This window comes from Aedes aegypti, chromosome 2 (genome assembly GCF_002204515.2).
Source record: "Aedes aegypti strain LVP_AGWG chromosome 2, AaegL5.0 Primary Assembly, whole genome shotgun sequence".
Taxonomy (NCBI): Eukaryota; Metazoa; Arthropoda; class Insecta; order Diptera; family Culicidae; genus Aedes; species Aedes aegypti.
In genome coordinates this window covers 307289967-307542191 of record NC_035108.1, presented here as the reverse complement: position 1 = coordinate 307542191, position 252225 = coordinate 307289967, and the positions used below count along the sequence as shown (strand labels likewise).

At 40.1% G+C, this 252225-nt stretch overlaps 11 protein-coding genes and 2 long non-coding RNA genes across 14 annotated transcripts; 6 read left to right on the top strand and 7 right to left on the bottom strand.

Annotated features, from left to right (window-relative positions):
* The first annotated feature begins 1964 nt into the window (after positions 1-1964).
* Positions 1965-2677, top strand: LOC110676711. The gene is made up of 2 exons (XR_002500644.1): positions 1965-2123; positions 2183-2677. It is a non-coding gene; the product is annotated as an uncharacterized LOC110676711 (long non-coding RNA).
* A 6354-nt stretch (positions 2678-9031) lies between these two features.
* Positions 9032-10801, bottom strand: LOC5568813 (2-oxoglutarate and iron-dependent oxygenase domain-containing protein 3). Its single transcript, XM_001658129.2, has 2 exons — positions 10542-10801; positions 9032-10475 (listed from the first exon to the last, which is right to left on the bottom strand). The coding sequence occupies exons 1-2, from the start codon at positions 10604-10606 to the stop codon at positions 9569-9571; spliced, it is 972 nt and encodes a 323-aa protein (XP_001658179.2). The 5' UTR covers positions 10607-10801; the 3' UTR covers positions 9032-9568.
* A 14734-nt stretch (positions 10802-25535) lies between these two features.
* LOC5568842 (vacuolar protein sorting-associated protein 41 homolog) lies at positions 25536-152154 on the top strand. The gene is made up of 15 exons (XM_021839598.1): positions 25536-25669; positions 25735-25872; positions 29869-30160; positions 30228-30426; positions 35718-35872; positions 35928-36117; positions 36183-36323; positions 114755-115225; positions 121236-122032; positions 122094-122211; positions 124246-124329; positions 124589-124674; positions 150544-150733; positions 150797-151048; positions 151445-152154. Exons 1-15 carry the CDS (start codon positions 25658-25660, stop codon positions 152025-152027), a joined length of 3708 nt encoding a protein of 1235 aa, XP_021695290.1. The 5' UTR covers positions 25536-25657; the 3' UTR covers positions 152028-152154.
* Positions 45103-46771, bottom strand: LOC5568811. The gene is made up of 2 exons (XM_001658127.2): positions 46605-46771; positions 45103-46523 (listed from the first exon to the last, which is right to left on the bottom strand). The coding sequence occupies exons 1-2, from the start codon at positions 46754-46756 to the stop codon at positions 45269-45271; spliced, it is 1407 nt and encodes a 468-aa protein (XP_001658177.2). The 5' UTR covers positions 46757-46771; the 3' UTR covers positions 45103-45268.
* On the top strand, positions 81666-82846 carry LOC110676710. Its single transcript, XM_021845632.1, has 2 exons — positions 81666-81956; positions 82017-82846. Exons 1-2 carry the CDS (start codon positions 81871-81873, stop codon positions 82786-82788), a joined length of 858 nt encoding a protein of 285 aa, XP_021701324.1. The 5' UTR covers positions 81666-81870; the 3' UTR covers positions 82789-82846.
* On the bottom strand, positions 98175-103222 carry LOC5568810 (THAP domain-containing protein 1 A). The gene is made up of 3 exons (XM_001658126.2): positions 102959-103222; positions 98852-99004; positions 98175-98790 (listed from the first exon to the last, which is right to left on the bottom strand). The coding sequence occupies exons 1-3, from the start codon at positions 103048-103050 to the stop codon at positions 98253-98255; spliced, it is 783 nt and encodes a 260-aa protein (XP_001658176.1). The 5' UTR covers positions 103051-103222; the 3' UTR covers positions 98175-98252.
* Positions 152155-159336: 7182 nt separating the features above from the next.
* Positions 159337-172542, bottom strand: LOC5568803 (tRNA-dihydrouridine(47) synthase [NAD(P)(+)]-like). The gene is made up of 4 exons (XM_001658122.2): positions 172372-172542; positions 170833-172305; positions 159558-159719; positions 159337-159498 (listed from the first exon to the last, which is right to left on the bottom strand). The coding sequence occupies exons 1-4, from the start codon at positions 172401-172403 to the stop codon at positions 159429-159431; spliced, it is 1737 nt and encodes a 578-aa protein (XP_001658172.2). The 5' UTR covers positions 172404-172542; the 3' UTR covers positions 159337-159428.
* A 20230-nt stretch (positions 172543-192772) lies between these two features.
* Positions 192773-195977, bottom strand: LOC110675190. The gene is made up of 2 exons (XM_021839597.1): positions 195879-195977; positions 192773-193702 (listed from the first exon to the last, which is right to left on the bottom strand). Exons 1-2 carry the CDS (start codon positions 195975-195977, stop codon positions 192773-192775), a joined length of 1029 nt encoding a protein of 342 aa, XP_021695289.1.
* An 8035-nt stretch (positions 195978-204012) lies between these two features.
* On the top strand, positions 204013-205069 carry LOC110675745. The gene is made up of 3 exons (XM_021841479.1): positions 204013-204109; positions 204180-204342; positions 204609-205069. Exons 1-3 carry the CDS (start codon positions 204079-204081, stop codon positions 205036-205038), a joined length of 624 nt encoding a protein of 207 aa, XP_021697171.1. The 5' UTR covers positions 204013-204078; the 3' UTR covers positions 205039-205069.
* Positions 205070-208271: 3202 nt separating this feature from the next.
* On the bottom strand, positions 208272-213793 carry LOC110675744 (protein ALP1-like). The gene is made up of 2 exons (XM_021841478.1): positions 213155-213793; positions 208272-209466 (listed from the first exon to the last, which is right to left on the bottom strand). The coding sequence occupies exons 1-2, from the start codon at positions 213262-213264 to the stop codon at positions 208542-208544; spliced, it is 1035 nt and encodes a 344-aa protein (XP_021697170.1). The 5' UTR covers positions 213265-213793; the 3' UTR covers positions 208272-208541.
* Positions 213794-222965: 9172 nt separating this feature from the next.
* Positions 222966-223388, bottom strand: LOC110675743. Its single transcript, XR_002499751.1, has 3 exons — positions 223278-223388; positions 223135-223211; positions 222966-223071 (listed from the first exon to the last, which is right to left on the bottom strand). It is a non-coding gene; the product is annotated as an uncharacterized LOC110675743 (long non-coding RNA).
* A 1287-nt stretch (positions 223389-224675) lies between these two features.
* On the top strand, positions 224676-226214 carry LOC5568804. 2 transcript variants are annotated; one of them, XM_021845630.1, is made up of 3 exons: positions 224676-224822; positions 224894-225066; positions 225128-226214. In XM_021845630.1, the coding sequence occupies exons 2-3, from the start codon at positions 224940-224942 to the stop codon at positions 225934-225936; spliced, it is 936 nt and encodes a 311-aa protein (XP_021701322.1). In that variant the 5' UTR covers positions 224676-224822; positions 224894-224939; the 3' UTR covers positions 225937-226214. The 2 variants fall into 2 exon arrangements, with proteins under 2 accessions (XP_021701322.1, XP_021701323.1); XM_021845631.1 differs by having other exon boundaries at positions 224691-224822; positions 224909-225066.
* Positions 226215-228621: 2407 nt separating this feature from the next.
* Positions 228622-249368, top strand: LOC5568805 (protein phosphatase methylesterase 1). The gene is made up of 6 exons (XM_001658120.2): positions 228622-228914; positions 229002-229194; positions 248055-248164; positions 248222-248533; positions 248589-248923; positions 248996-249368. Exons 1-6 carry the CDS (start codon positions 228838-228840, stop codon positions 249151-249153), a joined length of 1185 nt encoding a protein of 394 aa, XP_001658170.1. The 5' UTR covers positions 228622-228837; the 3' UTR covers positions 249154-249368.
* The last annotated feature ends 2857 nt before the right edge of the window (positions 249369-252225 follow it).

The window sequence follows — 252225 nt, the reverse complement described above, 5'->3', positions numbered from 1 at the left end:
CCGACCCGTACCCGATAGTTTTGCAGCCTCCTTTCGGGTTTGAAAACCCGAGACCCGACCATCTCTAGTTCAAAACATAAAAAATGGGGTATAGGTGTATCGGCATAAAAAGTTTCTAAATACTTTATTGAACGATTCCGTTTGATTTCTCTTGAGGAGTTATCCGACATCATATCCGATTTTCTTAAAAACAAATAACGAGCGGTGGAAGTTCTACAGAGCAGAAATGCAATTGGACGCGAAGTCTCAGAAGCTGTTGTTTGTGGGCTACTGCGAAGACCGCAAGGCTTACAGATTCCTCGACCCGGAGACCAACAGGATTACCATTAGCCGAGACGCTCGATTCGTGGAGCTGCAGAATGGTTCCTCGACAGTGGATCGTCGGAACGCCCAGGATGGTGAAGAACGTGTGGTACTCGACTGGGGAATGACCGAAGCTAAGGTTCAGGAGAAGCAGGTAGCACAGCAGCAGGTTCAGGAGGAGCATCAAGAGTCGGACGAGGAATATCACGGTTTGGAGAGCGAGGATGAAATTCCTGTTGGCCGTGCAAGATCGAAGTCAGCGACCTGTTCGGAGCACAAGAGGTGTGCCTCCGGAGCATCTTCGAGATTATGTGGTGGACGTTGCAATGGCTGTCGAGCAGGAACCTACTAGCTACGTGGAAGCGATTAAGAGTTCCGACCATGCGTTGTGGAAGGTCACTATGAAAGAGGAGTACGACTCGCTCATACAGAACGGGACCTAGAAACTTGTGGAATTGCCTACCGGAAGAGAGCCCATTGGCTGCAAATGGGTGTACAAACGGAAAGAGGACAGCGTCGGTAACGTGACCCGTTTTAAAGCTCGTATTGTTGCGCAGGGGTTCTCACAACGCCCTGGTGTAGATTTCGACACGGTTTTCGCTCCGGTGGCAACTCAGAACACTCTGCAGGTTCTGCTTACCGGCGGGGCACAAACGGATGAGCGTGCACCATATCGACATGAATTCGGCGTATCTCAACGGGCGGTTGCAGGAAGACCTGTATATGGAGCAACCGAATGGATTCGTAGAGCCAGGCAAGGAAAAGCTAGTCTGCAAGCTTGAGAAGAGCTTATACGGTTTAAAGCAGGCGGCTAAAGTGTGGAACGAAACCACCAACGGAATACTGAAGGAGTTGGTGTTCAAGCAGTCACATACTGACAATGAGCTGGAATGGAATGAGCTTAAGCGCGTCGTAAGGTATCTGTTGAGTACAAGCCACTACAAGCGGAAGCTGTCTACGAACAGATCCGAGCCGATCAAGCTAATAGGTGTGCTTATTCTGCGCGGCGTGTGAGTCGGAACGAGTCGCTCTCACGGCGAGTGACGTGAGACGACTAATGTTATTCAAATGGGAGCGAGTCGACAATTGTCACCTCATTCGACTCGTGTCACCTCATACGCCGCGCAGAATAGGCACGACAGTGTGCTAGGCCAGCAGGAAGCAGGCGAACGTTTCCCCACAGACAAACAGACGTAACACTGACGAAATTTACATCTTCTTCTTCTTCTTCTTTCTTCTGTCGCCACTTGTTCAATGGCATTTAGGGATGGCACAGCTCTTTTCGCTATATTGCCAGCGGTTTTCTTTATAGTCTGAAAGACTTCATGAACGTACACGATTCGCTGTCAGCGTGACGTGAAAAAGACTGTGAACGCTGGCCGATCTAGTTGACGGCGCTTATCACTTGTCAGTTTCTGATTGTGTTTATATCGTGCTTTTGATTTCTCGCAGGAAATTTGTTACATTTTTCAAGAGAGTTAAATCTTTTTTCTCATAGAGTTGGTGTATATTGCAGTATTGGTCTAGGTTGTATTTTTGCCTTGTTAATGCGTATTTTACGCAGTAAAATATGACGTGCTCAGAGTTGTCGACTACATCACATATATCACAGATGCAGTCGTCTTTGATTTTCATTTTGCTTAGCCAATAATTGGAGTAGTCATGGCCCGCTAGCAATCGATTGAGTGTTCGTACTTCAATATTGTTTAACGGTAGCTTGTGGTGCCAGGGCTTCTTAGGGATTGTGTTGCAAACCTGGAAAAACTTCCTCCCTTTTCCAAGTTCTGCGGTGTAATTGAGATACCATAGTTGAGCTTCCTGTTCGCTGACTGAAGCAAAATAGTTCAGTCCGTCGTGTATTAACAATTTGTTTTTGCAGATATTGTCGCTGGTGGTGCCGGCCTTGGCCAACTGGTCCGCCATATCGTTGCCTTTGACGCCAGTGTGCCCGGGTATCCACTGTATAGTTGTTCCGGATTTCGTAGCCATTTCCAGGATATTGTCTATGACTCGATCTCGTTCTCGTTTGGCGATGTTGCTTCTAATCAATTCACATCCAGATTTGGAATCCGTCATGATCACTGGGCTCGTTATGTTGCTTCTTGTGATGTACTGCAGTGCGACGTATATTGCCTCTATTTCGGCTGACATAATGCACACAGAGTGCTGCAAACGAAGACTTATCCTGACGTTCCTGGATTCGTGGTAAATTCCAATGCCACAGTTTTCACCGTTGTCTGAGGCATCAGTATAGATGATTTGTCGATTATTATATGTTCCGTTTATCAGCGATAGGGTAAGTTGCTTAAGTATTTTAATATTTGTTGTCTTTTTAGGCCATAAATCCCTGTCTAAAGCTGTACGTACAAACACATCCCCGAGTTGGCATTCTATTTCTACAAGATATGACATATCTTTCAAAATATTCTCATGTTGCCGATAGTTCCTTTCTACCATCGACATTTTATTTTCTTCAAATGTGTTTAGACGTGTTAGTTGCTCCCAAACTGGAGTTCTTTCGTAGCAGTGTTTAACTACCTGCCTACCGATTACCTTGATCCTCCTGAAACGGAGCGGATGTTGGGCCGATATGGCTTGGAGCGTGTTTAGTGGAGTCGTTTTTGTGCAGCCAGTTATTCGTCTTAGACACGCGTTGTTTATCTTTTCTAATTTGTCCAGATTGGTAGGACTAGCTGACCCATAGATGCTAGCACCGTATTCTAGGAATCCTCTGAAAAGTGCGTTGTACACCAGCCCTAGAGTTTCGGGGTGACTTCCGTGCTTGAGTCCACTGATTACCTTCACCATGTTTAGCCTATCCGTTAATCTGTGGGTAAGTTCACGGATATGTGGCCCATACCTTAGATTTTTGTCTAGCAATAAACCTAGGTACATGTGCATCCTAACAGTTTCGATTTTGTTATTCTCAATGGAAATGTTGAGATCTTTGGGACTGCTGTTGAAAATTATCGCCTTTGTTTTTTGAGCATTTACCGTAAAATTTAGATCTCTGGCCTTTTCCACAAAGATGTTCATGAAACGTTGTCCTCTTGCCTCTACTTCCTCGATGCTACGTCCTTCAATAATCATGGCAAAATCATCTGCATATTGCACTAACACCACTCCTTCTACTTCTATGCTGTGTAGTGCTGCAGTGTATATGTTGAACATTGTGGGCGAGAGAACATCTCCTTGCGGTAGTCCTTGACTCACATAGCGAATCATAGTGTCATTACCTACACGTAAATGTACAGGTCTATTAACCAAAAAAGCAATCATCCAGCTGGAGAATTCCGGAGGGATTCCGCTAGACAACAGTGTTTGTTCCAGTACTTCTACCTTCACAGCGTTGAACGCATTGGATAAATCGATGAACACAACTGCTGCAATGTGGTTCATTCGTCTAATCTGCATAATCTTGTTAGTCACAAACTCCAAGCAACTTACCGTGGACATTCGCTTACGGAAACCAAACGACAAGTCTGGCAGAAACGCTTGCTTCTCCAAATGATATTGTAGCTTATCTAGCACCGCTGCGTTGAGCATCTTCAGGCCGCAATTAATCAGCGAAATTGGCCGGGTTCCTTCTACGGTTTCCGGATTCTTACCGGCCTTAGGGATAGCAACAATTTTTATGGTTCTTATTTCCTCAGCTAGTGAGCACGTTCGCCACATGTGATTCATATCCCTAATGATGCTATTTCGAACTTCGGGGCTCAAGCTTCTCAACAAACTGTAGGAAATCCCATCAGGACCGGGTGACGAACTCTTTTTAGACGCAAGAGTTGTTTCCCAGAACGAAGGCGTGATGATATCATATGTTGGTAGGTAACATGGTCTATAATCAAGATAGTCTTCCTGCGGGAAATGCTTGTCCAGGAAAACCCGAGCCATCGGTGGGTCGTCATGAACTATCACATTATTGACCTTCTTCTTCCTGCCATTCAAACATCTCAGTTTCTGCCAAACTTCTTTGGACGGTGTTCGGGGGTCAAAGCTGCTCACAAATTCTTCAAATCGTTGTTTTGATGCCTCCTTTTTCTTTTTATTGAAGATAGCCTCTGCTTTTTTGAACTCAATCAATTCCCTCATGCCTCCATTCCTGTTGAACGCCGCCCTGGCATTACGTTTGTCCTGCCAGGCCATTTCAACTTCATCAGACCACCAAAACTTAGGGTCGTATTTGTCCTTCTGCCTAGCATTCCTGTGTATCTTTTTAGACACGTTCTGAAGTTCCTGGAAAGTAGCTGCTGTGCTAACATTGATCTTTTTGAAAGCCTCATGTACCTTGGCCTTGTTTACGAAGGTTTGTGCTCTCCTAGGTTCGACTAAACAAATCCTATTTTCGATCGCTAGATGCCTACTACCTATTCCATAATCAAGAACTTTCATTGTTGTACTATTGAAGAGCTGCGGAGTCACTAGTACCAAGTCTATAGTAGATGGCGTTTTTCCCAACTCTGCCGGAACGAATGTTGGTTGACCGTCGTTCATCAGGATAACATTTTCTTCGTTTATAAGTTCAAATAAAGCTGTTCCTTTATTATCCGAGTGTCTGGGATCCCAGGAAGTGTGGTGACAATTAAAGTCACCTCCCACCAACACTTTAGGATAATGTGCTAATTTACGAAAAATGGATTTCAGCTTATCTTTTAGGTCAAGGTGAAACACATTTGGAGCGACGTATATTGAAACTATTACAATATCCATGTTCACTATTTTTCGTGCAATAACCTGGATCTTCGGATAACTCGCAATTTCTACTTCACACGTCCTAATGTTTCTGTCGATAATCAAACCGGCACCACCGTATCCATCATCCCTGGAGTCAAGATATGTGAAGTACCCTGGCACTTTATATTTAAGCTTTTCGTATTCTTTTTTTGTCCAACTCTCTGTTATAAATGCTACGTCATATTTCTCTTTTATTAGTGTTCTAGCTAGTTCATCTTTATGTTTTTCAAGGCTCTGTATATTTAATTGTAGAAATTTCAAGAAATTTTTTGTCATTTCTACTTACATTTTGTCGTTGACATCCATAGACCAATCATACCTTTCAGACCCCTGCTTGGATCTGTCTCGAGATCTGTTCTTGCGCTGTACCATCGGGACCTGCTGGCTGGCGATTACTGCTCCGCTCGTAGATGCTGTATTGCCATCCCCATCGTTGCCAATTTGCTGCTGCTGATCTTTGTGCTTCTGCTGTAGCTCGAACTTTTGCACGAACTTCTCAAAATCGTCGACTCGGTATTTGTTGAAGAGCGCCACTCCATTACGTTGTTCTTCACCATCATCCTTCTTCTTCTTTTTATCCGCAAAAACCGTCACCTGTTCCGCAATGTTGACTTGCTCGATGGGACGCTTTGCCTTCTGTGGCTTGTACTGGTGCGCGTTGACTGGTTTGTAGACTCCGCTTGTCATTTTGGCGTAGCTTTCGGGAATCGTCGGAAATTCGTCAGCGTTTTCCAGGATTTCATACCGGTTCTGCGTAAACGTAGGATTTTGTTCTCTTGCTTCCATATATGTGAGTGTTGTCTTCGCCATTATGCTCTTGATGTTTTTCTGGCGTATCCGTTCTGGGCAGTTTTGGTCGGTTGTTTTGTGCTCATCGTTGTTTCTGCAGTAGAGACATTTCGATCTATTTTGGCATTGTCCGGTTTCGAGCCCTTCGTGCTGCAGTGAACAGTTTTCGCATCTCTTTTTCGACCGACAACTCTCCGTCTTATGGTTGTATCGCAGGCAATTCAGACACAGTACGGGTTTGTTGATGAACGGTCTGACCGAGTTTATGCAGCAAAACAGCCGAACTTCGGTCGGAAGTTTGCTGGCGCGGAACACAATACTGATCCTGTTTGTCGGGATTTTATTTCCTGCTTCGTATCGGTGCAATCTGTTGATCGCTAGGATGGGGAAATTGCTGCTGATGTTTTCCTTGATCTCTTCCAGGTCCATGTCGGTAGGGACTCCAGCCACAACTCCAGACACCGACACGAAGCTGCGCGGGATGTACGCCTTGTAGTTGTTGTTCTTCAGCATGGGATCCGATTGAAGTTTGTTCGCAGTCTGATAATCCTTAAGGAAGACAAGGACTTTGTTTCGACCCAGCGCGCGCATGTTGTAGATGCTGTTCTTGTAGTCGTTCTGCTTGCTGACCAGTCTTCCGAGGGTAAGTTTGTTGATCCTTAGTTCTCCCTTGTTGTCGTCTGCGAGTTGAACGATCACCCTGTACGGGAACACATCCTGTTGGTGATATTCGTAGATGGTGTAAACTTTCTGCTGCTGTTCCGCATTTCGACTTTTGTCAGGAGGCTCCGTCATCGTGCGAGGTTAGGTTCCCGCTTCTCCTATTTCACACTTTTCGGCACTAGAACTCAGTCACACAATGTAGTTTTTTCTCTCTTCCAACAAAAAAATGTATTTCACGTTGTATTGAGAAACTTCGGAGGTATTAAATTCGCTTTTTTACAACCGTTTCGTGGATTTTTCGAGAAATCAAAATGGCGTCCGAGACACGTTTTTCTTCACTCCGAAAAAAATAACACGTCCGTCACGATCGAGATCTACCAAACGAATGGAAATTTACATCGACCACTCATTTAATGATCATTTCAAATTCGTTATGTTACAAATCTCACAATTAGAGGCGCGCGCATCGTTTTTCTTCGCGTTTGACGTTTCACACTACCGCCATCTGCCGGTCTTGTTGCACGAAACACCTTTTTGTGCAACATGCTCACCAGATGATGACGGTGTAAACTGGGCGATGGATTTTGAAGAAATTTGTTCTAAGTGTTACGTCTGTTTGTCTGTGGTTTCCCTATCCAGCATGGAAGCTGAATACATCGCGTTGTCCGAAGCTTGCAAGGAGATGGTATGGTTTCGGAGACTATTGACCAAATTGGATGCGAAACAACGTGGCCCGACTGTCGTCTACGAGGACAATACCGGTTGTATTAGTTTCGTGGAGGTCGAGCGCCAATCAAGATTATCCAAGCACATAGATACGAGAATGCACTATACCAAGCACATGGTACAGAATGGAGTCATTACTCTGAAGTACTGCCCCACGGAGACGATGATTGCCGATGTTCTGACCAAGCCGGTCGGAGGCGTGAAACAGAGAAAGTTTGCGACTGCTTTAGGTTTGACTGATGGTCGAGCCGAAGGTGGTGCGTAACATCAATATCGAGGAGGAGTGTTGGTGGGGCCGATATTTATTAACGCCACCACTGCGATACCGATGTACCGCGAACGAATAAAGTTGTATTTAGACCGAGCTCCGTTTGTTAAGTTTTCTTTTCTTCCCTCGTGAGTGAAGACTTTTGTCGGGAATTTTCCGCTGCGTTAACCTGCTGGTCGTCGGTTTTCCCACAAAACCGGGTCTACCCCGTTTGGCATAATGCCGTTTGGCATACAGTCGTTTGGCATAAAGTCGTTTGGCATAACAGTCGTTTGGCATAATAGTCGTTTGGCATAATGGTCGTTTGGCATAATTTGAAAAAGGAAAATACTGCAGTGGTACAGTCATATGCCGTACCATAAGAAGCGTCATAAAATTCCATGTTCCTTTATTTTTTCAAATGACATCGAATAACTTAGGCGTTGGATATATTTTTGTTAAAGATGCGCCATAATATCCTGGACTTAATGACCCCGGAAGTCATGTATGATGCAATTCCAAAAGAGCTTTATTGGATATTGGTTTCCTTGAAAAATGATAATTAGAAGTATGTCCTATCACTAACTGACAACGGAATGTACGATCGTGAGCAGTTTATACACACCCCTTTGTTTAATGGAAGGAATCAAATGATCAAATTCAATGTTTTTCACAATTATGCCAAACGGCTATTATGCCAAATGGCGATTATGCCAAACGACCGTTATGCCAAATGGCATTATGCCAAACAGCTATTATGCCAAACGACTGTATGCCAAACGGCATTATGCCATACGGCATTATGCCAAACGGGGAAGACCCCAGTCAACCGACTCGTACAAGCGCTAAGCAAGGTATCAGCTCGCAAGACTTGATGCGTACTATATTTATATACTTTCACATAAATACATTCGAAATATATTGAAATTTTATCAAGAATCTCTGGTGGAATAGGAGGTGCATACTACATTTCCAGCCGTGTATCCGGATTAGCCATCGGTGTCTAAATCTTTGTGGATGCATTACATAATACTGTTAAAAATTTGAGAATTGCTCAATTGAGTCCAAAGATATCAGCAAAAGAGTGCAAAAAAGTCGTCCACGCCTTTTAGGGTTAAAAGACTGGACTTTTAAGGGTATCAGAAGAAAGTTCTTAATTTTGAAGGTGAATTATCAAATATAACCAAACAATTTTTAAACATTAAAAGTATTGGGGCAGAAATCTCAAAATGCATTTTAAAACAATATTTATAAATAACTCTTTAGGGCAGTGGCGACTCGTAACCTCACTTTTTACCTGTTCTACGACTCTAAAAATGACTATTTCGGCAAATTAAGATTATAAATCGAAAATTTAATTATTGAAATCGTCTTTTCTAACAAATCTCTACTCATTACATGAAAATTTGTTGCTGAAATTAAAGAATTTTTATTCGTGGAACAGGTAGATTTGAGGTTAGGGAATCGCCCCTGCTTTAGGGGCTGTCCGTTAATCACGTGGTCATTTTTTGAGATTCAAGATGACAATAAACTTTGCTTGAACATTTCGGATGAGAATGATACAGTCGCTAGTTTCACTACTTGTTATGTATTTATGCAGAATTTCTCAAATAAAAATTCTTCTACTTATCATGAAGTGTTTCATATAAACGACAATCATTATGAATCTAGAAAACAATACTGACTGAAATAATAGTCTAGTTGAGCAACCGAAATTCAGATGCCATAAAATACAGAGGTCAGGTCAACCAACTTATATAACAGGAATGTTACATTATTTTTTGCGTTGATCAGTGTAATATAATGAAGTTGAATTATATTGCTGCCAAACAATACTTTGGTGTAGGTATTGCTGAATCGAATTCAACTATTTTTTTGGTAACTAGTATTTAAACATAATACCTGCAATTATAGACAAGCATGAAATCAAACCGACTAAAGAATGGCGACAGTAAGAATTGTACGGTTAAGTAATACATAATCTTCTAGAGCTAATAGTTAGGTGAATTGTTGGTTATCCTGGAGTGCATGAGGTGTCCAATGATACAAGCTAACCGATTAAAATGCAAATTAAAACAGTTCGAGGACTAATCACGCCCTGTTTCCTCACATCAATTCCGGTCCATCATCTTCGTCTAGCGAAAACTTGGGATCCCCCATGGCATGTTCCTTGTTGCAGGTGAAGGAAATCGTTATGGCATATCGTACCCCGGCGCTTACCTGTTCGACATGGTGCAGGTTCTCAGCACCGGACGTAAACCCACTGACCCTGCCGCGTTTCGGCTCGATATACACGTTGGTCTTGTTATGCTTACCGGCACTATCGATGAACACGAATCGTCCACCGGTGAAATCCTTTCCGAAATCGGTCAAGTACAACAGGGTGGTGTAGTGGAAGGAATTGTACGTTTCTTTGTCCACGTGCGGATGCCAGTACTCGTCGTGGATGGTTTTGGCCGTTTCGTTGGTCAATCGCGAGAAGAACGTTGGATGAGTCAGGAACAGCGCGTCCTTGTTAATTTTGAAATTTTCGCTGACCGCTTGCTGGATTTTGTCCTTCACGTGCTTATATGTGTTAATATGTTCCGCGGAAAAGATTTCCTTCGCTTCCGGAATTTTGTAAATGTTAATAAACTGAGTATCCTTCGAAAGGGCACCCGAGTGAAGATCCAGTATCGACGCTCCCCCAGAAGAATGACCGAACCGGAAGCCGGATTTCGCTAGATTCAGCAACACATCGACCTCCGCTGGACCGACCACCTTATCGCTGACAAACCGGCCACAGTTGGCCGGAATGCAACCCGCGTATTTGGCGATTTCCTCAAAGTACAACTTGGAGCAGTCCAATTTTTGGGTGCGCAATTCAAGCGTTTCTCGTTGCGTGGCGAATTTCTTCTCCCTGGTTCGAAACGTTGTGAAGTAAACCACCACAGCGATTCCGACGATCAACACCAGACGGGCCCACATTCGATTCTGCTGGGTCGCTCCCGGAAGGCTTTGCTGGAGGTTTTTCCTGGTAACATGACAGGAGACAATAATCCCAATATTATGGAAAGCAACTTAAATAAAGTGTTCTTACGCTTTCCGGGGTTTCCCATCACTGGAACCGGTTTTCTTCCGCTGGCGCACACTGGATTCGCTCATTGGCCACACAATTTTGGATTTGTTGGTTGAGAAAAACGGCGCTGCGAGAAAAAGATACACACTTTCGTTACCGTCCGTCAGCAAGGATTTCCAGGATTTCGGATATCAATCGATATAAAGAAACTATAAGCAGACTCTTTAAATCGATAATCAACGTCCGAGTCGTGTCGAAAAGGGCTCGCTAACGCACACTAGTTTGCTGACCGGCATCGATTCTGCAGAACACTGTGACAGTGTTAGTGATTTGTTTTGTTTTCATTTGGTTCTCCCTGTGACTGAAAAGCAGTAGACCAGGCTTTACGTTTGAAAATAGCCCAAAGAGATTTTTCTTCAGGGAAACACCAGAAATCCTCAAAGAATCCTTCGCGAATCCTTCCGGAATGTTTTAGGAGTCCTCCCAGGATCCTTCAAGAATCCTTTCAGGATCTTTGGGAAATCCGTGCAGGATCCTTTGAGATTCCATCCGGAATTCTTCGGTATTCCCTTCAAGATTCTTCGGGAATCCTTCCAAAATCCTTCTGGAATCTCTCCAAAGTTCTTCAGAAATACTTCCGCGGAATATAGTTTGACAATATGAGAAATTCAATTCATTCAGTTTCACTATCAACTATGGACCGATGCACGAGTTCACTAATTTGACGTTTGGGCGGTGCCGAATTCACTGGTTTCCATGGTCACATAAATAACACGGCACCGCTAAAACGTCAAATAGTGAACTCGTGCATTGGTCCATGGATCAATGCACGAGTTCACTAATGTGACGTTTGAGCGGTGCCGAATTCACTGGTTTCCATGGTCACATAAATAACACGGCACCGCTAAAACGTCAGATAGTGAACCCGTGCAAAGGTCCATTCATTTATCGACACTCATTTTCCAACGCGAAGCAATCACAGACATTGTAACTGCACTAAGGCTCAATTGAAAAAAATCTCGAAAGTTAAAGGATTCGCAAAGGATCCCAGTACCGTTCTGATTCAAATTTCGGACAGCGTCAAATCCGGGCACTCTACTGTGTATGGGAATGGTTTCAGTTGAAATGTTTCAAAATTTCCGGTTAAAGCTAAGTATGCTGTTCCGCTCAAGAAAAGTAAAAATTTCTGCCCAAGAAATAGTCAAGACATTTCTTACAGTGAGCTCCATTGGAATTGACATTTCTTTTCAACTGCATCGAGATAGGCGATTATGATAAAGTACGTCTTACTCAGTCGAGGCTCGGGAAATTAATGAACATTATTTATTTGAAAATAATTCATGGCTTACTACTAGTACGATCTATAATTCAATGATTAGGGTTCATTCATATATTTCATAACGCTGAAAACGGTCATTATCGACACCCACCCACCCCCTCGTAACACTTTTTGTATGAATACTCAACAAGTTTTGTATGAGCTGTAACATCATGAGGACACCCACCCACCCCCTTCAGCGTTATGAAATTTTTGAATGGGCCCTTTGAAATCCCCCTTAATCTTGAATTACAGAATTCCATGGGTCTTCATCACTCCTTCAAGCTTCGCTACTGGAATCGCCTTGGTAAGAGCATCCGCGATTTGCTCACCTGTTCCAACGTGCTCAAGTCCGATGATGTTCTGCGCCAATTTCTCTCGCACGAAATGGTGTCGGATATCAATATGCTTGCTGCGGGGTGAATATCCAACCTCCTTCTTCGCCAAATGCACAGCGCTGAGATTATCGCAACGGATTTCGGATATCCCTTGGAGCTCTTCACGTAGTCCACGCCACCTCAGGACTTCTTGGGTCGCCGCTGAAACAGCCATATACTCCGCCTCCATTGTGGACAAAGCAACTGTGGCTTGCTTCCGACAACTCCATGAAATCGCACCACCTGCTTGCTTGAAAACATAGCCAGTGATCGAACGACGAGTATCGGGATCGTTTCCCCAGTCCGCGTCACTGTAGCCGACGAATGCTTCTGCCGACTCCTTCGAATACGTTAGTTTCCTCGACTTCGTACCTTTCAAATACCGCAGTATTCGTTTCGCTGCTGTCCAATGTGCCTTTCCTGGATTTTGACAGAACTGGCTTACCATGTTGACTGCGAAACTAATGTCCGGTCTAGTCGACTGCGCCAAGTACTGCAGACTTACCACCAGCTCTCGGTATGGCACGCTCTCTATCAGCGTTCGTTCCTCATCGGTGTTTGGACACATCTCTGTGTGGTATCAATACCCCTCGTAAAGGGTTGTGTGACATGTGCTATAAAACCCGAACGCTGTTCGGCTTTCGGACACGACACTCACGACATCACGAACACTCTCGACCATCAAGAATTGTCCTCTTCCCATTCTGACCGTCATCGAGTGAGGACGCTTGGGTAAGTCACTGCTCGGCGCACCAACGAACAACCGGATGGCAAAACCGCACATTGGCGATCCTGCCAGGAGCCTCCTGCGACATTTACAAACTACTTTTTTTTAAAATCCTATTTTTTTCTTCGATTTGTGTTAAAAACCGCCACAGAATGCATCTAAAAGAGCACCGGGGCTTCGATAGCAATTCATATAAAAAAATTTTGAAAATGTTTGGTTTGTGGTTAGGAACACCACAAGGTGCTCTGGAAGTGCACCGGAGCATTGAAAGCAACACGTATGAAACATATTTGGTTTGTGGTTATGAACACCACAAGGCGCTCTGGAAGAGTGCTGGAGCTTCGAAAGCAACTCGTATCGTATACATTAAATACTTTAGATTTATGGTTATAGACACCACAAGGTGCTCTAGAAGAGCATCAGAGCTACGAAAGCAATGCGTATGAAATTATCTGGTTTGTGGTTGCGAATACCACAAGCCGCTCTGGAAGAGCGGCAGAGCTACGACAGCAACTCGTGTGGAAAATCCAAAAAAATCGTATGGTTGGTGATTATGAACTACACCAGGTGCTCTGGAAGACCACCGGAGCTTTGAAAGCAACGCGTATGACGAAATATTTGGTTTGTGGTTATGAACGTCACAAAGCACTCTGGTAGAGCCCTGGAGCTTTGAAAGCATTTCGTACAGCAATATTTGATTTGAGGTTAAGAAAATAAAAAACATTTCGTTGAGTTTCTCCTGCGTGGAATAAAAGATGTGATGCGTTGGATTCTCCCCATCTAAAATAATCTCGTTATCTACCATTTTCACAGATTTTTACATCATGTCTATCGTTGGAAAATACGTGCAGGCACCAACGCCCTACGACGATTTGGATCAATGCGAAATGGGCGAAGAGTTGTACGATGAAGGTACGGTTGACTTTGAGGATCTGGAAGTGGCTGCCCATGAAGTGGTGGAAACAAATGGACCGGCAGTTGAAAATGATGATGTTGACGGAAGATTGCATCGCCTGGAGACGATGATGGAGAATTTCATCGCACGGCAACCTTCTGAAGCTTGTCCGACATCAAGTAAAGATGACGAATGTGACAAACCCGATTTCGAACCATCCCCGGACTCCAGCTCGAACAGCAAAACGTGTAACATCCGTTGGGACCTTATCCCTAAATTCCCTAAGGACATCCCTTCGAACAAACTATGGGAGAACTGGCAAAGTTTCATCGAAAACTTTGAAATTGCGGCATCTTTATCTACGTTTGCCGGATCTGCCGATCGCGCGAAATTGCTGTACTTGTCCCTGGGGAAAAATCTACAGGACATCATCGGCGCAGCAAACCTTCGCCCCGACTACCGGGACCCCAAGTGCTACTCTAAGCTAGTCGACGGAGTGAATAAGTATTTCAGGTCGATGACTGACACTGCAGCGGAACACGATGCCTTCCTAGCTATGCGCCAAATGGATGGTGAACCTATAGTGGCATTTCATGCCAGGCTGAGGCAAATGGTACGGCTTTGCGATTACAGCCCATCTGACCAGGTGCGTTTTGTACTCGCCCAGCTGCTTACTGGGATGCGGAACCAGGAGCTAGCATTGGTTGCTAGAACATATGAACACGACGCGAACAAAATTGTACAAGCCGCAACAAGAGTCGAGACATATGAAGCAAGCAAGCACAACGTGATGAAGAAATCTGCTGAAGTCATGGCGGTGAACCGGAAGCGAGAATCAAACCGCGAACGTGAGCCACCCTCAAAAATGCGCAAAGAGGAGGATAATCGTGAATACGAAGCCAGAAAATCCAGAGGACCACCACGCGAACATCGTCAAGGGCAGCGTACTCGTTGTTGGAGGTGCGGATTTTTGTTCCACAAGAACAAGATATGCCCAGCCTTGGACAAGCAATGTAGTACATGTCGAAGGGTCGGACATTTTGCGGTAACATGCCGCAATAAGGTCAAGAGAACTGGCGTCAACAATATTCAAGGAAACCCATGAGATCACAAAATGCGTAGTCCCTCGCCAGCATGGGGTAAACGTTCCGGTGATGAACAGGTATAAGTTGTTTGTAACCCTTTAATTCTAAATGAATAAACATTGAAGCCGAATGATTTCTTTATATCTGATTATTAACGAATATACCCTTGCTACTCGTGCCGTATACTCCTTTTTTTTAGCAAAAAGACGCTACCGTGTCCTTAAACGACGCTATTGTTAGATGCCGCCTCAGCTCTTCTAGCCCTTACAACTTCTTGGTAGACTCGGGCGCCGATGTGAATATCATCGGTGGAAGTGATTGGCTACGCTTAGAAAGCGAATTCCGTAGAGGCTTCGCCAGGCTCAATCCGATCGACCATCTCGATACTAGAGAGCTCCGGGCATATGCGACTCGGGCACCAATGGTAGTGAAGTGCGCTTTTAGCGCTGAAATAGAAGTGATAGATGCATCTAAGCCACTGGTAACAGCGGAGTTCTTGGTTGTAAACGAAGGTACGCGGTCACTGCTTGGACGACGAACAGCGAGCGAACTAAAGTTACTGAAAGTTGGTCTCGCAGTCAACAGCTGTGAGCAATCTGATACGGATAAAGTCTTCCCAAAAATGCCAGGGGTTACGGTCAAATTCAGCGTGGACACTTCGGTGCCCCCAGAGAAGAACGCATACTACAACGTCCCAGCAGCATACCGGGAAGCCGCTAGAATGCGCCTCGAGGACATGGAGGCCCGGGGTATAATTGAACGCGTCGTGAAGGCACCCGAATGGATAAGTGGCATGTCTGCGGTGCCCAAAGGAAAAACTGACTTCCGCCTTGTAGTAAACATGCGAGCACCGAATAAAGCAATAAAGAGGGAGTACTACCGCATGCCATTGATCGACGAAATGAAGATAAAACTTCATGGATCGAAGTACTTTACGAAACTAAATTTCAGTTCAATGCATTCTAATTGTCATTGTTTTGAGATTCCTTACGTATTTACGGTATTTACCAACATCAACGTCAGCTCTCAGCGGGATTTGCTTACTGTTCTTTTACAGTTATTTTACATTGAATGTACCTTTCGATCTGCATAAAACTGTCCTTAGACAACGGTAATTGTATCTTGGAAATTTGCGGGTCGTATGTGCATCGTTCGGTGACGATAATACGGATAAAGCGATTTCATGGTAGGTATGTAATTTGCAAAATATTGGTTGATGTGGTTGTTTTTTTTTTAGCTCAGCACGCAGTGTTCGAGACAAGTATGAATGGAAAAAGTTGTGTTAGACTTTCATTGATGTCTGTCGAAATAATAACCCAGTCCAAATTTTTATTTCTTCTTTTCTTTTAGGAAATCAATTAAATGAATGGATGTGTATTTAAAAGGCATTGTCAAGGAGTTCAAATATGCAATGCAATATCTAATGTTAGAGAATTGAATTGGACAACTGTGTGCATTAGCTCTCGAGCATTTGCACGTAATCTTCCATGTAACTGGGTGGATTTCTTGCTCTGGGTGGCCGCTTAGGTGTGCCAATCGAGGAGTTGTTCTGGACATTTTGCCTCTTCGGGACAACAATTTCACGTTCTTCGGATGATTCACGCCACTGTCTAACTTTTTTGGTTTGGCTGACATGCCGCTTAACAGTTTGACCCTCGTCATTCTGTAGAATAAGGCTTCCGTTATCCTCTTTGATTACGGTGTATCTCTGTGGGTCAAACCTGCTCTCTGCTTTCGCTCGTGTTAATCGTTCAATAATGACCGTATCTCCCGGACCCACCCGGCACTTTCTAGCTCCTCTTCTGGAATCTTCCCGTTCTTTAGCCTTCAGTTTTTCTGATCTGTCCCTGCGGTTGAGAAGTTCCTCGTCGTAACTCGATTTTCCGTGTCGCAGTAGGGGGAGCCTACGCTTGAATTTGCGCCCTAGCATGACCTCCTCTGGGGGAAGTCCTGTCACTGAGTGCGCAGCAGCGTTGTGCGCATTGATTGCTGCTTGCAATTCGTCCTTGAAGCTTACACCTTTACTTGCTGCACATGCCATCGCTTTGTTGACCAGTTTCATATAATTTTCGATGAGTCCATTCTGTTGCGGGAATAAGGGGGTCGAGTATGTGGTTTCAATGCCACGATCGGCGCAATAATTTTTATATTCGTCACCGTTGAATGGTGGTCCGTTGTCGGAACGAATATTCTTCGGGAATCCTTCCCGCGCAAAAATTTCTTCAAGAACCTGCTTAGTCTGTTCAAAGCTCGTCGTTTTAACCGGTCGAGCGATCAAAAATCTGTGTGATAGTGAAAATTTTAGAGTTGTATATTTAAGCATTATATTGATTTTGTTCAAGCAAACTCTTACCTCGATCGATAATCTACTATGAGCAGAATTGAGATTCCTCCGAATCTAGCATAGGGGCCGTTAAAATCCAAAGCTACGGTTTCCCATACAGATTGAGGAGCAAAAATTCTCCTCATTGGCGTTGGTTTCTCGGGCAGCCCGTTTGTTGCGCAAATTTTGCAGGTTTTCACCCACTCCTCTGCATCCAAGCTTATGCCAGGCCACCATACGCGCTCCCGCAAAATACTCTTAAGCTTAGCTGTCATTGGATGTCCATCATGAGCCAGGTTCAACGTTTTCTTCCGAAGCATGGTAGGAACCACGGCGCATCCTTTTTTCACTACAATCCCGTTGTGTATGGATAGATCATCCGCTACACTTTCGAACTTCCTAAGATTCTTGGGCCATACGCGTGTCTCTAAGGCATCGATCACAGCTTGCAATGTTTCATCTACAGCTGTCGCATCTTGAAGTTCTTTCTCGGTTAGAAACCCAACCGAGTTCGCTTCAAGAACGGCGATTTCCCAAGGACTATTATGTTCCTCGAAAGGGTCATCGCTGCCGGTGTATAATCTAGAGGATGGATCGGCGATGTTATCGCGACCACGGATGTACTCCACATCGTAGTTATATGGGCTAAGCCGAAGCGCCCACCCATCTGCTCTTGTTAATGCTCGCTTCGAGTTTTCCCGTGCTCGATTCAAAATAAATACAACACCCTGAGCATCGGTTCGCAGCGTAAAATGACGACCAAGAAGGAAGAACGAGAAGTGTTCAACTGCCCATACTGTGGCTAAAGCTTCCCGCTGATTTTGTTAGCTTCTGGTTTGGATCAGCAGGATTCGCCACGACATTGGAATTGGCAACATTGAATCGCTGCAGCAAATCGTTGATGTGCTCTCTTGGTCGAGCATCACTCGGCTATCGTCTCTGGTCACTCGCATTCCAAGAATTTTGCTGGTCAAACCGATGTCCTTCATTTGAAATTTGGCCATCAGGTCCTTCTTCAGCCTATCCACCCAACGCTGGTTGTTCGAAAACACCAACATGTCATCCACGTATACGGCTACGATCAAAATCATACCACCTTCAACTTTGAAGTACATGCACGTATCGTAGGATGATCGCTTCAGTCCTATCCGTTTCAACTCAGCGTCCAATTTTTGGTTCCACACCCTACTGGCTTGCTTGAGGCCATAGAGTGCTTTACGCAGCCGACAAACTTTCCTGGATGAATTTGGATCGACGAATCCTTCCGGCTGTACCATGTAAATCGCTTCATCACCTAGATCTCCTTGCAAAAACGCCGTCACCGCATCAACCTGATGGATTTGTAGGTTCATCTTGGCAGCCATCGACATTAGGTACCCGATGGTAGCATAACGAACTACAGGTGAAAACGTTTCGTTGTAGTCGACGCCTTTCACCTGGGAAAAGCCCTTTATCACCAAACGAGTTTTGAATCGCTCCACAGTTCCATCCAGGTTCTTCTTCACCTTGTAGACCCACTTGCATTGTAAGGGTTTCCTCCCGCTCGGCAGGTCGACCAGATTCCAGGTTTCGTTCACCGCCAGGGCCTCGAATTCCGCCACCATCGCTTCCTTTCATCTGTCGCTGTCATGCCCGGTAATTGCCTCACGAAATGTCTGTGGTTCGATCCCCGTGTCAACATAATTTATCTGCTCGGGTTGGGAAACGCTATCAGGAAAAATATTACAGCTCATGATATAATCACGATACTTGCCTGGGGTAACGTGCTCCCTCGCACTGCGCCTTACCAACAAATGTGGGTCCTCTGATTGTGGAGGGAGCACGGAAGGTTGTTGCTCCTCATCGATAATCGAACCTGCATCGCTGTAGATCGATTCGTCCAACCGATTCTCCTCATTTGCAGCGCCATCGGATGCATCGTCAGCCTCCATTAGTTCCCTCTGGATAATCAACTCACTACATTCCACGTTGTCTTCTGGCTCATCTATCGTGTTGTTGCGCTTCGATTGGCATTCATCAAGGAATATCACATCCCTGCTGACAAACACTTTCTTGCTCACCTTGTTGTACACCCTGTACGCCTTGGAGCCTTCGCTGTAGCCAACGAAAATACACGCTTCAGACTTCTTGTCCCATTTCTTCCGCTTCTCCTTCGGTACATGCACCATCACATTGGTTCCGAATATGCGAAGATGCGACACATCCGGCCGTTTGCCAGAAAACTTTTCCTCCGGGGTTACTGATAGTCCCTTTGTCGGCGAACGATTGACCACATGCGATGCAACTGCGACTGCTTCTGCCCAAAAACTGTTATCCAGATCCGCATCGGACAGCATACTACTCGCTCTCTCGACCAACATCCGATTCATCCTCTCTGCCAATCCATTTTGCTCCGGGTTGTAGGGAGCAGACATCTCGTGCTGGATTCCTTCCTTTCGCAAAAAGTTTCGGAAATTTCGGTTGACATACTATTTGCCATTGTCTGTCCGTATTCGCTTGATCCGTTCTCCAGTTTGGTTCTCCGCAAAAGCCTTATATTCTTGCAACGCCTCGAGCACTTCCGTTTTAGACTTCAGAAAATAAACGACGGTTTTTCGACTAGCGTCGTCGATGAACGTCAGAAAGTAACGGCTGCCTCCAATCGACTTGGTTTCCATAGGGCCGCAAAAGTCCGAGTGGATCAGTTCCAATACTCGGTCTTCTCGGTGCCCCTTCGCCTTGAACGGTTGACGACCGTTCATTCCACCGGCGGACAGATGCCTCATACGCCGATGCCACATCTCGTACTTGTCGTCCTGAACCAAATTCGCAATGGGCTTCTTCACTTCGGATAGCTTGTAGAGGCCATTCACTTCAAGGCCAATCGCAACTACCTTGTTGTCGGGGTTGACAACTTTGCACTCCTCCTTCGCAAACACCACCTTAAATCCCTTTTGGCATACCTTGCTTACGGAAAGTAGATTAATCGCCAAATCAGGGACGCAAAGAACATCGCTCATCGTGAGGTCCACTGTCGCTTCACCGCAATCTGCCTCCAGCTTCACCGATCCTTTTGCCACAACGGCCACCTCTGCATTGTTGGCTACGTTGATCCTCGTCTTCACATTCAATGGATTTTCCAGCATATTTTTGTTCCGGCACAAGTGTGCGGTTGCACCAGAATCAAAAAACCAATCGCTGTCGTTCCGCTCAGATGACTGCACTGCACGTGCAGCAAAGAATGCCACATGCCCTTTTTGAGTATCACGCTTCTCTTTCTTCTTCTCGCTCGCTTCCTTCTGGCATTCCGACGCAAAGTGTCCCAGCTTCCTACAACGGAAGCACTTCACGCCAGCCTTGACCATGTCCGCTGTCAGTGCCACTCCGGATGACTCCAGACCCAAAATCATTGGATCGTACTTCTTCGGCAAACCTTTCAGCAGTAAACTGCACATCCAAGTGTCGTCCACCTTGAAGCCGACTTCCGCCAGCTGGTTACACGTGAGCATAATTTCGTTCACGTACTCCTGTGGGGACTGGCAAATGACATCATCGTCCCTCTCGGCACCTACCAGTCGAATACCCGCCAACTTACGAAGAAGACCAATCCTGCGGGTAGAACCGCTGTCCTCGAACGTGTTCCGCAAGTTGTCCCACGCTTCTTTAGCAGTTTTCGCATTCTGCACCAGCCCGTAAATGCTCCGATCGATATTCAGGCAGATGGTTGCCAGAGCTTGTTCTGATAATTCCTCACTTACTTCCGGATCTCCTTCATTACGCTCCTTCACGGCAAACCAGGTCCGCTCCTTGATGAGGACCATCTTGTTGCAAAACGCCCAGGAATTGTAATTTTCCGATCCATGAAGCACTTCTCTCGCTTGCAACGAAACCATACCTCCGGGTAATCTCGTTCCGCCAGCTTGCGCACCGGAACGTCTTCCATCTCCAACGACTTGATCTTGAGCACCTACGGCACCATCAGCAGCTTGATTGGACATCATTCTTCACGAAAGTCTTCAAAATTTTCAAGATTGAAAAAAAAATCATCCGCCAAACAACGCCGTTTCTATGGAAACTGTTCTGGGCCAATAACCTGATAAAGTACGTCTTACTCAGGTGAGGTTCGGGAAAATAAAGAAAATTATTTATTTGAAAATAATTCATGGCTTACTACTAGTACGATCTATAATTCAATGATTACTTAGTTTCTAACAGATTACTTTTCTGTTGAAGTGCATACTTCGCTTAAAAAGTTCCGAATAGGGTCCTAAAGGCCTGTCTCAATTTTAGTGCCAAACGCTTAACATTAAGCCCAAAACACATGTTTACTAAATTTTTTAATGTTTTTCTTTTGTTCAATTCCAAAAAACTTTTTTTAGATTTTGTCACACTCCTTGGCTTAAACTCATATTTTGGGTATATTTTGCTTCCCGTGTCCCTTCCGAAATGTCAGATAGGAACAACCCCAGTGTTAAAACTAAAAGCCCTGCGGTGTTTTTTTTCGATTAAGCGAATGTCAAACATGATCAAAAGTGTCAAGGTTCATTTATTGAGCTCTCGTCGAGCGGTGTCACGAACACGCAAATTTGCTGGTTGAAAATACTGCCATTTGATTTTGCTGGGAACAGCTGACCTTTGTTTATATTTTCCACCAGCAATTTTTAGGTAGTGTTGGTGACATGTACCGTGTATGTACACGAGCGCAGAAACCACTATGGACCCAATTTTTAAATTAAAGTTTAAATATGAAGAAGCCGTTATTTGAGCGGGAAAATTTGCTAAAAAAAAGGTTGCAGTAACATGCTCTTTCGTGTTATTCAATAAAAACAAGTTTTCATTAAACATTTTAGGACCCAATTTTCAGGCTCTTATTAATAAACATTTTTGGGAAGTATGCACTTCAACAGAAAAGTAATCGCCTATCTCAATGCGTGGGAAATATCTTGCAAGAAATGCTTAAGAAAAGCATTTTTCTTTTATCGTAGTACGCAGTTGAAAAGAAATGTCCTTTTTAAGTCTATGGTATCATCCTGGGAGGGAGAAACCAATACGAAATTTGTGTGCGTCAAGGTGAGCCGAGATTGTGCTGTCACGAACTGTCAGTGTGAGCCACCTACTAAAACAATGGACTAACATGATAAAAGCGCGTAATTAATTAAAGCATATTTTAGCATTTTGTTGAAGGTGACAAAAAAGCAGAAAAGATTTAGTTTCTACACATCCAAAAGCAATGTCACAATAGCATTTTTGATTTCAATATAAAAAACGGTAGTGAAACATGCATATTTTTACTCTTTTTCTATAATAAGTGAAATTGAATGCATAGAGAAATGTGGCCCTTTTTCAATATTGGTCCGGATATACCGAAGGCACACATCAAAACAAAAAAGGTGTTTTTAACCTAGCCAGCCTTAAGGTAAGCCTTAAGGTAAAATAAGTACCCATATTTGGATGAAAAATAAAACATCAACAATTATAAACGAGTAACAGCAAAGAAGTGGTTACAATCTTTAGGCAGTTTTTTAAGAAAAAAAAACAACTAAAATTGATAATATCAAGGTATTTATTTAAATTGTTTTAACAAAAACATACTAACACTTGAAATATTATCTGTCTCAGCGGTGTTATTTGAAGAATCCAACATTTCACCAACAAACTTTGGCGTACTTAACTTTTTCGGCATCGAAAGCCTTCAACCTGAAAATTCCAACCTGTAGTTAAACTGATGTTCATGGATGGATCAAAGTCGGTCACTCTACGGATACGGTGGGGATACGTTCCTTGGGGCCCGCTAGATGGAATGAGGCGATAGTTGGATGTTCCCTAATTGGGATAAACTCCAACTAAAGAGCAGGCGTATGTCAATGTCTTAATGTTTAACTGTCCTTATAATTTTGAATAAAATGAGTACAGCATGTATTTATAATATTGTAACTAGTTTGTTCAATATCTTTATTATCGAAAATCAGCAAATAAAAGAGAAATGAAGTACTCATATTTGGGTATTTTTGCCATAATTTCGCTCAAAATCATATACTCATTTATGGGTTTAAAGAGTTTACTTATTTATGGGTAAAACCCACTTTACCCATAAAATGAGTGTGTGCACTTTTTGACGATTATGGGTAAACTTTACCCATATTTGGGTAGACTGATCTTAGCGTGTTGATTGTCGTTGGCAAGCTAGAATTATCTTGACGTTTGTTGCATATTTAGTGTGTAGTATCGGTGTCTCCCTCCCAGGTATCATCGTACCTGCCACACGATGCCAAGAAGAAGAAGAACGTTATACTGTGAAAGTATCATATACCATACAGTTAGTTGTTCAAAATAATATGTTGGGGCTCATTCACAAATTTCATAACGTTGAAGGGGGTGGGTGGGTACCCTTAAGATGTTACAACTCACACAAACTTTGTATAAAATCCATACAAAAAGCGTTATGAAGGGGTGGGTGGCGTAAATGGCCGTTTTCGGCGTTATGAAATTTGTGAATAAATCCTTGTACTGTAAATGTATTGCTATTTTACAATATACTGTATTGTATTTCCAATACTTTGAATGGTACTGTTACAATACATTATATTGTTTTTGTATTGTATTTTGTATCCGGGTAGTCAAACTGGATGGCCTCAAAAAACCTCCTTGCATTTTGCAGAAATAATTTATGGGTTCATTCATATATTTCATAACGCTGAAAACGGTCATTATCGACACCCACCCACTCCCTCGTAACACTTTTTGTATGAATACTCTACAAGTTTTGTATGAGCTGTAACATCATGAGGACACCCACTCACCCCCTTCAGCGTTATGAAATTTGTGAATGGGCCCTATTCAGGTTTCAGCTAAAGGACTGGAAGAACTATTTCAACCAACACAATATACAAATATACAAATGGTTGGTGAATGCATGTCCTCATGTTACAGCTCATACAAAAACCGTAAATATGTACACGAGCGCAGAAACCACTAGGGCTCATTCACAAACTTCATAACGCTAGAGGGGGTGGGTGGGTGTCGAAAATGGCTATTTTTAGCGTTATGAATTAAATGAATGAACCCCTATTTCCTAAGGCGATTTTTAGCGCTTTTTTGGCAGCTGTGGCTACGCTTTGAGCGAAACAGCATATGGCCGGTACGCTGATCATAAGTACTGTGCAAAAGAATAGGACAAGAAACGGTCAAGGAATGATTCCGCTATCGAATTTACTTGAGCTGTACGCTGCTGAGAAGTAGAGCTGATTTCATAACATCGGTAACGCCTGCTGTGCAAATCAAATGGAGCTGTCACTTTTCCGTACGGAAAAATGTGCCGCTCAATTATTCCGCAAGTAAAAGTGACATTTCGCTCATCCCCATTAAACATTTGACAGTTCAACAGCCGACTAAATTGGTTGAAAAATCGGTCGATTGTTGCACCGACGCTTATGGAAGATTAACACAGGGATCAACCGAATATCAACCGATTCAATAGGTTGGGCCGACATAATCCTACTAAATAGGTGGATAAATCGGTATTTTAAGTAAAATCCAAGCAAATTGACCTACTAAACATCAGATTTCCTCGGTCACCCGATTTAATCTAGCGATTAGTCAGTTGATCGCTGTGTTAAACTTCCATAAGCGTCGGTGTAGCAATCGACCCATTTTTCAACCAATTTAGTCGGCTGTTGAACTGTCAAATGTTTAATGGGGATAGTAGATCAGTTGTCAAAATTACTTTGGTAAAAAGGAGAAATTTTACTTGAGCGCTTTACGTTTCAGGTGCATACTACGCAATGGACCGATGTACGAGTTCACTAATTTGACGTTTGAGCGGTGCCGAATTCACTGGTTTCCATGGTCACATAAATAACACGGCACCGCTCAAACGTCAAATAATGAACTCGTGCATTGGTCCATACTTAGGCTGTGAACCGTTTCACCAGTTTGTTTAACTATTAGTTAAAATTTGACGTTTCGATAGTTATTTTCCCCTCAAATGGTTAAATTGAACATCGCGGTCGACCCATTTGAGCTTTGACATTCGAGTAGTTATTTCAGAACAAAGTTGACAGATGGTTAGTTATTCTCAAATTCACGGGAGCAGAAAATAACTTTCGAGCTGTCAAGTTTAACCATGCTTCAGAGCAGGGTTATTTCTAACCGGAGGGGAAATAACTATCGAGCTGTCAAATTTTAACTAAAAGTTAAACGAACTGGTGAAACGGTTCACAGCCTTAGCTTATTATTGTATCGAGTAATCTCAGCTACAGGGGGAATGCTGCAATCATCATCATCATTATAAATATGATGATCTGTCACAAATCATTGTTTTGAATAATTCTTAGCAGTTTTGGTAAAATTTCGGCTACTTTTTCGTATTTTGAAACAGTTTTATCGAATTATAGTAACGAAAACTTGATCATCCATCAAGTTTAACTTCTCCAAATGATGGACCATGTAAGTGCCTTTAGTTGGATACAAAATATCTTGCAAATTTTACCTCTTCTATTGCCAATCCGTAGAATGACCCGGAGTCGGCTGATTCGTGCAGCCTCACGGAAGAGGAAGTGGAACCAAAGCTGAAATACGTACGGCTTTCGAACGATCTGAAAAACATCCTTTGCGAGGAAGCTGTTAGCTGTATAGCCGTTCACTCGAAGGTACGTGCTGGGGAACAAAATTGGTCTTCTATAACATACACGCCCCAAATATTATCAATCAGCTGGATTAGTCATCAGGTCATGTTGCAAAACTGCCCAGCAGGTCTCTTTTCAGAGACTTGGTCACTATTTTGATGCAAGTTTCTGAAAAGTCTCTATTTTTAAAGGAAGGACTTTATAGTCTCTTTTACAACCAATATGGTCTCTAAAGTCACTGTATTCTATCTTACGATATTTGGCTGGGTTTATCTTCATATAAGTCTCTATTTTTAAATAAACGTACATATCTAAAGTCTTTGTATCAATCAAAATGATCTCTTAAAGTTCTGCTTGCAGTGAACTCTGGTGCAAAATTCTAAAAGCTTCAGACAAACCTTCAGAGACTCTTACGATAAAGGTTCTTCAGGAATTTCTCCTGATGTTTCTCGAGGAGTTCTGCTAGTGATTTCTCCAGAGATTATTTGTAGAATGGTTTTTGGGACTCCTCCACAAAATTCCCCAAGAAATTTATTCACCTATTCTCCTATTTTAGTTTGATGCTAAGAGGAATTCCTGCATAATTTGCTCAAAATCTTCGTGCATTTGAACACTACTATCTATAGTAATTTAAACAATTTTCGCAGAGACTATCCCAGCATTTCTTCCAGGCCCTTTTTCACTAATTATTCCTTTGATTTCTGCAGTTGGTAATCTAGGAGACCATTCAAAGAATCATACTGGAGTTCTCTCAAGAAAATTTACAGAGCTTTCAGCTTTCATTTCAGAGCTTTCAAAGAAATCTGTTTTATGAGTTTATCCAGGAAACCCTACAAAAATTCTTGTGTCGATTTTTCAAATTTTTTTCTCTAGAATTTTTATAAGAATTCCTTCAATTCATCTACGGGTTCTACCAGGATTCGCCAAGTTATTTTTATGTGTTCCAATAACCGCTCATGCAAAAAATTAAACACAATTTTGAAGAAATGTCGATGTTAGTATACAGCCTTCTTTATTGCAGTACTATTTATGGTTTGACCATAAAAAATATCAGGATGAATAACGAAAATTTCGAATTCATTTTTTAGTAAATTTGTCACGAAATCTGTTTACTGTGAGCGGAAATAGAAACACTTAGATAAAGTTGAATATTTTTTATGCATGTTTTCAAAATTCTTTTTATTTTGCCTCTGATTACGTATACTTGGAGCTACATTGTGATATAAAAATAGTATTGATCGACACAATAGTTATTTTATAATAAACATTTGAACATATAACTTTCCTTAAATGAGCGGAATCTGGTGCCTTGATGGTACTTAAAATGTTTTTAGAAATGACCGATCGGATTATCCAAGAAATCAAACTCTTTTCTTCTGATTGTTGCTAGTTTTCTTGGTTTCGGTAAAAGGTCTCTAAAGTTCATAATTTAAGATACTCAGTTACTACCAGTCCTCTGTTTGCCACCAACGTTTCGATCCCTAAAGAAGAAGAATTGGAACCGAAACGCTAGGGTAAAGAAAAAAAAATCCTGTATAATTCCGCAAGCCAGAAACTATTTTCTATGGTCAGTATTTTTCTTGTTCTCCTAGCAGTGAAAACTGACTCAAAGTTTTAAGGGCTCCAGAGAAACCTTCAGAGACCCTTATTCGATTATTCCCCAAAAATTTCTTCTCACAATCTTCGAGGAAAAGCTAAATGCTTTTAAGCTATAAAAGGCTCCTCCAGGCGGGTCTACCCCGTTTGGCATAATGCCATTTGGCATAATGCCGTTTGGAATAATAGTCGTTTGGCATAAAGTCGTTTGGCATGGCAGGCTGAACGGATGTTCGGTTCTTCAGCACCGTGCTCTTGAAAATTTGAGGTTTGGCTTCGATTCATCTTCACCTTAAAAATGCGCCATAATATCCCGGACTTAATGACCCCGGAAGTCATGTATGATGCAATTCCAAAAGAGCTTTATTGGATATTGGTTTCCTTGAACAATGATGATTAGAAGTATGTCCTATCACTAACTGACAACGGAATGTACGATCGTGAGCAGTTTATACACATCCCTTTGCTTAATGGAAGGAATTTGATCAAATTCAATGTTTTTCACAATTATGCCAAATGGCGATTATGCCAAACGACCGTTATGCCAAATGGCATTAGGCCAAACGGGGTAGACCCCCTCCAGGCATCCATCCAGAAATTTCGTTAGAGATTTACAAAAAAATATTCCAAGCGATTTGTACAAAAAATCCTCCAGAACTTTTTCAAGGATTGCAACTACCTCCAGCAATTTCCACAGAGATCACTTAGTACATTTTCCCAGATACTACTTCAGTATTTGATCCAGAGATTTCCATCGGCTTCTTCAGTAGTTACTCTAGCAGATCTTCTGAAACTATTTTCGGAGTTGTAAGAAAATCCTAAAAGGTTAATTCCAGAGTTTTTAAAGAAGTTCGTTAAGGGATTTTTCCAGGGAATTTTACAAGAATTCCCGAAAGAGTTCCTACGTCGAATGAATTTATATACGGTTTACCTCAAGAATTGGTTCAAAATTCTTCCAGGAATTCTATTAGGAACTGTTCCAGAAATTTCTCAATAAATTGGATTATGGATTCCACCAGATTGTTCTAAAGAATTCATCCTATTTTTTTCACGTGCTACTCTTGCAGTTCTTCCAAACCATTCTCGAGTAATTGTTTAAGTAAAATCACCATGGATTCTACAAAATACTACAGCTATTGGGGATTCCGTACAATGTTTTAAAGGAGTTCCTTCAGAAAATCCTATCATACATTGAAAGCTGGATAATATTTTTGTAACTTTTGATTCTCTTCGGCAGGATTTTTTTTTTTTAAACTATCCAACTGATATTTGGCTACAATATACGTAGTGCTTCTAACAGCAAAGTTTCAGCTAATTTGTTCGAGAAAAACTCCTATGCCAGAGTGAATCATGGACGTGCCCAAGTAGTTCTTCATCCTATTAATCAGGAATTCGATTTATTATTTTTTTTTTCTATAATTGTTTTAGCTAGAAAATCCTCCAAGTCTTCGTCGAGAGTCCAGGAGTTTTTTTTTTTCAAAGATCCTTGCAATTTGATTATGCATTCCACCAGATTTTTCTAAAGAATTGATCCATTTTTTAAGGTGCTACTCTTTCAGTTCTTGAAAACCATTCTCGAGTTGTTCAAGTAAAATCACCATGGATTCTTCGAAATTTTATCTGAGGTTGCACACCAGCAAATACTACAGCTATTGTTTCGATCACTCAAACACTAATTCCTACAGGAATTCCGTTCGATGTTTTTTTCATGAACTTCTTTAAAAATCCAATAGAAAAATATCCAGAGATTGTGTTGATTATGTTTTCAATAATTTTCTTAGCAATCAACCTAGACTTCCTTAGAAATAAGTAAGTTTTTTCATAGTTCCTTGAAAGAGTTTATCAAGAATTTCCACAGATGTTTCATCAGATATTAGAATATGATTCGTTTCAAAAATATGTAGCTTCCTGTTTTTATTCAGGGATTCCTCCAATACTTTTTAGCAAAATCAATGGAAGAATAACTTAATAAACTCTTGAAAGACTCAGGATTTAGTTATGAAATTTGTTAAGAATCTTAGGAAAAATTCCTGAAGAATTTCTGGAGTAATATCTGGGGTTACCCTTAAAAAATCCGAGTTGTATTTTTGAAGTTATCTAAACCACTAATCGTTAACGATTTTTTTCAGCGCTAAAACAAAAAATTTCAGACATTTATAGAAATCGTAAGAAAGTTTTCGACTGTAATAAAAAAATAAATTGCAATTGTTACTCAATTGGATTAATAAGTAGAGTGTTTGAGTATTCCAATGAGCTCTAAAAATCATTATAACTTTTTTACAATATTAAACTGAATGGTTTTACCTATATTGAATTCGTCGAAAAGTGATGGTTAGTGGCCAGCATTACATGCATAATGGATCGGATGCAAATTTGGTTGGATTCTGATTAAGCTCTTGTTCTCTATTACTTTTCTTACAACAGTTTCTTTGCCTGGGAACGCACTGGGGACGGATTCACATGCTGGATCATCAGGGCAACCGAGTCGATACCCCGATCAATATGGGCCAGAATCCACACACCCTGTCGGTGAACAAGATTTCGGTGGACAGCAAAGGTGAGCACATAGCGACCTGTTCCGACGACGGGATGGTCATCATCAGCGGATTGTGTACGGACGAGAACAACCAAAAGCTAAAACTAGACAAGGTGATCAAGGCGGTCGAGCTGGATCCGATGCACCACAAGTCCGGATTGGGTCGACGGTTTCTAATAGGTGAGTAACTGTTTGCTTGTAGGACTTTATCAATTCTCAAATCTTAATCCTAAAAATTGATTCATAGGTGACAACAAGTTGGTGCTGTATGAGAAAACTTTTCTAAAAGGATTGAAATCGACGATATTAAGCGACTCGGAAGGACCAGTTAGCGCAATTAAATGGAATGGGCAATTCATTGCGTGGGCAAGTTCGTTGGGAGTGCACGTCTACGATTTGAACGAGCGATGCTCGTTAGGACTAATCAAATGGGAGGAACCCAAAGCGTAAGTGTACTCTCATTCCTGTGCTGGTAGCAAATCACTTTTTTAAACGAAGTCTCTATTTTAATGGAAGGTCTCTAAGGTCTCTTCTTTAATCAAAATGGTCTCTAAAGTCACTTTTTTCTCGTTTTTGAATGTAGAAGCCCCAAATAACTAATATTCAAATACTTACACGCGACTAACCCATGCGTTCTTCAGAAATTTTTACAGTTTTTACTCCAGAAATACTTTCCTCCAGTATCCTCCAATAATTCCCTTAAAAATGTTTCCAGCCTTTCTTCAAAGAATGCTAAGATGAAGAGCTGGAATCCTTGAACACTCTAAGTAACACTACCGCAAGTATCTTTCACATGGATTGCTTTGAAAATTTTCCATGGTTTCTTCCATAGATTTTTTTTACTAATTTCACAGATTTCTCCAGCAGGTATTCTAGGGTTCTTCCAAGAAAATCCACGAAGGTTTTTTTTTTCCAAAATTTTTAAATGATATTCGTTCAGTGATTTTTCCTGAAAACCTTACAAGATTTTTCGGTTATTTTTCCAGTCAATCCATACTCCTTTAAGCATTTATCTACGATTTATCCAAGGTATTCCGCCAAGGATTATTCCAGGACATCTATTAAGTATTCTTCCGTAAATTTGAGCAGGTATTCCTCATGAAGTTCCTTCAGAAATTTCCTTTAGCGTTCCGTCTGGGGACTGCTTTTGTAGTTCTTCTAAACATTTCTCGAGTAATTTCTTAAGTAGGTCTTCAAAAGTTAATTTAAGAGTTTCACTCCACCAAATACTACATACTTAGAGAATTCCGTCCTATGTTTTTCAAGTAGTTCCTTCAGAAAATTATATTCTATATAGGAAGCCGGATCCCATTCTTGGAACTTTTGATTCACCTCGGCAGTGGGTTCAAAGTTACCGAGATCATATTTGACCACAATATACGTCGTATTGGAGTACTTCTCATTGCAAAGTTTAAGATGATTCGGCCGAAAAAAAAAACATGCCAAAGTCAATCATGGAAGTGCCCAAGTAGTTCTTTACTCTATTAACGTTCAACGCACCGTCATTATCATAGTCATCATCGAAACTTCAACAGCAGATTTTGTGTTTTTTTTTTCGACAAACATGTATTCACTGTGTTTCGGTTGTAGAATAGATTACAGTGAATAAATTTTCATGTGAATTTTCATGAATTTGAAAGAAAAAGTGCTTTTAAAAATTCTCAAATTGATTACGATCCTGCCTCTTAAATCAGGGATTTGATTAATTATTTTAGGTAGAAATTTCATCGAGAGTCCTGGAGATTTATCAGTGGTCCTTGCAAGAATTCCTAAGGAATTTCTATGAAAGTCTCATTAGACATTATTGTATAGTTTCCTTTAGAAGGTTGAAATTTAAAAGAAATCTTTAACAATAATTTTGGATAATATCTTTTGAGCCCCCTGGAGACACCTGTAAAAATTACTGGTTGAATTCTTGGAAATGTCCGGAACGGAAATCACGGAGGAAATACTGCAAAAACAATGGGGAATCAATGGACAAATTTCTGGAAGAAAAAAGGTCTTTCTTGAGATATTTATTCCTTTGGAAATTTCTCATATTAGTTCCAAAAGATATTCTTTAAGAAATTCCTGGTTGAAATCTTAAAAAAAAACTGAAAAAATTTTTTAGACAAATTCCCAAGAACCCCCTGGAGGAAATGAGGGAGAACTACTAGAAAAAAAAACAATGGAGAATCACTGAACAAATTTCAGGAGGACATAGGACTTTCTTGAGATATTTCTGAAACAATTTTGGAAGGAATTCCTGCTTGAATCTCTGGAGTAAGTTGTGGAGTTATCCTTAGTAAAATTTTAGGCTGAACTCTTGAAGATACCTATCTTGAATGAAATTCTTGAAGGATATCCTTAGCGAGAATTTCTATATAAACCTCGGAATAATTCTTAGAGGGCCTTCCTTAGCTTTGCGATAACGTCCGTGGCTACAAAGCAAGGCTATTCATTTTAGGTAGGCAAGGTAGACATTTTAGATTCCCGGTCGGTTCAGGATCTTTTCGTAATGAAAAATTCCCTTGACTTCCTTGGTCATAGAGTATCTTCGTACGTGCCACAGAATATACGAATGTTAGAATGACATCTCTGGCAGACTTTGGTCTAGTGAAAACGTAATGCCAAGAAAAAGAAGAAAATCTTAAGGAAACTTTGAGCAAATACCTGATTTAATTTTGATAAAATTAATGGAGAAACTCGTTTAAACAAAAAAAGTGTGATATTACTCACGAGGAATTCCAAAAAAATATTAGAAATATCCTTATGGAAATGTCTGGAAGGATGATTCGATAAATCTTATCTTCTGATTCTTGTTTAGTTGCTTTTGTTTCTTAGTTCTGCTTGGTCTTTTTCCGGTGCTTGTCTCTTATAATAGTCATTATATCTCTAAAGTTCCAATTTTTAAGACTCTCAATCGCTAACAGTCCTTCTAAAGTTCCTTTTTTTGCTTTTTCTCTGGTGTAGTTATTGAGGATCCACAAATTCATACGTCTTCTTCTTCTTCTTCTTGGCATTATAATGCCGTTATAACGTCCTCAGCTTATCAGCTTATTGTTCTTATGAGCACTTCCACAGTTATTAACTGAGAGCTTTTTCTGCCTTAGTTGCCATTTTCGCATTTGTATAACGTGTGGCAGGTACGATGATACTCCATGCCCAGGGAAGTCAAGGAAATTTCCATTACGAAAAGATCCTGTACCGACCGGGAATCGAACCCAGATACCTTCAGCATGGCTGTGCTTTATAGCCTAACCACTAGGCTGACGAAGGCCCCAGATTCATACATAATTAGTGACTAATAGTCCATAGATTCGATCTCTCTAGGAAAAGCTCAGGTATCCTTCCAGAAATTATTGTAAAGATTCCTATAGCAAATTTTCTAGGAATTTCTTCTGAAGTTCCACAAATGAAAGCTTGAAAGAATTCCTGTATATTCTCTAAGAAAATTGTACCAACGTTGATACGTCTAGTAATTATCATAGGAATTACTACAAAAATGTTTCCAGGATTTCTTTCAGAGATTTCTCCAGCAATTATTCTATCAATTTTTGTCATCCTACAGGAATTCTTCCACGAAAATTTGCAAAGGTTTATTTTAGGGTTTAGAGAATTTATCTAAAAATTATTCCAGAGCACATCGGATTCTGTTTTTGCTCGGGGATGCGTTTCAGTTCAAAATTTCAAAAACCGTGCAAAAAAGTAACACCATTTCTCGACGTTTCCTGCAAAAATAAGGTGCAAAAATCCTATAGGGATTATACCCCTAATCTATTAGGAGTTCTCTCATAAATTCCTTATTAAATTCGATAAGGAATTCCTCAATACGATTCTCAGGAAAATTCCTCCAAATACGCTTCTAGGGATTTTCAGTATTTTTTCTAGTGATCCTTCTGCAGTCCCTCCCAAAGATTTCTCGAGTAAATTCTCCTTTGGATTTTTCAATAGTGCTTTTATGGGTCTACACAAAAAAAAAAACTTCAGAGAAATTACGGATGTTCTAAACGAAGTTTTTGGAAGAAATCCTAAAAAGATCAATGGGGATGGGACAACTTCTGGACCAATTTCAATATGACTGAAGACTTCCTTAAGAAGTTGCTGGAATTTTTGGAAAATTCTTGAAAGATCTCCAAGGAAATCCTTGTAGAAATCTGTGGAGGATCACATCCACTGGAGGCATTCTTCGAAAAACCTACATACCTACCTTGATACCTTGATGACTACAGCGTAGCGTCACGCCACTTCCGGACGTATTGTAGAGCTCCATCTTCCTCGGTCTTTTGCTATACTTCTCCAGTTCCACTGCGTACAGCGCCAGCTCCCTGCTAAATATTATGTTCGCAATTCTTTCATCACACTTTCGTACTAAGTGACCACTCTTGAGCTTTTCCTGGTCAGCTGTACCATCCTCGTCTTGATCAACTGCACCTTAATCCAAGCTCCTCCTTGCTATCGAGTTCCTCCAGCTTTGCAAAGCTCGTTCTCTCCGATCAGCCAGCATCCGCACCTTCAGCTTCGTTCTCAGCATCTTGGCCTCCAACTCTTAGGCACCTCGTCCAAGCCATCTACCGTCCAGGCTTGAGATCTTGTCTCATCGTCCAGGTACTTCCAAGTGGTCCCCCATTGAAACCGCCTTATTGTCCTCCAGGTGTTCCTGGACCCATAACCTGTTGAAATAAATCTGACTACACAAAAAGGTTTCTGCTCCAACCGCAGGCTACTGACTGATATCGCTACCAGGTCAGCATCTCTATTTTATTTTTTTGCATATTTACAATATTCTCTCTTAAAGCACTATTGACTTCGCAGCACCAAACCGTATTCGCGTCTGCTCATGAGATGCGAAGTTTTCTGGATGCGAAGCTAATGTCAAAGTCGGAACAATAGGCCAGGAGAAGTGGATGAACTTGTCATTCATTTTTCTGTCAAATCTCATACAAAATCTACTTTTTCTCTGACAGAAATTCACTCTAGGTGAACCACTTCTCCTGGCCTATGGGACGGCGGCTGTGAAGACTCCGGGCGGCTTTCACAGATGTAAACTAAACTAAACGGCTAAACTGACCTCTTACACACTAAGTCATTATTGACGAACTTCAATGAAATGTTATGCAGCTTGTAAAATTAAAAATGATGTCGAAATTTCACTGAAAATAGTTTTATTTTTATCAATTATAATGTGTATTACTCTAATTTGGCAAGAAATATTAATAACCAATGTGAAGGCTAATTTATTTTGCTGTCTGTGGTGTGATAAATCAAGGAAGTTTTTATACATTGTTCTGGGTAATATTCCCTCACTCTGTAAATAAGTTCGCAGCTCCAAACTGAGATCCGATCGCATTCTGGATTTTACCAAAAAATACAATACCTCTATTCTTACGCATGGACATCTCCACTTCAGGGTGTGTGGTGTACCTGCTCTCGAACAGAATTGATTCAATAGTTTTTGTATAATAAACATTTGAATACACAATTAGTTTTTGGTACTTTGCGTTATGTTACGAGGAATCTCCAAATACATTTTTGGAAATACGCCCTGAAAGATTTCTGGTTCGATTCTCTTAGGAATCATTATTCAAACTAAGGTTTTTCATGTTTCCTGACCGTTCTCTTTGTGGTCCATGTTAAGCCTCTTTTTCAGGTTTGAGGTCTTTAAAGTTTCTATTTTTTTAACATTTTGTCGCTACCAGCCCAGAATGTATAATCTTAATTCGATCACTTGTTCCTGAACGACTACTTTGCATTGCAGGGGCAGACTGACAGATTTCCGCTGCAATCTAAACTGGTCCAATCAAACGACTCTGCTCATCGGATGGGTGGACACCATTCGGATATGTGTGATTAGGAAACGAAATCCCATAGAGGTTTCGACTCGCAATCTCCCAGCCTACATCGTAGATCCCAGTAAGTATCGATTTTACTAATTTGTGTACATAACTTCATCCAATTCGTATTCCAGTGTCAACATTCCAAACCGAATTCTACGTTTGTGGCGTTGCGCCGCTCGAAACCCATCAATTGGTAGTATTAGGGTACTCCAAGGAGCGCGACTCGGAGACGAACAAAGCACTACGACCGATTCTGTGTGTGCTGCAGTATAAAGCTAGTGACTACATCGAAATCTGCACTGACAGTCTCTCGATGAGGGGGTAACTATTCTGACCCTTCTAGTATCATCGTGAAGATCAACTGACTGACATAATTATCTTTACAGGCACCAGGAATATAAGTGTGATGATTATCATCTGGATTGTCTGATTGAAGAAAACCAGTATTTTATAGTGTCGCCGAAAGATGTTGTAGTGGCTAGTTTATATGAAACGGATGATCGCGTGCAGTGGCTGATAGAACACGGGTGAGTACTGAACTTTCATTTCTATCGTTGACATGGCAGCTGAACGATACATTTTTTTTGGAGCTGATTCCATAGATACCCTATGAGATCAGTTTAAGTCTACAAAATAATTAATTAATCAAATAGTAGATCCTTGTATTTGAATTGTTCAGAGTGAACACTATGACATAAGAAAGCAACATTTATCGTTCAGCTTTATTATAGTGGTTTTTGATCTCAGCGAGTTCACCACTTCACCAGAGCACCAGATTCTGCTCATTTGAGACAAATTGTGTTTCCAAATATTGAAAAATAACTATTGAGTCCATTCATACTCTTTTCATATCACAAGGTAGCTTGCAGTACTATTAGCGGCAAGTTGAAGGTAATTTGAAAAACTTCCAGGATTTTTTTATTACATTTGTTACTCCTTATAAGTGTCACTATTTCTGCTCATATTTCAGAAATTCGATGGATTTTAAGTGAGACATACCAAAAAAAATGCATTGATTCGTATTTCGTTACCTATTGTGATAATTTTTTGACCAAATCACAGCAACAACAGTAGGGGAATGTGGGGCAAGATGAGCACCCGGGGCAAGATGGGCACCCCTAGTTTGTGTCGTTCCTACCGATTTTTTTTCCATACATTATTTGGGGTTCTGATGAATATCATTAAATTGATATGATGGCCATAAATTTCAGCTAAAAAATCAACAGCACAACGTAAATATTATCCAAAATACATAGAAGTCCAAAAATTTACCTTTTCATATAAGATTTGTTAATTTGAAAGTGATGTTTTTGCTGCGTAAACAAATTAATTCATTCGTTTTTGGCCGTATAGTTATAGAATAATCTTCTGTAGATAATCAGGAGCAAAACTTTTTATCAAATTTAAAAAATATTTCAATTGTTTTGATTATATTAATAAATTTACACCCTTGGGGCAAGATGAGCACCATGTTCAAAATTAAGAAAAAGTGTGAAATTATAGAACCACATTTAGCTGTGGGCTTGACTTACGGTATCTTCTTTGCACAAAACAAATTTTCTAAAAAATATACAAACAAACAACAAATTTAATCGTTTTTTTAAGTAAAATCTTAGTAATTTATGAAAAGTTATTTATTTTCTGATAAAAGTTTTAAAAACTAAGCTAGTTGAAGATAAATATTATCAAATATTAAAGATAATATCTTGGGATATTGCAAGCATTGAAAACTAATAGTTTTCTTTAGTAAATTGCATCTTTTTATGGGGGTGCCCATCTTGCCCCGCAGTTTTTTTGACCGATGATAAAAAAGCTATTTTTTAACATGTTATTTGGAAAACTATTTATCACTTTTTAAAACTTTTAATGGTTGGAGGTCAAAGTAATAATGTAAAAGATAAGGATGGTTACCAATTTTACCAAAATAATAACGTTTAAGTAGGCTTAAATCGCGCTTATCCTTAGGGTGCTCATCTTGCCCCGCCTGACCCTAAGAATCCCTAGAATATTTTTTCGCCAATAGGATAAAAAGAGCACCCCATGAAAACCTCACAAATTCTCGTAATTTAATTAGAAACATTATACAACCGTGAAGCTGACAAGATAATGAAGCAATAGACATGTTATTAGTTTGTGTTCTAAACTCAGAGAAAAAGAAAAAATAACTAACTGTAACTAACTGCCCATATTGACCCGGAAGGCTCTTACCTACTAATTTCATCATTTATGTAGAAGTCGAGCAATAATACTGTTGTGAAAGAAAGTTTTAATTTCCTCTCAGTGACATAAATTTCTTATCTCTTGTGATGTTCTGAAAAGCCTCAATGACCGCATGAATTTGGCACGTAAAATATTATATATTCACTAATATACAAGTTATTTTCACTTATCCCATTTACCAATTCGCCCTCGATACTTTATAAGAATTGTTGAATTCATGGTAAAATCTATAGATTTCATAAAATTGTCTGCACTTTTATCAACTTTTCCTTAACCCCTTCCCACGCACGACTTTTTTCAATGTTTTGAATGGAAGAAAAGCTCTAAACAAAATATGATTGAACAAAAGTTATTGCAAATTGTCTAAATTTATCAGATTTGATTGTAAACTAATCGTTATTTGATTGTTTATCAATAGTTACACTATTGAATCAACAAGTAGAGTGTATGAGTGTTCTAATACGAGTATAGAAGTGGATTAGACGAAAAGTGGTGGTGCTCTATAGACAGCTTGAGTGTTAAATGGTTAAGGTCCATCGCATCGAAGCCAAACCTCAAATTTTCAATAGCACAAATCAAGACAACCAGACTGTGGTTTGAGCTGGAAACTTAATCCATTGGTCCCACGCTGGCCGTGACCAATCGATCAAGTTTTCAGCTTAAACGGCTGTTTAGTTCTATAGATTTGTGCTTTTAAAAATTTGAGGTTTGGATTTGATTCTTTGGATCCTCTGGAGTAATTTCTGGGGTTATCCATATGAAAAGTCTGGGTTGAACATTTGAAGGTACTTGAATAAAATTCAATTTCTTCTGAAGACCGTAAAAATCGCTAAATAAACTGAAGGAAAGGGCAGATAGCTGAAACAGTTTCTGATCAAATTTTTGCAGAAAGTGAAGGCACTAAAGGTCGAAGATTGTTAATTACGTGGATATTCCCTTAGCTTGTTATCAGATTGTTCACGAAGGTTTTTACAATTGAAGAATAGTTCAATTACAAGTCTAGTTAAATGAGCTAGACTCATTTTTCGAGCAATAGATAGAAACAGACCAGGCTTTTCTATTCAACTTCCTCATTTGGTATTAGTATATTCCATCATGCTGAAGGAATGGGTGGAGATGCCCGTAGATCTATATGTTCTAGTAAAACATTTTATTATAGCGTTGATTTATTGTGTTTTAACCACTCAATACATCAAAGTGAGCCGCAAGTTGTGAGACGAATCTGGAAACTGATTGAACGGATTGAGAATACAGTAAGATGCATTTTCTTTGCATTATTTCCAAATAGAGATCAAGATTTATCAAAATGTTATTGTACAATGCTAAAGCCGTTTCGAGAAAGAATTGTTTGGCATCGGTTTGTATCAGCATCATTCACTGCAATACTGGGAAAATTGCAGTTCTCACTGATCAATGCTTAATACGATGGATACTAACACATCACCCTAGTTGTGGAGTGTGTTCCTGTGGCTCCTACATCGAGGGATTTGCAGCAGATTCCTACTTCCCAATGCAATTCAATAGCAGCAAATGGAAGAATTTGTGAAATTTGGTGAGAAATTCCCTTTTTTCATATATTATATTTGTGGTGCATTTGGAGATCTTAATCGACGGGGGAAAAGCGAGCGGCAGCTCGACGAGGGTAAGATTGTAGGCGCCTCCTTACGTGACCCTACCATGAGTAGTGTTTGGTCATTCGATTCTTTGCTAGCTCCTAAAGGGAGCGGGAGACAGAATCGAAACCAGTCGTGTTCGGTTTCGCTTAGTGCGGTTACGAGAAAGTATCGCGAAATGCGTCGGGCGTGTTTTGTTATTCGATTATGTTGCTTGCTCCTACGGGGCAGAAGATGATCAATAAGTCGCTTGTCGTGAAATTGGCCACGCGTATTTTTTTTTCTTTTTTTCGGGTCGCTTGGTTTAGGGGTCATGCACAAATTATGTCACGGTCCAAGGAGGGGGGGGGTCATAGCAAGCGTGAAAAGTCTTACAAAATTTTCGGCATAATTTGTGTACCATCCAGTGATGAGAAAAGTACTGGAGCAAACATTTACCGCCTCTACATTTACATCGTTCTACACGACCAGCAAAATCCAAAGCAAACCATGACCGTTCAAAAGCAAAAAATGTCACGGCTCTTCAAAACTGTAATCTTCTTCTTCCTAACGTTTTTCAACCCCGAATGCGAAATGACTCGAGCACAGTGGTGACACGATTTTTGCGGTTTTCGGTGTTTTGCATTTTTGCTTGATAAAGGTAGCATGAAATTGAACTTGTTTATATGTATCGCAACGGAATGATTGTGCTCTTTCTGTTAGAGCTAGTAGATTTCAATTAGTTGAAAACACTAGCGAAATATTAGCGATTGAATGATTTAACACTTTTTCCAATCATTCACCTTGGAATGGCTGCCCGAAAACGGTCATAGTGGAGAGACAAAAACAGTCAAGCAGTGTGTGAACCGTTGGCAGCGCAACGCCTGATGGTATTGATGCTGCTGCTGCTTTGTGTTTTGGTTGAATGGCAGAATCGATGAACTGTGGTGAATTGTGGTCACAGTTCCCAAGACTGGTACCATCCCTTATGCCTATTGGACTTTTTTTTCTGGTCGGTCGGCCACGTTTTTATTTCTTTTTCTTTACGAGAAACAATATTGCTCATGCTATTGACTGTTTAACGATAAACTTGCGACGATCGACGCGCCACCATATTTCATATAATGGAGGTTATTAGAACTAACTTGGGGGTGATGTTTTGGAGGTTATTTGGCAATTTGGAGGTTAAAATCACCTCCAAACACTAGCGATTTTGCGATGGGATGCTGACGTTTGATCACGAATCAAATCAAAAAACGTTAAAGACCAAATGCTCTAGGTTTATCGCTAGCTTTTCAGGCGAATCCTGAGCTACTACCATTCCCAACCCTCAACTCCGTAGTACTTATGAGGGCGTCACTGATTCGGAGGCCTCTCGTTCAGTAAGTGCTACATCAACATTTCCTTCCCCTATCCCAAGTTACGGTAAAGATGGGCGTGGCCGGGAATAGCGATATTCATGGCTTTGGTACTCTTGTTTCAGATCAAGGTTAACTCCCAAGCCTTGTTCCTGAAAGCAGTCTAGATGAATATAGCTAGTATCCAATTTACGAAGTATACCGTAACATCGCTAACGCTAAAAGTCTAGTTAAATGAGCTAAAAATTTGAATGTTAAAACGCTTATTCCGAAGTTTTCAAAGAAATTCGTTTAGACATTAAAAAAAATACCTACCAGATTTGCTTCAAGCATTTTTGGCATTTTGAGAAGGCACCAAAATCTAAAGGTTTTCAGAAAACTTCTTAACAAATGCGATAAGTTTTAACATTTTTTCTGTGAGCAATTTATATTTTTTAATATATATTCAAATTGTTCATAAAATAATAAGGCTATTTGTTCTTCTCGTAGAACAAAAGTAGAAGTACTGTTTTTGACAGCGATGGTTAACCTGAATAACTTTTTTGTTTCTTGATGGATTTTGCTGAAATTTTCAGAAGGAACTAAGTAAAATAAAAAAGAACGTCATGAAATTAAATGCGGAATCAAAACATAGCTGCCTAAGAGGTAATCAGAAACAAGGTTGTAAGTTTTTCATTGAAATGGATTATCATTATTTACATTTCTCCATTATCGCCCCCTCTCTAATTTTTTCGACCCCAAACCCAATATGACAATTTTTGCCCCCTTGGACCTGAAAATCGCCCTCAGGGTGGTGTTCGCCCACTTTGGGAATCACCGAGCTAGATGGTTGGTGTTTCCGGTGTTTTCGGCAAAGTTGTTCAGTAGAATGAGGGCTATCTGGCAGTGAATAATATGTTTGTAGTAACTGATGTGCTAGAAGGCTGGTGATTTCGGCAAAGTTGTTCAGCAGAACAAGGACTATCGGATGTTCAGGTTTTGAGTTTGAAGATATATGAAAGATTCACAGGCACTTTACTGTATAGGTTTTTTTTAGATGAATCAAAGGTAATTCTCCCTCATGTTGAAGTTAAACCAATCATAATAAGTATAATACTAGATGAGCGCAATACATATGCATAATAAAGGATAATAGTTATTTAAAACTAATCGTCTCAGACAAATTTCCATCATCTTTAAATCCCTTTTTTTCCATACATTTTTTTTCCGCCAAAACCTTATTTTTGCTTGAAACGTCGAGAAATGGTGTTACTTGCACGGTTTTTGAAATTTGGAACTGAAAACTTTTTTTGCACGGTACACATCCCCTGTGCAAAAACAGAATCGGGTGTAGATTGTTCAATGCCAGATAGCCCTCATTCTAGCGAACAACTATGCCGAAAACACCAACCGTCTAGCTCATCAGGATCCTATGATATCCGTTCAAGGGATGTTGTGGCCAAATTTGGTACCCCAAGACAATCCGGAATAACTCCGGAACCACTTAGACCATATTTTCAAAACTTTCAGACCTTAAACGAGAAGAGTTTTTTGGAAACTTCTGAAAATTTCAGCAAAATCCAGAAAGAAACAAAAAAGTTATGAAAGTTTTAGTCTTTTCTTTCAGCATGCAAAAGTATGTTGGCTGGATGGGTCTACCCCTTTTGGCATAATGCCATTTGGCATAATGCCGTTTGGCATACAGTCGTTTGGCATAATAGTCGTTTGGCATAACAGTTGTTTGGCATAATAGTCGTTTGGCATAATGGTCGTTTGGCATAATTCAAAAAAGAAGATACTACAATGGTACAGTAATATCCGGGACCATAATGTGCGTCAGAAAATATCATGTTCCTTCTTTTTTTTCAAACAACATGGCAAATCTTAGGCATTGGACATATTTTTGTTATTTTTTGAATATTGCGAATATTTTGTAAAATTTTACTTTCGTCGAGTTAGTTGCGCGCCGGCCAGTTACGCGCCAATGTTACGCGCTACCCAGATCCATTGTGTGTGGCCAACGAAAACGAGGACAAATGTCAAAACTGGTCTACCAGCTGACCGTTGTGAAGTGTTTATGCATGCTGCAAGGTACGGGTATAAAATTTGGTCCGTTTGAATATCAATTAACTGTGATACAAAAGTTGCGAAAAGTTTTCTTAATTTTTCTGTGGTATTATTAATTGTGCGCCAGGTAGTTGCGCGCAGTGTTGTGTGGATTGAATGCTACCGTTAAGGGCAGATTTGCTCTTAGCAGGGAAAATAAGCGCACTGTCCATGATAAGAAATTCACCCTGGCGCATAACTGTTTGACAGTCACAAAAAAGAGAGAAACTAAAATATATCTCAAGAAGCGCAATAATAATAGCGCTATAATTCCCCGGACATAATGGCCTCGGGAACCATGTACCATTTTTTTAAGATGATTATAGAACGAAGCCATACCTCAAATTTTCAAGAGCACAAGACTTGAGAACCAAACAGCGCTGCGCATAAAAAATCTATCCCATTGGTCACCACTAGCAAGCAAGCAAGTTGATTGGTTTTCAACGCGAACTGTTATGAGATACTCTCGTCTTGTGCACTTGAAAATTCAAAGTTTGGCTTCGTTTTATAATCACCTTAATGAAGATCTACAGTATGTCCTATTAATCAGGCCCGGATTTGGCCCCCCCCCCCCCCCCCTGAAAGCAATTGCTCCTTGTATTCAAAGACTAGTTTAATTTCTGATTGAAACAAAGCTTGATAATTGTTTGTTGTTTTACCGTTACGCAAAACAAATTGAGTATTTCAAAGATTATAGTTTAATCGAGTCACGATATGATCTTTTTTTTTCTAACAATAAAAGTAGGGAATCAGAAATTACCTCACGATATAATACCAATGCTAACTTTTAAGCTTATTTCTTCAATAACAAATGACATTCAACTTCATTAAATTAAATTGAAAAAATATTAGTTCATTTTTATTTTGTTATCCAAATCTCGATAGTCATATTGTCTTGATTGGAAAAGGAATATTTTTAATTTGATTGAAAATGATTCGGTTGAAATTCAATCTTAACATCTATTGTGTAAGACTTTTCAATTAATTGATACATATGATTTATTTTACGTAACATTCACTAAGTGATGTGGTTATAGTTAAATTCGTGTAGTATTACATTTTTTTGAATTTTTCCGAATATTTCATTTCCATATTACTTAGCATTTTCCACTCATTTTGTACCAAGGGGCCCCCCTCAAGAGTTCAGACCCGGCCCCACCGAAGCCCAAATCCGGCACTGCTATTAATAATTAACAGCAGAATGGACGATCGCGAACAGTTTATCAACAGCCCCTTTGCTTAATGGAAGGAATTTGATCAAATTCAACGTTTTTCACAATTATGCCAAACGGCTGATATGCCAAATGGCGATTATGCCAAACGACCGTTATGCCAAATGGCATTATGCCAAACGGCTATTATGCCAAACGACTGTATGTCTAGAGTAATTTCTCGGATTGTAAAAATTCTAAGCAGAATATTTGAAGGTATCTTGAATGTTATTTATGGAGAAATTCCTTAGAAAGTCCGTAAAAGAATCACAAAATGAATGCCACGACTAGAGTGAGAGGAGTCGAGAATAGTCACTTCGCTCTTGAATGAACTTTTTGTTGCGATTCCGAGTTTCGACTTGAATGGCGACATTTAGGTCTGAAGGAAGGGCAAATACCTGAATGTATTTCTAATGAAATTTTTGAGAAGGTAACATCTCAACCTTGAAGACTAACAATTGTGTAACATAATGGACATTCCCTTAGATTCTTATCTAATCAATAATGAAAATTTTCACATTTGAAGAAATGTTAAAAATACAAGTGTTGTTCATTTAAAAATATTTTATTTAGGTAATAGTAATCGATTTTTCGGGGGAAACGATTGCTGCCTCTACTAGTTAACTATACGAATTAAGTATTTACAAATCCGGGTTTATTCTACGACTGGCGTGAGGTGACAAATGTCGGTCTCGTATAGCGAGGTGACAATTCTCGACTCGAGTGAAGTGACTCGCCGTGTAGATCAAATGGAGAGTCACTTCACTCGAGTCGAGAATTGTCACCTCGCTATACGAGACCGACAATTGTCACCTCACCCCAGTCGTAGAATAAACCCAATCGTGTGTCCTAACGCTACCGTTTAAAGCTGCATCAAGGTAGGAGAACCGTACCGTGACGATTCCGCTGCTCTGCCATCACATGTTCACATTGTCTTAAACTAAACATTAGTTGTTGGTCCGAAAGTAAAATACTGGTGGTCGATTTGTTTCCTTACATATACCTACTATACTAAAACCTTACAGCACTGTGATGGAGGGACATACCAATCGTAAAAGTACTCTTTTGGTTGCTGGGTCTGCGGCGATTGCTCTTGCTCCTCATGACTACACAGCTGTCCGCCGTAAATTTCCTTCATTTGATGTGCCGTTCGTTTGTGCAGCACTAGATGGTAGTTCTGACATTTCCGTGGCATCCATGCCGTATCAAAACGGACATCGTGCCGACGATGGATGTTGCCGAATGGGGCGAGCCATGTTCCCACAGCCATATCTTCGCTTTTGTAGGCATTGAGTGACGAACCATAAGTAGCGATAAACGTAACGAGGTTTTTAGATAACACATATCCCCCTCCCAGTGCATAGGGAAGATAACGGTCGCAAAGCTTGTAGTTTGTTTCCTTCCACTGGCCTCGTTGTTGGACGGTAGCTGCTCCCTTGAAATAACCCCAGTACAGTTCTATCGGATTGGTGTGGTGTATTCGCACTTGGTGGAGTTTTTCGTAGTAACTGAGCAAATCTTCCGATAGAAGGTCCAACTTCAGATAGCTGTCGTCGTCCACTTTCATCAAATACTTGAAATCATACACCTTATCGATATGACTCATACTCTGAACGATTTTCGTTGTCAGATTCGCATAAGAATCCTGCAAATCCTCCAGTTCCAGAACGTCATTGTACACCCGCTGTTCTTCGTAGATAGTCTTCCTCTCACTCCTCGACAGACCGTACGTTCCGATAGCAAACAACGTCTTCACTTTGAAATTGATGACCTTTATATTTTTGATCTTCTTCTCCTGCCACCGGCGATACCCATTCAACAATTCCCGTTGCTTCTGGACACTCTCCAGCTGCAGCTGCCCCGTATCACCGTCGTACAGCGGAACGTAGATCGCCTCCTCTTGGTAGCTTTCGTTCAACATCCGTGGCCGCAAATTCAGATATGTCTCCCGTATGGCGTTCCGCCTCTCGACATTCCCCGGGGCACTCACTATCAGCAGCATCAAAAAGTACGAATTTTCCGGCTCATATATTCTACCCACCGATTCGCACGTTTGTCGCGTTCCACCGATCAATACGGTCAGGCACACGCCGGCCAAGAAGGAACAAAACAACGGCAACATTCCGATGCAGTTCCGCTTGTGCAGATGTTGGTACCGCCCAATGGCCATGTTTGTTGTCGGCTTTCGTCGTCGAAGCTTGCTGGCGCTGGTGCTTCTGTGCCGAAACGATGCCTGCGCTTGGCCAATTTTGATGCTCCACCTTAAAGATAAATATAAAACTATGATAACGTTTTGGTCACGGTAATTTATCAGTTTTACGATCCTCTACTAAAGTACTTACGTTTTGTAAGAAAATTCGGAAAATACTGATAACGCACGATGTTTTGATTCTGGTATGCATTTGCAGCTGTCATTCAATGCACTTTTGTTTGCGATTGCCGAGGGGTTCTTCAAACTTGGAATTACCGTAATTACTCCGCAGGTATAAGCCATTTTACGAGACGTTCACGGAGAGAGTGGAAAATTCTACACGGAGACGGAATTCAACTCAATTTTGGGTTGTTTCAACGCAATTCCGTAGTTGAGCCCAATAACTCAATTTTGGCTAAATTTCCAAGGTCCCCACTAGGTAGTTTGGCTTTAATTCCATTAGAAAAATATACTCAATTTTGGGTTGATTTAACGCAAAGTTAAGTTCTTTCGACCCAAACATAAGAAAAGTTGCATTTACCCAAATTTGGCTTATTGGGCCAAAGTACCCCCATTGGGTAGATGCAGCTCTCTCTATTTTTGACAACATTCGTGTGGGAGAAAAAGAAAACCGAGAGATTTTGGGTTGAAACTATAATCGATATACTTAATTTTGGGTAAAATAAACTCAAAGATTAGGTAAAAATATTTCTCCGTGTAGTTAATATATTTTATATGCGATTGAAATCATTTCAATATTTTATTCATTGAAATGCATAAAAATCAAATTCATTATAAGCTTTCCAATGCATAATTAAGAAATATTTTCAGCTGGGCATATTGATCATCCATTATTGCTCACTGGACTTCGCATGTTACTCACTTGCAGTCGTGTTCCATCAATAGCGAGCTACGTGTCAGCCATTGTAAAAAATCTTGCACGAGTCAAGAATTCATTTAGTTTTTTGTGTATATCGGACAAATTCATATAGTAAAAAACACCTGATAAGTTTATTCCCAAGATAGCACTTCCTAGCTGCGGAACCAAATACTGCAACATCATTTTCTCCCAGAAAACATTCCCGTTCTGATGGAGTCCTCGTTTGTAAGAAGAGCACCATCGCCGAGGCCATCGTGAACGTGAAAACTAAAACTGTTCCGGGAATGCCACCGGTAGAATGTGCACTACTTCATGCCATGATCCACTATTGATCTACAAGCGCAGCTTCCAATAAAGATCTTTGTTAGCTGCCCCTATTGGACAGCACGCGCCCTTTAGAAAATCTGCGATGCCAATCAACTGGAGCCTGCGACGATGACGTATGGAAGTGACAGCTACCGCTGTCACTGATCGTGAGTAGCAAAAATTGAAGGAGGACTGATATTTTGATATTGACTAGCTATACTAAGTACATTGAAAACGTAAAATTAATTGATTATTCTATCTAAACCTATTATTTACAAATTGTGAACTACATGCACTAGGTAATTTGAAAGCTATCAAATATTTGCTGTGAATTAATTGAAATTTGTTTATTAGTATCCTCAACTAAGGCTAGAAAAGCTTCTATAGAGAGCCCGTGATTATCCTGAATTTGATTATTGATCATCGGTAAGACTTGTGGGATTAAATTAAAACTAGTAGAGTTTCTTCCTAAGCTTATATAAAAACCTTTCAGCCTCCAAAGTTCATCTTTATCATCCGTTTACCGGAGAGCATATACTGGGGAAAGTAAACGTAAGTTTATCATGCACACAATTGTATATTTATGACATTGAACTTATAACCCATTCATATTAGTAACAAGAAATCTAAAACTTAAGTCATGAGAAGAAACCTAAAATGTTTCCTTACAAAATTGTAAATGTATTCCTCAGGAATTTTGTAATCTCCCAATATAGAGCCCAACAGAATCTTGCTCTGGAGGTTATTCAATCGAAAGAACTCCCCCGCGATCCGGTTAACAAGTAACAACTTACAAAATTCGTTTATCGTGAGCAATGTCTAGTCGTAGCAATCTCAGACCGGAGCTAAGAACCGGCGCAACGAAAACGCGGTCGATCGCAAAACTCGGTGGTAGTGATGGTCAAAGTGAGAACCAAGAAGACGATGGTGCTTATGGTGGTATTGTGCCAGTGGTGGTCACAGGGGTGTCGTCGCCAGAGCAACAAGTGGACAAAACTCTACCGGGACGAGCGTGTAAAGTGTGCGGTGGACCAGACACTGATGACATGGTTCAGTGCGACGTATGCCACAAGTGGCATCATTTCGCTTGTGTGGGAGTTGACAAGGAGATCGAAGACAAGAGTTGGAGCTGTGCTGTTTGTGATACGGTAACCAGGGCTCTACAAATCCTTTCGTTCTCCAACAAGACTTCGAATCAAGTGGAGGATGCTGTCGAAAGCAAGTCGTCCAAGCCAATCATCCAGTCAGAGAAACAGCACACCCTGCAGCCACCGAATGGATCAACCAATAAAAAAATCGTGAAGAAAGCTCCGCAGTCAAGTTCCTTGCCTGAACGTCCTTCCAAGGGAACTTACTCTGTAGCCTCACGCGGTTCTTCTAAAAGCTCCTTGTTGAAACTGGAACTCCAAAAATTGGAGGAGGAACGGGCTCTGGAGCAGAAAGAAGCCGAAAAGCAGCGTAGTTATCTGACTCGAAAGTACGACATCCTGAAGCAGCTTACTAATCAGTCAGATGCTTCCTCAGTTGCCGAGAGCTTGAGTCGAGTGAATGCGTGGGTCGACGATGTAAATGGACGTGAACGCTGTAGATCGGTTGCTGAACCAGCACACGATAATTTCTCTCCTCGCGGATGCTCAACGCTGAATCGCTCGAACTTTGACAGAGGTTCTCAAACTGCAAGCGGGCATTCTGTATTGGCTGACCCTGTCAACTATCTAGTCAGAAATGCTAGACGTTCGATTCCCTTGCCAAAACCCGCCGATGCGTCACTACGGCCGTCTAGATTACACACAATCCCGCAAAGCTGCTACGTAGCATCTTCAGTAAGTCAGACTTCTTCTTTGCGCCATGGCATCACTCGATTAAATCTGAATAACGATGTGCCCACCCGTGCGCAACTGGCTGCGCGTCAAGCTATCTCAAAAGATCTGCCAATCTTTTCCGGAGATCCGGAAGATTGGCCAATTTTCCTATCGTCGTTCAACACTACTACATCTATGTGCGGATTTACGAACGCTGAAAATATCGTTAGATTGCAGAGGAGTTTGAAAGGTCGTGCATATGAAGCGGTGAAAAGTCAACTAATGCATCCAGAGAACGTGTCAGGCGTGATGGGTATTCTGAAGATGATGTTCGGGCAGCCCGAAGCCATTGTGCACTCGCTCGTTACCAAAATTAACGCTTTACCAGCTCTGAGGGAAGACAAATTAGAGACACTGGTAGATTTTGCGGTGAACGTTAAGAACTTCTGCGCAACGGTAGACGCGTGTGGTTTGGAGGATCATCTATATAATGTATCGCTCTTACAACAACTAGTGGCCAAGCTTCCGCCAACATTGAAGTTGGATTGGGCGTGTTATCGTTTATCTGTGCCTCGAGTCAACCTGGCGACTCTCGCAAATTTCCTTTATTCTCTCGCTGAGGCTGCCTGCACAGTTGTAATTCCTACGACTGCTAAGGACCATAAAGAAGCTCGGAGTGATACTCGGCCATTGAAAAAGGGAAATGCCTTCGTAAATGCTCACTTAGAGTCTTCGACCGAGATCACTTCACCGAAGTCCGACGTGTCAAGCCTTAATGGTGGATCGACCACGGGCGTAACTGCGTCAAAGGTACGTGTAAATACAGAGTGTCCGATATGTAAAGGAAATTGCAGAGCGATCGATAGGTGTCAACAGTTTTTCGAGCTCTCTCGTGATGCACGCTGGGCTGCCGTGCGGGAATTCGGATTTTGTCGTAGATGTCTCCGACGTCACAATGGAAACTGCAACACAAAAGAATGTGGTAAAGACGGGTGTACGTTCAAGCATCACGTATTGCTACACAACGATCAACAGAAGGTTCAACAACCCACCTCAACCACTGTACCATCAAATTCGCCTTCTGAGTCTCAGTCTGAGAATAATCGAGGCCACGGATGTAACATTCACCGTACGAAAACTTCTGCTGTGCTTTTTCGATATCTTCCTGTGGTTCTTAAATGTCGAAGCAAAACAGTCCAAACATATGCATTTTTTGATGAAGGCTCCGAACTCAGTCTACTCGATGAAGGTTTGGCGAAGGTTCTAGAGCTGGAGGGTGATGTTAGCCCATTATGCCTAAGATGGACCGGGGGCAAAGAGCGCAACGAAGAGAACTCCCGCGTTGTTAATCTCGAAATTGGAGGTTCACGTAACGAAACGAAGATGTTCAGTTTAAACAACGTGAGGACGGTCCAAGAACTGCTGTTACCTCATCAAACAGTCGATATGAAAGAATTATCGCAGCTATACCCGCATCTTCGTGGACTTCCAATAGATTCATATCAGTCAGCTCAACCACGAATCCTCATAGGGTTGAAACACGCTTACGTTGGCATGGTACTTCAAAGCAGAGAAGGAGAGATGAATCATCCAATCGCATCGAAAACTCGGTTAGGATGGACTGTGTATGGAGGATATACGGAGGATGTTCCTAACGTAGTCCAATGTGCGTTCCATGAACAACACCGGAGCGACAATATGGATGAAGCCTTACACCAAGCTATGAAAGAATATTTCTCTTTAGATAGCATGGGCGTGATGAAACCAAAGAATTTACTTCTGTCAGCTGAAGACCAGCGGGCCGAGAATCTTTTACGATCTCTTACGAAACTTAAAGACGATCGTTATGAAACTGGTCTACTTTGGCGCTACGATGATATGCACCTTCCAGATAATCGTAATATGGCTCTTCGACGCCATCGTTCCCTTGAAAACCGTATGCGAAAAGACCCAATGTTGGCAGCTACGCTAAATCAGAAAATTATGGACTATGTGGAAAAGGGCTATATTCGTCAGCTCACCGACGACGAGCTGAGCCAGACAACACCACGTATTTGGTATCTCCCAATCTTTCCGGTCACGAATCCAAATAAACCCGGAAAGATAAGAATTGTTTGGGACGCCGCTGCTTCAGCCTTTGGGAAATCACTGAACTCTGCACTTCTGAAAGGACCAGACCAGTTAAGCTCGTTATTTTCCATCCTTCTTCAGTTTCGAGAACATCGGATTGGATTAACAGGTGACATCCGTGAAATGTTCCACCAGGTGGACATACGTGAGGAAGATCAACACAGCCAACGCTTCTTTTGGACGGACGAAAATGGTGAAATTCGGACTTACGTAATGCGTGTGATGACCTTCGGAGCCTGCTGTTCTCCTAGCTGTGCTCAGTACGTTAAAAACGTCAATGCTGAGCGTCACTCACAGCAGTACCCTAAAGCAGCAGAAGCAATTACTAAAAGGCACTACGTAGACGATATGCTCGTAAGTGTCGAGAATGAGAAAGAGGCCATACAACTGGCAAATGAAGTTAAATTGGTGCATGGCAACGGCGGATTTGAGATCCGCAACTGGATCAGTAACTCCAGTCAAGTTTTGGAGGCTCTGCAAGAGGGGAATATTCCACTGAAAAGGTCCTTGGAATGTGGTGGTGCATTTCAAACGACACCTTCAGTTTCAAAGTTGGTTGGAACCGCCACGACAAGGATATATTAGCAGGCCAACGTTGCCCGACTAAAAGAGAAATCCTTCGGGTACTAATGACGATCTTTGACCCCCTAGGATTGATTGCCCACTTCCTCATGTTCTTGAAGATTCTACTACAGGAAATTTGGCGTTCTGGGGTTCAATGGGATGATCCAATTCAAGATTCGTCCTTTGAAAAATGGAAGCAATGGCTTAAAGTTCTTCCGCAAGTGGAACAGACGAGTATTCCGCGTTGTTTCCGGACTCTGACGTCTCTAGATGTTGCTTATGATGCTCAATTGCATGTGTTTGTCGACGCGAGTGAAAATGGGTTCTCTGCTGCCGCATATCTTCGCTTTCATCAAGCTGACGTCGTTGAATGCACACTAGTTGCGGCTAAGACACGAGTTGCCCCGCTGAAGTTTATCTCTATCCCGAAACTTGAACTCCAAGCAGCAGTGGTCGGGTCTAGACTGGCGAAAACTATTTCTGAGTCACTGTCAGTTCCAGTCTCTAAACGGGTGTTCTGGTCAGATTCCAGAGATGTAATATGTTGGATCAACTCTGATCATAGACGATACAGCCAATTTGTGGCATTTCGAGTGAGTGAGATCCTCGAATCCTCCGAGATTAGTGATTGGCGGTGGGTCCCCACCAAGCATAACGTAGCAGACGACGCCACTAAATGGGTTGGTTGGCCAGACCTAAGTCCTGACAGCAGATGGTTCAAGGGGCCCGGCTTCTTGTGGCGTAGTGAATGTGAATGGCCACATGCTACTACCAAGGTTCCTCGAACGACTACGGAACTTCGTCCAAATCTGCTCCTACACATTATGGTTCCAGATCCAATTGTAAACGTATCAGATTTCTCAAGTTGGAAGCGACTACTTCATGTGACGGCCTTTGTATTTCGGTTTCCAGAAAACTGCCAACGCAAGCTGCAGAAATTGCCAACTGCTACTGGACACCTAGCTACCGAAGAACTGGCGAAGGCCGAAATCTACATGCTAAAATTAGCGCAGGCTGAGTCTTTTCGTGATGAAATCGCCATTCTACGCAAAACAAACGACTCTTCGAATGAATCTTGGACGCCACTACCCAAGAGAAGCCCTCTGTATCAGCTTTCTCCTTTCCTGGATAACCAAGGCATCCTTAGAATGCGGGGTAGAACACGACTTTGTCAATATGCTACCGAGGACTCGAAAAACCCCGTAGTTCTACCACGTGACCACCATCTAACCACTCTAATCATTGCACACTACCACGAAAAATACCACCACTGTAACCACGAAACCGTCATCAACGAGCTGCGCCAAAAATATAACATATCGCGACTTCGTGTTTGCTATGGAAAAATCAGAAGGCGCTGCCAGAGATGTAATAATGCAAGTGCCATTCCACGTCCACCTATAATGGCCGATCTGCCGCCGGCACGTCTAGCAGCATTTCAACGTCCTTTCACACATGTGGGTGTTGATTATTTTGGTCCAATTAATGTATTAGTTGGACGCAGGATCGAAAAACGCTGGGGAATGCTAGCTACGTGTTTAACTGTCCGAGCGGTTCACATCGAAACCGTCCACACTCTCAATACAGCCTCGTGTATCATGGCCTTAAAAAACTTCATCGCTCGCCGTGGCATACCAAGAGTTATATATAGCGACCGTGGCACAAACTTCGTTGGAGCGAGTCGTGAGCTACGCGAAGTAGAGGCAGCTTTAAACGAAGCGGAGATCATGAAAGAGTTTGTTAGCACTGAGACGAAATGGGTGTTTAACCCGCCTGCGGCCCCGCATATGGGGGGAAGTTGGGAGAGGTTGATTCGTACGGTAAAAAATAATCTGATGTCGATCAGCCCGTCCAGAACCCTACGAGAAGAAGAACTCAAGAACTTCTTAATCGAGGTCGAGAACACTCTCAATTCTCGCCCGCTTACTCACGTACCAATCGATAGCGATTCCGAACCAGCTCTCACTCCGAACCACTTCCTGCTGGGCTCCTCAAATGGTACGAAACCTCTAACTCTTATCGACGACAGTGGAATAGTTCTGAAGCAAGCATATACCACATCACAGATCCTAGCAAACCAGTTTTGGAGGCGATGGGTAACGGAATATTTACCAGAGATTACCAGAAGAACCAAATGGTTCACCTATACAAAGCCAATAGCCATCGATGATGTTGTGGTTGTCGTTGATCCTCAACTACCAAGGAATTGCTGGCCGAAAGGGAAGATCATCGGAGTGAAGACAGGAAAGGACGGCCAAATTCGCTCCGCAACAGTGCGAACAGCATGCGGTGTGTACGAGCGTCCGGCAACCAAACTGGCAGTCCTGGATGTTAGGCGCGATACAAAGTAAGCCAACGACGACGTCGGCGTACCTGGGGGGAGTGTTAGCTGCCCCTATTGGACAGCACGCGCCCTTTAGAAAATCTGCGATGCCAATCAACTGGAGCCTGCGACGATGACGTATGGAAGTGACAGCTACCGCTGTCACTGATCGTGAGTAGCAAAAATTGAAGGAGGACTGATATTTTGATATTGACTAGCTATACTAAGTACATTGAAAACGTAAAATTAATTGATTATTCTATCTAAACCTATTATTTACAAATTGTGAACTACATGCACTAGGTAATTTGAAAGCTATCAAATATTTGCTGTGAATTAATTGAAATTTGTTTATTAGTATCCTCAACTAAGGCTAGAAAAGCTTCTATAGAGAGCCCGATGAATTTGATTATTGATCATCGGTAAGACTTGTGGGATTAAATTAAAACTAGTAGAGTTTCTTCCTAAGCTTATATAAAAACCTTTCAGCCTCCAAAGTTCATCTTTATCATCCGTTTACCGGAGAGCATATACTGGGGAAAGTAAACGTAAGTTTATCATGCACACAATTGTATATTTATGACATTGAACTTATAACCCATTCATATTAGTAACAAGAAATCTAAAACTTAAGTCATGAGAAGAAACCTAAAATGTTTCCTTACAAAATTGTAAATGTATTCCTCAGGAATTTTGTAATCTCCCAATATAGAGCCCAACAGAATCTTGCTCTGGAGGTTATTCAATCGAAAGAACTCCCCCGCGATCCGGTTAACAAGTAACAATCTTCAATCTGCAATGGTCTTCCCCGCACCAAGTGAGTTTGACAAAAGTTCTGCTGAGACACCAACCATGTAAATAATCTTCCTGCAGGCAGTATAACATATATTTGTTTTTCGTGAAAATGTAACAATTTCAATAAATTGCTGTGAAACTATTAAATTTCAATTTTACTTTTATTTTTAAAATGAAAACAAAAACATTTCAATGGATAAATTGAATTTTGTCTTTTTATGTATCACGTAGATAATTCCCAAATAAGCATGTTCAAATATAAATGAGTTTTATACTAGCAATGCATATTTTAGATATATGCATTACAAGGGGTGAATAGACCGAATATGGTTTTAGTATGACATTTAAGCTTTCTAGTATATTTAATTTTCTGTGTGTGTGTGTTCGAATTCGAATGACGTTTTCTGGCGGGCCGCTCATTGTTGTTGTTCAAAAAACTAGCATGATATCTGAATGGACCTACACTGAACGAAATCTCCCGCCATCAATTGAATGATTTTTGCCTCATCCCAGCCCCATACCTATTTTCAGACACAAACAAGATGATTTTCATCGCTGTTCAAATCATTTGTTTACAAATAGCATCGTATGAAAATCATCCAGTCGAAAAATGATTTATATTGAAAAAGAATATGTTTAAAATTTAATGATTATCACACACTCATGTAAACAAACCACATTGCATTCTATTTCGTGATTTTAAAGAAATCTAATTGAAAATAAGTAATCGGCCATCGGTGGTTTCCACATGTCATCATTTATTTTGATGATAATAGGCAATATAAAATCAATTAACAATTAACACACTAATGAGCCGCCTGTAATATAGCTGTTTGAAGCAATCTGGAAGTGTCCGCATTATACACTCCAATGTCCCAGGATCGAGTCAGGATTATCGGTTCTTGGACACCTTGAAAATAATTAACAAATTACAGGTAAACATACTTCCGAATACTTCCATCAAAATGAGCAATTACCTGTGAAATCCACGAAGAAATGCCAAGTTCCGCTGCTGCCGCCATGTTTTTGTTTAGATTGACAAGGATGATTTCAAGTCAAGGATCGTTTGCTATCCGAATGAAGTTTTAGACTATAATTGAATGATTTTTGATTTGGGACATGGAAGAAATGAAAATCCATCATAAGTCATATGTTACTCATTTGGGTAGTTAAAGTTCAACTATCAACACATTGTCATACGGATGTATACTGAAAGTCATCATAAAATTGGATGATTTTTGTTTAGCAGTCGTTGGGTGCATCATATTGTTTAAAAGTCATTCAAAACGAGGAATATGCAGATTTGTACCCATGTGAATTACAAATCATTCAATTGGTGGCGGGAAATTTCGTTCAGTGTATGCACGCGTTCACTATTTGACGTTTTAGCGGTGCCGTGTTATTTATGTGACCACAGTAACCGGTGAATTTGGCACCGCTCAAACGTCAGATTAGTGAACTCGTGCATCGGTCCATGGCGCTGGTCACATTTTTGTTGGCGATGACGTCCCCGTCTCTTTCAGCGCATGTTTCTACCCGGTTTACATGTATAGGCCTCTGCACTGTTTTGATTTTGTATGGGATTTTGACTTTTACTGGCCTTGTTGTTTACAAATTTCATGGAAGAGTGAAAGAGAGAAGTACATTTTTGTGCAGAGCCCCAATGGGGTAACATAGATGAAAAATATCTTCCCTGCCAACTGATTTAAATTTTACATGCGAAAATTTAAAACTTTGTTGCATTGCCACCAGCGCCATTGTTGTTTATGCTCCTTCCAAATGTAACGCTAGAAGAAACGTACACGGTTAAAATCGAAAATACTAGTTAGCGTGTTTATTATCATGTTTATAATATATTCCTCTTTTAATCATTCAGAAGATTTTTGAATAAGCTTTCAACTATTTTATTTTATACTTTGCCATGCATATCCGTGATTTATATATTGCTAATGATATGCACTACATAGCGTTATTCTTGAGACTTGTAAAATCAAACTTGTTCTTTGATCACGTTCTTCACGCCATCGCGCCGGACAGCACCATCTCGCCACTTTTTTGCTGAAATCCTTTCTTTCAAAATTACTTAATAAGCAACTACATCATCGCAAAAATAGAAGAAGTTTGAGGTTCCAGAACAACAGGCTTTACCATATCTTTGGCTCTCCAGCTTTCATCCGAACCAGCTTTTTTCAGATGTTGCTTCCCAGGCAAGTTCCCACTGGAAGCCATTATGAATATGCAGGTAAGTTCATTCATTGTGAAATTGATTGAATTTAGTATTCATGATATCACCATTTTACAGTATGGATTTCGTGGATTCCAAGGAGACTGTAGAATCCAGTGGTCGGAAGAAGCCGGAAAGATTTACAAGAACGGAGATCAACATGCGAGGGGGGATGCATGTGCGACTGCGGTGGACAAGACTGGAATACGTACCAACAACCGTAGCAATAATTAAATGGATCTTAAAAGGCAACATGTAAAATTGTTTATAAAGAATTTAAATAAAGCCAACCATTAATTATTTTTCTTGTTGTTTTTTTCAAAACAAACAAAAATGGTTAACTCAATTCAGTTTAGGGGATTTTACGGCTTTATGCATTATATTAATAATTGTCGAAAATGCCTTCACCAATATAAAATCAGTTTATACTAGCAATGCTTATTACGCTAAAATGCATCGCAATGAGTGAATAGACCGGATAGGATTTTAGAATGGTATTTAAGCCATCTAGTATAATATTTTCTTAGCGTGTTAGTTGAGCGTTGATCGTGCTGAGCTGAAGCAGTGACGTTAATTTTTCGTCATCGTCACTGATTGTCTGTTGAATTCGGTGACTACCCGGATAAAAACGTATCATTCAGTGAATGGAATAAACAATGAATGTACAATATAACGTATTGGATACAATACAGCGTATTGTAATTGAATGTCGAAGCAACATTATTCTTGTTTGGACATACAATTCAAAAACAATATAATATATTGTAACATAACACTGTATTGTTTTTTATTGGTTTTATACCATACAATTTTGGTCAAATTCCAATTTTCTATGTAGCTTTGCTGAAAGAAGTAAACAAAACAAGTTCAGAAAGCAAGAAATGTTAGGTGAAAAATATTCAAAACGTAAAAATAAGTAGTTTTTTAGAAGTCATTTGACATTAGCTGTAACGACGAATGCAACCGTGATAAATATCTTTGGTTCTATAAAGTTAAAATTATTTTGCTAGTTTTGGCACGAATATCCGGTAAGTTGGGGGACAATCCATACAAAATACAAATTCTATACTTTTCACCACTAATTGAAATACAGTTCGTTGAATTGTTTTTGTATTGTACAACAATACACGAATTGCTAATCAAGACAATACATGAACAATATATTGTATTGTATTTTCAAAATGTATGTATGAGAAAATATATAGATTTGTATTGTTACGATACTTAACCACCCATACATTATATTGCAAAAATTTCATATACCATACAGTGAACTGTTCAAAACAATATATTGTACTGTAATTGTATTGTCATTTCACAATATACTGTATTGTATTTCCAATATATTGAATGGTACTGTTCCAATACGTTATATTGTTTTTGTATTGTATTTTTTATCCGGGTAATAACCCGCATAAATAAGAACCGTTATTGCACTCTATCCAAGACACATCCTATTGCAACAATATCTAAATCCATTTACAACAATATCTAAATTATTTCATATTCCACCTAAAATAACAATGGACCAATGCACGAGTTCACTAATTTGACGGTTGAGCGGTGCCGAATTCACTCGTTGCCATGGTCACGTAAATAACACAGCAGCCCTCAAACGTCAGATAGTGAACTCGTGCATCGGTCCATAAGGGCTCATTCACAAATTTCATAACGCTGAAGGGGGGTGGGTGGGTGTCTTGGCGATGTTACAGCTCATACAAAATTTGGAAAATGGTCATACAAATAGCGTTACGAGGGGGTGGGTGGATGTCAAAAATGACCATTTTTGGCGTTATGAAATTTGTGAATAAACCCTAAGTAAGTCTACCCTATCATGAACGGTTTTGACAGTTTGGAAAATTGTTATTGGACAAAGTACAGTATAGGGAATAGGCGGTTAAGTTATGTAATCATTGAAAAACGCCGATTTTCTCGAACATTTTTTTCCCTCCACAATTTTCCCAATTGCACATATATCATTCACGTTTTGATCCATTTACTGTGAAGGAAACAGTTTCAGAATTGTTAAGCTATTAAGTTTCAATTAAAGCAATTAATGTATATGGAATAGTTCGTTTACGGTGTGCTGTGGTATGTTTTACCGAATATGGTACTGTTCCTTTATGTTTAAATTATAAGCAATCAATAGGACAATTCTCGCATAACTTGTGATCTCGCCCTAAAAGCCATTGGTAACTGAGTGTGTAGCTCGAGCTACGTTATTTCTAAGAAAATGAATGGACCAAAATGAAAACTATCACCACTGGTAGGTAGAGGTGGATCTTCTCTTCATCGTAACATAGTTAAATAAGGTGTAAATCCATTCGTTTGTTCGGCAAGAACAAGCTACACACTCGGTTACCAATGGCTTTTAGGGCGAGATCTCATGTTATGCGAGAATCAGTACTTATTTATTTAATTTGTTTTTATTTTACTCTAGAAAAAAAAACAAAAAATGAAATGCACGCTTGAAACAAGTTTCACAAGAGCGCAGTAAATTTTACTTGGCAAAAACAAATATTTCACTCTTCTGGTTTCAAATCATAAGTAACAAACATTGGAATATCATATAAAATGCGTTGTTCCACATTTTTCATCGAAATGCGTGAATCCAGGAAATAGCCTTCGATCAATAATTGGGTAAAAGTTAAATATCACGTGTGTGAATTTTTCAGCGTGCCTCTCAAATTGACGAAACTTGTCTGTGAAATACCAATGCGTGCAACTGTTTGCCGAACTGTTCAAAAATAGTAATATATGGTTAAATGCACGTGTGTAAATGATGTTCGCTTAATAAACACAAAAACCATTCGACAAACATTGTATAAATGTTTTCACTATTCCCTACAGATTTATCCAGCTTTTTAGGCTCGCTATAAAATTGCAGGGGGTGATTCGATTTTGACATTACTTGTCTCCAGATTTTATGGTTTAGTCTTAGTAGGCAATGATCTCAGGTTGTTTATTGAAATGTCAAAATTTTCACTGTATTATTTTCAGCTATCATTTCTTTAATCTGCAAAGCTTATCATAAAATTATCGGAAATTTGATTCTTATTTTATCATTCTAGGTACACTAGGATAACAAATCTGTAAATGGGTTAAAGTTGCTGTACCAATTCCATGAAAATTTGAAAAGAATTCAAAGGAATTAGATTCATAATAACCATTTATTGCGTAGTAGATTTGTTGGCTTAGCTGTTCTGCATTTCAGAAAAAGCGCAGGATCAGAAAAAAACGGGTCGTCCATAGTTTTCAATCCATACAAATTGTCAAACGGGAGGGAAGAAGTTCATCGATTTTTTTCTCATCACCGACATGTTGGTTTAACCATTCCCGTTTGCGGCTTATTTGGGCGTGGGCTTATTCCAACATAATGTCCAACTGAATGTGAAGACGATCGGTGGATATGCACTTTGATCCCTCTTGGATTGGCTTTTCGGTCAGTAATAAATTTAAAAGCGGAATTACTTAATATCATCCGACGTTTCAACTTTATAAAGATCGAAACATCCTACATTTGTAGGGCAATAGTGCATGTATTGGGGGTAGACTATAATGTTTATTACGTTTTGTTGATACGCCTCTGTGAACGCAACATAACGAAAGCAATGAGTTGAAAAAGTAAAACGGTCAAGAATCGATGCGGTCGATTTTAAAAGGTCATCTAAATGTCCAGTTCATTTAATTATTCACTAATTCCTTCCAGTAGAAGTTTAAATGAAGAAAATGGCGCATACGTATTCTATTGAGAGATCATTTGCACTTATATTTCAACTCCATAGCACTATAGCACTACTGATGGTAATGCCACATTTTTTCCAGCATCAATCTGGACCATTACTTATGTTACTTATATTTGCCAACCTAAAATAATCAGAACATTAGAACGAAATATTGTGTATCCACTTCAATGTTGGATTATCCCGTCTTATAGATAAAACAATGTTGGCAATGTTGTTGAAACACATAAATAGGATAACTATACATACCTTACGCGCAATAAACTATTGCCACTTATTGAATTGTTTCATTGAACCTGTAGTTTGAGCATTAGAAACATTTATCACAAGTTGAATTTTGTTTAGTGAAACATACTTTGATAAACATTCCATCCAACCACCCCTCATTTTCCGAGCCGTGCAGCCGGTAGCCGCTGCAGCAACAGCTGTTTTGGAAATCTAAAGGCCCAAACGCAATGATAGCGGAACGGCAACGGAATGCGGTACCGGTTCGCCAGGATGAATCACACCATCTCGACTGAGCTGACAACGAATGAAATTGAACTAACACTGAGTCGACAAGCTTGTTGTAGTTCATGCTGGCGAACCGGTTCCGCTTTCCGTTGCCGTTCCACTATCATTGCGTTTGGGCCTTAACTCGACGCCCACGTCCTTGTTGCTCTACTTGAAAGAGTAGGGGAGCTAGATTGCGCGCGAAAATCTTCTCGCTCGTTGTTGCTGCCAAATCTGACAGCGACTGTTTCACCGACCGTTTAGAACGACGACTGTTTCAAACGGTCGCGAACAGTTAGGAACTGAACGGTCAATATTAAATTTGAAGTTTATCGTTACCCATTTCCAGACTTTTTGACATTGCTTCAGTACTTTTTGACATTGCTTCATCAACATGAATAGTTGCGAAGTTGAATAACCTTACTTAGATCGAACCATAAAAAAAATCTAGTGTTCGCGCACGGGCAGGATCCTTTAATCGTTGTAGTTTTGAGATACTTGAAAGAATGAAACGAAAGACGTATGGTAGCCTCTTGCCATTACAATGGCCAAGTTGAGATTGTTTATTTGAATAATGCCATATACATACAAATACATATAGGCGTAGAGACAAACACTGATTTGCACAAACATACTCCCCCTCAAAACGAACAGTTTTAAATTAAGGTAATAATTAATCATAGTCAAAATTGAACGGGAAATCGAATTCAATAACAAACTTAGACTCGATCATTCTTCCTTTGTTCCACCGTGTTGTGATGAATAACGATAAAGGGGAAACGATAACTGCTTCAGTGTCCGGCGAAACCACTTGCCATTGATTCTCGATCCACGACTGTCGTAGTCTGCTACATCGAGATTGATTGCCAGATGGCTGCTCCATCGCTCACACCATCGTTACTGGAAGTGCCGCGGAGAGCATCCAACTGTCCATTGGGGTAGAACATTGCTGCCAAGCCAAATACTGAGCTCCCTGCAGCAGTACTGTGCGAGCTAGACACGACAGATGCTCTGCTGAATAGCTACCATCGGGGCCATACAATTGTAGCTGGAAGTGATACTGCTATTGTGCTGAACTCGATCGTTAATCCATGGTGACTGGTTACAATTTTTGTTTTCCTTGCTAATTAATGATCTTTACACTAGGTTCTTTTAAAACGGCTAGTCACGGCACCAAACATGTTCGCTCACGGACAGGACCCTTTAATCGTTGTGGTTTTGAGATACTTGAAAGAATGAAACAAAAGCCGTATGGTAGCGTCTTGCCATTGCAATGGTCAAGTTGAGACTGTTTATTTGAATAATACCATACATATAAATACATATTCGCTCCCAAGACGACAATACGTCCGATGGGGTGTGCTGCTGTCGTCATGATGATGCTTGACGAGAGCAATGTCAAACTCATTCATGGTTTCAAAACATTCGGAACAAAATATTTATTTTCACAGCTTAAGTGAAATAATAAATGAAATTGAATGAAATTCAGTGGTAGAGAATTCATTTCTCTACTCAATGGTATTTTTAGAGGCAGCGGAGAATGTTTCGAAACGTGCTTTGTGCAAAAATCGCTCAGGCGAAAGTTCCAATGAAACTAACCTCACATATCCTGGTTTTCCAACCTCAAACTAGTGCTCATACCAGCCGGATCTCAATTTGTATGAAAGTAGTGTAATAATACAAGAAACAAACTATGTAGAACATAGAGAATGGATATTCCTATCTTTTCCGCCTAACTATTTCACCGTTAACCGTCTTTTATCAGGAAAATAAAACATTTTTCCCCACAGCGGCATGTGATGGATGCGTGAAAAATCAAATCTCTCATCATCTGACTAGTTGCGCTACCAAAGTATAGATGACTAACAGTATGTTGCGTTTCGCGCTTGGAGGCGTATAGGCGTAGAGACAAACACTGATTTGCACAAACATCTAGTGTAGGCAAGAAATGTAAAAAAAGGGGTGATTCAAAGTTTATCCAGCTTTTTACGCTCGCCATGCTATAAAATATCTGACAAAAGCTAACTACAACCACTGAACTGAAACACGAAAATAAATCCTTAGTAACCCATCACTCATCAAAATAATTTTCATCGTTTTTCTGTCACTCAAACTAAAATCTAATTCCGATTTGCATTGATAATGCTTTAATCGCTCAATAATCGTTCCTTTTCTTTTTTAGGTTTCCTTTAGATCATGTCCGATATATCTTTTGAGTTGTAGGCCGAATCTTTGAAACAATATAGTGCGGTACAAAACTTCCGTGATTCAAATGCAAATCAGTCAAGGAATTGTGGTCTGGAAAATTTAATGTAATTTGTCGTGAAAATTAAAATCTCTAATACATTGCAATCTTCTAGGATTTTATGATAATATTACTCACAGTTAAAATCGTGCTTAATATGACGCCAGGCTCTAGCTCTGGATTCTAAGAACAATTCTTATCAATCTGTGAGAATGATTTCCAGGATTTTGCAATAATTCTAGGATTTTTCCAAATGACTTAAATAAAGCTTCGAATTTTTTAAGAATACTGTAAAGGATTTTGCGTGAATTTTCTCCTGAATTAGGTAACAATTCTTCCTAAGATCAATTCAGAATCGTGTGCTGGAATCTGTTATTAACTTTTCATGAGAACATTGTCAAAAATTCTAAACTACAATTGTTGGTCTGGCAACACGGACAACACGCCATCATCATGAACACGACTAGAAATAAACAGAAAAACATTACATACTTTGTCAAACACCCATCACACAAACACACATGTATTCTTCAAACATTTGTTCAAAGTAAAATTGACTGTTGTACTAAACAGACGCGTTCGAGAATCGTTCCTCCGAAAAAACCGAAACTTGTTCGTTACAGTCCATTTCCGCGAGTGTCGAGGACATTTTGTGGTCCGATCGATCCGGATTGTTTCGGTTTTAGATCAATTGCTTCGATTGCAGTTGAATTCGCGAAAAAGTGGTTCGAAACACGTATCCGTCGCGCAGTGAACGCTCGCAGCAGCTTGCCGATCAGGGACGCCATTACCGTGGCAAACCGGCTGCCCTCGGATTAAGTGTTTGCAGTTTTTGGACGTGCTGGCGTCGATGCTAGCTGCGTTTTTGAAGAAAAGTGCTTTTGGGAATAAGCGAATTCCCACGGATTAAGTGCTTTTTCGAATTGATTTGATTCGCCTAGTGATACGATCACAACGTGTACGCGCATGCTCATGTGCTGAGAATTGAGTGAAAACAAAATGGCCGCTGTACGTGAAGATTGAAAAAGCTACAGTGTTTTTCGAAACCTGCTTCCCTCGAGAGGAACGCAAGTGATTTTGTTAAGGGCGGTATACAGTGTCGTGGAATTGAACCGCATATGTGGTGCGAATATGAATGAGCAAGATGAGCATGACACGTACACCGATCGTGACGCGAAGTGGAAAAAAGAAGAACAGTGCCCTTGAAGACACCGTCTGCGAAGATAAAACCACTGGCGGTGAAGATTCCGTCAATGGAAATGCTACGCCCGTGAAAGGGAGCAACCAGAACAGTGATCAAGTGTCGATTAGTGAACAAAAGAAAAACAAAAAGAATAAAGAAGCGATGAAAAAGATGGCTGCTGAATACAAAGTGTTGAAAAATCAGATGAGTGCTTTAAAAAGAAAATTAGTGCGTGTGAAAGCGGCGATGGAAGCTGACACCGACGATCCTAACCAGAGCCTGGATTGCAAACAGTTCTTGCAGCTCCAGCTAAAGGTTGTGGAAAGCGTGAACGACGATTACAACACCCATCAACAACGAGCTCACGGTCTTGACATCAGCGATGATGACCGTGACGAGCTAGAGACGCTTTGCATCGATTTCGAGGAGCTTTATGGTGAGTTGTATATTGTCCTTAATAAATTGTTGGAAACGTCTTCGAAAAAGGACGTGATTTCGGTTCAGCTACCCGCTTCACCCACTGCGAACATGTCCCAGCTGCCACCGTTAAAAGTACCGTTGCCTACGTTCGATGGATCGTACGAGAACTGGTACGCATTCAAGTCGATGTTTGAGACCATCATGGCCCGCTACAGCTCCGAGTCACCAGCAATAAAACTCTATCACCTCCGTAATTCCTTAGTGGGCAAGGCTTCGGGTATCATCGATCAGGAAGTGATAAATAACAACGATTACGACGCAGCTTGGGCAACATTGACAGAGCGTTTCGAGGACCGTCGACTGATAATTGATAAGCATATCGATGCCCTTTTCGATTTGCCGAAGCTCACCGACGAAAACGCGACTGGGATGAGAAAGCTACTGGATACTTGTACGAAGAACGTCGACGCCTTGAAAAACCTAGGTCTACCAGTTTCAGGTCTTGGGGAAACAATGTTGGTGAACCGCATCGCTTTGAAACTCGACCATGAGACTCGTAAGGCTTGGGAATTGGAGCAAGTTTCGACGACTTTGCCCACCTACGAATCAACATTGGATTTCTTGCGCGAGAGATGTCGCGTGCTTGAAAAGATCCGTCCCCTCTCCAGGCCACCGGTGAAAACTCCATCGAAACCCCCACTTCGAAGTGCCGTAGGATCGCAGGTCCGTGCCAGCTCCTTAGTCACTACAACGGAGATTTGTCCACAATGTTCCGGGAGTCACGAGCTTTGGAAATGTGATGTCTTCAAGAAGGCAAGCATCGCTGACCGGTATGATACACTCCGACGGGTCGGCGCCTGCTTCAATTGCTTGCAAAAGGGGCATCGCACGACGGACTGTTCATCGAAGCATTCGTGCAAAAAATGCAACAAGCGTCACCATACAACGTTGCATCCAGCAGACCAACAGCAAAGGAAGGCGGAGGATTCTACACCAGAAACTCCGCAACCGAGGCCTGAAAAGAAGCCAACACCGACACCATCGACACAGCAAATAGCAGAAACTAACGATACCGAAGTGCAAACTGCCCTTTGTACTCATTCGAAAGGAGAAGGGAAACAAGTTCTGCTTTCGACAGCAATAGTTCTTGTTTACGGAAAGGCTGATGTTTACCCATGCAGAGTCCTTTTGGATTCGGGTTCCCATTCGAACTTCGTTTCGGAACATTTTGCTACTTTGTTGTCTGTGAAAAAGGATTCTGCCAACGTATCAATTTGTGGGCTGAATGACATCAATACAACGGTTCGATTGAAGATTCATACGAAGATCAAATCTCGTATCAGCGATTTCACGGCGTGCCTCGACTTCTTTGTCGTACCCCGAATAACAGGCCATTTACCCCTGTCGAGAATAAACTGTTCCAACATTACTATTCCGAACGATATTCAGCTCGCAGATCCGAACTTCAGCATTCCCGACCGTGTAGACATGCTCCTCGGTGCTGAGGTATTTTTCGAGATGTTGAAATCAGGCCGTATGTGGATTCCAAACACTTCTGCGGTTCTACAGGACACCCAATTTGGATGGGTGTTGAGCGGTCCTATTCCAAGTAAGGCTTTGGAGCAACAACAATCGTTCTTCATCACGGCTGAAGAGAACCTCAACGAAATCGTGCGAAATTTCTGGCAAATTGAATCCTGTTGCGAACCCGAGGTGAAAACTGGATCTGATGACGAGATTTGCATCGACCATTTCCGTGAAACACACCAACGTACCGCCGAAGGAAGATACGTCGTCCGCCTTCCTTTTAACGATGCGAAGGATCAGCTCGGCGATTCGAAGACTATGGCGGAGAAGCGGTTCTTCGGCCTGGAAAGGCGGCTTGATAAGGCTCCAGAAGTAAAAACGCAATACGTTAATTTCCTGAGGGAATATGAAGCGCTTGGACATATGACACAGATCGATGAGGAGGAAGGCGATGATTTCCAACCAGCGTATTATCTGCCGCATCATTATGTCCTGAAACCAAGCAGCACAACTACTCGACTTCGTGTTGTGTTCGATGGTTCGGCTCCGAGTGACACTGGTATTAGTATCAACGAAACCCAATTGGTCGGCCCGTCGGTGCAGAACGATCTGATATCGATATTGCTAAACTTTCGGTCATTCAAGTTCGCTTTCTCTGCCGACATTCCAAAAATGTATCGGCAGGTGGAGGTACATGAAGACGATGTCCGTTACCAAAGGATACTCTGGCGTGAAAGGCAGGATCAACCGATCCGCATTTATGATCTGCGAACCGTAACATACGGACTCGCATCTTCCCCATTTCTGGCAACGATGGCACTCCGGCAACTTGCAGAGGACGAGAAGGACAAATATCCGCTTGCTGCCGAGGCGGTTATAAAATCCTTCTACATCGACGACGTACTTACTGGAGCAAGCTCTTTGGAAGAGGCGATTGAACTAAAGGATCAAATCATTGGACTGCTAAAGCGAGGAGGTTTCGAGGCGCACAAATTCTGTACGAATTCCGAAGCATTGTTGGCTACAGTTGCTGAAGATCAACGGGAGAGCTGTGTAGACATAACAGATCCCTCTGTAAACGCGATAATGAAAACATTGGGTATCTCGTGGAGTCCCAAAGAAGACAGGTTCACGTTCGTTGTGCCAGATAACACGAAACAAGCCGTGCAACTGACCAAACGATCGATTCTCAGCCAAATTGCAAGAATTTTCGATCCGTTAGGATTCGTAGGACCCGCAATCACCGCTGCGAAGCTCATTTTGCGGGAACTCTGGAGTATGAATTTGGATTGGGACCAGCCGGTTCCGCATGAATTGGCGAAGTTGTGGACAGATTATCGTGACCAACTACACAGCTTGAACAACGTGAAGATTGACCGATGGCTCTATAGTGACGGAGTACATGCGTACGAACTTTGCGGCTTTGCTGATGCGTCAGACATGGCATATGGCGCCTGTCTGTATGCTCGCACATTACGTACCGATGGAACAGCAAACATGATTCTTGTATGCAGCAAATCACGGATTCTTCCACGAAAGAAGAACAAACAGAAAGAGATCACAACACCGAAGGCCGAACTGTTAGCAGCGTTATTGCTTTCGCAACTCACTGCAAAGGTGTTGGAAGCTATCGACACTAATTTCAATTCTGTTAGACTGTGGTCGGATTCACAGATAGTTCTTTGTTGGCTGCAAAAATCTCCAGATTCACTGACTGTGTTTGTGGGAAACCGAGTCAAACAGATCCAACAATTGACTGTCGGTTACACTTGGCAATATGTTGCCTCGAATGAAAATCCCGCGGATTTGATTTCCCGTGGCATAGCACCCTCGAAACTGGGAAACCAGAAGCTTTGGTGGCACGGGCCTCCAAGATTGGCCAGCTCACAGCCATTCTATGATCAACCACCAGCACTTTCGGAAGATCAACTGCCAGAGCTCAGAAGGACAGCACTTGTTTCTGCACCCGAACATTCGAGATTACTGATATTCGATCGAATCAGTCGGTATATGATTATACAGCGAGCAATGGCATATGTGATTCGTTTTTGTGATTACATCAGAAGCAGTCGAAGCCAATTGACCAAAGGATTACCCACGGTGTCCGAAATGCAGCGAGCATCCACCTTGATTACGCGCTTGGTGCAGGCCGAAGTGTTCCACAAAGAGATACAGGCGATGAAGGACGGAAAGCAAATCAAGCTACCGTTCCAGAATATGAATCCGTTCATTGATACGGATGACGGAGTACTACGCGTCGGCGGACGCTTGAGGAATGCAGACATACCCTATCAACATCGTCATCAAGCATTCCTTCCAGAGAAACATCCACTCACGATCAATCTGATACGTTACTTGCACCAAACCAATTTACATCTTGGCCAACGAAGTCTACTTGGAGTTGTCCGGCAGCAGTATTGGCCGCTCAAGGCAAGGAACGTCATTAGAAAGACATTGCACCACTGCATTCCGTGTTTTCGCATGAGGCCCAAGAAATCCACGCAGCTAATGGGTGATCTTCCAGATTATCGCGTCAAACCATCGCCGGTGTTCTCGCATACCGGTCTGGACTTCGCAGGACCGTTCAATCTTCGATCGAGTGCAATTTCCAGACACCCAACAACCACCAAGGGATATGTTTGTGTATTCGTGTGCATGGCCACTCGTGCAATACACCTCGAAGCTGTTTCGGATCTGAGCTCAGACTCCTTCTTAGCCGCACTCCAGCGATTTGTTAGTCGGCGAGGGCTTGTGCAGAAGCTATATTCCGACAACGCAACCAATTTTGAAGGAGCCAACAATCAAATGTGTCGCTTAGCTGAGCTATTCCACGACGAGCAGCACATTCGTGCTGTGAATGAATACTGCACACCAAGGGGAATTGAATGGTCATTCATTCCTCCACGAAGCCCGCATTTCGGTGGAATCTGGGAGGCGGGAGTTAAATCGGTAAAATCGCATCTGAAGTTAATCCTTGCCGAAAATCGTCTGACGTTTGAAGCACTGTCAACTGTCCTTGCACAGATTGAAGCAATTCTGAACTCCCGTCCTCTCACACCTGCTTCCGACGACCCCAATGATTTGAACGCCATTACTCCGGCACATTTCATTATCGGGAGGGAATTCCAAGCCATACCGGAACCCTCGTATGCCAGTATTCCACAAGGTAGATTGTCACGTTTGCAATTCATCCAAGACATGAAGCAGAAGTTCTGGAGAAGGTGGATGAATGATTATCTACACGAACTCCAGAAACGCCAGCGAGATCTCAAGGTTACGGAATTCAAGGTTGGAGCCATGGTAGTCATCATCGACGAGATCGCACCGCCGCTGAAGTGGGCTCTTGCCCGCATAATTGAACTGCATCCAGGCAAGGACGGGAACACACGTGTAGTGAGCTTGCGGACTGAGAACGGCACAACTAAGCGAGCCGTGAAGAAGATCTGCTTGCTACCTCTAGACGACGAGAAAGATGATCAGAATAAGTAGTTGGAATCTTGAAATTTCCAATTTCAACGCCCGGGAAGATGTTGGTCTGGCAACACGGACAACACGCCATCATCATGAACACGACTAGAAATAAACAGAAAAACATTACATACTTTGTCAAACACCCATCACACAAACACACATGTATTCTTCAAACATTTGTTCAAAGTAAAATTGACTGTTGTACTAAACAGACGCGTTCGAGAATCGTTCCTCCGAAAAAACCGAAACTTGTTCGTTACAGTCCATTTCCGCGAGTGTCGAGGACAACAATCCTCCCATGGAATCTATAAGGATGCTGTCCAGGATTTTATCCTACCCAGAAATATGTAAAACTATGCTTTGAACTTTATCAGAATTACGGGACAACATGTTGCGTAAATTCCTTCCAGGATTGTATGAATGTGATAAGACTTTTAACATGACTCTTTGGACTTCCTCCTATGACTTAGTGAGGATATGTTTGATCTATTTGTGTTTGTTTTTGAAAATATGTAAGGCTTGGGCTTGCGTAATTCTGAGGTATGGTAAACCAACTTCATCATCATCAACTTATTCAAGCCTAAAATAAAATAAAGAATTCTTTATAATTTAATTTAACTTGAGAAATATAACAATAACAAATCATGCTTATTTCCGCAAATCAAAAAAAAAAATCATTTGTTTGACAGAAAAAAGAAAACAATGAAATTCGACTGTTCGTCACGGCATGCTGAGGATATATTTCCAAGTTTAAGTTCAGTGGTGGAAGTCAGCTCCTGTCAAATATTTTATAGCATATTGGTTTTATGGCGAGCGTAAAAAGCTGGATAGGAAGGCAGCGTAAAAAGCTGGATATCTCCGTATTGTTCAACAATATATGAGCTTTTTAATATATTGGCACTATTCGATATGGGTTACTCAAGCTGTTCTTTATGGTCTACAGTTTCGTGTTTCTTATTGCTTTAAGCTAAGTATGCTGTTCCGCTCAAGAAAAGTAAAGAAATTCCTTGACTGAATGGGTCAAGAAATTTCCTACAGAGAGCTCCAATTTAAATGACATTTCTTCTCAACTGCGTACTGCGATCAGAAAAATGTGATTTTCAGGACCATTTCTGGGAAGAAATTTTTCACGCATCGAGATAGGCGATTACTTTTCTTGTCAGTAGCAAACCTGCCTTTACAATGTAAAAACTGTTCGCGATACACTAACCATTTCAGATGGAAGACATGTGCGCGGTTTTGACTATAAGACAAATTGTATTTTTCTATGCGGGAACTCTGTTGCCACATTTTCAATCGAAAAAGTTGCAAATTTTTTGTCCAATACTGTACATGCACATTTATTTTACATATGTGGAGACTCCAATGCGACGATACTCAGACTTCAAATAAGTTTGGTATTTACTTTTGGCATTCGAGTGCTTTTGAGTTGGATTTTGACGTTGGATAACGTCTTACGGCAACATACTGGGGTACAATTTCGAAAAACGAAAAATCGCTCGCGTCACGAGAAGTGGTTAGATTTTGACTGTTAATAACTTACTAACGTCCGGATAGATTTTCAAGATTCTTGCACCAATCGATTGTAAATCTTTTTACGAATCTACTACAATAATGAAAACTATTGATTTTCATGACTAAACTATTGAAAAATTGGGATATATCGAGGAATGTCTTATTTTTCATAGAAAAGCACATTTTTCTTGCTTTTATAAGGTTTTTACGTTTTGACATGTACCGTGATTTCGGGTGAAATTGGTCATTTTTCATGGTTTTTCTTGTCTGTTTTCAATGATGTTGAAAATGCCAAACGACTGAATGCAGGAAAACAAGTACGACGGTCAGTGTCTTTGGCTCATGTGCCAAAGTTTTCTAACAAATGTGTTATTAGTGCTAAAAATCATCCTTTAAATAAAAAATCGAGGAATCCCATTTCGGGGTGAAATTGATCACTTGTCAATGCGATTTTTGTAATTTTTTTGTAACGACTCTACATAATGAATATCAACTCCCTGAATCCAAATATGCTTGCAAAGTTCTTAATAACCCATCCCTCCATGAGTCGATGTTCCATCACTCGATATCGACTCATGGAACCATACTAAAAACATAAAATCATGGTTACTATGATGGTCGCTTCAAACAGCTTTCCAAAAAATAGCTGTTCCATAACTCGATATTTCCATGAGTCGATGGTCCCTTCAATATCGACTCATGGAGGCTTGACTGTAATGCAATATTTAAAGAAATAATGAATAAGGTGCCGGTGCCATTAGTGGAGCTCTAAAGCTCTAAAAATCATAACGAAAAGCCTTAACAGAGATCTTATGGCGTCAACAGAAAGATTTCAACCTCTACTATATGGGAAAAATATAAAAAGTGTGATAAAATTATTTTTTTTAACATAAAATCGCTTGAGCCACAATTGGTACACGTGTTCCTGTAGTTGCGCTAGTGCTCCAGTAGTAGACGTTCGGGAATGATGCAAAGCATTTTAAACATTTACCATTTGATTTTTACATAGGTTTAACATTTTTCCCTCGGAACAGCAACTAATATCTTTTGAATGAAGCATAAAGATCATCTCTGGAACTTTTCTACATTTTTATACATTTATTTTAAAAACTGCTTCCATCCGTTGATCCACTATTGGAACACGACGGCAACTACTGGTGCAAGGGAGCAAATTCTTTGCACAAACTTAATTATTTATATGACTTTTTGATAAAATAAAAAGCTGAAAATTGGCAAATCGACTAAACTAGAGGCGCCCGGATAAAAAATACAATACAAAAACAATATAACGTATTGGAACAGTACCATTCAATATATTGGAAATACAATACAGTATATTGTGAAACGACAATACAATTACAGTACAATATATTGTTTTGAACAGTTCACTGTATGGTGTATGAAATTTTTGCAATATAATGTATGGGTGGTTAAGTATCGTAACAATACAAATCTATATATTTTCTCATACATACATTTTGAAAATACAATACAATATATTGTTTATGTATTGTCTTGATTAGCAATTCGTGCATTGTTGTACAATACAAAAACATTTCTTGCTTTCTGAACTTGTTTTGTTTACTTCTTTCAGCAAAGCTACATAGAAAAAAACAAGAGTTGTTTTACGCGAAAATTGGAATTTGACCAAAATTGTATGGTATAAAACCAATAAAAAACAATACAGTGTTATGTTACAATATATTATATTGTTTTTGAATTGTATATCCAAACAAGAATAATGTTGCTTCGACATTCAATTACAATACGCTGTATTGTATCCAATACGTTATATTGTACATTAATTGTTTATTCCATTCACTGAATGATACGTTTTTATCCGGGCGATCTAACCACCAAAAATAGCACATGTCGTTTTTATCGTAAAATGTACGTTTTATTCCATAGTCCAATCTACTGGTACATTACAACCTTTGGTACCGGCACCCTAGTTAATTTCAATAATTGCAATGAAAACGCCTAAATGTAGGCAATTTCCTAAGAAAATCCCTGATATCTAACAGAAATTAAATTATTTCAACCGTATGCGCTAATTGGTACGAGTTTAGAAGATGAAATCGGGCTCGGGGATATATTTTAAGCATCCTTACAATCTTTCAGGTTTGATACCATGATCAAATCCTTGTTTAGAACTAGAAGTTTATGGATGTTTGTCAATACTACACCGTACATGATTTTAAAATTTTACATTATTTTCATAGAAAGAAACATTCTTTAACACAACAGGCAACTTCAACATCGATATGAGCAAACAAAATAACATGGAGTTCGCGGACTTCATGCAGAAGTACCTCAACCTAAAACTGGAACCCACTAAAGCAATCAATCTTAGTTAATCATTTGTGGACCTAACGTTCAACTGGAATATTTGTTTGGAGAGCAAGAGTTCCCGCTCATGCTTCTTCTTCCCTCGACCAATTCTATCGATGTTGAAGTGTTAACTGAACCAAGCAAATAACAACACACAATGTCCATAAATAATAAGTCATAATTAACATACAACAAATAGTGTGAAAATTGATTAGGTTTTTAACAGTACAAATCTTTCATAAGTTCGTGACGGTCTCAAACCAGGAAATAAAAGAAGCTAACGTTATCCAACGTCAACTTGGCGGTCGTATCTCGGAAACAACCTCTTACTTTTTTTTTTTCAACCAGTCATTCCATGTAGCGGTTTAACTTTTTCAGTCTGCGGACATATTTTATGTGATTTGTCAATTCGCCTAGGTTAAAGCATCGCTAAGCTTTAACCATGTCGAAATGAAAATTAGTGTAAAAATTCACAGCAGAATGAAAGAGAGTTAAATACAAAATAGTCATTAATGTATAAACTTTAGTTATTCGGTCAGTTTTTTATTTCTGAGTGTTGGCGTTGTCGCGATCAAATTCACGCTTTTGCGTTTTTTAGCTTTTGAAGTCTCTGTAGTGAGTTGAAACAACATTAAATTTGGCTTACCACACGGACTTTGTCGGCTATGGACCTGAGACGAGACTCGCGAGGACGGTCTTCTTTTTCTGTGATTGCTGAGTTTTTTTTCTTATTCCACTTTTTGTTTATACCAATTATGCGCAAGCCGTTCAAAGCCTCACATGAACCTCTCAGCAAAAAATGATTGAGTTTGCATCACATCGAATCATAAATAGCCGTTTGAGTGAAATTTCATGCCAACAAACGTAGCAGACATTAGAAATAATTAATCTTCTGCTTAGATTTATCAGCAACTTTGGAAAAAAACTGTTCCGCTGACTGAGGTTTTTAATAACAATTTACTTTGCACACAATACTTTTCACTTTTTCAGCCATAAAAACGGTGGGCTGCATTTGACGTTTCGTGAGAGGGGAATCTGGGCTGCATATGACGTTGATAATTTTCCTCTTCGCGAGTCTCTCTCAGCTATGGACCAACGCACGAGTTCACTAATTTGACGTTTGAGCGGTGCCGAATTCACTTGTTGCCATGAGGGCCGTTGTTAATTGTACCACGATTTTCTGGTGAGTTGCAAGCTTAGTGTCAATGATGATGTCGCGCTACACGATGATTGTTCATCTGCAACAACCAGACAGCTCACCAATCCACCAGGAGGTGGATCGTGCTGAGTTGTTGAGTTGAAGGAGAGCGAAAGAAGGAAGGCACAAAAGTCTGTTTGACAGCTCTGCAGAAAGCGCGTGCGCACGGAAAGAGCGCCAGTTCGGCTCGATTTGCAATGATCGGTTATTATTATTATTTTTCCGCTATTGGATATTCTATGGTTTGGTTGATCGATGTTAAAGTTTGTTTTAAAAGCAGCTCCACTTATTTTGAAACATGTTGCCGTGTACAATAGTAGACAACACAACTAATTTAATTAAAATAATTTGAAATTATAATAAGTACATAAACAAAAGGGGAATAACGTTTAGGCTGGTTGTGCATTACGATAAAATCTCTTAACATAAGCAATGCTCGTTGTTGGTTCTTGTGAAAGGATCAACATGTTCGGCTTAACGAATCTTATTTTAAATATCGAATAACACCACATGCAGTTGAACAAAAAGGATGTGATTACAATAGACTTTTGATATTTTCAATTCTGAACCACCGCAAAAATAAATATTGGAAATCAAAATTCTCCTGAGAGGGATGATGTGGTGGAGGCTCATTCTAATTAATATTGTCGTTCAATTATGGGGATAAATTAAAATTGTTATTGTTCTTACTTATTATAATTACCTGTAAATATTGATACAGCACAATTCAAGTATTTAAATATCAAATAGCAAACATAGATATGGTCAGTGTTCAGACAGACTGAATCAAGTGTTTTTTTTAATCGAGTAAGAAAAATGTACCCCAAACATGTGAAACATCAAAATAGTATAGATATTTACTGTAATAATGAAACTTATCTATTTGATGATACATTTGTATCAAAATAACATGGAAGATTTAAAATTGATGGAGTTCTTTACGTATCCTTAGAGCTCCAAAATTCATCTAGTCTGGTCTCTCTAAACACCGACCATATGATCCTCAAAAACTCATGAGAATGGTATTTTACTCTTTGAACTGTTATTCAATTTGGAAGTGCTTAAAAGATTTATAAATTAAATTTATTATTGATGTTACGAGCTGTGTCTGCAGTGAAACTTAATGCTTCACAAGAAATATATTTGAATCAGAGTATTTTTATATATAAATCATATGAAAAAAAAATTGTTCCAGAAATTACTCTAGAATTCTTTGGCAGCGTCTCCCGGGATTCTTCCTTAAATCACTCATGAATCCTTCAAATCCTCGCTGGGATTGTTCTGAAAATCTTGAGATTATTTCCGAATTTTCTTCCAGATTTCGCTTTGATATTCATCCAAAAAAAACGTTACCATTCCGGTATTACTGAGATTCTTCCGGATATCCCATTGCGATTATTCTGGACATCTTTTTGGATTTTTTTGCAGAACTCTGTATGTGATTTAGGATTACTTTTGAAATCCAGGAAATTAAATTCTATGAAATTCTTGAAAATTGTTTTCGAAATACTATGGAAGATTTTACCATAAATCCTGATGCAATTCATTTGGATATTTAAAGAGGATTTTATCAAAAAATGTACGACTCTACTAGAAATTCTTCGAGAATTCCTCCGAAAATAACTCTAGATTTTTTTCCGGAAATACTTTTGGTATTCTTATGAGAATGCCTCTGGTATTCTTCCGAAAATGACTTGAGATGCTTTCGGAAATCTTTCTGAAATTCTTCAAGAAATTCCACTGAGATTTTTACGCCAATATCTTTGAAATACTCCTGGGACTCTTACAAAAATCCTGTTGGAGTTTTTTTTTTCGGATATCTTTCTATTCTAAATTTTTCAATAAATTTTGCTGGGATTGTGCTGTAAAACCTACTAAGATTCATCCAAAAATACGACTGTCATTCTTCCGGATATCATTCAAGAATTCCACCGGAAGTTTTCGTGAGATTCAACCGTAAATCGTTCTGGAATTTATTCAAAAGAATCCCAGAAGTTATTTCGCCAGAATCCCTGAAAGATTTAAAGGATATTCACAGACATCCAGAAGATTTCATGAATATTTTCCAGAATAATTGCGATATCCAGATGAACTGTAGAAAGATTCATGGAATAATTTCAAATGGGATTTTCGGAATCATTTGAAAGTAACTTTTAGAAGATTCTCAGAAAAAGAAATCAGTAATCAAAGTAATCGAAACAATCTCATTATTTCAAGCAATGCTCGTTGGTTCATGTCGAAGGATTAACATGTTCGGCTTAAGGAATATTATTTTAAATATTGAATGACACCACATACAATTAAACTAGTATGTGATTACAATTCTGAATCACCGCAAAAAAAAATATTGAGAATCACAATCCTTCTGAGAGGGATGATGTGGTGGATGCACATTCTAATTAAAATTGTCGTTCAATTATGGCGATAAATTAAAATTGTTACTGTTCCATAAATACTTGTTTATTATAATTACTTGTAAATATTGATACAGCATATAAAAAGACATTGGTCCAGAAATTACTCCAGAATTCTATGGAATTTCCCTCCTGGGATTCTTCCTTAAATCACTTATGAATCCTTCAAAACCTCTCTGGGATTGTTCTGGAAATCTTGAGATTATTTCTGATTTTTCTCTAAGTTCTTCTGGAAATCACAGAATACGTCCAGATATCGCTTTTGGACTCATCTAAAAAAAATCGTTAGCATTCCGGTACTATATCTGAGATTCTTTCGGATATCCTTTGTGATTCTTCTGGACATTTTATTGGAATATTTGCATAAATCTGTATGTGAGTTTGCGTTTATCTCCTTAAGGATTTCTTTTGAAATCCTGGAAATCAAATTCGAATCGAAATTTTCGAAGATTCTTTCGGAAATTCAATGGAAGATTCTAACAAAAATCCTGATGCAATTCTTCTGGATATTTTTAGAGCATTTTGCCAAAAAATGTACTACGACTCTACTACAAATTCGTCGAGAATTCCTCCGAAAATAACTCTGGCCTTTTTCCGGAAATACTTCTGGGATTATTATGAGAATACCTCTGGTATTCTTCCGGAAATCACCTGAGATGCTTTTGGAATCCCTTTAGAATACTTTCGAGGATGCTTCCGAAAATCTTTCTGAAATTATTCTAGAAATGCCACTGAGATTTTTACGTCCATATTCTTGAAATTTGTCTGGGACTCTTCCAAAAATCCTGTAGGAAATCTTCCAGATATCTTTCTAGTATTCTTTCGGGAAGCCTTCTGGGATACTTTCGAAAATCTTTCTGAGGATCGTTCAAATGCTTCTGTTAAGGATTCTTGCAGAAATTCTTCCCGAATTACCTCTAGACTCTGGGAGTTTCCTGAATTTTTCAAGAAAACTGTTATTATTTCGATTATCTCTCTAGGATTCTTTCGGAAATTCTTCTACAATACCCCCAGATTTCTTTCTGGTATCCTGCTGGAGGACTTCAAAACATCTTTCAAATATTCTTCCAGAAATTTTACTGGAATTTTTCAAGAAATTCTGCTGGGATTCTTCCGTAAAACCTGCCGAAATTCATCCGGAAATACGACTGGAATTCTGCTTGAATGATAAGCATTCAAGAATTCCACCGGAAGTTTTTGTGGGATTCAACCGTAAATTGTTCTGGTATTTTGTTTAATTACATTGAGATTCTTAGGGAAAAATATACAGGATTCTTAAAAATATCCTTCTGAAAATTTTTCTGGAAATTGCTTTGGAATTAAAGGAGGGTTTCCGGAAGAATCCCAGGTCGATTTACAGAAGAACCATAGAGAAATCACTTAAATATTATCAGGGAGATTTCTAAAGGAATTATTTTAAGGATTCTCGTAAATTCCTGAAACAATCTCAGGAGAATTTCGAATGGATTTTGAATGTTTTTTTTACAGTGATATCCAAAAGAATCCCAGAAGTTATTTCGCAAGAACCCCTGAAGATTCAATGAAAAGTCACAGACATCCAGACGATTTCATGAATATTTTCCAGAATAATTACGATGTCCAGAAGAGCTCTAGAAAGATTTACGGAATAATTTCAAATGGAATTTCCAGAACCATTTAAAAGTCACTTTCAAAAGATGCTCAGAAAAAGAAATCAGTAATCGAAGAATCTCATAGGTATTTTTTTAAAGTCCCAGTGACTGTCCGGTAGTTTTCTTGGAGGATTTCCATTTGAAGTCAAGAGGGATTTTCAGAAAATTCTGCCAAGGATTTAAGAAAATTTTCAAGGAAAATCAATGATAAATCACGAAAAAAATCGAAAACACTTCCTTATGAATTCCCAGAAGAATCACAAAGTTTTTTTTTTCTCAACAAATCTTAGAAAAAAATTCTAAAGAATCACGAAGGAATTTTCGGAATAATTCTGGATATACAAAATTATCTCAGGCAGAAACAATAAAATCAATAGCAATAAATCTGTAAGAACATAAGAAGGATTTCTGTAAGAATATAAGGAGGATTTACAAACAATTACAGAGGAATTTTCGGATGATTTCCATAAATAAAGATTTAAAAAAAATCCCCGTCACCTGGAAGATTCTTAGCAGGATTTTCGGAAGTATTCCACAGGGATTTCTGGGAGAATTCCATTGGGATTTACAAAAGAATTCCAGAGAAATTTCCGAAAGAATCCCAAGAATTTGCACGGAAGAAAGTGAAGTGAAATAATAGATTTTTTTGATTATAGTCTCAGGCGTCTTTCCGAGAGTATTCTAGAATAATAGGTATAATCTAAGACATTTTTCGGAAAGAGTCTCAAAGGGATTTTGAAGAACTTTCAAAGAGTTTCACGGAAGAAATACTAATTACGAGGAAAATATCAGAATTTAAATAATTATTTCGATTGGATTTCCAGAAGAAATCCCGAAAAATTTTGTGAGAATCCCCGAACCCAGATTTTTAAAATAGATTCCATTACACTGGGAAGCAATCATTAAATCATTTTCGGCAGAATTCCAGAATTTTACAGCACAATCCTGAAAGGATTTCCATAATAACCCAAGATGGGTTTCTGGGATAGTCCAATAGGAAGTCCCAAGGAGGTTATTGGAAAAATCAGAGCGATCAAAGAAATAACTACATATAATAATTTCAGAAGGGTTTCTGAAAGAATCTCAGTGAATTTTCAAGATGTCCTCTAGCAACACAACTAATATATACTAATATTTACAACTCAATACTTAATTATAAATTGCGTTAAGGTGATTATAGAACAAAGCCACACCTCAAATTTTCAAAAGCAAAAGACTTGAGAACCAAACAGCTCTCACCGTTGAAAATTTATCCCATTAGTCACCACCAGCAAGCAAGCAGATTGATTGGTTTTCAACGCAAACTGTTGTCAGATTCTCCAATCTTGTGCCCTTGTTTGGCTTCGTTTTATAATCACCTTAAGCTGAGTGTACGCCATCCAGTTTGGGGGCGGATTGACGGTATCGAAGTGGATTAAAAACAATTATAGGAGAACGTTTGGAAAATACATATGAACTGCGCAGAATACATCACCAATTTAGCATTGCTGCGCACTTCTAAAAGCATTTTATTTTTATTGAAATGTTTGATAATAGTAGAACGACAATGATCATCAGTTGATTTTCCGTTACTGTTTTTTTTTTAAATCACAATTGTTAATTCTTTCCGTGCACGAGCTCGGGAAATGAATCTGGCCATGGTGCAACAACCGCGCTACATTCGATGAATCCTATGCGACAAAAATTGTCGGCGCTATCCGTCAAATTCGCTCACCAAAGCTATTTTGGTGACTTTAACATCACAGCTATGGTCACGTAAATAACACGGCACCGCTCAAAAGTCAAATAGTGAACTCGTGCATCGGTTCATAGGTCGATGCATCTCTCTCCGGTTTTTTGCTACATTGCCCTTGCGAGAGAGGCAAAACTACCCAAACCATGGGAAACCTAAAAGCGATTTATCTACTCAGGTTTTTAAAGCTTAATTTTTGGGTCATAATATTTTTGCGTGTAAATTGATTCCGTGCGTAGTAATATTTAATCATTACATCGCCCCTCGGAAATTGAATGTCAACGTTTTTATGATGGTGTTCGTGAAACTTGAATGCATTTTTTGTTTCCGCCAAACAAAATTCAATGTTTGTAAATAGTAGTAAACTACATTGTGTAAACAACGACAGTGCATTGCTAAACTCTGTTGAACTACAAATTAATTTTGATTTAGTGCTTTTTAGTGTTCTTATCATTCTAATATTAAATGTTGCAAATTACAAATAATCAAGAATGAATCACTGCTGTGTTATATCATGTTTGAATGGCAGAAAGAATAAAACCCACAAATTTTTCAACTTTCCACCCGATCCAGACAGGTAAGTGTATGAAAAAGTAAATTAGGGAAACTCGATATTTACACCGGTTCTCGATTGCAGATGCGCCCAGTGGGTTGAGTTTTGTCACCATCCGTCGATCTCGGAACGACTCACGGCCAGCGGTCCATACAGTTTGGCCAAGTATGGCATCTGTTCGGAACATTTCGATCCGGCCATCGTAGAGGAAGTCATGCGGAAAAAAATTCGCCTGCCGGCAGATGCTGTTCCGGACCGGATTGGCAGAACTTTCATGACCCAGAAGATGCTGCTGGATCGGGGGTTCAGCTTGGATAATTACAATCTATCTTCTGAGGGCTGCCGAAGATTAGAAAGAAGCCCGGTAAAGCATATCGATGCAGTTCTTGTTGAAATGTTGGATCCGGATGAAATGAAACAAGAAACTGCTGAGGAGGGGTCGAACTTTGAATTCGTCCGACTGAAATCGGATCATCAGCAGTTCAAATTCGAGGATGGCTTCAAGAAGGAATATGTCGACCCTGGTGCTAGTCATCAACCCAAAAAGAAATGCAAAATGTGTTCCAATTTTAAGCCACGCTATCAATATGAAGTGAAGAAAAATAAGAATCTCGAAGAACAGATCAACGAGAACAAAAAGCAAATTGCCGACATGAGCACAAAACTGCAAAAGATGCACGATCGAATCACGTTGCGAAAGGCAAGGCGGGAAGAGTTGAGGAAGAAATATACGGAGCTGAAAAACCAAAAGCGTGGAAAGGGTACAACGTCTCTGGATATATCAGCGGAGGAAGCAAACGCAGCTGATAGCGAAGACGATGATGCAAGCTTTGATGAAGCGACAGCATGGTGGTAGAGTGGCTGCTTTAGGTTTTCCGTATACCTACCTATTAATGAATAAAATGTGATCGTTAGTTGTAACGCCTTTTAAATGTATGATACTTTATCACGGTGCCCCGACAGACCGTTATTATGTAAAAAAATTGTCCATCAAATCTGAGTACAGGGCTCGATTCCTGAGGTCATTCTGCACCTCTGGACCAATTTTTAAAAAAATCCCTAGGCGGAATCTCGAGAAATCCGGATTTGACTTAAAATTTCAATATAATTTATATACAAATTACACTATAGCGCCGGGAAAACCTCAAAAAAAAATCACTCAAAAAGACGATCAAACTGTTCTTAACTAGTATATAATTGTTATAGATGTTATATTTATAAATATTTTTTACTGACAACTAACCAGAGTGGTTTGAGTATGTTTTTATATGGCTTAAACCAGTAAGCTTAGTTCAATGGAATGAAATCTAAAAAACTAAATTTGAATTTACTGTTGATGCTCTGTTCGAAAGAAGTAAAGCTTTCAATGGTTAATAATATTTATTTACAGCTTGTTTTACGACTTTCACACTATGTGACCAGCCCACTGAAGTCTACCATATTTATTTTGCTTAATGATATTAGCTTCTTTATACATATGGTACTACTCAAGATGTATACGTCTAGTTTTCCACCGAGTATTGTCCTCAGTTCTTTACGTTACAATTAACGTATTCTATATTCTTAACCACAACAGGGTTTTGACTACACGTAGAGCATCATTCCCACATGTCAAAATGGAACACTTTTTAACACAGATTAACATAGTTTTCAACAACTTCACACAAATCCCCAATAAGTACTCCAAAGTTTGAACCTCACTTACGTTACTTGCTACTATGTACTTTGTTTTTATTTGTCATCTGTTTATTGATTTCAAGGTCGCGTTCGACACAGTGACGCAAATCTATCTGTGGCAGCAAATATTTTAACAATAACTGGGAAAGCTGATTAAGCTGATATATACAATCAAGTGTATAGATAGCTAAACTTCGTTTGTGATATTACATAAATTATAAAAAATGCATTTCGAAATTTACTAGTTACCATTACATTCTGTTGTATATACACTTGCTGGCATTGTAGGCGATGACTTTATTGGAATCGAACGCAGCGCAGTTGAGCAAGCTTTCACTATCTTGAAGACAGACAACTAAGATAAGCTTGTGATACCATTTAATCTACCCAAACGTACATGGTTGCATGAAGAGAAAGAAGCAGGATCAGTTGTGTTGTGCCTGAGGCAGTGCTTGATGGGGATGTAGTTGAAATTGTCGAAGAGCCTTGGACGTGGGACAATTATGTCTCCCTTGCAGTAAAAAACACTTGTTCTGGCTACGATTATCAACTTTTACGGATTACGTAATTAGCTTTGGAACCCGTTACTTGCAATGGCAAACTAAATTTCTACACTGTTGCTCAATAAAAGCACAGACAAACAGACGTCACACTCTCATCATTGTCCATCGACCACCTTTTTAACGGTCAATTCAAAAATATGGTAGGTGGCCAATCCGCCACCCGCAGCGCTCGCATCGTTTTTGTTCGCGTTTGACGTTTGCACACTACCGCCATCTGTTGGCCCGTCGGCCAAATACAATAATTTTAGCATTGGGCGCACATGTCCTCGTGACTATGATTTTGATCGAGATTTGTTCTAAGTGTTACGTCTGTTTGTCTGTGATAAAAGCTTATCTAATTTCATACGTTCTCTCTTTCGTAAATAATTTCACCAAAATAAACATCACTGCAATGCTTCTATCTTACGATATCGCGATGCTTTATCGTAGAAAATGAACTGAAAAGTTTTTCGAAAATAATAATAATAATAATTAAAGTACATGATAGCAGAGCTAGAGAGTGGGAGTTCAAGTGATGTTGAAACTCGGATAGAACTAGGCATTGAAATTGTTGTAGACTTTGTAAATCTTAGAATACTTCCGACAAGTGACAATGATGTTCTCCGAGTAGTCAAAATCATGTTGTGGACGAGAGTACAGAATACGTTAATTTTAACGTAAAGTTCAAGGACAATACTCGGTGGAAAACTAGACGTATACCGTGCACCCCCGCTAATTTGAACGATACCTCATGCAAACCATCGGGATTCATTTATAATTTGAACTTCTAGTCACCCTATAAACGTGTTTCTGGTTACCTCTTTCCCTGTTTTGTTTTGATTCTGTGTTCCGTTCCACAGCGTTCCATTTCACTTTACTCCGTTCCATGAGCTAAATGACGTTTGAACCATTTTTAATCTGAACGATGTGCAAATTAGCGGGGTACAAATTAAAAAGTGTTCAGATTAAATGTGAAAAAATCAACGGGGTTACCCGGTACATTAAAAGTAGTACAAGACAAACAAAGAAGCAAATAATATTAAGAAAAATATATACGGCAGACTTCAGTGGGCTGGTCACATAGTGTGAAAGTCGTAAAACAAGCTGTAAATAAATATTATTAACCATTGAAAGCTTTACTTCTTTCGAAAAGAGCATCAACAGTAAATTGAAATTTAGTTTTTCAGATTTCATTCCATTGAACTAAGCTTACTAGTTTAAGCCATATAAAAACATACTCAAACCACTCTGATTAGTTTAGTCAGTAAAAAGTATTTATAAATATAACATCTATAACAATTATATACTAGTTGAGAACAGTTTGGTCGTCTTTTTGAGCGATTTTTTTTAGGATTTCCCGGCGCTATAGTGTAATTTGTATATAAATTATATTGAAATTTTAAGTCAAAAACTTCAAATCCGGATTTCTTGAGATTCCGCCTAGGGATTTTTTTAAAAATTGGTCCAGAGGTGCAGAATGACCTCAGGAATCGAGCCCTGTACTCAGATTTGATGGACAATTTTTTTACATAATAACGGTCTGTCGGGGCACCGTGTTTATCTTACCTTACAATCGTTTCTACAATTAACCCGTATAGGTCTGGGTGAAAGAAAAATAAACAAAACTCTCACCGCTCAGCGAATACTTTAGATGATTTTTTGTACGAGTATACTCGTACACATATCATGTTTTTAAAAATGGCCAAAAGAACTCGGGAATGTTCATGTGACCGGAGTTTTTTCGGTGGGTCACTGGGTTATGTCGGGTGAACAGAGTTCTGTGCTGTTATGCCCCTGTTTTAAGTTTTAAGTCACAATTTCAAGGAAAACGCATAAGTGTAAACCTTTTCGAAAACGATTGATTTGGATAACCATGTTTCCTGCATTTGATTGATCCTACAAATGGCCATTTTCAGATTCCACAGGACACCTCAAATTTACTAAGGTACCTACCTACCGTGGGGCAAGTGGGTAATGGAATTCGCATAGTTGAGATTCTTCAAATTCTAGAGACTTTAAATTGAAACAAAAGAGGTCGTGTATAATTTTTAGTTTGACTCCCACCAAATATATGCTGATTATATTTATGAAATTATTTTTTATGAAAAATTAAAGAAAAAAATACAGAAAAAGTTTTTGAAAAATGTCTCCTTACTTTTCACTTGCCCCAAAAGTGGGGCAAGTGAAAAGTTTACCGTTTTGAACAATAATTTCAAAAACAAACAGTTATATTCACGATTTCTATTAGCTTTAACATTTGTTGAGGCTTCCCAATGAACAATAACATAAATAACATGTAAACAAAGAAAATGTTATTCTTTTCACTTGAATTTTCTTCTGTTGTTAGTTGAAATGATTCGACAACATTATAACTGCAACATTTCCAATGTTAGTTCTTATATTATAGGACAGCAACTGCATTTCTGCTCTGTAGAATTTCCACCGCTCGTTATTTGTTTTTGAGAAAGTCGAATATGACGTCGCATAACTCTTCGGGAGAAATCAAACGGAATACTTCAATAACGTACCTATTTAAAATCTTTTTTATGTGGATAGACCTATACCCCATTTTTATGTTTTGAATTAGCTAACAAAGGCATTCCACGAGATTTCCGTGTGTTCTCTAATATTGCAACTTTTCAGTCAACGTCTTCCTTTTAATTGGCTGCCCGAAGTAGACATATTAATATTGTAATGTTTGGCAACATCTTGTAGAGAAGTTCCATGATTTCTAATAGCTTTTAACGTTTGAGTATAGTGTTTCTTGAATTATCAGCACGTTATGTTTTTCTTTTCGCTTGCCCCACCTGATAAGAAAATTGACGATGTTTAAATTTAGTTATTTTTAGGTCTACGTCGAATTAATTCTAAAACTTTTTTTATTGCAGTTGGAAACTGTCACAGAGGACAACTAAAAAGTGGTACAGGAAATTATTTTCCGCAACTTTTTTCCACTGAAAATATTAAAATAAGATTGTACGCCGCCAACTTGTTACGGAGCAACAGTTGACAGGTTAACAATGTTTTGCTCTATTATGCAAAAATTACTGAAAAATCTCAGAAATCTCTTACCTATCGTAATGTTCTGAATGGCCTCAAAGGTTTACGCATGAGTTTAAAACGTTAATTCACATATGCAGTAAAATATATCAATTGTTTTCACTTACCCCGCGGTACCTTATTAAGAGGCTAATTTGTATTTAGTCATCTGTACCAAGCTTATGGGACGCATTTTTGTGATCTATTAGGATTCATATCCACTTTTCGGAAATTGAAATGGTTTAGTATCCCACAAATTCATAGCCGGTTCTTCCTAGTGGCAGCATCCAGTCTGAACGGTCCAAAACATGGAATCAGAGTCTTTATACAAATGTTTGCAACTGAAACTGATTTGATTGATATTTTAGAAATAGCCTAACCGAAGACTCTCTCTAATACAGTAATTAATTGGACTACAAGTAAAAACCTTTTAATGAAGAAAAACTATCGAAAAGTGATTTTTTATAATGTTTCATGTAGAATTTCTATAATCAAGCTTGCAATTCGTTAAGCTCTTATTAATTGTATTTACAACTTTCTATGAATCTTAGCTAACAATCCCCCCACTCGATATGTCATGTTTATTGCTAAGGTATTGGGTTTATTCTACGACTGGCGTGAGGTGACAATTGTCGGTGTCATATAGCGAGGTGACAATTGTCGAATCGAGTGAAGTGACTCGCCGTGTAAATCAAATGAGCTGTGATGTTAAAGTCACCAAAATAGCTTTGGTGAGCGAATTTGACGGATAGCGCCGACAATTTTTGTCGCATAGGATTCATCGAATGTAGCGCGGTTGTTGCACCATGGCCAGATTCATTTCCCGAGCGCGTGCACGGAAAGAAATAACAATTGTGATTTAAAAAAAAAACAGTAGCGGAAAATCAACTGATGATCATTGTCGTTCTACTATTATCAAACATTTTAATAAAAATAAAATGCTTTTAGAAGTGCGCAGCAATGCTAAATCGGTCTGATGTATTCTGCGCAGTTCATATGTATTTTCCACACGTTCTCCTATAATTGTTTTTAATCCACTTCGATACCGTCAATCCGCCCCCAAACTGGATGGCGTACACTCAGCTTAAGGTGATTATAAAACGAAGCCAAACAAGGGCACAAGACTGGAGAATCTGACAACAGTTTGCGTTGAAAACCAATCAATCTGCTTGCTTGCTGGTGGTGACTAATGGGATAAATTTTCAACGGTGAGAGCTGTTTGGTTCTCAAGTCTTGTGCTTTTGAAAATTTGAGGTGTGGCTTTGTTCTATAATCACCTTAACGCAATTTATAATTAAGTATTGAGTTGTAAATATTAGTATATATTAGTTATGTTGCTAGAGGACATCTTGAAAATTCACTGAGATTCTTTCAGAAACCCTTCTGAAATTATTATATGTAGTTATTTATTTGATCGCTCTGATTTTTCCAATAACCTCCTTGGGACTTCCTATTGGACTATCCCAGAAACCCATCTTTGGTTATTATGGAAATCCTTTCAGGATTCTGCTGTAAAATTCTGGAATTCTGCCGTAAAATTCTGGAATTCTGCCGAAAATGATTTAATGATTGCTTTCCAGTGTAATGGAATCTATTTTAAAAATCTGGGTTCGGGAATTCTCACAAAATTTCTCGGGATTTCTTCTGGAAATCCAATCGAAATTATTATTTAAATTCTGATATTTTCCTCGTAATTCTTCAGTATTTCTTCCGTGAAACTCTTTGAAAGTTCTTCAAAATCCCTTTGAGATTCTTTCCGAAAAATGTCTTAGATTATACCTATTATTCTAGAATACTCTCGGAAAGACGCCTGAGACTATAATCAAAAAAATCTATTATTTCACTTCACTTTCTTCCGTGCAAATTCTTGGGATTCTTTCAGAAATTCCTCTTGAATTCTTTTGTAAATCCCAATGGAATTCTCCCAGAAATCCCTGTGGAATACTTCCGAAAATCCTGCTAAGAATCTTCCAGATGACGGGGATTTTTTTAAATCTTTATTTATGGAAATCATCCGAAAATTCCTCTGTAATTGTTTGTAAATCCTCCTTATATTCTTACAGATTTATTGCTATTGATTTTATTGTTTCTGCCTGAGATAATTTTGTATATCCAGAATTATTCCGAAAATTCCTTCGTGATTCTTTAGAATTTTTTTCTAAGATATTTTGAGAAAAAAAAAACTCTGTGATTCTTCTGGAAATTCATAAGGAAGTGTTTTTGATTTTTTTAGTGATTTATCATTGATTTTCCTTGAAAATTTTCTTAAATCCTTGGCAGAATTTTCTGAAAATCCCTCTTGACTTCAAATGGAAATCCTCCAAGAAAACTACCGGACAGTCACTGGGACTTTAAAAAAATACCTATGAGATTCTTTGATTACTGATTTCTTTTTCTGAGCATCTTTTGAAAGTGACTTTTAAATGGTTCTGGAAATTCCATTTGAAATTATTCCGTAAATCTTTCTGGAGCTCTTCTGGACATCGTAATTATTCTGGAAAATATTCATGAAATCGTCTGGATGTCTGTGACTTTTCATTGAATCTTCAGGGGTTCTTGCGAAATAACTTCTGGGATTCTTTTGGATATCACTGTAAAAAACATTCAAAATCCATTCGAAATTCTCCTGAGATTGTTTCAGGAATATACGAGAATCCTTAAAATAATTCCTTTAGAAATCTCCCTGATAATATTTTAGTGATTTCTCTGTGGTTCTTCTGTAAATCGACCTGGGATTCTTCCGGAAATCCTCCTTTAATTCCAAAGCAATTTCCAGAAGGATATTTTTAAGAATCCTGTATATTTTTCCCTAAGAATCTCAATGTATTTAAACAAAATACCAGGACAATTTACGGTTCAATCCCACAAAAACTTCCGGTGGAATTCTTGAATGCTTATCATTCAAGCAGAATTCCAGTCGTATTTCCGGATGAATTTCGGCAGGTTTTACGGAAGAATCCCAGCAGAATTTCTTGAAAAATTCCAGTAAAATTTCTGGAAGAATCTTTGAAAGATGTTTTGAAGTCCTCCAGCAGGATAACAGAAAGAAATCTGGGGGTATTGTAGAAGAATTTCCGAAAGAATCCTAGAGAGATAGTCGAAATAATAACAGTTTTCTTGAAAAATTCAGGAAACTCCCAGAGTCTAGAGGTAGAAGAGTTTCTGCAAGAATCCTTAACAGAAGGATTTGAAGGATCCTCAGAAAGATTTTCGAAACTATCCCAGGAGGCTTCCCGAAAGAATGCTAGAAAGATATCTGGAAGATTTCCTACTGGATTTTTGGAAGAGTCCCATACAAATTTCAAGAATATGGACGTAAAAATCTCAGTGGCATTTCTAGAATAATTTCAGAAAGATTTTCGGAAGCATCATCGAAAGTATTCTAAAGGGATTCCGAAAGCATCTCAGGTGATTTCCGGAAGAATACCAGAGGTATTCTCATAATAATCCCAGAAGTATTTCCGGAAAAAGGCCAGAGTTATTTTCGGAGGAATTCTCGACGAATTTGTAGTAGAGTCGTAGTACATTTTTTGGCAAAATCCTCTAAAAATATCCAGAAGAATTGCATCAGGATTTTTGTTAGAATCTTCCATTGAATTTCCGAAAGAATCTTCGAGAATTTCGATTCGAATTTGATTTCCATTATTTGAATCACAAAGGATATCCGAAAGAATCTCAGATATAGTACCGGAATGCTAACGATTTTTTTAGATGAGTTCAAAAGCGATATCTGTAAGTATTCTGTGATTTCCAGAAGAACTTAGAGAAAAATCAGAAAAAATCTTTAGATTTCCAGAACAATCCCAGAGAGGTTTTAAAGGATTCATAAGTGATTTAAGGAAGAATCCCAGGAGGGAAATTCCATAGAATTCTGGAGTAATTTCTGGACCAATGTCTTTTTATATGCTGTATCAATATTTACAAGTAATTATAATAAACAAGTATTTATGGAACAGTAACAATTTTAATTTATCGCCATAATTGAACGACAATTTTAATTAGAATGTGCATCCACCACATCATCCCTCTCAGAAGGATTGTGATTCTCAATATTTTTTTTTGCGGTGATTCAGAATTGTAATCACATACTAGTTTAATTGTATGTGGTGTCATTCAATATTTAAAATAAGATTCGTTAAGCCGAACATGTTGATCCTTCGACATGAACCAACGAGCATTGCTTGAAATAATGAGATTTTTTCGATTACTTTGATTACTGATTTCTTTTTCTGAGGATCTTCTAAAAGTTACTTTCAAATGATTCCGAAAATCCCGTTTGAAATTATTCCATGAATCTTTCTGCAGTTCATCTGGACATCGGAATTATTCTGGAAAATATTCATGAAATCTTCTGGATGTCTGTGAATATCCTTTAAATCTTTCAGGGATTCTGGCGAAATAACTTCTGGGATTCTTTTGAATATCACTGTAATTTGGATTTAGAATTCTCATGGGATTATTTCAGATATTAACGAAGATCCTTCATACAGAAGTGATGTTTCTGTGAATCGCCTTGGAATTCTTCTGGAAATCCTTCTATAATCCCAAAACAATTCTCAGAAAATTTTTCAGAAGGATATTTTTAAGAATCTCAATGGAATTTCTGAAAAATACCAGAACGATTTACGGTTGAATCTCACGAAAACTTCCGGTGGAATTCTTGAATGATATCCGGAAGAATGACAGTCGTATTTTTGGATGAATCTTAGCAGGTTTTACAGCACAATCCCAGCAAAATTTATTGAAAAATTTATAATAGAAAGATATCCGAAAAAAAACTCCAACAGGATTTTTGTAAGAGTCCCAGGAGTATTTCAAAGATATTGGCGTAAAAATCTCAGTGGAATTTCTTGAAGAATTTCAGAAAGATTTCCGAAAGCATCTCAAGTCATTTTTGGAAGAATACCAGAGGCATTCTCATAAGAATACCAGAAGTATTTCCGGATAAAAATCTAGAGTTATTTTCGGAGGAATTCTCGAAGAATTTCTAGTAGAGTCGTACATTTTTTGATAAAATCCTCTTTAAATATCCAAATGGATTGCATCAGGATTTATGGTAAAATCTTCCATAGTATTTCGAAAACAATTTTCAAGAATTTCAAAGAATTTAATTTCCTGGATTTCAAAAGTAATCCTTAAGGAGATAAACGCAAAATCACATACAGAGTTCTGCAAAAAAAATCCAAAAAGATGTCCAGAATAATCGCAATGGGATATCCGAAAGAATCTCAGAAGTAATACCGGAATGGTAACGTTTTATTTTGGATGAATCCCAAAGCGATATCTGGAAGAAAATTCAGAAATAATCTCAAGATTTTCAGCAGAACAATCCCAGAGAGGATTTGAAGGATTCATGAATGATTTAAGGAAGAATCCCGGGAGACGCTCCCAAAGAATTCTAGAGTACTTTCTGGAACATTTTTTTTTCATATGATTTATATATAAAAATACTTTGATTCAAATATATTTCTTGTGTAGCATTAAGTTTAACTACAGACATAGCTCGTAACATCAATAATAAATTAAATTTATAAATCTTAAAGAACAGTTCAAAGAGTAAAATACCATTCTCATGAGTTTTTGAGAATCATATGGTCGGTGTTTAGACAGACCAGACTAGATGAATTTTGGAGCTCTAAGGATACGTAAAGAACTCCATCAATTTTAAATCTTCCATGTTATTTTGATACAAATGTATCATCAAATAGATAAGTTCCATTATTACAGTAAATATCTATAATATTTTGATGTTTCACATGTTTGGGGTACATTTTTCTTACTCGATTGAAAAAAAACACTTGGTTCAGTCTGTCTGCACACCGACCATATCTATGTTTGCTATTTGATATTTAAATACTTGAATTGTGCTGTATCAATATTTACAGGTAATTATAATAAATAAGTATGTATAGAACAATAACAATTTTAATTTATCCCCATAATTGAACGACAATATTAATTAGAATGAGCCTCCCCCACATCATCCCTCTCAGGAGAATTTTGATTCCCAATATTTTTTTTGCGGTGGTTCAGAATTGAAAATATCAAAAGTCTATTGTAATCACATCCTTTTTGTTCAACTGCATGTGGTGTTATTCGATATTTAAAATAAGATTCGTTAAGCCGAACATGTTGATCCTTTCACAAGAACCAACAACGAGCATTGCTTATGTTAAGAGATTTTATCGTAATGCACAACCAGCCTAAACGTTCTTCCCCTTTTGTATATGAACTAATTATAATTTCAAATTATTTTAATTAAATTAGTTGTGTTGTCTACTATTGTACACGGCAATATGTTTCAAAATAAGTGGAGCTGCTTTTAAAACAAACTTTAACATCGATCAACCAAACCATAGAATATCCAATAGCGAAAAAATAATAGTAATAACCGATCATTGCAAATCGAGCCGAACTGGCGCTCTTTCCGTGCGCACGCGCTCTGTCCGTGCGCACGCGCTTTCTGCAGAGCTGTCAAACAGACTTTTGTGCCTTCCTTCTTTCGCTCTCCTTCAACTCAACAACTCAGCACGATCCACCTCGCGGTGGATTGGTGAGCTGTCTGGTTGTTGCAGATGAACACTTATCGTGTAGCGTGACATCATCATTGACAGTAAGCGTGCAACTCACCAGACAAACGATAGGTGTAATTAACAACTGCGCTATGGAGAGTCACTTCACTCGAGTCGAGAATTGTCACCTCGCTTTACGAGACCGACAATAGTCACTTCACGCCAGTCGTAGAATAAACCCATATGTTTTTGGCATTCTCGGGGGAATCCATGAAAAATATTTCCTCACTGACTAAGAGATCAAATTCTTTACTATTCTTCAAACGTTTCATCATTTGGGTCTTTTGATTCCCTGATTGTAATGTCATCTCATAGTTACGAATGCTTCAAAAATTGCTGACGGAATTTTTGTGTAGCATTGTCCTTAGAAAAAAAATCTGGAATAATGAAACTATTTTTATAACACTTTAGCCCAATTTACTTGCCAAATATAATAACGTACTAAAATAAGCGTCGATCAGAACATCACAGTTGTGTGGAAGTTGAAGCGAAATTCTTCAACGAGCAATATGAAAGCTCGTAAACAGTAATTTCACTTTCAAAAAAATATACAAAAAAAGCTATGAATATCGCTAGCAAATTGTATGCAGCGGCCGCCATCGTGTAACATATTATAAACTCAGATATTTTTCGCATTAGCAAATCTTGTACCATGTATCTAAATTTGTAATGACCGGATGCACAATCGATGTCCATTAGGTTTTACGTGAAATTAAAACTGCTTCCATATGGTTGTTATTAATCCCTAATTGGGGTTTCATATAGTCTTTATAGAATGTTATTCAAATCTTTCAAATTTGAATTCTGAAACATGTATATGATTTTTCAGATAAATATAATCGGATACATTGGCTCAATGTATGACAATTGATAAACTCAGTTTATAGTCTACTAAGACTGTGTGTTAGTTTAAAATTGAAAATATGGTTCATTCTAAAATTGACTCGATCTTCATACCAACAATGTACCGTTTCATAGATCAGGCTGAAATTTAGCAAAAGCAGTATGGGTCAAAAAAAATAAATGGGCTGCAAAAAAAATATTAAGATGATTTCTGACTTATAATTAAAATGGGAAAGTTTTTGAAATACCGGGAAAAAACCGGGAATTTGAAATTGACTTTCCACTGGCCACCCTGAAATAAATAAAGATGACTTGGCATGTCCCAAAAAAATAGCTTTTTTGCACCAGATCTGGCCCAATGACCCACCGAAATAACTCCGTCCGCAGGGACACTCCCTGGTCACTTGTAGAAACCTCCTCTGGTCACTTGTAGAAACCTGCGATAATATCTACAAAAATCGTTGAAATCCGTTAACCCGTATAGGCCTGAGTGAAAACAAAAATACTAAAACCCTCACCACTCAGCAAATACTTAACGGATTCAAATAACGGATTCACGTTGTCAGTATACTGGCCCACATATCTAGCTCCTAAAAGTGACCAAGGAATCTCGGGAACGTTCCTGTGGTCGGAGATATTTTGGTGGGTCACTGGGTCAGGTCGGCTGAAAAGGGTGTATAGTGACAAAAAATAATTTAAATCCGTTAAGTACTCGCTGAGCGGTGAGAGTTTTGATATTTTGTTACGATCATTTTAATCAATCAAACTAGTTTGAGAAGCAATTTCAGAAAATTTGACCAAACAAAAATCAAAAGCCAATGTTATAACCTCTCATTACCAAAAACGCAAATCAGGAAACCAAAAACAGATTTGGAAGAATGTCGTTTGGAAACCTCCAAAGCTAAAAATCTGGATTTTTTTAATTTAAAAAACATATTTGAATATTCTAATGTCTTTTTTTCTAAGTTTTGAGACATTTTCAAATTGTCAAACATTTATTACTAAAATTTTTTAACTTACTTTAGCAATCATCAACATAACAGAAAATCAAATTAATAAGTTTCGAATTACAGAAAAGAAGCCAAACTTATTTTGTGCAGTGAAATCTGGGCCAGTAAGCCTGTAATGCACATAGGCTAGTTATATTTGCTATTATAGATTACTGACAAGTACATTATTATATCGATCAAAATTTTAGCAAAGTAAAGTGTTCAATGAAAATACTTCAAACACCTATCAGGGGGGCGATTCCAAAAATCAATTGACCTCAAGGGGGCGAAAGTCAAAAAAGTTTGGGAATCACTGCTTTAAAGACTTACCCGATTATTCTTCAGAGATTTCTCGAGGAAAAGTTTCAGAAATTTGCCTAATGATTTCTCCAGAGATTTCTCCTAGAGTACTTTCAGGAGCAGGTTTCCTGCTAGAAATGTCTCTAGAGATTTCCCACATATTCTTCAAGGAATTCATCTAGAAGTTCTTCCAGGGATTTTTTAAGGAATAATGACAGAACTCCATCCGTGATTTGCTCCAGGAAATCTAACGCAAATACCTCCAGCAATTTCCACTGGAACTATTCTGAAAATTGTTCCAGGATTTCCTCCAGAGACTTTTTCACAACTTCTTTTACCGATTTCTGCAATAGTGACTCTATGTTTTAGAACGGCTGGTTTGCCGACCTCGATCATGTGAAAAGCTTGCTTAAATGGACACTGGGGTGCGGTTTAATTTTCATAATCTTGAAGGTGAAACAGCTCAAAATCCAAAGATGGCCGTCACAATGGCCGTTTAACCCTACTCGCGTTTTCAAAGGCAATAAACTGAAGGAATACGTTCCTGATCTTCTTTTTTTTATTACTATCATTTCAAACATTACATTCATTTCTTATATCTAGGTATTCTGTGTTATTAGATAACACTATCATCCTAATTTGGTAAAACAAATTTAAGATTTTATTAACATTTTGCTAACAACATATTACATTCGATTTGCCGTAGCAGTTCAGATTTTTTACAGGTGAGTTTATTTCACCTGCTTATAAGAGAAAAAAACACGTTTTCAATTTACTTAACCTAACTTAACCTAAACATATAACGCATTAATCGTGGCAATAGAAGATTGTAACGATTTATGCCTGAAATTATTAATTATTTTATTTGACATTTGTTCCAATGTTTCAACATTGGATATTCTATGTAACTCATTGGTACTATACCAGGGAGGAAGCCTCAGAATCATTTTCAAAATTTTATTTTGAATTCTCTGCAGAGCTTTCTTCCTGGTATTACAACAGCCAGTCCATATTGGTGCAGCATACAACATGGCTGGTCTGAAAATTTGTTTGAATATCAAAAGCTTGTTCTTAAGACAAAGTTTTGATAGAGACATTTTACATAGGGGAAAGTGGGGCAGTTTGGCCACCTTAAGAAAAAGTCGATAAAAGTGATGAAAATATTATGGAAACTTTGGATTTTTGCATAATTTCCAACATTTCTTAGATCAATATACTAGATCTGTATGATTTCCGTTGTCTAATAAAATTCCCGAATCAATGAGAGATTTTTCAAAATTTGTCATTTTTTGAGTCGATTTCGTACCGATGGGTCGAAATGAGCACCATATTTTTGATTGTAAAATTATTTCATATAATCTAAAAAATTGATTATTTTTTCATTACACTTGAAAGTTATTAGTATTTATAAACACTCCGTGCAAAAAGATTAAATAAAAAAAAAAACATTCTAACAGTCAAATTTCATCATTCTAAAATGATGAAATTTGAAAGAGCCATTCGGGGCAATATGGGCAGTTTTTTTGAATTTCATTTATTTCTTTTTCTTTGAGTTTAGAACACTGGCTTGTAGCATGTCTATTGCTTCATTTCCTTGTCAGCTTTAGGGTTGCATGTTATCTCAGATGAAATTTCAAGAATTTATGCAGTTTTCAAGGGGTGCTCATTTCACCCCTTTGGCCAAATCGCCCCGACTACCCCTATTTATTACATTTGGCTTGAATGCCCTCAATGTGATTTTTGAAAGTTGAATTCTTATCTAGCATGAGCCCTAGATACTTAACTTCATCTGACCAATTTATTGGAGCCCCTCTCATCGTGACAACATGTCTACTTGAAGGTTTCAAATAAAGAACTTTTGGTTTATGTGGGAATATTATTAGTTGAGTTTTGGAAGCATTAGGAGAAATCTTCCATTTCTGCAAGTATGAAGAAAAAATATCCAAACTTTTTTGCAATCGACTACAGATGACACGCAGGCTGCGTCCTTTGGCGGAGAGGCCTGTGTCATCCGCAAACAAGGATTTTCGACATCCCTGAGGTAACTCAGGTAAGTCAGATGTGAAAATATTGTATAATATTGGTCCCGAAATGCTGTCTTGGGGAACACCACCTCTTACAGGAAGTCTTTCAGACCTGGAGTTCTGATAATTAACCTGAAGTGTACGATTTGACAGATAACTTTGAATTATGTCATAATGTCATAACATCCTTAGGGATAGGGACCTATACAAAGTCAATGATCTTTAAGAATTTCTTCACCAAAAATCAAAAAAGCAATTTAACTGTTTGAATTTTTTTACTTAGAATTTATATTACCCGTTGTGTATTGTTTCATGGTAGGTCTGCCCACCCTGATTATAATACATTGGGAAACCCATATTCTTCATCTTCACCACCACTCGAGTCTAGGTCCACCTTTATGTGGTGTTCCGAGGCATACCTTCGCATTTTATCCTTCAGCCTTGCGATGCTTTCATTTACCCGCTGAAGAGTCTGTTTGTTACGGTGGTATGGCTTTTTACTTTCCCGAAGCTTCTTTCTGGTGGCATCCAATTCCTCAACTAAACCTACTGCCCGGGACCGTTCGGCGTAGAATTTGGGTTCGTATTCGCTTTTCTGTTCGCATTCGCAGTCAAATGTGCTCGGATTGATGATTCCGCTAATCTCGGGAAGAGGAGCTGGTTCGACTGCTTGCTCCGGAGGAGTAGGTTCTATCACTTCTTCTGATTCGTTATGAAGCACCTCTACAGGCATTCTTTCTGCAAACTGCTCAGATTCGTCTTGCTGGTTGGCGTCAAAAGCATGATATTCCGCTATTTGATTGGCCTTATTGAAGTTTGACACCAATACCGGATGACCGGCTATGATCGTCGGAATGCTTCCTTTGTAAATACTGTAAAATTACAATAAGATCATTTGCTCAATTCGAACATACATCAAATTATTGAACTCACCCTTGTGTGGTGTTCTTTGGGTTCACGAAGCATCGGTTCTCGAAGTGATCCGAACAGACGCTGAATGACGAAGTTCGCAGTTTTGCTACGCCCTGAAGGACCAGCATTTCAGTAATCTGATCTGATTTGCAGAATTCAACCCATTTTTCACAGCTGAAATAAGTTGTTACAATAAATGAATAAATAAAACTTGTATAGGGCTGGTAGCGATAAAACCAAACAGAGATCATACAGGAATCAAGATAACGGAAAATAATCCAAACAGGAATCAGAAGTTTAAAGTTTTCATATGAATTTTTCAAAAAATCCGACCGCACATTTTTTTACTTCTTTGAAAATTGTATTTCTGTATGCATTTTTTCAGGAATTTAATCAGAATCTAGTTCATGTATTTGTTCAAAGATTTCATTTATAGATTCTTTAGTGACATTCTTAAGGAATTTATCCATTGAATCAAGATACTTTAAAGTATTCAACCCGGATTTTTAAGGAAAACCCCAGAAATTACTCAAAAGAGTCCATCATGAATTTCTTCAGGAATCCCTCCAAAGATTCTATCACAAATTTTTCAATAAAATCATGGAGTTAATCCCGTCATTTTTCAATCGATTTCACGCTCAAGATTTCCGTTTAGGATACAACTCAAGCAATAATTTCTCGAGATATGCCATGCCTCCACTGATTTCTGACAGATTTCTCTAGCATTGTCGTTTAGTTTTTTTTTTTCAAGAATTGCTATAAAGATACCGTCTTTGGAGGTGACAATGGGTCAAAAAGGCATATGTACGATTTGTTTATTGAATAACTATCGCAATTTAGCTCCAATAAACTTCAAATTTGGTGTGTATGTACTTTGATGGTACATTAACAACTGTTCAAAAAATTATTGAAAAATATTTATTCACAGTGGCACTACAAGTGAATGAAAAATGACCCAATCTCACCCCATAGAGGGGGTGACATTGGGTCACTATTTTTGAAATAACTTATTTTTGAGAATATGATTGCAAAACCTTTCACAGCTGAAAAATATTGATGAAATACGATGCAAACAAGACGAACAGATATCTAAGATGTTTCACAAGTATGATGAACTCACTTAAAAGAACGATTATACCAAAAATTTGAAGAGTTCTGAGAAAATATATAAGACCCAACATTTATCGTCAAGTTTACATAAATTTACTTGTTTGTTTCCCTCAAATTATCTTCAAAGTCTCATCCCCATTGCCATAGAGCCTATTCAGTATTCCTAGAGGTGTACTGAAACAGTGATTATTTTAAACCCTCGCAAATAGTTATATTTCGGTGCGACATTCCACGATCAATAAATTTCAGGCAGATTTTGACGTCATAGTACCGGTATTTCAGCAATCCAACTCATTCGTACTTTCGTGAGATGTTTTTGTAATATTAAAACACTAATAAATAATTAAATTTATAAAAACAAAACAATTGATAAAATTTTAATATGTTGCTGCCCACGAATCACAGTTGCTGGTTTGAGAAGTTGTCAAAATGCATTGATATTCCACGCACGGAATCCTCAAGTAGACTTGTTTGATGTTTCAGAGATGCTGTATTTAGAAAGAATAAACACATCTTAATGAGGAAAAAGAACACCCGGCACCGTAAAATGTCAAATGGTTTTGCAATTTCATTTACTATCGTTCTTGCTTGACCCAATCTCACCCCCATTTTCAATGTTTTAGACACCGTACCGAAAAAAAAAAATTTTTGTGGAAAAATAAAATCAATTAGATTCCGGAAAATACTTGTGAAGTGTAATGAAAAGTCTTTCAACCTTCTACTAACACAACGATAGAGGTTAAAGTACATGCGTTATACTTTGCACAGGAGAAATTTAGTGCTGTAAATTTTATCTAGTTTCAACGTACAAGTTTATTGATATATCAAACAAAAACTACTAATTCTAAAAATGTATATTGTGATTAATTATGTGTAATAATATGTTCCCCAACATATGAATGATTATTTCTAGCGATATCAGCGTTATTAGCTGATATATTACAAAAATCATAATTTTCCGTTTTGACCCAATCTCACCCCCTAGACCCATTGTCACCCCCATCGACGGTACCTTTAAAATTACTTCAGAGATTCCACCACGAAATTCTTAGGGAATTCCTCCAAAGATTATATTACAAATTTCTCAATAAAATTATGGAGCTCATCCCGTGATTTTTCAATCGATTTCACTAGAATACCGTTAACAATTAAGCTAGGTATGCTGTTCCGCTCAAGAAAAGTAAAAAATTCTGCGCAATTGAATTTGAATTGACATTTCTTGCAAAAAATTTCCCACGCATCGAGATAGGCGATAAATTTTCTGTTGAATTGCATACTTCCCATTATTCCAGAGATTCCTTCTATGATTTCTGCAGAAAGTACTGCAGAGATTAAATTACCTTCCTGTCTGACCCGGGTCGGATATTGTCCCGTAGATAGGCTACATCGCGCCCGAAACCGGTCGACAGAAAAGTAATTTTTAAGCTTTCTTGACGTTAGAAAGAACTATAAGTGTTATGTCTTGTCGCATTTCGTGAATACAGCAGAGATTCTTTGAAAAAGATTTCCGTTTAGGACAAAACTTAAGCAATAATTTCTCTAGAGATGCCTCCACTGAATCTTGAGGATTCTCTCCAGAATTGTCGTTTATTTTTTACAAGAATTTCTCTAAACACACCTTAAAAAAACATTCCACAGATTCCTCTCATGGTTTCTCTAGAAATTCTTTAAAAAAATCCCTGTAGTATCGCCATAACAAATCCTATAGTAATCTCTGATGGAAATTGTGTAGAAATTCTTGATCAACTCTTGCGAGGATCTTCAATAAACTCCAGAAACATCCTCAGAAGTTAGAGGATGCTTTGAAGGTTTTTATATATGAATTTCTAAGATAACTGTTGAAAATTATTCACTTGAATTCTTGGATAAAACCCTGCAGAATTTTCTGGAAAAACATTGAAGATCATCGAAAAAACTTGTATGGAAATGGTCTGAAAAATTCCTGTTATATTTGCTTGTGATAAACCTCAAATTAAATTTTAAAGGATCCATGGAAATGTTACTTAAAAAATTGCTCGTGAATTGTTTGGAAGAGCTGAAAGAGAAATAGGTGGAGGAAATGTTGGAGCAATTTCTAGAAAAAAAAAAACTGCATAGACTTAATGATGAATCACTGGTCGAATTTATTGAAGAATTCCAGGAAGAGTTCTAAACAGATTTCCAAGAATAATCCCTGGAATATTTTTAAAGCAATTCATGAGATAGGCAGTAGATGAATTCACGAAGAACTGCATGTGAAAATGGCTCGAGAATTGAAAAAAATGGCGCAGGGACCTTTTGAGGAATTCTTGTAGGATTTCCTGTAAGCACTGTTAACGAATTTATTTGAAAACTCTGATAGAATAAATCCTCGGTGATTTGCTTGGAATGACTACAGTAGCGATGATGATGACGAGGCTTCCGTTTAACAAGTTGTGTGCCCTCAAGTCAATCCCGTAAATACTTGTGTTTTATTAAGCTCGATTGCTTTTGGTCGAAATTGCACAGTTTCTGTCCTCATAGCTGAACTTTGATCTAGAATTCCAACTCCTACAGGGCACATATGCTAACAAACAGGCATTGCAGAATTCGCTCTCATTTGAGTATGAAGCACGATCTAAGCAAGCAAAGAAAAACATCCCATCTGTTGCGGTCCACGATCGTCATTGTATCACAAGGTGTAACAAGTCTGATAAATGGAAGCAGCGAGCGAGAGCCCCAAAGAGAGAGCGATGATAAAATCCATTTTTCTCGCTTGTTCACCGTTGGGGATAGGTGTTTTTCTTTACTGGCACGATAAACAATCCACGAACTTCCAATAGCAATAGTGTCCCCCAGGTTTGGAGCATATTTAGAGGGGTTTTATCATGCACTACTATCCCCTCAATCTGATCAAAGTTGTAGCAGTATACGATAAACAGTCTCTCATAATGTGCAGCATGTTATGATAGTTACAGAGAGCGATACGTGAGAGATTCTCTCAATTTTCTCAGGATTCAATCCCTGCTAACAAAGGATTTTCCTAACATTCATACTTACAGGGCGGGATCCGCAGGAAATCTGTACATCGATATATTGCCATTCTTCAAGCTCCTGTTTGCACAGGAGAACACCGCGCAACTGCGATGCATGCCACACAACCTCAAGCGGCAGCTTGTAGCAAACGTAACAAATAAATTAGTATTTAAAACTTGATTCCTAAAGGATGATTAACAAAAATGCAAATGAATTTCAAAAACTTCGTTGACTTTACGTTCTACAAGTTTTGCTTCCTGTTTGTCTGTTTTGTAAATATTGTTTTGACAGGATGCTTTGCTGGTACGCACACGCAAAAAGCAGAGGATCCAAAATTGAATCTAATTTACCCAACTCGCAAAAACTCGTGCATTCTCATTTTTGAGTACTTGCAACGAAGTGTTGTATTGAATAATTTTTGATGGCCTATTTCGCCTTAACGAATTCCATAAATTTTCTCTTGAACCAATTAAAATCTATAAAAGTTGATTTCAGATGGTTAATTTGGGTTTCATAAATTTGAAATGATAGGGGGAGATCCCCCAGTACCGGACACTTAAGCCACAAAATTCATAATTCGAAAAATATTGATTTTATGGACTCGTGTTACCCATTTATGATAAATATTATCATATTTATAGTGTACAAAAATAAATTTGAAAATATAAATATGGATTTTGACATTGCGTTTTGATGACGTATTTTAGTACCAAATTGATCGATCTTGAAAAGTGGCACCCAATATCGGACACGATCTGGAAATGCCTCGAATTCTGTAAATTTGAACATCATTGAATGTGTAAACTATAGGAATAGTTTATAATTACCAATTCAATGCATTTGCAACATTTACAAGAATAATTTGAGTTTTTCTTAGTTTGCAAGATGCCTATCAAAAACCTCTTTCATATATGATGAAAAATAGTACATTTTACGATGTTGTTCTGAATGTTCATTCTTCTTAATTTTATTGCATGTTTGATACCATGATCGACGAAACCCATGAAAAATGAAAGTATTTTGAGACACTGACGCAATAATTACAAAGATATCATATAACAAATCAAGCTGTCCGAAACTGAGGGACAGGAGGTGCTTAACCAAAATTGTAATTTGTCCATTTTACTTCAATTATGGTACAAAATACATTCATACTATCATATTAGGATTATGTTGGATCATGCTTGTGGGATCCAGAGTATTTTTTTCATATTCAAAATAATTACTAAATAGGCTCAAAATTAAGAAAATACGTCAATTTTTTAAAGTTTTTTAAAGTTTCCAATTTTTTTAAAAAGGCATGCATATTTCAAGGATGTGTTATTCTACGCAAACATTATTCTACATAAATGCTTCCTTTTCTCCTAATACACCATCTTGATTGGACCATGATTTCTCAATGTTTCGACTTTGTCCGGTATTGGGTGCTGTCCGGCACTGGGGGATCTCCCCCTAATCACAATTGAGAAAAAGTTAAACATAATGAACGTTTTTTTTTCTATGTAAAAAAATAAAACCTAGAAATTTTTAACTAATAAATTTTTGATAAATTCTTTGATAAGCACCTCTAATAATTCGCATGGAGATTGATTGAGAAAAAATATATTTGAAAAAAATGTTTGTCATTATTTCTGTCGGATCCATAATAACTCGTGCAACATCCGCACTAGACTGGCCCACCTTAGTATGGAAGAAAAATAAAGTTGTATAATTCCACGGGGCACCCACCAGGATTATTTTTTAGGGTTAGAGGAAGACTTCCTGAAAGTTTCAGCTCATTTGGTCGTTCCATGAGCTGGCGCAATTGATTTGAAGTTAATATGGGATTTTCAGCTCCAATATATAGGAAACAGCACATCATCTACTGTTTGAGCCAGAAAAATTTTTGATCGCGTTCAATTGAACCCAGAATGTCAAAAACACTACTTGATACTATAGCGAACAATATTGTAGAAGGTTGTATGATGATTAAAATTGATAAAGTTGGTGTTTTAACTATCTGAAGTAGATTTGCAATATTGCTTAGTATTCCTTCAACTTAGCTGGGTGGTAGCCACTAAGCGCATCATAGCCACCTATGACGCTGGGCGAGCTGCGGCACAAGGTGCATGCACGTGTGTGATTATACGGGAATGCTGATCTAAGCCTAACTTTCAACAACTGAAAGCTTAATGAAAATGAGCTTAAATCCAGATACAACCTTCGGCAACTATGTTCATTAGCATATCAACTAGTGAATTTTTCATTCTGGGCTCAATTGAACGCGATTAACTAGTGTACGACACGAAACAGTGACATAGGGTCAATTTTCAATATATTTGAGACGAATATTCCATACAAACATTGAATTGAATGCGCCAGCTGGGGGAGCAACCAAATGAGTTGAAATTTTGAGAGAGCTTTTTTCTTACTCTAAGGCACATATCTAGGGGGTGCCCCGTTGAATTTTACAACTTTTTTGTTTAAGGGCCAGTCTAATCCGCACCATATGATGATGGAGTGAACTGGGCTATGGGTTTTGAAGAACTTTGTTCCAAATGATACGTCTGTTTGTCAGTGGTCATATTTTATAACTTGAAAATTCACCTTTAACGATCAACGCTCCGTCATCGTAATCATCGTGATCATCGAACCTTCAAAAGCAGTTTTTTTTTGTTCAAAAGTGAAAATTATTCGTTGAAAATGTGTTCACTGTGTTGTCGCTGCAGAATAGAATACAGTGAACACATTTTCCTGTTATTTTTTTTGATTTTGAACAATAAAACTGCTTTTAAAAAATCCGAAATCAATGACGGATTCTTAATATTTTTGGCTGGAACTTTGAGGTTGCTCTTTATATGTGATTTGAATTCAGAAGAACACACGAATTTTTGGTTTGACAACTTTTGAAAAATAAGCCGCAACCAAATGTTCTGTCAACAGCAACTGTTTCCATGATGTGTGATAACCTTTTTTTTTTTTTTTTTTTTTTATTGCTTTATTATAGAGGTTTTCAGTGCCTAAGGCTGGTTCACCTCGTTTGAAATAGAAAAAAAAACAGACTAAATACAAGGAGTATATAACAATTTAAGGTTATTATAAAGATATTGTAATTAAATGCTAGAATATAAGTTACTATCTTTCAGAAAGTTTATGAGTTTAATTTCTTCAACTGGGTCGTTCTGGAGGATATTGCGTATACTTGTATGAAGGTTCAAATTGACTCTTGTTGCTTCATATTGGGGGCAGTTGACTAAGATATGTTCCACGGTTAAAGGTGTTGAACAGATGGTACAGGTTGGTTTTGGATTTGCAGAAATGTAATGCGAATGGGTTATTCTGGTGTGCCCCACTCTCAGGCGAGATATTATTTTTTGTTCTTTGCGATCCTTGCGGTCTTTCCACTGTCCAATGTCGGTTTTGATCTTCCTGAGGAAAATGTCACGGTTTGAAAGCCACTGTAGATACCACGTACGATGAGCACCACGTGTAATCGCGCTACGTATATCATGCCCAGGTGTTTGAAGGTTCCACATTACTGAACGTCTCCCTTGGCATGCTAGCCGATCTGCTTCTTCGTTGCCTTTTATGCCACAATGCCCTGGTATCCAACAGAGCGTAGTATTTGCGGGAATCCGTGCTTCGATTAACTGTATCAGTGGATGCTTCTGTCTAGGGTTCTCCAAAGACGACAAGACGCTGGCTGAGTCCGATAAAATGATCGTCTGTGCATTGGGGTCTTCAATGTTTCTGATAGCGAGGTATATAGCAGCAGCCTCTGCAGAAAATACGGTGAATTCGTTGGGAACTCGCCGTGCGATTTGAAACGTTGAACTATAGACACCAACTCCTACGGTTTCCTTTGCTCGAGAGCCGTCCGTGAATATTTTCACATGCATGCTATACTTGTTGCTGAGCAGGCTATTGAGTTCAGCAGATATTTTGGTTGAAGAATCCCCTGCGCGAACTGCGTGCTTAATTGTCCAATCGATCTTGGGTCCTGGTTTGTTCCATCGGCGATCTCCGACCCGATAGACTTGTGCTACCGGAGGGAAATCCATGGCTGCATACTCCCTGACAAGGCTTTTGGCTTTTTCTAGGATGAAAATGTTGGTACAGTCACCATATGTTTTCTCCTAATAACTTACGGTTCTGGATGCTGCTGCGATCGTTAGTACGAAAGGAAACGGGAGTACTCCGGCTTCTACACATGTTGCAAGGCTAGGAGAACTGGGAAGTAATCCTGAGGTGATTCGTATTACCTTGTTGTAGACAGGACTAAAAGCTACTATCATTTCTCTGTAGGCACGTATTATGATTTCTAATCCGTAAAGTAGTTTACTGACCACAATACTGCGGCCGACAGTCTGCAATGATTTACGGTTATTGGTTTTATGTCTTCCACTAATCGCTTTAATTAATCGAATTCTGCATTCAGTTTCCTTCTTGACGAGATTGAAGTGACTTCGGAAGTTACATTTGCGGTCAACTGTCACTCCGAGGATTCGAAGTTCTTTTTTGAAAGAGATTGGCATTCCTGCGACCGTAACCGGGTTATTCCATGGGTGATGTCTTAACGTACAACAGTGTGAGATCGAACATTTTTCAGCTGCCATGCTGAAACCAATATTTTCCGCCCATTTAGCAACAGCTCTTACAGCTGCCTGTAGCTTTCGTCGAATTAACTTTGGTTTCTTGCCAACCACAACAATAATAATATCATCAGCATAGATGTATATGAAAATGCCCTTTGGTAGATTGTCGAATACGGAGTTCATTGATACCAGAAACAAGGTTACCGCTAACACAGAGCCTTGCGGTACTCCGGTCTCTTCTTGGAAGGTCCTGGAGCGTGTGTTCCCTATCATCACTTGGAATGTTCTATCTTGCAAAAAACCTTGGATAAATTTCCCCATATTACCAATAAAACCCCAGTTGATAAGCTGCCGTAGAACTCCGGGTCGCCAGACTCTGTTATAGGCCTTCGATAGATCTAAGGCCGCTATGTCAACGTGTAAATCGTTTGTCAGAGCATCATCGATTGTTTGGCCCAGTGCTGCGAGATAAGATCCGGTTCCTCTACCCTTTAAGAAAGCATGTTGCCGTTGATCTAAAAGGTTACGTTCTTGGAGAACGGTAGTGAGGCGCCTGTTCACCATGCGCTCCATAATTTTCGAGGCACAGTTTGTAAGTGCTATGGGGCGATAATCACGAGGGTCAGTCGATCCAATTTTTTTCTTGGGTATCGGGACGACTAAACTGTGCTGCCATTTTTTTGGGAAAGTACCGTTGGACCACATCTGGTTAATACTTTCCAGGAGAGAACACTTAACTGGTAGTGGAAGATGTCTGAAGAGAGGATAGCTGACGTCGTCTGGGCCTGCAGATTTTCCTCTAGCAGAATCCAGTGCGTAAAGTAGTTCTGAGATTGTGAAGGGTTTGTTGAAGTCACAATCGTCTACATCATCTTGTACTGATATACTGGTGGATGTACAGTGTGCTTTTGTTTGTGCAGTTATAAAACTACGACTGTATGCTTCATGTGAAGAAAGTTTTGAGAAGTATTCTCCCAAAGCATTGGAAACGAATATTGGATCTCGTGAGACGACTCCGTTTTGAAGGATACCAATACCTTGTGCTCTTCTTTTTCCGCTTAATGCGTTAACTCGTCGCCACATTTCGGTGGTAGATTGGCTGCTGTCGAAACCGTCGAGAAATGCTTCCCAAGACTCGCATTTAGCTCTACGAATGACGTCTCTGCACTGATTTCTTAGCCGTTGATAATTTTCGTGGACTGCTTTCCAGTCCGGGTGAGTTTTTGGGGTACGTTTAAATTTTCTGAGCGCCTTCCTACGAGCTTTCACCGCCGCTTGTGTGTCATCGTTCCACCAATATAAGGCTTTTGGGCCTGGCTTACTGCTCGTTCTTGGTATATTGGCTTTAGCAGCGTCGTAAATGAGTTCACACAGGCTTTCAGGAGAATATATGTATTCCGGATTGATTGAAGATATAATGTCTTGTTCGAAACCGTCCCAATTGGCCTCTTCAAGACGCCATCTGGGTCTTCTAGTCGTTTCCGGTGGAGAGTCATTACTTTGGATTTCAATCGGATAGTGGTCGCTGCCCATTGGATCAGCGTGGATATTCCATTTAAGAAGACTGATTATTTCGCTGGATACTAATGACACATCTATGCAAGATGTGCATGAGCCACGCAAGAAGGTCGGACTTCCATCATTGAGTACAATGAGATCATTCTCCTCCGCGACATTAAGGATGGCGGTACCTCTTTTGTCGGTTTTTGTCGAACCCCACGCGTAGTGATGACTGTTTAGGTCTCCCAGTATTATGTACGGCTTTTCTAATTGTCCAATCAGATTTTGTAGGGCATTTTCTAAGTTACCGATTCCATTCTGAGGGAGGTATAAGGATACAATGGTGTGCTGGAATGGAAGGTCGATCTTAACAGCAAGGGCTGTCAGGGATGTGTTCAATTGTACTTGAGTATGGGGAAGGGCTCTAAGAACTGTGATTCCGACGTTTTGAAATCGTGTTGAACCCGATTTGACATACCATTGGTATTGACCAGAAAGAATCCGGTCGAGACCCTTTGAATCACGACAGTGGACTTCTTGGAGTGCAAGAGTCTGAGGAGGATTATCGCGCGTTAGCAGTTGAAGGTCGCTCATATTGTTGAACAGACCGTTCATGTTCCATTGTAAAGCAATCCGGTATTTTTTACAATGATTCGTAAGGGAGCGATTCTCTGAAGAGCATGGAGATGCGCTACGTTGAGTACTGGCTAAGTTTGGCGGGGTAGATGGTTGATTTCCATTGTCATCTTGTAGAATGGCTGTTGGTATCGTTGTTCTTTGTCTACTACTTGAGGTTGCTTGTTGGCGATGGTACAATCGATCGTAGGCTTCGGCGTCGGATAAAACCGATGGTGGAGGTGGCATTTTAGTAGCGGGCGGGGCTGCTTTCCGATTGTATCCTTGCAGGCAAGGTGCAGCTGAAATGTTGAGCGGGTATGTGTGTGGCGATTTTGCTAAATTTACGGAGGTACTTGCCTGAGATAACAGGCCCCCCACACCAACTGCCGCCGGGGGCTCATCACAGGGTTGTGGTACATCCCCGGTCAGGGTTGGTGCAGGGAAAGGCCTAGGGTTATCCAAACCCATGGAAGCGCTGAGGTTGTTGATATCCGAGCATTGTGAGGCAATTCGATATATTTTTATATTCTTCGTTAGAGTGCAATTATCCGAAGAACATGTGGATGCGCTACGTTGGGTACTTGTTGAGGGTGCTTGTTGACGATGGTACAATCGATCGTAGGCTTCAGCGTCGGATAAAACTGATGGTGGGAGCGGCAGATTAGTAGAGGGCGTAGTTGCTTTCAGATTGTATCCTTGATGGCAAGGTGCAGCTGAAATGTTGAGCGGGTATGTGTGTGGCGATTTTGCTAAATTTACGGAGGTACTTGCCTGAGATAACAGGCCCCCCACACCAACTGCCGCCGGGGGCTCATCACAGGGTTGTGGTACATCCCCGGTCAGGGTTGGTGTAGGGAAAGGCCTAGGGTTATCCAAACCCATGGAAGCGTTGAGGTTGTTGATATCTGGGCTTGTAGATTCCTTGTGGTTCGTTGATGGAGTCGTAGAGGTGCTGTATGGGTTTCTTTCATTTACTTTTCCATCGACTTCATAGGCCGCACAGAGGGATTCTCCGTCTACGGGTTGGGGTATAACGTCCCGGACAGATCCTCCACTCAGCTGCGCTCCCGCTTGTGGGAGTGAGAGGGGTACTTCACTTTCCCCGCTCCCAAACCTACCGGAGTTGTTGATGATCGATGTATTGGGGTTGTTTCTGTTATCGGTTGTGGGGTCATTGATGGGTCGTGTAAATTTACATGATTTGTTGGAAATTACTGACATTGTTAGATGGTTAATTGGGGTGTACAGATAGGGTCTCGTCATCAGAGTTATCCACCACTTCTTCATCATATTCGATTATTGGGTCCAAGTCGGTGTCCGATGTAGCTGACTTTGCAGCTTTTGCAAGTGGACTTCTGCTTTCTGGTGAGGCGTTCTGAAGACGCTTTGATCGACGCAAAAGGTTATCTTCTACCTGCAGTCTGCGCTTCGTGATTCCTTTCGCTTTGTCAGTTATGGTAATGACTTTTACTTGACGTTGAGGGCACTTCTCTGATTGAGGTGATGTTTCAGGCGCTGACTGAATGGTGCTGGACAGAGCAGCTAGGCTGGATTGCAGAGAGTCAACTTTGTGCACCAAGCTTTCCAATTGTTGGTTCTTCTGATTAACGTCCTCGAGGAGCTTGAGAATGGTATCGTCCTTCTTTTTGTTATCCGCGATAAGCTTGTTGATGATTTCATCTTTTTTCTTGTTTTCTTCCATCAAAGCTTCTATTTTGGAGGTATCCAATCGGGTTTGGGCAGCGGCTTGTGCATAGGTCAAATTACCCTCTGCAACTCTTCTTCTTGCTTCATGGTACGTTAAGTTGTCGTCCACCTTGAGCTTGACTACGGCGACTTCTTTCTGGTAGATTGGACACGTTCGACTTGTGGAGCGGTGGTCTCCTTTGCAGTTGCAGCAGACGGGAGATTCTTGACAATTCTCATCGTGGAATTCAGCGGAACAGTTGTGACAGCGTTTAGCAGCAGAGCAACGTACTTTCGAATGACCATAATTGAAGCAATTGTAGCATAAAAGCGGGTTGGGGTAAAAGGGGCGGGTAGCGATTCGTAGCAGCCCAACTTTTACGTGTCCCGGATAGGTTGTTTGGTTGAATGTTAATATTATTGCTGGGGTGTTAACACGATTGCCATTTTGCATTCTGGTAATCCTTTGTACCTTCATCACGTTTTGTGGCCCTAGATTTTCCAACAGCTCTTCCTCTGTGTAGCAGATAGTGTCATACGAGGAAATTACACATTTACTGATGTTGAGGGTCGGATGCGGAGTGATAGAAATTGGCGTACCATCTATGAGCTTGGTCATTTTGATAAGCTTTTCAACATGCACAGGGTTGCGAATCCGAATAGTGTACCGTTTTGTTTGCTCACTTGATGCAGATTCGATAGCAGAATCCCCAACCACCGATTCGATACTTTTCCCGATAAGATACGGGTCCACAGGCAAATTCACACCATCAATTCCGGTCATTTGCAGTATTGTCAACCTGCCAAATTCATTCTGTGGGTCCATGAAAAGAGGCAATCTTGGGCCCAACGACCCTCCCGGATCGCCCCCAGTGGGGGAGGTCATAGTGGGTGTTTTTACCTACTCACTATTGGCATGATCTTCCATTCGCAATAGGCCGACAAACGGCGATGATAGCAGTCACCTGCTACCTACCCCAAGGCGAATGGATAGATGATCACGAGTTGGATCTTATTTGTTTTGATCTCTCTTTTCGTTACTATAAGCACGTGCTACTGTGCAAGCTGGTCACTCACTGAGAGAACGGGAACAACACACACTGTTGATCTATTGATCTTCACTAGTACCAGTGTACAATGTTCTTTTTGGGATTGTCTGCTTGGATGGTTCTAAATAGCACTACTACTGGTAGCTTCACCACGCGGTTATTGTGGTCGCCGATCGTACACTTGATGCAGTCCAAGTGGAACCGATTCTGGCGGCCAGAAAGGACCAAACTGTACCACTTTGGTGATAAAACCAACAATCACTATATTTGCAATACAATAAATTACATCCACGGCGAAGAAATGACGATTTTTGCGTGACTTGGGACGCTTTACTATGAAAAATAGCCAGAGTAGAAAAACGCGACGTCTTCTCTGCCTATACTATTGATATACACTGTGATAACCTATTATTGCATCTTAAAAATTAATTAGAAAATGAATAACACGGGTCCATTTATTCATATAACAAAAATTTTGGCGAGAAGAAAAATAGTTTTGGATGATTTGAATGCCTTTCCACAGAGGCCAAACCCTTCATCCAACTTCTTCTTTTCAAAACGTTATTGTGTAACAAATAAATCTTAAGTCTCGAATGTATAACAAATCCATTTATTTAACAAAACTAGATAAAAATTATATTTTTTGGAAAGGTAAATGATGTTATTAAATGAATTACAAACATGTAAAAAAAGATCTAAATTCTTAAAAAAAACTATGGTTGCCCTTAAGGTGAAGATAAATCGAAGCCAAACCTCAAACCGTTTGAGCTGAAAACTTAATCGATTGGTCGCTCGCTGGTGGTGACCAATCGATTAAGTTTTCAGCTCAAACGGGTGTTCGGTTCACCAGATACATGTTCTTGAAAATTTGAGGTTTGGCTTCGATTCATCTTCACCTTAATTTAAGTTTTGTATCAAAAAGGAAAATTGAAAACTGAGGTTTGTTTGATTATATTTATTCAAATGGGTTTTCATCATTCATGAGATGTTGCAGAAACACGTTTTTTGCTTCCATCAAACTTTTTTGATGGATTTTTGTTGTTTCTCGAACAAATGATTATTTTATCATTTTTTTTTTTTAACATTCTCTTTCACTTTCTTTTTTGTTTTCAAAAAATCAGTTTTTTTTTCTGGTATTGCAAATTTTTGAAATTACCTTCTTTTTCTAACCCGGTAAAGCAAAATGTCCTCCTTTATGAAATATTCTTCTGGTAAGCCTACACCTGAGGAGTCTCGCCTAAGAACTGTTTCCCTGTTTCAAAGCCTTGAGGTTCTTTAGTCGCTGGTTTCGATTTAGTCTTGACTTTCGAATTTCTTGTTTCTCCTACTCTTATCCACGGGCCGATTGTACTAATTTTCCACGATTGTTGTCTCCCCGACCGAACGTCATTTCCTCGAATGTCTGTTCCACGAATGACCCATTTTCTCGAAATGTGGTGCAGTTTCGAAGGGTGCAAGAATAGTCTTCCTCAGTGGCAGTGGGATGAACTAGAAAAAACGATAAACGATTGAAAAAGGAGGTAGGGTGATCAAGGTATTTTGAACAGACTGTTATGCGTATATAATTTGGCCATTTACGGCAAAATCAAATGGAAGTGGACAAATTGTATACGCGTAACGCACTGTCCAAAATACATAAAACACCCTCTTCGGCCAATCTCGACTTAACACATATTTACAAAAAAATCTTAGGATAATGGAACTTGGAAGTACTGCCAAATGGTTCGTTCACTATCTTGAAATGTTAAATGTGATGACACTTATGAACGCCAAAAACTTATCGGGAAAATGGGCTATTCGGGGAAACAGGGTATTCCAGAACCTAGCGTTGGGATACGACTTTCGAAAAAAAAAGTCGCACAACCCCACGGGTTGCTATTGCTTTACACAACCCTGGTTCTTGTGCAAGCGCTATCCGGGTCGAACCATCTCGGGGCACTTTTTTCTTGGCCTTAGACTTGGATTGGCCACTCCACTGTTACCATATCCTCTTAATTGCGTAACTTGGCTTGTGCCAGCTCTGAAAGACGGCGACGTATCGCATTGCCAATTATGGCTGGACTTATTGGCTTTTTGGCATCTGCCTTGCCAAGTTGTGCTTGACTCTTGACTTGTGGTGCCCTGCAGTGTTTCTTTGCAGCTAAGAGTGATCGTCGTAAATTTAGCAGACTGCTCCATAAGGCACGTCCTATTGTGGCCGTAAGACATCGTGTTGGAAACTATATAAGGCTAATAAGCTAAAATCACATATGCTACTTGTACGTTATCTACGCGTTACCAAATACCGTTCCACGTGGGGGTATAACTATAACTGATTTTCATTAGTCGAATTTTAATGTGAATAATTTAAAAAATCATACGAACATAACATTCGCTTCTCCATTCTTTTCCAGGAAGTTCGAACAAGCCATGGAGGTGATTGCGAAAAATGGCGGCAAGTACTCGTTGGTCACGGTCGCTCGGCTGTACCTGGACCATCTACTGTCGTTGCAACAGTTCGACGAAGCGGCCAAATTATGTCTGCGTGCCTTCCAGAACGACAAACAGCTGTGGGAGGAAGAGGTGTACAAATTCGTCAAAGTGAAACAGCTCCGTTCGGTCAGTAACTACATTCCACGGTCGGCTGAGTGCAAGCTGAATCCGCACGTGTACGAAATGGTTCTGTATGAGTACCTTCAGCTGGATCCTGAAGGGTTTCTGCATCTGGTCAAAGAGTGGCAACCGGGACTGTACAACACTAAGGCGGTGATCAATGCAATCAACGATCATTTTAACAAAAAGGACGCAAATATACTGCTGGAAGCTCTTGCTATACTGTATTCTCACGATAAGGAGTACGACAAAGCGTTAACGATGTATTTAAAGTAAGTATAACACTAGTCGACAAAATTGAAACAAAGACACTTCGACCATTTAGAGAATTCATTAAATTAAATTAAACCATCTTATTTAAAATCCGTTTTAAACACCATTTTTTTTTCAAAAAATTGCGCAAATTTTAAGAGTATGAGTGATCTTATCTTTTCAATACATTCTAGTCTATTTAATACATTCTGCGCATAGATTTTGATAAGTAGATATAAATAAGTGGAACAAAAAAAGTTGAATATCCATGAAAATACGCAAATTTGTTACAAAACATTCATTTTTATTAAAAACTGTACTTGTTAAGAAGAGCAGAATTGTATAAAACCCTGTTTCCTAGTGTAACTTTCTTTCACTTAGCCGATTTGGTTGTTCAACGCATATAATTTGGCACTATTGGATTTTCATATACCATTCACCTCGGGACGGAAAAGCTCATTACATGTCATATGCAGTTCATATAGAGCGCTTCTTAAGGACCAATGACAGAAATTATATGAAGAACACTTAATTTTTACAGACAGGGAAAGCGATAAGATTGCATTTGACTTACCAATACAAACAAGTGAGGCTTGTTTGTAAATAATATGTGAAATAATAATTTGTTTCAAAAGACGACAAATAATTTGGATTGACACGGCATATGCAGTTAATAATATGTTTATAAATAAAATGGTTATTGTTGGTTCATAAATTATAAATTTATTATTTTGCTGACACATAAACTTGAATAATAACATAATTGAATAAAGAAAAAAACGAAATTGTTCAAAGCGAATCTTGCCACTGGGTCCCGATAGACAAATTATTGGATTAAATTTCACTTCTGCATTTGCCTCCGTCAAAAATTTTTGAACATGTTTTTGGATCTAAAACAATAACTACATAATTAAAACCACGTTTTTTTTAAATAATCAATCATTTACCTATTGGAGGGGTAAATTAGCAGAGAGAACAGTAAAACACGTCTTTACAGGTCGAGGCAAAACACTTGAATGAGCTTTATTCATTTCCTTCTTTCCATTCACTTTTGAGCTTCATTCAGTCAGCTCCTTTTACACTCAATTGGCGCGCGATGCTGAATGACGCAGGGCTGCCATCACTCCTCCTCATCGCGCAGAGATCGCAATCCAATCCTCTCGCGTATGTCCTCCAATTTTACCCTGTTCAGCGGTTTCGTAAAAATGTCCGCCAACATATCCGCCGATGGGCAATAAGTTACATTTACGTTGTCGTTTTCAGCCAAATCCTTCACGAAGTGGTATTTGGTGTCCACGTGCTTCGAACGCTTCAGTCCTGCATTCTGCTCCAACATCTTGATGCAACTTTGGTTGTCTTCGAAGATCTGTACTGGTTCCTGTACAGGCTCCCCGAAGTCCTTCAATAGCTTTTTCAGCCAAAGCAGCTCCCGACAACTTTCAGCTAACGAAATGTACTCCGCTTCCGTCGATGAAAGTGCCACACACGATTGCTTTCTGGCACACCATGAAATCGGGCCACCACCCAGTTGAAACAGATAGCCCGAATTCGATTTTCGGTCCTTCACATTTCCGGCCCAGTCTGCGTCCGCGTATCCTCGAAGTTCTTGTCTGTTTACAGCCAATTCCAACTTCAAATCACTCGTAGACTTCAGGTAGCGCAGAACCCGTTTTGCTTCCGTCCAATCCGCATTCGTTGGCTTGCTTATCTGCCTTCCAAGAATGGATGTACTAATAGCGATGTCTGGCCGGGTATTTACTGATAGATACAGCAAACCACCGACGAGGCTCTGGAACTTCTCATTGTTCGGTAGACTCTCCAGCTCCTCCTTTTGCTGTAGGTATCCGACGTCCATAGGAATCCTTGATCCCTTAGCATCCGCAAGTCCGAACTGTGCAACCAACTTGTCGATATAAGCCTTTTGGTCCAAGCAGTAGGCGTTGTTCTTCCGCGTCACTCTTATTCCCAAAAAATGTTTCACTTCACCAAGTGTTGTAATCTGGAACTCGCTAGCTAAAGCCTTCACAACTCCTTCGTAGTCTTCATCACGTGATGTAGCGATTAGCATATCATCCACATACACCAGGATATACACTGTGCCGCCGCTCGTCTTCCGCACATATAAGCACGGGTCAGCATCCGCCTGCCGGAATCCCAGTCGCTTCATAACATTATTCAGCTTTTGGTTCCAAACCCTGGCTGATTGCTTCAAACCATATAGGCTCTTACGCAAACGACACACCTGTCCTTTTTCAACTCGTAGTCCGGGTGGTACCCGCATATAAATGGTCTCCTTGAGATCGCCATTCAAATATGCAGTTTTCACGTCAACGTGCCTGACCTGCATCTCATCTCGTCCAGCGATGGTCAGCAATGTACGAAGCGTCACTTGCTTCGCGACTGGGGCGAATACCTCGTCGTAGTCCAGGCCATATCGTTGCGTGAAACCTTGCGCTACTAATCTCGCTTTATATCGTATTAGTTTACCTTGCTCATCCTGCTTCTTCTTAAAGATCCAGCGGCATCCGATGGTCTTGCTTCCTGGCGGCAACGACGTCAAGTCCCAGGCCTTGCACTCCCGCAATGACTTCAGCTCGTCGTTCATGGCGGCCTTCCAATGGCCATTCTCAGGATCACTCACTGCCTCTTGGTAGCTTCGGGGTTCACACTGCTGACTCCGAGCCAGTTTACCATCCGCCACGTAACGTTCAGGTGGAATACCTTTCGTTGACCTTCCAGACCGACGAGGTGTAACGGCGAATTGCTCCTCCTGCAAATAAGTCGACTCCCCCTGGATCGAAACTAGTTCGTCGTCCTGTCGAGAGACAACACTGCCATTGGCATCTTCATATAAACTCCGATCTGCTGGATTTTCAAAACCATGATCCAAATTGTCGCAAGATTCTTCTTCGAACCCACGGAATTCTTCCTCATCGTCACTATCTGCGTCCGGCTCATCTTCGGAATCTTCATCGGACTCGTCCGACCCTTCATGCTCCATGTTGCTGGACGGTTTCACCGGAGGCACCACGAAAATTTCGTCATCGACTGCATCCGGAATCTCTCGATCACTTGACGGCAAGAAACGAGCATCACGACTGAAAACGATTTCGTTTGTCTTCAAGTCGATGAAACGCCACGCTTTATGCTGCTGGGAGTACCCAACAAACGTCAATTTTGTCGCCTTCGATTGCAGGTTCGTCCGCTTTTCCTTCGGGGTGTGCACATAAGCTTCCGAACCAAAAATCTGGATCATGCTCATGTCCGGCTTCGTACCGTGCCAAATCTCGTAAGGCGTCTGCTGCACCGGTTTCGTTGGCAACATATTCTGCAGATGGTTGGCCGTGTTAACCGCCTCGGCCCAGTAACGATAATGCAACCCAGAATCGATGATCATACACCGTGCCATCTCTACCAGCGAACGATTTTTGCGCTCCGCAACTCCGTTCTGCTGTGGCGTGTATGCTGTCGTAAACTGCTGCTGAATTCCTTCCTGCTTGAGAAACTTGACCAACTCTGCGCTGCGGTACTCTCCTCCTTGATCCGATCTGATGATCTTCGGGGGTCTACCAAACTGCGTTTTCATCAAACGTACGAAATCTCGGATAACGTCCACGGTATCCGACTTCTTCCTAAGAATGTATAGAGTGGTAAAGCGGCTGTAGTCGTCGATCAGCGAAAGAAAATACCGACGACCTCCAGGTGTGGCCGTTTTCATCGGCCCACACAAGTCACTGTGGATCAAATCCAACACCGCTTTCGACTTACGCCTCACTTTCTTAGGAAATGGTCGCCTTGCCATCTTTCCCTCCAAACAGGGTTCACAAGAATAACTAACAGAGCAGTGACGTACCTTGATGCCTGTTGCCAAAGCTTTCCGCTCCAGATCCAGGATAGCTTGAGTATCACGATGTCCCAGCTTCCTGTGCCACTCGTGTATGCAGTTCTTCGTATGACACTGACCCGAAACTGCACTAGCACGTTCAACCATTTGAAGATGGAACAGACCCTTGCTTGACGGCGCAATAGCAGCAATCTTATCACCGTTCGCAATTCTACATCCGTTCTTGTCGAAGATTACGCTCGCTCCCTTCTGAACGAGCCTGCCAACGGACACGAGATTCATGTCGAGATCAGGAACGAAAAGCACTTCACTCAACAAAATTCGCGTTTCTGCGCCACCACCTCCGATGCAAAAAATCTGGCACAATCCGACGCCTTTCACCGCTGCATGTTTACCGTCGGCAACCGTAACCGATTTTGGAGTGTCCATCCGCGGTTCATTAAACGACACGAAAAACTTCCGATTTGCGCACATATGCGAACTCGCACCGGAATCGACGATCCAGTCTTTTGCCGCGCACTCACTGGCAACAAACGCACTATTTCTCGGTTCTACGTTCACATCGGAATTGACGACACAACCATTCGTCACGCACTCTCTGGCAAGAAAAGTAAATTCTTCCGATCGCGACGTCGCAAGCTTCGCCTTCGCGAGCTTTTTCGACACTTTTCTCACTTCGCTGTGCCTGCTCACTGCTGAGCTACTGTCACCTTCTTCTTTCTTCTGCCTCAGCCACAAGCTGCAGTTTGCTTTCTTATGACCGGGCTTCTCGCAGAAAAAACACACCGAGTTTTTCTTCTTGTCTTCCGCTTTGAGAACAACCGAATCCACTACCGACGGATCACGACGCTTGTGCACTTCGTTAATGATCTTCCCTTTCACAAGATGCATCGTTAGCTCATCATCGGCTCGGTTCTCTAGCGTCGTCGTCAAGGCATCGAACGAACCAGGTAAACTTCGAAACACTAAAACCACCTGGAGATCTTCGTCTAGTTTTGTTCCAGCATTAGCCAGCTTCTCGAACAAATCCTCAAACTCCATCAGGTGTTCTTCGATGTTGTCCCCGTCGTGGTACTCCATGTCGCAGATTCGCTTGAGCAAATGCACTTTGGTCGTAAGCGTCTTCTTCTTGTGCTGCTTTTCCAAATTGTCCCACACTGCTTTCGCGGAATTCGTATTCCGGATATGCCCGTGTTGACTTTTTGTCAGCAATAAACCGATCGTCGCGCGCGCTCTCTGGTCTCCCTCGTCCCAGGCAGCCAGTTCCGCGACGTTCGAACCCGAAGCAGCCACTTCCGGCTTCACTCCCGGCGAGACATACTTCCAAAGTCCTTCTCTCACTAACAAAAACTCGACTTCCAATTTCCACGAATCGTAATTATCGTTCGTTAACTTCGCGATACCAATTTTCTCCATTTTTGTTGAATTTAACACTTCCGGAAAAATTCCAACAAACACGCCACGACTTGTCTGAACGTGTTCACTTTGCACAAAAACAAAATGGCTACTTCACAGGCCCATAACCTATTGGAGGGGTAAATTAGCAGAGAGAACAGTAAAACACGTCTTTACAGGTCGAGGCAAAACACTTGAATGAGCTTTATTCATTTCCTTCTTTCCATTCACTTTTGAGCTTCATTCAGTCAGCCCCTTTTACACTCAATTGGCGCGCGATGCTGAATGACGCAGGGCTGCCATCATTACCTTTGGCTTCAACACAAATGATCTGCCTTTATTTAATTAGATTTGCATCTTCCCGTTATTGACCAGGAAACCTTGAATCTACAAGGAAATCGTTCTAATATTCCTTGTATTAAATTTTTTAATTAATTACTTACCTTCAGAAAAAAATTGCAATAATAAACTTCATTTCAAATCACAATGAAATTCTGATGATGATCCAGAAATGCTGGTTGATAATACATTATGGTATCGATTCTGACAAAATTGACCAGCCTTGTGAATGTTATATGCAAAGCACTCATAAAGTATAGGCCAAGAACTTCAACTTTTATTTGAAGCCTTGTAAATCTGAACGGATTTAATGATGATAAGTATTGAAATGTTATTGAAATATGTGTTAACGCAGGAAGTAGAGATTATATGCAATTTCCGATAAATATACGCCTGTTCCAATTATTTCAGTGTTAAGTTTTCACAAACTTCACAATATATTTTTTTTACAGACTGCAACACAAGGACGTATTCGAGCTAATTAAAAACCACAACCTCTACTCGGTCATCAAGGACACGATAGTGCAATTAATCGAATTAGATAGTGATAAAGCAATCGCCATGCTGATGGAGAAGGACAAGATTCCCGCGGAAGATGTGGTCAAGGAGTTGGAAAGTCGCGAAGACTACCTGTATCGATATTTGGATGCGTACGATAAGACGGACAACTCCGGAAAATTCCACTGGAAACTAGTCACCCTCTACGCAAAGTACGATCCCAGCAAATTGCTCACGTTTCTCAAACGATCGAACAACTACCCCATACAGGAAGCGTTCGACATCTGTAAGCAGAAGCTGTTCTATCCGGAGATGGTTTACTTGTTGGGGAGGATGGGTAATACGAGGGAAGCACTATCGATCATCATTCACAAACTGAAGGATATTCAGATGGCGATAGATTTCTGCAAAGAGCACGACGATATGGATCTGTGGAAAGATCTGATCAACGAATCCGTCGATAATCCATGCATAATGACCAAGCTGCTGGATGGCATTGCTGGGTTTATCAATCCTGAAATACTGGTGAATAAAATTAAGAAGGGCCAGGAAATTCCCGGGTTGAAAAATTCCATCATAAAAATGTTGTGCGGGTTCAGTCTTCAGGTTTCAATACAGGACGGTTGTAATCAGATTTTGGTTACTGACTACTTCAACATGCACGAACGATTGGCCAAAGTGCAACAGGGAGCGCTTCCGGTTACTGGGGACAATACGTGCGGTTTATGTCGAAGGGATATCATCGTCAAAGGTAAGCTTCATATTATTCTCTAGAAAACCTTATTTTGATAATTTTATATCTTCCTACACAGATCCACCACGAACCGAAACCGATGTAGTAGTGTTCAACTGTCGGCATTATTTCCACGAGAATTGTTTGCCCGATAAATACAATACGGACCATTGCACAGTATGTAAATCGCGCAAACCGTGAGCAAAAGGGTAAATTATTTGTTGGTACGATTCGCGGTCAATATTTAGGGATCGTCCATCTTGTATGTTATGTAAATCGAACTAGGGAACTTATTGTAGCTTTTCGCTGTTTTATAATTTTTAAAGTATGCTTATTTATTTTTATACATGATACTCACTCAAAGAGAGACACTTGAAGCGTTTATAACTGTAGTTTGTTTATCCGAAAGCCATTTAGTGAAATTCAGATATACCTAGATTTAGGGGACATGTGCAACTTTTTCGATTTTCTATACAAATTGATTAACTTTAAAATGCTATACCTATCTTAGTTATTTTTGGGACGATTTGAATTAAACTTTCACAGCACACAAGATGAAAATGAATCTAAGACACACCTCAAATCTTCAAGAGCACAAATCTGGAGAACCGTATATATCTGTTTAAGCTTAAAAATTGATCGTTTGGCCATTTAGTGGTGGTGATAAATCGATAAAATTTTCAGCGTGATCTGTTTTTTGGGTCTTAAATTCATATGGTTCTTCAAAAATGTGTGATTTGGCTTTGGTTCATCTCCACCTTAAGAGGAAAATAACCGTCATCGTCTTAGAAATTTTCGAAACCAGTATAGTGGTTATCACGCCCAATGGTAGGAGTGCCCTAGTGTAGATGTAGTTGTGAACCTTAGAAGAAAACAATATGCACTCAGTCTAGAAAAACACCCAGAAACCGGGTGCAAATATATCAAATTGGGTAATATTTCCATATGCATTTTGATGAGTCTGGAAAGTGTGTGCAAGTTTCTTTGAGGAAAACAAAAACAAACTGTGTATGACGAGCGTATGCTAGTCTACGTGTGTTCAAATGTCACTAAGCTCTATTTCGTTCAAAATCGAGGCACTTGTACTTGTTATCTAGAAAACTTGTTCAACTAGGGTTGTCATGTCTATTACGGCTTAACCAGCCGACGGTGTTTTTGAAAATACCTGAAGGTCGTAGACACAAAAGTCAATTTGGACAAATTGAGTTGTAAGATTGTGAAAAATAATAGAATCGTTCTGGTGGGCTTCGATCCCACGACTCCCAATACGCTAGACTGGGCGCGTTAACCAACTGAAACCAAAGTCCGTCACGACCCCATTTTCTCCTTCATAACCCTACACCTCCTTCGGCTCTCTGAGATGCCCAATTCGACTCTCCTAAGCGTGCCTCAGGTTGGCCGATTGCGCTGCAGAATCGTTACCCGTTCTGTGGCGTAGTTGATTAACGCGCCCAGTCTAGCGTATTGGGAGTCTTGGGATCGAAGCCCACCAGAACGATTCTATTATTTTTCACAATCTTACAACTCAATTTGTCCAAATTGACTTTTGTGTCTACGACCTTTAGAAAACGTGGTTTTCATGAAGAACTTTTTAAATTTGAAATAAAAATCCAAAACCAAACAACAGCAACAAACAGTTTTTTTTGCTGATTGCTGATGATGGATTCTTGAGCCTTACATGTAGAGTATAGAATTTTTTGAACATCTCTGTTAGTGAATTTGGCAAAGGGGGTTTTCTCGGTAACACTGTATGGAATTCGGCAATAAAATGTGCTGATACATAAGATACACTGCATTTTTTTTTCATAATTTCTAGCCACAGATTAGATTAGATTAGTTAACAGATGCTGCCGAAAACAGTAAAACAGTTCCTAATGAATATATTAGAAACATATGAAAATATATACCCAACTAAATATACAGCACTTTAATTTGCCGCGGCTACTAAGCAAAGCCATGCTGAATGTGTCTGGGTTCAAATCTCCGTTGGTCCAGGATATTTTCTTAATGGAAATTTCGTTGTCTTCCCTGGACATAAAGTATCATCGTACCTGCCACACGATATACGAATGCGAAAATGCCAAAGAAAGCTCTCAGTTAATAAATGTGGAAGTGCTCATAAGAACACTAAGCTGAGAAGCAGGCTTTGTCCAATTGTGGACGTAATGCCAAGAAGAAGAAGAAGGGTTAATGAACAGACCCTTTAGAATCGTGGGTAGAACAATCCTTTGACTGTTCTACTCGAGAGTTTTTGTGTTTCACTTCTCACGCCTCCAATCTGTACCATCTTTTATAAATTTTGCGGTGACCGAAATGTAATGTGAAGAAAATTTCGGACTTCGATATTTTTGGTTATCGCAGAAAGGAAATTCTACAAACAATCCCCAACAGATTGCAATACGGCAACCGAATCAAACACCCAGTTGAACTTTATTTTCCGTTGTCATGTTGTTAGGTCTATGCTGCCCATAAACGCATAGTTGTCCCATGTGAATAGGAATCCAAGCAAACTTGAGACTGACATGTGTTTATGGGCAGTATGGTAGTGATAAGGAATCCCTATAAAATCATTAGTAATTACCGAACACATGAAAACCGCAACCCATACGTGATCGTTTTACTTGACCATGTGCTTTTGTTATCTCGCCGGTTGAGTATAGGTAGGTATATGTATGCAATTAAACGCCGGTAAGAACAGTCGGTCAACCACTTGTTTGGTTACGCCAGGGTTTCCCAACTGGTGACATGCGGATCTTATCCCGATTGTTTCGCGAAGGAACGTTTTAAAAACGTTCTTATATCAATATATTGGTTAGTTTTTTTAGCTTCGCAATTACTGACAAAATACGTGCAATATAATTCTGCCAATAAAATATTAGAGGCAGTCGGGACAGTTTCGCTAATGGGGTGGAATAAGCCCATCTCTAAAACCGTATAAATTCTTAAAATTTCACCAGAAATAGAAAGCAATCCTAAAGCTGGCGAGGTAATGAAGCATTAGACATGTCTAAAGCCAGTATTCTAAACTCTAAATTTCTAAAAAAAACTGCCCATATTGCCCCGAAAACCTCTTACAAATATCATTATGAAGGTATGATGCTGTTTGACTGTTAGAATGTTCTTTATAATTAAATATTAAATATTTATGCAATTACTGTTTTTAGATTCTATCAATTTCAAGTGTAGTGAACACAAATTTAATTTTTTTAGATTATATGAGATAATTTCACAAAAATTGAGTGTTGGTTTCACCCGCATCGCATCGATGATCGGTTAAAAATCGATTCGAAAATTGGAATTTTTTAGAAAACTATATATTCCTTCAAAAACATTGTAAAACATCGTAAACCATGCGGATCTAGATTTTGTTTATTAGTGGTATATAGTTGTTCGGATAGAACTACAAACCGTCCTCAGAGCAGTCTTGTTGTTGACAGCTTGAAGCTGTAATTAGATTTATTTTAGATAATTTAATCAATCACTTAATTTCTATAAACTTACAACAAGTTTTTCTTCTTGTTTCCTCAGGCAGCCAAGAGTTAACTCCCAACACTGGTTGATAGGTCGTCTAAATTACTTTTATAGATTGAGGAACACGTAAGATCAGTGGATCATTTTGATTATATATGTTGTATTAACTTACTTTGTTTTTAAGGATCTTAGTTTTACGAAATCTCCACCGTTTTACAATTATCAGTGTGAATAGGTTCAATCTAGGTTATCAAATTATAAATGTTTAGGTAGGATAACAAATTCATAATTAAATTCACGAAATTCAGTATATGTTGCATGAAAACTTACATTAAACCATCATAACAATGAAGAAATACAAATGAGCATTGAAATATAGGGAATTATACTTAAATAAAGTTCAATAAAGTAGTAATATTCACAAAAACGTGACTAATCAATTCTAGCTTTCTAAACGTCGTATCAGTTTTTGCCTATCAAGGGTGTATAGGTAGCCTTGCTGACGGATCGTTTGACGCACGTCGATTGTCTCGTCGTCGGTCGCAACTCGTTGTAGATTCAACAGGGGAATCGGTAAGCTCGGCGGTACAGGCTTGTTCCGATATTCCGAACATATCCCCGGCTCGTAATCCTGTTCCGGAATTGCCATCCGGAGCAGCGTTACTTCCCTCGATCTCTAGTACCGCCAGATTAGCAGTCGCTCGCCTCACAAGTCCATAATTGGTTCTAATGACCGCTTGGCGGATCCTTCCATCACCCGAAACTATTGGTTCTTCTACTACTCCTCTAATCCATGCTTTACGTCGATTTCCATCGACCACGTAGACAAGGTCACCTTTTCTCAGCGGCGAAGATTCAGTGAACCATTTTCTGCGATGATTTAAGCTTGGTGTATACTCCTTCAGCCAGCGTTCCCACAGGTTATTCGACAACTCTACTGAACGTTGATATGTATCACGCAGAGCTAGGGCAGGGTTGGTCGGAGGCAGTACTTCATGCGGTTCGTTGGCTGCAATTCCCCGAAGGAAATGGTTAGGTGAGAGTGATTCCTGCGGAGAACCTTGCGGCGCGTAAACTAGAGGGCGACTGTTGACCATATCTTCGGTTTCAGCTAGGGTGGTCAGAAGCAGTTCGTCCGTTAATCTTCGTCCGTCATTCAATACAGCCATCACGTTTTTTACAGTCCTGACCATCCTCTCCCAAATGCCCCCCATGTGTGGGGTTGCAGGTGGATTGAAGTGCCACTTCGTTCGTGCGGTAGTGAATTCCTCTGCACATTCACTTCCTATTTCTTGTAGCTTTTCGACGAATTCTTTACTGGCAGCCTTAAGGTTGGTACCGTTGTCGGAAAAGTATTCCGCTGCGGGACCCCGCCGACAGATGAAGCGCCGAATCGCCATCGTACATGATTGTGCGGTAAGATTATAGGCCACTTCGAGGTGGACAGCCCGAACTACCAGGCAAGTGAATAATACTATCCATCTTTTTTCAGCACGTCGGCCTACTGAAACATCTACTGGCCCAAGGTAGTCAATCCCTACAAAGGTAAAGGGTCGCTTGTAGGGAGTTAGGCGTTGTACTGGAATGGAGGCCATCCTGGGAATTCTTGGCGAGTTCTTGTTCACCTTGCACCAAGTACAGCTTCGCTCGATTTTGGCCACCACTGTGTTCACGTTGATGATGAGAAAGCGCTGTTTGATCTCATTTTTAACAGTTTCCCTGAAAGCGTGACCGTACGTTTCGTGATAGTGGCGTACTAGAAGTTCGGTCACTGGTCCATCGCGTGGAAGAATGACAGGAAACCGCATGTCGAATGGCAGGTTTTCAGCCTTATCACAGCGTCCTTCCATTCTTAATACCTTTTCGCTGTCTAAGAGTGGTGTGAGCTTGTAAAGTGAGCTGCCTTTTTCCAGGTTTATCCACTTGGATGGTTCAAGGTCTTGATTTTTAAGAAGCGTTTTTATTTCATCGCCAAAGGCGTCGTACTGCGCTGATCTGAACAGTAAAGTTTCAGCTCGTTTATATTCGCTCTGTTTGAGTGGTGTTCGAGCCGCTCGCATCTCGACTACTATTTTTGATCTTTGGTTCACCGTCGGTTTGAGTGTTTCGATGGGTTCTCCTCGCAATTTTCGCCGACAATTTGAAACAAAACGTAGTACGCTTGCTAACGTTCTGACGAGAACATTCCATTTGGAAAACTTGGCAGCATCGATCAACTTATCCGGCAATATTACGTCGTGGAATAAGTGCACAGCTCGTAATTCAATCCTTGTATTCGTCGGAGGCAGCTGCTGGCGTGGCCACATTTCTGGAATTTGATACAGGAAGCCAGGTCCACTAAACCACTCCGGATCCAGATCCCATTCACCCTTCCATTTCGTCAGACAATCCGCTATGTTCAGCTTCGAAGGTATCCATCTCCACTCCGACAACTTCGTCAGACTTAAGATTTCTCCAATCCTAAAGCTAACGAATTGTTTATAACGCTTCTGATCCGAAGCTATCCAGGACAGAACTGTTCGGGGAATCAGTCCAGAAAAAGGTTGATGTAGTTGAAGCGACAAATTTTGCTTGATTTGGTGCGACATTCTTGCAACCTAATACCGCCGCTTGCAGTTCCAGGCGGGGGATCGTAAGTTGTTTCAGAGAGCTACTTTCGATCGTGCCATTGCCAAAGAGCACTTAACTTCTCCATCGACAACAATCCGTAGATATCCAGCACACCCGAAGGCATTTTCTCCAGCATCGGTAAATATGTGGCAGTTGAATGTGGCCGAAGTCCTTTGACTGCACCATACCAAAGTAACTGCGAGGGATTTCCAAGTCAGCGATTTTTAGGTAAAACGCTTACCCATGATCTCCACTTTTTGTACGAATCGTCGTCAATGGCTTGATCCCAGTCACATCCGGACCTCCAAAGATCTTGGATTAGCATTTTTCCCTGCGTGGTAAATGGCGCTAGTAGACCTAACGGGTCGAATAGGGACATAACCGAACTAAGGACGATTCTTTTTGTAGTCTTGCCAGAATGATCCAACGAAATTTCCGCTCCAGATGGAACAGCGAATGACAGAACGTCCAAGCGTGGATTCCAGATAATGCCGCAATACTCTTTCGTTCTCGGTTGCTTTATCTTGATGAAAATGCACCAATCCGCTTGATTTTTCTTCGCCCAGTCCGCAAAGTACTAACGACGAATTTGAAGACCAGTTTCTGACTTCAAACCCCGCTTTGGCGTTGATGAATTTCACCTCCTTAGCCCGGCGTAGGGCCTCTTTCTTCGGAGTCAAGACTAATCAAAATAGTCGTCCACATACGTCCGATCCACAATTGCCAATGCTGCTTCAGGGTACTGTTCCGAGTGTTCAAAGAGCGTTTCGGTTTTAATAAATTGTGCCGAACATGGGGAGCATGTAGCCCCAAAAGTAGCTACGTCCATGATATAAATACCAGGTGGTTCTGTTGAATTGAACCGAAATAAGAAGCGCTGTGCTTGCTTATCTGAAGTCCCTGATGCGCAACTGGTGGGTACATTTCGCGTATATCGCCACCAATTGCTACCGGTCGTTCGCGAAACTTGCTGATAATCGATGGTAGAGACGTGAGGAGGTCTGGGCCTTTCAATAGATTGGAATTTAAGGAACACCTCCAACAGTCGCTGCGGCATCCCATACCAGGCGCACTTTATTTGGCTTTTTCGGGTTAAGAACCACATTTAGCGGAAGGTACCAAATATTAGAGCTGCACACACCATCCAATTCATCTTTAGTTGCAAGGTGTGCGTACCCCTTTTGAATGTATGCATTGATCTGTTGATGAACTTCAATTTGGAGTCTAGGTTCCTTGGAGAGTCTTCGCTCGGAGTGCCATCATCCGTTTCAACGCCATCGGTAGCTGTCTGGAAAAGTTACGTTGTCGTGTTTCCATATCAACCCCGTTTCAAATCGGTCTCCAACGCGTTTAGTCGTTTTTTCCAAGATGGTTCTGGCTCGCACGACTTTCTTCAGTTTCTGGTATTGCTCGGTTTGCTCATACGGATCCTCCAGGGTGTAATGCGCTCTAAGCAGATCGTGCAGGTGTTGATTTGTTATTGGCTCTATCGAGTGGTAGTGCACGTACGCTCTCGGTGAACTCCGCTGTTGATTTGGGCCGTAAATGCACCACCCCAGTAGTGAACGAACTGCTATGGGTTCGCCGATGTCTCCAACCTTGGATTCTAGAGGGGCGAAAAGATGCAGATTATCTAAGCCGATCAATATGCGGGGAATTTCCACGCCGTTATCGGTAATTGGTAGTCCGTCTAGATGACGATATCGGTCGACCATCTCCTTGAAGTTTACTTCCTGTGTTGGCAGCACTAATTCATTCACAGTGCGTGCCTCCTTCAGCTCGTACCGTTTCGAAGATTCGCGCCCTGAGATTTGAAGATCGATTCTCCGTGACCCTTCTTCGTACCGCTTCATATTTGCTGTCCAAATGACTTCCAACGGCTCTGGAATACCGTCTGCATTCAGTTTATCGGCGATCGAGTCTTCGACCAGTGTTTTTGACGCGCCTTCGTCGAGGAATGCTGATGTTTGTACAGCACGACCTTTGCAGTATAGCGTAATAGGAACGATACGAAATATCACCGACCGAAACGACTGGAAATGCGTATTGCTTTGAACTACAGAAAGTTGGATGCTTTCTACCGCGCGATGTAGTAGAGAATGGTGCAGTTTGTTACAACTTTCCACATTACAGCGGCCTTTAAATGTGCATTGCGCTTTACCATGGTCATTTAGACACAACTGGCAAAGTTTGAATTTGTCGACGATTTTCAAGCGTTCAACGATGCTTAGCTTGGCAAAGTCATCGCAATATCGCACCTTGTGGTCGTTTCGCTTACAGACGACGCACGGCTTTCTCGGTTTCGGTAGCGTTTCCGAATACGATCCACCAGACCGGCTCGCAGTATTGTGCGTATTAACAAACTCCTTCTTCTTCGGCTTATTCTTCCACGGTTGTCCAGTCACTCCTTGTTCCGCTCCTGTGAAGTCGGCTACCTCCGACACCTCCGACACTATCTCGTTGATGAAATCGGTAAAGTTCCTCAACGGTGTTCCTAGCTTACCGCGTTTGAACCGGACCCAGTCTAATTTATATTCTGGTGGTAACTTATTAACGAGCTCCTGCACGAGCATTGGATTACTCAAGTGATCGTGCAAACCGGCTGCCTCGAGATGGTCACACAGCTGTTTGACTGTGATTCCCGAAGTACAGAAACGTCTCAAGTCGATCCATTCGTGGAGCTTGCGCCTGTCGCACTTTCGTTACCAGAGTTTTCAGTAACTTTTCTGGGTTACCAAAGAGTTTTCGCAGATCCTCTATTACTTCTGGAACTGAATCAGGTATCAGGAGGCGACTCTGCACTGCTTCCTTCGCAAGTCCCTGTAGACTGTCTTGTAGCCTTTTTAAATTGTCCGTGTTCGTAAAGCCGCACGCTGCCGTGGTATACTCGTAACAGCTTATGAAAAAGCGGCCAAACCTCCGGTTCCCCACGAAATACAGGTAGATGCTTGGATACAGCTTGTCTAGCCGCCAACTGTTCCGGCGTAGGTCCTCGATTTGCAAAGCTGCCTTGAACATTACCTCCTGGTCTTCTGCGGCTCATAATGTTTCTGATGACGTCTTCTTCTTCTGCGGTCAGGTCCGATCGTTGCAGTAGTTCACGCCATTCCCGTGATGCATTATCTGCTGCCAATTGATTTGGCAGTGGATGTTCAATGAAGTTGGGAGCTTGCTTCATCCACGGCTCGTTTAGCATCGTGGGTCCTGGAAATTGTTCCGGCTGCGAACGCTCGCCGAAACTTGCAGCTTGTTTCGACCCCGGCTCATTTGGCATCGTGATGCCTTGAAATTGGTTCGGCAGCGAACGTTCGACGAAGCTGCCAGCATGTTTCAACCCCGGCTCGTTCTGCATCGTGGGTCCTGGGAATTCCAGGTGTTGGCTTTGCTTCCTGGTACCAGCTAACTGGCTCACTTGTGAGCTTTGGAAACCTGTTTCATGCGGTCCGCCTTTCTTCGGATATGCTCCTCGGGGATCTTCTTTGGTTGTTTGCAACCAACTTTTAGCTTTTTCCGCTCCATTCGCTCCGTCTTCATCATCATCTGAGTCGTCGGGTTTCCTCGTAACGCTGAGAGAGGTCCAGCTTGAGTTGTTGAAACCGGTTGCGAAGATCCTGGCGGCGTTGAAGAAATTCTTGCTCATCTCGTAGCTGTTGTTCCAGGATTTCTTGTTCCTGTGCCAGCTCTTTCTCCATCATTTGCCTCTTCTGCAAGCGCTTTCGCTCCAGAATTTCCCGCTCCATCTGCAAACGCTTTTCATGCAGAACCTTTTCCTCGTCGAGATGTTTTGTTTTCGCACTTCTTTCTTGTTGCAACTGCGCCAGTGACTCCTCAAAACTAGCTACAATAGCATCTACTTTTCCGGAATCGGATCCGGTATCGCTCTTATTGCTACCCTTCTTACCAGTCTTCTTGGAGGTAACCTTCTTGGTGTTCTTCGGCACCTGCAGAGTGTTCGTACACTTCGGGCACACCCACTGTGACTCCTTCACGGCTTCGGTGACGCCCGCACAACTATAGTGAGTCCAGAGGTCGCAGTTGTCACATTGGACCATGTCGTCTACGCTATCGTGATCCTCGCAAAGCGTACAGTTGCGATCGCCGCTTCCCGGTGTTTCGTTTTCCTCCGGCATTTCGAGGTTATCCGAGAGTTGTTCTTCAAGAATGTTCGGATAGAACTACAAACCGTCCTCAGAGCAGTCTTGTTGTTGACAGCTTGAAGCTGTAATTAGATTTATTTTAGATAATTTAATCAATCACTTAATTTCTATAAACTTACAACAAGTTTTTCTTCTTGTTTCCTCAGGCAGCCAAGAGTTAACTCCCAACACTGGTTGATAGGTCGTCTAAATTACTTTTATAGATTGAGGAACACGTAAGATCAGTGGATCATTTTGATTATATATGTTGTATTAACTTACTTTGTTTTTAAGGATCTTAGTTTTACGAAATCTCCACCGTTTTACAATTATCAGTGTGAATAGGTTCAATCTAGGTTATCAAATTATAAATGTTTAGGTAGGATAACAAATTCATAATTAAATTCACGAAATTCAGTATATGTTGCATGAAAACTTACATTAAACCATCATAACAATGAAGAAATACAAATGAGCATTGAAATATAGGGAATTATACTTAAATAAAGTTCAATAAAGTAGTAATATTCACAAAAACGTGACTAATCAATTCTAGCTTTCTAAACGTCGTATCAGTTTTTGCCTATCAAGGGTGTATAGGTAGCCTTGCTGACGGATCGTTTGACGCACGTCGATTGTCTCGTCGTCGGTCGCAACTCGTTGTAGATTCAACAGGGGAATCGGTAAGCTCGGCGGTACAGGCTTGTTCCGATATTCCGAACAATAGTGGTTATCACGCCCAATGGTATGGGTGCCCTAGTGTAGATGTAGTTGTGAACCTTAGAGGAAAACAATATGCACTCTGCCTCGAAAAACACCCAGAATCCGGGTATAAATTTGTCAAATATTTCCATATATATTTTGATGAGTCTGGAAAGCGTGTGCAAGTTCCTTTGAGGAAAACAAAAACAAACTGTGTATGACGAGCGTATGCTAGTCTACGTGTGTTCAAATGTCACTAAGCTCTATTATTTAAGGCTCATGCGCCATTGGCATTACGAAGCCGAATTCATTGTATGATTGTTTACAATATTATCTTTGTAACTTAGTAGTCTATAGACATACAGTCAATTCTCCCTTACTCGATATTCCGTATCTCGATATCGAGTTAGAGAACCATAGTAAAAGTTGGTTTTCATAGCTACCTCGATGGTCCCTTGGATCGCAGTTGCATTGGTTATGTGTTCTGTAACTCGATACCTCCCTAACTCGATGGTCCCTTCAATATCAAGTAAGGGAGATTTAACTGTATATGTTAGTTTGGAGAACCGAAGTATTCGCGGTTTGGCCGTGGTTCAGGGTTACAAAAACATAGTGGATGGGATTGGATTTGAGGTATTTTTCGTTGGCGTTTAGCTGTTCAGCAGCATTCTGTTAATGTAGTTGTAGCTGCTCAGCAACGAATGGTGAACAAGATGATCAATTGTTACGATACAAGGAAACTAGTTTTCGGGAGGAAGGGGATGTTACGAGGTGGACAATCGACAAGTAGGTAGGAGTAATGGATGATGTAAATAACAAATATTCCTGTTGCTTCAACGATACAAACATTTTTTTGAGGCGGACGAGGTGGAAAAAGACAAATAAATATGATCAGCATACCTAAACAATGATGGAGTCAAACAGATATTCCAGCATGCTTCAAAAAATCGAAAACGAGCTTCATATAACCAAGATCAAGCTTACCCAGAACATCTCTAATGTCTTCCTTTTCTGGTTTCCCTTGGGCCCTGAGGGATGCACATAGGGACGTAATGCCAAGAAGAAGAAGTGTTCGGGGCAATCCCATACCACGTGGTTGGCGTCTTGATAGCTCGCACCACAGCTGCAGCGATTGCTCTCTGTGAACTCTATTCGATAAAAATGTGAGCCTAGGGAATAGTGATTGGACATAAGGCGACACATTACCTTGATAAATTCTCGACTTATGTCAAAACCCTTAAATCACGGTTTCTTCGATACCTGCGGGAGAATGGAATGTAACCACCTACCCATGTCTCCTGCATCCCATTTTTGTTGCCAGCTGATCAAAACGTGCTGACGAGCAATTGTAAAAAAATCGTCGAAGGCGATTTGTCTGTCATAAGTGTCGCCTTCCATAGCACCCACCTTGGCGAGCGAGTCCGCTTTTTCATTGCCCGGTATAGAGCAATGAGAAGTGACCCAGACCAAGGAGATGGTATATGATTGATTCGATAGAGCACTCAAAGTATTTCGTATTTCGCTAAGGAAATACGGGGAGTGCTTTACCGGCCTCATTGAACGAATAACCTCTATGGAGCTAAGGTTATCCGTAAAAATGAAGTATTGATCAGAAGGAGGAGAAGCAATTCGCTCTAATGCGTAATGTATAGCCGCTAGTTCTGCGACACATACGGAGCAAGGTTTCTGAAGTTTATATGCGGCGCTATTATATTCATTAAACACACCAAATGCAGTGGAATCATTCGTTTTTGACCAGTCGATGTAAAACCTTTTATCGCAGCTGATGTGGCCGAACTTGCTTGCAAAAATTGTTGGTATATGCTCCGAGCGAAGCGGATCTGGAATTCCACGGCTTTCTTGTCTCATAGATAGATCAAAAACTACAGTTGAACTAGAGAAGAAGAAGAAGGTTTGACACTTGACAGCGAATGAGGAACCTTAACGACAATTCCACGTAACGATCTGATAAAGGCAGTACTCCTGCTAATACCTCTAAATTCATGGTATGAGTCGAGTTCATGCAGCCTAGTGCTATCCGAAGACAGCGGTATTGGATGCGCTGGAGCTTTAGGATGTGTGTTTTCGCGGCGGATTGAAAACAAAAACTACCTTATTCGAGTACGAATAGAATTGTTTTTCGATAAAGCTTTATCAGATCTTCCGGGTGGGCTCCCCACCATGTCCCTGTGAGTGTATCAGGTATCAGGTATCAGAAGGCCGGCTCCAGAGGCACGTTCCCCGCCATTTGGGAGATTTGTGCCATCGCCATATTTGAGCCTATTTCATCATCTACCCGATGGGAGAGGAAAGGGAAGGGAAAGATGGGAGGAAATAGGAGTGGGGTCCCTCCCTGGAAGAGGGAAAATCGCATAAGCGAATTGAGAGCATGTAGCTCCATACCACAATGGGTTCGAACAGCGCCCTAAAAAGGACACTGCAAAACGCATGAGCGTAAAGAGAGCCTATAGCTTATTACCACAGCGGGTTAAGAATAACAGAATGTCCTGAAGATTCAGGTTTCTGAAATCAGTTTCACTTAATAAGTGTTAACCAAGTAATTGGAATCGCAATTACGCGAAGATTGGGTTATATATCAGGTGATAATGCGAGCTAATTCATAAGCCAATTCATTCCCAGCAATGGAAGAATAGCAAGGACCCATATAAGTTTTACAGAGTTCACTGAATTCAGTTCCTCAAATTGAGTTCGACGTGCGATAACAAGCTTAGACCTTGAGTTGGCCGAAGCAAGAGCTTTAAAAGCAGCCTGACTATCTTACATATTCCTTTACAAATAGCCAGACGTCAACTCGTCCCGCGAAGAGAGTTGTGAGGAACAAAGTGATAAGCAATTGTGGGATTCACTTGAAGCAAGGACAAGTGTGTCCTAATTCACCGGAAGTGGAAACATTCAAATCACTAGGATTTCCAATGGACGGAGAGAATTCATAGAATTTGGTCACAACCAATTCCCAGTTTGTGGAGTATAACAAATGCAAAGTCTGCGAATTTACATTCATATGTTCATATAGAGATGTAGCGATGATCAGATAATGATTCATCATCTGATACATGCCAATTCGTCAACTCGTGACTGATTCTGTTCAAGCAGAGCATTATGTCTAACACTTCTTCTCTAGCAGATACCATGAAGGTTGGGCGATTCCCTGAAATAAGTAATCCAAGATTTGAACTACTTAAGCATTCCATCAGACTGGAGCTTCTCAAATTGATATTTGAGCTGCTCCAGATGATGTGATGAGTATCAACATCACTGCCCACAATCAGCAGAAGACCTTTTCATAGGCAGTGAACAACAACTCGTTTGAAATCATCCATTGGGGATGGTTCATCATGTGGTAAATACACCACAAAACGAAAGACGTATTTCCTATTGAGGTCACCAACAGAAATATCAATTTTGACAGCACATACATCTCTGGTTGTTAACTCAGAAATGAGTGTAGCAACGATTGCTTTATTAACGAGCACGCAGACACGAGGCATGGAGCGCGAGTTTGCCATCCCATGTTTTTGAAAATAGCAAAAACTGGGTCCAAAAGGTTACCTAGAAAAAAGTTCACGAAAGTAAGTTTTTTGAACTTGCGCCACATGAACTGTACCATTTGCATGAGTCTACAAAGATTGATCGTTGCTGATATTCTATGTTGAAGATTGGTTTAACTAAGCTATCCTAACCGTAGCCACTACCCAAACTAGGCAGGATTAAGCTTTTCGCAATCTCAGAACGAAAAAGACCAGCAGCGAAAAAACCAGATCGGTATCTCTTAAAAGTCGCCAAAGGTGAAAAGCACAGACTACACTGTGTAATACGCATAATGCGAAACCATAGAGGTGAAAATTTAAACTAAATTACAACGTATTAATAATCCCACCCTTATTTAGCCTTAGGCTTGAGACTGAAGAAGGGCAGCCGATTATCTCGGAGAAACACAAGGTCACCTGCACCATTGCTCCGGGTAGCACAAGAAGGGCATAATACTGTAGAGAGCGCCCTGGTACTCCACAGGCTCCGTTTGCGGTTAGGTTTTATTTAGACCCCCCCCAAACCATTCATTCTTAGGCACGGTAAGCTTAAAGCCACATGAATTAGGGGTCACCTGTTAGGTGGACTTTTACCACCGGAACAGGCAGTCCGTAGTGTTAATTCTTAGCCAATTGAAACAACCGCTACCGACACTACACGGCTCTCTAGGCTGATCGGGAAAAGGAAGTTAACATTGATGATTAACTCCTGACGTGCCCAAACAGCCCATGAAGTTGATTCGTTGATGGCACTTCTAATACAGATACTTGATGTGCTTTCCCCAGGTGCATTTAGAGTCGAACCAGACCCCAAGATACATATGTGAAAGGCTATGAGTGAGTTCCTTACCCATGAATTGAAACTTGATTTCTGCTGGATCACGTTTCCTAGAAATTTACAGTCCAGGTGGACAAATTGTCCAGAGTCTCTAGCAATGGTCCTTCCAGATCGTCCGTCTCTGTTCGTGTAATCGAAACAACGGCGTCATCCGCAAGTTGTCTTAGCGAGCAATTTCCCATGAGACAATCATCGATGTCTCTAACGTAAAAGTGGATCTAGAATTGTTGAAAGTCATTCATAAAATCGAAAATACCATAATATTTTCAGCTCTTTTATCAACTTTTCCTTAAGGTGGCCAAAACTACCCACTTTCCCCTTTCGACGACCTTTACCTCGATCCTTGCTGAATATTATTTTCATAATTCTTTCTTCCGACGTTCGCACTAGTGCCAGCCCACTGAAGTCTGCCGTATTTCACACGCTTGATAGTATTCGCATCTTTATATACTTGATACAACTCGTGATTCATATATCTGCGCCACACACCATTTTCGATTTTCAACCGAGTATCCAGCTTTTTACGCTGGCTATAAAACAACAAGGGGTGATTTAATTTTGACATATTTTGCCCACAGGTTTTATAGCGAGGTCTTAGCAGGCAATGATTTTATTTTGTTGATTGAACTGTCATTAATGTTCTCTTGATGATGTGTGAATCTACAACATCTTCGACATCTTCGTATTCAATTTGATATTGTGACCCATTTTCTTAAAATTATTAATTAATTTGTATCGTTTTAGGGAATCAATCATTAGGATTCAACACAATTCTTCTGGTGTGAATGAGTTTTAGATTATTTGGATGACGAGATTGAAGTAAAATGACAAAGTTACATCAACATCGTCACATCACGTCAAAATACTGAAATTATTCTACCTATCACTGTTCTTCGCCAACGAATGGGCGATAATCGGTGTTATCAAAAGGCTCATTATTTTAACATTCCGGAAAATTTAGAAAAGTGCAAATTGTACACTTTCCTATGCTTTGAGCTGGCTGTCAAATTTTATACCGCATGCTTTCCATTTATTTTCAATCATCGGGTATCGAAATAATACATTTAGATAAATACAAATATTTGCTTGAATCCCAACAAACTAAGAGAATAGAAACTAGCTGCTTTCACTTTTGAACTTTCTTAGTAAAGAAACACAATTCTCCCATGCATCAATAAATAAATGAATAAATTACAAATTTCTAAGATTCACGGAAAGCCCTGTGCATTACGTCCTCATGTCCCAAGTTACGACTTTAGTCTTCTTTGTCAGACGAATCAACCCCAGAGCTTAAACTTTCGCCCGCTTTTGCTAGGTTTGCCAGCCCACCCAATAATGCTCTCCCTAATTCTAATAGGTATTTTTATCTCATTAACTTGCTTGACCAAGCATTGGTAACAGTGAAGCAACCAATACCTTACGCAGTTGCGAATAACGTAGGACTTGCCATTTATTTTCATCTACCTATCTCCCCATAATATACATTAACAAGAATATGAAATCTCGAAAACTTATTCAAACAGACTAAAGTCAAACAAGTATACAAACTTACTTTATCGATTCTACGTGTTTCGCAGATGAATTTCTACACATTTCGCTCTGAACCAACTCGATTTTTCACTTTAAGAACGTTTAATTTCCGGATTTACAAAACGACGAATGTAAGATTTTCAACTTTCGCAACCTAACCACTACTTTCGTCGCTCCGTTGTATGAAGAGACAAAGTAACTTAACCACGAATCAAACCAAAACACTACTTGAGTCGATTTTACACTGGTACAAAAACGTCGCGAGTAACTGAATAAATCGGCATATCATTTTGTAATACAATTTTTGTAGAAAATAACAGGAACTCCCTAGTATTTGAACGCAAGCTAATTGTATGCTAAATTTAAGCACACGGTACACGGCGAAAAAATGTTAAAAAGGTTTTAAAACAGTTTTAGAAGACAAGTTCTGATTCTTCTGAATTAATTTTCTCAAAATCGTATGGAAGCTCGATTTGAAAAAGTAATCGAGAAATATGAAACTCTTTTTGGGATTCTGTATCCTGGAAACACGAATACATTTGTTGTTCGTGAACATAAAAAAATTGCTTCACTATAAAGATTGCTAAGATTCAACTAAAAAAAATATAGTGTGGGCAAGAAGTGTCATATAGGGGTGATTCAAAATTTATGGCATGTCTAGCGTAAAAAGCTGGATTGTACGCAGCACTTTACGCTCGAAAACACCGAAGATCTTCCGGTCTGCCTCTTTTAACCCTCTAATATCCAATTTTTTATTTACGATCTAAATATCATTTTTCGTTATCTAAAATCGTTCTAAACAATGGACAATGATTTATTTTTATTTTCAAATTTATAAAGGTTTTTGGTGTGACATTTTTTATATAACACGTCAAATCAACCCCAGGAATTTGTAGGTTACATAAAAATACAATTTTTCAAACATACAAAAAAGTTTCAAAAGTCATTAAAAACTTCCCTTATATGCGTGTTGTGAGCCAAGGTTTAAGCCAAAAATAAAATCATTTTGATTTCCGAGCTACGAAAAAATACACAAAATTCCAAAGTGTACCCCGTCCAAAGGCGGGGTTGGATATTAGAGGGTTAACGTCCAAGCTCCGTGTTCGTAGAGTCACCGGAAGAATTAATGTTTTATACAGGGCGAATTTCGTTTCCGTTGGCAAGTTGCAGAACCTAAGCTTGTTACGTAGTCCGTAAAACCGCTTATATTAACGCCGCAACTTATACTAACTGGAACCATGTACTTCGTTTTGGTAGAATTTATGGTCAGGCCTATCCTCACGGTCTTCCTCTTCAGAGACACGAAGGCCTCCTCCAATGACGTACGAAAGTTCTCCTAATAGCACTCTCGAGTGCAATGTTGAACAGTAAATTCGAAAGTGCGTCTCACTGATTCAATCCGTCTAACGTCACGAAAGAGGTTGACACCTTGTATGCGATCCGAACACTTGATTCCGAACCAAGTACTGCATTTAGGTCCCAATTACCCAAGTTTGACAGATCGGAGTACACTTTTCACGGCATACTAGATTTTGCTCTATTACATTACAGTGACCGGCGAAAAAAAGATCATTTTGCCATAAATTTAATAAAAAAAAGTGTAGTGATGATTTTGCCGTTTTTCATACAAAACAGCCAACTTTGGAAACCTTGATCTTGATTCCTAGAACTCCGATTGATCTGAAATATATTTTTAAAAGTATCAATTTTACAAATAAAAATGTGTTCTACATACTTGTTTCTCTTGTTAAATCAAACATTTTTCCCAAAGGGTATATTACACTAAATCCTTGCGTTTCAAAAATAGTAAGCTGTTTCACTAATTAGGACAAGGGAATTATGGTTTTATACCTAGTTTAAGAATAAAATGTGTAAGTATGATGGATTTCTTCAAGTCTACCGAATTGTGTTGAAACAACCCAAAATTGAGTATAATCCCGTCTCCGTGTTCGCATAAATCAAATCACTTCACTCGAATCGAATTTCAAAAAAATCGAATTTTTGATGATTGAGTGATGGATTCTTGAGCCTAAACTTAGAGCTTTCTTTGCCAATGTTGCCATTTTCGCATTCGTATATCGTGTGTCAGGTACGATGATACACTATGGCTAGGGGAGTAAAAGAAATTTCTATTATGAAAATAACCTGGACCTTCAGAATGGCTGACTCTAACAACCCGCGGAGTCTAACCACTCGTGTAAGGAAGGCCCCTATTTGAAGATATTTTGAACGAAAAACTTTGATTTCGAGAACATCCATACTAGGAGGGTTCCACAGTATAATCGTAGAACTTCAAAAGGGGGTTCGCAGATGCAAAAAGAATGGGAACCTCTGGGCTACACGATTCATGTTACGAAACTCTCTGCCTTTAGATGTGGTAGAAGAAGGAACATGGCTTAAAACCAAAACAAGGGGCTCGACTTTTTGACTTCGAGACCATTTCGTCGTTACATCCTTGATTGTGTTCTCAAAACGATGATCATATTGACGTAAATCCTTTTACGCATGTATTCCCTAGTCATGCCTCTCAACCATATCACCAAAAATATATAACTGTCCCATGAAACTGATAAGCGGTCATACGAATCTACCGGATGATCCAAATTGTCTTCAACGACACTTATTTACATATTATGATGGTGGGAAGAATCGGAATCTAATTCCCAAAAATTTTGGTATAGGTTGTCGAATGCAATGAACTGGCGCTGCTCAAACCTGTTGCAAAATCAGTTTGGCTGTAGTCGTCTGGTGAAACGGTCGCGCTATCGTTTACTCGTTAGACAGTCGAGAAGCAAACAGTGAAAGTGATAGTTGTCTGCTCAATACTTAGATCAGGTTCTACGTGGCTTGCAATTTGTATCAGAAGGTGAGTGAGAATTATCGAAGTTAATTAGTTTATTAGATGTTTTTTTTTTAATTAAATGAGAAATAAAAAAAAAATATTTTAGAGTATTTGAAACTTGTGAAAGTTTTAGAAGACACGTTTCGTACATCAATTTTTTGTTGTTGCAATTTGATCAGAAGATCTTTATCGAAGGCGCCGCAAACCTGAAAGTCATCTATAAACCAGATAGCAACGCGAATTTATTTATAAGTCTGTTGTGTATGACATTGTGGCGTTTTTTCGCGGTTCCTTATAGTTACATTCTGGTTTTATGTTTTCTTTGCGACTCTCTATTCGCTTTTATTCGGTGTTTTTTTTTTTGGTTGTTGTAGCTTGACTTTGACGATGGTGACCTTTCACCAGTCGGTGTCGCCGGTTGGTCCATTTTGAAAGTTTGTTTCAGAAACCAAAACATGTTATGTATGGCAGAGCGATAACCTACTGATTAGGAAGACATTCGTTAATGCCTAGCAGCATTAGCTGGAATTGAAAAAAAAAATACAAGTAAAACATACATATTATCTAGAAAGGTTCATGAGACTGTGGAAAAAAATGTGATTACGCAATTATATGAATAACAAAATTACAAAAACATCGAAGGTTGTAGTTCAAGTGTAGCTATTCTATTTCAACAACTGAAATTCCTATAGGTAGCGTAACGATCTTTGATATCATCATTAGATTTTGTGTTGTTAATTTATTATTCAAACTATTTGTTTGTTTTTGAAAACTTTCCATCAGCTGTTAAGACATTCTTCTTCACACAATCGTCTTTAGTTAAGTCTATATGGACAGCCCAATTGAAAGCGTTGTAAAATATTGCAGACATACAATGGCTCAATTTCATATTCGTACAGGACAGTGTTTTCACATCATCAAGTTGGTAAAAAAACTATGAAATGATATATTGAGTTTAAAAAATCAATAATGAAGGTTTTAGGTGTCATTATTCGACAATTATGAAATGTTTCCCTTTTTCATTCATCTCTGAATAAACGGAAAAGTATTAAATTTTGTGTCCAAAATTTACCTGATTCCATGTTCGTACACCAATTAAAATTCAAACATACAACATTCAAAACTAAATTTTCTATGCTCTATTGTACCGCTCAAGCCCTTCATGACGTTGTTTAGATATAGTAAAGTACATTAGGACAACTGATAAGCGGACATATATGAAACTTAGGTAAAATTATAAAAAGTAACACTTTCCTAAAAACTTTTGCCATAAAAAACCAATAACTCTAACAGAAACGTTCATATTTGTTGATAGATCCATTCTAAAAATGATATTCGTGGGCACTGAATATGTATTCAGTTTACAGAAATCTACAGAAGTTTTTATCCATTTCAAGTTCTGAAAATTGTTGTGTCCGAACTTCAAAATTCATCCCGAATGCTATTTTCAATTAATGTAAAACACATGTTTTGTTCTAAAGGGGGATTAATTTTAGGGAAAGATTTATTTTAAAGTTGTCTGTAGAAATAATTTAAACTGCGAACTTTGTTTTACAACAAACTACCCTTCACCATGCTGTTCCTATGCCTATGCCGATGTTTTCTCAGTTTTTTTTTTTTTCAAATTATACCTACACAAAATATGATCACAGTTTGCAGTTTATTGATTGTATAATAAACATTACAACATGACTGGAATGAGTGAGTAAATCTCTATAATAATGTTTAGTAGTAAAATGTAAAATAAAAATTAGGCATTATTTTGATAGGAACATTACTTATGGATTATATATTTCCATTTAAGAGCTGGCCGAAGCACCAGAGAAATCGCATAATACATCAGCGATTTTTTTTAAATATTTTGCTTATCTTATGACATCAATAACCTAGATGAAAAACCGAATTTAGTACGATACCATTTTATTCTGTCCTTTGACAGATACGCGTATTTCGACCTCAACGGATCATTAAAATAACCGCTATGGAAAGCATAGATAGAGCCACCGTAGCCTTGTGTGTTTGACAGAACAGCAATGCTGTCACAATGTTGAATCCCATATACAATGGCGCCTTTGTTTTGATGCGGTGAGCACTGACAAAAACTACCTTCAATGGTCCACTCACTGTAAGGCTATCTGTGTTGTCTACTAGACTCGATTTGAAGAAAACCATCGTATGCACACATTATAAATTTAAACTAGGTATAATCATAATTCCCTACCCATTCTTTGTAGAAACTTTCAATTTAAGAGCTGTAACGTACATCACGGTAACGATTATACCCACTAATCGTTGAAAAGCCATGTATTGCCTGTTTGCAAATTTCTTGACTCTCTGCCGCATCCAATTTCCAAGGTGATGAAACATTTCGCAAAATTTCGATATCCACCGTCGTAATTGTATGACCCTCTGAAAAGACATTTTCTGCTACCTTATATTTTGAATCTTGAGTCATCCCTTTGTCTATCATCTTCTGAGCTTTTCCTATTTCCGCTAAGTATTCCTTGAATCTAACGTCGAGAGTCCGCTTTATTTGACCAATGTAGACCTTGTTGCAGTGAGGAAAACTGATTTTGTAAAAACCAGCCTTGTTCAGTGTGTTTACCGGATCCTTGGTAGAGCCTAATGAAGTCTTAAGTTGGTTGTCCCTGCTGGAAAACACCAAATCGATTCCGAAATTCCTCAGCTTTGGGCGGAGCTCTTTGCTGATGTGTCTGTCGTATGGGATGGAGACTCTTCATGGGTTCGGTGATAGGGGTGAGTGTCGTCAAAGCACTTCGAATATGCTGTCTCTCCTTCTTGTCGATGATGACTTTTATCGTCCTTTCCTTGTATCCGTTGATCCTTGCCGTCCCGTAGATATATTCCAGTTCCTCGATCTTTCGTCTTCGCTGAGGGGTAGAGTCTGCATCCTGTGGTGAAACGCTGCCATCTTATGCTGGAACGAATAATTCGATGTGTAGGGGATGACTCACTGGATGTTTGTAGGCTTCCTATAGATTTCGAAGTTGTAAGATGAATTTTCTTCCCTGGTTATAAGTAGATCCAAAAATGGTAGTTTTCCGCCTCTCTCCTTCTCGTGGGTGAACTTGATATCGTTGTGTAGGCTGTTGATTGTATTTCAGCCAGATTGTTTCGCTTGATAACTCTGAAAATGTCTGTTTCTTTAAATTTTCCTCAAAATTCGTCATGAATAGTTCGCACAAAAACGGTGAGAGAGGGGGTTCCCATGAGGGCTCCTTTCGTCTGCTTGTAGAAATTTTCTCGAAATTGAAAGTAGTTCTCGTCCATGCACAATCTTGCCATCCTCATGTACTGTCCATTAAGGCATAACTGTCCCATATGGAAAAAGTAGGCATTGAGAAAATGGCGCATAAAGTTTGAAATTTATCTTCTCATACAAATGTTCATAATTTTCTAATATTTCTGCGTGGCATATTTATTTAGCATAACCGCACAGATGACTCATTTTGTATCTAAAGTTCAGCAAAAAATATAAACTTGAACAAAATTCACGTTTTGTAGTTGCTATTTTCAACCCAAATATAAAGACTGTTAAGGTACCGTGGGGCAAGTGGGTAATGGATTTCGCATAGTTGGGAATCTTCATATTCTAAAGACTTTAAATTAAAACAAATGAGGTCGTGTATATTTTTTAGCTTGACTCCCACCAAATATAATCAGTATGCTGAAATTCATTTTTATGTAAAATTGAAGAAAAAAGTACAGAAAATGTTTTTGAAAAACATCTCCTTACTTTTCACTTGCCGCACAAGTGGGGCGAGTGAAAAGTTTATCGTTTTGAACAATACATTCAAAAACTAACAGTTATATTCACGATTTATATTACCTTTGATATTTGTTAAGGCGTCCCAATGAACAATAACATAATTAACAGGTTAACAAAGAAAATTTTACTCTTGTTACTTGAATTTTCTTCTGTTCAGTTGTTTGTTGAAATGATTTGACAACATTATAATTGCAACATTTCCAATGTTAGTTCTTACATCATGGCACAGCAATTGCATTTTTGCTCTGTAGAATTTCCACCGCTCGTTGTTTGTTTTTAAGAAAATCGCATATGACATCGGATAACTCTTCGGGAGAAATCAAACGGAATCCTTCAATGAAGTATTTAGAAACTTTCTTATGTGGATAGACCTATACCCCATTTTTTATGTTTTGAACTAGCTTTACATAGAGATTCCACGAGATTTCCGTGCGTTCTCTTATATTGGAACATTTCAATCAACGTCTTCCTTTTAATCGGCTGTCCGAAGTAACCTTAATCATATCGTAATATTTGGCAACCTTGTTTTAGAGAAGTTTCATGATTTGGCTATGATAATAGCTTTTAACGCTTTGAGTATAGTGTTTCTTGAATTATCAGCACGTTCTGTTGTTCTATGATAACAGCGAGCCTTGTATATTTATAGCTACCTAAAGAGAAAACACAAATTCAATCTCTAATGAGAAACTTTTCACTTGCCCCACGTGATAAGAAAATTGACTGTGTTTAATTTTAGTTAATTTTAGGTCTATGTCGAATTAATTCTAAAACTTTTTTAATTGCAGTTCAAAACTGTCAGAGGGGACAACTTAAAAGTGGTACAGAAAATTATTTTCCGCAACTTTTTTCCGCTGAAAATATTAAAATAAGATTGCACGCCGCCAACTTGGTACGGAGTGATAGTTGACAGGTTAACAATCTTTCGCTCTATTGTGCAATAATGGCTGAAAAATCTCAGAAATCTCGTACCTATCGTAATGTTCTCAATGGCCTCAAGGGTTTACGCATGTGTTTAAAACGTAAATTCACATATTTAGTAAAATATACCAATTATTTTCACTTACCCCATTTACCCACTTGCCCCGCGGTACCTTATGCCTTTATTTTCCATATAAGGCAAATGTATGAACTTTTTGAACAAACTGTTATAGTAAAGTATATATTAAAACATGATTGTTGTGATGAAAAAAGGCGTTGGTGAAAATCCATATGGGACAGTTATGCTTTTATGGACAGTGTATGTCCTGACCTTTCCTTTCCATGCTGCATTCGTCCTTTGGGGTAATAACCAGCCCTCGAGAAGATTTAGGGTATCCTTTACTGGAACGCTAGGGAAAATAGCCGCTACGTCGAAAGAAACTATCACCTCGTCATCGTCGATGTTACCTGACTCTTATAGTTTCTGGGAGAAATCCTGGGCGTTTTTAACTGACTTCTCCACTAAATGGATTCGGCATACTGACTTCTCCACTAAATGGATTCGGCATACTCTGGAATTCCTTGACTAACCATTTCGTCAGTTTATAAGTGGAGGATCATTCGGCCGAAATTATTTCTCGCATTTCTTTTTCCGGCTTGTGAATCTTCGGTAGTCCTTTAAACCGTGGAAGAATGGGGTTTGACTCTTTCAAACGAGCCTCGCCAATAATCGCCTTGCAGTCCTTCAGGGTCTTGTCCGTATACAATTGGGAGGTTAGAATTCAGACATTTCAAATATTTCAACTTAGAAATACTACAATTATTCGTTGTTCAATTTTCCAGGAATTGCTCAAAATACTTTTAGATATTTCCTCACAACTCCAAAGCAACTTCCTTAATACAGTCGACTCTCCACATCTCGATATCTCTCCCTATGTCGATGATTGCTTGGGTCCCTTCATTCTGCATACGATTTCTCTCTCTATATCTCGATATCCTCCTTATCTCGATATCTCCATATCTCGATGTGTTCCTGTTGATTTTTTGTTACTAATTTTCTCTCTATATGGCGATATGAACATTATCAAAGGTTACTAGACCAGATTTAAGCGATTAAGAACAATTTGGAAACTCGAAATGAAGTTTGTTTGTTTATTATTTTCTTAGTAACGGAGTGATTTTCAATCTAGTGTTCATTTAATTAGTGTTCTTTGTCTCGATCTCTCCCTATCTCGATGGTCCCTTCGATATTGAGATGTGGAGAGGCGACTGTAAGACATTCCTGAGATTTATGCAAGCATTTTTAAAAAGATTGGTCCAAAAAACCTTTAGAAAGAGTAGTGATACCTCCGAAAACTTTGCCAAACATAACTCTCCTACTATCTGTTCTGTTCTCTGTTAAGGCTAGAGTTCATTGTAATTATACGACAAATTTCCGTATCTAAATTTAGACAGTGGTTCTACAGAATGTCAAAGTTTAGCCAGTTTTTGTCAATCCATTCTCTTCGAAGTATTCCTTCAAATATTAGATATTAAATGCATTAGATATATGTCATGACAAGATTCTGAAGGAATTCTAATTCATCTCTTTTACGAAAACATCTGACTGTTCACCTGGAATACGTCAAACATGGACTAAAATCTAAAAGGTATATTTCTAGAATGACCATGACCATGACTTCATTAATAGTTAGTTTCACAAGTAATTTTCTAAATATGACTAAGAAAAATTTGCTTTAAATCGGCAGAAATAAAAAAAAGCTCATAACGGCTTTGTCATAGATAAAGAACTAGTCAAACTACACGCAGTAAACTGTACTATCGAAATTCATACATTTTGTTTTATGAAAGATGGAACGATTTTTGCAATACCGTCGTGCGGGGTGACATTGGTCCATAAGGGTGAATTTGGGCCAAAATTTTTACAGCAAACTAAAACCAGAATAATGAAAACAATATGGCAAGCTTCAAGAATACGTTATAAATAGCCACTGGATGGTCATGGATTAGTTTTTTGCCTCCCGTGCTAGTCAAGAGATGCATCGAAAAGGGCGGTTAAAGTCACCCCCTAGGACCAATGTCACCCCGCACGGCGGTACGAGTGCTTTATGAATCGCTCCACATCAAGTGGTCGATATGCGCGTTGTGTACGCAAGAACCTATCAATCTCAAAGTTCTTGGACCGAGTCCAGGTTGCCACGAAAACTATTTTTGTTTTCCAATTTCTATTTTCGCCACACGAAACCGGGTTGAAGTTCATACATTTGCCTTATATGTATGAACTTCAACCCGGTTTCATGTGGCGAATTTTCATAAGGGGTTTCTATATATTTCGATGGTCCATTTGCCTGAGTGAGTAATCCGAAATCCAAAAAAGGACTCACTAAGAATCAATATTAGAATCTCCAAGAATTCGCCAAACAAGTGTTTTTAGTTGAATGAATGAATTGTCTTTATTAACGAGACTTTCAGGCCTTGGCTGGTTCGTCTTTTGTTTTTAGTTGTTCTGTCCAGGATTCCAGCAAATCTCATCGATCTCCCAAGAATTTATCAAAAATCTTTTCAGCTCAGTTTTTCACCGCTTCAAATCGATTGAGAATTATGAAGAAAAATCAGAAAAAGTGTATTATTGTACACAATCCACTAAAAATCTTTTTAGCAATCCACAAATTACCTTTTCAATGTTTTTTTTTTGCTTTTACGTGAAGCAATCTTCTCAAATATATCGCCCAACACGTTTTTTTCCCTATCTGTAACAGTCTGCTAGAATAACTCGTTTATTTTATTAAATTTCTAGCATTGTTTGACTAGGATCACTCAACAGCAGAATGGCGAGTATGTAGCTCTTTGTTAGGATACGTGTTTAGCATGCGCTAAATAGTGTTTGCTGTTACTCTTAATCTGTTATATGTTATGATCGCTTCTTAGTTTATAGCACCTAAACGCATCAGTTAGCTGAAAGCTGCCCCAAAATGTATTTGCAAAGTAATTAACAGACTTACTATAACCGTTTGCACGTGCTGTTCCAATATTTAGCAAGAAATACCAGTCGTTGGGGTGACAATGGAAAGGTTGTTCGACGAGCTAGAATATTTGAGTGTGGAATATTCGTAATTATTAGACTGCATAGGTAAAACATGCATGTGAGTTAATAATGAATTGAAAGAAGCACTATCATTCCCACGACAAAGGTAGTAAATTAAATCAAATTTTCTGTGTCATAAACCTTGTAATTATTAAGAGCATACACTCCTGAGCAAAAGTTTGGTGTCATCCCCTCAATAACGTCCAAAAGTATTTTGTCCGTATCTCTGTGATTACGCCTATTGAAACCCTCTATGACTCATTCGAAAGGCAATGAGTCAATCTTACTTCTTAGATACATACACTCCCGTGCATAAGTTTGGGTTCACCCCCTAAAAAACATGCAAAAGTGTTCTGTCCATATCTCTGTGATTACACGTCCAATTGAAACTCTCTAAGTCGCATTCGAAAGGCAAAGAGTTATTCTTACTTCGTATGTATTTTTCCAAAAACATTCTTTGAACTTTGTGTACTAAATTTTAACTTAAAGTTGTGACATTTTTCAAAAAACACACTGAAAAATCATATTTAATTTCCTCAGGATTGGGTCGACCAAAATTTTCAATCAAAGTGTCATTAGAATCGTAAACTTATATTCTTTGAAGAAACGCTACGAAATTTTGGCGGAAAAATCTGAAAAGTATTCAAAATCAATGAAACAGTCAGTCAAGTCATCGTGCAAAAGTTTGGGTTCACCCCTCGGTATGGTGTATCGTGCAAAAGTTTGGGTTCACCTAAACTGACTTAAATCTGGGAAATCTTAAACCAATCATGTACACGCCATTATTTGCGCTCAATAAAGCTTTAAACTTTGAGAAACTTTTTTGAGGGGGTGAACCCAAACTTTTGCACGGGAGTGTATGTTGTATGATTTTTGGAGGTGACCCTATACTTTTGTACGCGAGTGTAGATACTAAATTGTTTTATTTCATGTGAAATGCTCAAATTTTGTAACAAATTGTAACCTTTCGATATGCACGTTGGCAGCTTATGTGGCCTGGCTTATTCATCATCCATTGCAATGTACCATGTTTCTAATCCGCATCCTATCCGTTCATAGCACCGATTCTCATCATGACCCAGCAAGGACCCGCCTTTGACTCCAACTGCATGACGCTGACGCGTTTCGTGCTACAGGAGCAGAAGAAGTACAAACAAGCCACCGGAGATTTGTCGCAACTGCTCAACTGCATCCAGACCGCCATCAAAGCCATCAGCTCTGCTGTCCGTAAGGCCGGTATCGCTAAACTGTAAGTGCAGAAACTTCTTAGAAGAAGTTCCGAATTTCCAACTGAAACTTTTCCTCTCCTCAGCCAAGGAATCTCTGGGGATACCAACGTTCAGGGCGAACAGGTCAAAAAGCTAGATGTGCTGTCCAACGAAATTTTCATCAACATGCTGAAGTCTTCGTACTCGACGTGCCTGTTGGTTTCGGAGGAGAACGACAACGTCATCGAAATCGAGACGGAAAAGCGAGGCAAATATGTGGTTTCGTTCGACCCTCTGGATGGTTCCAGCAACATCGATTGTCTGGTTTCGATTGGTTCCATTTTCGGAATAACGAGGTAAGTGTTTAGGGGACATCCCAATAGCATTTATATCGCCCTGCGTGCTAATGTCAGGGCTGGTAGCGACTGAGTAAAATAAAAACTTTAGAGATCATATGCTTGAAAAATGAGAGCAAAAGAAATCGAACAGGACCAAAAATGAGACCATACCGGAACCACACACCCCACAGGAACCAAGAAAATAAAAATGATCCAAACAGAACTTTGCATCAGGATGTACGTAAGCAGAATACGGAAAGAAGTGATTTTAGAGACCATTTTGGGAACAATTGAGGCTTTAGAGCTCTTGCATTAAAAATAGAGACTTTTTAGATATTAGTATTAAAATAGTAGTTCCATGGGGTTTCAGTGGTAAGATGTAGTTGTATAACAGATTACTTTTCTATTTTACAGACAAGCTAACGAAGCAACGGAACCATCTGTCGCGGATGCACTCCAGCCTGGCAATAAGATGGTAGCCGCCGGCTATGCGCTGTACGGTTCGGCAACAATGATTGTTCTCAGTCTGGGAGAAGGCGTTCATGGTTTCATGTACGATCCATCAATCGGAGAGTTCGTCCTAACAGACTACAACATGCGCATTCCGGAGCGGGGTAACATCTACTCCATCAACGAAGGATATGCCTCGGCGTGGGACCCATCCGTGTACAACTACGTGCAGGACAAGAAGGACCCCGCCAAGGGAAAACCATACGGAGCGCGTTACGTTGGCAGCATGGTGGCCGATGTGCACCGAACAATCAAATACGGAGGAATCTTCATCTACCCGGCAACGGCCGCCGCCAAGAATGGAAAGCTGCGACTGCTGTACGAGTGCAACCCAATGGCTTACATCGTCACGAAAGCCGGAGGAAAGGCCAGTGCCGGTAAGGATAAGGAAATCCTAGACGTAGTGCCAACCTCGATCCACCAGCGCTGTCCCATCTATCTGGGCTCGAAATTAGACGTCGAAGAAGCTCTTAGTTATATTAAGTGAGTCTACTGTGTTCAGTGTTTTACTGTGCCTGTTGCTGTTATGAACGAGATTGGTTTGTCCTTTGTATATGTTGGAAAAGGTGAAAATAAATAATGAGATATTCAAGTAAATTTTCATTACCTTTAAACATGTTTTTAATTTTTTATTCACATAAACTACAAAATTCTGGATGACACATATTCAAGATAGTACTAGTCTGCCGCTTTAGAAATGTTCGGCCAACATTGTATTTCATCCGCGAAGCAAACAAATTGTGTGGATCTGGTAAAATCGTTCCTTAAGGTGACACGGGAGACCGTGTTATTTTCCCTATCTTTTGTCTCACTCTAACAACTATCAACAAAACTTTGTGGAAGCAAATCTCGAGTTTTAGTGAACCGATGAAGCTGAAAATTTATTGGGTTGTGCACTACATATATAGAATCATAGTGTTCCATTTTTTGCATCGATATATGGAGTGGTTCTTGGGATTTGCTTCTTGAAATGGATAGGGTGATTATGATGACGTCCCGAGCTGCCTTAAAGCCACTGATCAATTACATCTTGAATTACAGTAAGTACGGTATTTATATCAGGGTGGCCAGTGAAAAGTCAATTTCAAATTCCCGGTTTTCTCCCGGTTTTTCCCGGAATTTCAAAATTCTTCCCGGTTTCATTAAAAGCAAAAAAAAAATAATTATTACAATTTTCCATCATTTTAAACGGCTTCAAGTATCATTTTTTTTTTGGCCATACACCAAAGCATTACTATTAGGGTAAATCCGAACGCAGTGGAGGTTAAATTTCATTTCAAATTGAGCTCTGAGTAGAAAATTTCTTGACCAATTCTGTCGCAGAAATTTTTACTTTTCTTGACGGGAACAGCACACTTAGCCGTGGAATTTACTATTTTCATGAACATGTTTAGTTTCATTAAAAGATTGACCAATGCTTGTATGATAATTTAGCCAAACTTAGAATAAACTACAGCGAAACCTCCATGAGTCGATGTTCCATTACTCGATATCGATTCATGGAACCATACTAAAAATCAAATTTCATGCTTACTATGATGGTCCCCTCAAAAAGCTTTCCATACCATTGCTGTTCCATGACTCGTTATTTCCATGAGTCGATATATGTTAAAATTCAAGTTATATCTGGTGTTCTGTGAAAATTTCATTCGAATCGGTCCATAAATAAATGAGATCTAGCTTACCAAAATTTGTCATTTTGTATGGAAAATCGAAAAAGTTGCAAATGTTTTGTCCAATACTGTAGTTAGTTTCTAGAATGGATTAAAGTTTTATAATATGTTTTACCATTATCAAACAAGAAGCGAATATCAAATCTTCTACCACGATCATAAGTTTAAATATTCCAAATATATTCGGAAAGATTTTTTTCCAAAATTCCAAAAAGAAGCGTTGTTATATTGTTATACCTATATTTATATGTCAAATTCATAGAAATCAAGCCTAATTTTTCAAATCGGCGTATCTAACATTTGGAAGGATTCGAGAAAAATGCGATGCAATATATGGTAAAGCATTTTAAATCCTGTTTAAAATGTTTTGCATTTTTTCTATTGCTGTGACTTCTATAAGTTGAAAAAAAGAACACCGTTTCTAACCACTATTAAACAATTCCGATTTGTTTTGAATTAGATTGAAAAACTGGTGAAATTATCGAATAAACCCTTTTGCTTTGTGCTGCTCACATACACCATGATGATTCGTCGATATCATACCTTGCTTGATACATACACCTTGCTTGATGCGTCGGTTTGACAGTTCATTTATCACATGCGTCACGTCATATACACCAGTATTGTTTTGAAGTTGCACATACACCGGTTTGCAAATTCCCATAAAACATAATAAAGTTTGTTCTATTCGTCAGTTTCTACGTTCAACTACAACGAATATTGAATGTTTCCAATTTCAACTCGACTAACAGGAGCACCGGACGGAGCCGTGAGTAACAAAAGTAAATGGAGAACAGTTCTTGTGAAAAAATTGGTGAGAAATTTGTCTAAAACCGAATACTGATGATGTTCCACATCAGTTTGCCGACCCGTCAGCTTACTGCAGCTGTGAAAATCCGAATCTCTTGATTTCCAACATGTTTAGTAATTCGAAAACAGTATGACGTATCTGCTGATTAAAATTTTATGTTTTGATTCTGCATATAGGTCGCTTTGCTATGAGCATATGTACGGTGTATGTGCTAGCATGAAAAATGTTGACAGTTGAGTCGCTTTGCAATGGTAGGGTGTATGTAGCCAAATTAAAAACACTGAGTAAAGTGCACATAGGGCAGAATTGAAATTTATTTCAAAAAATCAAAAAAATGTTTTAGGATTACTTTTTTGGACTCAATATGTAGATTATGCGTTTGTCAAGCCCATGCAAAGCAAATCTCGATTTGTTTATTTTTGCAGTTACGTCGGAATGAAGAATTATGCTTGAAATAATGTTTTGAGAAGTTAGGTAAACTGTCCTTTAAGATGCTTCATAAAAATGATTGAAATAATATTATCCAAAGGATGCTTAAACAAAATTTTAGCAATAAAACCTAAGTTGGTAGACTTCTAGCTAAGATCAGTGTTGATAGACTCACACTCAAATCTTAATCAATACACTCTCCCGTGAAAGCAAACTCATTAGAGATCTGCTTCGCAAATCTCACGCTTGAGATGTTGATGCAAAATCACTCAATCAACTCAAACCGTAAAAAATGATTCAGTCGCAAAACCCATCAAAAACTCGTGAAACCCGAATGTTGTTGTTTACGTTAGAAAGCATCACTATAATTTTACCAGACTAACAAGAAATTATTGCCGTGTGTGAGTAAACTGTGGACAATGTTAACAATGAGTCAAAAAGGTGAGCCAACTCATCCATGATTTTTTGACTGCTGAGTTACGTGATTGACAACTCACGCATGAAAAATCTCAAGCGTAAGTTATGAGAAATTGAGTTTTTCACAACACTGGCTAAGATTCAAAGAAAGTTGCAATCTCGAATTGCAAACTTGCTTAGAAAAAAGTAACACCCTGACATTGTATTTTGTAACATGAAATGCTTTTTGGAACTTCATGAAAAAACGCTATTCGCAAGATTTTTCTTCAATAAATTTTTAAGTTATTGGCTAATTAATTACTGGATTGAAGCAGAGTAGTGTTTGATCCTTCGACCTTGTTGCTTGCTCCTGCGGGGGCGGACTCTAGTAACAACGGTAGTCACACTAACATTCCTTCCCTTCCCCGATGACCGTTAGGACGTGGCCGTCGCCGTTATTGACTTAAAGTTTTAAACTCTCGATTTGTGCACATTGAAGAATGGTAAGCTATTCCCAAGCCCCATTCATCAAATCTCTGTGCAATTTCGATTGTTCTGGTCAATCACGGAGTAGCAACTTCGAATTGTACGGTCATCTATGCTTATGCTTATGCTTAAGTAATTACTGGACTGAAGCAAGTCTTCGTTTAGACTATTTCTAAAATATCGATCAAATCAGTTCCAATTGGTAACATTTGTATACATATTATGTTTTTATATTGTATTCGCTGACTTTATTGATTAGCCTGAGATTCAAATGTTGAATCTATAGTTAAAATCCACTAAACAGTTCCATAAGTACTAGTATGCAACATTTCCCGGCGGTAATTGAAATTCCCGTATCTTTCCCGGTTTTCTCCCGGTTATTTGAAATTCCCGGCTTTTTCCCGGTTTTCCCGATTACCCGGTGCGCTGGTCACCCTGATTATATACACTTCCCACTTAAAGTATGGAATTGATGTAATACTGAGTATTTCATTTTCATTTTCATTTTGCAGCGTTTGGTGGGGCAATAAGAGCGCAAGTCAATCCAAAGCCGATGATAGGAGTGGTAATGACAGAATAGTCTATGCTGACCACGCAAAGGCCATGGGAGAAGGAAAATTGGACTGGCTTGGGTGTTAGGTAAATGGAATAGTCGTGACTCAATAATGCTAAAAATGCTGCAAAATGCAATGAATCCGTAGGTCAAAAAATCTATTGGCTATTTTAAAGCCTACGATCAAAGTAATTTAATATTAAAATAGTATTTTTAACAAATAGAAAATATGTAAAAAAAAAACAATATTTAGAAAAAATATGAAATCCGCTGATAAAATCTAAGAAATTTGAGAAATACACTTAGAATGGCGACATGAGAGATGTTAAATTAAAAACATCTACCCATGTAGCGAAACAAGTAGTAAAGCAGTTGTTTAACTCTAACATGTCATTTGTATGATATTCCTAAAATAAAATTTTACTTGTCAGATTACATCCTAATTGGGTCCTAAAATTTTTAATGAAATCTTGTTTTTATTTAATAACACGAAAGAGCATGTTACTGTAACTACTTTAGCAATTTTTCCCGCTCAAATAACGGCTATATCATGTTTAAACTTTAATTTAAAAATTTGGTCCATAAATGAACCTTGACACTTTTGATCATGTTTGACGTTCGCTTAGTCGACAAAAACACCACAGGGGTTTTAGTTCGACCACTGGGGTTGTTCCTATCTGACATTTCGTAAGGGACACGGAAAACAAAATACACCCAAAATTTGAGTTTAAGCCAAAGGATGTGACAAAATCTAAAAAAATGTTTTTTGGGCTTAAACCAACGGAAAACATTAGAAAATTGAGTAAACATGTGTTTTTGGCCTTAACTTAAGCGTTTGGCACTAAAATTGGGACAGGGCTTTAGGACCCTATTGTTATTTGTCGCTACAGAAATCAAAATTCACCCTGTCGTCCAAATGCCTACAAAAATCAAGTAAACAACCTGTATAACTAATTGTTGAACCCCAGAAATGATTTTTGTCTCCTAAGGTCTTTGAAGTCAATTTAAGAAGAAGATGAACCGTAGTCAAATCTCAACCCTTCATGAACACAAGCCCAAAGAACCAACCAACCACTCACGCCGAAACCCTGACGGATTGGTCATCAGCGACTCAGCGAGTGACAAATCGATCAAGCCCTCAGCCTGAGCGGCTGTCCAGCTCTCCAGAACTGTGCTACCATAGAACTGAAGCCCGGCATCAATTCATCTTCTCCTTAATGCTCCCATTGTCTAAAGCAAACAATTAGTGTAACGCAGAGCCCAACCACACCCACTCTTGCGTTACATTTGTTACATGACAGTACTAAGGGGTCATGCACAAATTACGTCACGCTCCAAGGGGGGGGAGGGGGTCGAGCCAAGCGTGACAAGCCTTACAAAATTTTCGGAGGGCTCATACAAAAAGTGTGACAATGGGGGGGGAGGGGGTCGAAAAAGTTGAAATTTAGCGTGACATAATTTGTGTACCATTCCTAATGAGTATATGCTGAAGAATAGTTTTACAGCATAGCTGAGCCTTTCGGTAAATAAAACCGATGTATAGAAATAATTTGTTTCGAAATTGTCGGCTTGGTCTTGTAACAGCCTCATTAGATAAGAATCAACTATTACCATACATACCAAACGCTCGCCATCAGTACGATCGCTGCCGTCGTCAGATACAGTCGGAGGCAAATGTGCGCTCTGCACTGCTGTATCTCTTTATCGTCAGCTCGTGCTGAATAAAATGCAAATAGAGTCAAATGCGTGTGCGAATGAATCTGTTTCGGAAGAGGAAAAAAAGCAGCAGGAAAGTATGGATAATCTGAAAGTGGTAGCCATTTCCATCAAGGAAGCGTTTAAAAAAAAAACAGCAAGTATACGGCGAGCTCATTTTGCGAACTCCAGATCCAGTTCAGGATCGCAACCAAATAAGAAATCCTCTCGTAGATCCAGTGACTAAATTTCATGCAAACATCTTAGAATAACAAATTTTGTCAAAATGATTTTCGGCTCTGTAGAGTTTTTAATGAAACAAATGAGCCTCTCAAATGAACGATCTAGAAAAAAAAACGCTCGCCATGACCCTATGACGTAACATTTGTATATGTATAGACTTAGCTGATGTGGCTTATTTCATAAGTAGTTTTTTCACTCATTGATTTTCTTCAAAACCTTGCCAAATATAGAAAATTAATAATATCAGATTTATTACTGCATTGAAGGTGCTTTGTGTTTATTAAGCATGATTATTTCATTCTGTTTATTAAGTGAAAAATTAATATCAAGGCCAGAATTCCCAGAGAGTGAAATACTTTATAGTACTACAACACCATAGGAGATCGCAGAACATCACCTAGTCAAAGAACGGCATTTTGTCTTATTATTTAAGTGGATGCTACTGATCGCCCTTTGCTCCTATCCCCAACCCGGTACACGCGCCCTGTTGGGTCTCGAAAACCTCGTAGAAGATTACAAACCGTCAATGGTAGTTTTCGTATACTAACTCACATTGCACATTCAAGGGTCCGATTGTGCTCCTAACCCACCCTCAGTTTGTAATCTTCTCACCAGCCTGAAATTATATTTTCCTGGAGTATAAATGATTTCGATGAATGATAACCATATTATGCAGTAGGTTGAATAGGATCACTAATTCAGAATACAAAAAAATCTGATTTCAATAAAACCATTGCCATTGTTTTGAAATTCATGCAGCCTCTAAACAACACTACAAAATACAGCGATCAAATTTCTAAATCATTGCTCTCTGGAAAACATAATTCCAAACTCAAAGGGAATTGTTGTAATACTGAGTATTGTAGCACTTTTAAGTTTAGCGTCACTCGAAAACTAGTGAAAAAATTCTCAGCTAAAATAAAAAATCGCAGTGGTTCAAGGCCGCATATTGAGAAATGTTCCTGTAACTTGCTCTTCGAAATCCCGAAACAATATCCATTTTTGATGATAATAAACTGTTCAAAATGTTGCAATGTTCAGTATGAGTACTGCCAATACGTGATTCCACATTTATGATGGGTACTGTATCTAGTTATACTGGTAAAAAGTGAGCAAACCATTGGGGAATCAGTAAAATTTGGAGCGTCTTGTATATTGCCTATGTAACTTCATTACTAGAAAAGGGTAAGCGCGATGCCGTAGAATTTACTATCAAGTCAAGCTGAGCCTAATCATCGGTGCGGAATAATGTTCAGGTAAGTGAGCTGAATTAATTTTATTTGACAGTTGAATTCATCTTGGAGAACCCAAATGTTTTCCCGATACTGGTCTTGCGATTCTAGCCATGGTGAGAAAACGGATTCATCTGAATATAAATGTAAAGGTGTGAACATTTGAAAAGTAGAAATCGGCTTCGTAAAGTTGGATACAAGAAATGAGCCCTCAAATAAACGCATTGAAAAAATAAAGGCGATTGGAGTATTTCGGCATTGAGTAACTTTTACATCAATTCAAATTTCAGTTACAACTGTGAATTCAAGTGTCCAAAATAACATAAAATCTTTGAAATTGTACAACATTACCTGGATAACACGATTTCAATTAGTACGAATTCGCTTTATGCTTCGGCACAAAATTGAAACCATCCGGAACCGGGCCGAGTAACATTTCACTGAAACGAACAAAATTGATAATAATCCAAAGCGAACTACTAAGAGTGAAGCTACCTACCTCAGTTTGACCCAATCCGAGCAGTTCGGCGAAGCCATCAACGTTTCCAGATCGTCGCGACCGCGGAACGCCTCAGGTCGTTGGTTTATCTTCTGGGGTGGCCTCTCCAGCAAACCAGATGGTACGTAACGGTACAGGAACGATTGCCATTCCAATAGAAATCTGTGGGATATAAATATTCAAGATCAGTAACAGATTAGGGATCAGCCATCCTTCCACGTAGTATTTCTAGCCTTTGGTCTCAAATGTTAATATTCCTCCTGGAAAATACTTAGCATTACCAATGTCACATCTTCCTTCCCACTATATTTACATGAGTTGGTTTTAATCAAAAGTATTTTGACTAACAGTTGTGTTTAGGGGCAATGGGGGCAATATGAACATACGGGGCAATATGAGCCACCCCGGGTTTGACCTCAAAAACAGTGTTTAATGTCTAGTGTCATTATGATCTGCTGAAGGATGCTTCAAATAGCCACCACAATAAAAACCGTAAGAATATTCGTTTAAACACTCAAGATATTAACAAAAATGTACAAATTTGTCCTATGTCATGAAAAGCTTATAATTTTGGCAGTTTTAATTAAACCTATACGAAAATTATATTTATAATTCTGGTAAGTTTTACCAATCCATTGAAACTTCTGATCATAATGAACAGTTCGTGAGCGAAATAAGATTTGTTCGTGAACAAAATTATTGAAAAACAATATATGCAATATGAGCCACCTAGATTTAAGCAAAATAAACGATGTTTTGAACATAAAAATGCATTGCTTAAATATTCTAGATTATTGTTCTACTGCATAGTCATCTTTATGCACCATTACAAGTGGAACACTTTGCTATAAAATACGTTGAACCAAGTTTCGCAATTTAGTACTAGTATAACATGATCTGTTTACTATGCATTATGTATCTTCGAAAAATAAGCCGCTAGAATTAATAAATTCAAGCAAAGCTAATAAAATTACCCTTCCAATAATGTACTCTTCACCACTAACTCTTCTCTATACTGTTTTAAATAAAAATCATTCGATTGAATGAGGTGGCTCATACTGCCCCGTAGGGTGGCTCATAATGCCCCATATGGTTGGTGACCACGTAGAAAAACATGGTTTTCCAAAAAGTTAGTAAAATAATTTCCAAGTTAATGTTAACATTAATTATCGACGTAACATGGAAGATAACATTTTATAGTACAAGTCACTTGCATTTAAACCATAATTTTTGCTGTTTTTCTATGCATTCCATGACGTTTTCCTTAGGCGGCCCATATTGCCCCGATCACCCCTATACATTTTTTCTATCTGAGTTACATATTTGAGTAATTAGCATTTAAAAAATCAAAAATATGAAAATACCAATATACCTAACTACGAAACGAAACAGTTTTGGATGATCTGGAATAAGATGGATTGTTTAGTCAAACTTGCGTTTGTAAGTTAGTTTCTAATTCAACAATTCCACAATTAATTAGGGTAACAGTCGTATTTTGGACCCCCTAAAGAAGTGATTTTGGTTGTTTGTCACAATTAACTAATTGCACAGCGTAACCAAGTCAAAAAACATGCTACAATGCAAAGAAAAAGCTCCTTTACGAGATAAAAATGCCCACACGGTCATGTAGGATCCAAAATACGTCGAAATTAATAGAACTGTGAAGCACTGTTTTTCATTATTTTGGACACACCAATACATTTTGGACCCTCAAAGTATATATTTTGGACCTCCGGCATTTATTATCGATTGGGGACAAAGCCCACGATACTTGTTGTATAATATGCTTGCCAATAGTCTAATTAATCGATTGACAATGGATAAGCGAGGAAACTTTACGCTTTTAGTCCAGAAATTTTAAACAAGTTTTTGTTTACATTTGAAAAATTTCTGACGGCTTCAATTTCTGTGTGTAACGTGTTGTAACGGTTGCATGGATGGATCGATTGATTTTAATTAATTTCAGATAAAATAAATACATTTTCCATGTACACACGGTTGATGCAAGTGCGAAATAGTCCTATCTTTCTAAATGAGTTGCGAATTGAGTTGGCCTTTCGATTTAATCTAAGAAATTCGTAGGAAAACGGCCCAGGGGGTCCAAAATATATTGGTTACCCTATTTGTACAATTATGCAGAAACGAATGGAACCGTACTGTGGTGATCTGTATCACGAATAATATCACTTGGTATGGGAACTAAGGTAGTATGTGTAGGTCAACTAACTACACGCTAACTTTGAAGTACCCATTAATGGGTACTTTCGTACCCATTTCAATGAAAAGTGGCTTAACTCATTTAATGAGTATTGGCCATTTACTCATTAAAGAGTATTTCTCTCAAACTTCAGAACATGGGTATTATTTACCCCTCATCGATTTCACAATAATGGGTAAAAAATACCCCCCTCTTGCCGGGACATGCGGGAAACAAAGGTTCTCAATGATGTTTTAGAATATTTCAGGCGCCATTACACATATATTTTAATGGAAATCTTTTTATTTGATTACTTATAACTAAGGTGCTAACTCAAACTTTAATGCGTTGACTTTCTCATCTGTATCCAGGGGTCTTGCTTCGTATTTTGCTATTCCAGATCCGGGATGAAAAACCACTCTTTAATTGCCGCTTGTAATGCTCCTTGAAGGGTTCTGCTTTAAAGAAAAGTCAATTTAGCCTTTGATGTAAGTATTTTGTTAGAACAATTAGCTACTTACCATGATTCTTTCAATTAATTAATGAAATATGATTTGTGGCAAAACACTTCAATGTTGTTGCTCCAAATGGTGAAAAGTGGCTTTTTTACCCATTATTACTGACGGAACTCGTTCTTCAAGAAGAGTAAAATGTACTCTTTTTAGTGTCAAAAAATAATACCCTTTTTCTGACAATTCAGTACTAGCAATAAAAATGGGTACAAGGAACCCATTTAATGGGTACTTCAAAGTTAGCGTGCAGTACTAGCAATAAAAATGGGTACAAGGAACCCATTTAATGGGTACTTCAAAGTTAGCGTGTAGCGAACGAACTAACTGGCTTATAGCGGAGCACTCGTCATTCTGTCGTATAGAGCTGAATAGATCGGACATCACACGTGGCGATGAGGTTAAACGGGAAAAAAGCGCGTCAAGTTTTAAGCAAAAGTTATTGATAAAGGCAGGTAATGAATCGGGAAAAGTTGTCGGCATTGAGAAAATAAGCCTAAAAGTTTTTTTTAATGATTTTCATTTTTTACCAGCAGCGCACCCCCCCCTGGTTCACGAGCTGTCATCGCTGTCATCAATCGTAAACAAGATTAGAAGAACACAACTTTTTTTTTGCGTCGTTCAAATTCTTTCTTTCTGTAAGAGAAACGTAGTAGATTTATTAATAAACGAGCAGTGGATTATCTCGGACGTTTTCGCGAGTTTTCATTCGTTTTCGATCCCGAAACATTTTTGGTCCTTCGGTCGCGGATAATTACTGAATCGGCGCGATAAAAAACGTAATAAAACGACGAGATACTTTGTTCGCGAAGTTGCAGTGGGAATACGAGATCGCAAAAACGATTCGCCAACGCCAGCCCCACCAACCGGAGGTGACGGAGCGGCTGGACAGATTGCTGGAGACGCGGGCTGCGTTCGAGGACGTGCAAACGGAAATTGAGCTTGCTGCGGACACGTTGGAACCGATGGCGGCCATTTTCAATCACCGGACGGAGTTTGATAACATCTACTACGCAGTAAAAACAATCTACGTCACATATTTGGATGCGATGTGTGATCAAGGTCACGCTAGTGACGACACGGTTGCCAGTTTGCCCGACGACTTCCGACAAGCAATCAAATCGCTGGTGGAGACACAGGAACGTTTCCTGAGAGCGCAAACTGCCGTGTCAACAAACATCGGAGAACTAGCTGCCCAACAACATCGTGCTCAAGCGGAAAGTTCGTCAGCAGGAACTGCGCATCCCAACGTCAACCTTCGTCTGCCGGTTTTCGCCATTCCGGTCTTTCGTGGAGACAGGAAGGAGTGGAGAACATTCAAGGATTTGTTCGAAACTGGCATCCACAATCGCGAGGACATTAGCGACGTGCTGAAGCTGCAGTATTTGCTGAGTTATCTCGACGGAGAAGCAAAAAGCCTCGTCAGTGCTTTTCCTATTTCTGACGCAAATTACGAACCGGCGTGGACGAAACTCAACGATCACTACGATAAGAAGAAGTACATCGTATACTCCCTCATTCGTGAATTCTGCGATCAGCCAGCCGTGGCCAACCCCGTGACAGGACTGCATAAACTGCTGGCTACTTCGGACGACATCGTTAGACAACTGTCTGCATTGGGCGACGAATAGGAGGCACGCGATCCTTGGCTAATTCACCTTGTTCTGGAGAAGCTAGATAAGGAATCCCGTTCGTTGTGGGCGCAACATGTTATCGGCGACGACAATCCCACCTTCGAAGTGTTCTTGAAGTTCCTGCAGGACCGATGTGATGCACTGGAGACGTTTTCTGCATTCACCAAGAAGCCAGGCGGACCCGACGGAGCGAAGAAAGACACCAAGAAGGAACCCGCAAGGACAACGATGGCGAAGGAGAGAATGTTCCAGAGCTTCCAAGCTAGTGCCCAGCAATGCCCTGTGTGTGGAGTTAAGGATCACTCAATCTACAAGTGCGAGTCGTTCCGAGGCATGGACGTCTCCGGTCGGCGGGAATTCGTGTCGAAGTCACGACTATGTTTCAACTGTTTGAAAGGAGTACATGCAGCTCGTAACTGTCCGTCTACGAATGTATGCAAAAACGCCAATTGCAAACAGCGACATCACACGTTACTGTGTCAAACTAAACAGAAGAAACAGACAAGCACAGGGAGCACTTCTACGGTGAAGCCTGCTCAAGCCACACAGGCACCGGAAAGCAGCACCAATGAGGTGGTGGCCTGCTCAGGAGGACTGATGGAAAACTCCAAGCGATTTTCAGTCAGTTCAATCACTATTCTACCAACGGCATTGGTGAAGATCAGAGGCAAACACGGATTGCTCCACGAGGCTCGAGTTCTGATCGACTCTGGATCGCTGGTGTCTTTGATCACACAGGACTTTGCAGCGAAATTGGGAATTCCTCGGAAAAATGCGAGACTGGTCGTTTCTGGTCTCTCGCAGTTGGCAGCAGGAACGACAAAGGGGGTCGTTCACCTGTTCATCTCATCGAGGTTCAGCGACTCGGTGGTGCTATCCACTGACGCTTACATCCTTGGACGGCGGACAGCGCCTCTGCCGCGCTTGGAGCTGGATCAGGCTCAGCTCAGGAATTTGGACAAACTGGACCTTGCTGATCCGCTTTACTACAAAGCAGCTACTATCGATGTCATCCTAGGAGCTGACGTGTTCCTGTCGGTGATACGTGATGGACAATGCAGGGATGAGTCGAATCGGCCCGTGGCCCAGAATTCGGCTTTCGGCTGGATCATTTCCGGCAAGCTCATCGACGACGTGAACAGCGATACCGCATTGAGTTTTTGCAGTGAGATCGACATCGACAAGACCCTTAGGATGTTTTGGGAGTCCGAAGAACTTCAAAAGGCGAAATCATTCACTCCCGAAGAGCAGCTGGTGATGGAGCACTTCGAGAAAACTCATAAGCGAGACGAGAGCGGCCGTTTCATCGTACGGTTGCCCTTCAACGACAATAAGCACGAGATCGGCGAATCCTGCTCGGCAGTGCGATGTCTTCGTACCATGGAACGGAGATTCCAAGCTGAGCCAGGATTTGCGGAACTCTACAAAGGATTCATGGAGGAATATGCCAACCTTGGCCATATGGAGCGCATCCCTAGGTCGGAAGTAGATGTGGGAAATAATTGCTATTATCTTCCCCATCACGCAGTTATCAAGGAGGAAAGTCTCACGACTAAACTGCGAGTTGTTTTTGACGGCTCGTGCCTATCGTCAACGGGCATAGCTCTCAATCAAACACTCCACGTTGGACCCAACATAAATCCAGATTTGTTGGTCGTCCTTTCCCGCTTCCGAACCTACTCGGTAGTTTTCGTCGCCGATGTGACGAAAATGTATAGGCAGGTGTTAGTCGACCGTCGCGAAGTCGACTACAAGAGAATCGTTTGGCGCACCAACACCAACGATCCAATCGAACACTACCGTCTTCTCACCGTGACATACGGTACAGGATGTGCGGTCTTCCTGGCAATCGAAGCTCTTGTGCATGCAGCGAAGCAGTACTCCAACATCTATCCCGACGCAGCTGAACGTGTCATCAACGACAGATACGTGGACGATCTGATGTCTGGAGCTGATTCCCTTGATGCAGCGAACACGCTAAGGAAGCAAATGATCGAAATATTGGATGCGGCGGGATTCCCTCTTCGAAAGTGGGCCACGAATCTGCCAGCTCTACTCGATGATGTTCGTGACCCTCGAACTGAAGCGATCCCTCTACAGCTGAACAGCGAGCGAAGTGAGGTGAAGGCCTTGGGCGTGCAATGGCTACCAGTCGAGGACGTTTTCATCTTCAAAGTATGCCTACCGGAAAAAGCAGGTGTAACCAAACGGCAGCTACTTTCGGAATCGTCAAGACTCTTCGACCCCTTTGGATGGATATCTCCGGCCATTATCAAGGCAAAGATATGTTATCAACAAACATGGTTGTACGATTTGCACTTCGATGATCCTCTTCCTGTAGCGATATTACAAGAATGGCTGGATCTGCGAAGCAACCTACATCTACTAGAACAGGTACAGATTCCAAGATGGATTCCGAACCACAACGGGCGTATTCAACTGCTAGGCTTCTCCGACGCTTCGGAAACGGCCTATGCTGCGGTGGTTTACGCGAGGTCAATCGACGGCGAAGGGAAGGTGCATGTCCAGCTCTTTGCGGCGAAGACGAAGCTGGCACCTGTGAAGCAAACAACACTTCCTAGGTTGGAGCTCAACGCAGCTGTTCTGCTCACTGATCTGATGCAAAAGTTAAGCCTTTCGCTCGATCATCTGCAAGTGGAGTATCGCGCTTGGACAGACTCAACAATTGTGCTGCAGTGGCTTTCTTCACTTCCTCGGCGATGGAAGACGTATGTAGCAAACAGAGCGTCGGCCATTCAGGAGTTCTTTCGGCGGAGTCGATGGAACTATGTATCAAGCAAGGAGAACCCTGCTGACTGTGCGTGGAATGTCACCAGCTGAATTAGTGAGTCACAGCTTGTGGTGGCGAGGCCCACCATGGCTCTGCGAAGATGAATCAACATGGAGCACACTGAAACCGGAACCTGTTGCGGATGAGGATCTACTCGAGGATAGAGGAAAGGAAATGGTGGCGCTTCCATCTTCGGTTGAATCTTCAGGAACGACCTTCGAAATTGAAGCAGCGATTCTGCAGCGATCGTCAAAGCTTAAGTTGGCGTTGCGTGTCCTAGCTCAAGTCAAACGAGCTGTGAAGCAGCGTCACTCGAGACCCAAGGGATTTTTGACTGTGGAAGAACTACACTCGGCAGATCTCGCGTTGATTCGACTGGCACAACGTGACGAGTTCAACACGGCTGAAGCAAGGCATGGAGGTTTCGCGAAAGAGTAGGCTCAGACAGCTGTTTCCATTTGTCGACGGTGACGGTATCTTACGGGTTGGAGGCAGACTTCAAAACTCCTCCATACTGTATGAAATGAAGCACCCTATCATTTTGCCAAAGTTCCACCGTTACACTCGACTGCGGAACAGATTCACGAGAAGAATCTGCACTGTGGTTCGTCACCTCTGATCGCCACTCTGAATCAACGGTTCTGGATTTTGGGTTGCAGTGCTATCACTCGTCAAGTCGTCAAGGATTGCGTCACCTGTGTTCGTCTAAAGGGCCAGACAGCTTCTCAGCTGATGGGATGGCAGCGCGAACAACACCAACACGAGCGTTCACACACGTGGGTGTGGACTATGCCGGCCCTATTCTAGTTCAATCCAGTCATCTACGAGGTTCAAGAACTACGAAGAGCTACATCGCAGTGTTCATCTGTTTGTCAACTAAGGCCGTGCACCTTGAGGCAGCAGGTGACTTGTCAACGAACTCGTTCCTGATGGCCCTCAAGCGTTTTGTGGGAAGGCGAGGCCTCTGCTTAAAGATTTGGTCGGACAACGGCACTAATTTTATTGGTGCCAACAACCAACTGCAAGCTAGTGTCGACTTGGAAGCCAACATGGATCTCAAGGAACTCTATAAGCTGATACAGTCGAGGACACACTGTGAAGCGGTAGTCCAATTTCTGGTGAATAAGGGCATCAAGTGGCAATTCATCACCCCATCATCGCCTCACAAAGGGGGAATCTGGGAAGCGGCGGTGAAAAGTGTTAAAAAGCACCTGCGAGCTGTCATCGGTAAAGAGCCACTGATGTTTGAAGAGTTGTCGACTATCCTAGCACAGACTGAAGCATGTCTAAACTCGCGGCCGCTCTGTGCTATATCAACGGATCCAGACAGCGTGGAAACCCTCACACCGGGGCATTTCTTAATTGGCCAGCCTCTCAACCTGATCCCGGAACCAGGAATACGGCACCTTCCAGTCAATCGTTTGGATATGTACCAAAAACTTCAGCAGCGTACCGAAGATGTTTGGCGTCGTTGGCAAGACGAATATCTGGCTACTCTTCAATCTCGGTACAAGTGGACCGGTACACAGCCGAATTTGGAAGTAGGACAACTAGTCACGGTGAAAAACGAGAATCTACCACCGTCGCAATGGGAATTGGCGAGAATCTCAGCGGTTCATCCCGACAAGGAAGGCATAGTTCGGACCGTTACACTTCGTCGCGGGCAGACGGAGTTCCAGCGCTCAGTGAACAAGATTTGTCCCTTGCTGGATAATGGAGGCACAGTGCCTCAAGGGGCGGGAAAATGTTAATGATTTTCATTTTTACCAGCACGTTCACGAGCTGTCATCAATCGTAAACAAGATTAGAAGAACACAACTTTTTTTGCGTCGTTCAAATTCTTTCTAAGAGAAATGTAGTAGATTTATGAATAAACGAGTAGTGGATTATCTCGGACGTTTTCGCGAGTTTTCATTCGTTTTCGATCCCAAAACAAGTTTCATTCTTGTTCGGGAAAAAGATCACGCTGTAGTCCGCCATTTTTTTTTGCATATTCGAAAGTGAGATGAGTGAAAAAAAACCTTCAAAAGAAGAACGTGCTTGCGTTGCTGTTGGGGTAAAAAGGTGGCATGGAGTGGTAGTGATTTTTGGTAATTCGTTTTCACAAAATCGTACCGATGATTGAATGCTGGTGGACGAAAGAAGAATTAGAGCAATTGGAAAAGAGTGAAAAGATGCGTGTTTCAATACTTTATATTCGATCTAATTGGAAGGTGGTATCGTGGCATTGCTTTTGGGTGTGCCGGAATTAATTTTCAACCAATTGTTGTCAACTTTGTTGAAGTGCAAAAATATGTTTTGTTCAATTACGCGCTTTTTTCATGTTTGTCCATTCTTTAAGATCTGGGCTCACAGTGACAGTCCGTGACAGCAGAATCTCGGCTCACTATGACGTACATAAATTTTGTATTGGTTTCTCCCTCCCAGAGTTGCACCACTCTCGTAACTGTGTGCTCATAGAGATGAAATCGAAGGAGATCGTCGCACGCTACCAATCTGACCATAATTGGAAGCGGTCAATGCTGTGTAATAACACAAAATTTAGGATTCCGATCTATGCGGATTGTGACGCAGTGACGGTCCGGGTTCACGACCTCCCACCGTCTATGAGTCACGCAACCGTTGCCGACCACATGCTTAAGTATGGAGAGGTTATCTCCATTAGGAATGAGAAGTGGAAGCACTACTTTCCGGACATTTCTAACGGAGTGCGAGTTCTTAGAATAAATCTATTAAGGCAAATTCCATCGTTTATTACTATTGAAAACGTGATCACTATGATTTCGTACATCGACCAGCCTAAATCATGCCAACGATGTACTGGACCGTATCACCCTGGCACAAAATGTCCAGATTCAACTGTCGCACCTGCTGAAAAATCCTCACAAATATCAGCAGCATCAAAATCATCCGACGAGTTGTTTGATCAAGATGACTTCCCACCGATAAACAACGATCGACAAAAATCTCCATCTCCCGTTCGTGAAGAAGCGGAGCAACAGAACAACGACGACAACTGGACTGATGATGCCAATGCATCGAACTCTTCCACTGAGCACAATGGGGCTACAAACAAGCGACGGCGATCGAGGTGGGTTAACCAAAAGAGTGGAATAAAGAATACTTGCTCTGATCGGTGTTTTCCAAACACGGATCGCACGGAAATCGATGTATCAACAAATGATACAAAATGTTTATCGAAAAATAAAATTGTAGAGGGGGAAAATTGTTCTATGCATAATAGAAAATGAATATCGGCTCTGTAAAGCTTGTTACGGCGTGTGAGCCTTTAAATAAACGATTTGGTAAAAAAAAACCGCTCATGCGGAAAATTGAACAAAATTTCAAGGAAATGTCGATTTTAGTATACAGCCTTCCTTATTGCAGTAGTAGCTATGGTTTGACCATAAAAAAGATCAGGATAAATAACGAAATTCGAAATAACGTATTTTTAGTAAAGTCGTCCCGAAATCTGTTTACCGTGAGCCGAAATAGGAACACTTAGATGCAGTAACAAATGCAATTAAATATTTTTTTTTATGAAAGTTTTTCAAATTCTTTTTATTTTGCCACTGATAACCTATACTTGGAACTACATTGTGACATGAAAATAGTTTTGATCGATACAATAGTTATTTTATAATAAACATTTGGACACATAACTTCCCTTAAATGAGCGGAATCTGGTGCACTGATGGTATATAAATAAGTGGATATTATCAAGCTCATAAAACACGGCAGGCTGCGTTCAGCTGGGCTCGTGGTACGAATGCCGGAAGAACGACAAGCAAAAATAATATTCAGTAGAGAACCGGACGAGGCCGTCGGCTTCGTGGTAGGCCGCGCACACGTTGGCTATTTGCAGTTGAAGAGGACTTAAGGGCACTTAACGTTCAGGGCGACTGATTCAACATAGCGGATTGTAGCCCATCAAGTAAGTTAGTAAGTGAATAGGTAATCCCCGCCTAGAAATTTTGATCTGCGCTTGTATGTATAAAGCACTACAACTGCAGAGCTGTTGTTCTGAGCTTACGCGTTCCTTTTTAGAGAAATGACAGATATCATTCTGAACCTGACCAATAAATTCTACGCTATTAACGAAAGGTCTCTTACAGGAAAGAAATCATTCTAAGCAAGCACCTACCGTCTAGTGTTCTCCACGCCTTTGGTGTCGCTGCCCCAGTGTTCGAGTCCGTAGTTAACGTATCGTTTCAGCATATCCATACGTTCATTGCTGGAGGGATCCAGATTTTTTTGTTCCTTGATTTCTTGGAACACCCACGGCTTGATTAGCGCTCCCCTTCCAACCATTACACCGGCCAGTTCTGGTGCGCGTTCCTTGGCGTCGAGATAGTCCTGATAGCAGAAAATATCGCCGTTTCCATAGATAGGGATGCTCTTTGCTTGTTGCGCACACTGTCGAATGTAATCCCAGTCAGCTTTTTTGGTATAGCGCTGCTCTTTGGTTCTACCATGAATGGTCACCAAGCTGGCTCCCCATTCTTCGAATTTCGGCACCAACTCGTGAGCAACATATTTGTTGGCATAGATTCCCATGCGAGTCTTCACCGTGAACTCCTTGTCATAATCTGCCAGTATCCGGGAACAGCTCTGGATCATGACTTCGAGAATGTTTCGCCTGCGGAGCAAAGCACTTCCTCCCCCTTGGTTGAAGATCAAGTCAATCGGACAACCGAGGTTTAGATCTACAAAATCTACGTCGGCGTGTTCGGCTATTACCTGCGTGGCGTACGATACCAGCTTCTGATTGTGACCGCAAATTTGCACCCCGAACAAATCCTCCGATGGATGTCGTTTGGTCAAAGCCCATTCCTGCATCATACCGTTGATAATCGGTACCGAACAGGCCATTTCGCCACAGGTGATGTCCACTCCGTACTCTTTGCATATTCTCCTGAACGGAAGATTGCCAACCGTGGTCAACGGACTAAGATAGAGCTTATCTTTGAAGTTGATTTTCTTCCGCTCCGGGCTGCGCAACTTTACCAGATCTTCATCGGTGCAGGAACCGATCGGTTTCGCCTTCGGGGTATCACTACCCAATCCGTCCACCTCCTCCTTGGATTCCTTTTGCAGTCGCTCAAACTTCGAAATGATCTTGTTTGCCTTACTGTAGTTGTAGCTCTTCTTGCGCAGTTGGTTCTGCAGATCGAAACTCAAGCACATACTGACCAGGTTGTGATCCTCGCGCTTAATTCCTTCGGAAATCTTGTTATTCGATTCTTCATCCAGATGAGCCCCGGCAAATCTGCAGGTAACGCCAAAGTTACAGTAACCCTTCAGCGAGTAGATGTAGCAACTGTCGCCAATGTCTTTCGGTTTTAGCTGGATAAATCGCTCCAGATCGTGGGAGAATCGGCACCGAGGATTACTGCACTTCTCGCTGTTCAACTTTCCGTCCAAAAGAGTCTTACATAGTCGTGCATCGTCCTGTTCCTTGAACGGCAGATCGCGATTTTTATTCTGGCCACGATTCTTTTTCTTCTTGTCGAAGCGACCCTTTTTGGCCGGTGGCTCTTCCGTGCCGTTGTCCGCTTTGGCTGCCGGTGTGACATCTTCAGGTTTCTTTTCTTCCGGAATGCGAGGCACCAGGAATCTGACCAAGACAGGAGGCAAAATATGAAAGCATGGTAATGCAAAGAAACGCGGGATTTTCACTTACTCTGGTTTGATGTAGCAAACAGTTTCGTCCATGGTGGCGGCTGGGAGAACAAGAACCCTAAACTTATGGACAAGAATCGAGAATCGATCGTGTGATTGAATCCTCACAGAACCGGCAAACTGACCACGGCCACCGGCGGCAACGACGAACGAAGAACTAATGAAAAAAGTAAACAGTGCACGTGCTTTTGACGTTTCGCACCATTCGTGAAATATTTCATGCTGAATGTGATCTACTAATGCACGAACACGGAAAACTGAAAAAAATGAATAGGGTAGAAATACCAATTATGGCAATAGTGAGAACAAAAGATCTTTCTTGTTTCACTAATTAAAAGAGATTCCAAATTAATGAAACTTAAATTCCACAGGTAAGAATCGGTGCAATGTTATATTTTAAACAAGGCTTCAGTATTTATAATATTACTAGTGGGCCCGGCAAACTTCGTCTTGCCATCAAGTAGGCCGTTGAAAAACGCTTTGGTTCGTCCCATACAAAATGGCAGTTCCGTTCACGCTTGTTTTTCCGACTTTCCCGGTAAATATCCTAGGCTTTTTATACACACAAACACGTCGGAACACTTGACGAACAAAACGGAAAAATAATCATTCAAATCGGTTAACCCGTTCGAAAGCCATTTCGTGACATACAAACACCACTCCATTTTTATTTATATAGATCAGGGCAGTTTCACATAACAACTGCATCATAGGATCAGGAGGAATCTCGGGAGAATTATTCACACCCCACATATTCGTCACCGGAACACGGGTTGCGGGAACCCTGCATTTTCTGAAGATCATTGAGATACCCGGATAAAAACGTACCATTCAGTGAATGGAATAAACCATTAATGTACAATATGTCGTATTGGATACAATACAGCGTATTGTAATTGAATGTCGAAGCAACATTATTCTTGTTTGAATATACAATTCAAAAACAATATAATATATTGTAACAGAACACTGTATTGTTTTTTATTGGTTTTGTATTTCAGTCAAATTCCTATTTTCGCGTAAAACAACTCTCGCTTACTCTGAGATAACGCCCTAAAAGCCATTGGTAACAAAGTGCGTAGCTCGTTGTTTCTGAGCAAATGAAAGAAATAGCATTCAAACCAACATCACGGGCAGGTAGATATTGATCCTTTCTTCCCCATAGCGTTGTTAAATAACATGAAAATCCATTCAAATGCTCAGAAACAACGAGCTACACACATGGTTACCAATGGCTTTTAGGGCGAGATCAGAAGTTATGCGAGAACTGTTGCTTTTTTTCTGTGTAGCTTGTCAGAAAGCAAGATATGTTGGGTGAAAAAAATTCAAAAAGTAAAAATAAGTAGTTTTGTAGAAGTTACTTGACATTAGCTGTAACGACGAATGCAACCATGATAAATATCTTTACTTCTATAGGAGTTAAATTATTTTATTGTTGGTACGAATATCCGGTAAGTTGGGGGACAATCCATTCAAAATACATATTCTATGCTTTTCACCACTAATTGAAATACAGTTCGTTGAATTGTTTTTGTATTGTACAACAATACACGAATTGCTAATCAAGACAATACATGAACAATATATCGTATTGTATTTTCAAAATGTATGTACCGGGTACCCCCGTTGGTTTGACCACATTTAATATGAACACTTTTTAATCTGTACCCCGCTAATTGGGTCCTAAAATTTTTAATGAAATCTTGTTTTTATTTAATAACACGAAAAAGCATGTTACTGTAACTACTTTAGCTATTTTTCCCGCTCAAATAATGGCTATATCATGTTTAAACTTTGATTTAAAAATTTGGTCCATAAATGAACTTTGACACTTTTGATCATGTTTGACGTTCGCTTAGTCGACAAAAACACCACAGGGGTTTTAGTTCGACCACTGGGGTTGTTCCTATCTGACATTTCGTAAGGGACACGGAAAACAAAATACACCCAAAATTTGAGTTTAAGCCAAAGGATGTGACAAAATCTTAAAAAATGTTTTTTGGGCTTAAACCAACGGAAAACATTAGAAAATTGAGTAAACATGTGTTTTTGGCCTAAACTTAAGCGTTTGGCACTAAAATTGGGACAGGGCTTTAGGACCCTATTTGCACATCGTTCAGATTAAAAATGGTTCAAACTAGTGATCCTATATAGAGAGATACGCGGAAGTAAAATGGAAATATTTGGCAACAGACCAGCAGTGCTGATTTTGCTCGGCGTCGAGAACAATATTGTAACACGGACATGACTTCCTCACCGCTAAAAATATTATTTTGTTTCGTTATAGATCTCTGAGCTACACATTCAAACTAATAAACAGCCCAAAAAATCAACAACTAAAAATCGCATCAAAAAAAAAAATAATAAAGAAAAATATTTCATTTATTTTGCTTCATGCAAAATTACTTTTACCGAAATAATTTCAAGTGGATAACATTACTCCTCAAGAAAAGTTCAAAACAAACATAACGCATGTTCGTTTGGCTCACACTTTGACAGCTCTCGCTGCTCGATTGGCTCACACTTTGACAGAAATGTCAGCTTCCGCGAATCTCTCTTATAAAGGATTTCTAGTTCAAACGTCATTTAGCTCATGGAACAGAGTGAAGTGAGATGGAACGCCGTGGAACGGAACGCAGAATCAAAACAAAACAGTGAAAGAGCTAACCAGAAACACGTTTCTAGGGTGACTAGATGTTCAAATTAAAAATGAACCCCGATGGTTTGCATGAGGTACCGTTCAAATTAGCGGGGGTGTACGGTATGTGTTGGTGTTCTAACCAACAGAGTACTGGCACCGTGGGGGTTAACTTCCGTGATTATAACCACCGCCAAATAAAACGCAGAAATTGGTTGTGGTAATGCGGCAGGTTATAATTATCCTAATCGGAGATAACGATTCAAATAATTGAGTTCAAAAACATTGTTTCTTGTTGCAAGACCTTGGTCGTGTTAATACATCCCAAGTAACCAGTAAGCACGATAATGCGGCACGGTAACAGCATTATATGCGCATATAGGGTAATCATTTGATGCTTGACAGTTTTGTATACGCATATAATGCTATTATAATGCCAAAAAAGGCGAAATAGCGTGCCATTATAATGCGAAGATATAACCGTGCTTCTCGGCATCACTAGTGCTGATATAAGACCACGTGAGAAACGTCAGTTGTTTTCGCCAGGTTTTCAACGCCCTTAGTCGGCCATTATATCGGCCATCTTTGGAATCTGAGATGTTTCACCTTAAGTACAGAAGGAAAAAAATAACAACATTTGGTAGATATTTTTCCGTGTGTTATGCAATCATCTGATCATACCTCACTTTATTATTGCCTACTTTGTTTTGTTTTGTTTTTACTACAGATTAGAGCTTTCCACACAAGCGAAGGTTCTTGTTTGGAGTGACAAAAATGCAAATCCATACACATTCTGTTTTGTTTTTATTCAGTTTAATAGAAGACGAATTCAAGGTAAGAATCTTATAAAATAGGATTTAATAATTATTATTGCTTTTTTCCCATTCCAGTATGATTTCCCACAGTCGCTCACACATTGAATCGAGCTGGTCTCTTCGTAACCCTTGCCGGACGCTTGGACGATGCCTCTCCTGGTTCGGTTTCTACAGGCGCCGGCTTTTCTCGTTTTGATGCTTTTGCCACCGACGATTCCGCTGCAGCCTCTTCGTTTTCAGGAACCGGATGATCCAAGAATCCTGCTGCCACCGGCCATTTCTTCAAGTGTGTCACGCATCTGCGATACTGCACACCCTCTTCATTTTCGACTATCACGTCATTGCCCGCCCGTTTAACAACTGTAAATCGCTCCAGTCGGAAGTTCGGGTCTAGCTTTCCACTGTCGTAGCTCTTCAGCATAACGGAATCACCAACCGCTATGTCTGATGATTTCGCGTGCCTGTGTTCGTCCGCATACAGCTTCCCTTTAATTTTCTTGATAGCATCGGTATCGCGAATACTTTCATCGCGAAGAGATGTTGCTTCAGTTCTTAGAGATGGGAGTAGATCTTTCACTGGACGTCCCATCAATAATTCCATCGGAGCCTTTTCTGTGACTGAATGCGGTGTAGTGTTAGGTGTCGGCCAGGGTAGACGCGTCACGCGAAGCGACGCGAAAATTGCCTGGGAAGGAATAACAATTATTAATAATGAAATGTCAAACTCCAAAGGATTTTCGCGTCGCGTCGCGTGACGCGTCTACCCTGGCCGCGCCCTTATACGTATAGACATACCCCCTGAACGGCTTTCCGCCACTCTGTACCACTCTTTAGCCGAAAAGAAATCGATTCCGATTTGCTGCCAGGCTCGTTGTGGCATTTCGGTGCGTAGCATAGGTTCTGGCGGATTTTGTCTGCTGACTGCTGCGCATCCGTGGCACTCCTGGATTTTACTTGTCACGTCCTTGTCCATGCAGGGCCACCACACTCTTTCCCTTAGATTGCGGCGCATGGATACCACCCCTGGATGACCACTAGAGTGATGCAAATTTCGAAATTTTTGCTCCCCTATGCTTAAACGATTTAAATTATGGTAAAAAGCATCCTCCCAAAATTTGAAATGATTTGGAAGAAATTTGACTGTGCACACGCCATTTGAAGTTTATATGGAGATTACTATGGAAAACGTCAACCTTTTTTGTTCAGCCCTCTATATCTTTGTCATAATATTTGATGGAAAAGTGAACACACTGTTCTCATGTGAAATTCTTCCAGCTACAACTTTGCCGAAGACCACATTTTGATTGGACGTCAGGAAAAATTGTTATTCATCATCATAAAGTGGGTTTGCCTTCAGTAAGCTTCAACAACTATTCGGCAGGCAACAGTGGTGCTCCTGGCGGGAAGAATAGATCAAAGTAATCCAGGCTACTATGTTCTACAGCAAAAAAGCAGTGTTGCTTTGAAAGTAATTGAATGATCATCTCTGCATGGTTTAGACTTTGGAATCAAGAATAACAAATTATCCTTACGTCCCATCAAAATGTGGTCTTCAACAAAGTTGTAGCTGGGAAGATTTTACATCGGAAGAGTGCTTTTGCTTCTTCATATATTATTATGACGAGCAGATAGAGGACTGAACACAAAAGGTTTGGCTTTTCCATAGTAATTTCCATATAAACTTCAAATGGCGTGTGCACAACCAAATTTCTTCCAAATCACTTCAAATTTTGGGAGAATGATTTTCATCATAATTGACACCGTTTAAGCATAGGGGAGCAAAAACTTCAAAATTTGCATCAGTCTAATGACCACGGTGAGCGATTTCTAGTGCTCTTGCTCTTAGTTTTAGAGGCAAAACGATTCTCGAATCGCGCACCAGCACTCCATCAATAATTCCCAGTTCTTTGCTGAAGGCTTGATAGCGAAACAATTCAGTTGGCCACTCACCAGCGTCCAAGGCTTCGATGACCGCTGATAAAGTTTCGTCTTTCTCAGTCTCCCGTCTGATCTCGGCCAACGTAATCGCCGCTGGACCCAAATCGGGGCCTTCTCCCACAGCAAACAAGAAATGTTCAGTACTATCATCGAACGCTGGATCCTCTTGGGCCACCAGGCGTGATAGAATATCCGAGATGTTAGCAGGTCCGGGAAGGTATTTAATGTCAAAATCATAGGGTTGCAGCCGCAACGCCCAGCTTTCTGCCCTTGAACAGGCACGGCGTCCAGCTTGATGCTTCCCCCCATAGATGTACTCCAATGTCTTGTGATCCGTAAAGATCGTGAAGTGCAGCCCGAACAAGTAGAAATAAAACTTTTCGACTGACCATACCACAGCCAGAGCTTCTCGCTGGGTTTGTGGGTAGATCCTCTCGGAAGCAGTCAGGCCTTTTGAAGCAAAGCTTATAATACGTGCCATACCCGTCGCATCCCTTTGGACTAGCACCGCCCCAAGTCCAACAGGGGAGGCGTCGACATAGAGCTCGGTTTCTTCCTTGGGGTCGAAGAATCCTAGCTCCTGCACTTTCTTCGACAGTTCCAGACGTAGATCCTCAAACGCGTTCACTTGGTCACTTCCAAATGATTCAACCTCGCCTCGAATGAACTGCCGTAGGGGTTCAGTTCTCGTGGACAGCCGCGGAATGAAATGACCGACGAAATTTATCAGTCCCAGGAAGCTGCAGACTTCCTCCTTCGATTCCGGCTTCCTGAATTTTTTTATTGCCAAAATCTTTTCATCCGAAGGTTTGATGCCGGTCGCGCTGACCTTGAAACCCAGTATTTCAAGTTCTTGTACGCGAAAAACACACTTGCTCTCGTTCAGCATGGCATTATTGTTGCGTAATACCGAAAGAACTTGTTGCAATCTTTTGTCGTGCTCCTGTTCAGTCTCCCCAGCTATGACGACATCGTCGATGTATATGATGACCCCGTCAATGCCACCCAACATGTCCGACATGACCCGTTGGAAGATCTCAGGCGCGCACGTGATACCGAACATTAACCTCTTGAATCGCATTAATCCTCTTGACGTCATGAACGTTGTTACTCCTCTGGACTCTGGATGCAGTTCGATATGGTGAAACGCTGATGTTATGTCCAACCTTGAGAAAAACTTCGATCCTCTTAGCTTGTGTAGGAATGTGTCGATCACCGGAAGTGGATAGTGTTCTCGGTGAATAGCTTCGTTCGGATATTTCATATTGATGCAGAGACGGACATCATCCTTGCCTTTTGGAACGACAACCATTGGGGATATCCATTCTGGTGGACCGTCTACCTTCTCTATAACATCGGTACGCAGCAGTTCCAAAATTTTGTCGTCAACTTTTTTCTCCATCGACACAGGGACTCTCACATACGAAATAAGCCTCGGTGTCACACTTTTGTCGATGGATAATTTTATTTGAACGTTTGGGAACTTTGGAAAAGGTGTTACCGCAGTTTCGATATGGTTGACCTCAATGTCGTGAATTCCGACCTCTGTAGGAAATATCTATAAATGGGTAAATTATAAGTTAAATGAGTGTTTATTCTTGTAGTGTGTAGAAAAAAAAATGAAATAGTTGATTGGTCATGAGAGTCATCATTATTTGTTGAGTGTGTAAAAAAAAAGCTCAGTGCAAAAAGCTCACTGCACTTGGATCAGCTTCTGCTGAGTCAGTTTTGAAACGGATTTGCTTGAGAACGGATGTGCGTTCTTGTACTGCTCGGAGCAGAATTCACGACAATGTCGCAGTCGGTGGGGACACAACGTTCCCTTCTCGGTTCGGTAGACCATATTATTTTATTGTGAAGTATTTGTTGTTTTGTTAAAATTGCTCGGCCACGCTAGTTTTGATTTCCCGATGAGCATTTAAAGCATTTTTATAGTGTCTACGATGGCGTGTTGTTTCCGCAGTTTGGTTGTTGATTTGTGGCTGCTTGCATTGATAATGTTTTGATTGTGTGATTGGAAAGTATTTGTTGTTCACTCGTGACGTACCGTCGGATGGCTCAGCTTTGGGATAGATTCAGTCAAGAGTTCAGTTTACTTCGTGAATGAAAAAAACACGCTTCACGAGGTTATGTTATTGTTAGTTCATTGTTTTTGTAATAGTGAATGAGTGTGATTGTGGGTCAGAAGGAAAGAAGGTGAGTGTTGAATATTTAAGCGAGAGGAAGAAGAGAAAAGTAGGAATTGTGGCATGTTTTCGTTCGGTTTGGGAACAAAGTGGTGGCTCTCCGTTGTCACGCGCTGCTAAGTTGGTTGAGTGAGTGTGTTGTTAATTCAAGAATGGACCAATGCACGAGTTCACTAATTTGACGTTTGAGCGGTGCCGAATTCATTGGTTCCCATGACCACATCAATAACACGGCACCGCTCAAACGTCAAATAGTGAAATCGTGCATCGGTCCATTGCCTCTGACGGGTGAATTTGACGGGCTACGTAAACAATTTTGATGTAGAGGATTCATGTGAGTATACCATAGTTGTTGCATATGCCTTGTATGTATACGTGTGTTGAATCGGATTCATTTCTCTGACGTGCACAAGTTGTCGTATCACTATCATGCGTTGCGCGGGAAAGTTAGTCCATTTTACGGACCGTTTCGGATCAGCTGATCGCTTATTTTAGGTTTGAAAATTTGACAGGTGGCGGATTATCGGCGTTAAAGTAATAGCAATGGCGAGATGGACCGTGATCGGTTTTAGCCGTCTAACTAGACCAGGGATGGGAAATGTACTGTAGCAAACATTTACCACCTCGACATTCACATTTTTCTACACGACCATCAAAATCCAAAGCAAACCATGACCGTTCAAAACAAAAAATGTCACGGCTCTTCAAAACTGCAATCTTCTTCTTCGCAACGTTTTTTTCAAACCCGAATGCGAAATGACTCAAGCACAGTGGTAACACGATTTTTCCGGTTTTCGGGGTTTTGCATTTTTGCTCGATAAAAGCAGCATGAAATTGAACTTACTTATATGTCTCGCAACGGAATGATTGTGCTTTTTCTGTTAGCGCTAATAGATTTCAATTAGTTGAAATCACAAGCGAAATATTAGCGATTGAATTATTTAACATTTTTTTCAATCATTCACCTCGAGATGGTTGCCCAAAAACGGTCATAGTGGAGAGACAAAAACAGTCAAGCAGTGTGTGAACCGTTGGCAGCGCAACACCTGATGGTATTGATGCTGCTGCTGCTTTGTGTTTTGGTTGACTGGCAGAATCGATGAACTGTGGCAAATTGTGATCACAGTTCCCAAGCCTGAACTAGACACCCCAAAGAAAAAAAAAAGTAATAGCAATATTATCAATGTTGTCGTATCATAAAATTGACTATTGACTTTGAATCATTAAGTTGGGTTGTGTAAAGGTATCGAGTGTTTCTTACAAATTCTGATTTTACGTCAAAAATTGAACAAGAACCCCAAGTTTCAAAATTTTCCGTGCTATGCAACTATTTTAAAACGCGTTTGAAATAAGAATGATAAGCACTTTTGAATCATCCCCCGGCATATTTTACTTCGAGACGAGCTGCAATTATGTGAAGTGAAATGTCATTGAAATCTTCTTCAATCTTTTATAATCATAATCATGATATTGAAGTACCATATAGTTATAAGTACCTCCAAATCGAAATTGCTGATGAAAACTTTTGAATATACATAACAGTATTACTGATGATTTTTTCTAAAGAGATTTTGGTGTTGATTTTGCAATCAAGGAACAAATGATATTTTGGCACCATCAGATTTGAGTTATTATGTTCAGATAAATTCACTAATTGATTTCGATAGGATAGGAGATACGAACATACTTACAAGATCTAAACATCGAAATCAAACTCTACCTAGATCGATCAAATGAAATTTAAATTCCAACTCTGGAACATTTGAAATCCAACTCTGGAAAGGGTTGGTCGATGGATCGGAATGCTGGATGCCATCGGACTCAGTCGGGTCGAAAGAAATTTGAAATCAAACTCAGGGATGGGTTGGTCGAAGGAAGTATGAAATCCAGCTAATGGTCGATGATTTAAAACTCCTATAGGACCTGATAGGTCGAACGAAATTTGTAATCTAATTTTGGAGTGAATTGGTCGATGGATCTTATATACCATAGGTCTCAGTCCAGTCGAAAGAAAATTGAAATATAGCTATGGAATGGATTGGTCGATGAAAAAGTGTTGATTGGTAAAAAAAAAATTGAAATTCAACTCTGGAGTGGGTTGGTCGATGATTTGAAACCTCCATCGGACCTAGATCCGTCGCACGAAATATGAAAACCAACTTTGGAGTGGGTTGGTTGAACGAAAATTGAAATCCAACTCTGGAGTGGGTTGGTCGATGATTTGAAAGCTCCATCGGATCTAGATCGGTCGCACGAAATTTGAAAACCAACTTTGGAGTGGGTTGGTCGAACAAAAAAATTGAAATCCAATTCTGGAGTGGGTTGGTCGATGATTTGAAACCTCCATCGGACCTAGATCCGTCGCACGAAATATGAAAACCAACTTTGGAGTGGGTTGGTTGAACGAAAATTGAAATCCAACTCTGGAGTGGGTTGGTCGATGATTTGAAAGCTCCATCGGATCTAGATCGGTCGCAAGAAAATTGAAAACCAACTTTGGAGTGGGTTGGTCGAACAAAAAAATTGAAATCCAATTCTGGAGTGGGTTGGTCGATGATTTGAAACCTCCATCGGACCTAGATCCGTCGCACGAAATATGAAAACCAACTTTGGAGTGGGTTGGTTGAACGAAAATTGAAATCCAACTCTGGAGTGGGTTGGTCGATGATTTGAAAGCTCCATCGGATCTAGATCGGTCGCACGAAATTTGAAAACCAACTTTGGAGTGGGTTGGTCGAACAAAAAAATTGAAATCCAATTCTGGAGTGGGTTGGTCGATGATTTGAAACCTCCATCGGACCTAGATCGGTCGAAAGAAATATGAAAACCAACTTTGGAGTGGATTGGTCGAACGAAAATTGAAATCCAACTCTGGAGTGGGTTGGTCGATGATTTGAAACTGCCATCGGACCTAGATCGGTCGAACGAAATATGAAAACCAACTTTGGAGTGGGTTGGTTGAACGAAAATTGAAATCCAACTCTGGAGTGGGTTGGTCGATGATTTGAAACCTCCATCGGACCTAGATCCGTCGCACGAAATATGAAAACCAACTTTGGAGTGGGTTGGTTGAACGAAAATTGAAATCCAACTCTGGAGTGGGTTGGTCGATGATTTGAAAGCTCCATCGGATCTAGATCGGTCGCACGAAATTTGAAAACCAACTTTGGAGTGGGTTGGTCGAACAAAAAAATTGAAATCCAATTCTGGAGTGGGTTGGTCGATGATTTGAAACCTCCATCGGACCTAGATCGGTCGAAAGAAATATGAAAACCAACTTTGGAGTGGATTGGTCGAACGAAAATTGAAATCCAACTCTGGAGTGGGTTGGTCGATGATTTTAAAGCTCCATCGGATCTAGATCGGTCGCACGAAATTTGAAAACCAACTTTGGAGTGGGTTGGTCGAACAAAAAAATTGAAATCCAATTCTGGAGTGGGTTGGTCGATGATTTGAAACTTCCATCGGATCTAGATCGGTCGCACGAAATATGAAAACCAACTTTGGAGTGGGTTGGTCGAACAAAAAAATTGAAATCCAATTCTGGAGTGGGTTGGTCGATGATTTGAAACCTCCATCGGACCTAGATCGGTCGAAAGAAATATGAAAACCAACTTTGGAGTGGATTGGTCGAACGAAAATTGAAATCCAACTCTGGAGTGGGTTGGTCGATGATTTGAAACCGCCATCGGACCTAGATCGGTCGAACGAAATATGAAAACCAACTTTGGAGTGGTTTGGTCGAATGAAAATTGAAATCCAACTCTGGAGTGGGTTGGTCGATGATTTAAAACATCCATCGGACCTAGATCGGTCGAACGAAATATGAAAACCAACTTTGGAGTGTGTTGGTCGATGATTTGAAACCTTCATCGGATCTAAATCGGTCGCACGAAATTTGAAAACCAACTTTGGAGTGGGTTGGTCGAACAAAAAAATTGAAATCCAATTCTGGAGTGGGTTGGTCGATGATTTGAAACCGCCATCGGACCTAGATCGGTCGAACGAAATATGAAAACCAGCTTTGGAGTGGGTTGGTCGATCGAAAATTGAATTTCAACAAGATAGACAAGATAGAACTGTAGGTGGTGAGTTAGAAAATATAATGCCAAGTATTGTTGAAATTGCTGTGTCTTTGCTGCTCATGGGATACTTCGAGCCTGGTAAGCTCAATCCAAAATAGCATGATTAAGATCAGAAAGAACTGTAGGTGTTGAGTTAGAGAATGTTATGCCAAGTATTGTTGAATTTTCTGTGTCTTTGCTGCTCATGGGATACTTCGAGCCTGGTAAGCTCAATCCAAAATAGTATGATTGAGATCAGACTGAGCTGTAGGTGGTGAGTTAGAAAATGTAATGCCAAGTATTGTTTAAATTACTGTGTCTTTGCTGCTCATGGGATACTTCGAGCCTGGTAAGCTCAATCCAAAATAGCATGATTAAGATCAGAAGGAACTGGTGTTGAGTTAGAAAATATAATGCCAAGTATTGTTGAAATTTCTGTGTCTTTGCTGCTCATGGGATACTTCGAGCCTGGTAAGCTCAATCCAAAATAGCATGATTAAGATCAGAAGGAACTGGTGTTGAGTTAGAAAATATAATGCCAAGTATTGTTGAATTTTCTGTGTCTTTCTTGGTCATGGGTTACTTTGAGTATGGTAAGCGTAATTTGACCTTGGGGACGGAATTTGAGTATTGGGGACGAACGTGGTGTAGTGGTTTGAACACACACCTCTCACGTCGAGGACCTGGGATCGAATCCCATCCCCGATAGTCACTTATGACGTTAGAGTTATAGTGACGTCTTCCTTTTGGAAGGGAAGTAAAGCCGTTGGTCCCGAGATGAACTAACATACAAGCAATTTGAAATAGCATGATTAAGATCAGAAAAAAACAACTGTAATGGATGTGATGTTATTTTTAACTGTGATGTACTAAGAATCTTTTATGATTTTTCTATGTGTTTGCTATTCAAGGCGCCTGAAAAATATTCTAGAATGCTTTACTATCGATTCTCAGAGAGAGTAGACGAGAGGGTGAATGTAGGAAATATCTATAAATGGGTAAATTATAAGTTAAATGAGTGTTTATTCTTGTAGTGTGTAGAAAAAAAATGAAATAGTTGATTGGTCATGAGAGTCATCATTAGTTGTTGACTGTGTAAAAAAAAAAGCTCAGTGCAAAAAGCTCACTGCACTTGGATCAGCTTCTGCTGAGTCAGTTTTGAAACGGATTTGCTTGAGAACGGATGTGCGTTCTTGTACTGCTCGGAGCAGAATTCACGACAATGGTCGTGAATTCCGACCTCTTCTAGGCCGGGATCAACGGATTGCTCCGTTCGATGATCCGGATTATAGTTCCGCCTTATCATTTTCGTTCCTCCGTGACGACTCAGAGCGATACAACCGCCTTCACGCGAATCGATTTTAAGACTGACTTCCACTCATTTAACGAGAGCTCGACTCGAGCATCCCGGCTCTCTCGCTCTCTAGTCTCTCGTTCTCACAAGAGGTTCGCCGCTATGAGCTATAAAAGTGTTTTGGTATAATAGATTTTCTACAACATATGTATATGTAATGCATTGAAGTAATTTATAACAAGGCACTATATTTATTCTACGGCTCATCTTCTACATTCACCTCCACCTCTACTCTTAAGGTGAAACAGTTTGGAATCTAACTTTTAACATTTCACTAAAACTTCGAAGGCACTTATCTCGCGAAGGAAGCATCCAACAACAGGGCACTTTCTATGTAGGTTTTGTGCACTAGCAGAAAGCTCAGAATAAGAAGATCAAGAACGTTTGCCTACTATTTCTCCAAGTCGCCCATTGTGACGGCCATCTTTGGATTCCGAGATGTTTCAGCTTAATGCACATAAGTGAGCAACCAATGGGAATTGTAGTCGCAAGTCTTACCAGCAACACGATTTTTGTATATAATTTTACTATAATTACTATATGTATATTTATTGGTAATTGGTCAATGTTGTTTTCATCCACTTTTTCCATATTAAGTTTTCTTTTATTTTATTTTTTGAAACTCATTAAAACAGCCGTAAGTCAGAAAAGTAAACAAACTTATTTAATCAATCAGAATTTCTTTTGGACGCGTGCTTCTAGCATGTAAAGTTTTGAGGATACACGTGAGGAGAAAATGTCGAAATGTAGATTTAGAGTCAGATATTATGATGAAAATGCTTGAGGTTTCGTAATTTTTCATTGTAAACAAAACGCTTATAATTATCGTTGAATCGAACATTTATTGATTTGAATTTATCCTTTTTTTCTGTATTACTATGAAAAATAGTTTTCTATTTAGCTTAGAGTTATTACAGTTTCGAGAAACCTCTTATACATGTATGGATATTCAATCGTACAGCAATTTTGAAGGAATTTGTTATATGAAATTACTGAAAAATATGATAAACAAACATATCCTTGAATTTTTCAGGTTTTCTAAGACTTCTTTTAGGCCGTGTATTAATCACAGCAGTACCCTGCGCTTGGACCACGACCGATTCCTGTTTGTTTCCAGCTTCAGGAATAGAATTCTTAACCCCTTGCTCAACACCACCATGGCTGATCTGATCACTTCCTAATGCTGAAAAAGATGCACCTTCTGTAATCCCTTCAGCTTCCTCGGCGTTGGGACTTCGGCCATCAGGATCTTCCTTTTCCCCTATCGCAAACTCTGGTACTCGCTTGACGTCTTGAACGTTTCGAGCATATTGTATTCCTCGATCGCTACGAATCACAACTTTGGCTCCGTCACGAATAAGCACCGTATATCTCTCTTTCGAAAACAGCGGATCAGTTTTGTTTTTGCGTGATATCGCAACTACGACTTTATCACCTGCTTTGATATCAGATGGTTTGGCACCTCGTCGTTGGTCTGCGTAGCTTTTGCTGACTAATTTTGCCAGGGCATCCTTTTCTTGAACATCGTAGCGGTCCAACTCCTTACTTGCTTTCGACTCCCACAGCGCCGGAAACGAGCCACGGTATTTCCAACCGACGAGAAGCTCGAACGGTGTGACTCCCAGCCTAGAATGTGGCTTAATCGTGTTATGGACGTGAACATACCGTTCAAGTGCGCTTCGCCAGTTGCATCCGTCTTCTTTGCTCCCAGCAAGGGCTTTCAGAACCCCTTGGTTCTGACGCTCTACAGCCCCGTTGGATTGAGCGCTCAGAGGGATTGATTTTCGTACTCGCACTCCCTTTTGTTCCCAATGCTCAATAAATTCTCTACTGAAAAACGGCGGACCGTTGTCGCTCTGAATGATCATCGGAAGCCCCCATGTTTCAAATACTTTTGAAAGAGCAGCTGTAGTGATTTTAGCGTCAATTGATCTAACTTCCACGACAGATAGATATCTGGAATAGGTATCAACCACGATTAAGAACTCTCCAGTACCACATCCACGAACCGTCAGAAAATCAATTTGGAGGATTTCCCAAGGCCCATCCGGTAGAATACGGCTCGAAAGTGGAATTGGAGGATTTTTTCGGGAGATAAGCAAACAAGTCCGACAATTCTTCACAAATGTTTCAACTGTAGAGCTGACGTCAGGCCACCAGAAATATTCGCGAATAATCCGTTTCATAGCAGAAATACCTAGATGACCTTGATGGGCTGCCTCCAATGCCTTGTCACGAAGTCTTTTTGGGAGTATCACCTTATCGTCTTTGAATATCGTCGATCCCACACAACGCAAACTACTACGATGTGGTTCGTATCGGCGTAGCCGATCTGACCAAATATCGGAATTGATAGCATCTCGAACCTGTGACAATTCGTCGTCAATTTCTGATGCGCTCTCGATATCGCTCCACGTAATATCCACCGAGCCAGCGTCCAGAGCGTAAAGTACATGCTTCTCATCCGTTTCATCAAAAGGAGCATCGTTTTGTGTTTTGCTTATTAGCCTTGAAAGCACATCTGCCACGTTCAGATGGCCGGGAACTCTCTTGACGATGAAGTCATAAGGTTGAAGCCTCAACGCCCACGCTTCAGCCCTAGAGATTGCGCGCTTACTGGTTTTTCTTCCCTTTCCGAAGATGAACTCATTTGCCTCGGAATCCGTCCTTATCGCAAATGATTTGCTTGTCAAATAGAACGCAAATCGCTCTACTCCCCACACAATGGCCAATGCCTCCTTTTGAGTCTGAGGATATTTTCTTTCTGATTCCGTCAAGGCCTTTGAAGCACAAGAGATTATTCTGGGCTTGCCATCCTTGTCATATTGCACAAGAACTCCGCCTAGACCAATGGGCGAAGCGTCTACAAAGACATCTGTTTCGTCGTCGCTAGAAAAATAACCCAATTTGAGCACAGTAGTCAGGGAATCATCCTTCAGCAGCTGAAACTCTTGCTCCTCTCATCGGTCCAATAGAAGACATCTGACTTTGCAAGTTCTCTCAGTTTCTCTGTTTTATCTGCTCGATTGATGATAAAACGCTCTATAAAATTGATCAGCCCTAAAAAGCTTTTTACCTCAGCTTGCGTCTGCGGTCGACGGAAGTTCTTAATGGCTTTCAGTTTATCCTGTTCAATCATTAGACCATCACTGGTCATAGTGAATCCCACGAACTTTACTGACGTCTTACCGAACACACATTTATCGTTATTGAGACAAACATTATGCTCGCGAAGACGACGAAGCACCTAATTGTAAACCATGGAAGGAAAAACATGTTAGCATGATCATAAGTAAAAACTCTAGTGACAAAGTAATACCTCTTCCAAATTTTCATCATGCTCTTTCTTGGTTTTTCCAAAAATCAAGAAGTCGTCTAAGTAATTGACAACTCCTCGGCATCCAGAGAGAATAATTGTCTGACATGCCTCTTGGAAAATGTCGGGAGCGTTGGACAGACCGAATGGCAGTCTTTTGAACCTGTAAGTTGCGTCGCCTGCGAAGAAGTTCGTAAGATGCCGTGATCCTTCATCCAAAACGACATGGAAGAATGCGCTTGAAAGATCAAGTGTTGAAAAATATGTGGCACCGTGTAGCTTAGCCAGTATCGCTTCCAGAGTTGGCATTTTGAAAGGGGTTCTGATAATGTTTTTGTTTGGACCTCTTAAATCCACAACCAATCTATGGAAAAATCATATAAATTAACTCAAGCTATTACAGCCATTTCTGAGAAACAAACCTGATGTCGTCCTTTCCTTTTGGAACAACAAGCAATGAGGAACAATACGATTTATCCATATTGTCAGTAACTGGTTCAATAATCCCTGCTAACAGGGTCTACCCCGTTTGGCATAATGCCGTATGGCATAATGCCGTTTGGCATACAGTCGTTTGGCATAATAGCTGTTTGGCATAATGCCATTTGGCATAACGGTCGTTTGGCATAATGGCCATTTGGCATAATAGCCGTTTGGCATAATTGTGAAAAACATTGAATTTGATCAAATTCCTTCCATTAAGCAAAGGGGTGTGTATAAACTGCTCACGATCGTACATTCCGTTGTCAGTTAGTGATAGGACATACTTCTAATCATCATTTTTCAAGGAAACCAATATCCAATAAAGCTCTTTTGGAATTTCATCATACATGACTTCCGGGGTCATTAAGCCCGGGATATTATGGTGCATTTTTAAGGTGAAGATGAATCGAAGCCAAACCTCAAATTTCCAAGAGCACGGATTTGAAGAGCCGAACATCCGTTCAGGCTGAAAACTTAATCGATTGATCACTAGCTGGTGGTGACCAATTCATTAAGTTTTCAGCTCAAATGGGTGTTCGGTTCTGGGGCCCAGATAGCCGTAGCGGTAAACGCGCAGCTATTCAGCAAGACCAAGCTGAGGGTCGTGGGTTCGAATCCCATCGGTCGAGGATCTTTTCGGGTTGGAAATTTTCTCGACTTCCCAGGGCATAAAGTATCATCGTACCTGCCACACGATATACGCATGCAAAAATGGTCATTGGCATAGTAAGCTCTCAGTTAATAACTGTGGAAGTGCTCATAAGAACACTAAGCTGAGAAGCAGGCTCTGTCCCAGTGGGGACGTAACGCCAGAAAGAAGAAGAAGGGTGTTCGGTTCTCTAGATCCGTGCTCTTGAAAATTGGAAGTTTGGCTTCGATTCATCTTCACCTTAACAAAAATATATCCAACGCCTAAGTTATTCCATGTCATTTGAAAAAAAGGAACATGGAATTTGATGACGCATCTTATGGTACGGCATATTACTGTACCACTGCAGTATCTTCCTTTTTCAAATTATGCCAAACGACCATTATGCCAAATGACTATTATGCCAAACGACTGTTATGCCAAACGACTATTATGCCAAACGACTTTATGCCAAACGACTGTATGCCAAACGGCATTATGCCAAATGGCATTATGCCAAACGGGGTAGACCCCTGCTAACAACAATTCTTCTAATCTACGTTCTGCTTCTTGTTTGAATGCTGGCGGTATATTGGTGTAAATATTACGTGATGGAGGCTTAGTTTTGTCATACGCTAGTGACACTGGCGCAATATTGAATTTAGGAAACTCCGTGGCTCCCGAAATAGTAAACATCTCTCCAGCTAAGAGTCCGGATTCCATGTCAATTCCATTTGTAACTGGAACACCTAATCCTACTTGCAGAACGCTATATCTAAGTGCAGTACCTCTACTCAGAAGGGACTTTGCCTGATCTACAGCATAAAACTTCTCCATCAGCATAGGCCGATCGTCGCTTATCGTAAGTTCAGCTACGAAGGTAGCAAGGACATCTACACTACCATTAGATGCGTATGCTTTCAATACCTTGTCTGTACCAGATGACACGTCAAATATGGCTGCTCGAGATTGTACGTTGTTCATCATTGCTCTAAATATGTCTCCGTTTATCGTGTTCACATCTGCTCCCGAGTCAATCAGAAATGGAATAGTCATCCCTGCAACATGTCCTTGAATATAAGCCCCGTGATCAGTCATTGGTTCCAGTTTAGGCACTTCATTGACAAAAGCCTCTGTTGCCTGGAACAATGTAAGAAGTTCCCACTATTAGGCCATTTCTGATATAATTGATGTTAGCGCAAATGTAACTTTCTTAACTTGTTTATTCAACAACAATTCCATTTAACAAAAAAGGGTTAGTAGTGGTCCCTGTGACAAAACACAGTGTGTCGTGATGTTGCAAGGTTTAAACATTAACGAAGTACTGATTAACGAAGGCATGACTTCACAGGGATGTGTTCAATAGAAATAAGTAAATTATTCATTGAGACTTACGTCGAGTTCTTCCGGTAGCTCTTCCTTGGAAAGCAATGCAATCTTCTTCGCCGCTGGACCTGTCGATTTGCTGATTTCCTCGATCGGTACCTTACGCTTTTGTGGTCCCCTTGATTGGTTGCACGCTCGGGCAAGATGCCCCTTTCGATGGCAGGTGCGGCAGATTTTGTCGATAGCTGAGCAGGACGAAGCTGTGTGGTATCTGCCCATGCAACGCCAACACGGAGTCTGCCTAACTTGAACTGATGATCCACGATGAAATCCTCCTCGCGGTGCTACGACTTGCTGATTGTTGTATCTTGGCTGATTCCTTTCGGGCCTTTGTGATTGGTAATGGTAATCATACTCGGGTTGTTGATTTGTCGCATTAACTGGATTGAATTGCTTTGAAAACGTCGCAGATACCGCGGCAACCTGAACTTGTTGTGTTGAATGTGATTTAGCGAACATCTCTTCATTCACCTTAGCAATCTCGATTGCCTGCACCTTTTCCAATAGGGCCGAAATCGATCCTCCCTTTCGCATCATTTTCCTTCCAATTTCACGTATACGGAAGTTTAAGGCATGCGACTGGATAACATCTGCAACATTTTCTAACATCTGGAGTTCGTCGTAGTCACAAAGTTTTGCTTGATTGATTACACGCTTTGTATACTTCACATCGGATTCAGCAATGCCTTGAGTCAATGAACGTAGCTTTTGGCGATGGAGCAATGTATAGTCACGCGAGCCGAAAAAATCCATTAAACGACTCATAGCATTCGAGTAAGGCGTAGTTCCGTAACTTGGAGTTCTTGACGAAGAACCGGTATTTTCCAATACCTCAAGGAGTTTTGGTCCCGCCTTGATGCGGAAAATGCTCATTTTTGTGATTTCATCGGTCACTCCAACAAGTTGCATCGAGGCTTCCAACAGTTCACGCCAGCTCTCAAAAGACCTCCTGTCAATTTCATCTTCGCCATCCACAGGTTTACATTCTGCGATGTTCAGTGACGCAAATGAAAGATTATTCATCGACGTTGATAGTGATTCAGCTCCATTTTGCCGTGTATCGTCCCGAAAAGTAGACTGAAAACGAGATAATCTCGGATTCGACTCGATGATGTTTGAATTCATCAGCTCTTTGTTTTTGGCCTTAGCCTTCTTCAACTTAGAAGACAATAATGCATTTCGCTTGCGTTCCATTTCCAAAGCGTCCTCAAGAGTGTACGTATCGAGATCATCAGAACTAGAACAATACAGAGAGAGAGACAAATAAACAACACAACTCTGAATTCCAATAATTATTGCATACGTATGAAGCTATTTCAATGAATTCATGAAGGGTACTTATTAACTCCTCTTCATATTAATGCAATATTGATACTTTCTTTAAGACTGCAGTTTTGTAAGACATAAATTTCGCTTAGCATTATTTTTGAGGTGGTCGAAAATAAACCGTCTTTGCATCGAAGCACATAAACTAGATTTTCATCCACAGAACAGGCTCAGTGATACTTGTAAACCATAGACCAGCTTACTCAAGCTGAATTTCTCTCGACTAAACTAGGTCCAGTGCTACTTCCAACACACCGACTAGCTCACTTCAAAGCTGGATTTCCCTCGACCCAACTATGTCCAATGGTACCTTCAAACCATCGACCAGCTCACTCAAAAGCTGGATTTCCCTCGACCCAACTAGGTCCAGTGGTACTTCTAAGCCACCGACAAGCTCACTCAAAATCTGGATTTGCCTCGACCCAACTAGGTCCAATGGTATCTTCAAACCATCGACCAGCTCACTCAAAATCTGGATTTCCCTCGACCCAACTAGGACCAGTGGTACTTCCAAACCACTGACCAGCTCACTCCAAAGCTGGATTTGCGTCGACCCAACTAGGTCCAGTGGTACTTCCAAACCATCGACCAGCTCACTCCAAAGCTGGATTTGCGTCGACCCAACTAGGTCCAATGGTACCTTCAAACCATCGACCAGTTCACTCAAAATCTGGATTTCCCTCGACCCAACTAGGTCCAGTGGTACTTCCAAACCACCGACCAGCTCACTCCAAAGCTGGATTTGCGTCGACCCAACTAGGTCCAATGGTACCTTCAAACCATCGACCAGCTCACTCCAAAGCTGGATTTGCCTCGACCCAACTAGGTCCAATGGTACCTTCAGACCATCGACCAGCTCACTCAAAAGCTGGATTTCCGTCGACCCAACTAGGTCCAATGGTACCTTCAAACCATCGACCAGTTCACTCAAAATCTGGATTTCCCTCGACCCAACTAGGTCCAGTGGTACTTCCAAACCACCGACCAGCTCACTCCAAAGCTGGATTTGCGTCGACCCAACTAGGTCCAGTGGTACTTCCAAACCATCGACCAGCTCACTCCAAAGCTGGATTTGCGTCGACCCAACTAGGTCCAATGGTACCTTCAAATCATCGACCAGTTCACTCAAAATCTGGATTTCCCTCGACCCAACTAGGTCCAGTGGTACTTCCAAACCACCGACCAGCTCACTCCAAAGCTGGATTTGCGTCGACCCAACTAGGTCCAATCAGGTCCGTCACACTCGGGCTCAGATTGGGTACCACTTCTAGTACTGCATTTGGTCCCTCGGTAGTGCAAAAGATACCCAAGTTTGACACATCGCAGTACACTTTTCACGGCATTCTAGATTACCTTATGAGCCATAAAATTTTGGGCATTTGCAAGGGACATGAAGGTCTTTAATTTGTCTTTGGTCCAATGGTACCTTCAAACCATCGACCAGCTCACTCAAAAGCTAGATTTCCTTCAACCCAACTAGATCCAATGGTACCTTCAAACCATCGACCAGCCCACTCAAAAGCTGGATTTGCGTCGACCCAACTAGGTCCAATGGTACCTTCAAACTATCGACCAGCTCACTCAAAAGCTAGATTTCCGTCGACCCAACTAGATCCAATGGTACCTTCAAACCATCGACCAGTTCACTCAAAATCTGGATTTGCCTCGACCCAACTAGGTCCAGTGGTACTTTCAAACCACTGACTAATTCACTCCAAGCTGGATTTTCCTCGATCCCAACTAAATCCAATGTTCCTTTTAAACCAGTGACCAGCTCGCTTTTAAGCTGCATGTTCATCAACCTAACAAGATCCAGTGGTATCTCCAACTCGGTCAACCAGTCAGTGATTTTCGATAGCGATCGATATAGATTCGTTTTGAACCGTTAGCGATCGCCATCGTTGGTCAAAGATCTATAAAGAATTATGAAGACGGTTGGTCGGGAAACCACTGACTAGCTAACTTCACAGCTGGATTATATTCCCAATATCACAAGGTTCATTGAAATCTCCAATCTATTCTAAGTTCCTATGACTAAATTTGCATCTTTGCCATTATCGTTCTAATAACAAAAAAACTTGGTCAACGCTTTCAAAAAATCAGCAATGCGTACAAAATCATTTGCGGTAACACATATATAGAATTGGCGTCAATGGAAACTATGTTCTGTATTCTTAAAATGCGAAAATATGTTTGTTACATACACCCGATTGAATGTTTGATAACCTTGAAGAATAGCTCGTCAGAATCGATGGACCCTTGACCTTTTAAGGGTTAAACATGAACAGGAACCTTGACTTTCATATCAGGAGGAACAACGAGCTGATATGAAATAGTTCACCTAAAATACGTTACACAAAATCATTGGTACAATTCCATATCGTTAGTTTCAAATAGCTTTACAATTAAATTTCATGGGTGTTTTACGAATGCTTGTACCATTTTTGCATCATTAACCTTAGAAGAATATCGTTTATTAGTGCAAAAATGTCAAAACACAATACCTCCACTATCGGAGCTACCTCCACTAAGGGACCGTTTACCCTACACTCGTTAAAACTGAATTTTCACCAGATGTTTTTTTCATACAATCAACTAACATCACCTAGGGTAACTAGGAGTAATATGCCGAACGGGGCAATACGCTAAACTTAATTTTCAAGGGCCGTTTGCAAAACATCTTGGATCGTTTTCGAAACTACCTTGTAAGAAAAGATGCATGTAGAGCATGGTTAACAACACCTTGAGATTAAATGCATTTGCTGTTGCTGTACCCACATAAGTTTTCCTTTGGAGTGCGTATTATACCGTTTTACCTAACACATAGCACCGTGCACTATGAATGGTATTTCTATCAAATATTTTCAAAGCAAGTGCAACGTTCGAACGGATGCCGTACTATCTGTTTCGGCAAACGGTGGACAGTAACTTCATTTCTGCACTATGAAGAGGATGCTCAGTGTTCCGGTTGCACCTACCGTTGCTGCCATAGCCCATGATAATGACATGGGATGTTGAAAGGATAAAATCAGAAATAGGGAAACACATCGGATAGAATCTTACCTGGAAATACACTACACTCGATTTGCGAAATATGAACAATAAATCTCGCGTAACTTTTCAAAACGTCCTAAGTAACAAATGTAAACAAATCGAGATTATCATTACAAAGCATTCGTTGTGAACCACTTAATATCACATTGAAACACTCGTATTGATACATACACAATTAATTAATCTGTTAAAAGCTTGACGAAATAACCAAAGTACAAATCAGTCTGGCTTTTAAGCAATTGTTACTTTGGACCTTTGATCAGAAAATCAGCCATAGGTCCTAAGTAACGCAATGAATAAAAACAATGCTAAAAAGTTACATAGGACATTTTCAAATAGTAATTTTTGACGACGTTCGGTGCGTTCAGAATCCGCTCCGGTGTATTCGGAATGATGCGGAAACCGTTCTTCGTGAACATTGGCGTTTTCACCAAGCAGACACATTTGGGTGAGCTCATGTGCCGTTCCGGAGATTCCGGTCCAAATCCACTAGTTGGTGATATCACTCACCTTGATCACAGCACTTCCGACCAAATATTGATGCGCTTCGTTCCGTTCTGCTGCTCCTGTCCTTCCTCCAGCTTCCGCCCATCAGTTTCTTTCTTGGCATCGTACTGCTTCACCATGACCCAGATCAAAATCCGTTGTCGCTCGGTTCGGAATGAATCTGTCCCCGCCGGACGGTGGCTGGGCGTTTGCGATTTACCTGCCTTCTTGTTGCTGGATTCACCACCGGATTTCTAACTCGGAGTCTTCCCGCTAAGTGTCCCAGACGGAACCGTTTGCTAGCCGTTAGAAACCGACAGCTTCTGGCAAGACGTTCGTTGAGCTGGCGTTAAAATTGCTGCCGATAGATCCATTTTTCTCTGCCACCGAGGGCATGTCCTTTTGTCAAATTGAAAGACATTTTCCGCAACACAAACTTTTTCTCAGGCCACAGACAGGGAACCTTGCAAAAACAGCTTTTCTGAACCTTCTGCACTGACACTCGCTTGCTGTTATTTTTTGTGCTCTTTTCACTCTACACCGATGACAGCAAAGCAGCACAACCCGCCATGCAGAAGGAAACTCTACTTCCATTCCGAGCAAGTGTGAGTGAATCTGGCATCCAAACGAAGGGAAGAATGAGAGAAAACTAGCGAGAGAGCAAAACGTCCTATATACAGCTCAACGTTTCCCCTCCTTCCGTTGCTACATGGGACATTTAGACGGAGGGGAAATAGCGTCGCCGAAGTATCGAATGAATCAAAACAAAGCACAGCTGGTGTCTGCGATTATCACACTGCAACAAAATGTGCACTTCAACTTGTATAATTGAGCATGTGAATACCCGGTCAACCAGTCAGTGATTTCGATATCGATTCGTGTTGAATCGTTGGCGATCGTCATCGCTGGACAAAGATCTATAAAGGAATTGTAACATTGGTTGATCGGGTACTCAATTCTGACGGTAATCAATATCAAATCACAGACAAACAGACGTCACACTCTCATCGATGTCCATCGACCACATTTTTAACGGTCGTTTCAAATATATGGTAGGTGGCCAATCCACCACCCGCAGCGCTCGCATCGTTTTTGTTCGTGTTTGACATTTACACACCACTGCCACCTGTTGGCCCATCGGCCAAACACTGCGATTTTAGCATTGGGCGTACATGTTCTCGCGACTATGATTTTAATCGCGATTTGTTCTAAGTGTTACGTCTGTTTGTCTGTGATCAAATTCTATAAAACAAGATTGTTTTGTGAACAATCTAAAATGTCCGATGTACCTATAACTGAAACAAAATGACCAAAGTGAATGTCCAATGTAACAATTGTTGGAACAAAACGACCTATGTAATTCATCCTATGTACATTTTTTTGGTCAAAACGTCCTATCTGATGTTTATGCAGATTTCACTGCAATTTGCTAACAAATTGTCAAAATGTCCATCCTTACGTTGAACTCTATTACACTGCTTTCCTCTGAAGGCAACACAGTGGGGAAAAAATGTTTCAGTTTGATACAGTTTAAAAATATGTTTTCAATACCTTCAAGCTCGATTTTCTCGAAATGTGTGAATTGTTAGATAGGTCGTTTTGAAAAGTTACGCGAGAAATACTTGATACAAAAAATACACAATTCACAATTTTTATATTAAAATATTACTAAACCGTTTAACAATTGCAAATCGTGCTATCATTCTGATTTTCAAAACAATGACGGTCTCTGAATTTGACGTTACAGCAACACAGAATCGATGCACAGAGGAAGAGTGCGTTCAATGTCGTGTTTTTTTTTTTTAACACTCCAGTAGTCGCGTTGTTGTATTCTGAAAAACGCTGGTAGAAAACTTTGCTGATCATACACTACGACTGTGTGCTGGCAAAATGCACGACGACTGAAAGGTTGAAAAGTACGTTCAATGTCGTTTTGTTGACACTCCATAATAGTCGCGCTGCTGTATTACGACACACACTAATAATAAAAAAATCCGCTTATCGTACACGACAGCTACGTGGTAGTTTAAGTGGAGGCAAACCGCCCGACGACTGAAAAGTTGAATAATAGGCGACGACTTTGTGATCGCCTATGGACCAATGCACACTTTCTTGTTTACATTTTCCGGAGCTAATAATTACTTCACAGCTATTCGATTGAAATGGATTATGTTATCACTAAAACGACTATTCAAATCCAAGTAGGTACGACGCAGTTACGAAAACAAATATTTTGTTCATTCTTCTCTTCTCATGCACAAAAAAAAATGAAAAATGAGTACAATCCCACACGAACACCAAGAACTGTGCAGACTGTTCTGCGATTACATTCATAAAACAAAACGTTCACCAATACCGAATACTGTGTGGTTACACATACTTATTATGTAGTCGTGGCCGAATAGACAAAATGTGAAAATTGCGACGCCATCTTTGAAAATTCTTTTCACATTAAATTACAAATTTGCACAATTTCATCGGAAACTCACCGGGCAGGAGCGTTAGGGTCGCTACCTTCCGCACCATTGTCGTGAATTCCGACCTCTTCTAGGCCGGGATCAACGGATTGCTCCGTTCGATGATCCGGATTATAGTTCCGCCTTATCATTTTCGTTCCTCCGTGACGACTCAGAGCGATACAACCGCCTTCACGCGAATCGATTTTAAGACTGACTTCCACTCATTTAACGAGAGCTCGACTCGAGCATCCCGGCTCTCTCGCTCTCTAGTCTCTCGTTCTCACAAGAGGTTCGCCGCTATGAGCTATAAAAGTGTTTTGGTATAATAGATTTTCTACAACATATGTATATGTAATGCATTGAAGTAATTTATAACAAGGCACTATATTTATTCTACGGCTCATCTTCTACACTCAAGTCCGACCTTCAACACACAAAGCTCTTCGGAGGTGGTTTTGCTTAGTAACGATTTGGTTGTTCCTTTGACTACAAAAAATTCTGCGTAGCTTTGTGGCTTGGACGGATTTACCGAAATGTAGGCCTCGAAGACAGTCAAAACGCACAAGGAGTCACTACTTGCATATGCTGTAAAGTTACGCTCGCAATGTGTTTTTGTATTGAAGATCTTAGCCTTGGCCGCAGTAAGCTGCTGCCAAATATCCTCGGTAATAGTATTTATGGCTGAACCAGAATCGATCAGGAATTCAACGGGATATTCGTCAATCATGCATGTAATGAGACCATCCTTCAAATTCGTGCCTGCCTTTTCCACCTGTCGAATAATAAAAAGACAATTACTGAAAGAATGCTTAACAAAAAAAATCATGTCGTTTATTTTGATCTTTTCTTTGATCTTCTTTTCTCTTTTTTTATAACACGTTAAAATTCACAAAAAAAAAACAAAAACCAGAAAGAGTGAAACGGTATTATAGAAGATTATTCTACCTTCGAGATATCTTCCGGCTTTGGACGGCGAGGCATGTCTTCATTCCATTCATCCGACAGCACGTTGACTTCCTTTGGTGGACGTCTCCATGTGGTTTTTCCTTGCCTGATATCATTTCGGCATCTCCGAGCAAAATGGCCGGGTTCGCCACACTTGTGGCACTGTGATCCAAGGGCTGGGCAACGAGCATAGTTACCGTCATGTCGCCACGATCCACACCGGCCACATTCAGTGCGCGAGCGATTTGTTGCACTTGTTGCTGGCCGTTCCCCAAACTTGAAGCCACGTGAAAAATCTCTTCGGCCCGCTGGCCGACGGTTCCAGTTCTCTGAGCCATCCGGATCACGATTTCGAACTCCAGATCGACGCATATGTTGATTCACTGCTGCGATTGTTTCCTCCTGGCGGAATGGCCTCAACTTGTCCCTTTGCTGCATCAGTATTTCTCGATTGATTGCGTAACTTGTCAAGTCGTCGAGGTTCATTACGCTCTCCATGCCTTTATCTCGAACCCGGTCATCTCGAGCACCCATGGTGATCTGCTGAAGGATCTCTGTTTCCTCGCGGTCTCCAAACTCGCATCGGGCCGCCTGTGTGCGCAATCTCAACACAAACTGGTTGAACGACTCTTCTCCCTTCTGCTTCAAGGAACGAAACACCTCAAGTTCCACGCGATCGTTCCTCTTTCCGACGAAAAACTTTTCAAGACGTTTGATCGCGTTGTCATACTCTGGAACTGGTGGTGGCATCAACGGTATCTTCACTGGTCCAGGTATGACTTCCTCCGGTACTGGCTTCAGATTGTAAAAGATCCGTTGCAATCCTCTGCCGCCGTACGTCAGCATTGTTACCAGCTTCTCGTGTTGAGATTGGATGTTTCTCATTTCGGCAAGGAGCTCAAAAGACCTGTGCCACTCTTCCCATTCTCGTCGAAGACCTTGCGCATCCACCGTGGCGTCAAACGCTGCCAGCGCCCAACGTTGTCCTCCTTCCTCGCTCATCTAATTTGCGATAAATCGAAAAAAAAAGAAAACACTGTTACATCCGTGTATCCAATGAGCAAGTAATAGTGACGTAACAAAAGCTATCCATCTCCACACTACCTTAACTCTTTCGTTTTTTTTTTCTTCACCTCAAATGATCATTGATGACGTCACGTATTCAACCTAATGATCTCCACCCTATAGCCAAGTACGGACCTGAAACGTAAATCGCTCAAGTAAAATTTCTCCTTTTTACCCAAGTAATTTTGACAGCTGATTCAGTATGAGCGAAATGTCACTTTTACTTGCGGAATAATTGAGCGGCACATTTTTCCGTTCGGAAAAGTGACAGCTCCCTTTGATTTGTACGGCAGGCGTTACCGACGTTATGAAATTAGCTCTACTTCTCAGCTGCGTACAGCTCAAGTAATTTCGGTAGCGGAATCATTCCTTGACCGTTTCTTGTCCTATCCTTTTGCACAGTACTTATGATCAGCATACCGGCCATATAGCGTAATACTCTCATTAATCTTACGACTTTTGTTGTCGATTTAGACCCTCGTTGCAGTAGCATACATCAGTTATATACTTTTGATTACGTCACCTCAGATTACACTCTCATTGGTCTTGCATTGAATTTGCCATTACCACTTCATTTTTTTTTTCCTTGCTTTGTTTTAGCCACTTCGGTTACCACCACTTCATTCACTTTTTTTTTTTTACCCGCTTCGGTTATCCCTCTTCTGGGCGCTACGACTTTCCATCGGACCCGCCATCTTTTATATGGGCGCTTCGGCTATCATCCGGACCCGCCATCTTTTATTTTGAATGCTACGGCTTTCAACCGGAATCACATTTTTCCTCTCTGAGCGCTTCGGCTTTCAACCGGACCCGCCATCTTTTATATGAGCGCTTCGGCTATCATCCGGACCCGCCATCTTTTATTTTGAATGCTACGGCTTTCAACCGGAATCACATTTTTCCTCTCTGAGCGCTTCGGCTTTCAACCGGACCCGCCATCTTTTCTTTTTTTCATCACTTTTCCGTACATCACAATCACATCGGAAATGATTTCTTCCACTATCATTTACCAAAATCCGCAAAATTTTCATTTGTCAACTACGCATCCTAAAATAAAGCACCAGAAAAAAAAAATACTCACGATTTATCGTACCGGCTGCGCCAAATTGTACAATCTGTACAATACCCTCGTTCCGAAGCGAACAGCTGCTCCTTGTTTAATTCCACTGTGTTGCTCCTACTTACGACAGCACGTCCGGCCGCTAGCTTCGTTACTATCCAATTGACTCGACTCGCGCTAGCCAATTCCCGCGCTGCGAGTGTGGAGGGAGATGCTTGAAGTATGGCGTTTCTGCAAACTCTCCACTCACACGGTAAAGTTTGTTTACCCAACTTTGTGTTGTAATTTGAGCATTATAAAACTATTATTATCAGAACTCTACAGTAATAATTTCTTTTAAATAGAATAGTTCATCAAGAATTCGGTTTAGCTTTAGGATATTCTGTCCACTCATCTAACTAATTTGTAGTATTTGTTTTTGTCCTGTCTTCTACTCACCGTTTGACGTCTTTGGGTTTACCTGTCATCCAGCGAAGTATATTGACAGCTATAGAAGGTATGCTATTCACGACTGTGCATTAGTATTAGTAGATAGTTATGAACTTTTTCTGGATTTGCATAGCGTTTGTTATATTTTAATGCAATTTAAGTAAATTTAGATATTTAGGATAACAAAATATCGATGGCTTAGCAGAATAATTTGTAACGTATCCGATTGGAAGGTTTTTGAATGCATTTGTTCTATTTATGATGAGTATTTTCCATATTTCTCATTAAACCCATTACCTCCCTCAGAAATAACTAGCCGTGCAATTTGTTTTTTATTTTACATACAAGAATATATTTACTAAATGTACATAGAAAGGCCTTATTGTACGGAATACAGGAATTGAATTCGATATATTTAATTTCTGAAATTTGACCGAATGTCTAGTTCACATAAGGGGCCCAAATACAGAGAAGTGGGACTGACATTGAGGTCGGTTTTGAGTTGAGTATACTGAAACGTTTAAAGCTGTACAAAAGTGTTTTTGGAAGATTTTCGATAGACCCTTTCGATATTTTAGATAGGTATAATAAAATAAATAACGCAAGGTGCATTTGCTTGTTGTTTATTGTTCAGTGTAATTTAACTTTCGATAGTTGTCCAAATCTTTTATCAGGATTTTCTTTATTTTCTTCCGCTATGGTCCTGCTATCTGATTCTCAGAAGTGCTTGGAACAAACGAAAAGATTCGTGGTATTTGTTTTCAAGTTTTTGCCCAAAAATGTTAGCCATCGGTTTCTCTGCGCATTGATCGTTGGAAATCTATGGAACGTAACCGGTTTACATGGTTCTGTGTTAGGGTTTCTTCGAATATAATTTGCTCCTGCATGTCGGAACATGACAATTCGACATTTTGATGGTAAAATTTAAGCAACGTTATAACACAGACAAACAGACGTCACACTCTCATCGTTGTCCATCGACCACCTTTTTAACGGTCGATTCAAAAATATGGTAGGTGGCCGATCCGCCACCCGCAGCGCTCGTATTGTTTTTGTTCGTGTTTGACGTTTACACACTACCGCCATCTGTTGGCCCGTCGGCCAAACACACCGATTATAGCATTGGGCGTACATGTCTTCGTGACTATGATGTTGATTAAGATTTGTTCTAAGTGTTACGTCTGTTTGTCTGTGGTTATAATTTATTAATAAAGATTTAAATCTGTAGACTCAATGGCATTTCAATTTACATAATGACAGCTCGTCCCGTAGTAACATTTGCCGAGCAATGATTCAAAAGCGTCTTCCATACTAAAGCTGCGGCCACAATGGTCCGTCAGCGTCGACTTCACCGTCAGCTTTAACTGACAGCTAAGTTTAAAGCAATGATATTCAATGCAGCAACCCACAATGATGCGTTGCGTCAAACGCACGCATGTACTAAAAACGCTGACGCTGTGCTAAACTTTGAAAATCTTCAAACTTGACGCATCAGCCAACGCGTGAAGGAAGATTCAAAATAAAAAAAATGGCTAGTTTTGAAGAGAAGTTAATTGTTCTAGTAAAAGAGTACCCATGTCTGTACTCAAAGGGCTCAAAAGAGTACCGAAACGCACAAAAAAAAGAGCCAGGCATTGCAGAATTCGCTCTCATTTGAGTATGAAGCACGATCAAAGCAAGCAAAGAAAAACATCCCATCTGTTGCGGTCCATGATCGTCATTGTATCGCAAGGTGTAACAAGTCTGATGAATGGAGGCAGCGAGCGAGAGCCCCAAAGAGAGAGCGATGATAAAATCTATTTTTCTCGCTTGTTTACCGTTGGGGATAGGTGTTTTTCTTTACTGGCACGATAAACAATCCACGTACTTCCAATAGCAATAGTGTCCCCCAGGGTTGGAGCATGTTTAGAGGGGTTTTATCATGCACTACTATCCCCCCAATCTGATCAAAGTTGTAGCAGTATACGATAAACGGTCTCTCATAATGTGCAGCATGTTATGATAGTCACAGAGAGCGATACGTGAGTGATTCTCTCAATTTTCTCCGGATTCAATCCCTGAAAAGAGCACATTTGGATGCACATTGCGGGGCAGCTAAATAAAACAGGTAATTATTAAATGTTGTATTTTACTGTATAAATTGAAACATCAATCTTAAAATAACCTTTGTTTTTCAGCTGAGCAAGTAAAAGCCCGCTGGAGGAGCCTCCGGGATCGTTTTGGCAGTTTGAAACGCAAACTGGCGGAAGATTCACGATCGGGAGCTGGGGGTAGCTCGAGTCCGGGATGGCCGCTGTATAAGGAACTATTGTTCCTTGGCGCACATATGGAAGCAAGACCGTGAGTATTACATATTACAGGGTAAATGATACATCTTGGGCATCTGGCTATATTTTGGACCTTTGCTTATATTATGTTTGTTTTGATGCCTAAAATTCAGCAAAAAGAGATAATTCGAAGACATTGCTTTGTATTATTCATATTTTTCCTAAATTTTCTGTGTCAATTTGCACATAATATAGCCAAATGTCCAAAGTATATTTAGAACTCCAAAATTCCTTATTTGACCTATTCAGTGCTTAAAGTCAGCAATGTTCTTTTTTCAGATCATGTTCCAACTACGCTGCTCCTGGTTCTTCCGGTTCTTCCCAGTCTTGTTCTCAGGCCAACTCAGAAGTTGATGCTGCGGAACAGGAGGAAGACGGCGAGGAGAATATGCTTGACACCAGCGCTACCACTCCTGTCGGAAGCACACCATCAGGGCATCGTCAGCGCCGCCGGAAACTTGACGACGGCGTAGAAATGCAAATGCAAAGCATCCTTGCGTCCGTACAAGAGCGGGTCGATGGATGGGGAGCGAAGCGACCGAGGCACGAGCGGTTTGCATCGTACTTGGCAGCGCAAATGGAACAGCTTCCGCTGCAGGTGGCCCGATCGCTAGAAGTTGAGTTCATCGGAAAGGTGAATAGCCTCATTGATGAGTGCGAGGCGCTTCAATACGAACCAAGCGATGAAAATTCAGTTCAAGACAACTAATGATCTAAAAATTTCCGATTACATATTTTCTTTTTTTATGTTAAAAAATATATATAAATATATATAAAAAAGCATAACTTCAACAATATTTTTTAATTAAACTTGCAAAGATCCAGAAAATCTCTTTTCATTCTGGTGCAACTCAGTTCATTACCAAAGTTATTGTATCCGATTGTGTTGGGGTACATTTATTCATTCATTGTCCAAGGAATTCCTTCAGGGATTCCTCCAGGAATTCTTTCAGGGATTCCTCCAGGAAATCCTTCAGGGATTCCTCCAGGAAAACCTTCAGGGATTCCTCCAGGAATTCTTTCAAGGAATTCGTCCAGGAATTCCTTTAGGGATTCCTCCAGGAATTCCTTCAGGGATTCCTCCAGGAATTCCTTCAGGGATTCTTCCAGGAATTCTTTCAGGGATTCCTCCATAAATTCCTTCAGGGATTCCTCCAGGAATTCCTTCAGGGATTTTTCCAGGAATTCTTTTCGGGATTCCTTCAGAAATATAAGGGATTCCTCCAGGGATTCTTTTCGGGATTCCTTCAGGAATATCTTCAGGAATTCCTCCAGGAATATCTTCAGGGATTCCTCCAGGAATTCTTTCAAGGATTCCTCCAGGAATTCCTTCAGGGATTCCTTTAGGGATTCCTCCAGGAACTCCTTTAGCGATTAGTCCAGGAATTCCTTTAAGGATTCCTTTAGAGATTCCTACAGGAATTTCTTTAGGGATTCCTCAATGAATTCCTTCAGGGATTCCTCCAGAAATATCTTCGGGGATTCCTACAGCAATTCTTTCAGGGATTCCTCCAAGAATTCCTTAAGGGATTCCTTTAGGGATTCGTCCAGGAATTCCTTTAGGGATTCCTCCAGGAATTCCTTTAAGGATTCCTTTAGAGATTCCTGCAGGAATTTCTTTAGGGATTCCTCCAGGAATTCCTTTAGAGATTCCTCCAGGAATCCCTTAAGGGATTCCTCCAGGAATTACTTTAGGGATTCCTCCAGGAATATCTTCAGGGATTCCTCCAGGAATATCTTCAGGGATTTCTCCAGGAATTCTTTCAGGGATTCCTTCAGGGATGCCTCCAGGAATTCCTTCAGGGATTTTTCCAGGAATTCTTTTCGGGATTCCTTCAGAAATATAAGGGATTCCTCCAGGGATTCTTTTCGGGATTCCATCAGGAATATTTTCAGGAATTCCTCCAGGAATATCTTCAGGGATTCCTCCAGGAATTCCTTCAGGGATTCCTCTAGGAATTCCTTCAGAGATTCCTTCAGGGATTCTTCCAGGAATTCCTTCAGGGATTCCTCCAGAAATTCCTTCAGGGATTCCTCCAGGAATTCCTTCAGGGATGCCTCCAGGAATTCTTTCAGGGATTTTTCCAGGAATTCTTTTCGGAATTCCTTCAGAAATATAAGGGATTCCTCCAGGGATTCTTTTCGGGATTCCTTCAGGAATATCTTCAGGAATTCCTCCAGGAATATCTTCAGGGATTCCTCCAGGAATTCTTGCAGAGATATTTCCAGGAATTCTTTCAGGGATTCCTCCAGGAATTCCTTCAGGGATTCCTTTAGGGATTCGTCCAGGAATTCCTTTAGCGATTAGTCCAGGAATTCCTTTAAGGATTCCTTTAGAGATTCCTACAGGAATTTCTTTAGGGATTCCTCAATGAATTCCTTTAAGGATTCCTCCCGAAATATCTTCGGGGATTCCTACAGGAATTCTTTCAGGGATTCCTCCAAGAATTCCTTAAGGGATTCCTTTAGGGATTCGTCCAGGAATTCCTTTAGGGATTCCTCCAGGAATTCCTTTAAGGATTCCTTTAGAGATTCCTGCAGGAATTTCTTTAGGGATTCCTCCAGGAATTCCTTTAGAGATTCCTCCAGGAATTCCTTTAGGGATTCCTCCAGGAATATCTTCAGGGATTCCTCCAGGAATATCTTCAGGGATTTCTCCAGGAATTCTTTCAGGGATTCCTCCAGGAATTCCTTCAGGGATTCCTCCAGAAATATCTTCGGGGATTCCTTCAGGGATTCTTCCAAAAATTCCTTTAGGGATTCCTCCAGGAATTCCTTTGAGGATTCCTTCAGGGATTCCTGCTGAATTCCTTTAAGGATTCCTTCAGGGATTCCTGCTGAATTCCTTCAGGGATTCCTGCTGAATTCCTTTAGAGATTCTTTCAGGAATCCCTTTAGGGATTCCTCCAGGAATTCCTTTAGGGATTCCTCCAGGAATATCTTCAGGGATTCCTCCAGGAATATCTTCAGGGATTTCTCCAGGAATTCTTTCAGGGATTCCTCCAGGAATTCCTTCAGGGATTCCTCCAGAAATATCTTCGGGGATTCTTCCAGGAATTCCTTTAGGGATTCATCCAGGAATTCCTTTAGGGATTCCTCCAGGAATTCCTTTAAGGATTCCTTCAGGGATTCCTGCTGAATTCCTTTAAGGATTCCTTCAGGGATTCCTGCTGAATTCCTTCAGGGATTCCTGCTGAATTCCTTTAGAGATTCTTTCAGGAATCCCTTTAGGGATTACTCCAGGAATTCCTTTAGGGATTCCTCCAGGAATATCTTCAGGGATTCCTCCAGGAATTTCTTCAGGGATTCCTCCAAGAATATCTTTTTGGATTTCCCCCGGAATTCCTTTAGAGATTCCTCCAGGATTCCTCAAGGAATTCCTTTAAGGATTTCTTCAGAAATTGCTTTATCGATTCCTACAGGAATATCTTCAGGGATCCCTCCAAGAATTCCTCTAGGGATTCCTCCAGGAATATCTTCAGGGATTCCTCCAGGAATATCTTCAGGGATTTCTCCAGGAATTCTTTCAGGGATTCCTCCAGGAATTCCTTCAGGGATTCCTCCAGAAATATCTTCGGGGATTCTTCCAGGAATTCCTTTAAGGATTTCTTCAGGGATTCCTCCAGGAATTTGTTTAGGAATTCCTTCAGGGATTCTTTCAGGAATTCCTTCAGGGATTCCTCCAAGAATATCTTCAGGGATTCCTCCAGTGATTCCTCCAGGAATTGCTCCAGTGATTCCTCCAGGAATTCCTTCAGGAATTCCTCCAGAAATTCTTACAGAGATTTCTTTAGGGATTCGTCCAGGAATTCCTTTAAGGATTTCTTCAGGGATTCCTCCAGGAATTTGTTTAGGAATTCCTTCAGGGATTCTTTCAGGAATTCCTTCAGGGATTCCTCCAGGAATTTCTGTAGGGATGCCTCCAGGAATTCCTTCAGGGATTCCTTCAGAATTTCGAACCAAACAAAGTACTCAAACATTCTTGACTGTCCTTACAAATTTACCAGCAACAGCCACAAATAATCATTTACAAATCAGTTATTTTAATAGGTTTTTATGGAAGAAATTCAACAGTATTTTCAGAGTTGCGCGATTTGTTTTATTTATTTTCTAAAAAGCACTGATCGCTTACATTTACATCAATTTTCAGTAAATTCAAGTACAGATTTTACACAACACGGTTTTTAGAAGAAGTTTGTAACGATTTTTCTTTCAGTTGATTGGATGCTCTAACACATATTTTGCCAAAATATCGCGATTTTGAAAGGCTGATCGTCCGGCATTGTTTCCTCTGTGGATGGACGCCGCAGGAATGCTTCTCAACGGATCGACCAGCGTACGCCATTCACCCGGTTCAATGATGTTTCCGTCATTGTCCACATGGTCCACAAAACCTGGTGGACAATATTCGGTGGCAGAATGACGTTTAACGAAATTATGTAAAATAACACACGCTTTTACAATTTTTTCAGCTGAATCAGGAAGCATGAAAAGCGTATTTTTCAATATTCTCCACCTAGCGACAAGAATGCCAAAGCTATTCTCAATGGTTCTTCTAGCTCTTGATAAGCGTTTGTTGAACGTTTCTTGCACGACGGATAAGTTAATTCCAGGATACGGGCGGAGTAGGTTATTTTTTAGAGGGAATGCCGCATCGCCGACAACAAAATGAGGCAGTATTTCGTTTGATCCAGGCAATTCACAGGGATTCGGAAAGTTGAGCATATTATTGACTAGTCGCCTCCCAAATTCCGAATAAGCAAATATGCCGCCATCGCTGTTACCGCCGTAGCCTCCAATATCTACCGCGATGAAATTGTACTTTGGGTCACAAACACCCAACAGATTGATTGAATGAAAATGCTTGTAATTATAGTATAACGATCCGCTGTTTGGCGGACATTGTATGGCAACATGTTTGCCATCGATGGCTCCGCAGCAGTGTGGAAAATTCCACATTTCATAAAATTCACGGCTGTAGTCGTTCCATCGACTTTCATCCACTTCTGGCATGTATTCCTCCACTAAAGAATTCCATAGTGCTTCACAAACTTCCAGTGTAATCATTCGGACCGTAGACACGCCCATACGAAATAGCCTTGAAATGACGTATACAGAGGACCCGTGAGCAAGGTACCTGGAAATATACAAAATATAGAATTATTATTTCATATCTGTAGTTTACTTTGAGTTAACTCGAATAGCTTAATAAAGGTTAGAGTGAAGGTACATCGAAACTACAACTGGTATTTGAAGATCATGTGGAAAACCAAATAGCGTTGTACCGAAAACCACTTTATCAGGAAGACTGAGCTATGTTCATATATCAAATAAACGTAAAACATTCTGTGTTTAATGATTGTGCGAAACGGTAGTAGTTACCAAATTGATTCAGTTACTCACACTAATGTGTGCGTAGTTGCCACCTTTCTGCGTAGGCAGCGCAACTAATGGTGTCTGGTTATCTGAATTCCCTGAAGGAATTCTTGTAGGGATACCTGAAGGAATTTCTGTAGGAATCCCTGAAGGAATTCCTGGAGAAATCCCTGAAGGAATTCCTGGAGGAACCCCTGGAAGAATCCCTGGAGGAATCCCTGGAGAGATCCCTGGAAGAATCCTTGGAGGAATCCCTCTGAAGAATCCCTGGACGAATCCCTGAAAGAATCCTTGACAGAATTCCTGGAGGAATCCCTGGAGGAATCAATGGAAGAATCTCTGGAGGAATCCCTGGAAGAATCCTTGGAGGAATCCCTGGAGGAATCTCTGGAAGAATCCCTTGAGCAATCCCTGGAGGAATCCCTAGAAGAATCCCTGGAGGAATCCCTGAAGAATCCCTGGAGGAATCTCTGGAAGAATCCCTTGAGCAATCCCTGGAAAAATCCCTGGAGGAATCCCTGGAAGAATCCCTGGAGAAATCTCTGGAAAAATCCCTCGAAAAAACACTAAATGAATCCCTGGAGGAATCCCTGGAGGAATCTCTGGAAGAATCCCTTGAGCAATCCCTGGAAAAATCCCTGGAGGAATCCCTGGAAGAATCCCTGGAGAAATCTCTGGAAAAATCCCTCGAAAAAACACTAAATGAATCCCTGGAGGAATCTCTGAACGAATTCCTGGAGGAATTCCTGGAAGAATCCCTGGAGGAGTCCCTGGAACATTCACTGGAAGAATCCCTGGAGGAATCCTTGAAACATTCCCTGGAGGAATCCCTGGAGGAATCCCTGGAAGAATCCCTGGAGGAATCCCTAGAAGAATCCCTGGAAGAATCCTTGCAACAATCCCTGGAGGAATCCCTAGAAGAATCCCTGGAACAATCCCTAGAGGAATCCCTGGAAGAATCCCTGGAGGAATCCCTGGAAAAATCCCTGGAAGAATCCCTGGAAGAATCCCTAGAAGAATCCCTGGAGGAGTCCCTGGAACATTCACTGGAAGAATCCCTGGAGGAATCCCTGGAGGAGTCCCTGGAACATTCCCTGGAAGAATCTCTGGAAGAATCCCTGGAGGAATCCCTGTGGGAAGCCCTGAAAGAATCCCTGGAGGAATCCCTGTAGGAATCCCTGAAAGAATCCCTGTAGGAAGCCCTGAAAGAATCCCTGGAGGAATCCCTGGAACAATCCCTGAAAGAATCCATGGAAGAATCATTGGAAGAATCCCTGGAAGAATCCTTGGAGGAATCCCTCTGCAGAATCCCTGGAGGAATCCCTGGAAAATCCCTGGAGAAGTCCCTGGAACAATCCCTGAAAGAATCCTTGGAGGAATCCCTAGAAGAATCCCTGGAGGAATCCCTGAAGAATCCCTGGAGGAATCCCTGGAGGAATCTCTGGAAGAATCCCTTGAGCAATCCCTGGAAAAATCCCTGGAGGAATTCCTGGAAGAATCCCTGGAGAAATCTCTGGAAAAATCCCTGGAAAAAACACTAAATGAATCCCTGGAGGAATCTCTGAATGAATTCCTGGAGGAATTCCTGGAGGAATCCCTGAAGGAGTCCCTGGAACATTCCCTGGAAGAATCCCTGGAAGAATCTCTGGAGGAATCCCTGGAAGAATCCCTGGAAGAATCCCTGGAGGAGTCCCTGGAACATTCCCTGGAAGAATCTCTGGAGGAATCCCTGGAAGAATCCCTAGAAGAATCCCTGGAGGAATCCCTGAAGAATCCTTGGAGGAATCCCTGGAGGAATCTCTGGAAGAATCCCTTGAGCAATCCCTGGAACAATTCCTGGAGGAATCCCTGGAGGAATCTCTGGAAGAATCCCTTGAGCAATCCCTGGAGGAATCCCTAGAAGAATCCCTGGAGGAATCCCTGAAGAATCCCTGGAGGAATCTCTGGAAGAATCCCTTGAGCAATCCCTGGAAAAATCCCTGGAGGAATCCCTGGAAGAATCCCTGGAGAAATCTCTGGAAAAATCCCTCGAAAAAACACTAAATGAATCCCTGGAGGAATCCCTGGAGGAATCTCTGGAAGAATCCCTTGAGCAATCCCTGGAAAAATCCCTGGAGGAATCCCTGGAAGAATCCCTGGAGAAATCTCTGGAAAAATCCCTCGAAAAAACACTAAATGAATCCCTGGAGGAATCTCTGAACGAATTCCTGGAGGAATTCCTGGAAGAATCCCTGGAGGAGTCCCTGAAACATTCACTGGAAGAATCCCTGGAAGAATCCTTGGAGGAATCCCTGGAGGAATCCTTGAAACAATCCCTGGGGGAATCCCTGGAGGAATCCCTGGAAGAATCCCTGGAGGAATCCCTAGAAGAATCCCTGGAAGAATCCTTGCAACAATCCCTGGAGGAATCCCTAGAAGAATCCCTGGAACAATCCCTAGAGGAATCCCTGGAAGAATCCCTGGAGGAATCCCTGGAAAAATCCCTGGAAGAATCCCTGGAAGAATCCCTAGAAGAATCCCTGGAATAATCCCTGGAGAAATCCCTGGAAAAATCCCTGGAACAATCCCTGGAAGAACCCTGGAACAATCCCTGTAAAAATCCCTGGAGGATCTCTGGAACAATCCCTGGAGGAATCCCTGGAGAAATTCCTGGAAGAATCCCTAGAGGAATCCTTGGAGGAATCCCTAGAAGAATCCCTGGAGGAATCCCTGAAGAATCCCTAGAGGAATCCCTGGAGGAATCTCTGGAAGAATCCCTTGAGCAATCCCTGGAGGAATCCCTGGAAGAATCCCTGGAGAAATCTCTGGAAAAATCCCTGGAAAAAACACTAAATGAATCCCTGGAGGAATCTCTGAACGAATTCCTGGAGGAATTCCTGGAGGAATCCCTGAAGGAGTCCCTGGAACATTCCCTGGAACATTCCCTGGAAGAATCCCTGGAAGAATCTCTGGAGGAATCCCTGGAAGAATCCCTGGAAGAATCCCTGGAGGAGTCCCAGGAACATTCACTGGAAGAATCCCTGGAGGAGTCCCTGGAACATTCCCTGGAAGAATCTCTGGAGGAATCCCTGGAGGAATCCCTGTAGGAAGCCCTGAAATAATCCCTGGAGGAATCTCTGGAAAAATCCCTCGAAGAAACACTAAATGAATCTCTGGAGGAATCCATGAAGGAATTCCTGGAGGAATCCCTGAACGAATTCCTGAAGGAATTCCTGGAGGAATCCCTGAACGAATTCCTGAAGGAATTCCTGGAGGAATCCCTGAACGAACTCCTGGAGGAATCACTGGAGGAATCTCGGAGGATTTCAGAAAAAGTTTATCAAAAAAAAGAAAAATTGTTGAAGGCAACCATGGAAACGGATTCAATTTCAACTTAATTGAGCAGAATCCAACCAACTTCAGCATTGCTTTCTCGCATTCTACGAATCTATATGAAAATATGTACTTACATTAAAGTCATGAACAGCCTACATTCTGCGGAAATCGGTTTCCGGAAGGAAAATTTCTGCAACTTTGATCCAACTTTACTCATTAGTAAATCAAAGCATTCCGGACTCATACGGACGGATTTAAAAAAGTATTCCGGATCTCGACTTCTCAATAAGTGAAAATCGGTTTCGAAAAATCCTTTTTTCTCTCGCTGTTCATTGGCAGGCCGAATCCACCACCTAAAAACAGAAATGTTACGCCGACAAAAATAAAGAAAATCTGATGATACTTTACTCACCTGCGAGCAGCTCTGCGGGGATATTCACGAGAATTAACAACCGTTCTCAAGTCGTTTAATACGGAGACGACCTCCAGAATTTCCGCTGCTTCGCTGAAGTATTCCATTTTTTAAAACAAAACTTCGGATTCCGCTAGAAATGCAGTCAACGTCAAAAGTTCAACTCCGAGGAAAAAGTGATCACAACTTGATGTAGGTAAACAAGTCTACGATGAGAATGACGCAATTCAACAATAACAAAAACGCACGACGCAACGCAGTATTGTGTGCATGTGTTGCATTAACGCATCCGTCAACGTTTTTAGTACATTGACGGATGCGTTAACGCTGAAGTCGAAGTCGAAGTTGACGGACCATTGTGGCCCCCGCTTAAAACTTCAAATGTATTTTAAAAGTAGTTCCAGGGCACGGAAGAGTATGAAATTTTGGATTCTGGCTCAATTTTTAACGTAGAATCATGATATGTAAAAACCTGGATACCCCTAAACAATCCGATTGAATAAATTAAATTTGTATTCCGATTTCAGTACAAATCTGAAGAATTTTCATAACTATTTTATCTGTGTGAGTATATTCGTGTAAGATAAACAAGAATGCAGCGTACCTTTAGTAGCTGTCAAAATACGTTGGTCATCCAGTTCGAGTCATTAGTATGTGTGACCCAAGATCGCCGAATAAACGTACGCGCTGGCAATGAAAGGTTGCCAACAGTATGAGAAAATATCTATATTTGTATTGTTACGATACTTAACCACCCATACATTATATTGGATAAATCTCATATAGAATACAGTGAACTGTTCAAAACAATATATTGTACTGTAATTGTATTGACATTTTACAATATACTGTATTGTATTTCCAATATATTGAATGGTACTGTTACAATACGTTATATTGTTTTTGTATTGTATTTTTTTATCCGGGTATGAATGTGTAAATTAATTATGTGATCGAATGTGTTAACAATAGTGGAAAATAAAATATAATTTATGAGTTAATCTATGTATCATTTATATTGTTTAAAGAAAATCACGATCGAAATTAAGAACAATTTTGCCACCACGAAAGACCCCATTTTGAATAAATAGATTCACCCCAAAAATCACTATTCCCGAAATAGTTTGTTTTTACTTAATACGGCCTCTTCATGAAATGACTCGAAATTGAAAACTTTGAAAAACGCTAAATTTTGACTCATTCCTCTAAGCCACAGACATATAGACGTATTACTTATAACAAATCTCTTCAAATTCCATCGCCCAGTTACACCAGCATCATCTGGTGAACATGTTGCACAGTAAGGTGTTTCGTGCAACAAGACCGACAGATGGCGGTAGTGTGAAACGTCAAACGATGTGCGCGCCTCTGGTTGTGAGATTTGTAACATAGCGAATTTGAAACGATCGTTAAATGAGTGATCGACGGAAATTTCGTCACTTTTACGTCTGTTTGTCTGTGACTTAGGCCCCAAGCACAATTTGAACGGCAACGCGGTACAACGGCAAAACGGCATGCCCTTCTTGATCTACACTTTACTTTTCAACATTGACTTGACTAAATCCTTTCCAACATTGACTTGACAAGTAGAGTGTAGCTCAAGATGGGCTTGTCGTTTTGCCGTTGTATCGCGCTGCCGCTCACATTGTGCTTGGGGCTTTAGTTGTCAAGATGAGCACAAAAAAGTTAATATTAGGTAGTTTCGCCTCTCCGTGTTTATTTATTAAATAAATACCAATTTGAAGAAGAGACCAAGACCAACAATTGAAAAGGCCTCAAGTCCAAAATGTAAACAAATCGGTTTTCTGCTGATTTCAGTGTATAAGAGCCTATTCTTACTAAAACATACAATAGTCATTTAAAAATATGCATAAAAGATGAAAAAAAAACATTTTTCTAAAAGGCCCCATCTCGTTTTCCGCTAACCAGGATATTCATCGCAAATGCGGCCTTTTCTCAAAAAGGCCTCATTTCTATATCTGACGGAAACCGAGTTGAGGCCTGTTAAACAAACATCAAAATTGCAATGTAGATTGCGAAAAACGTTCCAAATTCACTACACACTTAAACAGACCGACCTTCTGAGTTCGGTAACTTTTTTTACCGATTTGAATCGGTGAAAAAATAAAACACAGACGTATCGGTAAATAACAGCATATTCACCAAAAACTGTAACTAAATTTACCGATTGTCAGTGATTCTATCATGATTCGACGAACACGGTGAAAAATTTCACTGACAAATCGGTAAATAATTCGAAGCACTGATGTCGGTGAAATATAAAGCTGACTGTTCGGTAAACATAGCCCTGCATCACCGAACTCGGTGATCTAGCCGCACGAACTGTCAAATCCGCCATATTCGTTCGTTTTTGTCTACCTGTGAATCGCGTCGCAAGGAAATGTTTCCGCAAATATAAGCGTTTAAAATGCAAAATAAAATGGAGCAAGTGCTGAAGCAAATACGTGAGGAGGATGAGCGAATCGTAGATATTTTTCGTAAGTAATACAGTGGCTCTAAACGGTCCAGGAATGAGAATGCTGCTCTAAACAATCCCTTGGCAGGCCTCGTGAGATGGATACAGGTATAACCGAAATGAACTTCAAAATGTTCTATATTAATATTAATATAGTTTAGCCCGAAGACGACTTTCACTAGTACGGAGAAAGCATCCCACTGCTAGTGGTTCGTGTGCATTTTCCGGATGTGACCGATGGATGTGCGGTATGCTGGGGTCCGGTGGTTATTCCTGTCGGAGGCGACATAAGAACTGCATTTGGCATATTCATTCAGTGCTTCCACGTTTTCAATGTGTCACCGAATCCCTCCGACAAGAATTTCTTTTTGTTCATCGGCGGAGGTGTAACAAACACCAACACATTGACTACGAATGCAGTGAATGAATGCAGTGAATGAATACAATAAGTGCCATGGCGTATCATTTAAGTGCAAATTGAATCAATTAAAACGCATCCGTAAACGCAAAATAAAAATTCGATCATTGAAAGAGTATTTAAAGGGTATCCCGCATAGAAAAATACATTTTGGTTTACATTGCAAACAATACATTTACTCTTACTGGTATGGTTAATGCATCGTAAATTGTTGCTTTTATGTTGAACAATATGAAATTGAAAGCTGTATACTGTAATAAACAGTTTGACTAATCTATATCAAATAATGGTAATATATCAAACTGTTCAGAAATTGTAAAATGTTATAAAGATGAAGGATTATGATAAATAGTTCCAATGTAACATAACCTTTTGTGAAATTGTTACAATTCCTATTACGAAACATACACACACACACGTATGAATTGTACTATATAACACCGTACGTTCAACAGTTTGACAAACTGTTCCACATATTGGTGTTAGTGAGCGATCTAGTGTAAGCGTTAGCTTATTCATTTTCTAACCGTTGTACTGACAGCTGCATCTTCTTCTTTTCTGGCGTTACGTCCCCACTGGGACAAAGCCAGCTTCTCAGCTTAGTGTTCTTATGAGCACTTCCACAGATATTAACTGAGAGCTTACTATGCCAATGACCATTTTTGCATGCGTATATCGTGTGGCAGGTACGAAGATACTCTATGCCCTGGGAAGTCGAGAAAATTTCCAACCCGAAAAGATCCTCGACCGGTGGGATTCGAACCCACGACCCTCAGCTTGGTCTTGCTGAATAGCTGCGCGTTTACCGCTACGGCTATTTGGGCCCCTGACAGCTGCATATTGTCTTGTTTATTTCAACCGAAAGTGGCGAAAAAATCAACTAAAAATCTGTTAAAAAGTGAAAAAATCCTTTAATTGAGTAGCAGACCATTACAAGTGTGGTTCGCAGTTAGCTAGTTAGCTGGAGAACAAGGTGAAAGTGAAAAAATATCCATGGGAGAATGGAAACATTTTTCACCAACGTCCTAGGCAGCAGCCACCGGAAGAAAAACATTGAAGAACAATTCCTCCTTGCGATCTTTAGATACTAAGATCGTATGTAATTGTTTGGTAAGTGTCATTATCAATTAGTGTTCCTAATTATACAACAATAAGTTTTTGATTTACTTATCTTTCTTCGGTGTTTTCAGAATTAAAACCTTCGATGGCGTGGATACTGCAAAGCTCCAGCACGGTGAAGTTCCAGGAAGCCCAAAATAAATTTATATCTCACACTTAAGTGCAAAAAAGTGACAAGAGAGTGCATGTTATTTCACGAAATATATGAAAAAATGTAAAATTTTGACAAGTGTTTTGATTTATTTTCAAGTAAGAAGAAATACATTTTTTCCATACGGTAAACACATAAGTGAACAATTCCCTAAACGGTTCAAGTACTATAACGCACCGTAAACCAAGAATTCCTCATACGTTAAAAAATGTAATTCAATGTTATAGTTCAACCATTTTAAAAGTGTATCCCTTACTGTGGATAAGGCAAAATGTGGATAGTAAGTAAGGGCCTTGGGGGCCCAGATAGCCGTAGCGGTAAACGCGCAGCTATTCAGTAAGACCAAGCTGAGGGTCGTGGGTTCGAATCCCACCGGTCGAGGATCTTTTCGGGTTGGAAATTTTCTCGACTTCCCAGGGCATAGAGTATCTTCGTACCTGCCACACGATATACACATGCAAAAATGGTCATTGGCATAGTAAGCTCTCAGTTAATAACTGTGGAAGTGCTCATAAGAACACTAAGCTGAGAAGCAGGCTTTGTCCCAGTGGGACGTAACGCCAGGAAGAAGAAGAAGAAGAAGTCCATCATTTGGCAAATTGTTTATGAAAAATTTTGTTCGGAGAAATTGGCGATTTTAAATGGTGACATAACTTAACCGCCTATTACCCATATTGTGATTTGACCAATCATAATTTCGCAGATTGTTAAAACCGTTTCCCGTACAGTTGGTTTATTGTTTTTTTTCGATGTTTTACGAAATTGTTTAGAAATTGTCTTTAATGGTTGGAACAATATGAGAAACAGTACCGGTATGGTTGATATTTATTCGGGATGTCTTTTTTTAATGCGTCAAGCTAGGAAGATTTTTTTTCTATTCAATAATGCCTTAAAAATCACAAATTTAACGGTGGCTTGAAAAAATTACAGTTTTTCGGTAATTCTAGGGATCAATATTGGCTTCAAATTTACAGATTTACGGTAAATTTAATTACAATGCAGGCTTGTTGGTTTCGGTAAAATTAACCGATCAGTCAGCAATTTTGACAGTTGATTCTTTCGATGATTGATCGGTAATTTATTCGTTTACCGAACTCATAACCGACCGTTCAGTCACAGACAAACAGACGTAACACTTAGAACAAATCTCGATCAAAATCATAGTCACGAGGATATGTTCGCCCAATGCTAAAATCGGTGTATTTGGCCGACGGACCAACAGATGGCGGTAGTGTGCAAACGTCAACCACGAACAAAAACGATGCGAGCGCTGCGGGTGGTGGATTGGCCACCTAGCATATTTTAGAATCTACCGTTAAAAAGGTGGTCGATGGACAATGATGAGAGTGTGACGTCTGTTTGTCTGTGGTTCAGCTGTTGAGATTTCGGTAAATGAATTACCGAAGTCGGTAGTTTTTTCCAAGTGTGTAAGTAGATGCAGGTTATACTACGGAGCGACTGCTCCTTGTATTATTTTATACAGCGGTTGTCTAAACGGCGAACATTATCGGGTTCCTGTAGACTGATGTATTTTGTATCATACTACCTGTGGTAGTTTTGTATATCATATACATAGCAGGCCGTGATATTGACCGTAAGCATTATTACATAAGTTGTCTACGAAGAAACAACACATTGGCGACGAGTGAACCCAACGTCTGCGATGGCCATCAAACTTGAATTACAAATTGAAGTAGTATTCCAAAATAACAGCAGCAGCTTGAAGCATTTCACCTTATTGTCAGAAATCAATCCCTTGTCGACAGAATAGCTACAATACCCGTAGCCTGGAATGTGACGCTCGTTTAATACGCAAAAAGATTGACATAAATGTAAGTGAGTTCTCAATGAAATACTTCGCCTTAGAAGGGAAGTTGCCTTAGCGGCGGATTCGATCCGTCGGGTCAGGCGGTTTAGAAAGTTCGCCTTGAAAGGGAACTTGTGGAAATGAAATTGCTCGCCTTAGAAGGGAGCAGCCGTAGCGACAGTTTCGAGCTGTCGGGTCCGGTAGAAAAAGTAACCGAATGCTCGCCTTAGAAGGGAGCGACCGTAACCACGGATACGATCCGTTGGGTTCAGCCAAATGCTCGCCTTAGAAGGGAGCTGCCGCAGCGACAGTTTCGAACTGTCGGGTCCGGCTGAAAAGAAGTTTAAGCATCCGTAGCGACGGATACGATCCGTTGGGTCCGGCGGAAACTAAAATGCTCGCCTTAGAAGGGAGCAGCAAGAGTGACAGTTTCGAACTGTCGGATCTGGCAGCAATAAAATAATACGGAGCAGTTGCAACATGTTCGATCTGCAAGGTTCATCAAAATGTACAAAGAAATGTGACAGCAGTAAAAAGTTATAGTAACGGAAATCATCAGATCTATTAAAAAAGATGAAATTCGTGCTTGTATCGGTAATTTGCAGAAGGAAAGGGTTACAACATGAGATAAAAAAACATAATTAATGTAGCCTTCGGATTCAATCAAAATTTATAAAACTATAAAGGCAAGTACGTGCATTTTCTGTTGAAGAAAAAGAGATGTGGTAGTTTTGTATATCATATACATAGCAGGCCGTGATATTGACCGTAAGCATTATTACATAAGTTGTCTACGAAGAAACATCACACTACCTAATAATCAAGGGGGTGGTCACTCTACACAATGTGCCAGGCGCTGCTTAGGCACACTCAGGCGCACTTCTATAAAAAATAGTTTTCCATAACAGGTCGCTATAAAAATCACAGTGAACTGAAATTTTGTTCTTAGCAACCATTGATATTTCTTTGTTGTTTGCTTCCCGTCAAATAATGGAAAACATACTGGTTTGCGTAGGAAAATCTTACTTATCCTAATTGTGTTATATTTCCCATTTATCATTTTTTCGTTATTTCAGATCCTGTAACGTCGATCCAATAGATATAGTAAACTATAGAAGAAGAATACTGCAGGCGACGCAATTGAAACATCTTTTGCTGACAGAGATAGGCGGGCTAAAACGTGAAAAAGTTGTTTTAGGACGAGAACAAAAGATAAACCAGTCGCACTTTTCCCCTATAGCCTTTTTCTCTTTTTATAAAACTCATTGAAACCCGAAGTTGGAGTAAAAAATGTTTTGGGAATGACTGAAGTAGAATGAGTAAAAACTGTATTGGGAAACCTAAGACTAAGTTAAAACTCAAAATACTTTGGCGAACGTCCAAACGCAGACAGACGTTTAAGCAGGAACAAATTTATTCAAAATTCCTGTGTAAATTCTACCGTGGTGTCACCTAGGGAGCAAATTGCTGCAGTACAGTGACAGTTCGTAAAAGCACGTGGCATCTACTTCTCGCTTACCACCCAATCCACCACCCACTGAACAAAACTATCAAAACAATCACTTTAAAAGTGATTCACACAATTGTGATACTTTCACGCCATTTTATTTTACGTGAGTAACGATCATTCAAGGTTATTATACTAGTATGAATCTGTGAGTAAATTAAATGCCAACTTGTGGTAAAAATTGGGTCCTAAAATTTGTAATGAAATCTTGTTTTTATTTAATAACACGAAAAAACATGTTACTGTAATTACTTAAGCAATTTTTCCCGCTCAAATAATAGCTTTATCATGTTCAAACTTTAATATAAAAATTTGGTCCATAAATGAACCTTGACACTTTTGATCATGTTTGACGTTCGCTTAGTCGACAAAAACACCACAGGGGTTTTAGTTCGACCACTGGGGTTGTTCCTATCTGACATTTCGTAAGGGACACGGAAAACAAAATAAACCCAAAATTTGAGTTTAAGCCAAAGAATGTGACAAAATCTAATAAAAATGTTTTTGGGCTTAAACCAACGGAAAACATTAGAAAATTGAGTAAACATGTGTTTTTGGCCTAAACTTAAGCGTTTGGCACTAAAATTGGGACAGGGCTTTAGGACCCAATTACAAAAGATTTAATCAACTTTTACATGAGAAATTAGATCCAAAAGGGAACATCACCCACCTAGCGCAAAAAAAAGGCGCTTAGTTTTTAGCGTTGAGCTCGCCGGCTGTGGGAGCGGTTGTGTGTCATGCTGTCAACGAAATGTGATCGGGGTGGTGGCGGGACGCATACGCCACTAACGCCATCTGTTAGCTGATTGCCACTTGGCGATTTGTGGCGGCCATGTTTTTACACAAGTGGCTGAGTCTAACTTGAACGTCTGTCTGCGGTCCAAATATAACCATTAATCTACGGGAATGTCCTCGTTTGCCTCTCTGAGAATTTTAACTCAACGTCGCCATGTGTCCAGCGGTTTTCAGTGGTGCAACAGAACTTATGTCTCATTGCGTTCCTCAATCAAAGGAGATATTATTCAATTATTTACTCACAGCTCCCCATACACTCCTTCCTTTCCACCACACCTCCCGTACATATTCAATACAGAGTCAGAATTAGGGCGAATGTGAACACTAATACATTGTCAGTAAAATCGGTTTGAAGTTCAGCGGATATAATTTCAATTCTATATTATGTTTCCGTTCGATTTAATCGCATGATGCATTTTTGTATGATCCATTACAATATTACTTTTGTAACAAACCATTTGATTTATTTTCATATTATGAACAACATGTTAAAATAAATAAAAAAGCATCATGCGCCATTCATCAAAATTGAGGATTGTTGCGCCCCTCGGTTTTTCGTCTCCTTCAGTTTGACAGCAGTGATTGCGCCTTTCTACCTCATCCTTCTGGTTTGACTATCATCAGCTTCGCCGTTTTGCTACGCTCTTTCACACGAACCTTCTTCACTATCGACCTTCTGCACACTCAGTTTTGAATGCGCCCTGCTGCCACACTCAATCGCAAATGCGCCCGGTTACCGCAGGGGGGGAAGGTGGGCGAAATTGACATCAGAGTTCGTATCGAAAGAGAATATCAAATGCGCCTTTATGTTTTTCTCACTTATTTCGTGAAAAACGTTATTTTTAAGAAACAGTTGTGCATTATATGATTGTAGTTTATCAAATAAACTGTTAGGTGAATAAAACTCAATTTGTTTACATTTGTCAGTTAGGCCGTTGTTCTGGTACTGTATTGATATATTTATCTTAACGCGTATATAACCGTTAATGCTCCATATTACATAATCGGCCCAAAACAACAGGACCTTTCCCAATCCTTCCCATTAAAGTAACATATGTGTCACACAAGTTGTTGGTGTTCTAACCAACAGAGTACTGGCACCGTGGGGTTAACTTCCGTGATTATAACCACCGCCAAATAAAATGCAGAAATTGATTGTGATAATGCGGCAGGTTATAATTATCCTGATCGGAGATAATGAATTTATGATTATGTTTAGAATTTAAGATCAAATACATTGTTTTGTCGCAAGACCATGGTCGTGTTAATACATATCTGTATGTTTAGTCTAGTCAATAGTTTGTCGACTTACGTTTAGTCCCTATGGTCGGATCGTTTGGTCTTCGATGTCGGTCTGGACAACAGCCTAGTTTAGTACATAATTGAATGTTTATAAATGTTTAGTTTCAATTTACCGATAGTTTCTTACCGTTGGGAAGCAAATACTTATTATAAAGTGCCACGGTATTTAGGGTTAAGTGATGATAGTTCGAGCTCTGAATCCACCTAGTATGTAAGTTCACAATTCATATTATTTCATAAGTAGTATGATTTTAAGAAAAAATACTTTACTTTAAGAATGCAATCCACTTTTTACACGGTTCTAGTAATAGTAGTAATTTTAATTTAATAGTTCACAAGAATGCGGTATACGCTTTAGAATAAGGAATAGCTTTAGAATTTTCTGTCAACTCATCTAACTAGTTGGTCGTTTTTGTTTTTGTCCTGTCTTCCACTCACCGTTTGACGCTTTTAGGTTTACCTGTCATCCAGTTCAAACTATTGGTATGTGTGACCCAAGGCCGCCGAATGAACGTACGCGCTGGCAATGAAGGGTTGCCAACACAAGTGATTTGGCCTTCCCGTAATATTCTCCGTAAAACGTATCCCGGAATGCCGTCACCTAATAAAAAGTATTTCCTTGTGAAGCGAAAACGGATGATACTCCGAAGTAATCGTAACTAATACCGTGCAATCCTACCCAAGGGATCTTGACCCTACCTAAGACTTCTGAAATTTGCGGAATGAGATGCAAACAAAAAGAAAATTGCTGATGTCAATGTTTGCTGAGAATGTTTTCCTGTAATTTCAGTTCATAGGATTTTTATAGCATTTGGAATAACAGCAAGCTTGGCACGCTTGGCGCACTTTGGCGCTCTGAAGGCACAGCATGAAAAAAATATGCGCTGACGAAGTGTGTAGAGTGACCACCCCCTTGCTAATAATACCTGTGTCAGCCTGTCTGTACTTCACAAATTATCAACTAAAACACGATTTGGTTTCAATTGCATGAAAAATAACGTTTAATTGCAATATTATTTCAATTGAACCAATATTTCCATACATTTTCTCGACGACAAACTCGCGTAGCACATACATAATGCTCATGGATGACGAAGGGTTCAATCAATCACATATTTAATCGACCGCACGAATCTTCTCTTGCTGTAGGGATCTCCATGTACTTTACTTCACCACTTAACACTCTTCTACACTTCAAATTTCTTACTTCATCATCCATTTTGAATGATTTTCAAAAGGCCACATCAGAAGATGATGAAAAAACAAGCCACAACTAGAAGGCCTCAACACATTTTAGAGTAAACAAAGGCGTCAACTCACAGGCCTCATCAGCGTCGGCCGGCGTCTATGGGCACAAATGAAAAGGGCTGCACAGCTTTTAATGAAATAAAAGCCTCATTTCCTTTGACTCGTTTTTTTAGCAGGATTTTTTGCTAAAATGATAGTAAAGAATATTCATAGCTATAAATCAGTTTATTCATCGACTTTCTGGACGATAAAATAACATACAGTACTTAAATTTATGATATAAAATTGATTTATTGTTTGACAAAACAAGATTGCATTTTTCTCATTGTTTACTTTTTGGAGATGAGGCCTTTTGAATTGTTAGTCTTGGTTTCTGAGTGTATTTTCTGGTCACCCTATCTACGAAACTGATCTAATATCAAAATAAAAACGAAGTGAAATCAAAATAAACAAAAATCTCATCGCACTACCGTCTGTCTGTATCAGCAATTTTTGTTCCGCTTTGCAGTTAGAAAATTACCTAAATCCAAAGCGCAGAAAGGTCTCAGGCAGAAAGCATTCAGATAGGTAAATAATTTCACAATTATTGTAATTCATTACGTATCGATACGTGCAGTTTATTAATATTTTACTTTAAGTTTTATAAAATTTAGAACGAAGAATTTAGCCGAACTTATAGACACAATGAAGAAATCGGCTTCAAAACTGGTCAAAAAACGAAGCGACCGTCCAAAAGAAGATGTCGTTAAGAAGGTCTATAAATACGATACATCCAACGAATTACCTATTTACGGAGTAATCGTTCAATGGGGTAAGTCAAAAAATTCCCGAGACTTTGGAATATTTTGTAGTGATATTTTACGATATTTCAGACGCAAAAATCAAATACACCAACAAGGCTTTAGCGGACAAATTCGAAAGCAAACTGGCGATCTTCCGGTCCCTTCTGGATGAAACAAACAAATCGACCATGGCCGTAAAATCCCTCAAACGCAAACCGATTCCATACCTTCGACGAATTGGCCCTAGCAAGGCGGTGGTGATGTTCGGCAACATGGTATCGGCCAATGATTTCGTGGACATGCAGGAAGAGGACGACGAATTCACCACTTTTATTCCAATGAGTTTCGTGTCCACAGTTGGGGTGGCACGTTTCAGCAAATTTAACTTCAAGCTTACGGATTTGCAGGAGTTTTTCCCCAAGGGCTACACGGTTCTGCAATGGCGCAAGAAACGTCTGCCGGACGGCAAGATACTGGTATCGATTGCCGTTCAGGGATCCAAAATACCGGAATCCCTCATCGTCAAAGGAGAAACGGTTCCGTTCGAGCTATTCGAACGGAAACCGATTTATTGCATCCGTTGCCTTCGGTATGGCCACCGAACGAATGATTGCATGCGGAAGCCACGTTGTGGCGTTTGCTTACCGCGCAAACCCTATTCGAAACACCGGGAAAACCAATGTGGCACAATCCGACACAATCCCGACATCGAACGGTGCCTTTACTGTGGCCAAGGACACAGCATCGGAACCGAGGGATGCATCGAACACGGCCAGCAGCGCGAGTTCAAGATGAAACTGGTGCGCCACAAGATGGACTATTTGTCCGTGCTGGAGAGGGACACTCTGCCGGCGATTCGCACGACGCCAGTCAATTCGAACCGGATTTGGATGGACTAAGGTGGATTTGACGGGAATAAGGTGGTTTCTTGGACAGTTTCGATGGAACTGTCCCTTGTCGAATGACAGTGCAACCTGAAGTGAGAAGGAATAATTAAGTTCAAATTATTATTTTATAATTATCTTTATTTAAGTGGATTTCCGCACTGGACGGAGCTACAATTTCCTAAAGTGGACTTCCAATTTCCAAAGCCAACATATTTTAGCTTATAAAAATAACATACAACTTGATTTTTTTTGCGTAATAATGTTACTTCAATAAAACATATAAAATAATATTTTCGCGTTTGTAATTTTAAAAATCCTGCTCCGATGCTCAAAGTATTAAATCACTTCCAGACGACTCTCAACATCTCGAGTTTTTATCTTGGTCCATTCATTTACCACTGCCTATTAAAGTGAGATCATAAGTTGTACGATATTTCTCAGACTGTAGTAACTAATATATACACCCAGAAAAAAAGTCACCGAATTACTAAAATTCATGCATTTATTACTAGTTTCTATTTGCCTTTTTTATTCGGCTGCGAATTTTTATACTGTCGCTATAGTGACTATAGTGGTCCCGGTATATTCCGTTTTGCCATCAATGTCATGATCATCAATGTATCCTATACAAAATGACAGATTAGTTTTCTCCCGTTTTTCTGGCTATTTCGAAAATTTTCCAGTTATGCGAAACGAATGCAAAATTAAAAAGTGTTAGTTCGACAGTCGGTGGAATCGTGCACATTAAAGTTTTTATATTCGAATATTAAAATAGATGAGATTTTATTTTTTTTAAGCTGCTTACAAACAATCCGTTCGTAAATGAAGTTGCGAACAATAATTATTTGTTGAAGTTGCAACGTGTTTGTCACTTATCTTTGACAGCCTATAGTTATAAACGAAATTGAATTCGATCTCAAATCTCTTAGCGAATATATTTTTTACAAAAAGGTAATCAAGGTCAAACATCCATACACCAATAAACATCTAGAGGTAGGCACGAATAAGATTCGCTAAATAGGATGCAGCCATGGTCCAATCCTCGCTGTATGGCATGCAGGAATGAACTAGAAAAATGATGAACAATTGTAAATACAGTCGAATTTCGTTTGTTGCACTATCTTTAAGTTTAATTAAAACGTAAATTGGGCTCTCGTTAGTTGGGCTATAGCCCACCTAAAACGAAGGCAAACGTCATTTTCTAACATAATTGGGATGGTACACAAATTATGTCACGCTAAATTTCAACTTTTTTGCCCCCCTCCCCCCCCCTTTGGTAGTGTAGGGAATATCTATAAATGGGTTAATTATATGTCATTTTTCTGCACACACCAAGAATAAACACTAAAATGACATATAATTAACCCATTTATAGATATTCCCTAGCCGTCGATAAGTGCGTGGAATTAGTACTGGTTTAGGAATCGGAAGGTCCTTGGTTCGATTCAGAATAAACACTAAAATGACATATAATTAACCCATTTATAGATATTCCCTACAGGTAGCTCTATTTTTCTTTTGTTCTATGTTATTTGACAGCTCAAACTCAGTCCGATTAGTGAAAGTCTTTCATTAAGTGGGCTACAGGTTTAGTGCAACGAACGAAAGTTGACTGTATATATATAACGAGTATACTCGTTCTAGCACTAAACTCAATAGCACATTCCGCTTTTTTTTACTAGCGCTGCGTTTCTTGTACGTTAAACCTAATGTCGGAAGTAGTGCGCTGTATAGATCATCAGGGGCCTTCCTTAACCGAGTGATTGGTGTCCGCGGCTACAAAGCAAAGTCATGCTGAATGTGTCTGTGTTTGATTTCCGGTCGGTCCAGGATATTTTCGTAATGGTAATTTTCTTGACTTCGCTGGGCATAGAGTATAACCGTACCTGCCACACGATATACGAATGGCAACTTTGGCAAAGAAAGCTCTCAGTTAATAACTGAAGAAGCATGCTCTGGCCCAATGAGGACGTTGTGGTAGAGTATTCCTACAATAAAAGAAATATTGATTCAATCTTAAATTGTTTCCTACTTACTTGAGATTTGTGTGCCCACTGAATTGACTTGATGACGAATAATAAAACAAATACGTTTTGACAGTTCGTTTATGCAAAATATTCCAATATATTCCGAAGTAAAACGAAACGGTGGAAAGTGAAACAAAATAGTAGTCTGCCTTGATGCCTATATAATATAGAAGAAGAAGAAGAAGAAGAATGCTCTATACAGCGCACTACTACTTCCGACATTAAGTTTAACGTACAAGAAAGGCAGCGGTATAAAAAAGCGGAAGACGCTATACTCCACTGCACTGTGACGTCACGCATCAATTTTGACAGGTACTGGTCCTGTTGTTTACAGTTTGGACTTAGTACTTTTTTCGAATCATTCTTAATTTCGTGAAAGTTTGCTGCGAGGAGAGGTTAAATCCACTGCAGATACCCACGGATCGTATTATTCTATCTTCCTACCGTGGAAAATCGTCACCATCACCATGCTGGTGATAGAAATGCGAAGATGAAAAAATGATGGAAAAAACGACTAAGTCCGAAACGTAAACAACAGGACCAGCAGCTGTCAAATAAGTGAGGTTAGGCTCGTCATATGCAGCGCTCTATTCGGTTTAGCGCTAGAACCGAAATATTGTTTTAACGTTCAGCAAAAATAAAAAAAAAAAATGACCATAAATTTTCTAACCATCCCAGTATGCAACATAGACCGGCATCATTATGCGTGCCGCTTGAAACAAACCTACGCAGGACAAAAACGTCAAAACAAAGCAAAAAACTTTCTGCCATCGCTTTTGTTTTGGTCCGCAGTCCATTTTTGCTCCCCTTCTCGGGTCAATCGGTGCTAGCAGATTGAAGAAAGGACAATTTTTCGAGTTATTTGAATCTTTCGGCGTAAAATAACATGTCCAACTTGCAACGCGTCATGATGAAGTCCCGTCTCCCGCCAATGTGTCCCAATCCGAAGTTTCCCAAGCCGACGTGAGTATAAATAGTTTCAGAGCCTCTTGCCAGGCGATGACCTTGAAAGCCAAGCCGAAGCTTCAATGTTCCGTTTGTAATTTCTAGGGATCGTGGGTTTCGCCGCCAGACGGATTATAATCCCATCATGTGGAGTGAGTATTTTGCCGAGAGTCGCGACGTGGCCACAAAACACGGCGTGTTCCGGGTGTACTTGACGGACCAGCCGCGATCTCCCGGTCCGCTGCTAGTTATGCTCCACGGGGGAGGCTTTTCCGCCCTGTCGTGGGCTCATTTTAGCGTAAGTTCCTATTTTGATTAACTGAATAACTGACTTATAGTGTCTCAAACTCATATTCATACAAGACCATGTTTTTGTATCATGGTTCAAGGCTATCAAAAAAATATGGAGCGAATTTACAATACTTTGTCAATAATGAAGTTCATAACGCCATCTAATATTTAGCAATCATATACTGTATCCATTCATATTCATCTTTGGAATAATGGAAAAGTATTGAATTTGTGTTTAAAACTCACACAATTCTTAGATTCTTTAAAAACCCAAAAATTGTCTTATGTAATTAATGGACAGGTGTTTGCATAAGAAATTCTTTAAGGGTCTTTGCAATGAATTAGTTCAACATACCTTCAAGAATTCAAGTTATTAGGATATTCCCACAAATTAGTCCAGAGGCTTCACCATGAACTTCTTCAGAAATTATTCCGAATATTCTTTCACAAATTTTCCAAGAACAGGGTGTTCATCCCTGTTCTGAAAAGCGGGAAAAACCCGGGAATCCCAAATGGCCGGGAAAAATACGGGAAATACCTGGGAAATTGTACAACACACCGGGAAAATCATTAGAATATTTTGTCAAGAGATGCTCGAGAGACAGTTAATAGGCCAGGGGAAGTGGTTCACCTAGAGTGAATTTCTGTCAGAGAAAAAGTAGATTTTGTATGAGATTTGACAGAAAAATGAATGACAAGTTCATCCACTTCTCCTGGCCTATGAATTCTAGTATAAGTTGAGCCCAAAAACATTCCAAGGAAAGATCTTCGGCATATTTTTTCACATTTGCTATCGTTTTCATATGAAATGCTTTACAAATGTCTGGCTGAAGATATCAAGCACATTTAAAGAATTTCTTAGGAAACATAATTGGGATCATTGAAAAGTGTTTAGTACTTTAGGGATTCCTGGCAAGGTTTTTGATAAGATGCTTAATAAATTTTTATCAAGATTCATGGCACATTTTTGATGACATCATTTTAGGAGTACTAAAAAAAGTTAGGATTCTATAAAAGAGTTATGGCGGATTTTTCTTGAAATTTTGAGCAAATTCCTTCAGGATGGTAAAAGTAGAGCTTAAAGACTTTGGGAAATTTCTTGGGATGGTTTCTGATATTCTGAACAAATTAATTTATAATTGCTTTTCGACAGATACTTGGAGCAACTGATTCGGATTATTGAAGAAGTCTTGTTTGAATTACTAACTTGACTAATCCGTGATCTATGATAAAGCCCTATGGAGCTCTTTTATCTGATTTTGTATGGATTTCTGCTGATTTACAGCGAATTCTTCCTGAAACTCTGAACGTTTTGCTTATGAGATTCTTAATGAGTTCATGAGGAACTTTTTAATGGATGAATAAATGGCATGGTCCTCAAGGTATATTTGGGCAGATTTTTGTTAAGATTATTTGGTCAACGTTAAGTCAGAGTGGACCAAGTGACATTTTCCAAATTTTGAGAAAAATGGGTTTAAAGTCTAACGCTCCGTAATTTTTGAACTCGTTTAAATTTTGATTCAATATTTTTACACATCTTTGTGTTACTTTCAAACACTTCACATTATAGTGATAATCATGAAAAATCATAATCCAAACCTCTTATAAAACGATTTTTTGATGGACTATGTGTACTGAAAGATTTTGCCGCCTCCAAGAACATGGCCATTCGCAGCACATACTTCCAGCACAGCCTCCCGTATCGATACACCTGGAGATCACCACTGCAGACGGAATCACAAATCGACCACGTTTTGATCGATGGACGGCACTTTTCCGATATTACCGACGTCAGAACCTATCGTGGCGCTAACATTGACTCTGATTCAGGGGCGATTCCCTAACCTCAAATCTACCTGTTCCACGAATAAAAATTCTTTAATTTCAGCAACAAATTTTCATGTAATGAGTAGAGATTTGTTAGAAAAGACGATTTCAATAATTAAATTTTCGATTTATAATCTTAATTTGCCGAAATAGTCATTTTTAGAGTCGTAGAACAGGTAAAAAGTGAGGTTACGAGTCGCCACTGCTCTGATTACTATCTAGTGATGGTGAAACTGCGCCAAAAACTATCCGTCATCAACAATGTACGGTATCGAGGCCCGCCTCTATATAACCTAGCGCGACTGGCCCAACCGAATGTCGCCGCCGCATACGCGCAGCGTTGCCGGAAGAGGGCGAGCTTGACGAAGCCCCTCTTGAGGACTGCTGGAGCAACATAAAAGCAGCCATCAACAACGCAGCCGAGAGCATCGTCGGGTACGTGGAAAGGAGGACATGTAACGATTGGTTCGACGAAGAATGCAGGCAGGTTTTGGAGGAGAAGGATGCAGCGCGGGCTGCAATACTGCAGCAAGGAACGCGACAAAACGTAGAGCGATATAGAAGTAAACGAAAGCAGCAAACCCGCCTATTCCGGGACAAAAAGCGCCGCCTGGAAGAAGCGGAATGTGAAGAAATGGAACAGCTGCATCGTTCACAAGAAACGCGAAAGTTCTACGAGAAGCTTAACGCATCCCGAAAAGGCTTCGTGCCGCGAGCTGAAATGTGTAGGGATAAGGACGGAAGCATCTTGACGGACGGACGTGAGGTGGAAAAGCACTACGATGAACACATGAATGGCACGGAGAACACAAGCGCCGAGGATCACGACCAGGGATGAGAAAAGTACTGGAGCAAACATTTACCGCCTCTACATTTACATCTTTCTACACGACCATCAAAATCCAAAGCAAACCATGACGGTTCAAAACAAAAAAATGTCACGGCTCTTCAAAAATGTAATCTTCTTCTTCCTAACGTTTTTCAACCCCGAATGCGAAATGACTCGAGCACAGTGGTGACACGATTTTTGCGGTTTTCGGGGTTTTGCATTTTTGCTCGATAAAGGCAGTATGAAATTGAACTTGTTTATATGTATCGTAACGGAATGATTGTGGTCTTTCTGTTAGAGCTAATAGATTTCAATTAGTTGAAAACACAAGCAAAATATTAGCGATTGAATGATTTAACACTTTTTTCAATCATTCAGCTTGGAATGGCTGCCCGAAAATGGTCATAGTGGAGAGACAAAAACAGTCAAGCAGTGTGTGAACCGTTGGCAGCGCAACGCCTGATGGTATTGATGCTGCTGCTGCTTTGTGTTTTGGTGGAATGGCAGAATCGATGAACTGTGGTGAATTGTGGTCACAGTTCCCAAGACTGATCACGACAGCGGAGGAAGTGACTACGTCAATTTATTTATTTATTTATTTTTCGATCAATTTATTTATTTATTTGACGTCAAGTATTTTGTAGACCATTCTAAATTACATTGTGTTCTTAATATCTATTTGATTATATACTATAAATTTGTTGAGTATACTCGATTTATAATACATTCCTCAGTTACTATTGTTTTGTATATCAAAAAAGTATTTTTTCAGTTTTGTTCGAGACATGTTAACATCAATCATTTCACAATGCTGATTATATATAGTCATCATCTGATTCAACGGACTAAATTTAGCGTAGTTCGTGCGATGACCTACTGTGAACAAGTAACGATTGCGCAAGTGACGAGTTGGAGTATAAAAATTCAGTTTTGAAAGTATATCAGCAGAATCAATGCGCTGTGAAACAATATCGTTAACAAAAGAAACCAAAGCATAATCACGACGCACTTTCAGTGATTTCATATTGATAAGCATGCATCGTGATTCATATGATGGTAGAGGAAGTACTGACCAGCCTAAATTACGTAGTGCGTATAATAAAAACTGCTTTTGTATCGATTCTATACGTTCTTCATGTTTTTTTGTGTAAGGTGACCAAACAATACTACAATATTCTAATATTGATCTTACATATGCAACATAAAGTATTTTTAATGTGTAAGGATCACGGAAGTGTTGGCCAAATCGTTTTATGAAATTGAGCATATTTCCTGCTCTATGAATTATTGCATTATAGTGATCTACAAATGATAGTTTTGAGTCTAAGATAACTCCTAAGTCTCTTATTTTATCACATTTTTTTACATGTTCGTTTCCTAAAACAATAGACATATTTGGTGTGGTTCGTTTTCTGCTATAACTTATGAGGTTACATTTTTTTATATTCAATTCCAATAAACTTTTGCAGCACCACGTGTAGAAAATCTGTATCTCATTCTTAAAAACATTATGATCGTCATCATTCTTTATTTCTAAAAATAGCTTCATGTCGTCAGCATATATAAGGACCCTCAGTTTGTTTAGAATATAAGAAACGTCATTAACATATAAAATAAAAAGAAGAGGGCCTAAGTGTGAGCCTTGAGGTACTCCAGATGTAACATGTATTGGATTTGATCTTTTCCCATTGAATTTTACTATTTGCTGACGGTCGTTTAAATAGGACTTGATCCACTTTAGGAGACTCATTTCGATTCCCATTTTTTCAAGCTTGAAAGTCAACATTGGAATGTCAAGTTTATCAAATGCTTTACTAAAGTCAGTGTAAAGAGCTTCTACGAAGTAACCTTTATCCATTGCACTCAGTGAGTAACTTACAAATTCCAGAAGGTTCGTAGTGGTCGAACGACCTTTGAAAAAGCCGTGTTGAGCGTTTGTTATACGATTTTTTATTTGGGCAAACATATTTTTGTTTACAATTGACTCGAAAAGTTTTGGAATACATGACATAATAGCAATACCGCGATAATTTCGAATGTCCGATTTCTTACCTGATTTATATATAGGTATAAGGAATGATTTTTTCCATACCTTTGGAAATTGACCAGTTTGAAGAGACATATTGAATAACCAAAATAATGGAGTTGTGAGTTCAGTTGCTAAGTTTTTAATGAATCCGGGTGGAATTTCATCTGGCCCTGATCCTTTAGTGGCGTCCAAATTTTTAAGACCAAACAAAATGTCTTGAACATTTATAGAATTAACGCCAACATCACTCGGAAAGTCAGCAAAATGTGAAAAGTAAGAATAATCTCGATCGTTTTCCGAAAATGTTGAATAATTTTCTTGAAAAAAATTTGCGAAAAGAGTGCAAATATCTTCAGAATTATTTCCTACTTTTTCATCCAAAGTCATTGTTGATGGAAAGTTGCACGATTTGAGTTTAGTTTTAACGTAATTGAAAAAATTCTTTGGACATGACTTTATTTCATTTTCAGTTTTTATGTTGTACTCGGTAAGTGCTGTAGAAATGGCTAAATTGAGTTGGTCGCAAATAACCAAATATTTTTCTAAATCGTCTGGTTTTTTATATCTTCTGTAAACTTTGTGAGCTTTTTGTTTTCGATTTTTCAAATTTATGATTTGCTTGTTGAACCAAATTGGATTTTTTGAGTTGTGATTCCTTCGTCTCTTCTTAACAGGTACTTCCTCCCTAATGGTTTCCCACAATGAATTGTAAAAGATTTCTATTGCACATTCAATATTATTTTGATTTCTCAAAACAGATTGCCAATTTGCGTTATCTAATTTTAATCTAATATTAGTATAATTGGCTCTACTATAATCGAAAATATTCTCATACACATATTCTTGAGGAGTATGATAAATATGCATAAACATAGAATATTCTCTACACTTTTTTATATTAAAGCAAGTCGAGCACTCGACACTGAAGAAGTCTGTAAGTCGCAGACGAAATAGGCCTATCTGTCAAGATAAGCAACACATATTAGAGTTTAAAGGTATTTGCTCACCTTAGTGATTTTAGTATTTTATTTTATTTTTTTTTTTTTTTGCAAAAAGTGAAGTGTTAAAGTTCATTTGTAGTTTTATAGAATATTCTATTGCCGTGTGAAACGCTTCATTTTTCCATAATGGTGAAATTGACTCACTTACACAGAAATCTTCATGCATATTTGTCAATAAAAAATCTAGGTAACAGTTTTGTTTATTTTTTACGTGATTTATTTGATTAAGGCCTAAGGATGCAGTTTTGTCAAAAATAAATTGCAAAGTTTCATTATCGCCAACAACAGGGAGTAGAATACTCTCGTTTTCAAAATCAGGGATGAAATCTGCATTACGTTGATTGAAATCGCCATAAATATGCACCTTGTTTTCGGGAGGAAGTTGAGTTATGATTTCTTCTGCTATCAGGAAAAAACTCTCGTATGTTGACTTACAAGCCTGATCTGGGGGAAAGTAAACTGATACAAAAATATGAGTTTCATTACCAATATTTGATTTAACCCACACATGCTCAAATTCTTTAAATTTAGGTGAATCAATGATTTCAGAACTGAAATTTGATGATATTGCAACGACGACTCCTCCGCCCGATCTTCTTTGTGTCAAAAGTAAGTCACGATCATTGCGAAATACGTTGTAATTGCTACCAAAAATTTCTTCACTTTTCACATCATCATTCCAACTTGTTTCTGTACCCAATATGATTGAGTACGATGAACTTAATATATTTTTATGAATTTCATTAATTTTAAAAGCACTTTTCATGCGATTAAAGTTCTGACAATAGATTAAAATTTCAGTTGGCTGTGTTTCAGAAGAAATTATTGGTAGTTCGTTATTTAAGTCTGTTAAACCATATGGTGAATTGTCATTATTATTTGTTACCAAGTGCTGATTAGCTTCACCGGGTTGAATTGAATTATTTTCTGCCTCTGAGGGGTCCGTCAATTCCGTAGAAAACACGAATGCCGGCATGCACCGCATGCTTCACAAGATCCACCAGTTGAAGATCCTTCCGTCGTCCAGTTCGGGGGTGGTACTGCAACGGACTGCCGGGGCGCCTCCCTCGCCGGATATGGGTTTAAAATTTCTCCTCTTTTAAACTGCATGGTTGGTCGATAATTTGTTGGCGGTCTAGAGAAATGATGTTTCGCTGCCGCAAGAAGCTCTCTGTCAGGAGGAAGTTGATGACTCCTTTCGTGGTTATTGTTGAAGGCGAAATTTCCGTGATTGTTATTCTGTTGTTTGCTTACTTTGTGATGAATTTTGGATGGGACATTATTACGGCAATGGTGATTAATGTTCACGTTGTTGTTGTTAATGTTGTTCTTATTACAATTTTTGTTAGCGTTCCTGATTCTCCGCTTTCTACGCTTTTTTGCTTTATCGGCCATATTTTGCTGCCTTTTGTGAAAGCTTTGGCGCATGTCATATTGCGTCCAATCGGCTTTCCAAACTTTTCTGTTTCCAATTAGTCGCCATCCTGATACCTCAGCAATTTTATTATTCAATTCGGCTTCCAAACTTGGATATTCTATTGATGGTGGAGCCGACGTATTTTTGTTTGTCAATATATTTGCGGACAAAGACTTTAATTCATCGAGGATGTCCAGCCCCAACATTGGATTTGAATTCATCGCGCAACTTGCCGCTGTGTCAATTGATAATTGACTTAAATGGCTAATTTCATCGTTTATGTTGCGCAGGTCAGTAGATATATCGGATGTCACCGTTTTTAGCGTGGCGTACATATTTTCAGTAGTTGCCGTTATTGCGGTATCAAGAAGACCGGTAATATGATTCTTGATGGCAACGACACTCCCAGCCAAGCTGCTGTTTTTATTTATTGCTGCCAGCTCATTTCTTACGCTAGTAAGCAAAATCTCCATACCTTCGATAGCTTCGTGGACAACATTGGGTTTTTCTTGATGAAGCGAGAGTCTGTGCATCACTTCCGTATTGGCATTCAGCTGTTTTTCGAGAACTTTTTGTTGCTCCAATAGACCGTTAAAATCTAATTTCGCCTGAATTAGCTCTTGACAGGATTCACAGCATGGTAGTACGTAAGAGTTAACGTCCACTACCTTCCTGTCTCTCCTCCGCAGTGAACCCCTCTGCACGGTGACACCAATGCAGTTTGCATGGAACTTCCGCGGGCAGCCTACACATGACCACAAGACCGAGTCGACAGAAGTGTCGCAAGCACAAATTTCGCAACTCATTACGCGTGACAAAAAAAACTGATTCGATTATAAATAATATCGCGCACTGGCACCTGTAGCTACTAAAAGCTGATGTAATAAAAATTTAATCACAAATGAAAACGCGCACAGGTGGGCTGGAGCAATTAACAAACGCGTCCAAACTGGTTGACGACTTAAAAACCAATTTTTTCAGGCAGCACGGCGGATGAAGGAAACCAACCTGCCCCTACATTGAGGGAAGTTAAGGATGCCATCAACCAGCTCAAGAATAACAAGGCCGCTGGTAAGGATGGTATTGGAGCTGAACTCATCAAAATGGGCCCGGAGAGGTTGGCCGCCTGTCTGCACCGGCTGATTGTCAGAATCTGGGAAACGGAACAGCTGCCGAAGGAGTGGAAGCAAGGGGTCATATGCCCCATCTACAAGAAGGGCGACAAACTGGAATGTGAAAACTATCGTGCGATCACTATCCTGAATGCCGCCTACAAAGTGTTATCCCAGATTATCTTCCGTCGTCTATCACCAATAACAAATGAGTTTGTGGGAAATTATCAACCTGGTTTCATCAACGGCCGCTCAACAACGGACCAAATCTTTACTGTACGGCAAATCCTCCTGAAATGCCGTGAATACCAAGTCCCAACGCATCACTTGTTCATAGATTTCAAAGCGGCTTATGATAGCATCGACCGCGAAGAGCTATGTAAAATCATGGACGAATACAGCTTTCCCGGGAAGCTTACAAGACTTATAAGAGCAACGATGGACGGTGTACAGAATAGCGTGAAGATTTCGGGCGAACATTCCAGTTCGTTCGAATTCTGCCGGGGACTTCGACAGGGTGATGGACTTTCGTGCCTGCTGTTCAACATCGTGCTAGAAGGTGTCATGCGAAGAACCGGGTTTAATAACCGAGGTACGATTTTTACAAGATCCAGCCAATTTGTTTGCTTCTTCGGATATTGTCGGCAGAACATTTGGAACGGTGGCAGACCTGTACACCCGCCTGAAACGTGAAGCGACAAAAGTACATGTTGATAGGCGGAACCGAGCGCGACAGAGCCCGCCTGGGAAGCAGTGTTACGATAGACGGGGATACTTTTGAGGTGGTTGATGATTTCGTCTACCTCGGATCCTTGTTAACGGCTGATAACAACGTTAGTCGTGAAATACGGAGACGCATCATCAGTGGAAGTCGCGCCTACTATGGGCTCCAGAAGTAGCTGCGGTCGAGAAAGATTCACCCCCGCACCAAATGTACCATGTACAAAACGCTTATAAGACCGGTGGTCCTCTATGGACATGAAACATGGACCATGCTGGAAGAGGACCTGCAAGCACTTGGAGTGTTCGAACGAAGAGTGCTTAGGACGATCTTTGGCGAAGTGCAGGAGAACGGTGTGTGGCGGCGGAGAATGAACCACGAGCTCTACGGCGAACCCAGTATCCAGAAGGTTGCGAAAGCCGGAAGGGTGCGCTGGGCAGGGCATGTTGCAAGACTACCGGACAACAATCCTGCAAAGATGGTGTTCGCGTCGAATCCGGTTGGCACAAGAAGGTGAGGTGGCTTGATCAGGTGCAACAACATTTGGAGAACGTGGGCCAAAATCGAAGTTGGAGAGACACAGCCATGGACCGAGTAAATTGGCGTAACATCGTTAACGAGGTTTTATCAAATTAATTGATGTAACACCAATTAAATAAATAAAATAATGTGTACTTGGTCCACTCTGACTGAACTAAAGACCACCGTTTAGTGAGTTGGTTTAATCTGACTGAACAATTTCTAGGAAAATAACAATCATTTAATGTTTTCATGGTCAAACTGGGTGCATATCTCTAAGACAAGCAGATTATCAAGACTCTTCGACACCAGCATAGTTAATTCTTCAATAATCCATTCGTTAATACTGAAATCAGTGGCATTACGATTTATTGAAAATTAAGGTTTTGCTGGTTGAAGGCATTGAAGACCAGAAATATTCAAATATGTGTTCAGTCAGAGTGAACCAAGTGAAAATCTTGAGTACCGACCAAAATATACTGGTTCAATAAGCGAGTTCTAGCACATTCCATACATACACCATAGAATTACCATAAACTTCTATCGAACTCTGAAATTGACTCAAAAAATGCAATAATCAATTAGTTTATTGCTTTTCAACACTTGGTCCGCTCTGTCTGCACAAAAATTGTTGCAATTTCTTACCACCCATCCAAATAAGGTTAATGGTCAAAAATCAAAATCAAATGCATTGAATTAAGTAATATTTATTAAATTCTATTGATGGATAAGTATAAGAATCATTCTATGTCGAACACTTTGACAAATCTCTTGAAATGTTTTTCATTTCTTCGCATTCTTCAGTGCGCTGATCATTTTCGCTATTATGGTAATAAGCACTTGGTCCACTCTGACTGCACATTTTTATCGATTTTTATTGATCATCCAAAATAAATTTGTTACACATCTCTCGCAGTTTACAGCACTAATCAAATCTGGTCAAAGTGAAACGGACGTAAGGTAATTTCGCATCTAATGAGAGAATAATCCAATTTTCCCAAGTTTTGTACTTAGTCCCCTCTGACTTAACGCCGACCATTTCTTAACGAGACTCTTGACAAAATATTTGATGGATTGCTATGAAGATGATTGTTTATGTTTTATAATTATTTTTTGCAACCAAGCAATCTAATGTATTTAGCGACTTATCGTTTCTGTGAGAGTTGCACTGCCCCTCTTTGCACAACAGTCCCATGTTGGAAAACGACAAACTCAGAAAAATACGATTGAAATGTGGAAACAATTTCGCTCCATTTTGAGTCTCTATTTGGCCTAAAATGTGTTAAATTTCTACATATAACAGAATCGCTTGAGTACACGAACAATTCTAATAAATTTCTTTTGAATTCAAGTTGAAAATTTGCCTTAAAATGCAGGAAAATCGTAACTAAACTGTTATGCGATTATATACAATATAATATACCAATGTATTTGCATACCAGTCCCATCGTGTTCATCGGCTCGTTCGACAGCCACTAAAACACTCATTGTTATTAATGCACTGGTTGTTTCATTTGCTATTTATGTTCTTTGGCCGTAAACATTTTGTTAATATAGTACAGTCAACTCTCCGTAACTCGATGTTAAGGCGACTATCGAGTTAGGAAAATATCGTGTTAAAGAACACAAAATCAGGGTAACTTTGGTTAAAGGGACCATCGAGGTATTAATGAAAAGCCACATGTACTACACGTTCTATAACTCGATATCGAGAAACGGAATAGCGAGTTACGGATAGTGCACTGTATGTCCATGGATGAATCACCAGATAAAAAAAACATCGGATTGAATGCTTTTTCAATACACACGTCATGATGTGGAATGCGCTTACAGTCATGAGTCCCAGTCATGATAGACCCAGATGATCATCTTTTGGATAATGCGGAATTGGAATCCGATGGAAATGATTCGAGATGTTCCAGAACAACCTGATTCAAGACGAATCTAGCTAATCTGTTATATGGGAGATCAAGATTGACGAAACAAATTTTTCAGACAATTTTTGTAAGCCTGGACCGCAGATCTACAGTATTGGACAAAACATTTTCAACTTTTTCGATTTTCTATACAAAATGACCAACTTTGGTAAGCCAGATCTCAGTTACAAATACAAATGAAATTTTCACAGAACATCAGATATAACTTGAATTTTAACATATATTTTTCAATATTTTTTCCACTTACGAGTTTATAAGTAAGTTTGACTGAAGTGTAATTTTTGACGAAAAATTCAAAACTATTTATCGCGAAATCTGATAGCCATACACAAAAACTATCTTCAGCAAGCTTGGTCATCTCGTTAAAATCTATAACTTTGCTAAAGATACCATGAAGCTATTTCTTCAATATGTTTGGTTACGTCATTTAAAAAAAATACGTCAAAAAATTCACTTTAGTCAAACCGTTACTGCTTTTGAACTTGTGATTGGAAAAATCACTCAAAAATGTATGTTAAAATTTGAGTTATGTCTGATGTTCTGCCAAAATTTCATTCAAATCGATATATAAATAACCGAGATATAGCTTACCAAAGTTGGTCATTTTGTATGGAAAATCGAAAAAGTTGCAAATGTTTTGTCCAATACTGTAAGTGGGATGTGCCGACGTGTTTCTGTATTTACCAAATAAGCAGATGAAGAAGACGATAATTGCTGATGTTTTTATATGGAAATCTTGCTTTGGCGTTGAAAAGTTTTTATTTTGCATACTTACAAGCAAGTACCTACTCCTTAAGTAAATTTTACCAGTTATCGAAAAACGCAAAAATAAATTTTAGTTCGATATTCCTGAGCACCAGGAATCATTACAAAATTTAAATAAAAAAATGTTGAATGAACTTTATTTTATTTTATTTTTTATTTCTCATTTATTTTTATTCCCCTCGTACCTCCCAAAGGTTTACTACTGACATAAAAGAAGATTAACCCTTCCATTACCAACCCCCCTAAACGAGTGTTGGAAAAAACACGTTTTGGGCTGTAACTTTTTTGCTTTTTGGTATTTTTAAACCAAATTTTGACACAAGAAGCGCATATCCTTCTAGTTTGAGGGCTTGGACAAAATTTTAGGATTGGTCGAAAAAGTGAATTTGCAATATGAAATCAGCTGATTTTTTACAATGATTAGCTCTATAACGATGAGGACGGATGTCTACAAGGCCATCATGGTCACTGCATGCCGCGGATCACAATTTCCGGATGTTCCGGGGAACCGGTTCCGGGGCCATTTTTGGAAGCGAGTCAATACTATCATGCGACACATCAAACTTCATGATTTTTCAAATAATTGCATTCTATGACTGAGCTGCATAGTTCAGAATCCATTTGGCCACTTTGGAACCGGTATCCGGGTTTCCAAGGAACCGGTTCCGGGGTCAATTACTAAAAATCAGTGAACACTGTCATGCGACACATCAAACTTCATGATTTTTCAAATAATTACATTCTATGACTGAGTTGCACAACTCAGAACCCAATTGGCCACTTTGGGACCGGGACCGGGTTTCCAAGGAACCGGTTCCGGGGACAATTATTAAAAATCAGTGAACACTGTCATGCGACACATCAAACTTCATGATTTTTCAAATAATTACATTCTATGACTGAGTTGCACAACTCAGAACCCATTTGGCCACTTTGGGACCGGGACTGGGTTTCCAAGGAACCGGTTCCGGGGCCAATTATTAAAAATTAGCAAACATTGTCATGCGACACATCAAACTTCATGATTTTTCAAATGATTCCATTCTATGATTGAGCTGCATAGTTCAGAACCCATTTGACCACTTTGGAATCGGTATCCGGGTTTCCGAGGAACCGGTTCCGGGGTCAATTATTAAAAATCAGTAAACATTGTCATGCGACACATCAAACTTCATGATTTTTCAAATGATTCCATTCTATGATTGAGCTGCATAGTTCAGAACCCATTTGGCCACTTTGGAACCGGTATCCGGGTTTCCGAGGAACCAGTTCCGGGGTCAATTATTAAAACTCAGTAAACATTGTTCATACCGTGGGTGGATTGAGTAGTGTAGAACTCTTATGGTCACTTTGGAACCGTTATCTGGGTTTCTGGGGAATCGTTTGCGGGATCAAAAGATGAGTTTATACTGTCATACGATACACCAAACTCTCTTTTTTATTTTCGACTTTTGCAGTCAGTTATTTTTACTTTTAGGGTAAAGGAATTGTGGAATTGTGGGTTCAAGTCCCGCCGGCTACATAATCTTTTAGCACAATGTTACCACAATTACACTTAATTTGGCAAACATATCTCTATCTGCCGATATTGAATACCTTTACCCTAAAAGATACACCAAACATTACTTTTTTTTAGGATAGTATATTTCATGAATATGTTGCAATGTTCGGGACCTATGTGGCCACTTTGGAACCGATATCCGGGTTTCCGAGGAACCGTCTCGAAGGTGAGTAAATATTGTCTGGCGACTTTATGGATGTCTTATATATTTTTTTAATCTTCTATAACTCACACTTGAGAATTTAAAACGCAGGTTCCATAGGAAAGTTTCTGGTTCAAGTATCATATAGCTGTTTTTTTTAACACTTACACGGTAATGCTTCCAGTGCACGATTTGCCCTTTGAAGGAAGCACCACACTAGACAACAGACTTGTATGCAACGCCCAGTAGCACAGTTGAAATACATTTCTGACGAAAAGTTTTCCGGACTTAAGCAGGAATCAAAGGGGTCATCGAAGGGGTGTGGACCCCTTGACTCGATGCGGCTAAATGCTTGGTAACACTAACCGCTCGGCCACGAAGCCTACAAATCGTTTCGCTTTAGTATTACGAAAGATACTGCATACTGTAGCAATACCGCAAAATTTAAAACTCGTAAAATATACTATTCAACAATTTTTAGTCGAAAACATGTAACACCTTCAATTGAATTAATTTTAGGTAATTAATTAAAAGAGTTCAGCTGATCATGACATTGTTCGGATTTACTATAGCCGACTCCCCACATCTCGATATCTCTCCCTATGTAGATGATTTCTTCGGTCCCTTCATTTTGCAAACATTTTCACTCTGCATATCTCGATATCCTCCTTATCTCGATATCTACCTATCTTGATATGAATTTCATTCCAGATTTTCTGTCCATATGCCGATATGCCCATTAGCCTGGGACACGGTTATATGAAAAATTTAGATTCTCGCTCCAGTCCACTTTTTGGATTGCGTTTAGGTTCCATAACAACTGTGCAAAATTTCAGCTCGATCGCAGAAACTATATTTAGCGCCAGCCGTTCAAAGTTTGTATGGGATTTACTATGGGAAAACTTACTTTTACAAAGAAAAATCGCCAGAGGTCGCCCATTGACCTCTATAAATATTCTGAATACGGACCTCGATAGGTATTTCTACGATGAACAACATTGCCGAAGACAGCAAAGCAATCCGATGCTTGATAAAAAAGTTCAATATTCTTCATCGTAAAAATACCTATCGAGGTCTGTGTTCAGAATGTTTATAGAGGTCAATGAGCGGAAATTTCTAAAAACATTTGGAAATTTCTAAAAACATCAAATCGCCAGAGGCCGCCCATTGACTTCTATAAACATTCTGAACACAGACTTCGATAGGTATTTTTACGATGAAGAATATTGCCGAAGACGGCGAAACAATCCGACACTTGTGAAAAAAGTTATTCAATGGAAACCTATTGGCAAGGCGACGTTGATTAACACGTAAAGGAATAACAAAACCGGGCAAAATTTCCGAAAAGACTATGCTTAATAACATTTTTAACAAGCATCGGATTGCTTTGCTGTCTTCGGCAATGTTGTTCATCGTAGAAATACCTATCCTATAAATATACTATCCTAAAAAATTGTAATGTTTGGTGTATCGTATGACAGTATAAACTCATCTTTTAATCCCGTAAACGATTCCCCAGAAACCCAGATAACGGTTCCAAAGTGACCATAAGAGTTCTACACTATTCAATCCAGCCACGGTATGAACAATGTTTGCTGATTTTTAATAATTGACCCCGGAACCGGTTCCTTGGAAACCCGGATACCGGTTCCAAAGTGGCCAAATGGGTTCTGAACTATACAGCTCAGTCATAGAATGGAATCACTTAAAAAATCATAAAGTTTGATGTGTCGCATGACAGTGTTCACTGATTTTTAGTAATTGACCCCGGAACCGGTTCTTCGAAAACCCGGATACCGATTCCAAAGTGGCAAAATGGGTTCTGAACTATGCAGCTCAGTCGTAGAATGGAATCATTTGAAAAATCATGAAGTTTGATGTGTCGCATGACAATGTTTACTGCTTTTTAATAATTGACCCCAGAACCGGTTCCTCGGAAACCAGGATACCGATTCCAAAGTGGTCAAATGGGTTCTGAACTATGCAGCTCAATCATAGAATGGAAACATTTGAAAAATCATGAAGTTTGATGTGTCGCAAGACAGTGTTCACTGATTTTTAATAATTGACCCCGGAACCGGTTCCTCGGAAACCCGGATACCGGTTCCAAAGTGGCCAAATGAGTTCTGAACTATGGAGCTCAGTCATAGGATGTAATCATTTGAAAAATCATGAAGTTTGATGTGTCGCATGACAATGTTTGCTGATTTTTAATAATTGACCCCGGAACCGGTTCCTTGGAAACCCGGATACCGGTTCCAAAGTGGCCAAATGGATTCTGAACTATGCAGCTCAGTCATAGAATGCAATTATTTGAAAAATCATGAAGTTTGATGTGTCGCATGATAGTATTGACTCGCTTCCAAAAATGGCCCCGGAACCGGTTCCCCGGAACATCCGGAAATTGTGATCCGCGGCATGCAGTGACCATGATGGCCTTGTAGACATCCGTCCTCATCGTTATAGAGCTAATCATTGTAAAAAATCAGCTGATTTCATATTGCAAATTCACTTTTTCGAAAGTGGCCAATTCGAAACACCCATTTTGATTCCGGAATAACTCCGGAACCAGGTGACCAATCCTAAAATAACTAGAAGGATATGCGCTTCTTGTGTCAAAATTTGGTTTAAAAATACCAAAAAGCAAAAAAGTTACAGCCCAAAACGTGTTTTTTCCAACACTCGTTTAGGGGGGTTGGTAATGGAAGGGTTAACATGAAATTTTGTTTAGGTATGGTTACATGATTAAGACATAGAACATCGACTCATGGAGGTTTCACTGTATAATTGATTTCCCTTCACTTCGTTACACATCAGTGAATAACTAGTAGTACCGAGAGAGCGTATGTAGTAATAGAAGTGGTACTCTTTCTGAGCCCGACTACTATACGGACTTTGATGTGACTGTTATGCGAATATTTTCAAGATGGTACAACACAAGTGGGGTTTGTTTTTCTACAAGTTAGGAACAAAGGCTACTTTTTTAGCAGTTTTTATCGATCTTCTGATGATGTTGAGTTGATTTATGCAAAAAACGCAAATTGGTCAAAAGTCGACATGGGACTGTTATGCGATTATGGGCAGTACAGGTGTGCCAAAGTTCGGCAAACTGAACACATTTCAACTGAAACTCTTCCATTACTTACGAATACCTTTCTTACAACAGATCTATCAACAAAATTGTGCGTTGCTGTTAGACTCTTTAGATTTTATAGCAAAACTAATCGAAAATGTAATATTTTCATCAAATGTATTATCCCTTCAAAAATGTTTGCTAACAAATTATCTAAGTGTACTCTAATAAATCTGAACAACATTATAAGGAACATAAGCAATCATTCAAAGTGCATTGAAATTTAGTTTCAAACGTTGCATGTTTGAATTTTAATTAGTGTACGCATATGAAATTGAATTAATTTTATAATCAAATTCAATACTTTTCCATTATTCCAAAGACAAAATTAAAATGGAAATAGATTGGCGAATAATATCTATGACCAGTGCCGTAGCGTGCGGTTGGCCAGGTTGGCACCCGCCAAGGGCGCCAGTCTTCAGGGGCGCCAAAATGTGTGACGTACCTGGTTAAGTTTTTGGATATACATATTTTGTAAAAGTGCCTCTTGAATTACCGTTCAAAACTAATCATTGACATAAATATACGTTGAAGGAATTTCTTGAACGATTTTGACAAAATATGTTGCAAGCATCCCAAAACATGTGAAAAAGGATACATTATTTGATTTTTTTTTGATAGAAATTCTTAGAACTAACAATAAAAATACATTGGAGATCTGTTTAAAAATAGCATAATTTGTAAATCATACACAAAGTACTTGCGGTAAAAAATATTTAAAACAAATACTCCTTCAAACGGTTATGTTCTAAAGACTAAAGTTAAAACAGCTGGATTTCGCAGAATTATTGAATGGATCCACACACAATTCGGGACATAATTCTTTCAGGAAATCTTAGACAAACTTTTCCGTTAAAAAAATATTCACTACAGAATTTTGATCGAAATTCTTAGGTATTTCTAGACGGTGTTCTCACGGGTTGAATTTTTAAAGAATGATAATCAAAATGTTGATGAAACCCTGAGCAGATTCCCAGTGCATATTAGTGCATTGGAATGCGAACTTGAATGAAAAGCAACGGAATTGGTTACTATCCATAACAACAGGAATACTTTTTTGTTTCTCATAATATTCGTTTGGAAGAAAAAAACTTCAAATTTTTTGTTGTCTATAAGAGATCTGAGCTACTGTGACAAACAGTCTAAAATAATGATATGATGCAAGAAAAACATAATTAAAAAATCTTGCTAATTGAAGGAATTGTTGAAGAAATTCTTCAAAGTTAAAGTGAACAAAATGTGGCTAGTAAATTGCATTGAAGAGATCAACTGAACATTTCTTTTGAAACATTGCACAAATGTATTAGAAACCTAGTAATGAATAAAAATAAAGCAATTATCATTACTGGTCTGGCTTATCAAATCCAGTAGTTTCCGCGAATCTATTTTTGGACATATAAACATCAATTTTATCATCAATGTATTTGAAACATTTTCAAGATTGCCTCAAGGCTATTAGACAAATAACCCCTAAAATATATTAGAAATATTTTGAATGTATTCTCAAAGAAATCTTACCAGTTATTTCTAATTGTTAATTGATACTTGAGTATTCATGACTATTTTTTAGAATTTTCGATGGGTAATTATTACAGATGTCACCAAAAACTAATAAAAAAATAATTGCATGTTTCAAGTAACCTTGTACAACGCAAAAAAATGAGAAGAGGGCGCTCAAATGACGGTTCGCCAAGGGTGCCATGAAGCCAAGCTACGGCTCTGCCTATGGCTATGACCTTCATTATTGACCATATATTTTGAAATCATATGTTGTATATGATAGTTTTTACCATTAACTGAAATTGAAAACAGTGTCTTGTACCAAAACGAATTTAAGGCACTTCGCTGTATAAAAATACCGGATAATTTCACAGATGGAGATCTCGAAGATTATACATTGCCAGTGCTTGGCCATAGATATAAGAGGACACGGGGACACAACCACTGAACATGAAGATGATCTTTCGGCGGAAACTTTAGCGCAGTAAGTATTCCTAAAATTTGACATACCGGTTAAAATTTCTAACTCAAACCTTATTAGGGACATTGCCGATGTTCTGCACTCCATGTACGAAGAATCTGCACCACCGGTGATTCTTATAGGTCATTCAATGGGGGGAGCGATTTGCGTCCATTTGGCCAATATGGAAGTCATCAGCAGTCTAATTGGCATTGTGGTAATCGACGTCGTGGAGGGAACCGCTCTCGAAGCGTTGGCCAGTATGCAGAGCTTTTTGAGATCCCGCCCGAGCACGTTCAAAAGCATTCAACATGCCGTCGAGTGGAGCGTTCGGAGTGGTCAGATTCGCAATATAGAATCCGCCAGGGTCTCAATGCCTGGGCAGATTGTGAAGTACGACTAAGTCCTGCAATACTTAAAACACAAATCTAACGATTTCATTTTGTAGCATCGAGACGGGGAAACTGTCAACCAACGAACTTCCTCTGACCGAGGATTCTCTCGAGCCACGAACAAAGTTTGCCAACCCAAACGCAATAGCCGAAGACGGTGAAATACAACCGCCGGTTGAGACTGATGGTCCCGTCCCTGCCGAAATCCCCATACCTCCCGCAAACCTCAAGAAGTACACATGGCGAATCGATCTGTCCAAGTCGGAGAAGTATTGGGAGGGCTGGTTCCAAGGGCTCAGTCAAAAGTTCTTGGACGTTAAAGTTCCCAAATTACTTCTCCTGGCAGGCATCGACAATCTAGATCGGGCCCTCACGGTTGGCCAAATGCAGGGTAAGAACACATGGCTTGTGATTCTTTTCGAATAATTTAATTCAATTACATTTTTATCTATCCTTCCTTTAGGTAAATTCCAGCTGCAGGTATTGGCCCGGTGTGGGCATGCGGTTCACGAAGACAGACCCCACGAGGTGGCCGAAGTGATCGGAACGTACTTACTGAGGAACAAGTTCGCCGAAGCGTCGGGCGAGGGACAATTCCTCAAGCATATGCCAGCCTGTTGAACTAACGGTAAGATCTTAATGTTAAACAAAAACAAAATGTTTTAGATTGATTATGAAAATTTAGGCATACCTCAGTCAAAACAATTTCCTAAATAGTAGGATGCGCTTAGTTTACCAGAATAATTTTCCACTTTTTTCTACGTAGATCCCGAATCTTTTTAGATTATTTATGAAATTACATTAATTTATTTGCATTACAAACATTAAAAGGAAAACTGATATTTGATTTCATCCGAACTTTCTGAAAAACGTTTGTATATATTAGCTAATAGGATGGTATCTTTCGGGTTTCAACATTCTTTAGGCTTTTTTTTATTCGAATAAAGGCCCATCTGACGCAAAGGACTGGATAATAGGATACATAACACCATACTTACATTAAAATACGTTAACTATATTGAATGAGCGCTGTAATATACGATTGTTATGGGAAGCTTACAAGGTAGATCAGTACGACAAAGGGTGGTCTGAAGATTTCAAGTGAACATTCCAGTTTGTTTAAATCCAGCCAGAAACTTCCTATAGGTAATTGATGTTCGAGCCTATTGTTCAACATTGTGCTAGAGGGTGCTATGTGAAGAGCCGGATGTAATATTTGCTTTGCGGATGGTATAGACATAGTTGGTCGAGCATTTGAAAAGGTTGCAGACCCTGTACAGTATACACTCACTTTCAGCTCCAGGGACAACTTCAGAGATTATTACGTGATTTTTTAAAGGTTCTTAGGAACCTTTTTTCAGATTTCCCAGTGAAAAGCTTTAGGATTTCTTGTACTGTTTTTTTTTTCTTGTGAGACTCATGCTGGAATTCCTCCGTAGATTATCCACTGATTATTCTTAAAATTCGTCCAGAATTTACTCCATTCAACTCTGCACCTGCGGTAATTTTCACAGGGATTACTTTGAAAATTTCTCCCAGAGACTATCCCAGGATTTCCGCAAGAGAGGTTTTTTTTTTTCATTCGTTGCAACTATTTATCCAGTTACTCCAGTCACAGTGTAAATGTACTGGTAGCAACTTAATTTGAGTTTTAAATTTTGATTTAAATTATCGATTTTTCAATTAAACTGGGTTTTACAAGTAATAAAGAATGAGCTGGCCGCTTTTTATAAACAACGATATAATAACAGTATAAGAGTGATGCCAAAAGGCTGCTGTTAATGTTCATGTGACACTTTACGAGCTTTTGAAAATGATTAAAAAATTCTACAGAGAATGCAATTCAATTGGTGATAACTACTTTACAAACTATCAGTTTTTATCATGTACTGGTATCAGTGAATAAATTGTCACCCAACCAGTCTTGGGAACTGTGACCACAATTCACCACAGTTCATCGATTCTGCCATTCCACCAAAACACAAAGCAGCAGCAGCATCAATACCATCAGGCGTTGCGCTGCCAACGGTTCACACACTGCTTGACTGTTTTTGTCTCTCCACTATGACCATTTTCGGGCAGCCATTCCAAGCTGAATGATTGAAAAAAGTGTTAAATCATTCTATCGCTAATATTTCGCTTGTGTTTTCAACTAATTGAAATCTATTAGCTCTAACAGAAAGACCACAATCATTCCGTTACGATACATATAAACAAGTTCAATTTCATACTGCCTTTATCGAGCAAAAATGCAAAACCCCGAAAACCGCAAAAATCGTGTCACCACTGTGCTCGAGTCATTTCGCATTCGGGGTTGAAAAACGTTAGGAAGAAGAAGATTACATTTTTTGAAGAGTCGTGACATTTTTTGTTTTGAACCGTCATGGTTTGCTTTGGATTTTGATGGTCGTGTAGAAAGATGTAAATGTAGAGGCGGTAAATGTTTGCTCCAGTACTTTTCTCATCCCTGCACCCAACACGCAGCAACAAAGACATTGTCACCTCCTATTCTTGTTGCAACAATTTTATTCCGCAACATGAGTTTGTCATCACCTGAACAGAATATGACAAAGATCGATCACAACGTGCGCGGCGATTTTCTGGGCTTCGCATTGCAATTTTCGAGAACTTTCTCCGTGTTGGTAAACATTGACACATTATCAAACAGCATCCATAAAACAAATTAGGTTTTGTGTTTAAAATTACTGATTATTCGCGAGTTGAAAAGGTTGCAACAATATTGCGCTCTGTGATTGTCATGACAATTCTGCTTTTAATTGTGTCCTTATCCGCAACAGTTGTGACAAACGGTTGTGAGCGAGCTTGCTTTGTTGTTTGTTTTTCGTCTATTTTGATGATAATTTGATTCACTGACTGGTATACAATTATTATTCAGTGCACTGATTGACCGTGCCGATTTATTTAAATATATTTGACGTTATCAGCTCATTTGGCCCTTCCTTAGCCGAGTGGTTAGAGTCCGCGGCTACAAAGCAAAGTTATGCTGAAGGTGTCTGTGTTCGATTCCCGGTCGGTCCAGGAACTTTTCGTAATGTAAATTTCTTTGACTTCCCTGGGCATAGAGTATTATCGTACCTGTCACACGATATACGAATGCGATATACAAATGATGTCAACTTTGGCAAAGGAAGCTCTCAGTTAATAACTGTGGAAGTGTTCATAAGAACATTAAACTGAGAAGCAGGCTCTGTCCCAGTGAGGACGTAATGCCTAGAAGAAGAAGAAGTTCATTTGTTTGTATGATCCATGAGTTGATAATGAAGATGTTTACTTACTCTTGATGATAATACTTCTCTGTCCAGAATCTTATTTTGTTCTAATGATGAGCACTCTTTTCGAAGCTATTCTGTCCAGTTATCCATTTACTGATTCTTCTTCTTGACAGTATGTCCCCACTGGGACCTGCTTCTCAGCTTAGTGTTCTTATGGCCACTTCCGCAGTTATTAACTGAGAGCTTTTTTTTGCCAAAGTTGCCATATTCGCATTCGTATATTGTGTGGCAAGTAAGATGATACTCAAAGCCCAGGGAAGTGATGGAAATTTCCATTACGAAAAGAACCTGGTCAGACCGGGAATCGAACCCAGACTTCTTCCGCATGGCTTTATTATGTAGCCGTGGACCCTAACCACCCGGCTAAGGAAGCCCCCCCGTTTACTGCTTACAAAACTGA

Excerpts from the sequence above, each read along its gene's own strand:
- LOC5568803 (XM_001658122.2), bottom strand. The coding sequence starts at position 172,403 with ATGGACGAAACTGTTTGCTACATCAAACCAGA. Across the intron at positions 159,720-170,832 it reads GGCGTGGAGAACACTAGACG|ATTTCTATTGGAATGGCAAT; the intron begins GTAGGTGCTTGC and ends TATATCCCACAG. Across the intron at positions 159,499-159,557 it reads TCGGATTGGGTCAAACTGAG|TGAAATGTTACTCGGCCCGG; the intron begins GTAGGTAGCTTC and ends TGTTCGTTTCAG.
- LOC110675190 (XM_021839597.1), bottom strand. The coding sequence starts at position 195,977 with ATGTTCACGAAGAACGGTTTCCGCATCATTCCGAATACACCGGAGCGG. Across the intron at positions 193,703-195,878 it reads ACTATTTGAAAATGTCCTAT|CTTTGGAGTGAGCTGGTCGG; the intron begins GTAACTTTTTAG and ends ACGCAAATCCAG.
- LOC5568805 (XM_001658120.2), top strand. The coding sequence starts at position 228,838 with ATGTCCAACTTGCAACGCGTCATGATGAAGTCCCGTCTCCCGCCAATG. Across the intron at positions 228,915-229,001 it reads CCGAAGTTTCCCAAGCCGAC|GGATCGTGGGTTTCGCCGCC; the intron begins GTGAGTATAAAT and ends TGTAATTTCTAG. Across the intron at positions 248,165-248,221 it reads TCGGCGGAAACTTTAGCGCA|GGACATTGCCGATGTTCTGC; the intron begins GTAAGTATTCCT and ends AAACCTTATTAG.
- LOC5568804 (XM_021845630.1), top strand. The coding sequence starts at position 224,940 with ATGAAGAAATCGGCTTCAAAACTGGTCAAAAAACGAAGCGACCGTCCA. Across the intron at positions 225,067-225,127 it reads CGGAGTAATCGTTCAATGGG|ACGCAAAAATCAAATACACC; the intron begins GTAAGTCAAAAA and ends ACGATATTTCAG.
- LOC5568810 (XM_001658126.2), bottom strand. The coding sequence starts at position 103,050 with ATGCATCGCAGTTGCGCGGTGTTCTCCTGTGCAAACAGGAGCTTGAAG. Across the intron at positions 99,005-102,958 it reads TTTCCTGCGGATCCCGCCCT|CTGTGAAAAATGGGTTGAAT; the intron begins GTAAGTATGAAT and ends AACTTATTTCAG. Across the intron at positions 98,791-98,851 it reads CCAAAGAACACCACACAAGG|TATTTACAAAGGAAGCATTC; the intron begins GTGAGTTCAATA and ends GTAATTTTACAG.
- LOC5568842 (XM_021839598.1), top strand. Across the intron at positions 30,427-35,717 it reads AAATGGGAGGAACCCAAAGC|GGGCAGACTGACAGATTTCC; the intron begins GTAAGTGTACTC and ends TTTGCATTGCAG. Across the intron at positions 122,033-122,093 it reads AAGGGATATCATCGTCAAAG|ATCCACCACGAACCGAAACC; the intron begins GTAAGCTTCATA and ends CTTCCTACACAG.
- LOC110676710 (XM_021845632.1), top strand. The coding sequence starts at position 81,871 with ATGAATCACTGCTGTGTTATATCATGTTTGAATGGCAGAAAGAATAAA. Across the intron at positions 81,957-82,016 it reads TTTCCACCCGATCCAGACAG|ATGCGCCCAGTGGGTTGAGT; the intron begins GTAAGTGTATGA and ends TCTCGATTGCAG.
- LOC5568813 (XM_001658129.2), bottom strand. The coding sequence starts at position 10,606 with ATGAGCGAATCCAGTGTGCGCCAGCGGAAGAAAACCGGTTCCAGTGAT. Across the intron at positions 10,476-10,541 it reads GATGGGAAACCCCGGAAAGC|GAAAAACCTCCAGCAAAGCC; the intron begins GTAAGAACACTT and ends TCATGTTACCAG.
- LOC110675744 (XM_021841478.1), bottom strand. The coding sequence starts at position 213,264 with ATGAGTCCGGAATGCTTTGATTTACTAATGAGTAAAGTTGGATCAAAG. Across the intron at positions 209,467-213,154 it reads AGGCTGTTCATGACTTTAAT|GTACCTTGCTCACGGGTCCT; the intron begins GTAAGTACATAT and ends GTATATTTCCAG.
- LOC5568811 (XM_001658127.2), bottom strand. The coding sequence starts at position 46,756 with ATGGCTTATACCTGCGGAGTAATTACGGTAATTCCAAGTTTGAAGAAC. Across the intron at positions 46,524-46,604 it reads TCCGAATTTTCTTACAAAAC|GTGGAGCATCAAAATTGGCC; the intron begins GTAAGTACTTTA and ends TTTATCTTTAAG.
- LOC110675745 (XM_021841479.1), top strand. The coding sequence starts at position 204,079 with ATGCACATTGCGGGGCAGCTAAATAAAACAG. Across the intron at positions 204,110-204,179 it reads GGGGCAGCTAAATAAAACAG|CTGAGCAAGTAAAAGCCCGC; the intron begins GTAATTATTAAA and ends TTTGTTTTTCAG. Across the intron at positions 204,343-204,608 it reads GCACATATGGAAGCAAGACC|ATCATGTTCCAACTACGCTG; the intron begins GTGAGTATTACA and ends TTCTTTTTTCAG.